Below are 253,119 nucleotides of genomic sequence, written 5' to 3' on the forward strand. Positions count from 1 at the left end.
ATAAAGTAAGAATAGTATGTTTCGATCTGCATTCAGACTCCATCAATTTTTTCTCTGGATATGAATAACATTTTTCCTTATGAGTCCTTTGGAACTGTCTTGGATCATTATGTTGCTGAGAATAGCTAAGTCATTCATAGTTTATCATTGGTACAATATTGCTGCTACTGTGTACAATGTTCTCCTGGTTCCACTCACTTCACTTACAAAGTACTTCATGTATTTCATCCCATTTGATCCTCACTATAACCCTGGGACATAGGGGCTAGTATTATCTCTATTTTGTATTGGAAACTGAGACTTTTGAGAGAGGTTGTGAGGAGGGACCAGAAAAGGCCTCCAGCAGGAGGTGGTGCTTGATATAAATCTTCAAGGAAGCTGGAAATTCTACAAGTTGAATATTAGGAGAGTGAAAGTTCGTACTTATTTTAAATGACAGTTGGTATTTTATCATGGAACATCAAACACTACAAGATAAGAAGAGACCTTATTCAGAAAGAACAAGGCTGTTTGTAAGCAACATGAGGCCGATATATCAGCATGGAGAGAAATCAGACTTCATCTTTGCAAAAACATTGACTTTGCAATCTGCTGGTTGCTTGTCTCTCAAACTTTCCTAGCACAGTTGCCTAGCCCATAGCACTTAATAAGTGTTCTCTTTAGCTAGCTAGCTATCTTGGAGCTAGATGTCTGTCACCATACTTGTGGATAAGATAGAAACACTTGATTATTAGTATCCAAGGTCCCATGAATAATAATAATACTGTGATATCTATATAATCTTTAAAGGTTATGAATCACTTTCCTCACCAAAACCCTTTAAAGATGAGGGAATTGAGGTTCAGAGAGATTATTGGACTTGTCTATGGTCCCACAATTAGATGGCTGAGCTAGTATTCAGGGATGAGAGTTTTCCGATTCTAAAACCAATGGCTGTTTTCATGTATCCTGGTTGATGAATGCAAATGTAAAGATGGAAAGATTTCTTCAAGAATATGTTTAGGGGGCAGCTAGGTGGCGCAGTGGATAGAGCACTGGCCCTGGAGTCAGGAGGACCTGAGTTCAAATCCAGCCTCAGACACTTAACACTTACTAGCTGTATGACCCTGGGCAAGTCACTTAACCCCAATTGCCTCACTAAAAAAAAAAAAAAAAAAAAAAAAAAGAATATGTTTAGATTCACTATAGTAGTTATGCCAAAATTTAACAAGCCAAGTCAATGAAGCATTCCAGGATACTGGTTGGTTGTAACATCCAATAATGGTGAAAAATCACTTGGTCATATAGGGTCCATCAGAGTAATAGCCTGCTTCTGCTTGACAGGTTTGCCGAGGTCATAAGAATTTTGTCTGAGATATAACTAGGGTAGGGCAATGGAGCTTTGCTCTAGGGTAGTAAATTTGCCCCAGGTTGATTTAAAGGCTAGTTAGCTATACTTATACTCCTCTCAGGAAAAGGTAGGGGCAGAAGGGTGTTGGTGGGAGTGGAGCTGTGGCTGTATAGAATCAGTGATGATGTCAAGAACTGGAATGGGAGCAAGGCTTTGACTGGGCATCGAGCTCCAGTGCCTATATAGGTTCCTTGGACAAGGGGAAAGATAGGGTGGAAGCTGAGGCTCACAGGATCTGAGTTCCGACCCTTTCTAGGATTGGTGAAGAAGGCCCAGTCCTGATCCAGTTAGTCTCCTCAGTGCCAGCTACAGTGGCCCCACAGGGGCCTTCTTAAAACATGTGTTGCTTAGAGAGAACAGGTGGCACTGCATCTGAGCAACCCAGGGACTAGAGGTTTTCTAGAAAGCCAGGCTCCCCATCTCTATCTGCTGAGAGAAAGACAGACAGAGATAGAGAGAAAGACAGATAGACAGACAGAGACAGAGAGATTGAGAGTCAGAGAGACAGAGACAGACAGACAGAGAGAGCATGAAAGAAGGGAAAAGTAAGAAAAGGGAGATAGTACCTCATACCTTCCTGGAGAAACCTCTATTACTCATTCAAGGGATCTTTTCTTTTTCTTGAAATTTGACTTCTGTAGATTCTCAAACTTTCCTGTGGCCTCAGTCTGACCAAGCAGAAGTATGGTAGGTTTTTTTTTTTAGTTCAGAGAGAGGCACTTCAGGACCATGAGACCCTGTAAGGTACAGGGCAAAGCTGCTCTGGGGAGAGGGAAATGCTTCCCTAGGCCAAGAGGTCTTAGCTGGGGCTGCCAGTGAGAAGGATCGGCCTCGTGTTTGGGTGTGGGTGGAACACCAGCAGATCAAGGCATCGGAGGCAACCAGCTCCTTACCCTCTGCTGGAGAACCTTGCCTTGCTGGGAATGCCTTTGCTTCCCATTCAGGAAATCTTTCCTCTGGAAGCTTATCCTTCTCGATCTGCTCAAAATTTCCCCTGAGGTGGAGCCCAGGTTGGTTGGTAGTGGGAAGTGGGCATGAGACAGGACAGAGCAGGAAGGATGGGAGCCCTGCTCAGCTGCTTTTCTTGGGTTTTGAGACAAAAGGCTAGAACTCATGAAGGCTGTGCCTCCTCCACCCCTCAGGGAAGCCTAATTTCAATAACCTGATTGAAAAGGCTCTGCAGGGGCAGCTAGGTGGCGCAGTGGATAAAGCACCAGCCCTGACTTCGGGAGGACCTGAGTTCAAATCCAACCTCAGACACTTGACACCAGCTGTGTGACCCTGGGCAAGTCACTTAACCCTTAATTGCCCCCCCCTCCAAAAAAAAAAGAAAAGAAAAGAAAAGAAAAGGCTCTGCAGGGGCAGCTAGGTGGCACAGTGGATAAAGCACCAGCCCTGACTTCAGGAGGACCTGAGTTCAAATGCCACCTCAGACACTTACTAGCTGTGTGACCCCAGGCAAGTCACTTAACCCCTGTTTGCTTAAAAAGCCCCTCCTGGATCTCTGCCTCCTGCCTGAGGCCCTTGTGTAGCTCAATGAAACTATGAGTTATTGCTGTGCAGGCTTACCTAAAATGGACAGGTCATCGTAGTGAGCTCTGACCAAAAGAAACCCCATGATCCACTGGAGAAGAAAATAGCAAACTCTAGTATCTTCCCCTCCCCCCCCCCCCCCCCGGGGCAAAGAGGGTTAAGTGACTTGCCCAAGGCCACACAGCTATCAAGTGTCAAGTATCTGAGGCTGGATTTGAACTCAGGCCTCTTGAATCCAGGACCGGTGCTTTATCCACTGTGACACCTAGCTGCCCCCAAAGTCTAGTATCTCTGCCAAGAAAACCCAATGGAGAAAATAGCCATGGCGTCACAAAGAGTCAAACACTGCTGAACAACAACAAAGCTGAACCTAAGTTTCCATGAGTTGAATAAGTCTTTGTAACCTTCCTACCTGGCTACTTTCCTGGACTTCATCATTGTCTCTAGAAACTCATCTTCTTGCAAGATAAATCAACCCTGAAACTCACACCTCCTCTTTATACCTGCCCCTTGGGTCCCTTTCTCCCTCTGATTGGAGAAGGTTCCTCTTTTTAAGGAGGGGGCCCAGGGCAGACACCTCATCATTTCCCACCTGTCTGCAAGATCTTCATCATTTCCACATACAGGGTACCCTCCCTCTCTCTGTTTTCAGTTTTTTGTTTTGTTGGCTCCTAATAAGTGTTTATTGACTGACTGACTGACCTTGGGCAAGCCATTCTCTAGAACTTTAGTTTCTTCCTCTGTAAAATAAAGGAGTTGAACTAAATGATCCCTAAGGCCCTTTTCAGCCCTAATATTGTACTTTGAAGGTTTGGGAGGTATTGTTTTCAAGCCTTCTTTCAGCTCTGTTCCCCAAAGCATCTCATCTGCTGTAGGGGTTACTCTATCCTACCACTTTAGTAATCAGGCTTCTTAGATGGCAAGAGTGAGGAGATAACTTCCCTTAGCAACTAGTTAACAAGAACAATTTGTTAAACTAGAAAACTGCCAAATGGCTCACTTCTGGATGATGGGGATTGCAGCCTCCCTAGAAGAAATATCTTAGTATCCCAAGTCTCTGTCCCTTTTGACAGGGTGGTCTCTATCTGATCCTTCTGACTGGTGGTGTCTATCCCTACCTCCTCTTATCATTTACCTTTGGCGATATTTTTGGTGCTTGTACCAGGTGCAAAGTTTTAATTTTAGTTCTGTGTTTGCTTTTTGTCACCCCAATTGGGGTTTTCTTGGCAAAGATACTGAAGTAGTTTTCCATTCCCTTCTCCAGCTCATTTTACAGATGAGGAAACTGAGGCCATTAGGGTTAAGTGACTTGCTCAGGGTCACACAGCTAGTAAGTGTCTGAGGCCAGATCTGTACTCAGGAAGATGAGTCTTCCTGACTGCAGGCCTAGCACTCTATCCATTGAATCCACCACTTAGTTGTATCTCATTAATTATGACATTGTTCAGGGGCAGCTAGGTGGTACAGTGGATAGAGCACTAGCCCTGGACTCAGGAGGACCTGAGTTCAAATTCGGCCTCAGACACTTAACACTTACTAGCTGTGTGACCCTGGGTAAATCACTTAACCCCAATTGCCAAGCCCCCCCCCCAAAAAAAACCCCATGAAACAATTATGACATTGTTCAACAGTGAAAACTGAGGATTGTTCTCATTATGATGACATTATAAGTGATTTTAAATGCTGCATGGAACAGTGTCTGAAGCATTTCTGATTTGCAGTATCAAAATCAAATGCCCTACAAGTTGTACTCAGGTCAGGCAAATGCTTTAATATCAAAATCCTAAAGAATGAAAACACCTGCCAAGAATATTTTGACAAGTCTTATCATCTGTGTAACCTTGCACAAGTTACATTCCCTTTTCTGGGCCTCAGTTTCTTCTTCCATAAAATGAATGGATTGTACTACATAGTCATTAAGGTTCCTTCCAGTTCCAGCATTCTCTGATTTTTTATCAATTACCTTCTTGCTCTGACCATTCATCTGGTATATATGTGTCTTGGGTTACAAAAAAAAGGCATGTGTCAAGATTAGTTCAGATCCTTTTCTCTACACTTAGAAAAAGAACTCAAAGTTCATGCCTTGTGAAGGGAAGGTCAGTCTAGACTGTTTTACATATAAAGGAAAGCCCATCATCAAAATAATCCAGGAGTCCCATTTGTAAGTATCTACCTGAATGTTGAGTAGGTGACTCCTCCAAGCTGCTATCAACAGCATGGATACTATATTCACTGACACCACTGGGAACTGGTTGGATGAGAATGGCTCAGAGATCAAGAAGCTACTTGTACTAAAGCAAGAAGAGCATTGTCAACATCTCTATAGCATGGACCAGACGGACTCCCATAGAAGTGCTAGGACAGGCAGGTCAAGTTAAGATGCATGTGTGGGATGCCAAGAATGGAACATCAGATCCAGAGCTATGCAAATTGCCACTTAACTAAAAAGTCCTTCATAAAGATTGTGTATAACTCTCTTCATTGTTTACATAACATTGCAAAGGAGTGAAAATTGGTTGTACCCTTTTCAGACAGGGAAAGAACCATACAGAGGTGGTGGAAACCTGGGTTGGACTCCCTAGATGGACTCTTGGACTTCTATACAGTGCCCAAGATGGGAAACATGCATCTCTGGTAGTTTTCTGAAGCAGAGGGGACCTGTACCATTTGAAACTCTGGCTAGGGACCAGCTATCATGGAAACATAGAAGTCATCATAACCTAGTATTCAAACTATTCAAACTCTGGTACTTTCAGCCAAGGGAGACACAGTTGGACTAGGGAGTATACGTACACACACAATCATGTGTATGTATGCATACATATATACATATATACACATACTAGTATATATACAAAATATTTTATATATATATACAATAGTGTATGTATATATGCATTGCAAGATTTCCTTTTGCGTAGGTTCTACAAAGTCAATGTAGTTCATTAATTTATTTGTGTTAAAAATATGTATAGCTGATAGTGTATTGAACCAAATGGAAATTGTAGGGAGGAAACAGTCAACTGGTATAAAACAGGTAGTGTTTTGTCAACTGTTTTTAAGAAAACCAGGAAATTGAGAGATTAATCTAGAGAAATTCATTCATTCCTTACTTCAACTAGAATTTATTGAGCCTTATTGTGTGCTAAATAGAGGAAGTCAGTGCCTCAGTAGATGGAGCACTAACTAGGCCTGGAGTCAGGAAGACCTGAGTTCAAATCCAGACTCAGACACTTCTTAGCTGTATGATCCTAGGCAAGTTACTTAACCTCTGCCTGACAAAAGTATCCACTGGATCCACTGGAGAAGGAAATGGTGACCTACTCCATTATCTTTGCCAAGAAAACTCCATGGGCAGTTGCTCCACAGGGTCCAGAGGAGTCAGACACGACTGAACAACAACAATGTGCTAAGCAGTCAGTGGGGATGAGAGGAGGATACAAAAAGCCCAACATAGAACCTAAAAATTTCAGAACTAGAAGGGACCTAAGAGAACCCTTTACTTTTTAGATGAAATGAAGTAACTTGCTGAAGATCATGCATTGATCTTCAGTGACCTTTGAGGCAGAGTCAAAGCTAGATTCCCCTCATCTCCTGACTACCGCTACTGTATTCTTTCCACTATATCAGGCTGCCTCCTTAATCCTAATTCCCTGGTCTTCAAGACCTTAGAGTCTATTTGATGAGACAAGACATACACACATGAAATAGGTAGATAGGTAAATAAGTCTTCAAAGGAGAGGTCCGTACACTTACATGCTGTAGGAATTCAGAGAAGGATCAGATTGGAATGGGCTAGATTTGCAAAGTCTTACAAAGGAAGTGGGACTTAAGCTGGACCCTGAAGAAGGCAAGGGAAAGGCATTTTGAAGAGATTGGGGGTGAAGCATGAGTAAAGACCTGAAGGTGAGCATCAAGCTTGGTAACTTTTTGGTAAACTCTTGGCGATGAGAAAACACCCTGCTGGAGCTAGAACCCCAGCCTATATTAGGGAAAAGGAGAAGACTGGAGAGGTAGGGTGGGGCCATATGAAGGGTATTCCATAGGGCAGACACTGCTCTTCTGGGAAAAGGTTAGGGAAAGCCCCAAACTGAGAATCAGGAGACCTTTAGTTAAATTTAGTCCTGCCATTTACTATGTGACATGAGCAGGTCACTTTCTGAACCTACATTTTCTCATCTGTAGGAATGATGCTGTTGGATTAGATCATCTTCACGATTTCATTCATCTTTGACATCTCAGATTTAGGCGTTTCCAGTCTTGTAGAATGTGGTGGCTGGCTGTGGTTATAGGACTTTGGTTCTTTGGGGGTGGGAACACCAAACTTCCTTTTTAGAAAAAAATAAATATTTTGTTGATGTTTTAAAAAACAAACCATCCTTGGCATTTCTCAATTCCTCCTCCCCTTCTTTCCCCATCTCCCTTGTTACAAAGAAGTATAAACATTAAGCTTCTTAAGGACAGAACCTGGGAAAGACTTGCTCAGTTCTTGGAACACTGCCAAGAAATTCAGAGGACAACATGATACCTGGAAACGCTGTAAGCTCTTAATATACTTGGTGCCTTGACTGACTTGGTGTTGTTACATGGGTGTGCCCGTCTTTAAGCTAAACCTCTTGTGAAAACTTAAACACATGCAAAAGATAAATTTGGAAGTGGCCAAAGTCTTCACTCTATAAAAGGATTCGCTAGGAGTTTCTTTGAAATTGCAAGCTTCTCTAGTACACTTAAAAATCAGATCAGATTTATAGGGGACTTTGTCAGGGGCACATTGATTTTGACATTAGGCTCCGTGGTAGTTAAAAGATGGGATGAGATTTCAATTTCCCCTTGCTTCTGCAGAGTCACAGTTGGCTCAGCCCCAGGAGCAAAGGGACCCTGTGAACTGGGAGACCAAAGTCTGTCCTGCAGTCTCTTCCACAGGTCTATTGTTTTGGGGGTGCAAGGCTCAGTGGGATCTTTTCCTGGAGTATTACGTGTGTGGGGGGGGACCCACCATCCCAACGCATCCCCCTCCTGGACAGCCCGGAGGCTTGAGGTAAGCGAGCCCGCGCCCTCCCGCGGGCAGGGGATAGCGCGCGCCCGCGCAAGCGAGGACTCCAGCCTGCCGCGCTCCCTAATAACGACGCCCCGGCTTCTTCCTCTCCCTCTCCGCCTCCGACCTCAATCCTTCTGGGCACCTAGTCACGCGCCCGGCCCGCGAGCTCGCTTCGTGCTCGTAGGCGAGGATCCCAGGAGGCGTCCTCCGAGCGGGGCCGCGTGCGCGCCCGCTGGAGAGAGTGATTGAGAGCGGGAGAGCGCGCGCCGGCCGCGCCTGCGGGGGAGAGCGAGCGGCCAGACCCGCGGCCTGGGAAGTGGCGTGACCGTGCTGCGCGTGCGCGCTGCGGAGGGGCGAGGGGCGGCGCGCGGGCGCGAGTCTGTCAGTGACAGCGGGAGGGGGGGGAGAAGATGGTGGCGGCGGCCGCTCCTCCAACATGAAGCGGCAGCAGCGGCGGCAGCAGCGGCAACAGCAACCTCAGCAGCAGAAGCAGCAGAAGCAGCAGAGGCGGCCGCGACTGCAGCGGCATCTCCAGCTCCGGCTCCCGCTCCCAGCGGCAGCCCCCAGGGAGTGAAGGGCTCGGGGGCCAGACAGCTAGTTGCCGAAGGCTCCCTCCGTTGGGGCCGCGGGGAAGACGCCCTAAGGGAGCCCGGGGCTCTGCGGCAGCGGCTGCGCCCCCTGAGACCGCCCTCCCCGGGGCTGAGGGGGAGGCAGCGCCCCCCCTCACGGGCGGCCCCGAGAACCCCCGCCAGGCCGGGCTTTTCCCCGTCCCCCCCGCCGGGCGCGCTGGTCCTTCGCGTCGTCCGAGGCAGCGCCTGGAGGCGGGCGGCAAAGCCGGGGCTCTGCCGCGCCACCGCGGAAGCCGTGGGAGGAGAGACCGCTCCGAAGAGGCGAACCTCCCGTTCCCGCATCCTCGGACTCGGTCGCAGTCGGGCGTGGGTTTCCCCCTGCCACTTTCGTACCTCTCCCCCCCCCCCCCGCCCCCAGATCCTTAGCGCCCGGAGCCGGGACGCGGAGGTCAGGAAAGCGCGGGGCGCCGCAGCCACCGGGAACCAGGCCCCGCTAGACGGGAAAAAGACTGGGGGGCAGCAGCCTGCCCCGACGTGGGAGGGGGAGCCCCGGCGAGGGCAGGAGCCAGCAACCGGCATCGGTCCGGGAGGGGGAGGACGTGCTTCTCCCTGCGGGGCCCCAGCCACCCCCGCCCAGGGTTGGGGAGCCAGGTCCCTGCTGCAAACTCTTGGGTCTGCCTGATTGCGGGAGAGGGACAACCACTCTCCCTTTGCCAACCCCTCTAGCACTTCGCCCAACGCGACTCTGCAGGGACCGAGCAAAGAGTAGGCGGTGAAACGAAGCTCCTCAGCTGCAAGAAATAAGGAGGGAGCCGAGCAACCTTTTGGGATTGGACTCGTTCTTCTTCAAGTCATCGTTAGGAGCGGAGGATGGTCCTACCGCGATGGGAAGCAGCGTTGTCATTGTCACAACGGTGCCTTTAATGTAGAGGGAAGAAAGATCAGGGCTTCTGTGTTTTGTTTTGTTTTGTTTTAAATTTAATTTAATTTTTGCTGCATTACTCTCCCCCTCTCCCCCCGAGAATGAAGTACTCCAAGGAGAGAGTGTTGTTTTCGGAAAGGAGATTGTTATGCTGAGAGTGATCAAGATTTGGACTTCCCCAAAGATTTGCAGTTTGTTGGAGGAGGACAGTGTGGGAGGAGGGAAAGCAACACAGTGCAACCTACTACCAGAAGGGTCAAAGTCAGTAGAGAGGAATCTGGAAAATAACAAGTCGGTAATACGCATTCCCTCATGAATACGTGGGTCTTTTTAGGTCTTTAAATTTTCACTTTCTTGCCTGAACCTGAACAATTGAAGCACTGATTAGACATTAGCCAGCAAATGCTGTGAGCATATGGTGAGAACTCACCGAGACATTGAAAGCCCCCAGGGGTGAAGAACTTGAAAAGTTAACAGATCTTTTGGCTTTCACCCTCCTATATGTATATATAGATACATTGCTATAATCAAGATTATTTTAATAACTACCAGTGACCTTTAAGAGATTTGTCAACATGGCTTCCCCTCCACACCAGCAGCTGCTGCATCACCACAGCACGGAGGTAAGCTGTGACTCCAGTGGAGACAGCAACAGTGTCCGGGTAAAAATCAACCCCAAGCAGCATTTGGGCTGCTCCTCCAACCCTCACCCCAAACACTGCAAGTATAGCATCTCCTCCAGTTGTAGCAGCTCAGGTGAATCAGGAGGGCTTCCTAGGAGAACTGGAGGTGGAAGCAGAGGCCTCCGCAGGAAAAAGAAATTGCCACAGCTTTTTGAGAGAGCTTCTAGTAGATGGTGGAACCCCAAATTTGACTCAACCAACCTAGAGGAGGCTTGTATGGAAAGGTGCTTTCCACAGACCCAGCGCAGGTTCCGCTATGCTCTCTTCTACATTGGCGTGGCCTGCCTTCTTTGGGGCATCTATTTTGGCATCCACATGCGATCTAAATTGATTGTCTTTGTGGTACCAACTCTGTGCTTCCTTTTGGTGTGTGTGTGTTTTTTTCTATTTACCTTCACAAAGCATTATGCTCGGCATTATGTGTGGACCTCACTGATTCTCATTCTCCTGGTTTTTACTCTGACTCTAGCTTCACAGTTTCAGGTTTTGACACCTCTCTCAGGAAGTGATGACAGCTCCAATCATACTCTCCTTGCTATATCCACAGATACTTGCTTATCTCAAGTAGGCAGTTTTTCAATGTGCATTGAAGTGCTCTTGTTACTCTATGCTGTTATGCACTTACCTCTGTATTTAAGCTTGTTTTTGGGAGTAGCCTATTCTATTCTTTTTGAGCTCTTTGGGTATCATTTCCGAGATGAATGCTGCTTCCCATCATCTGGAATGAGACCGATGCACTGGGAGCTGCTAAGCAAGGCTTTGCTCCACATATGTATTCATGCTATTGGGATTCATTTATTTATCATGTCTGAAGTTAGATCAAGGAGCACATTCCTTAAAGTGGGACAATCAATTATGCATGGGAAAGACTTGGAGGTAGAAAAAGCCCTGAAAGAGCGAATGATTCACTCTGTGATGCCAAGAATCATAGCTGATGACTTAATGAAGCAGGGGGATGATGAAAGTGAAAACTCAGTCAAACGACACTCCACCTCAAGCCCCAAGAATAGGAAGAAAAAGTCTTCCATACAGAAAACTCCCATAATATTTCGTCCTTTTAAGATGCAACAAATTGAACAAGTGAGCATTTTGTTTGCAGATATTGTTGGTTTCACTAAAATGAGTGCCAATAAGTCTGCACATGCCCTGGTGGGTCTCCTGAATGATTTGTTTGGTCGTTTTGACCGTTTATGTGAAGATACAAAGTGTGAGAAAATAAGTACTCTGGGTGACTGCTATTATTGTGTAGCAGGGTGTCCAGAACCCAGAGCAGATCATGCTTATTGCTGCATCGAAATGGGTTTGGGCATGATTAAAGCCATCGAACAGTTCTGCCAGGAGAAGAAAGAAATGGTGAACATGAGAGTTGGGGTTCACACTGGGACAGTTTTATGTGGCATTCTGGGCATGAGGAGGTTTAAATTTGATGTGTGGTCAAATGATGTGAACTTAGCCAATCTTATGGAGCAGCTGGGTGTGGCTGGCAAGGTTCATATTTCTGAGGCTACAGCAAAATATTTAGATGATCGTTATGAAATGGAGGATGGGAAAGTTATTGAACGAGTTGGCCAGAGCGTTGTTGCTGACCAGTTGAAAGGTATGTGTATTTCTGTCTTTCCATTCTTTGTGGCTAATCAATTGTTCATGCATGACTTTAATTATCAGGACCTCAAAATCCATTTCATTTTTGCTCTTGTGATTTTAGGTATCAGTAACTGTGTAGGTGAGGTTTTCAGAAAGAATGATTTAAAGTATACAGTAGTTTTTATTTTTCCATGATTTTTAAAACTCATGTGGTACCAGGTAGGTTGGAAGATATTATTCAACAGAATTAAGAACTTTTAAAAGTTAACATTTCACTGCAAGTTTTAAAACATTTTGTTCCCCAAAGGCAGGATTGCTTGCCAGTCATGCCAGAAAGATTGTCTTTTAGTTTCTTAAAAAATTTTGGAAGTCATAAGGCTTTAGGCCTCAGTTTCCTCACCTGCAAAATGGGAGTAATATCACATGGTTTATCTCCTATAGGGTTGTAGTAAGGATCAAATGATATGTGAAAACACTTTGAAAAGTATAATAAAATTCAGGCTATTATTATTGTACTTATTTGTATTAACTGTACAGATGTGTAGATTCTAGCTTTTTTAGAAAAGCATTTTGAGACTTATAGTCCACCAAAATCACCAATCTTCTTAGTTGTAGTCAGTCTTAAGTAAGTCTATTTTTCTTGATTTGCTTTTATTTAACATCATTTTTCAGTATAGGGCATAGATTTGAACAAGTTAGGGAATGAATATCATAAAAGTGGTACGAAGAATAAACAATTTACCTGTCACATTGCTAAACTTGTTCTTTTTATATAACCCTTCTGCTTTTTACTAAAGTGTTAATTGGGAGGAGAATTCTATTTAGGAAATAGAAAAGTAAATTGTTTTAAAAATTAGTTATAAAGCCTTAAATGCATAAACTAATTGTGTTTTGTTGTGTTGACATTGTATAATGTGAATGTATTAAGGAAAGGAATGAATATATACCTTATTCATTCAGTAAAAGTTTATTAAATGTCTATTGTGAGAAAATGTACTAGGTCACGGGAATATGAAGCCAAAAAAGACACAGTCCCTGCCTTATGGGAGCTTACATTATATTGATTTCAAGTCAGAGATTGTAGGTAAGCAGGTATTAATGAGATTTGTCACTTTCAGAATACAGACTTGTCATTTGGTATTTTCTATTATTCTTTATGTAAGCTGTTGGGCTTTAACTTTACTCATTTTTAAGATGAGGCAGTTGCTCTTCAGTGATCTCTAAGGTCTCTTTCAGCTCTGACTTCCATGATTGTCATGGGACACATGCAAATCCATTGACACTTCAATAATTCTACTATCTGCCAAAAGTATATTTGCTTGATCCTTGATATTTCCCTGTCTCCAAGTTTACTGTGGTAATTTTAAAAGTTAAGGTATTGTAGATAAATAATTTTAAGAAACTTGAACTCAGTGAAAATGTGCTCAACTAAGGCAATATTGAGGATTTAATTGGTAAGATTTGAAACTGCACTTTCTAGCTTACTGAAATTTTTTTTTTTGGCTACACTTAGAACCTTTTTGCTTGATGGTTTGATGTCCTGCTCTTCACTATGCAGGGCACAGGCAGAGTGGGGTTGTGGAGCATTACCCCTGCTTCTCATTTTTCTGTGTGGCATTTTATGATTTTTACTCACTTATTGTCTGACAGGTTCCAGGGAATGGAAAAAGGGTGCAGCATATTAAGTAAAGTATGTCAGGTCAGGGTAAATTGTCCTTAATACAGTTTACAGTTGTACCATTTACAAAAATAAAAGTGATCATAGTGTATTTAGAAACTGGAGCTGTTGAAATAGTTGTATGTTGAAATGTTAATTTCACTTTTTACAATGGGGTACTTAGAGCAGACAAAAACATTGCAGATCATGTATGTTTAGGTTGTTTTTTTTTACTCTATATATTGTAAATTTGGAAGGTTAAGTATTTCTTTTGTTTTAAAATTTATTGATAGATTTTATCCTGATATAAGAAGCTATCCAGCAAATACTCCAAGAAATCTGCTAGAAAGTACATTACCTGAAAACAATTAAGCAAGTCTGAATAGTAAAGTAATTGTGATAGTGCATGCCACTTTCCACTTTTGTAGTTTATAGGTTATTAATGGGGACAAAGGAAAAGTTTTTTTAAAAAAATAATTTACCACTAATATTGTCCATTATCTTTCACCTTAGTTTTGTTGCAGTTAAGTATATTTTTAAACTGATATTTTTTTCATTTATCTATTTTCCAGCAAACTGAAATAAATATACTTTTCTTTATCTTCAACTTATGCTTTTGTGGGCCTCTCACAAATTCCTTTGAACCCCAGCACGATTTATTCTATGAATTTTTTTTGATAGGATACAACAAATTTCCTTTTTCCTTTTAACATGAGAATTGAAGTATGAAGTTGTAGTAAATTCTTTGACAGCACATTTTGAACATTTTAAAACAGAGATTCATAAACTTAAAATTTTAAAGTAGGTGGCTCAGTGGCCAGAGTGCTGAGCTTGGAGTCAGGAAGACCTGAGTTCAAAGCTGCTCTCAGACATTTACTGGCTGGGTGATCCTCGGCAAGTTACTTAACTTCTGTTTATCTTAATCCACTGGAAAAGGAAATGGCAAACCACTCCAGTATGTTTGCCAAGAAAACCCTATGGACAGAATGGTCTACAGGGTCAAGACAAGTCAGACACAACCAAATAACTGAACAGCGATACATAAAAATGCCCAGAGCCACTTTAGCATTCTGTATTTTATGGGGTGGTTAATTCATATCAACAGAATTGTATTGTGTCTGATGCAAAGAAATTAGTTGTTAGGACTAGATATTCAGTATAGGCAATTAATATAATTAATTACTTCCCTGAAAACACAACAGGTGAAACAGTATTAAGAAAGGGTATTATTTTATTCCATAGAAACAATGTTGTAAATGTATCAAGTTTTGGTTAGTCCAATGATATATGTTCCAGTGGAGTTTTGTGACAGTGTGGTTTGGTTATCATGTGTTAATGGTATCATTGTGAAATGATGTGATTGGGACAGTGTTATGTGGGATATATAGACACTTCTCTCTCTCTCTCTCTCTCTCTCTCTCTCTCTCTCTCTCTCTCTCTCCCCCCCCCTCTCCTTTGTCTATCTCCTATGTTCTACTTTGGTCATGGAGTGACACAACCTAGTCACCAGCAGATACTATAAAGCCTTTATTTATTATGAACTCTATTTAGAGTTCATAGAAAGTTTTCCTTATAGGAACATTATAAAGTAATCAATACAGGTAATGTTTTCCTCATTTGACAGATGAGGAAACTGAGGTATAGAAAAATGAAACAACTTGTCCACAGTCTTGGCTAATAAGTGGCAGGCCTAGGGCTCAGTCAAAACCAGGTTTCCTAGTTCAATGTTCTTCCTACCTTATAGCACTGCCTCAAATTAAAATACAACTTATCTTGTAACATTCTTATGAGTAGATAGTACAGGTATTGTTTGTTATGCCCATTTACTAGAAGAGGGAATTGAAATATAGAAAGATAGACATAGAGAGGATTCTGGTGGGGACTGCAGCTCAGGTCTTCTGGTTTCAGTGCTTTTTCCACTATCAAGTGCCAGTGAAGTGATTTAAAGTGCAGTGCTGCAAGGATTTTGAATTTGATCCAAAGGGCAATGAGAAAACACTTTAGAACTTTAATGTGGGGGGATGGGATGGTTGAATTGACCGGAAGAAGAGAATATTTGAGCAGCCTAGCTAAAGCTATATTGTAGGGGAACTGGGAATCAGAGTAGGAAGCAATTGTAGTGGTTTAGCATTTGCTTGGGCTAAAGGACAAAGACAAACGACCATGATTCTACACTTGTTGATTTTTTCCTGCTAAGTATAGAAGGACTGAAATGTAGTTGATGTAACTGACAGAAAACACCTCATTTTCTGCTCTCAGATAATATGGAAACAAAACTAAGGCCCTCACTTGCTTTAAATACACAGAGAAGACAGTCTTTTTAGAAAATAAGTTCTAGTTCTGAAGTTCTTAACTTCTTCTGCATCATGGACTCCTTTGATAGTCTGGTGAAGCCTGTGGACCCCTTCTCAGAATAATGTTTTTAAATGCATTGCAAAATACATAGAATCACAAAGGAAATCTATTATATTAAAATAACGATGTATTTTTTAAAAATTCAAGTTCATATACACCTCCTGTCCTGAAATCTATACACAGATCCTAGGGACCTCCTGTTAAGAACCTTTGCTCTATTTGGGAAATTATCATATTGAAAATTCAAGAAAACGTAATTGGTTTCTGCTAAATTTCCAAAGGCTTCTTGTTATCATTGCCCTCTTAAAATCACTGAAAAATAGTTTAAAAATTCCTTTTAAAGTAAGAAACTCTTTTCAAAGCTCTGTCATTTTTGTAGCTTTGAAAACAATTAGGTGAACCCAAGAAAGAAATAGAGGTTTAAATAGAAATAAACAACTAGTTCTGTATCTAGGATATTATGATTTGCAATATTATATCTCAGCTTCCATTTCAGAATCAGAAGTAATTATTTCTTTGGGAGTATCATAAACTGTAAATAAATGTTATAGTTTGTAAAGTGCTACCACTCATAGCAAATCCTCACTAAATTGTAATAATTGAGGTGGGAGAAGGCCAGATTGACTTAGTGAAACTGAAACAGCAAAATATTTGTAAAGAGATACAGACAAGACATTCAAACCAGATTTTGACAGCTAAGTTTTAGGTTTGCAGAGGAATGAGGGTAGAGGGCTGTCTGCATATGTTTGGGAAGAAATCTCTATTAGCTGCTATAACGACAGATGCACATGAGAAGAATTCCCACACAAAATAGGTCTAAGATTGTACTTCTCACTGGTCCAGGGGTCTCCTTTTGCTTCAGTAGTCAATGGCTCTTGCCTGAGATTAGCAATACAGGCTTTCTAGTTTCAGACATGTGTTGATGTGTTAGCCGATGGCTTTGATTCTCAGCCAAGTGCTGGTTGTTGGAACAATTTGCTTTGAGGGTGAATATGTCACTCAGGATCTGCCCATTGAATGTTATTGGACGGTTAGAGTACACCTGGACCTGGAAGTGCATAGTTCCCTGCCCATATGGTGGGCAGCCATAATTCCTGGCACTTCTACCTATTGGGCATGTAAACATGGACAAGTCACTTGTCCTTTTTGAACCTGTTTCCTCATCTCTAAAATGGGACAAATAATAGTTGTACTATCTACACCACAGGTTTTTAAAGTTTTGTGAGGAAATTGCTCTATAAACTGTTAAGTACTATTATAAATGTGAACTACTTATGAATAGCCATAACCTGGAGTTTTCTGTGTGTGCTCAGCTGAAATTTTCCTCATTTTTAATAATATTTTTAGGGATCTATGCCTTGTGTTATTTGTACACTTATCTTTATTATTAGACTATAAGCTTTTTAAAAGAAGGGACTGTGTCTTTTTTTCATTTTTGTATCTCTAGTGCCCTTCCATTAAGTAAACATTTAGGGGGCAGGTAGGTGGCACAGTGGATAAAGCACCGGCCCTGGATTCAGGAGGACCTGAGTTCAAATATAACCTCAGACACTTGACACATACTAGCTGTGTGACCTTGGGTAAGTCACTTAACCCTCATCGCCCCGCCAAAAACGACGACAACAACAAAAAAGTAAACATTTAACAAATGTTACTGAATTGAAATGTTTTTTTTTCATCCATTATACATACTGCCTAATATACAATATGCAGAGAGACATTTCTGCCTTCTTCCACATCCAAGCCCTCAATTAGCACCTAGTACAGTCTCTACACCTGTGCTTTTTGCCAGCTAATGAGAGGTTAGGGGCCCACCTGAAAGCTTAGCACTTAAACACATTGAAACATATCTTCTCCAACCCATAGATGTGGCTGAGTCAGAACACATCATACAATCTGAGCTGACAGCTGGAATGGAATAAGACAAAGAACTTCTGGGTCAGTACCTGGCAGCTATTTATCTTGCTGATTATCCATGTTGTCAAGACACATTTTCTGATTGCCACCAGAGCCAAGGCAACTGTTTAAATTTGAACCCAGGACATTTTTTTTTTAAGTGAGGCAATTGGGGTTAAGTGACTTGCCCAGGGTCACACAGCTAGTAAGTGTTAAGTGTCTGAGGTCAAAATTGAACTCAGGTACTCCTGACTCCAGGGCCAGTGCTCTATCCACTGTGCCACCTAGCTGCCCCTGACATTTTTTTTTTAATTAGAATTTAGTTTTGAAAACTAATGTCAAGGGGAAGGTTTGCTGGATTTGGTGTTTATATGAAGGAGAAGAAAGGGAATTACATCAGGTGGAAGAAACACGAAACTTGAGATAAAAATGAAAAAGGAAAGAATTTAGGACAAATTTCTATGAAGCCATTTGATTTATTTATAATTCTGTACCTTTTAGTTTCATTTGTCCAGGATGCCTTTTCATCTGGCTCAGGAAGTAGTAGTACTCTTAATGGTGTCATAGAAAGACCATTAGACTTAGGCAACCTGGGCTTTAGTTCTAGTTTTTCTACTTCTTACTAATCATAGGCAAGTCACTTTGATTTTCTGGGCTTCAATTTCTTCATCTGTAAAATGAAATCTGTAAAAATATATGTAATACCTACCTACTTCAAAGCGTTGTGAAAGAACTGTTTTGTACACTGTAAAGTACTATGTATAAACATGAGTTATTCATTTTTTTGAGTTATTCAATTTAATAAACATTTCTTAAGTTTCTACTATGTACAAGCACTGTGGATAGGTATGGGCAATAAATAAAAAAAAACAAAAAACCAAACCCAAATCAAAAGAATGTGCCCATACGGAGCTTACTTTCTACCTGGGGGAGAAATACAACATGAACATAATTAGTAAATACAAGGTAATTTGAGGAGGGACAGAGTACTGGTAACTTGGAAGGCTTCCCTGAGGAGATGGTAAATGAGTGGAGCCTTAAGGGGAAAAAAAAAAGCTTTTGATAGACATGAGATGAGGAGGGAATGTATTGTAAGCATGGGGTATGGTTTATGCAAATCCATTAAGGTGAAAATGAAATGTTGGGTTTATAGAACCGCTGGCATTCCAGTCTGGTTGGAAGTTACTTAAGGGAAGTAATAGGAAATAAGGTGGGAAAGGTAGATAGGTAGGAGTTAAATCATAGAGGGCTTTGAATGACAGGACTTTGTATCTTATTTCAGAAGGTAGTACCAAGCTATTGGGTAGGGAAGTGACATGGTCAGATCTGTGCCTGAGTAGATTATTTCGGTAGCTGTGTATTGGAGAAGGATATGGAATAGAAGTAGTAAGACAAATTAGGAGGTTATTATAGTAATCCAGGAAAGAGATGATTAGGGACTAATCAAGGGTAGTGACAATATGAGTATAGTGGAAACAGGTATGAGGGATCTTGAAATGTATTATAGACTCATTAATTTTGCATAATGCAGGAAGATTGTGATAGTTTTGATAAATGTGTCCTCCCCATTCCCTCCAAAAGCTTCTATTACTTTTCATGTAAATAAAACCATTTAAATAAAGAAGCTACGATAGAAGCAATTACATATTCTTCAAATATTGGAGAAACAATTGTACCCAAGTACAGATGCTTTAGTGCCCAAGTTCTTTTTTTCATAAATTAAAAAAAAATTGGATATACTACAAGGTTATCATCTCAATTTTGTCACTGATTGTCCGAGATACTCAATAAAGGCCTTTTTACTCCTAGTCTTCTTGGGAAGATTTTATTCTTTCTGTTACTCTTTGACGTATTTATAAAGTATAATCAGGATTTAATAGAAATTTGGGACAGTTATTAATGATTGTGCTGGGCTTCTCCTTTTGTAGTTGTACAAGAGACCTTGTATTACAAAAGGGAATTCCTTTTATTCCAGTTCTTCAGTTTGTGTAATGTGGTGTTGATAGATGTTGTGATAAAGCTGTGCTTGAACAGGATGGAAATTATATTGAATTTGTTCCAAATCTTGTTGTGATAAAAGAAAAAAAAGTGAATTCTTATTATTTAGGTATTAAAATACCACATACCATTAAAGCAAAAATTGAAGAAAAAGCCTGTATAGTAAAAGTAATTTGTAATTTTTCTCCTTCAAATGCTTTAGAAGATCCAGAATTTTATTAGTGCAGGTACTCCCTCCCCTAAAGCAGATAACAAATCCATTTAAATCTTAATATAATGAGTTGCTCCTCCCAATTGGGTATGAAAGCTATTCCCTCCATGAGCCCACTCCAATGAGATCAGGGTCCCTGAGCTAATTCTGTGTTCTAAATTTTTCTTCCTCCCTCCCTCCTCAACCCTCCCTATGAGATCAAGCAATTCAATATGTCATACTAGTGCAGTAATGCAGAACATCTTCATCTTCCTTGAAAGTGTTTTGCTTTTTACTGTTCTCTCCCCCAATCTGCCCTTTCCTCCTTCCCTTCTTCCCACTCCCCTTTCCTCCCTCCCCCCTACCCAGGGCAAAAATATATTACTATACCTACTTGAGTATGTATGTTAGTCCTTCATTGAGCCAATTCTGATGATATTAAGGCTCACTCACTCCCCAACCCCTTCCCCCTCTTCTACTCTCCTTCATGAGCTTTTTTCTTGTTTCCTTCATGTGAACTACTTCTCCCCAGACCATCTCTCCCCTTCTCCCTCCCCCAGTTTATTCCTCCTACACCTCAACCGTATTTTAATGATGTCATCATGGATTAGTTAGGTGGCACAGTGGACAAAGCACCAGCCTTGGGCCCAGGAGGCCCCAAGCCCAAATCCAACCCCCGACATAAGACACCCCACCCTGTCTGCTCTACAAAGAACAAAACATAAATGCTTTACAGATATCATCCCTTCATATTCAGTTCAGCCCTGTCTTCTGTGAATTTCTTACTGAGATCTTATGATTTAAAAGTATTATCTTCCTATGTAGGAATGTAAACGATTTGATCTTTTAATATCCATCATGAAATATTTTTCCTATTTACCTTTTTATGCTTCTCCAGGGTCTTGTATTTGAAAATCAAATTTTCTATTCAGTTCAGGTCTTTTCATCACAAATGCTTAAAAGACCTCTTTCTCATTGAAATCCCATTTTTGCCTCTGAAAAATTATACTCAGTTTTGCTGGGTACGTGATTTTTGGCTGAAGTCCCAGTTCCTTTACTCTCTGGAATATCATATTCCATGCCCTTCAGTCCTTTAATGTAGAAGCTGCTAGATCTTGCTTTATCCTTATTGGAGCTCCACAGTATTTGAATTCCTTTTTTCTAGCTGCTTGCAGTATTTTCTCCTTGACTTGGGAGTTCTGGAATTTGGCTATAATATTCCTGGAGGTTTTCCTTTTGGGATCTCTTTCAGGAGGTGATCAGTGGATTCTTTCAATTTCTATTTTAGCTTCTGCTTCTAGAATATCAGGGCAATTTTCCCTCACAGTCTCTTGGAGGATGGTGTCTAAGCTTTTGTTTTGGTCATGGTTTTCAGGTAGTCCAATGATTTTCAAATGATCTCTTAGATTTATTTTCTAGGTCAGCTGTTTTTCCAAGGAGATATTTCACATTGCCCTCTATTTTTTCATTCAATTGAATTTGCTTTACTGTTTCTTGGTTTCTCATAAGGTCATTAGTTTCCATTTGTTCAGTCCTAATTCTTAGGCAGTTATTTTGATCAAACAGTTTTTTTTTAAATTAATAAAGTATTTTATTTTTTTCCATTACGTGTAAAGATAGTTCTCAACCTTTGTTTATACAAGCTTTACAATTTCAGATTTTTCTCCCTCCCTCCCCTCCCTCCCTCCCCCCTCCCCTAGACAGCAGGTAATCTGATATAGGTTATATATATATATATATATATATATATATATATATACACACACACACACACACACACACACACACACACACACACACACACACATAATAACATTAATCCTATTTCTGCATTAGTCATGTTATAAGAGAAAAAAAATCAGAGCAATGATGGAAAACCTCAAAATAGAAAAAAAAACAACAGCATCAAAAACAAAAGAAATAGTATGGTTCATTTAGCATCTATATTCCACAGTTCTTTTTTTTTTCTCTCCTGGATTTGGAGATCCTCTTCCATCACGAGTTCCCTGGAACTCTTCTGTGCCATTGCATTGGTGAGAAGAATATAGTCCATCACAGTAGATCCACACTCAATGTTGATGTTATTGTGTACAATGTTCTTCTAGTTCTGCTCATCTCACTCATCATCAGCCCACGCAGGACCCTCCAGGTTTCTCTGAACTCCTCCTGCTCATTGATCAAACAGTTTTTTAATCTCCTTTTCCATTTGGCTTTTCAAACTGTTGACTTTTTTCTCATGACTCTCCTGCATCACTCTCATTTCCCTTTCCATTCTTTCTATTCCTACTACTTTCTCTTCAAAGTCCCTTTTGAGAGCTTCCATGGCTTGAGATCAGTTCATATTTTTCTTGGAAGCTTTGGATGATGGAGGTTTGACCCTGATATTATCTTCTTCTTCTTCTGAGGTTATATTGTGGTCTACCTTACCCCCAAAGAAATTTTCGATGGTCTTCTGCTTTCTCTGCCTACTCATCCTGGCTTACTATTTCTTGGCTTTTAACTCCTTCTTAAAGTGTGGCGCTGCTTCTAGGACATACTATTCAAGCTACAGTGTGGCCTGGGGGATGGTTGGGCTTCTTCTCAGCCTGCCTGGCCTCACTTTCATTTGATTTTAAACTCTCCACTGGGGGGGGGTGCTGCTTCTCAGCTTCAGAGGGTCCCAGGTGTTTTGGGTTGAGGGGGGGGCAGGTTTTAATCTCACCTGGCCTGTTCTCAGGTCCGAAGATAACCTCAGGCCTACTTACTAAGGAACCAGCCAGCAAAGCTTTCTGTGTTGTGGTTCTCAGCTTCCGCTGAGACTGCTCCCCTGCTCCCCTGCTCCCCTCCCCCCTCCCCCACCTGGGTCTCCCGCCACTCAGGATTTCTTCCTGGTTCCCCACTGGGGTGGGACAGTCGAATCCTTCCCCCCAGTACACTGGTACCCCTGCACTTACACCCCACCCCACCCAGCCATTCAGTCCGACCGAGTGCTCAGTTCCAGAAGACGCTGGTGCTGCAGCGGATTTAGAGGCACTGGGGCAAATTCCTCTGGTGGGTGTCTGGTGTGTTGGCCTGATTGCGGGGTTAGGCTTTATTTGTGGCCCAGCACAGCCCCCTGAAATCTATCTATAGCTGGAGAAAACTCTCAGCCCATATTTTTGTGTGTTTTTCTGCCCCAAGGGTTCTTTTATTGCTATTTTTGGGGTGATTGTATCAGGAGCCCTGTGGGTTTAATGTCTTTCCTCCGCCATCTTAGCCTTACTGATTTTCAATGAACAGACTTAGTGTGTGTGCTGCTGAACCCAGAGATTCAAAGGCTTTTCAGCTTGGATCAGTGTAGCTTTTGGGTCACTTCAATGACATGATGCAACATGGGACTCGAATTTTAGTGGAGTAACTTTTCCCATTCATTCATTCAGTGTTTATTAAGTATCTACTATGTATTATCCTAAGCACTCAGGAGAAAATGACAAAAGCAAATCAGTACTTTGTTGAGTATTAACCCCAGATTCACCTCTTATTTCCTGTTGACCCCCAGAAAAGTTGCACTAGACTTGAGGAACTCTTCAGGGAAAGACCCACTCAAAACCATAGCTCATGGTTCCCACTAATGTGTTTACTTTTGCCAGCCAACTGAAGAACATGTTGGTTCAGAACAAAAGCAAATAGCATAGCAAATAAAGTAATAATTAAAAGCCCTTCCTTTCCCTCAATATATACTGCCCCACAGGTTACCACATTTCATCAGTGCACCTTGCATGGTGATTACCCAAGTAGAGAATACCTGTGACTAGGGAATATGTGTCAAGTTGCACATACTAGGAACTCATACATGTAGGAGTTATCCATGGCCAGGACAGTTTACATTTCCAATATAACAGGGCTGTTAACATTTGGAAAAATCACAGTATTTTCTGCTATTGTTTGGTCATGTTTCTGCTTTCTTTAGGATATATCTTCTGCTTGGTGTATCTTCTCCCCTGGGTATATTCAATGGTTGTGGTTGTCAAGCTTTCCTACTTTCTTCTGTATTTCAGCTTTTCAAGGTCATTTGCTAGACTTTCAGCTACTTTTCAGCTATCTGCCAAGTTGCAGTTACTAGAAAGCCTCTTCCTAGCAAGGCAATGCTGACAGCTCTTTGGTCTCTAACTGAGATCATGAGCCAACAAACCTAGCTGAGGGCAGCCACAAAGCAAGGCAGAGCTCCCAAGGATAAAATTAAGTCTATTCTTTTGACTGTCTGTGTCTGGTGCTGATTTGAAGTCTGTGGTTTCAGAGGAGTATCTGATTTAGAGTTAGGCATTCCTTGTAATTCTTGCTTAACTCCTTATGGGGATTTTGTGCCCATCAAATCCAAATTGGGTACACTGCCTCCCAAAACAAACTCAGAGGAACTTTGAGTAGGATGGAGAGGGAAATCCATGTTTGCCCTAACATCCTCTTGAAATTGGAAGATAAAGGAAGTTAAGCAAAAACAAAAGCTGAGGGAAGAAGGTGGAGTGCTTGCCTTCTATCCTCCTTGCTCACATTCTTGTCTTTATTGTATATATCTGCCAGTAACAAAGCCTCTGACATTTGTATTCTATATTGCCATCATCTTAAGGCTTCATTCTCTCACTATATTTGTAATATGGTTTGTAGCTTTTAGTAGCTGTGTAAAATGCATTGCATTTCCATGTGTTTTAGTTTCTAGTGCTCACTGAAAGTTTGTTCTTTGTGTTGTAAATGATCTATTAAATTTGGACTTTACAAAAATATAAATATGTATTATAGAACTTTCCTAATTTATTTATAATAATTAATTTTATTTGGTAGTCTAGCTCTCTTAACGTGCTTTTTTTCTGTTACTAGTTCAAAGTGTAAGTTATTTTACATGATTTGAGAAGTAGGGGACTGACTAAATTAAAACTAAATTCTTAGAAGAAGGTTAGATTATTGAAGATCAGTGTTTTGTATATAGTTCTATTTATGAGCAATATTCAACTTACTATTTATTGACCAGACTTTTAAGTAGGTTAATGAGTGGAGGAGATCAGTCCTTCTCTCCTTTCCCTCCTCTCCTCCTTTGTTCCCATTATGGAAAACCATGATTCTGCGACTTGAGCCAGCCCAGAACCACACAGTAGCTTCCTATATTAACTAATTATTCCTGATAACTAGGTACTAGTTATCATCAAAAATCATGTTTATTCATTTGCTTTCCCCTTTCTCTCTGAAAAAGGAGAAAAGGTAAAGTAAGTAATTCATTGTGAGGATTAGTAGAACTAAACTTTTCAGATAAGCTCCTATTTTTCTTTCTGCCCTTTCACCATACAAAACTGTAGGAAACTGTCACATAATAGAATGAATTTAGCTCTTTCATTTTTACTTATACAAAATAGTGTATCAGAAGAGGCCTTTTTCTTGGATGGTGTAAGTGGATTGGCAACCTCTAGGAAAGAGATAGATGCTTTTGATGAGTCTTTGAAAGATGGTAGCTATTCAATTTATCATGACAGAATGTTTAGAGTTGCAGAGGAGATTAGGGATTATCTAGTTCACCTTGTCCCTAGAGTGGGAAAAGTGATTTGTTCATTCAACTCCTACTGAAATTAAGGTTCAATTAAGGTGCAGTCAAATGATCCCCCAAACCCATAGACTTAGAGACAGACCTGGAAGGGACTTTGGAGAAGACCTCGTTCAACTTTCTCATTTTTCAGAAGAGGAAACAAAGATTCCAGAATCAATGTCAGAGCAGAGACTAGACCACAGGTCTTCTTACTCTCAGTCCAGCATTATTTTAGTCAAGTTGCTGAAATTTTTGATATGTGACCAAGACTCCCTGTGGGCAGTGACCCCTAGTCCCCGATTTCATGACAATAGCTGCCCAAGAATAGGTGCCCCCTCAATCTTGCCTCGACCTAATGTAGATGCTCTAAAGAATACATAACTGCCTCCAGTGAAGCAGGAGATTGGACAAGTGCCCACAGTAGGGTGGGGTGTAGGTGGTATATCCAGCCTAGGAGAAGCTGCTCCCTTCACAGATCTCACCAAACTCTCTCCCCCCCCCCATTCTTCCTTTGACAACAACATATTGTCATTTTTAGGGTATAATATGATTTCATTGTATTTCATACAAGTGCTGTTGAGTTTTCCAAATTTCCCACCCTAGGGCAATTTTTCTACTTGAGGCTAATCCCTAATTATGTTCTACACTTAGAGAATGGTTACTCATTCAACTTAACTAGAATGTGGAATATTTGAGGGAGAGTAATGTGGGATGTAGGCCAGAAAGGTAGGTTAGAAGTAGATTGTGGAGAGCCTTGCATATCAAACTAAGAAGTTTATACTTCATTTGATAGGCAGTATAAGGGAGTTGCTGAAAGTGACTTTTCTTTCTTTTTCTTTCTTTTCTTCCTTCCTTCCTTTCTTCTTTTTTAGTAGTGGAGTAACTTGATGAGAAATGTATTTTAGGAAGTTTAACTTGGTAGTGATGTTTAGACCAGATTGGAATGGAATTTCTGTTGATAGTAATTGAAGTCAGGGAAAGTCATTAGGAAGCTATTTTGATAGTCTAGTCCAGTGTTCTCCAAACCATTTTTGGTTGCATAACCTATTAACAAAAATTTTTGTTGAGCCTATATCTCCAATATGTGCTTATTTACATACTTTAAAATTATATATATATATATACATGTATATATATATAAATGATTATAACACTTATAACATGGAACATTTTAAAAGATTTAGATAAAGATGAAATAATATTTGATCCTAGCATGAATAAGAAGGCACTGGAGTTTATAGAGTAACAAAGTGACATGGTTAGACTTATGTTTTAAGACAGTCACTTGACCACTGGGTGGAGGGATAGAATGGAGAGATTTAGGCAGAGAAACCTATTAGGAGGCCATTGTAATAGAGGCAAAAGGCCATGAAGGCTCAGATTAGAGTGGGCTCTAGTGAGTAGAGCAAAGGCCACATAGCTGAGAGATGTTGTGCAGTTAGAAATAATGAGATTTGGCAACTAATTGGATATGTGGGATAAGGGAAAATGAGGGATGCATGATCACACTGAAGTTGTGAACCTGGGTGACTAGAAGAATGTTGGTATCTTCCATAGTAGTAGGGAAATTGGAAAGGGTTTGATTTGCAAAAACCAAAAAAGATAATGTAAGGCAATTTAGGATGAATATCATACAACTTATCATGCTTGCTCATTCTGTGAAACTCAATTTATCACACCTATAATGAAAAGTGGGTAGAGTTCTTAACCAGTTGAATGTCACAGTCTGTGCAATAGGTATTTTTTAACCATTTAGGGGTTTTTTTGTATTGATTGTTAGGGCTATATCTTTTGAATAATCATGGGAAGGCATATATTTGGGTCTGGCACTGCAGGTGAATGATGAGTTGACCCCAAAATTGAATAAGAGAAAGAAATTGGGCTGTATTACTTTTGGGAAAATGTATAGTTCTTTTAATCATCTCAAAGTTGAACCCTGGCACAAAGACCAACATTTTCATTATGAGTGTTCTATCAGAGATGCTATATTATTACAAATCTCAGAATGTTTGTGTTGATGGCACCATCATCCTTTCCATCACCCAGGTTTTCAACCTTTGAGTTGTCCTTAACTCTTTCCTTTATCTTAAACCCATTTGTCCAAATAAGTTGCCAAGTCTTAATGATTCTAGCTCCATCATATTTCTTACTTTCATCCTTTTCCCTACTCACTTGGCCTCTCCCATAGGTCAGGGCTTCATTACTTTTTGTTTGGGACTATTGCAGTAGCATTCCAGTTAGTCTTCCTGCTTTCAGTTTCTAACCTCTCCAAAATGACCTCCATTGACTAATATGGAAATATTTTACATGATTGCACATGTATAATCTATATCTGATTCCTTACCATCTCAGTGAAGGGGGAAGGGGAGGAAGGGAGGGATAGAATTTGGCACTAAAAACATTAAATAAAAATGTTAAACTCAAAATGACCTCCACATAGTTGCCAAATAGATATTCCTGAAATATAGATCTGATGATGTCACATACTTCCTACTCAAAACTTGTATCTCCTAAATGCCTCTAGCATAACATATAAATTATTCATTCATTAATTCATTTACCTAGTATATATTGAGCATCTCATATATGTGAAATGTTATGTTGGGCCTGAAAGCAATTCAGAAGAAATCTAATACATGGGTTTGTTTCCTCCTAAAGTTTTTAGTATAGTTGGGGAGATAAAATTTGTACATGTGAAACAAGTTTCAATGTGCTGTATATAATTAAATACTAAACTGATATAGGTAGTATAAATGGTATAAGAATTTAGAGAAGAAATCAACGTGACCTGAAATGGTCAGCAAAAATCTTGCTAGTGAGACTTGAATTGTCCCTACAAAAATAAGTGGAAAAAAATATTTTTCAGGGGGTGTGAGGATTGTTAGGGAGGGAATTATGAGCAAATATTTTCAGGATTAGGAGATACGTGTAGTTGCTGAGGTGGATTTGTATTGAAGGATGCTGTTTAATAAGATTGGATAAATAGAGGGGGCCAAAGTGTGAACAATCTTGAATGCTAGACAGAAGTTATGGGTTTTTGATCAGGAGTTATGCTGAAATCAATATTTTAGGAAGAAATGTAATGCAATGTATAGAATAGATTAAAATTGAGGAGAGACTAGAAGTAAGGAGACAATTTAAGAGGCCATTGCTGATTATCTCTTATGTGGCTTAAAACTGTTTTCCTCATCATTCAATGATCCAACTGCCAGGGGGTTATTGACACAAAGAAAGGCCTATGTCAGTCAACAAGCATTTATTGTTAACTGTGTTCTAGAAACTGTGCAAAGACTGGGGAATAAAAAAAGGGCAAAACCAGCTCTTTCCTTCAAGGATTTTACACTCTAAAGGGGGAGACAACATAAAAACAAATGCCTACAAACAAGATACAGGATAAATGGGAGGTGATCTCAGGGGGAAAGCATTGAGAGGGATGGAGAAAGACATTTTGCAGAAGGCAAGATTTTAGCCTTGACTTTAGGAAAGCTAGGACATGGAGATGAAGAAGGAGAGAATTCCAGGCACAATAGACAAACCAGTAAATCATAAATAAACTAAGGGTGAATGGCTAAAAAAATTTAATTTAAATATCATTTGAATGGAATATTATTACATTATAAGAAATGACAAATTGACGAATTGAAAGAAATGTGGGAAGACATATGAAACGATGCAGAGTGAAGAACCAAAAGAATATTATGCCTATTGACTGCAGCTGTGTAGTTAAAGACAACAATGACAGTGGCAAATCCATGTTATCTACACAATAAAGAAGGTAAAATAATCTACTGCCTCTTTGCAATCATAGAAACTGCTCTTGATATCTGCAATATATTCTTTTCTCTAACTCCCAGAATTCACTCTAAGTTTAGTTACCATCTTTTTTTGTAAAGCCTTTCCTGATTCCCTCACCCCTTCTAGTTAAGTGTTATCCTCTTCAAATTACCTTTTATTGGTTTATTTGTATACATATTGTATTTTTCTAACCCTAACCTCTCAACCTAGATTCTTGAGGGCAGGGATAGCACAGTGCCTCGAAGGCCACTGACTCTTCATAAATGCCTATTCACTTAGTTTCATTTTTTAATTTGTATCCTCAAATTGGTTTGAATATAGTAGGCACTTAATAAATATGTGGGGTGTTTTGGTTGAAAAATAATAATAAAATCAAGGATATGTGGGTACTACTATAACTTTAATGTACATCCTTTGGGTAAGGTTAATGGGTAAAATAGTAGTTTACAGAAATGTAAATTTTTCATTGACTCCAAAAAAGAGTTTTGAAATGACACTTTCCTCCAATCCTTAGCAGAAGTGTGGAATACATGGATGTGAAACATGACATATATTGTCAGATTAAAAAAAAAAACCTGTTGGTCAGTTTTGCCAATTTTTTTTCTTCCTTTTTTTTTTCTTAAAAAAAATCTTTGGAAGAGGCATACATAGGGAAATTTAGCTGATATAAAAAAAACTTATCCATAAAATTTATTTTAAAAAGAAAATTGACAGTTTTCATCTTTTGACCATTTATTCATTGTGAACCTTTATTGATTTTTTAATAGTTTCTCATATAGTTGAGATGTCATTTGCTATAAATATTTTTACCATTCTATTTTTCTTTTTCTTTTAATTCTGTTCCTTTGTTGTATGGAAATTATTTATTGTAATATAGCTGAGTAAATCTATCTAGACCCCAATTATATTTTCTGTTTGTTTAATAGAGAAAAATCACAATTCCTACATATGTTTTTTCCATTTCTTCCATTTTTAATGTGTAAGTCTATCATTTATTTGGAATTTACTGAGGTATTTGGTATAAGATAGTGGACTAAATCCATTTCCCACCTATTTCTTTTTTTCTTTCTTTCTTTCTTTCTTTCTTTCTTTCTTTCTTTCTTTCTTTCTTTCTTTCTTCCTTCCTTCCTTCCTTCCTTCCTTCCTTCCTTCCTTCCTTCCTTCCTTCCTTCCTTCCTTCCTTCCTTCCTTCCTTCCTTCCTTCCTTCCTTCCTTCCTTCCTTCCTTCCTTCCTTCCTTTCTTTCTTTCTTTCTTTCTTTCTTTCTTTCTTTCTTTCTTTCTTTCTTTCTTTCTTTTTTGTGAGGCAATTGGGATTAGGTGACTTGCCCAGGGTCACGAAGCTAGTAAGTGTCAAGTGTCTGAGGTTGGATTTGAACTCAGGTCCTCCTGAATCCAGGGCCAGTGCTCTATCCACTGCACCACCCAGCTGCCCCTCCCACCTATTTCTTTCTTTCTTTTTCTTTTTTTTTTTTTTTTTTGCGGGGCAGTGGGGCTTAAGTGACTTGCCCAAGGTCACACAGCTAGTAAGTGTCAAGTATCTGAGGCCGGATTTGAACTCAGGAACTCCTGAATCCAGGGCTGGTGCTTTATCCACTGTGCCACCTAGCCACCCCCCTCCCACCTATTTCTAACCACTTTTCCCAATACATTTGGTAAATAACAAATCTTTTTCCTGTTTTTATTTTGTATAGGCTTATCAAACCCTAATATTTTTTTGGATGTTTGGTTAGATATTTGGTGTCTCTAGTCTAGTTCACTGATCTGGTTCTTTGTTGTTGTTGTTGTTGAATCCCAGATAGTTCTGGTAATAATTTTTTGGTAACATGTTTTAAATTCTGGGGATGCAGGAAAACTTTCTTCAGTTTTTTTTTTTTACTTTAGCATGTTCCTGAATGGTTTTACTTATTTTATTTTTCATGTAGATTTCATTATAATTCTGTCCAATTATATAAAGAAATCCTTTGGTATTTTGATTGGTGTTAATACTAAAAACATAAATTTCTTTTGGGAAGTATTGTCATTTTCACTACCTTAGTCCCACTTGTCCATGAATATTGAATATATTCCACTTATTTTGACTTTTTCTTTATTTGTGATAATAATCTTTTATTGTTGTCTTTATATAAGTAATTTTTGCAGGTTAATTCTTAAATATTTGACAGTTTTTGTTGTTATTTTAAATTATGTTTCTTTTTTTTTTATTTTTTTATTTTTTGGTGAGGCAATTGGGTTCAAGTGATTTGCCCAGGGTCACACAGCCAGTAAGTGTCAAGTGTCTGAGGCCAGATCTGAACTGAGGTCCTTCTGACTCCAGGGCCTGTGCTCCATCCACTACGCCACCTAGCTGCCCCCATGTTTTCTTTCTTTTTTCTTTTCTTTTTTTTTTTTGTGGGGCAATGGGGGTTAAGTGACTTGCCCAGGGTCACACAACTAGTAAGTGTCAAGTATCTGAGGCTGGATTTGAACTCAGGTACTCCTGAATCCAGGGCTGGTGCTTTATCCACTGATCCACCTAGCTGCCCCCCTCTATGTTTCTTTTTAATAAAATTTTCTTGGTCTTTTTTTTTGCCAGTAAACAAGAATGCAGATCATTTTTTTTTTGCAGGTTAATCCTGTGTCCTTGACATTTTATTTAACTTATATATTGTTTCCATTAATAGGATGCTTGTAGATTCATTCCTTGGCTCACTACCCTCTATAGGTCCATAAGGAACTAATCTATCCATGTCCAATGTCATTTTCAGTGTCCTGGTAACCCTCTCTAGATCTTTCTTGTCAGAAAGCCTGTGCCTGTCCCAATGTTCCTTTAATATGACTCAGCTTTTAGTGAGACCCTTATTTGGTATAAATCGTTGGTTTGTGGAATCCAGGCCCAGGTTCCAAACCTACTAGCAAGCAACAACATGACACCATGTGTCAAGTAACTAAAAATTACAAGCTATAATATTAAAAGGAAACACTTAAAGACTAATTTTACAAAAGATTTTCTTATCCCTTCCAGCTCTAAACCTGTGAGCCTATGACTCACACAAATGCACAGCTCTTTTGCATACAGAAATTGCATAGCATTAGAAATCGATTTTAAGTACAAGAGGAAAAACTTTACTTTGTACTAACCTTGAAGGTTAGTTAGATACAGATATCATTCAATATGAGAATTGTATTCCTAGAAGATTAAAATAATGAAAATGAAATTTCTCTAAGAAGTATCATTAAGAAACCTTACTGATATTCTGTATTTGAATTTGGACTAAATTCAGTTCACCAGTAAACAGCATCTATTATGTTCAGAGCATAGTCCTAGGACTTGTTGGGAATATAAAAATTAGACACTGTACCTTCTTTCATGGTCTAATTACCATACTAGTAATTATAATATAACATAGAACATGATAAATGTTTAGGAAAGGTGATACAAAACTGCCAGGGTAGGGTGTTAGGTAGTAAAGCTCATTTTCTTTTTTTTTCTTTCTTTCTTTTTTTTTTTACATATAAGGTATTTTATTTTTTCCATTACATGTAAAGATAGTTCTCAACTTTTGTTTATACAAGCTTTACAATTTCAGATTAATCTGATATAGGTTATATCTATATATCTATATACATATACATATATATCTATACACACACATATATATATCCATAATAACATTAATCCTATTTCTGCATTAATCCTGTTATAAGAGAAAAAAATCAGGGCAGTAATGCAAAACCTCAAAATAGAAAAAAAAACAACAGCACCCAAAACAAAAGAAATAGTATGGTTCAATCAGCATCTATACTCCACAGTTCTTTTTTTCTTTTCCTTAGATTTGGAGATCCTCTTCTGTCATGAGTTCCCTGGAACTCTTCTGTACCATTGCATTGGTGAGAAGAATATAGTCCATCACAGTAGGTCAACACTCAATGTTGATGATACTGTGTACAATGTTCTTCTGGTTCTGCTCATCTCACTCATCATCAGCTCACGCAAGACCCTCCAGGTTTCTCTGAACTCCTCCTGCTCATCATTTCTTACAGCACAATAGTATTCCATTGTATTCATATACCACAACTTGTCCAGCCATTCCCCAATTGATGGGCACCCCCTCAACTTCCAATTCCTTGCCACCACAAAAAGAGCAGCTATAAATATTTTTGTACATGTGGGTCCCTTTCCCCTTTCCATGATTTCTTTGGGGAAAAGACCTAAAAGTGGAATTGCTGGGTCAAAGGGTATGCACAGCTTTATCGCCCTTTGGGCATAATTCCAAATTGCTCTCCAGAATGGTTGGATCAGTTCACAGCTCCACCAACAATGAATTAGTATTCCAATTTTCCCACAGCTTCTCCAACATTTATTATCTTCTTTTTTTGTCATTTTAGCCAATCTGATAGGTGTCAGGTGGTACCTCAGAGTTGTTTTAATTTGCATCTCTCTAATCATTAGAGATTTAGGTAAAGCTCATTTTCAGCTGAGTTGGAGGGTGGGGAGAGAGCAGGGAAAGTTTTACAGAGGAGGAATTCAAACCCAGGACTTGAGAAATACATAGGATTTTAGTAGTCTGTGCTGGGAATGGGGAGGTATGAGGAGGGAGTTCCAAAGAATGGTGTGGAACCATTTTCTATTCATGGAGGTAGAAAAACTTGAAAGATACACAGGAGATGTACAGTTTGGCACGTAAGGAGATAAATAGTATAAGATAAGACTCCATCATCTTGTGGTTGGCCTTGGGTGTTAGATTGAGAAGTTTGGACTCTATGCCAAATAGACAAGTGGGGAGCCATTGAAAGATTTTGAAAAGAGGAATGACAGTATAAATAGTAGCTTATAGCTAAAACTTCAAAATCTATTAGGCAAAGAATGTATTGTTTGGACTTTCTATCTTTTAAACATCTCAGTGAATTCAGCTGGAATAATTTAAATAGCTCTGTTTTCCTTTTAGTTCCCAGAAGAACTTAGAAGTTATAAGCAGTTTTGTATTTCTGGATTCTAGGAAATTAACTTCTCTCTGGGAGATTTCATGATGTTATTTAATTTAGTATCGAGGCAGTATAGTGTATACAGTGCTGGGTTTACAGTTAGGAAGAATTGGGTTTAAATCCTATCTTTGACACCAACTGTGTGACCCGGGATAAGACCCTTAAAGCATTTCAGGCAACTCCCTGGAACTTATCTAAATCATTTAATGGAGATGGTTCCTTTATTGGGACTTTAATACAATTACCATATTAAAGTCCTCAATTTGGTAGATGTCCATTTTATAATTGCACACACTTAATATTTCAGTGTTCTAGTTTGTACTGGACTTCATATTCTTTTTTTTTCCTTTTTTTCCTATTCTTCTTAATATCATTCCTTATGGTGTGTGGATTTTTTTTTGTGGCTTTCCAAATCTTAAAAATCTGACAGCTGAAGATTTAATACAACAAAAAAGTGCTATTTTCTTTTTGCTAAATAATTAAAATTTTTGATAAGCTAAACTTGATAAACACCAACAAATATGAGCATTTCCACCTACAAGAACAGAAAAACAGAACAGAAAAAGAACTGTACATGAAACAGCAAATTTCTATTATGTACTGCTTGTTGGGTTTTTTTGTTGTTGTTGGGTTTTATTTTTAAAGTATATGATACATTCATCACATTGTATTTCCTTCTGAATCTCCTTTTGTCCTGGCTTGTGATTCTGCTAGATTGGCTTTACAAAAAGATGGAAAAGAACACTGTCACTGCCTTGAACAAACATATTCTAGAGTTTAGTAGAGGAAATATGATATCCATAGGTTACTATGATACATATTCGTATAAGAGATAAATTCAAAGGAACCAAAGTGTAATGAGAAATCTGAAGAAGAAAAGATTGCTTCTCACTTTGGGGATTCAGAGAAGGCTTCCTGGAGACTTAGTTTGAACTTTGAAGGAAAGGAAAAATTTCAACTGGCAGAGATGGAAGAGGTCAGGAAGGCCATCTCACATAAAGGGGGCGAACAAAGTCACAGAGACATGGGAGAAGACAGGATGAATAATGGTGACTGGTACATTGAGTTTGGCTGGAAATTTGCAGTGTGTAATTTAAAAGGATATGTTGGAGTCAGATTGTGGAGGACCTTAAAAGCTAGGGTATGGATTTTTCATGTTATTCTCTAGAGCAGGGGTAGACAAACTTCTTGTGTAAAAAGCTAGATAGTAAATATTTTAGGCTTTCTGGGCCAAAACAAAATTGAGGCTATTATGTAGGTGATTATATATGATGAGAAAAGAAACAAATTTCCACAAATATTGTGGACAAAATTCAAATATAGTAATAATAATTGAGTACTTTTTTTGTGGTAATACAGGTCTACTAATGAGAAGTATGGAATTCGTTGGGGGGTTGTAATATTTTGTGTAATTGATGTTCAAAGTTAATTTTCCTTATGATTAAAGTGATTACAATTTTTCATCTGCTAATGCTAATCTGTAATGAGATTTTATATATTTTTTCTTTGAAAATGTATTTTCACACAGATAAGTACTGCCAAATACTGATATCAGTTCGTGATCATATGATTTTAATTGAACTGAAAGGCTAACAGTCCTAAACAAGTTTATTTTCTTTGGCTACATTTCTTTGACTGCTACAATCAAACATAATTCAATTAATTCACCATCGGTAAATAGATTTTCTTGCTTGGCTAGCAAATGAGCCACTTGGAAACCTAAGTTTCATGGCAGTCTCGTTCCATTTTAAAATTTTTGCCAAGACATTCTGCTCTGATGAAATGTTCCATTTTAAATTTTGTTATGTTTCTGACAGTTGCTTTTCTGTGAGTTGGGAATAATGTGATGAATACTTCGTCTGGTAGTGTCAGTGTATGTTTTGTATACTTTTAGCAAGGTTAGATTGTCATCATATAATAAATATGGTCCTTTACTATCTAATTTGATAACAAAGTAACCCACACTCAATTGTGCCTTAAAAGTATAACATTTAAAGTCCACTTTTCTTGTTTTGACATGATGGGAATGTACTGGTAATTTAAGAAAAAAATGTTGTGGTTAAGACAATATGTACAGGTCAGAAACACTGCTGTGTTGTACCTGCCTCACTGTGATCATTTATAGTGCCCTGACCAGGGGTGGGAAGCCTGTATGTAACTATGCAGCTCTGCTATTGTGGTGTGAAGGCAGTCATAAATAATACATCAAGGAATGAGCAAGGCTAGGTTCCAATAAAGCTTTATTTATGGTCATTAAAATCTGAATTTCATATAATTTTTATGTGTCATGAAATAATAATCTTGTTTTGATTTTTTTTCAACCATTTAAAAATGTAAAAGGCAATCTTAGCCTGCAAGCCATACAACAGGTGGTAGGCCTGAAGGCTGCAGTTTGCTGACCTCTGTTCCAGGTGATGGGGAACTACTGCAGATTTTTGAATAGGAGAGGGTTTTGATAAGAACTATTACTTAGGAAGATTACCCAGGCTGCGAGAGGGTGGACTAGAGAGGAGAGACACTAGAAACAGACTAGTTAGGAGGCAGTTATTTTGGTGTTTGCTTTTTATTTTTAGGAAAATGGAAATTAATCCTCTTAAATAAAATCCTGTTTAGCAGATCCACTAAGCATAGCAACTGAAACAACTGGGCAGATTTAAAATGAGCAGGAAGAAAACCAGCCCTTAAGTTTCATTATTAGAACAGTGGAGTTCGTTCCAATAATTATGTTGTAGGAAAACAATATTGGTCAAAGTGGAAGTTCTAAGAACTGATTCTATAGGGAAGTATTAGAAATAACCCATTTCATCCCATCACCTTGAGCCTTGGGTATGAGAACATTTGTTAAAAGAATATTTGTTAGAAAATTTTTTTGTCATTAGAAGGGATAAGGATAGAGATAGGATAACCTTGGCATAGGGAATTCTTGGGTGATTGAATACCCCTTACCAATGCAGGTTAGAACTTTCACTGCAACTTAGGTGGGTTTTTTTTGTTTTTTGTTTTTGGTTTTTTGGTTTGTTTGTTTGTTTGTTTTAGGCAGGGCAACAAGGGTTAAGTGACTTGCCCAGGATCACATAGCTAGTAAGTGAGTGTCTAAGGTCAGATTTGAACTCAGGTCCTCCTGAATCCAGGGCTGGTACTTTATCTACTGCGCCCCCTAGCTGCCCCCAACTTAGTTTTTTTGTTTTGTTTTTGTTTTTTTTTAGTGAGGCAATTGGGGTTAAGTGACTTGCCCAAGGTCACACAGCTAGTAAGTGTTAAGTGTCTGAGGCCGGATTTGAACTTAGGTACTCCTGATTCCAGGGTCGGTGCTCTATCCACTGCGCCACCTAGCTGCCCCTCCCAACTTAGTTTTAAGAGTTACCAGAGCACTGAAAGGGCAAATGACTTGCCTAGGCACACATAGCCAGTATATGTGTCAGAAGCAGGACTTGAATCTGGGCTTTACTCAGGCTTTTACCCAGTTTTCTGGCTAGTTCTTTATCCACTATACCACACTGCCTCTCATTAGAAGCAGGAACAAATAAATTTACTGAATGTTTTAAAATTATAGCTGAGAAAAATTAATGTTTTATCTGAAATCACAAAATGATTTCCCTTAAAGCTTCTAAACCAATAGTTTTAGTTTGACTGTTCCTTTAAATGTTTTCATGTTGACATTATTGTGATTCATACAGGGACATATGAAACAATTGGTTGTCTCTTGGATCAGTTATCTTCCAGTCTCTAGCCTACCTTTTCAGACTTATTTCACACACACTACATTCCAACCAGACTGGAAGCTTACTTTTTCTGTAACTCAGCATTCCATCTTTGTTCTTTTCTCAGCCTGTGCTCCATTTCTGGAATGCATTCCCTCTTCTTTTCTCCTCTTGGAATCCTTAGCTTAGCTTAGTTAAGTTCAGAGACACCTTTTTATTGGAAACCTTCTTGGATCCCTGTAGTTATTAGAACATACTGCCTCCTCAAATGATCTTGTACTTACCTATCTGCATATGGTATCATCCCTTAATAGAATGTAAGTTACGTTGGACAGGAATTATTTTTAATTTTTTGTTTTTGTATCTTCATTCCTAGAAAGAGAAAGCATTTATTAAATGCTTACTATGTTCCAGGCATCATGCTAAATTCTGGGTTTGCAAAACCAAGAATGCAAGATACTTCTACTCATAGAGGAAGACAGAACATAAGGGGGATATGGAGGGTTGGGGAGTCCCTCAGCTGGATCTTCTCATGATAGGGAGACACTAAGCTTCAATTCCCTAGTCATTGAGTCAGTATCAGGGTGGAGTTGTCCCCAGGAGGTCAAGGGCATTTGGAAAGTTCGAGAATAATGCTTTGCACTTAGTTCACACTAAATAAATGTTTATTGTTGAATTTTCTAGTCTGATCCTTTAATGGACTTGATCTTACCAGACTGCTTTCCTTCATCAATCCCTCGTTCTTTTTCTTGCTTCAGCCAAGTTAACTTCTCTGCACTCTACACAATTCACCCTATCCTGATTCTGAGCCGATATCCATACTATTTATTCAGGGGTATGCTGGAGTCAGCTTATACAGGCTAGAGACCACCAATTTTTAAATTTTCAGTGTAAGGATTTACATTTTGGAAATAGGTAAACTCTACAAATTAGGGTTTGATATATTGTTTTGTTGATTTTGGAGCTTAAAAGTGATGGAGAAAATGTTAATAATGCAGATCAGGCTTAAAAGTGTGTCGTACCTACATTTTTATTTTAGGAGGACTGCTTCTTAAACATTTACTAGCACACAACTGTATTCATTCCTCCTAGAATGCTGTCTTAGCTTGACCCATCATTGTGCATGTCCATAGGCAGAAAGTTGATTATATTAACTAATAGTTTGTGTAATTATGTTAATAATGACCTGCCACTAAACCATTCTAATCATTGTTATCTTCCCTGACACCTTCTTTGAGAGTTGCCAGACTACAATAATGGACATAATAAAATATGTAAAATATATTTGTTGTCAATAATAACCTTGGATATGAATTATTTTGCATGTGAATGGAATTGATTCCATTTTTTTAATCATTAAATTTTCTTGGATAAGGAGAAAGATATTAGCCATTAGAGAGCCAGGGGAAAGAATAATTAGTTGTTTGAAACTAAGATGACATGGAAATACTTAATAATATTTGATAGTAGCACTTGACCTAAAACTAACCATTCCATTTTCCACTAGGTATTTGTAGTACATATATATATAAACACATGTACACACATGTACATGTACATGTACACACACATACACACATATCTTGCCACTGGACCCAGATGGCTCTGGAGGAGAGAGTGAGACTGGTGACCTTGCACAGCCCTCCCTCACTTAAATGCAATTCAGTGCAAGTCATGACATCACCCGGATGTCATGGTCCTCCTCAGGAAGGAAGGACAAACAACAAGAAGATGATATTTAATTAGAGTATTGGGACTTGATATCCATCATTAGCTGGTTACATATATTTTTAAAGTAAAGGTGTAGATTATCTCTGTTTTTTGTTTTTGTTTTTTCTTAATTTGCTATATTTTAGCAGGCTTATTCTGGTTCTTTGTTTTACTTGAATTTGCTTCTTATAGGACTCCACACTAAATTCTACTCTTGTTTTCCTTTTATTTCCTAATAGGGGCTGCTTCAAGTAGCATATTGTTGTGGATAAGTTAAATTAGGTAGCTAGTATTGTTTTTATAGTCCTTGGGCATGCATAGTACCTTACACATGGCAGACTCTTAATACATTCTTATTGATTAACATTTTAGATGTTAATCTAGAATAGATTAACATGATTAGATGACTCAGTTTCATTAAAGCTTCAGCTTTTTGGAACCCTAAGAAACCAAGCTTTCCAGGTAGGCTTAAGCACCAAAACTTTATTTTAGCCAGATTGAATGGAAACGTTTCTTTCTTTTTAAAAAATAATTTCCTTAATTACATGTAAAAACAATTTTTAACATTCATTAAAAAATTTTTTTTGAATTCTAAAGTCTCTCCCTCCCTTTCTCCTCTTCCTCTTCCTTGGGACAGTAAACAATTTGATCTAGGTTATACATGTGCAATCATGTAAAACATATTTCCATATTAGTTATCTTGTAAAGGAAAACACAGATTTTAAAAAAAAGCCACCTTATCAAAAATAAATAAATAAATAAGATGAAGAATAGCGTGCTTCGATCTGCATTCAGACTCCACCAGTTTTTTCTCTGGAAGTGGATAGCATTTTTCATTATTAATCCTTTAGAACTATCTTAGATCACTATATTGCTGAGAATAGCTAAGTCATTCACAGTTGATCATCATATAACATTGTTGTTACTGTGTACAATGTTTTCCTGGTTCTGTTCACTTCAGTTTGCATCCATACATGTAATTCTTTCCAGGTTTTTCTGAAATCATCCTCTTCGTCATTTCTTATAGCACAATAATATTCTATAACAATTATACACCACAACTTGTTCAGCCTTTAATGGAAATATTTGTAAAACTTATCATATACTTAAGCAGATAACACTGAGTGCAATTTTAGCTTTTCTTGGTGGCTCAAGTTCCTCATCATGAAAATCAGAGGTAATTTTTTAATGTCTTAATAGTATTTTATTTTTTTTTCCAGTTACATGTACATAGTTTTCGACATTTTTTATTTGTTTGTTTGTTTGTGTTGGGGGCTATGGGGGTTAAGTGACTTGCTTAGGGTCACACAGCTAGTAAGTGTTAAGTGTCTGAGGTCAGATTTGAACTTAGGTACTCCTGAATCCAGGACCGGTGCTTTATCCACTGTGCCACCTAACTGCCCCCCAACATTTATTTTTAAAATATTTTGAGTTCCAAATTTTTCTCCCTCCCTCCATTTCCTCCCCCCTTTCCAAGACAGGAAGAAATTTTATATAGGTTATATATGTACAATCACATTAAACATTTCCACATTAGTCTTGTAGTGAAAGAAGGATTAGAACAAAAGGGAAAAACTTTTTTAAAAAAAGTAGAAATAGTATGGTTCAATTTGTATTCAGATTCCACAGTTCTTTTTTCTGAATGTGGAGAGCATTTTCCATCATGAGTCCTTTGTAATTGTCTTGTACCATTGTATTGCTGAGAGGAGCTAAGTCTATCACAGTTGATCATTGTACAATGGTGCTGTAACTGTCTGCAATGTTCTCCTGCTTCTGCTCACTTCACTCAGTATCAGTCCATTTAAGTATTTCCAGGTTTTTCTGAAATATGCCATCATTTCTTATAGCACAATAATATTCCATTACAATCATATACCACAACTTGTTCAGCCATTCCCCAATTAATGGATATCCCTTCGATTTACAGTTCTTTGCCACCACAAAGAGAACTGCTAGAAATATTTCTGTACATGTGGTTACTTTTCCCTTTTTATGATCTCTTTGAGATACAGACCAAGTAGTGGTATTACTGGGTCAAAGGGTATGCACAACCCTATAGCCCTTTGGGCATAGTTCCAAATTACTCTCCAGAATGGCTGGATCAGTTCACAACTCTAATGCATTAGTGTTCCATTTTTTCACAGCTTCTCCAACATTTATTATTTTCCTTTTTTTGTCATATTAGCCAATCCGATAGGTATGAAGTGGTACCTCAGAGGTGATTTAATTTGCATTTCTGTAATCAATAGTGATTTAGAGCATTTTTTCATGTGGCAATAGATAGCTTTGATTTCTTCCTCTGAAAACTGCCTGTTCATTTCCTTTGACCATTTCTCAGTTGGGCAATGACTTGTATTATAAATTTGATTCAGTTCTCTATGCATTTTAGAAATGAGGCCTTTATCAGAAACACTGGCTGTAAAAATTGCTTCTCAGCTTTCCCTTTTTCTTCTAATCTTGGCTGCATTGCTTCTGTTTGTACAAAACCTTTTCATTTTAATGTAATGAAAATTATCCATTTTGCATTTATAATATTCTTTATCTCTTGTTTGGTCATAAATTCTTCTCTTCTCCATAAATCTGAGAGGTAAACTATTCCTTTCTCTCTTATTTTGCCTATGGTATCACCCTTTATGTCTAAATCATGTACCTATTTTGATCTTATTTTGGTATACAGTGTAAGATGTTGGTCTGTGCCTAGTTTCTGCAATACTATCTTCCAGTTTTCTCAGCAGTTTTTGTCAAATAGTGGGTTCTTATCCCAGAAGCTGGAGTCTTTGGGTTTATCAAACAGTAGTTACTATAGTCATTTATTACTGTCTCTTGTGCCTAGCCTATTCCACTGATCCACCACTCTATTTCTTAACTGGTATCAAATAGTTTTGATGACTGCTGCTTTAAAATATAGCTTTAGATTTGGTACAGAGGTAATCTTTTGAAGGAAAGTCCTCAACATAAAGAAAGTGAGAAGGCCTAACTTCAAATGCCATGCCTACCATTTGCCAATTATTTAATGGGGGGCAAGTCACTTTACCTCTCTAGGGCTTAATTTTCTCTTCTATTATATGGGACTATTACTTAACATTACTTACCTCTTCAGTTTGTTGTAAGAAAAGTATTATTTGAACTACAAAATATTACATAAATGTGAGCTATTGCTGTACTGTAATGTTAGTGAGACCCTTGGGGCTATTGAGTGGATTCATTTTACTGCATCTAAACAATAAAAGCCCCAGGCTATTACTTACCTACCAAGTCCTTGGTCTAATTTTTATGTCCAGGCAATCACCAGTCTTGCTAATATGCCTTTCCTTCTTATCCACATCCTTTTAAGATTTTCAACTTCCAGTCTGATATTGATTAGGAAATCGAGTAGGTAGATGTATATAAAAATGAGTAAATAACTTTGCACATGAGTGTCAGGGAGAATGACTATCATTGTAAAGCATGGTGATAGCACTAAGATAAAAAAGAAATGAAAGGAATAAGCATAGGCAACAAGAAAGAAAAGCTATCACTCTGCAGATGATATGCTTTACTTAGAGAACCCTAGAAAGTCGATAAAAATTAATTGAAACAATGCCTTTAGCAAAGTTGTAAGATCTAAAATAAATCCACAGAAATCATCAACATTTCTATATTATACTGACAAAATTCAGTAGGAACAGATAAAAAGAGAAATTCCATTTAAATAACTGAAGACAACGTTGTTGTTGTTTGTCCTTTGTTCTTGAAGAAGATTAATGACATCAGGAGGGTGATATCTTGACCTGAAAATTAATTGGATTTAAGTGAGGCAAAGATGTGAAAAGTCATCAACCACACTTTCTCCTCCAGTGTCATCTGAGTCCAGTAGTAAGATATAGGTCAAGATGACTGGCGATGGCCCCACATGCAGTTGGAAACTTGGGCCTTTTTGAGCTAAGGTCTTTCCCAGGTCTTAGTTTGTCTGAGGAAGTGCCCATTCAGTAATTAAAGGCTAGGTGTTGTTGTTGTTTGTCCTTTGTTCTAGAAGAGAACCATAACATCCCGATGTTATAGTGATGTCATGACTTGCACTGAATTAGATTTAAGTGAGGGAGGGCTGTGCAAGGTCATCAACCTCACTCTCTCATCCAGAGCCATCTGAGTCCAGTGGTAAGATATACATCAGGATGACTGGAGATGGCCGTGGATGTTTAATGCAACTGGCATTAAGTGACTTGCCCAGGGTCACACAGCTAATAACTGTCTGAGGTGAGATTTGAACTCAGGTCCTCCCAACTTCAGGGCCAGTGCTCTATCTACTGTACCATCTAGCTGCCCAAAGGCTAGGTAAGAATTGAGGCAAAATATGGCCTAGTTTGCCTTCATTAAAGAATTGATTAATAGAATCAATCTTCATAAAAGATTGATTAATCCAGGAGGGGAAGACCCTCAGAGTTTCTGAACAGAACAGAAACAATTACTATTTTACCATAATACTTGGGAATCTACTTGCCAAGATACACACAGGAACTATATAAACACAATTAGAAAACTCTTCACACAAATAAAGACAGATCTAAATAATTGTTTATGGGTAGGCTGAACCAACATAATAAAAATGAAAATTCTACCTAAATTAATTTAGTTATTCAGTACCATATCAAACTACTAAAGAATTCATAGATCTAGAAAAAAAATAATAAAATTAATCTGGAAGAACAAAAGATCAAGAACATCAAGGGAATCAATGGGAAAAAATGTAAAGTAAGAGGGCCTGTTAGTACCAGATCTCAAACTATATTACAAAGTAGTAGTCATCAAAACAATTTGCTACTGGAGAAAAATAAGGTAATTAATCAATATACGTTATTAACACAATACACAGAAGCAAATAAATATAGTGTCTAGTGTTTGATAAACCCAATGATCCCAGCTTTTGGGGCAAGAAATCACTATTTAGCGAAAACTGCTTGAAAAACTACAAAGCAGTCTGGCAGAAACTAGACATAGACCAACATTTCACACTGTCTATCATGATAAGCTCAAAATAGTTACATAATTTAGACATATAAGGTAATAAAAGCAAATTAAGGGAGCATGGAATAAATTACTTTCCAGATCTATGGATAGGGGAAGAGTTCATGACCAAACAAGAGATAGAAAATATCACAGGAGATAAAATGTATAATATTAAAAAGTTTTTGCACAAACAAAACTAGTGCAGTTAAAATGAGAAGAAAAGCAGGAAACAGAAAAAATGTTTTTTTTCCCCAGAAAAACATTTTTACAGCAAGTTTCTTTGATAAGGGTCTCACTTCTCAAATATATAGAAAACTGAACCAAATTTATAAAAATAGGAGCCATTTCCCAATTGATAAATGGTCAAAGGATATGAATAGGCTGTTTTCAGAAGAAGAAGTCAAAGCTATCAATAGTCATGAAAAAATACTTTAAATCACTAATAATTAGAGAACTCTGAGGTACTACCTCACACCCATCTAATTGAGTAAGATGACAGAAAAGGTAAATGACAAATCCTGGAGGCTATGTGGGAAAATAAGGTACACTAATGTATTGTTGGGAGAGCTATGAACTAGTCCAGCTATTCTAGAGAACAATTTGGAGCTATGCCCAAAGGGCTATAAAACTGTGCATACCCTTTGACCCAGCAAAATCACTACTAGGTCAATATCTTAAAGAGATCAAAGAAAAAGGAAAAGCACCCACATGTACTAAAACATTTATTTATAGCAGCTCTTTTTGTGCTGACAAATAATTATAAACTGAGAAAATGCTCATTAATTGGTAGATGGCTATAGAGTCATGATATATGAATATGATGGAATACTATTTTGCTGTAAGAAATGATGAACAGGATGGTTTCAGAAAAACCAGGGAAGATATATAAACTGATGCAAAGTGCAGGGAGAAAAATTAGGAGAGCATTGTACACAGTAACAGCAATATCATAAAATTAATCAACTGTTAAAGACAATAACTCTCATCAAAACAATAATCCTTCACCACAATTCCAAAAGACTCATGACGTAAGTTGCTATCCACTTCTAGATAGATAACTGATAGACTCAAGAGTACAGACTGAAGCATATTTTTCCTTTATTTTTCTTGCTTTTTTAATGCAGAAATGTTTTGTATGATTTCATATGTATAATGGGTATCACATTTCTTGCCTTTTCAATAGGTGGGGGGAAGGCCTAGAAGGTGGGAGAAAATTTAAAACTGAAAAGTGAGATAATGTATATAAAGTGCTTAGTAAATCTTAAAGGGCTAAATAGCTGTCAACTATATTGTTATATGAGTAAAGTACCAAAATTTTGCTCATGGATTTTATGATAACAGTTTTGATTGCTCAGAAGCTTCTGAGATAGCATGGGGCAACCCAGGGTCCCTCTATGCTTTGAATAGGTATTGGGGTAGCGTTTTAGTTGTATATTCATCATGAAGTAAAAAATCGTGGATATTGAATTAGGGATTGGTTATTGAAATTGAAGGATTTAACATAAGATACTATTACTATACACACTTTTGTAAAATCTTAGTAGCAGTGAAAGTCCTCTTTTTTTTTTTTAGTTTCCACATTTTTGGAATGAAGACTTTACATAGAATCAATAGAATATAGTAGATAGATAGAATATAATAGATAGATATACGCATAGATAGAGATGTAAAGATCATTAGAAGGCCTGAGTTTGAAGACCCAATTTGGGCATTTTACTTTAATTGGGCAAGTTACTTTACCTCTGAGCATCAGTTTTATTGTTTGAAATGGGAACAAAAATACTTGTTATATTTACCTTACAGAGTTGTAAGGATCAAATGAGATCATATTATGTGAAGTACTTTGTAAACAGTAAGATGTAGATATTAGCTATTGTTATGAAAATTTCTAAGTCACAGTGTTAGACGAAGAAAAAGCCAAAGTCTCCAAGTCAAAAGAAAATAGATTTATTGAAAGAGGGGATCCTGTCTCACAATAAAGCCAGTCTCTCTTCTAGGACCCAAAGACCCTGAGCCTCAGGATCTATGGATATTTATACACCATGACCCCTCCCACAAATTAACATAATCCAAGGATATAAATACAGTAAGTATGGAATAGGAAGAACCCATCAGTCAGATACTAGTACAATCATTTGCCATTCTATATATACTCCTTAAAATAGCCCTGTTACTAAGTAACTGGCTCATAACAGGAAGCCATCTACTGGATTGCGTCTTTGTCATCCCAGATGAAGCCTCTCATCTCTGTTACTCTGAGTTGCTTCTCAGCTATCAAGACTTTGCACCATATTGGTTAAGCTTGGCTTTCCCAACTTCTGCTCTGACTGGTCCCTTATAGGTCAGAAGTTACTATTTTAGGTATCTGACCTTTAAATTATTTGGTGGTTATACCTAACCACAATTGGAAGTCAGATAGTTGAATCTTTGGTGAAGCGTGTAGAGTATACAAGTTGGCATTTGCCTTAGTTCCTTTCAATATCTAGCTTACTCTTAAGCTAGCAAAGAATATCTAAATATAATAACTCTTAAGCTATAAAAGAATATCTAAATTTTTTAACTTTTAATTTGTAGTCTATATACTTATTAGTACTATAGTTAACTCACTTGTATATAAGGGGTGGGGAAAATCTCACTCATACTATCTTTATTAGTATTATTCCTTTATAAATTAATATGTAATAATCTCAATTTAATAATGAATTTTAAAATAAAATAAACACTAAATACATAGGCATCAATTTAATAAAATTATGGAGATAGAATGATATTTATATAATACACAGTATATTGTTTAATATAAACATAAAAATGGTGATATATGCTGCTATAATTATGTAATATAACATATATTACTCAGATAGAAAAGAAACATCTCTCTAGTTTAAAACAAACACTTGTATATTTTTTAAAAATTCTTTTTGGAATGATCAGGAATATGCTGAGACAGCTCCAGATTTTTCTAGGTCTATTTTTCCTGAAATGCTTCTTTCTTTTTTCAGGTCATACTCTCAAACAAGCTTTATAGCACAAATGGAGGTATTTTATGAGCTACATAGTTTGCTAACTTTATTTGTCATTTAATATACCACATTTATGTTTGCCAAGTTTATATACAGATCTCCCCGTTTACTAAGATTGTAACGTTACCTTGAACAATTTTATAATCTGTTTTCCTTAACATTTTAGAGGATGCTTAAAGTTTGTACATTTTGTTACATTCAAAAATAGTATTCAATAGCAGTTTGTATATAGGAAAATTAAAAAAATTCTATAACAAATGACAAGACTTAACAAATTAAGGTAGTATTTCTTTCTTTCTTTCTTTTGATTTAGCATTTTATTTCCTCCAAATTACATGTAAAAACAGTTTTTAACATCCTTTTTTAAAACTTTGTGTTCCAAATTCTCTCTCTTCCTCCCTCCACCCCCCTTTAAGAAGGAAAGGAATTCAATATAAGATATACATGTGTAGTCATACAAAACATTTTCACTTTAGTCATGTTTATAAAAGAAAACAGATGAAAAAACCTCAAGAAAAATAAAGTTAAAAAAATATGCTTTCATCTGTCTTAGATACCATCAGTTTTTTCTCTGGGGATGGATAGTATTTTTCATCATAAGTCCTTCAGAGTTGTCTTGGATCATTGTATTGCTCAGAATAGCCAAGTCATTCACAGCTGATCATCCCACAACATTGCTGTTACTTTGTACACAGTACATTTCACTTTGTATCAGCTCATGTAAATACAGGTTTTTCTGAGAGCATCTTACTCATCATGTCTTATAGCACAATAGTATTCTATCATAATCACACACCACAATTTGTTCAGCCACTTAAGGTAGTTTTCTTTCTTTTTTTTTTTTTAATTTTTTTTTGCGGGGCAATGGGGGTTAAGTGACTTGCCCAGGGTCACACAGCTAGTAAGTGTCAAGTGTCTGAGGCCGGATTTGAACTCAGGTACTCCTGAATCCAGGGCCAGTGCTTTATCCACTGCGCCACCTAGCCGCCCCCCTTAAGGTAGTTTTCTTAAAGGAAATTTGGAGAACCCTGAATGTCCATCATGATTGAAATAGTGGACTTGTGGTCCAGAGAAAAATGTAGATGATTCATTGCCTACTCAATAAAATTGAAACTTCTTAGCCTGGCCTTAAAGGCCTTTCATAATATAGGTATAGTTTACTTTTCCAGACTCACCAGACACAACTCTCTATCTGCTCAATAGTGTAGAAGGAGCCATTGCTCTAGAGTCAAAAGAACTGGGTTTAAATCTAGCCTCTAACATTTCCTTTGTGACGTTGGTCTGTTTCTTCATCTGACCTCTGAGGTCCATTTCAGCTTTAGGTCTTTGCTCTTATGATCTTCTGCTCTAGCCAATTTGGATTTCTCACAAACTCCTAAACCTATTTATTACATGCTTTCCTATTTCTGTGCCTTTGCTCACACTGGAATACTCATCTATCTGTTGGCATTCTACCCATAGTCCAAAGCCCAGCTGGAAGTGATCTTTCCTTCATTTAATCTCATAATATTTCATATTCTTTTATATGTTGTATTATATTTATCTATGTATGTGGCTTAGTACCTCTTTTAAGCTAAAACTACTTGGGGGCTGGGATCAGTGTCTTATTTATCTTTATCTTGATATCTTCCCCAGCTCTTAGTATAGTTCCTTGTACACTAAAAAAAGAGGTACTTAAATAATGAACTGAATGAATCAAATATATAAGTAAAGAAGACAGGATAGATTATTCTGAAGAGAGTAAAATGGGGTCAGAATCACTTATTTTGTAAACTGAGGGGGAAAAGGTGAATTTAAAAGACAAAGTTGAGTGAACCATTCTGGTACTAAAAGGGGACCTTGAAGTTAGACCACATCCCAAAAGGGTCTTGGTTTATCAAGAGGTTAGGTACAATTGAATTAAGATAACATACAAATCACCCAGTGAAAATAACTGTGACCAAAATAAACTGAGAGTAGTTCATCATATATTGAGGATATACTGTTTTCATATTTCCAACTATATGTTTTTATTCGGTACATCTAATTTCACTTTTTTCTTTAGAAATTTCTATTTCTTAGCACTATAATCCAATATATTTTAAAATTATTTACTAATGAATACTTAGTTTTTAAATTAAATATTTTTCCACTATTATAAAAATTTTAACATTCATTTAAAAAATTGTTGAGTTCCAAATTCTCTCCCTCTATTTTCATTTTGGGATAGTGAGCAATTTGATATAGGTTGTACTTGTGCAGTCATGCAAAACATATTTCCATGTTAGTCATGTTGTGAAAGAAAACAGACAAAAAGCAAGAAAAATAAAGTAAAGAAAAAGTATTCTTTGATCTGCATTTAGAATCCACCAATTCTTTGTCTGGAGATACATAGTGTTTTTCGCCGTAAGTCCTTCAGAATTGTCTCGGATCATTGTATTGTTGAGAATAGCAAAGCCATTCATAGTTGATCATCATATAGTACTGCTGTATACAGTGTTCTCATTTCACTTTGCATCACTTCATGTAAGTCTTTCTAGGTTTTTCTGAGAGCATCCTACTCATCATTTCTTATAGCACTATAGTATTCCATCACATTCATACACAACAACTTGTTAAGCCATTCCCTAAGTGATGTCTATCTATTAGGAATGTCTATTCCCTCAATTTTTAAGTCTTTGCCACCACTAAAAATTACTATAAATATTTTTTTATATATAAGTGCTTTTCATTTTTTCTAAAAATCTCTTTGGGATAAAGACCTAGTAGTGCTATTGCTTAGTCAAAGGGTATGCATGGTTTTATAGCCCTTTGGACATAGTTCCAAATTGCTCTACAATTTGAATTATATATTGGTCGAATCAGTATACTATTTCACCAATAGTGCATTAGTGTCTCAATTTTCCCACATCCCCTCTAATATTTGTCATTTTCATTTTCTTTATTAGGCAATCTGATAGATGTGGGGTGATGAGCTTTAATGTTACTCAAAAAGACTTTTGAGCAGAACTTTGTTTCTAAAGGTACACAGTATGGTATAGTTGTTCAGTTGTGTCCAACTCTTTGTGACTCCATACTAGATACTTGGCAAAGATACTAGAGTAGTTTGCCATTTCCTTCTCCAGTGGATTAACACAAACAGGTTAAGTGACTGGCTCAGGGTCACTCAGCTAGTGAGTGTCTGAGGCTGAATTTCAACTCAGGTCTTCCTGACTCTAGGCTCAGCACTCTATCCACTGGGCCACCTTAGCTGCCTCCCAAAGTAGAAAGAGATCATTCAGAGTTTGAAGATCTAGGTTTAATGTCACCTTTGCCACTTACTGTGTGATGTTAGGCAAGCTACCTAACCTCTATGAGTTTAAATATCCTCATCTGTAAAATGACGGGGTTGGACCACATGACCTCCAAAGAGGTTTGACCCATAAACCTTATGTAGAACCAGACCTTATTTAGAGCAAAAGCCAAACTGGAAGAGTATGTATATAGTTTCTTGGCTATTCCCCAAAGAGTTCCTTTGCTCACGATCACTGTCACTAAATTCTTTAAGGCACATGTGACAAGAGATGATTATGATCACTAATTAATATGATGTTAATTACTAACTGGAAAGATGGTTGACACTGTCATGCTTGGGATGTTAGAGGGGATGTGGGATTATAGGAAGTCATGGGAAGTTAAAATGTTAGCCACTTAATCTTTTGGAAAATTGTAGATTAGTGTAGAAATGCCAGTGGAATTTCTAACAGTGTTGTAGTGGCATGGTGTTATACTTTGTTAGTGAGCAAAGTTGTCAGAGATACCACTTGTTACTTGCTCCCCTCTTTTATCTTAGCCAGGCTTCTTCTCCAAGTACTAACTTGGCTCCTTCCTTCTGGGAAAGGATTTCCTTCAAACTTGGCTTTAAGAACCAATGGAGGGGGCAGCTAGGCGGCACAGTGGATAAAGCACCAGCCTTGGATTCAGGAGGACCTGAGTTCAAATCTGGCCTCAGACACTTGACACTTACTAGCTGTATGACCCTGGGCAAGGCACTTAACCTTCATTGCCCTGCCCCGCCCCCCCAAAGAAACAATGGAAAGGAAATGTTGAAAGTCCTGCTTCCCAATACTAGCCAGCTAGTTACAGTGCTCTAGCAACTGCTTACTCATTTGATTAGAGAGATATCCCAGTATAAGTCTTCTGCTCCAGGAAGTTGTAAAAATGAACCACTAATTCCCTTTTCTTTAGCTCAGAGCCCCCAGACAGTTTATCACTCTGGCAAAATACTACAGTTTTAAATTTCCTTCTTTCTACTCTTTGCAACTCCTTTATTGCCCCATTCTACTGCAAATGAACAAAGACTCAAATAGTTTTGAGATATATTGGTTAACCACAGTTATCAGAAGATAGCTTGAAGAACAAAGTTATTAGAAAAGTAAACAAACTAAAAAAAAATAGGGATAAGTTTTGGGAAATAGGCAAATGCCCTCTAGAGAGACAGAAGGAAAAGTCAGGTGAAAAGGGGTCGTGGGTGAAAAAGGTTTAAGAAGCCCTGTTCTAGATGAGCTTCAGCAAAGCAGGATCCACTCACACACTCCTCCCTACTTCAGTTGGTGACCTCAGTGCTGCGGCCCCTGTCACACTTCCAAGGCAACCTATTTTCTGTTCTTTTCTCAGAGCTCTTCTTGGCTTATTTTTTTTCTAATTCCACTGTCTTTTTAGATGGCTGCCAGACCCTTGCCTTTTCCATGCACTAGTTTTTGGTGCTTAAAGTTGCCTCTTGCATGACTTTTATTCTTAGTCCCTTAGGATTTGGAGAGGCTAGCATGTTATTGACAAGGTCAGGGCAGCTTTCAGGAATTCAAGTAGTGGGATCCTGGAGTAATTTCTGCTCTAAACAAAGTAATGCTACACTTATTTGAAATTTTCATTTTATTGTTTTCAGTGTTAGTTTTTAGGTATAAATTGTCATTTCTCCCCAGTATTCTTTTGGTTGCATCAAGTATTTAAGCTTGCTGCCAGAAAATGGGATAATAAATTTATTTATAAGCAGTCAGTTTTGTTTTCACTTTTGTTGGTTTTAAAGTTAGGATCAGAAAATGATTGCTAGTGAAAGTAAAGGTGATTACATTTAAACCACTATATGTGAGGGATATTTTCCTTTTTTTAAACAAATATTGCAAATAGTAAGTATTTTAAAAGCATGTTTGAATCTGTATACATTATGAAACTAGTATTCCAGTCAGAAATTATTTTCTATAGAAGAACACATTTTTACAGTCATGCAGTTGACTTGAGGCATGCAACACAAGAACCTGCTATTGACTCCCCCTACCTCCAAAGGACACTTATTGATAAAGTTTAAATTCAAGGTTCTCTTCCCACAAGGAGCCTCTCATACCATATTATGTCACCTGGTAAACCCTTCTTGAATTCTTTCTGTATTTCCTTAATGAAATGATAATCCCTTAACTACTGAGTTAAGCCTAGAGTCAGGAAGTCCTGAGTTTAAATCTGAACTCAGACATTTACTAGCTGTGTCACCCTGGGAAAGTCACTGTTTATCTCAGTTTCCTCATCTGTAAAATGAGCTGGAGAAGGAAATGACAAACCACTTAAGAAAACACAAAATGAGATCACAAAGAGTCTGACATTACTGAAAAATGAGACATCATCATAGCTAACTGTTCAGTTGCTATCTGATTATTATAATATCAAGTGAGGCATAAAACAGAAGGATATTTGCTTACCAAAGGTGCATTTCCCAGCCCTGGAGGATGCCCTGTATAGAGTCCAAATGGAAGGAGAGGATTGCCTAGAGATGGTGAAGTGCTTCAGATGCATCTGTTTTCTTGTGATGCTATGGTGATTGTATGACATCTCAGAATGCTATAGGGGCTCCTCACTGAGGTCCATAATTTCAGAAAAAAAATCTACCAGATAATACAAATAGGAAAAACTAAATGTATAAAAATATAGCCATTGTTGGGACATGCAGTTGGAAAACCAATATATTGAGGGTTTATATATATATATATAATATGTATATATATATATGTGTGTGTGTGTGTGTGTGTATGTGTGGGAATTACATATATGTTAATTGAGTTTTAGATATATGTTAATTGCATATATTGGGATAAGCACTGCAGATAGAGAATAAATGGGCCTTCAGTTAATGGGAAGAAGAGAGAAGCTAGATTGTTTTTGGAAAATTCTGCAATGCTTTTAAATTTTTTTATGTTTGCTATGCTCTTTTTTATGGTCTATCTTTGTTTTTTAAATTAAAAAAATTATTTATTTATTTAGAATTTCCCCCAAGTAAAAATAATTTTTCACATCGATTTTTTAAAACTTTGTGTTCCTATTCTCTTCTTTTCTCCCTCCCCATCCCTCCCTAAGAACTCAAACAATTCAATATAAGTTATATGTGTGCAGTCATGCTAAACATTTCCATATTAGTCAGGTTGCAAAAGAAAACAGACAAAACAACTTTAGAAAGAGGAACTAACAAAAAAATTATACTTCAATCTGTATTCAGATACCATCAATTCTTTCTCTGTAGATGGATTGCATTTTTCATAAGTCCTTTTGATAACATCCTGCTCATCATTTCTTTCACAGTTACTATTGCTAACTGAATTACCCTCCATTCTATTCCCTCCCCTTGATATTTACTCTATTTTCTATCTTCTTCTATCTATCCCTCCTCAAAAGGTTTTTTGCTTCTTACTGCCCCCTCCCCCAATCTGCTCTCCCTTCCTTCACCTCTCCCCCCTTATCCCCTTCCACTTTCCCACAGGGCAAGATATATTACTATACCCACTTGAGTGTGTATGTCATTCTCTCTTTGAGCCAATTCCAATGAGAGTAAGGCTCATTCACTCCCTTCTCCTTCCCCATCTTCCCCTCTATTCCAAAAGCTTTTTCTTATATGAGCTACTTTACCCATTCCACCTCTCCCTTTCCCTTTCTCCCAGTGTATTCCTCTTACTCCTTAATTTTATTTTAAAGATATCATCATAGGATAGCTAGGTGACACAGTGGACAAAGCACCAGCCCTGAACCCAGGAGGCCTCAAGCCCAAATCCAACCCCAGACACAAGCCACCCCACCTTGACTGCCCCACAAAAAAGGATAAACAGAAATAAATGCTTTATAGATATCATGCCTTCATATTCAATTCACATCTGTGCCCTCTGTCTAAGTATATTCCTTTCAGCTGCACTAATAATGAGAAAGTTCTTATGAGTTAGAAGTATCATCCCACGTGGGAATGTAAACAGTTTAACCTTTTAATGTCCTTAATGATTTATTTTTCCTGTTTACATTTTTATGCTTTTCTAGGGTCTTGTATTTGAAAGTAAAATTTTCTATTCAGTTCAGATCTTTTCATCACAAATGCCTGAAAGTTCTCTTTTTCACTGAAGTTCCATTTTTCCCCTGAAAGATTATACACAGTTTTGCTGGGTATATGATTTTTGGTTGTAATCCCAGTTCCTTTGCCTTCTGGAATATCATATTCCATGCTCTCTGATCCTTTAATGTAGAAGCTGCTAGATCTTGTATTATCCTGACTGTTGCTCCACAGTACTTGAATTGTTTCTTTCTGGCTGGTTGTAATATTTTCTTCTTGATGTGGGAGCTCTGGAATTTGGCTATAATATTCCTGGAAGTTTTCATTTTGGGATTTCTTTCAGGAGGTGGTTGGTGGATTATTTCAATTTCTATTTTACCTTCTGCTTCTAAAATATCAGAGCAATTTTCCCTGACAGTCTCTTGGAAGGTGATGTCTAAGCTTTTTTTTTTTTGATCATGGTTTTCAGGTAGTCCAATAATTTTCAGATTATCTCCCCTGGATCTATTTCCAGGTCATCTGTTTTTCCAAGGAGATATTTTATATTGTCCTCTATTTTTTATTCATTTGGATTTTCTTTATTGTGTCTTGATTTCTCATAAAGTCGTTAGCTTCCATTTGCTCAATCCTAATTCTTAAGCAATTATTTTCTTCAGAGAGCTTCTGTATTTCCTTTTCCATTTGGCCAGTTTGGCTTTTTAAGCTGTTGACTTTTTTCTCATGACCCTCCTACATCACTCTCATTTCTTTTTCCATTTTTTCCTCTACCTCTCTTACTTTTCCCTCTACCTTACTTTATCTTCAAAGTCCTTTTTGAGCACATCTACAGTCTGAGACCAATTCATATTTTTCTTGGAAGCTTTGGATATAGGAACTTTGACTTTGTTATCTTCTTTTGAGGATATATTTTGATCTTCCTTGTCACTAAAGGAACTTTCAATTGTCTACATCTTTTTCTGTCTGCTCATTAGCCTAGCCTATTTCTTGGCTTTTAATTCTTTCTTAAAATGTAGCACTGCTTCCAGGATGTACTGTCCCAAGCTTCAGGGCATCCCAGGTGGTATGATTTAAGGAGGGGGCATGTTCTCAGCTTGTCTGGCCTGTGTTCTGGTCTGTAAGTAACCATGGGCCTGCTTGCTCTTTAACCTGGAAGCAGAAATCTGATTGACTATGATTGCAAGCTTCCCATGCCTGTGCCCCTCCCCCACTGGGCTGCTGCCACTCAAGTCTGTTTACTGGTTCTAAATACCGGCAACACAATAGTGCTCCACTTCAGCTCCAGTAGAAACCCCTGCCATCTCCCCCTGGCCAACTGCTGGACCCCTTCACCTGTATGTGAGCTGAGTTCCAGAAGAAGCTGCTGACGCTGATGATTCTGAGGCTCTGTAGGTGCAGCCTGCCTGGGGCTGGACCTGCACAGTGTGACTGTGCTCCCCTTTCACCCTGGTAAAACAGACCTTTCCTGCCACCCTTTTAAGCCATCTTTGGCTGGAAAATGATCTCACTCTGTTCTCTTGTGGGTTCTGCTGCTCCAGGAATTGTCTAATGGCATTATTTGGAGGTATGTGGATGGATTGAGTGGGGATTTGCAAAAAAGTTACTGCCTTTCCTCCGCCATCTTGGCTCTGCCCCTCTGCAATGCTTTTAATAGTCTGGCTTCACATGCACACACAACCCCTATGTTTTTATGTTAAATGTTCATTTGGTGAAGATGTATAGTTGCAAGTTTTGTAATGCTGTAGTCTCAAATGAGTCAAAGTTACAGAGTTTGTGGGGAAAGATAATGAGTTCAGTTCTGGATACTTTGAGTTTAAGATGTCTACAGGACATCCAGTTCAAGATATCCAGTGGTCAGTTGGAGATTTGAGTCTGAAAATTAAGAAAGGTTAGCAATGGATAAGTTGATCTGAGAATTATCAACATAAAGATGATAATTAAATTCCTGGAAGTTGATAAGATCAAGGGAAATAGCATAGGGAGAGAAGAAAAGAGGGCCCAGAGTGTATTTCATGTAAGAGAGACTTATCTGGTACCCACTCTTCCCACCTCTTCCTCTGTGTTTGTATATTCCTCTTTTCATGCATTCCTGTTATTTTTAAAATTAATTTCTTTAGTTAATAAGAAATTTTCTCTCCCACCTCTTCCCCTGGGGGGAAAAATTTTAAAACAAAACCTTTGTAACAAGTATTCATAGTTAAAGAAAAAAACATCCCTTTGGGGAAATAAATCCCCTCTGGTTGTGGGACTGTCTTTCAACCAGTAGGTAGAGAAGAGTCTCTAGAAAGTAAAAGAAGACAGTCCCAGGATGTTTGAATCATTCATAGCTACTTCATTAAAATTGAGACAGGTGTCTTTAATAGAGAAGTATTCAAAAGATTTGAAAAAAATTGTTCTAAGAAGAATTGTAAACTAGTAGCTGTTTGAAAGCATGTTTCAAATCACTAATGATAAGAGAAATCAAATCATAACAATCCTGAGGTTTCACCACACACCTAGCAAATTGGCAAACATGAGAAGAGAAGGGAAAAGTTAGTATTGAAGGGGTTGTGGAAAGATAGGCATACTAATGCATTATTGCTGGAGCTGTGAATTGGTTGCTGTTGTTTGTCCTTCCTTCTTGAAGAGGACCATGACGCCAGGGTGGTGTCATGACTTGCACTGAATTGGATTTAAGTGAGGGAGGTCTGAGCAAAGTCACCAGCCTCAATCTCTCCTCCAGAGCCATATGGCTCCAGTGGCAAGATATATATCAGGACAACTGGAGATGGCCCCAGATGTTTAAGGCAATTGATGTTAAGTGACTTGCCCAGGGTCACACAACTAGTAAATTTCTGAGGTGAGATTTAAACTCAGATCCTTCCAACTCCAGAGCCAGGGCCAGTGCTCTATGTATTTCGTGGCTCAGTGTCCTGTACTGTGTGTGTAGTTGTGTGACCCAGGCAAGTCACTTAATCCTTATTGCCTTGAACATCTGGGGCCATCTCCAGTCATCCTGATGTGAATTGGTCTAAACATTCTGGAAAGCAGTTTGGAATTATGCAGAATATAAAGGACTCAATTCTTCATGCCCTTTAATCTGTTGATTTCACTATTCAGCATAAACTCCAAATGTATTGATAAAAAGAAAATATTTATAGTAGCACTTTTTTTGGTAGCAAAACAGTGAAAACAAAGTAGATGCCCATTGATAGGGGAATGGCTAAACAAATCCTGGCACATTAATATAATGCAATATTATTACTGTGCTTCTAGAAATGAGGAGCATGATAAATACAGAGAAACCTGAAAAGACTTAGCTGAATTGATAAAAAATGAAATAAGTAAAACCAGGAAAACAATCCACACGATGACTTCAATAATATAAGTGGAAAGAACAAAAACAATACAATCCAAATTAATGTTGAGAAATTACAAAGAATAAGATTTATTATAAAGAACAGATATGAGGCAGCTAGGTGGCACAGTGGATAGAGCACCAGCCCTGGATTTAGGAGGACCTGAGTTCAAATTTGACCTAAGACACTTAACACTTAACTAGCTGTGTGACCCTGGGCAAATCACTTAACCTTCATTGCCCTGCCTCCTCCCCCCAAATAATAATAATTTATAAGTTGAAGCAATTTTGAAGTTCTACTTTACCCCTATCAGATGGGAAAATATGACAAAAAGGGAAAATGACAAATGTTTGGAGGGGCTGGTGAGCTCTTGGTGGATCTGAAAATTGATTTAGCCAGTTGGGAAAACAGTTTGAAACTATGCTCCAAAGTTAACAAACTGCACATCCTTTCACAGCCAGTATGTCACTAGCAGGCTTATACTACAAAGAAATTAAAGAGAAAAAGGATCTGTACATATGAAAGTATAGCAGCTATTTTTGTGGTAGCCAAAAATTGGAAACCAAGGGGATATTCTATTGGGGGATGGCTAAACAAATTGTGGCATATGATTGTAATGGAATATTATTGTGCCATAAGAAATAGACAATTTCAGAGGAAACTGGGAAGACCTTTATGAACTCAAATGAACAGAACTAAGTTATACAATAATAACTACATTATAGTATAACTAAATTATACAATAATAGTAACATCATAGAGAAAAATGGCTTTGAAAATCATTAGAATTCTGATTAGCATAATGATAAAATATGAGTCCAAAAGAATGAAAGTAAAACAAGTCACTTACCTCCTGACAGGTAACAAACTTAAAATGCTAAAAGAGACATACATTTTGGGGTATGGCTAATGTTCGAATTTATTTTGTTGGTCTACAAAGATATGAGGGATTTGTTTTTCGGGGTTTTTTTGGTTTTAATTTGCTTATGGGGGGCTTAGTGGGAGGAGCAGGTAAAAATACTTGTTACTTGAAAAAAATATATACTATGTTGATGGTATACAAGACTCCTAGCAGTCTCTGCATTTATGCCTTCTATTTTGAAATCTTTTAAGAATCCATTAAATTGTACACATATTTTAATTTTTTTCAAAAGTCACTTACTAGCTGTGTGACCTTTGGCAAGTAAATTAACCTTTCATGGCCTTTATTTCTTATCTCTACGATTATGTGATTGGATGAGATGGCCTCCAAAGTTCTTTAACAGCCCAGATCTGTGATCCCATGAATACCCCATTTTTGCTATATACCATTATTTATTTACCGTATTAACCAGACATATTTCACAGCCTTAGTTCTACCCTCATGAAAATAATGTAGACTAGGAAACTTTCATAATTGACAAATTTTAATTCTTTTATCATGTAATCTGTAGTTGTTATAAAGCTTCTGATTTTTTAGAAGTTAGACTTCTTGTGCTATTCTCCTTGACTCTGGTTTCTCCTATTTTCCTATATGCCATTCTAAGTGACGTCCAAATAAGACTTCTAATGTATTTCTCTGATCACATTGCTCTCTTGTTTAAAAACCTTCTGTAGTTCTCCATTTCCTGCTGAATGATGTTCCCATTTCTTAGCCAAGCATTTAGCTAAGCCACAGTTTGGCTCTAGTCTATCTTTCCAGCCTTTTCACTCAATTTCCTTTCATGTACTGTACATTTTAACCAAACTGAACTATTCAGTATGCTTTAATGTTGCTCTGTTTGCTCCTTTCATGCCTTTGCTCACACCTATGCCTGAAATGGATTTCCTTCTCTACCTCTTGAAAAATTTAACTGCTTTGATAGTGTGATATAGTGGAATGCATGTTAAATCTGAAGTTGAGAGACCTAGGTTTGAATCCTGCCATTTAACTTCATTCCTCAGTTTCCTCACCAGTAAAGTAGGGATAATACCTGAAATATCTATCTCACAGAATTACTGTGAGGATCAACTAAAATATATAAAGTGATTTGTAAATCTCAAAATATTTTATAAATATCAGCTTGTTGTTATAGTGAAAGAAGGCACAGCTAAGTTGCCAACTCCTCCCTCACTCCCCAGGTGATGATGGTGTCTCTCTTCTTGAATCTTTAATAAGACTTTTACCTTCTCATTAACACTGATATTCCAAGTTAATTATGTTTATGGCTTATTTTTTATTATAATGGCAGGATGTTAAATGCAAGGATAGGTCATTTTTAATTTTTGTGTTCCTAGTGCCAATCACTCTACATTGTTTTTGGTTTTGTTTTTTTCAGGGCAATGAGGGTTAAGTGACTTGCCCAGGGTCACACAGCTAGTAAGTGTCAAGTGTCTGAGGCCGGATTTGAACTCAGGTCCTCCTGAATCCAGAGCTGGTACTTTATCTTACTGTGCCACATAGCTGTCCCCTACATAATAGATCTTTAATGAATTTTGGGGAATTGATTTTTTCCAGTTCAGTAAGTATTTAGTGTCACCTTTGTGTCAAACACTATGTTAGGTAGTGGGGATACAGTCACACAAAATGAAATATTGTTGTTTAGTCATGTCCAAGTCTTTGTGATCCCATTTGGGGTTTTCTTGGCAAAGAAACTGGAGTGGTTTGCCATGTCCTTCTCCAGATTATTTTATAGATGATTTATAGATGATATTATTTATAGATGATAATAACAATACAGATCATAAAACGAGCTCTAGCTCATTTTTATAGATGAGGAAACTGAAGCAAACAGGGTTAAGTGACTTGTCCAGGGTCACACAGCTTAGTGAGTGTCTGAGGCCGCATTTAAACTAAGGTCTTCCTGACTGAGGCCTGGTGCTCTATCCATTGTGTCCAAATGAAATATTACCTGCCTTCAAAGAATTTACATCCTATTCTTATTTTCTAATCCAGCAAAATATTATGGGTTTATGAGAAAATTTGCAGGAAAGAATGTGCAAACCCAGATTCCTTTGAAGATAATAGTTCTAACAAAAAAAGAACAGTGTAATGAAGGAGTTATGCTGTCATTCTCAAATGAGAAATAACAAGAAAATAGGTTGTGAACAAAATGTATGGGCTCAAATGACCAACATACAGGTAACAAATAGCTGATTTAATGTGTGTGTGTGTATGTCATATTGGTCATTCTTGGAAACTATATGACTTATTCTGCACCTAGAGGCCATCCCCTGTCTTCCAAGAGGTGGGAAGAATGCTTTATCATCAATCTTCTGGAGTCATGATGGATTATTTCATTGATCAGTGTTAACCAAGTTTTTAGAATTGTTCTCTATTTACAATGTTGTGGCTATCATATAGTTTTCCTTTTTCTGCTCACTTTACTCAGCATCAGTTCCTACAAATGTTCTCAGGTTTCTCTGAATCAATTCATTTCATTATTTCTTATGAAGCAATAATATTTCATTACATTCTTATAGCCATTCCCCAGTTGACAGACATCCACTTTATTTTCAGTTCTTTGTTATAACAAAAATGCTTTTTGTACATGTAGGTACTTTCTCTTTGTTTTTTGTATCTTTAAGGTATATGTCTCAGCCAAAGAGGGTGCACAATTTGCTGAGTTTGAGGGTATAGCTCCAAATTGCTTTCCAGAGTTAATAAATTGAATTATACTACAGAAGTGTTCAGTTTTCTGGCACCACTAGTTTGACATATTCATAAAAAGGGATATATATATATATAAGTTGTAACATCTGGAAGTCAGATGTTTGATATATAATTCACCACATAGGGAAACAACTGACAACTATGTTCACTCTTAGGCTGATAATAGATCAAAAGATAACTACAAAGTATACGTTCTATTTGAAATAACTGTTTTGTTATGCTGAATTGGAGTAATGCTATGATTAGAATGATGTGAAATTGTTGATGAAGTATATTTATATTTTTTTCTTTTTGATAAATAGGAGTTTTGACTCTCCCCTTTAAGCTAGCATTGTTTGATAACTTTGGAATTGTGTGTTAGATAAACAGTTGGTATCTAGGGCAAGTTTTAAAAAGTACTATTTAAATATTGACAAAAAACTCTAGGAACTTTCTTGTTCAAATGAATTCAAACTGTCTAAATACAGTGTGGTAAAATTAGACTATTCCTTTGGTTTCTGTGGGATAGAAAGAATCTAAGAGTATGATGTGCCCATCAAGGACATTATGCTTTTTAGCTATCAGTAGGACTCAGGGATGTGGGCTATTTTCCATAGCCAGGCTTGTTCCCACAAAGCTTCCTTAATATAGAATTTTTTTTTCCTTAAGTGAACACCAAAAGAACTCAAACCCCAAACATGGCCAGTGGTTTATTTTTATTTTGCTTTGTTTTATTTTTTATGTAGTTAAAGCAAACAAAAAAATTATACAAACTTGTATAATTTATAAAGTGTAAATTCAATTTGCCATGGAAAAGAACTAAAATTAAATGTTTCTGCTGGAGTTTTTAATTACAACTATAGCTCATTGTGCATCCTCTAAAGCAGAGATTGGCAACCTTTAACCCTAGTGGGCAGGCCCTTTCGATGGCTAATTAGGCTAGTCATAGTTTGAGCAAGCAATCCTCCAGCTAGTTCTACCATCAGTAGAACAGTCTCTTAGTTTCTCAGTAGAAGCAGTTTGCTCAGAAATCAGGTCTGGGGCATTCTGTTAAGAGAGTTTGGACATACTGGTATTGGGTGACATGGAAGGTGCTTACTCTGAGGTTCCTCTTTCCCACTATGCTAGTTTGGTTTTGATCTACTAGGTCTACTAGGTTGTTGTTGTTGGGATTTTTTTTTTTTTTGGTAAGGTTTAATAAGTTTTGGAGTCACCCCAGGGCCTGGTGTTTAAGGTAGCTCTGAACTAAAGCCTGTCCATCAAACCTTGCAATTTTTACTATTGTGGATGCTATAATCAATAAGCAAATTGTGGGTCTGTGGTTTCCCAGAATATGCCAGAACCAGGACAAGGCATTTGTGTGCTCTATGCAAATTTAAAAGATTGTGTCCTTTGGGTATTACTACCCATTGCAGATTATGTTCTATGTGGATATGCCGGAGAAAGGAGGGTTATTTAGGGCAAGAGAAGAAAAGACTTTAGGGGACATGATAGTGGTCTTAAATTATTTGAAATACTCTCATGGAGAAGAAGTATCAGACTTATTCGACTTGGCTCCAGAAGGCATACTCGGGAGCACACAGGGTAGACATTTCAGAGGAACTGATTTAGGTTTGATGTAAGTAAATACTAACTAAAACTTAGAGCTGTACAAAGCGGAATGGATTGCTTTGGGGAGTAGTAGGTTCTCCCTCACATAGGGTCTTCAAGAAAAGGTTACATGACAACTTGTCAGGGATATTGTAGAGATACAAATTGGACTAGGTGAACTTTAAAGTTCCTTCAAATTCTGAGATTCTGATTCCATAAAATATTTGTTGAATGGTTCAAAGTTGTTTGTTACCCTCAAAGGAGTACTCTCTCTACTCACACAGATAGCAACCAGAGCCTTAGCATAAGCTCTTTGAAAGTAGCTTTGGTGGAAAAATTCATCTTGTGTTAGACAGCCTTCTGCTGACGAGCTTGCAAGCTTAGCTGGGCTGGCTCTTGCATGACAGATACATATTACATTACTTAGCATGTCTTACTAGGCTTAAGTACAGCTAATACTTGGGTTTTAATGGCCTAGCCCTTGAGACCCTGTGATTCTCTTGCATAATGAGGCAGCGGAATAAAGCTTTAGTGGAGTTTTGCTGGTATTAACTCTCTTATTCATTGGCATGGTCGAGCTTGCACAGGTAGTAAGGGGAATCAAAGGGGAAGGGAATAAGCATTTATATAGCACCTACTATGTGCTAGGCGCTGTGCCAAGCACTTTACACATGTTATCTCATTTGATTTTTATAACAATTCTGAAAGGTAGGTGCTGTTATTATGCCCATTTTATAACTGAGGAAACTGAGACAAAGAGAGGTTATGTAAATTGCCAGGGTCACATTTCTTTTTCTTTTTCTTTTTCTTTTTCTTTTTTTTTTTAGTGAGGCAATTGGGGTTAAGTGACTTGCCCAGGGTCACACAGCTAGTAAGTGTCAAGTGTCTGAGGCCAGATTTGAACTCAGGTACTCCTGACTTCAGGGCCGGTGCTCTATCCACTGCGACACCTAGCTGCCCCCAGGGTCACATTTCTAGTAAGTGTCTGAGGCTGGATTTTAAGTCAGGCTTTCCAGACTCCAGACCTAGGGCTCTGTGTGGAATGGTGCCATCAGCTGCCTAGTCTTGAGTCAGAGACTCACAAACCAGCTTCTCAGTGACCATGTCAGTCCTGTGAAAGCAGAGAACTATTTCAGGTTCTTAAGTAGAAGAATGTATGTTTATGGGACTTTGGGAAAGTATAGTCACCTTCCCTCTCTAAACATCACTTTTCTCATTTGTAAAATGAAGGGTTTAGACTAGGTGATAACTAAGGCCCTTTCGGTCCTAACTTCTAAAAGAAGCTAGAATTTTAAGGGAAAGAGAGATATGGATTAGTTGGAGAAGGGAGAGTGACATTTGGGTGGGAGGACTTCCATGAGTATGGGTAGAGAGAGGGTAGTAAGCAACTTGTACAAAACGAGAAAGCCTCATATTTATTTAATTTTGTTTTTAGGCAAATTCTTTCACTTATCTAAGTTTTTTTTAAATGCTGGATTTATTACAAAAATAGAGCATCAGATAGAGCACCAGCCCTGGATTCAGGAGGACCTGAGTTCAAATCCGGCCTCAGATCCTTGACACTTATTAGCTGTGTGACCCTGGGCAAGTCACTTAACTCCAAGTGCCTCACCAAAAAAAAAAAAAGAAAGAAAGAAAGAAAGAAAAAGAGCATCTCCATGCACACAACAGATACAACAGGATTTTGTATGATACCACATGTCTCCATTTGATATTGCTTGCTATTAAAAAATAAAATATATAATAAATTTTACACATCACCTTCAAAACTGTCCTACTTGTCTGGGTGTCTGAATTTTCTTCTCTTCAGTGCATTAAAAAAAAAGTAACCTTGGCCTTATTTTTGGAGGGGTGGGACATCATTATTGTTAATGCTCTAGTCCCTTACCTTTCTCACCCATTAGAACCTGAAAGATAGATTTTTGTTTTGTTTTGTTTTGTTTTTGCTGGGCAATGGACAGCTAGTAAGTGTCAAGTGTCTGAGGCCGGATTTGAATTCAGCTACTCCTGAATCCAGGGCCGGTGCTTTACCACTGCGCCATCCAGCTGCCCCAAAGATAGATTAAAAAAAAAAAACTCTTGTAGGGGCAGCTAGGTGGCACAGTGGATAGAGCACTAGCCCTGGAGTCAGGAGTACCTGGGTTCAAATCCGTCCTCAGACACTTAACACTTACTAGCTGTGTGACCCTGGGCAAGTCACTTAACCCCCATTGCCCCGCTAAATAAATAAATAAATAAAGATATATTAAACAATTACTTTCAGTGCAAAAAAAGAGGCATCTAAGTACTCAGTTAGATTCTAATTCTTTTCCTTTGAAAATTTTCTCCTTTAAATCCTCTCTTGAGGATGAGGAAGTTTGGGTTTTGTTTTTTTTTTTGAGCCTCTTCCTTCGCTGGTATTAGCTTCTCACTTAAACCTTCCCACCCACTTTTTTCTTTATTAAGTTTGATTTCTATCTTAAACTCTGTGTGTCAAGTCAAGTCAACAGCATTTATTACATGCTTATGATGTGGTTTGGGGTTTACTCAGGGATGTCCTCTGCCCTTGGGGCATCAGGACACACAGCCTTGCCAGTGTCCCTCCCAGTGCTGGTACTAGCTTTGCTGGAGAGGTTCCCTCCTATTGTCCATTGTTTTCTGCCTGACATTTTTCACCATTCTGGGGTGGAACAAGTCAATTACTATAATTTCTCATGGTATTTCATGATCATTATTCATTATTGATTCATTATTCATTCTGATAAGAATTTCAGGGTTTTGCTAGAGTAGGTTTATGGGAACTGGGTGTGCTACATTTTGTTTAGGCAGCAATTTTGGCAAGAAGCATGTCTCATATTTTTCATACATAGTTAAAGTGTAAAGGTGATAGAGGAAGCTAACATAGACAGAAAGTCAGGTTCAGAGGGAGAGGTAGGATAAATAAAAAATCAATGAATAACAAGTATTTATTTTGTTAGCTACAATGTGCTAGATGCTAGATGGTGGGGATGTAAGCACAAAGAATAAAACAGTATCTATTCACAAGGAATTTACATTCTATTGGTTCATGTTATCAGACTCTGACAGGTACAAAAGAAAGAAAACCAGGAGTAGACTAGGAGTGGCCAGGAGTAGGCCATTGATAAACTTAGGGGGAATAATTTCAGTGGAGTAGGGAGGACGGAAGCCAAGTTTTAGGGGTAAAGAGAGAAAAAATGAAGAATGGAGATGGCATCTATTGATTACCTTTGAGAAAGGAGGATCAAATACAGGGTTTTTGTAAGAATAGAATTAACATGGGCATTCTTCATATATAGCCTTGTCAGTAGGAAATCTGGTTGGATTTTGTGCAGGCAAAGTGATTTTTGTAATAACATTTGTGAGATGATTGGTTATGGTTGAGATACAATTAATGACCATAAACCAGTTTTTCTTTTTATGAAGCTAATTGACCTGTATGTAATGAGAAACATTATACAAGGTGCCCCATAAGTCTTAGTGTAATTTTAAGCTATTAAAGCTAAGGAAGCTTTAATAATAGCTAAAAATAGCCATTTAAGCTATTAAATTTTAGAATTGCACTATGGCTTTTGGGATACCTTGTATATAGTGGAAAAGTACACTGGACTTTGAATTGCAAGATTTAAGTTTGAGCCCTTGTTCTGCTACTTACTAACTTGATCCTGAACAAATCAGATCACCTCTCTGTACTTGAGATTCCTTATTTGTAAAATTGGTTATGAGAAAAGCACTTTGTAAACTTTACTGTGCTATGTAAGTATGTATTGGTATTATTTTTGTTGCTAGGGATTAAATCCATCTGGCAGAATTTGACATGTGCCAATTCAAGCACTACCTTCTACATGAAGGCATTTTTTATTTCCCCTCGATAACTTAACTTGTATTTGCTCTCTTTATATTTATTCTGTATGTATTTGAGTATGTGCATATCATCCTTTCCTTGGAGCCTGTGGCAGTGCTTACACACCTGACAGCATTCTGAAGGTTGGAGTTAGGGGAGGGCATATAAGCCCAGGAGTTTTTTGAGGCTAGATGCTATTTTCCTTAGTTTCTGAGAATGGCTACAAGACTATATATTTTTAGTCAAGAGTTCCGAGCCTAGTTCAGAACAAACATTCCTTCCCGAGTTGCTAGTCTTTAATTTACACTTAACCAGTCTAATTCCTAACCACACTGGTTACACAAAAGATATCACAAATAACAAAGTGAATAAACCTATTTAAGCAAACAGCAACCAGAGAAGTTTTGCAGATTAGAATATACTAGCAAATACACAAAAATGAACCAGCTCTTTAAATGGGAAGGAGATGAGCTCTCAGCATGGGGAAAAGAGAGGGCCTGATCTCACCCAGGGGAAAGCCTCCAAAGTCGAGGGAGGCAAGCCAGAAATGAAGGACATGTTGAGGAGCCAGCCAGCTTCCCGAACATATCTGCAGCCCCCAGAGTCAGTCAGTGTCTGTCTGTCTGTCTGTCTCTCTGGAGCTTGTGTTAAGCCATATATGCATCTTTCTCAGGAAGCCCTGGCCCTAGTTCCACCTCTTAACACAGGTACTCCGTGTCACGTGCTCAGTATGCGGCTTGGGTGTTACATTATACCTAGTCTTTTTCAGTGGTTCTCCTTTGTCAGTTTCGTACTAGGGCCATCCTGTGGATAGAGACTACTCATAATTTGGTTGGGAAATGATTGTTTTTTGCACTAGATCCTGCCAATCTTGTATGGATCTGAGGGAAAGGCAAGTTTAAATGTAGCTTTTATTTTTGTAGTACTTGATAGTCACTGTGCCATTATATGAGCTTTTCATATAGCAAGCACTTAAAAAATTTCTTCATTCATTCATTGTGTCTTCAGATGGAGATTCTGAGTTGTTGGTCCTGTTAATTACTAAGTAAAGTTTTCATACTATTTTAACTTTTCAAAAACTAGCAAAAACAATTACAAAAGGAAATATTTTATCTGTCTCTTCAAGATCAAGTCAAATGTTTTCTTTTTTTGTTTGTTTTGGTTTTTTTGGCGGGGCAATGGGGGTTAAGTGACTTGCCCAGGGTCACACAGCTAGTAAGTGTCAAGTGTCTGAGGCCAGATTTAAACTCAGATACTCCTGAATCCAGGACCAGTGCTTTAACCACTGTGCCATCTAGCTGCTTCCATCAAATGTTTTCTTAACAGTAGTTCAGAAATATTGAAACTATTAATGGCATTGGTGCTAGTTATTTTATTTCTTAAACTTCCCTTTATACTATGTGCTTGAAAAAAATCAATAAATATGGACAAAGAAAACAGAAATATACAAAGAAAAACAGAAAAGGGGGATTGGGTAGGGAACCATAAACCTCTATTATGTACAGATTAGTTTTTAAAAAGTATATATTAAGTTTAATGTGAAACTGTCAATACTGCTCTGGTTTTTTTTGGGGGGGGGTTGGCAGGGCAGTGAGGGTTAAGTGACTTGCCCAGGGTCACACAGCTATTAAGTGTCAAGTGTCTGAGGCCAGATTTGAATTTAGCTCCTCCTGAATCCAGGTCTGGTGCTTTATCCATGGCACCACCTAGCTGTCCCCTCTGCTTTGTTTTTTGAACTTCTTTCTACTCTTCTGTTTAAAATTTTTTTTGATACTTTGAAAAAATTTTGCATCACTACTACTAATCCCCACTTTCTTCGCTACAATTTACTCCTCAAAACCTTCCCAAGTAATCAATAAATGTAGTTAAGCAAAACAAATTAACATGTTCACATTTCAAAATGTGTTTTGTTCAGTACTTCTTGTCTATCAGCACTCGGGCTGCCAGGAGGTGGGAAGTATACTTAAACAACATTCTTCTGGAGTCATGATTATTTATCTTAACATTAATTGGGATTTGAGTCTTTTGAAGTTATTTTCCTTTACAATGTTGTGGTCATTGTATAAATAATTCTCCTGGTTCTGTTCACTTGACTCTGCATCAGTTCACATAAGATTTCTCTTACTCTGTTCTTCTCATAATTCCTTTGTTTCTCTTCGAGAACAAAGAACAAACAATATTCCTTGGAGTACATATTTCCTTACAGAAATAATTCATTACACTTATATGTCATAATTTGTTCATCCACATCTCAATCATGAGCACCCACTTTGTTCCCGTTTCTTTGCTACAACTCAAAGTGCTGCTAAAATACTTTTGTACCTATCTACCCTTTGTTAGGGCATGTAGTAATGGTGTCAATAGGTCAATGAGTACAAACAGTTAATAACTTTTTTATTATAGTTTCTGTGCCAATCATTTTTAGGGTCAGTTGCTGAGGAGGAAGTTTAAGTATATCTTGTTTTTGATAATTCTGTTTATTCAAAAGAATGATACAACAGATTTGGAATCAGAGGATCAGCGCTCAAGTCTTGTCTCTGACCGTGACTCCCTGGGTGACTGGGTGGGTTTGTTAATCCCTCTGGATCTCAATTTCCTCATCTGAAAAGTGAGAAGGTTGGACTAGATAACCTTTAAGATCCCTTTCGAATCTAAATCTGTGATACCATGTTCTTTTCTGTTTACATAGTTTGATTCAAGAACTTGGGAAAAAAAATCAATTTCCTGCTAAGCATTTATTTTTCAAAATCTTGAGCAATGTCTAAGCTACTCCTACTATGACTGTTATCATTATCTTTTCCAACCTTTGACTAGGGCTAGTTGAGTCTTGAAGTTAAGCAATATTGGATATAATAACAGAAAAGGAAAGGCAAACTCTGTACTTTAATAGGACTTACATCATCAGTCTGGCAACACTGATTTGAATATATACATTTAATACAAGCCACTGTTGATTAGCAACAAATAAGCCCAACAGGGATTTTTGGAAAATCTTTTTAGTTGCTTTCTTTATTATTTTCTGTTGACATAACTCCTAAAGAGTGATGGGTAAGTTTCCAAGTAAATAGGAAAAAGTGAAGAACATTGAAAGATGAAGAATGAGGAGCACAGGATGTCTGGAAAAGGCAACCATTCAATTAGCAACTATTTGGTGAGCACCTACACATGCAAAACACTGTGCGAGGCCATGTGTGGGATACAAATATGAGTTAGAAATGGTTTCTGCTTTTGTGGAGCATTTAATGTTGTTGGAGAAACAACACACACACACACACACACACACAATAACTACAGAACAGGGCAGTATCTGGTAGGTACCCTAGCAGTAATACTGAGGATTGCTGTAGGTTATAGAGGAGAGAGGAAGCCATTTAAACTGGGTGCTTGAGGAGAGATAAGATTCAGATAGTTGGAGACAAGGGCAGGGCATTCCATGCATGAGCAAAAGTAGAAAGGGACAGTCACTATGTGGCAAAGGACTAAAACATCCAGTTCCTAACAGCAGAGCCTCGCCTCAGTGTTTTCTAGAGCATAGAGTTATAGAGCAACTAACAACATCCAACAGTGATCAGCAATTACTACCAGTTGTCACCCTAATGGCCATTTTATCTGATAGCTAGTGCCAGCCTTTGGGACATATAAGAGTGCAGCTCACTGTGGCTATAGCCTCAGACAGTAATAGGAATGAGATAGTGGTGCAAGACACCCACATTCTACAGATTCCAAAGGTGGTTCTTTCATTTGAATGAATTTGTGAGCTATGATGTAATGGAAGAAGTCTGGAGACCTGGGTTCTAGTCCATACTCAGCCACTAGCTAATTTTATGATCTTAGGCAGAGTCTCTTATTTTTTCTGGGCCTCAGTTCACCATCTGTAAAATTAAGAAGTCAGATGAGGCAATCCCTAATATCTCTGAGGATGTGTTGAGAGCACCTAATTGTTGTTAGTAATTTCAAGTTACCAAATCTGGCTGATCCCTATTCCAGGGGACTGAAAGAGCTAGTAAATATGATTGCAGAACCACTGTTAGTCCTATGTTTAAAAATCATGGAGAATAGGAGAGGGGTAGGTACCATAGATTGGGAGATGGGCAAATGTTCCAGCTCTCCAAAAAGGGAAAGAGACTGGAATGTGCAAACTGTAGCCTGGTATCATTGACTCTAATTCCTGGAATTTCTTGTTAATTGGATAGTTTAGAGTATTTAGATAGGGCAGTGGTTATCACTAAGAGGCAGTATAGGATTCATCAAGAACAGGTTATGACAGGCTAACCTCATTTCCTTTATGAACAGTTTACTTGATCAGAGGTATGCTGTAAACATAGCATACCTGAATTTCAATAAGTCATTTTAGAAGGTCTTTCATGATATTATTGCAGGCAGGATGGAGAGATGCAGGCTAGGTGGGATAACAGGTAGGTTTGGATCTGGTTGAATGACTGTACCCAGAAAGTGGTTGTTTGTGGATCCGTGCCAACATCTTAAGTATTGTGATCAGTTCTGGTTGTTGGAAATACACTAACAAACTGGAGTGTACTCAGAAGAAGGTGAGTAGGATGATGGGAGGACTGAAAAGAGAGAACTTGATGATTGCGTGGTAACAACAAATTAGAGGACCAGGGTTTGAATCACTGGCTCTGCTCCTTCCATTACCAGTAGGATTGGCAAGTCACTCAACTAGTTTGTACTTCAGTTTTCTGAACTATAAAATGAATGGATGAATGAATGAATAAAGCACTTATTTTGTGCAGAGCACTGGGGATACAAACAGAAAGGTAAGCCTCCTTGCTCAGAAGGAGTTCACATTCTAATCAGTGGCAACACAGAGAAGGTTCTGCTGCGAATCAGATGGAATAGGGTCTTTTGGCAGAGCAGATAGTGATGTTTCTTCTTTAAATGTTTCTAACGTTTGACAGCGCCATGGACTTTGGTGGCAGAACTTTGTTTTCTGCATCTTCAGTAGATGTAGCTATAGCACCTGCAGGAGCAATTGCAAGGCTCAATTTCTCAACAGTTACTTCCCAGGATGATTGTTGCTAGAAGCATTGCTTTTCCAAAGGAATATGGGTTCAGGGCTTTGGGTTGTCTCCATCAGTGTCTGTGGGAAGATTGATGGTCAAGATGGTAGTGGTGGTTTGACTGGCTTGACACGTACTGCCCTCTGTGCTTCCTGAGGATGCCTTGATGCCTCTGGTAGTCTGACTGGCTTGCTCTGTAATTAGTGAAGATGGCTGGTCCCTTCTCAGGATGATGGCAGGACCAGTGTGCAGAAAGGTGCTGCCATTCTCATGGCTTGTGTGCTTATTTGCCTGTTGGCAGCAGTTGGTCAGCAGTTGTTGCTAGTGGTAATGAGGAAGGTGAGCCTCTTTTCCACCATAATTTCTCTCTTTAATGAGAGCTATAGGGGCTGGGCTAGAAGCAGATCTGGTGGTTTGGAGAATGTTGCCATTCCCAAGGCTCTTGGGTTCAGGAACCTAGTCTGAGAGTAGATGGCAGTCAAGCTACTGGTGGTAGTGATGGTGGTTGTTTGGCTTGCCTGGCACATGCTGCTTTTTGTCTGGCCCTCAGGATACTTTGTTGCTTTGGCTGGGCTGCCAAGTGAGTGACTGTTGGTCGACTAAGTTGGACTAAATAATAACAATAATAACATTAGCTAACATTTGCATAGTGTTTAATATGTGCTTCTATGTGCTAAATGCTTTATACTTATTATCTCATTAGTATATTAATTTAGAACTATATTTATATTATTTTATATTATTATACTTATTATCTCATTTGATCCTCACAACAACCTTATTATCTCTGTTTTACTGATAAGGAAATTGAGGCAAATAGAGGTTAAGTGACTTGCTCAGGGTCATACAGCTAGTAAATCTAACTAAGGTCAAATTTGAACTCAGGTCTTCTCAACTCTACCCCTAGTGCTCTGTTGCACCAACAGGTCCTTTCTGTCAGAAAATCCTAAGACACAAACTCTTTGAAGGATCATCATTTAGAAGAGGGATAAGACTTGCTTTTTTAGCCTAAAAGGGAGAACCAGGAGCAAAAGACTTGATGTAGAGAAGCAGATTTCCCCATGATAGTAAGGAAAATTTCTTAACCAAGCTGCCCAGGAGTAGAATGGACTGACTTCATAAACTAATAAAGTTCTTATCATTAGTGGTCTAAAAAGCAAAAGTTGGAGTGCCAGTTGTTAGGAATAAAAATAGCGGTTATTTTCTGTTCAAGTACAGGTTGGACTGGATGATCCATTTTATTTTTTTTCCAAGTCTGAGAATCAATGATTCCCTTCTAGCTTCACAATTCTATGCTTTCAAGGACTCTGTTACTTAATTCAACGTGCCAAATTATGTTGAGTTAATTTCTGGTAAGCAAAGAGTATATATAGAAATTAATTAAGGGAATTAATGGAAATTTTGTGATTAATGTGTTAAATGAGTCTAAGTTGTTTATCTAACATAAAAGGACTTTGCATACTCCATAATTAAAAAGCTGCATTTTAAAAATCTCTGTGTTTTTGTGCTGAAGTTCTCATAAAAATTTTCATAACCCATTAAAGATGGTAAAGAGTCAGTCCTTGGTTATTTGCCAAAGTGTATTTTGATTTATGGAACCTGGAAAACTGTATAAAATATTTGATATTAGATCACTAGCAGGGGGCAGCTAGGTGTCGCAGTGGATAAAGCACCAGCCCTGGATTCAGGAGGACCTGAGTTCAAATCCGGCCTCAGACACTTGACACTTATTAGCTCTGTGACCCTGGGCAAGTCATTTAACCCTCATTGCCCTGCCCCCCCCCAAAAAAAAGATCACTAGCAGATCCTTTGTTACTACAACTGACTGTATTAGTAAGGAAAAAATATCATTAGAATAAATTTATTAAAAAATAGAAAAACTGTATTCTTCAGTTTGTGTTTTTAAAAAGCACCTGCTTTTTTTTTTCAAAAGCAAAAAAAAATTTCCCATGGATAACCACTTTCACTTTTTATCCCTAAAGTGAAAAGGAAAGAAAATATTGCTAGGTGAATTTTTTTTTTCTTAAATAACTTTTTTTTTGCATGGATGGCTCAATCTCAACTCACAAAGATAGAATCAGTTCTTCACCACAACTGCACCTGTAGAGTCTCTATAATTAATGGAAAAACAGCTCAGTGAGTAATTCTGCTGATTTAGTGAAGATAAACTGATTAATAGAGTAAATATTTGTATCCATCAACTTTTATTAAAAGACAACTTACTTGGTGACTTGTTTTTGTGCAATGGTGTACTGTTTGCTAGATTATATGCTTCTTGAGGGCAAGGACTGTGTTTTCTTACCATCCCACTTCCAGGACTAGAATTGGACCTTGCACATAATTGGGTCTTAATACATGTTTGTTGAATACTTGGGTTTTTTTTAACTTAAAGAGTTAGATAAATGACAGGAAAATGACAACTTCTTTACTCCCTTTCTCTCAACTCTCTGCCCTAACTCCAAAAATTTTCCATTAGCAGGCATATTCTTATTGGTAAAGAAAGACTCCAAAATCCCCCTTTGGTTCTAATTCTGATCTCCAAATCATCTCACAAAGAGTCGATGGGAGGCTGCATCATTTGGTTGGACTTGAATGAGAATCTAGCTATGTTAAATGTAGACTTGAGATCCAGTTGCTTTGGCACATCCAGTTTGCCCCCGGTGAAGTCTTTGGACTTTGTATGTTTCTGGAATCGAATTTACCTTCTCTGGGTTCTCTAGACTGGAGATTGGGATGACTCAGGGTTCAGAATCAGAACTATCAGATCCATCTTGATCTGGAAATGTTAGAATCAAACTGTCTATAGGAAGGATAAAGCATCATACATCTAGATAGAGCTGGAAAGCTATCCAGATCAGAGGTATCAGACATGAGACTGGCATTGCTGCAATACTCCCTAGTGCAGCTGAACCAAATTAAACTATAATGGGGAAATACTTAACAAAATAAACAAAAATACAACAGGACATAGATAATGTTAATATATCATTTTCTAAGTCAGTATGTGACCATACAGTTTAGCTCACCTCTCCCTTCCCTGTTTCTATTTTAATTTGACATCATTGGTCTAGTCCAACCCTCTCATTTTATGGATTAGAAAACTGAGGCTCAAGGTGATTAAGCGACTTGATCAAGGGTTTTAGACAAAGAGCTGAAGCGGCCTGAAGACTGTCTCATCACTAATGGGGGCAAGACAGAGAAATGGTTGAGACCACTGAAATCAGTATATTTTCTGAATTGCTTAATAAGGAACGAGGAATGAGAGGCACCAGCCAAGGCAACAGCTCTAAATGTACCATAGGAAGCAGGTGGCTTGGGAAGGGGTAGTGCCTGGTATTTGGACCACTTGAGGCCTGGCACACATGCATACTATGTGTTAACTGGCACTTTCACACACATATTTATAGATGTATAACATATAATAGCTAACTTTATATAGTACTTTAACACTTTAAGGTTTGCAAAACATTTTACATATATTATCTCATTTGATTCTCTTAGCAACTCTGCATAGAAGCTATTATTAGCATCTCTATTTTATATATGAGGACACTGAAGCACCAAGTTAAATGATTTGTCTGAGGTCACACAGCTAAGGAAGGATTTGAATTCAGATTGTCTTGACTGCACGTCAGGCACTCTGTCCATTATACTACAAAATGTCATTTCTTGAACTCATTTCCCCATCTATAAAATGAAAGTGATAATAATACTTGCACTACCTAGCCCACATAGTTGTGAAGAAAGTGCTTCATAAAATTGTAAGTAAGGGGCAGCTAAGGTGGTACAATGGATAAAGCACCAGCCCTGGATTCAGGAGGACCTGAGTTCAAATGCAGCCTCAGACACTTGACACTTGCTGCTGTGTGACCTTGGGCAAGTCACTTAACCCTCATTGCCCCGCCCCTCCCCCTCCCCCCAAAACAAAGTAAGACAAGCAAAGTGGTGAAATGCAGAGGTACAGTCAAACATTGGAAGCAACCCTCCTAAATGCAGCTGTACCAGATTAAAATGGAATTGGTAGCCTCAGACACTTAACACTTACTAGCTGTGTGACCCTGGGCAAGTCACTTAACCCCAATTGCCTCACTAAAAAAAAATGGAATTGGTAAATCTTTAACTAACTAAATGAAAATATCTGTAAAACATAGATAATGTGGTGTCTAAGTTAATATGTGGACCTCGGGGATCCATATTTTTAGATTTGTTACCCTTGTTTCTTTTTGAGTTTGACACTACTGATAGAGTGGCTCACAAGTAGAGCACGTGGAATCCAGAAGACCTGTGTTCAAATCCTACCTCAAACTCTTATTAACTGTATGACCTTGGGCAAATTAATCTACCACTGCCTTGATTCCTTCAGCCATAAATAGAGGGGTTTGTACTCAATACCCTCTAAGGTCTGTCCCTTCTATCTCTAAACCTATGATCCTGGATTCTAATATAAAAATATTACTGTCTGACATATATGAAATGACCTAAGGTTTACCAAGTATTTTGCATACAACATCTCATTATGTTGTATTATTACAAATAAGAGTTACATAAATGAGAGCTAGTATTAGATGCCTCGGGGAAAATTTTGTTGTCCTAAAACATAAATGGGTCCTTGTGTAATAAAATTAAGAGGAAGGATATTTAATAATACAGAAATGATTATATTTTATATAATTAAGCATTTACATATATTGAAAACAACAGTTTTATAAATATAGTCATTTTGACTTATTTATGATTCTTCTAAAAAACTACAAAGAAATGAATTTTTCTTCTTTGGAGTTTTTTTTTTTCTCCTTTCATTCATGTTTTTAAAAAACTTATGTCAGTTTAATCATCTTGGGTGGAGGGATCCTCCATTCCCAAGTGAGTTTGGCTTATCTCTTCTCTGTACTCTTAAGACAGTACAGGTGATGCTTCCTATCTGAAGCAGATGTGTTCTGGGAGGAAAGTGTGGGTAGTAGTCGTTTTCCTTGATGTTGAAATGTGGTGAGGATGTTTCCTTTCTAAGATAGTATCTGAGCTGTTGGTGGTTGTAATAGAGAGGAGGAACATTTTTCTGTAGAACACTGGGGTCAGTGGTTCAAAGGTAGTGAGAACCTGGTGGCAGCTGAGAGGATGGGTACTTAGTTTTGTGGAATATTTTTGATGACTAGGGCTTATTTGGGGGCTAATCTGATTGGGGTACTTAATCTGGGACTTTTGACTATTTGGCTATCTGACTGCTGTTAATTTAATGTGGGCCGTTATAAAGTTCCACCACACTGCTCCACTCCCAAATTGATAAGCAAAATATTAAGAAGCCTCTCAACTAAATAATCAAAGCAGAGTTTATTTATGAGATACTATTTAAAATTAAGAATACAGGGGGGAAAAAAGGAAAACCTGCTTTCCTGCAGTCTTTTTCCACTGCGTCTCTTTGGAACTTCTTGAATACAGTAGGGGCCTTAGCTGCCGCTTGCCCTAGGGCACTCAGTCCTTTATTCTAACTCAGAGCCCCTTTCACTTTGTAAATCCCCCTGCTTCTCACTTTCCTCCCCTTACTGCCACAGCTGAACCCCTGTGTTTCTCTCTCACCGACCTTCTATCTGTCTGCTCCGTCAGTCTGCCCTTCGGCCTCTCTTTTCCTTGCTCCTAGTCCTTCTCATCTTCTCCTGCATCTCTAGTCTGCCACCAACCTTTCTAATCTCATCAGCCACCACTTGACCTCTTCTCCACCTCCTCTCCTCCATCAGAACCTCTCTAATCTCGTCTGCCTTGTCCACCCCCCTTACCTTGTCAGAACCTCTTGAGTCTAACCCCCAGGTCTATATATACCTTTTCTTCTCTCCACTCAAATCTCGGGGCTTCCTGTACCCCCACAGACCAAGCTAATCCGCCAGCCAGCGCTGCAGCTGGTGGGGCTGGGGGCAGGGGTGGGGTGCGCTCCAGCCTCACGTGCCTCAGCACAGGCTATCGGGGATCTTTGAAATAGCTCCGCTCAGGTCAGAGGGAACTGGGGGCTTTTTTCCCCCAGCTGTCTGACCTGGCTTCTTATACAGCCTGAGGGGCTTTATGGCTCAACTGAAGCAGAGGGGGAGGGGAAGAGACTCTGAGGGCCTAAGGCTTTCTTTCTTTTTTTTTTTTAGTGAGGCAATTGGGGTTAAGTGACTTGCCCAGGGTCACACAGCTAGTAAGTGTTAAGTGTCTGAAGCCGGATTTGAACTCAGGTACTCCTGACTCCAGGGCCGGTGCTCTTTCTACTGCGCCACCTAGCTGCCTCTAAGGTTTTCTAATCTCAGTCTAAAGGTAGGGTCCCCAAATCAAAATAAATTTCCACAGTTTGTCTCCCAAGTCCACAACCCCTCAGCTCACTTTTCCTGTAATCTGGCTCCTGTTCCCAATTGCTATAATAATCCTCTGCCAGATGTCTTGAGCAGCAAATTGATGATATTGAAACTTTTGAAGTACCAATTATGTTATGGGGGAAATAGGTGGGAGTTTGGGATAGGAGTAGGGGTACAGGTTGGAGTTCTTAGGAATTCCTCTTTAAAGAATTACATCCTCTTGCACACAAATCCAATTAGAATAAAATAATAGTTTATTTAGGGGCTAGGGAAGGGAAACCAAGAGAAAAATACTTGGACTTCTCATGGGGAGAAGGCATGGCAAAGAGGCGTGGCTCTGTGATACCTATCTCCTCGAGCAGGAGACAGGCAGATACTTTTATAGAGGACTGATGGGGGTGATTGTCTGACTGTGGAAAGTTCCCCTATTAGGGGAGGACCATCCCCCCTCTGGTGGTGGCTGGGGGAAGTTGGGTGAGAGGTGGCTTCGGATCTCTCTGCTCCTCACACCCCAAAGGCATCAGCCACACCCAATCCCTTCTCCCTGAGGAGTGGGGGAGATGGGTTAGGTGTGTCTGTCCTTTGGTTTAGTTTCTCAAGGAGAAGGTTCTTTGATGTACTCCACAGAATTTCTAGGCTATGCTAGCCCTATAACATTTCCCTTCATTCCCTTTGATGTTAGGAGTTAGGTGACTGAAAGAAATTATTTTTGTAGTAGAATCCCGTCCCTAGTTAAGAGCTAAGGCAAAGAGTACTTTGGTTTTCACATCTTAAATGGCTCTCTGTTAGTAAGCATTTATTAAGCACCTACTGTGTGCCAGGCACTAGATTAAGTACCAGGAATATGAAGAAAAGCAAAAACAAAAACTCTAAACTGGTCCTTGCTTTCAAAGAGCTCACAGTTTACTGGGGGAGAAAACATAAAAATAATCATGTGCAAGCACTATATATACAGATCAAATTCAAGATAATCATAAAGAGAAGTAACTAGAATTAAAGGAAAGGAGGAAAGGCTCTTCATAGAAGATGGGATTTCAGCTGGGGCTTGAAGGAACAAGATACCATATATTATGAATTAATGTCAGTATTGAACATATTGAACCAAATTGCACAGCATCCAAATTCTAAAAAGAAATGTTAAATGAGTCAGTAGGAAATAGACAATAACACTATACTTGTAGGGGATTTCAATTTGCCCCATCAGACCTAGATAAATATAACCATAAAAACAAGAAAAAAGGTAAGGAGATGAATAAAATTTCAGGAAGTTTAGACTTAATAGATCTTTAGAAAACATTAAATGGGAGTAGAAAGGAGTAGACTCATTTCTAAGGTGTGCATACCTTCACAAAAATTAACATAAAAGCCTCACAAATGCAGAAAAGTAGAAAAATTAAATACACATTTTCTAATAATAATACAATAAACTTACATTCAATAAAAGGCCTTTAAAACATAGATTAAAATTAGAAACTAAATAATAAAATAACAAAGAATGGGTGGGTAAAAGAATAAGTCATAGGAACAATCAGTAATTTCATTAAAGATAGTGATAACAATGAGACAACATGCCAAAATTTGTGGGATGCAGCCAAGGTACTACTTAGGGGGAAAAACACCACATTAGTAAATTGGTCATATAAGTTTTTTTTAAAAAACCTAGAGGGGTGGCTAGGTGGCACAGTGGATAGAGCACCAGCCCTGGAGTCAGGAGTACCTGAGTTCAAATGCGGCCTCAGACACTTAACACTTACTAGCTGTGTGACCCTGGGCAAGTCACTTAACCCCAATTGCCTCACTAAAAAACAAAACAAAACAAAACCAAAACCAAAAACAAAAACAAAAACCCTAGAAAAACAACAAATTAAAAATCCTGAATTAAATGCCAAAATGAAAATCCTAAAAATCAAAGAAGTTAACAAAATTGAAAGTAAAAAAAAATTGAACTAATAAATAAAAATAGGTTTTCTATAACAATAAACTATTGGCTAATTTGATTTTTTTTTTTTTAGAAAATCCCAAATGGGGTCATGACGAGTTTCTTCAGATCATTTATTTATTCATTCATTCATTCATTCATTCATTCATTCGTTCATCTATTTATTTATTTGTTTGTTTGTTTGTTTGTTTGTTTAGCGGGGCAATGAGGGTTAAGTGACTTGCCCAGGGTCACACAGCTAGTAAGTGTCAAGTGTCTGAGGCCGCATTTGAACTCAGATCCTCCTGAATCCAGGGCTGGTACTTTATCCACTGTGCCACCTAGCTGTCCCCACTAATTTGACTTTTTAAAAACAGAAAGAAAACCAAATTACCAGTATCAAAAATGAAAAAAATAAATCCGCAAGCAGTTTTGCCCAATAACTATATGCCAATAAACCAACAATTTACATGAAATGAATGAATGTTTAAAAAAATATAAATGGCCCAGATTCACAACATAGGAAATAGAATAATTAAATAACCCTATCTTGGAAAAATAAAATGAATAATCCATAAGTGAACTCCTTGAGGAAAAAAAATCTCAGGACCAGAACAACTAATCCCAATAAATTGTTTGAAAAAATAGGTAAAGATGGAACCCTACCAAAATTTCTTCCATGACATAAATGTGGTCTTGATACCTAAACCAGGGAGAGTCAAAACTGAGGTAGAACATTATAGATTTCCGTAACGAATATTGATGCATAAATTTAAATAAAATACTAGGAAGAAGAATATGGCAATATATAAATTATAGCAATATATCACTATGATCAAGCTTTGCTTTTTACCAGGAATGCAAGGCTAGTTCAATATTAGGAAAACTATAAATATAATTGACTATTAATAACAAACCAAACAAAAATCAGGTGATCATTTTAATAGATGCAGAAAAAGCTTTTAACAAAATACAAGAGCTTTTCTTGTTAAAAGTACTAGAAAGCACAGGAATAAATGGAGCTTTCCTTAAAATGATAAGTAATCTTTCTTTAAAATCAAGAGAAATTATTTGTAATGAGAGTAAACTAGAAATCTTTCCAGTAAGATCTGAGGTGAAACAAGGATATCCAATATCACATTACTATTCAATATTGTATTAGAAATGCTAGCTATAGGAACAAGGAAGGAAAATAAATTCAAGAAATAAGTATAGATAAAGAGGAAATGAAACAATTACTTTTTTCAATGATGTGAAGGTTTACCTAGAGAAACCTAGAGTCAAATAAAATTAATTCAAAACAATTAAGAATGTCATCAAACTCATTCAAATCAACAGCCTTCTCATATATTTCCAACAAAATCCAGCAGAAAAAGATAGAAATTCAATTTAAAATAACCACAGACAGAATAAAATACTTGGAAGTCTACCTTCCAAAATACACAGAAACTATATGAACACAATGATAAAACACTCTTTACACAAATAAAGATAGATCTGAATAATTGGAAAATTATTAATTGCTCATGGGTAGGCTGAGCCAATATAACATAATTGACAATATGACCTAAATTAATTTACTTGTTCAGTTCCATAACAATTAAACTATAAATAATTATGTTGTAGAGCTAGAAAAATAATAACAAAATTCATCTGGAGGAACAAAAAGTCAAGAGAATTAGTTTTAGAAAAAAGTGAAGGAAAAGGGCTTAGCAGTACAAAAGCTCAAACTATACTACAGAGTTGTCAAAAAAATTGATACCAGGGCTTGGAAGGTTAGAAGGAGGGATCTGCTGTGCTGATACAGGAGTCCAGCCCAACCCCACAGTCACCCTGGCACAGATCCAGTCTCAGGAAGTCCTCACCAGAGAAGGAGACCCCCAGAGCCTCTGAATCAGCTGAAGCACCAGTGTCATCTGGAACTAAGCTCACAGTCTGGTGAGTGGGCTGAGCCCTGGGCAGGGGAGAGACTACAGGGGTCTATGCTGGTGCTAAGGCAGAACTTGGATTTTACATCCCTACTGAGAACCAGGTGGTAGGCTCGAGGAGAAGTGGCTGAGGTGGGGGAGGGGCACAGGCTCCTCGGAGCTAACAACCACAACACACAAAGCTGGTTGATCGGCAAGTTGGTCTGGGGTCATCTAGGACCAGGAAACAGGCCGGGCAAGGGAAGAACCTGATTTTCCTTAAATCATAGCACCTGGGACTTCTTAAGCTTGGGATACAGCAGCCTGGAAACAGTGCTCCACTTTAAGGAGCTAAAAGTCTAGTAAAAGAAAGGCAAGATGAGCAGACAGAGAAAGGTGTGGACCATAGAAAATTTCTTCAGTAACAAGGAAGACCAAGGGGCACCCTCAGAGGAAGATGTCAACATCAGGGCCCCTATATCTAAAGCTTCCAAGAAAAATTTGAATTGGTCTCAGGCCATAGAGGTGCTCAAAAAGGACTTTGAAGATAAAATTAGAGACTTAGAGGAAAAAATGGAAAGAGAAATGAGGGTGATGCAGGAAAGACATGAGAAAAAAGTCAACAGCTTGAAAAGTCAAATTGGCCAAATGGAAAAGGAGGTACAAAAGTTCTCTGATGAAAATAATTGCCTAAGAATGAGAATTGAACAAATGGAAGCCAGTGACTTTGTGAGAAACCAAGACACAATAAAGAAAATCCAAATGAATAAAAAAATAGAGGGCAATGTGAAATATCTTCTGGGAAAAACTGCTTACCTGGAAAATAGGTCCAGGAGAGATCATTTGAAAATTATTGGTCTACCTGAAAACCATGATCAAGGAAAGATCTTAGACACCATCTTCCAAGATATTCTCAGGGAAAATTGCCCTGAAATTCTAGAAGAAGCAGCCAAAATAGAAATGGAAAGAATCCACCGATCACCGCCAGAAAGAGATCCCAAAAGAAAAACTCCTAGGAATATTATAGCCAAATTCCAGAGCTCTCAGGTCAAGGAGACAATATTGCAAGCTGCCAAAAAGAAAGAATTCAAGTACTGTGGAGCTCCAGTCAGGATAGCACAAGATCTAGCAGCTTCTACAGTAAAGGACCGGAGGGCATGGAATATGATATTCCAGAGGGCAAAGGAAATGGGATTACAACCAAGAATCACCTACCCAGCAAAACTCAGCATCATCTTTCAGTGGAAAAAATGGCACTTTAATGAAAAAGATTTTCAGATATTTGTGATGAAAAGACCTGAACTGAATGGCAAATTTGACTTTCAAATACAAGACCCTAGAGAACCATAAAAAAAAAAAAATTGGAGCTGGGGGACATACCTGGGGTTGTACAGTGAATGATTGTCTTGTGTCTGAGGCCAGGTTTTGGCTGGGATCCCCCTGGGTCCAGGGGTGATGATTTGTCCACTGTGTCACTTAGCTAGATGATAACATCTTTAGAGTTAAATTGAGGGGTGAAGGGAATTCAGTGGGGGAGGGGGAAGGGCAGAGGTGAAATCCTACATGAAAGTAACAGGAAAAGGCTTATGGAGTTGGGGAAGAGATGGGAGAGGAGCAGGGCAGTAAATTAATTTTACACTCATCAGAAAAGGCTCAAAGACCTTAAACTCATCAGAGCTGCCTCAAGGAGGGACTAACACACACACACACACACACACACACACACACACACACACACCCAACTGGGTGGAGTAATCGATTTAATCTGGGCAGTAAATGAACCTTACACTCATTAAAATTGGCTCAAAGACTTCAATCTCATTAGAATTGGCTCAAGGAGGGAATAATGTACACACTCAATTGGGTAGAGTAATCTCTATAACCCTGCAGGAAAATAGGAGGGGAAGGGGATAAAGAGAGAGGGGCAAAAGAAGGAAGGGCAGAGTGGGGGAGGGGACAGACAGAAGCAAATTCCTTTTGAAGAGTGATAGGATGAAAGAAGATGGACAATAGAATAAATATCATGGGGAAGGGAATAGGATGGAAGGGAAACAGTTAACAATAGTAATCATGAAAAAGAGAAAAGGGGGAAAAATTGTACAAAAATTATTTATAGCAACTCTTGGTGAAGGCTAAGAATTGAGAATCAAGGAAATGTCCATCAATTGAAGAATGATGGGAAAAGCTGTGCTATATGATTGTAGTGGAATGGACTTGTGCTACAGGAAATGACAAACAGGATGATCTCCAAAAAACCTTGAAAGACTAATGAACATCAATGTATGGTGAAGTGAGCAGAGCTGAGAGGACATTGTGCATAGTGACAGCAGTATTGTTCAGTGAGTAATTGTGAATGGCTTAGCTACTCTCATCAGTACAATGATCCAGGACAATCCCAAAGAACTAATGAGGAAGCATACTATGCACTGCTATAGAAAGTACTGATAAAAAGAACACTTGTGGATTGTACATATATAAACTGATTTCGATCTTGTGGAGGGGAGAGGAAAGGGAGGGAGGGAGAAAAATTTGGAACTCTAAATCTTATGAAAATGAATGTTGAAAACTACCCTTACATGTAAATGTAAAATAAAATAAATGTTTGTTAAACAGACAAAAAATTGATATCAGTTAAGAAATAGGTTGATCGGTGAAACAGATCAGGTATACAATATATAGAAGCAATTGAATACAGTAACCTAGTATTTGATAAATCCAAAGATCCCAGCTGTTGGGGCAAGAACTCACTATTTGATAAAAACTCTTGGGAAAACTGGAAAGTATTCTAGCAGAAACTAGGCATAGACCAACATCTCACACCATATACTAAGATGATTTATTAATAGGTACATGATTTAGACATAAAGGGTGCCATCAAAAGTAAATTAGTGGAGCATAGAAGAAATTACTTGTCAGATTTATGGATAGGGGAAAGTTCATGTCCAAACAAGAAATAAAGAAGTTCACAGGAGGTAAATTGTTTAATTTGAATTTTATAAAATTAAAAAGTTTTTTGCACCAACAAAAACAATGTAGCTAAAATTAAAATCAAAGCAGGAAACTGGGGGAAAATCTTTGTAGCAAGTTTCTCTGATAAATGTCTCATTTCTAAAATATATAGGGAAATGAATCAAATTTAGAAGAATAAGAGCCACTCCCAATTGATAAATGGTCAAAGAATGTGAACACATAAGAAATCCAAGCTATTAATAGTTATATGAGAAAATGCTTTAAGTCACTAATAATTAAAGAAATGCAAATTAGAACAACTCTGAGGTATTGTTTCATATTTATCACATTGGCTAACATAACAAAAAAGGAAAAATGACAGATGCTGGAGGGTATGTGAAAAAATAGGTACATCAGTGCACTGTTGGTGGAGCTGTGAAATAGTTCAGCCATTCTGGAAAGCAATTTGGAACTATACCCAAAAAAAGCTATTAATCTGTACATACGCTTTAAATCAGCAATACTGTTAGGAGAGCTAAATCCTAAGAGATAAAAGGAAAAGGACTCATGTACAAAAATATTTATTTATACCAACTCTTTTGTGCTGGCAAAGAATTGGAAATTGAAGGGATGCCCACCCATTGGGGAATGGCTGAACAAGTTGTGGTATATGTTGGAATACTATTGTGCTGTAAGAAATGATGAAGGAAATGCTTTCAGAAAAACCTGGGAAGACTTATATGAACTGATATAAAATGAAGTGAGCCAAACCAGGAGAACAGTCTACATAGTAACCACAAATTTGTAAAGATAATCAGCTTTGAAAGATTTAGTAACTCTGTTGCCCCATAAAAAAAATTTAAAAAAACCAAAAACCAAAAAACAACAACAACAAAAAAAAGATTAAAAAAAAATACAAGTAATCAGGAAAGTAAAAAAAATAAACAAGAACTGTCTAAAACAGGTGTTTTGGTAGGAAGTTTTAGGGGAATTCAAGGTATCTAAGTTTGCAATATTTTATTTAGTTATATTTAGTATAACTAATGTATCTTTAGTTTTTATCTAACAAAATAATGGTTTTATCTTTCTATAGTCCTATAGTTCTCATTTATGTAATATTTTCTAGTTCATAATAATCTTGTGAGAGAACTAAATCTCAGAGAGGTCATGACTTTCCCAAGGTCATAAAGATAGTAAAAGGTAGAGCTATGTATCTAAGTCCTGTGCTTTCTACTACATCAATGTTTCCTTCCCAAGCTCATTAGATCATGGACACTTAGCCCTTAAAATTTATTGATAGAACCTGATCCAGGGGACCTGGGTGTATGAGATATCCGTGGGAGGGGAAGATGATCAACCCAATCACCCACCACAATTCCAAAAGACCCAGGATATAAAATGCTGTCCACCTCCAGAGAAAAATGATGGACTCAGAGTACAGATTGAAACATTTTTTTCTCTTTTTAAATAATATTAAATAATGGTCACAGGTGAGATATATTTTTGATACAAAATTTTATATAGTGTGGTATTGTAGTGTGGTGGATAGAAGGCTAATCAGAAAGCTCTGGTTTCAAGTTCTACATCTTTAAGATGATAGGCAAGTCACCTGACCTCTTATTGTGCCAAGCAATTATACTGGTCAAGTGGTGTTTCCTCATTGGTACTTCCCTATACCAACACAAAAACAGGTCTAAACTGAAAAAAATCATATCCAATATTTTAAAATGAAAAATATCACTAGTAGTTCTACTTTTCCTTAAGGATATCTAATTCACATTACAAGAAGCACAGTTTTGAAAATGCTTCACCAAATGACACCGTTGGTCAGTAAACAGTTATTAAGTACCTACTATGTGCCAGGCACTCTGCTAAGCCATGGAGGTACAAATACAAAAAAAAAAAAAAGATCGTCCCTACTCTCAAGGAGTTTATGATCTAGTTATACTATCTTTTCTTTAGTGAATAGTGTGTAACCACTTTCAACTGAAAAGAAAAATTGGAACTCTTGAAAATATCAGATCCTCTAACTAAAAAAAAATCTCTTTAGCAGTACGTATTCTAGCTATGATTTTTCATAATCACTTCACTTGGTTCTTCATTTTTTTTAAAAAAAACAAGATGCTTCTAATCAGAGCAACATGTGTAGATTCAGAATGTTTGCCAGATGGACATAGTCTAACTTTGGAGCTTTGAAAATATGGTTTGAAAGAATTCGTTTCATATTCAAACCTACAAAATCCTATTGTACATAGCTCTCTATGCCGACCTGTGAGACCAGTTGGATATTCTGCTCATTTCTGTCATGTGAGTTGTGCATCCATGTAGTAAAAATTGTAACTATACTTTTTAAAAAATTGCTGCTGCTTTTTATTATTTTTGTAGAATGACTAGAATTAGAATGGAGTGTTTGCTTTTGTTTAATGATAAATTTTCCTGTGTTTTGAATTCCTTTAAATTGGTTTTGAAGTATATGCTTTGATTCATGTAAGAAGAAGAATTAAAAAAAAATTATTGAAGGATGTTTTATCATAGGCAAAATAGGTTGGTTTTGCTCCAAAGTAAATAACTTATCAAACTGACATCTGTAACTCATTGTGCTTTTGACTTTGTTGGCTCAGCTCCAAGCCTACATATTTGTTACAGACTGTAACTTTGATATCATTACCCATACCATCCAAAAATATTTTGTTATTGCATGGTGGCATTTTTTTAAATCTCCAAAAAGGGAAGGATCAAAGTGTAGTCTGTTCATTTCTGCCCTCCTAGAGATATAAAACAGCTGTTAGGTACAAACAGCTATTGTAGTGACATTTGCCCAACTTTTATAAATAGATTGAAGGCTAGAAACTTTAAACTCTTTTGTTGAAGCACAGGAGATTTTTTTTTCCTGCAGATTGTTATATGCTGATGAATATAAAGTGTTATTTTACTTTAAAGTCTCTATAAAAGATTTTTAAATTGTGCTACACTTCACTGAATCAAAGAACTAACATTTTCTTTGAACTATAAAAATAGATAAAGAAAAGCAGATTGGTTAAAATCTCTCATAAATATAGCTGATAAAAGTGTGAAATCCAGTATCATAAGGAATTAATATAGTTTTATTAGAATAATACCCATTCCCTAAAGGATAAATGATCAAAACTTATGAATAGATTTTGAAAGAGCAAGCATAGATAAGAAATACCACTTGACAAATTCATTTGAATGCTCTAGTAATTAGAGAAATGCAAATTAAAGTACCTTTGAAGTATCATCTTATGAGTATCAAATTGAAAAATAGTCAAAAACAACAAAATTTAATTTTGGTAATGCTATGGGAAATAAGCATATTTATTATATTATTGATAGAATTGTAAATTGGTGCAATCATTTCAGAGAATGGTTCCATATAGATAGATGCCTTTTGACCTAGTGATTTTAGGACTAGGACTAGATTTTAAAGATATAAAAAACTGGAAACAACCTATACCATTCATTTTGGGAAAATGGCTGAATAAATTGTTATTTCACTGTAACTGTGCTATTGAAATGACAAATATGAGAATTATAGAGACAATAGGAAAGTTCATATGAACTAATACAAAATGACAAGGCATAACATTCCTGTATTAAAAAAAAACAACAGGGGTAGCTAGGTGGCGCAGTGGATAAAGCAACGGCCCTGGAGTCAGGAGTACCTAAGTTCAAATCCGGCCTCAGACACTTGACACTTAATAGCTGTGTGACCCTGGGCAAGTCACTTAACCCCCATTGCCCCACAAAAAACAAAAAACAAAAAACAAACAAAAAAAACCCAACAAAACTTTGAGTACTCAAAGATATAGTAAAAGATTCTTTTTTTTTTTCCAGGTTGGACTACTATCACGTATCACAGGATTTAGAGATTGTCTTATCGAAATCCCTCATTTTAAAGATGAGAAAACTGAGCTTCCTTTATGTCTGAGCTAAAATCCTGCTTTCTGAAAGAAAACTTTCCTGGTACTTAATGTTAGTGCCTTCCTTCTGAGACTATCTCCAATTTATCTTGTCTATTCCTTTTTCTAAAATAGTTGTTTACGTGTTGTCTCTCCCATTAAATAGCAAACTCCTTGAGACAGGGACTGTTTTTGCCTTTCTTTGTATCCTGAGCACTTAGGATAGTGTCTGGCACAAAGTAAGTACTTAATAAATGCTTGTTGACTTTTTGACTTGACTTTTAAGAAAATAAAATGGAAATCTTCTAGATTTCCTGGCATAAGTTCAGTTTTTAATGTGAACCATTACCTCTTTCCTCTCTGCTGCTTCACCTAACACTCAACTAGAGAGCCATGGAAATAAGAGAGTAACTGCAAGCACAATTTATAACTTTGCTAGTATGGAAAAATACTAATCTACTCTCTTTAAGGATTATCATAACATCAACCAGCTGTTAAACAAGCCATTATTTTTAGAATAATAGTCTTAACACAAAAAGTTTACTAATTCATTTATTACTGGTTTATTTGGATTCTTTGTTTGATTTAACAATGACTCACATATTCCCAATATGGATAGATAGATAGATAGATAGATAGATAGATAGATAGATAGATAGATAGATAGATAGATAGATAGATAGATAGTTGATAAACAGACAATGAACCAGTATTAGATATGCCTATGGGTGTTGGGTTGAAACTGGAATTCCTTGATTCTCTTGGCCTTTGAAGACTCTGAGAAGTTATTGATTCTAGAATAAGAGATTGGGGATGTTGGAACAAGAAATCCATTCTCTGGTCCTTAGTTGCTCAACTATAATAAAACCTCACAAAAACAAGAGAAAAACATTGTAAAATCAAAAGTCTGAGTTCAATAAAACATTTAAAAAGAAATAAAGTTTTATTATTTTAAAGAATACTGTAATGTTGCTTAATAGAGAAAAAACCCAAACTATACTCTTTTTTTTTCTTAGCAACAAACATTTATTTTATTTTCCAGTTACATGTAAGGGTAGTTTTCAACATTCATTTTCATAAAATTTAGAGTTCCAAATTTTTCTCCCTCCCTCCCTCCCTTTCCTCCTCCCTCCAAACTATACTCTTAAGGAATCTTAAGTGTCATGAGTCAGTAGAGAAGTACATATCAATCCTTTTCTTCTTTGTTTGATTTCTTTTTTGGCAGGGGGCGGGGGAGAGGATAAACCTAGTACCAGTATTTCTGGGTAAAGGGGTATATACAGTTTAATAGATTTGGGGGCATAATTCCAAATTCCTTTACAGACAGCTTCACCAACAGTGCATTAATATATCTATTTTCCAGCCATTCCATTTTTCTTTTTGTAAACTTTGCTAGTCTGATGGGTGTGAAAGGGTACTTTGGAGTTGTTTTAATTTGCATTTCTCTAATGGTTGATTTAGAGCATTTTTTTTTCATATAGTTATTGATAATTTGAATTTCTTCCTCTGAAAACTGACTTCTTATCCTTTGATCATTTTCCAGTTGTGGAATTGCTCTTTTTTCTGTAAATTTGACTTGGTTCCCTATATATCTTAGAAATAAGATATTACTATCAGAGAAACTTGCTATAAAGACTTCCCCCCTTTTCCCCAGGTTTCCTGCTTTTCTTCTAATTTTAGGTGCATTGGTTCAGTTTCTGTAAAAACTTTTTAATTTCATGTGATCAAAATGATCGATTTTACCTCCAATGAACTTCTCTCTCTACTTTGGATATGAATTGTTCCCTAGGGCTGACAGATAATTTCTTCTATGTGCCACTAATTTGCTTATAATATCACCCTTTATATCTAAGTCATGCACTCATTTTGAGCTTATCCTGGTTTATGGTGTCAGATGATCTATACCTAGTTTCTGCCAGAGTACTGTTCACATTTTCCAACAGTTTTTGTTGAATAGTAAAATTTTAAAAGATAATAAACATTTTTATTTATAATTTTGAGTTCCAAATTTTATCCCTCCTTCCCTCCCTCTCCTCCACCCTCCCTGAGGTGGTAAGTAGATATGGGTTATACATGTACAATTATGTAAAACATTACCATATTAGTCATTTTGTACAAGAAAACTTGAATAAAAGAAAAAATGAAAGAGAAAAATAGCATGCTTTAGTCTCTGTTCAAACAATATTGCTGACTCTGTGCACAGTGTTCTCCTGGTTCTGCTCACTTTACTATACATCAGTTCATAGAAGTCTTTCCAGGCCTTTCTGAAATCGTCCTGCTTGTCATTTCTTATAGCACAATAATATTCCATTACCATCATATACCACAGCTTGTTTTGCCATTCCCCAATTGATGGACATTCCTTTGATTTCCAATTCTTAGCCACCACAAAAAGATCTGATATAAATATTTTTGTACACATGGTATTTTTCTCTTTTTGAGTATATCTTTGGGATATAAACCCAGCAGTGGTATTGTTGGATCAAAGGGTATGCACAGTTCTATAGCCCTTTGGGCATAGTTCCAAATTGCTCTCCAGAATAGTTGGATCTTTTCACAACTCCACCTAAAGTGGATTAGTATCCCAGTTTTCCCACATCCCATCCAACATCCAATATTTTCCTTTTTTGTTATATTTGCCACTCTGATAGGTATGAGGTGATACCTCAGAGTTCTTTTAATTTGCCTTTCTCTGACCAATAATGGTCTAGAGCATTTTTTCATATGACTATATCAATTGAGGAATAACTTGTATTTTTATAAATTTGACTCAGTTCTCTATATATTTGAGAAATGAGACCTTTACCAGAGATACTTCAAAAATATTCAAAAATTCGTTCCCAGTTTTCTGCTTCCCTTCTTATATTGTTTGCATTTGTTTTGTTTGTGCAAAAACATTAATTTTATGTAATCAAATTGATCTATTTTACATTTTGTTTTGTTATTTATATCTTCTTTGGTCCTAAAGTCTTCCTCTGCCCCTAAATCTGACAGATAAATGATTCTATGCTCTCTTAATTTGCTTATGGTATCATCCTTTATGTGTAAATCTTGTACCCATTTTAACCTTATTTTAGTAAATGGTATGAGAGGTTGGTCTATACCTAGTTTCTGCCATACTGTTTTCCAGTTTCCCCAGCAGTTTTTGTCAAATAATAGGTTTTTGTTCCAAAAGCTTGGATCTTTGGGTTTACCATATGACTAGATTACTATAGTCATTTACTATAGCGTAATTTGTACCTATTCTTGAATAGTAAATTCTTACTCCAAAGGCTTGGATCTTTGGGTTTATCAAACCCTAGATTACTGTACTCATTTGCTTCTGTATATTGTGTACCTAATCTATTCCATTGATCAGTCTTTCTATTTCTTATTCATTACCAAATTGCTTTGATGCTTACAACTTTGTAGCATAGTTTGAGATCTGATACTATGAGGCCTCCTTCCTTCTCATTTCCACCCCTTTAATTTCCTTGATATTCTTGACCATTTTGTTCTTCCCAGATGAATTTTATTATTATTTTTCTAGCTCTATAAAGTAATTATTTGCAGTTTAATTGTTATGGAAATGAATAAGTGAATTTAGGTCATATTGTCATTTTTGTTATATTGGCTCGGCCTACCCATGAATAATTGGTTTCTTCAATGATATAAATCTATCTTTATTTGTGTAAAGTGCATTTTGTAATTGTGTTCATATAGTTCCTATGTGTCTTAGCAGGTAGACTGCCAAGTATTTTATTCTGTCTGTAATTATTTTAGCATGCGATAATTTTTTTTCCAGGACAGTGAGGGTTAAGTGACTTGCCCAGGGTCACACAGCTAGTAAATGTCAAGTGTCTGAGGCCAGATTTGAACTCAGGTCCTCCTGAATCCAGGGCCGGTGCTTTATCCACTGTGCCACCTAGCTGCCCCCTGTAATTATTTTAAATGGAATTTATCTTATTGTCTGTTGTATTTTGTAGGTAAAATATGGAAATACTGATGATTGTGTGGGTTTATTTTATATCCTGCAATTCTGCCGAAGTTGTTAATTGTTTTGATAGTTTTTTAGTTGACTCCCTAGGGTTCTCTAAATAAACCATTATATCATCTGCAAAAGTGATAATTTTTGGGGCAGCTAGGTGGCGCAGTGGATAGAACACTGGCCCTGGAGTCAGGAGTACCTGAGTTCAAATCCGGCCTCAGACACTTAACACTTACTAGCTGTGTGACCCTGGGCAAGTCACTAAACCCCAATTGCCTCACTAAAAAAAAAAAAGTGATAGTTTTTGTTTCTTCTTTGACAATGCAGATTCTTTCAATTTCTTTTTCTTGTCTTATTGCTGTATTAGCATTCTAGTACACTATTGAATTACTTTACAATCCCTGTTCTCAAGAAGCTCATATTCTAACAGGGAAAGGCAACACATACAGGAAATCTGAGCTGCAAGTGAGATGGGAAGGTGTACGAGCCTTAGGGTGCAGCAGCAATACAGAGGAGAGGGTAATGCCTCTCCTTCAGTGACGTTTCCACTAATAAAATTCTGTCATTTTTTATCTTGAATTATTTGATGATGCCAAGGACTTTGGTGATGAGAACTTTCTTTTCTGGGTCTTTATTCTCTATGGCTACAAAAGAAGCATAACACCTGCTGAAGCAGTTGCCAGGCCATATCTCCATGTCTGCATAATTCCTGTGAGTCCTGGGCTGAAAGTAAGACCAGTGGTCTGGGGTTGCTGACATGGAGTTCTTTGCCTTACCTGCCCATGGGAAGCAATTAGTTAGCAGTTGATAATGGTAGTGGCAAGGAAGGTAGATCCCTTCACCATAGTGATTTCTGCACAGTAGTGACTGAGAGCTAGGGCTGAAAGAAGCACAAGTGACCTGTAGGCAGTTCTGAAGGCCACTGGGCTGTCTCCATTGGAGTCAAGGAAAGATGATCAGTGGTTTGACTTGCTTGACACCTGCTATTTCAGCTAAGCAGGTACACCTGCCTTTTAAGTAGCAGTTAATGGATGGTGGGCTCCTTTTTCAACAGGAGTTGCTTCTGAGGAAGCAGGGCCAGTGGTTTAGAGGTCACTGACATCTCTAAGGCTTGTAGGTTCACGGTCTTGGGCTATCTCTATTCACTGTCATATATTTATATTAATTGATTTTCATATACCAACCTTGCCCTGCCCTGCCAGGCTCTTCTAAGAATGTAAGTTACTCAAGGACGGGAACAGTTTTTCACTTTCTTTTTATCTCTAGTATCTATCACAGTGGCTTACACATAGTTAGTGGTTAATAAATCCGTATTGGATTGGATTGTCAAACTAGCTGAGAGGCAACATGGCATAATGGATAATTCTGTGTGAATCTTTTTGTTTCAAGTCTGTTTCTTCCAAATGGAATATTGTTGGATTTTGCTTTCTAATCCATTCTCCTAACCCCTTTATTTAATGGGAAAGTTCATCCCATTCACTTTTATAATTATGATTGTTGATTATTTATCTTTGTCCATCTTATTGTGTTATACTTTTCCCTCTTTTTGCTTCCTGCCCCACCTTTACAAAGAAGAGAATAGTGAGAGAGGTGTTTACTTAGCACTAGTGTTCTATGCTTGACATAGAACTCGACATAGATTGCTTCTGTTCTCCTGCCCCTTTTTTCTTTCCCTCATCTGGACCCCAACTACAGGTTCTTCTTGTCTTCCTTCTTTCCTTCCTTCCTTCCTTTCTTCCTTCCTTTCTCCCTTCCTTTTTCTTCCTCTTTAAACTCCTCTTTGTGATCCATTCCCCAAAGTTAGTGTTTGTTTTTCTTATGGCTAATCACTTCCAGAATTTGTTTTTTCTCTTATTCTTTCCTCTCCCCTCTCTTCATTTCCTCCTTTTCCCCAACTCTTATATGTGTATGTGCATTCTGCCCTCTTTTTACCAGTTCAGATGAAAATGAAGTTTGGGTATTGTTTGCTGTTCCCATGCCATTCTCGTTATTTATATAGTTTTCTACATGGGCATCTATATTACGTGAAATAATACATTCTCCATCCTTCCTCCTCCTTTCTTTCCTAGTGCATTCCTTTTTTCTTCTCTTTCCTTTCTTATTTTAAGATTGTCAAGACATAACAAAATCACTCCTAGATACTCTCTCTTATTTAACTCCTTCTATAACCCCTGATGACATTTGAGTTCTGAGAGTACACTTGTATTATCTCCCCATTTGTAAACATTTCATCCTTGTTTGGAACCTTCCAATTGCTTTCTAATATGTATATATTTATGTTTTTCTTCACTCCTGTATTTGTAAATCAGTTTCTCCTCATCTCTAGTCTTTTCATCCAAAATACTTAGAAGTCCTCTGTTTCATTAAAAGTCCATTAAAGGGAAGCTAGGTGGCACAGTGGATAAAGCACTGGCCCTGCATCCAGAAGAACCTGAGTTCAAATCCAGCTTCAGATACTTAACACTAGGTGTGTGACCCTGGGCAAGTCACTTAACCCTGCCCCCCAAAAAAGTCCATTAAAAAATCCTTATAGTATTACATTCAGTTTTGCTCAGTAAATTATTCTCAGTTATTAGACTGTGTCTTTTTTGTCTTTTAGAATACCATATTCCAAGATTTCTGCTTCTGGGGGCGGCTAGGTGGCGCAGTGGATAGAGCACCGGCCCTGGATTGAGGAGTACCTGAGTTCAGATCCGTCCTCAGACACTTGACTTACTAGCTGTGTGACCCTGGGCAAGTCACTTAACCCCCATTGTCCAGCAAAAAAAAAAAAAAAAGATTTATGCTTCTTTATAGTAGCAACTACTAAATTTTGTGTAATCCTGACTGTAACTCCTTGATACTTCAGCTCTTTTTCTTTTATGTGGAAGCTTTGGATTTTGGCAGTGATGTCCTTGGGAGTTTTCCTTTTGAGGTTTCGTTAAAGAGATGACCAGTGAATCCTATTTTCACTTGGTCCTCTGTTAATAATAGAGCAGGCAGTTTTCTTTCATGATTTCTTGAAATATAATATCTAGGCTCTTCTTTTGGTCATGACTTCCACGTAGTTTAATGATTCTTAAGTGATCTTTCCTTGATCTTTTTTCCCCAAGTCAAGGGTTTTTTTGTTTTTGTTTTTTTTTGTTTGATGAAAAACATTTCATTTTCTTCAATTTTTCAGTCTTTTGACTTTATTTTAATTTTTTGTTGTCTCATGGAGTAATTAGCTTTGATTTAGTCCATTCTAATTTTCAAGTGAGGTTTTTAAAACTCTTGTTCTAAGCTTTTAATAATACTTCCAAGTCTTTCCTCCAAATCTTTCATTTCGTGGTTTGTTTTTTTTTTTAGTGAGGCAATTGGGGTTAAGTGACTTGCCCAGGGTCACACAGCTAGTAAGTGTTAAGTATCTGAGGCCGGATTTGAACTCAGGTACTCCTGACTCCAGGGCCGGTGCTCTATCCACTGCGCCACCTAGCTGCCCCTCATTTCGTTTAAAAAATAATTTTGAAAAATATTTTTTCTGTGCTCTCTGTGCTATGTCTTTCTGGCTTGACCCTGTACCTAGTGCCCAAGGACCTGTCTGTTTCCCTAAACAGATCTGGATTGGAAAAATGACTTGCTGTGATTTTTCCCTCTTGAATTTCCTGATCATAACTCAGATGTTGCCTTTTCTAGGTCTTTGTTGGAATAGTTGTAGGGGGGAGAGTTGGGTTGGTTGCACTGCCTCTTCATACCCTACCATATTTGCTCAGTGTCTTTTAATAGAATTTTCATTTTAATGCTATTAGTGTGATCTCATTTAAAATGACCAGGCAAACATAACCTTCAATGTAATTTTATAGGTACTTAGATTTTTGTGTGTTTTGAAGCAAATTTCTGACTATTGGGTTATTCTACCCCCTCAAAAAGGAACAAACAAACAAATAAACAAAAAAACCACTAGGGAGCAAAGCTGAAGCCAATTGAAAAGAGATCTCTTTGGCATCCTTCCTAGTTTCAAACCTGTTTCTGTCTAGAATTACTGAACACAGAGAATTGAGCACTCTTCCCTGACTGAGGAAAGGATTGCATTACTTATACACAAATAGGTCAGGTTGGGGCCTCAGGGAAGGAAAGAACACTCTGACAGACCATTATTTTTTCAATATGACTTTTTATGAATTACTTTTGTTTTTATATTACTTGTATTTTCCATTGTATTCTTCCTTGTACCACCTAGGGAACATCCCTTATTATAAAGAAGGCAAACAATAATTAGTAAGAATATCTATCAATAATTCTACCAAAAAATAAAAGGGCTGTAATGTCATTTATTTCTTTTGAATAGTTTCCATTTGTGGGGTAATCATTAATCTTGAAATTGGAATCTTTTATTCCTCAAGGAAACATACATGATCCTAAAACTGACATGACTACCATCAATAACCTTGGAAACTATTCTTGCCCTTCAGTGCTGGCAGCAGTATGGGTAGATAGTAGGGACAGGGGCAGGCACCAAACCTGGCTTTCTTTTGTATCTGTAATTGACCCTAATAAATTCCCAAAGTGCCCATTACTCTTCCACCTCTGGCTCATTCATAAATGCCTATCCATGGACCTAACAGGCTCAGTCTATGCTTCTGAGGAAAAAAAAATGTAGTGTGTGTCTTCCAAAGGTGAACTGGAAAAAACCACTCCTCACCTCACCCTACCCTACCCCAGATCATCCCCCTCCCCTGCCTTCCCCTACCTCTTTTAAAATGAATAATTTAGGCTGTGCCATAGTTCCTGTTGGGAGAAAAATGCCTTTGAATCAGCAGCACTGTCTTAAGTGTTATAAGCAAGGAATGAAATCTATCTAGTTTTGCTTTTTTGAAAAAAGAGTAGGAGTTTTGGAGGTGGAGCCAAGCTGGTAGAGTGAAACCAGGAAGCTGCCTGAGCTCTCCCAAATTTCTCTCCGAAACAACCTTAAATTAAGCCTCTCAACAGATTCTGGAGCTACAAAACCTGCAAAAAAAAATGGAATGAAACAATCTTCTGACTTAAAATAACCTAGATCTTCAAAAAAGGTCCTTTTTTTCTGGGTAAAAGAGGAACATAGTTCAACACAGTGGTGTCTGGGCAAGTCAGCAAAGGGCTCTTAGCCACAGCATAGATCAGCAGCTGAGGACCCGAGGTCCTAGCTCAACAAGCTAGTGGCACAGAAGGCCAGTTGTGAGGCCTCCAGCCCCAAGGCATAAGGCAATCTGCCAGCTGGAGCATCTGCCACCCAAGAGGCCCAACTAGACTGGGCCACTTCAGTGCAGTGAGCAAGCTGCAATTAGCTGAGGCCTCAGAGCATAAAGCCAGTGACTGGGCTCCTGAACCCCAGTAAAAGAAGCTTATGACAGTATATGCTGTACACCAGGAATAGAACTCAACCTTAAAAGGCACAAAAGAGGCTAAAATATGAATAAGAAAGAGAAAAGAACCCTCACCATTGAAAATTACTATGGTGACGGGGGGATCAAAAGATAAACTCAGAGGAGGACAGCAATGATAAAACATCTACATGTGAAGCCTTAAAGGAGAAGAAGAATTGGTTTCAATACCAAAAAGTCCTCTTGGAAGAGCTCAAAAAGGATTTTACAAACCAAATAAGAGAGGTAGAAGAAAAATTGGGAAAAGAAAAAATGGGAGTTATGCAAGAGAAAGTCAAAAGCTTGGAAAAAAGAAAATATGCCTTAAAAATATATTTGGGGTGGGGGGGAGGCTAGATAGCACAGTGGATAAAGCACCGGCCCTGGATTCAGGAGTACCTGAGTTCAAATCCGGCCTCAGACACTTGACACTTACTAGCTGTGTGACCCTTAACCCCCATTGCCCCACAAAAAAAAATTTTAATTAAAAAATATATTTGGACAAATGCAAAAGGATGTACAAAATCTGATTGAGGTCAATAATTCCTTAAGAATCAGAATTGGGTAGATGGAAGCTAATGACTCAATGAGACAACAGGAAGAAGTAAAACAATCAAAAGAATATAACAGTAGAAGAAAACATAAAATACCTCTTCAGAAAAACAAAAGACTTGGAAAATAGATCCAGGAGGGACAACCTAAGAATAATTAGACTGGGGCGCAATGGATAAAGCACTGGCCCTGGGTTCAGGAGGACCTGAGTTCAAATCCATCCTTAGACATTTGACACTTACTAGCTGTGTGACCCTGGGCAAGTCATTTAACCCCAATTGCCTCACCAAAAAAAATAAAAGAGAAAGAAAAGAAAGAATTTAAATATCAAGGAACAATAATCAGAATTACACAGGACCTGACAGCTTCAACATTAAAGGATCAGAGGGCTTAGAATATGATATTCTGGAGGGAAAAGGAACTGGGATTACAACCAAGAATGTACTACCCAGCAAAATTAATCATAATCTTTCAGGAGAAAAGATGGCATTCAATGAAACAGGGGACTTAAAAACTTTCCTAATGAAAAGCCCAGAACTGAACAGAAAATTCAGTCTACAAATACAAGACTCAAGAGATGCATGAAAAAGTAAAAAAGGAGGAAAAGCAAAACATGTTACTCAGTAAGGGTAAAGTGTTTACATCCCTACATGGGAAGAAGATACTTGTAACTTTTGAGAACTGTATCTTTATTAAGGCAGATAGGAGGAGTACACACAGACAGAAGGTGTGGGCATAAGTTAATTCTGATGTGATGACATTAAAAAAAAACCAAACCTTTAAGGGGTAACAAAAAGGATTATACTGGGAGAAAAGGAAAGGAAAGGCAGAATGTGGTAAATCACATTACATGAAGAGGCACAAAAGACCTATAGAGGGAAAGATGGAGAGTGAACATTGTTTTGACCTCACTCTCATCTGATTTGGCTCAAAGAGGGAATAATATACACACTTAGTAGGATATAGAATTTTATCTTACCCTATGGGGAAGAAAAAGAGGAAAGGGGAGAGAAAAGGGTGGGGTACTGATAGAAGGAAGGGTAAAACTAAGAGGGGAAAGGGGAAAGAACAAAAGCGAGGTGGAACTGATAGAAAGGAGGATAGACTGAGGGAGGTGGTGGCCAAAAACAAAACACTAGTGAGAAGGGACAGGGGGAAAGGAAAGAGAAAAGTACAAACAAGGGGAAACATGTGATACAGCGAAATATACAGTAATCATAACTGCGAATATAAATGGCATGAACTCTGCTATAAAACAGAAGCAGATAGAAGAGTGGATTAAAAAACAGAATCCTATAATATGTTGTTTACAAGAAACACATTTGAAGCAGAGAGATACACACAGAGTAAAGGTAAAAGGCTGGAGCAGAATATATTATGCTTCATCTGAAGTGAAAAAAAAAGCAGGGGTAGCAATCCTTATCTTAGACAAAGCAAAAGCAAAAATTGACCTAATTAAAAGAGATAAGGAAGGAAACTACATCTTGCTAAAAGGTACCATAGACAATGAAGTAATATCAATACTAAATATGTATGCACCAAGTGGTACAGCATCCAAATTCTTAGAAAAAAGTTGAGTTACAGGAAGAAATAGACAGCATTCAATCTCCCCCTCTCGGAGCTAGATAAACCTAAGCACAAAATTAATAAGAAAGAAGCTAAGGAGATGGGTAGAATTTTAGAAAAAATAAATATGCTAGACCTCTGGAGAAAACTGAATGGGGATAGAAAAGAACATACCTTTTTCTCAGTGGTACATGGCATGTACACAAAAATTGACCATGTATTAGGGCATAAAAGCCTCAAAGTCAAATGCAGAGAGGCAGAAATAGTAAATGCATCCTTTTCAGATCATGATGCAATAAAAATTATGTATAATAAGGGTCAATGGAAAGATAGACCAAAAATTAATTGGAAACTAAAAAATCTCATCCTAAAGAATGAGTGGGGGGCAGGCAACTAGGTGGCGCAGTGGATAGAGTATTAGCCCTGAAGTCAGGAGGACCTGAGTTCAAATATGGCCTCAGACACTTGACACTTACTAGCTGTGTGACCCTGTGCAAGTCAACCCCAATTGCCTCACACAAAAAAAAGAATGAATGGGTCAAACAACAAATCATAAAAACAATCAATATCTTTATTCAAGAGAATGATAATAATGAGACAACATACGAAAACTTACGGGATGCAGCCAAAGCAGTTCTTAGGGGAAATTTTATATCATTAAATGCCTACATGCATAAAATAAAGAAGAGATTAATGAATTGAACATGCAACTAAAAAAACTAGAAAAAGAACAAATTAAAAATCCCCAATTAAATACCAAATTAGAAATTCTGAAAAGTAAAGGATAGATTAATAAAATTGAAAGTAATAAAACTATAGAATTAATAAATAAAACTAAGAGCTGGTTCTATGAAAAAATCAATAAAGTAGATAAACCTTTGGTTAATTTGATTTTAAAAAACGAAAAAAGAACACCAAATTACCAGCATCAAAAATGAAAGGGGTGAACTCGCCACCAACGAAGAGGAAATTAAAGCAGTAATTGGTAGCTATTTTGCCCAACTATTTGCCAATGAATTTGACAATCTAAATGAAATGGATGAAGATCTACAAAAATAGAAACTGCCCAAATTAATAGAAGAGGAAATAAAATCCTTAAATGCACCCATTTTAGAAAAAAAAAAAGAATAAGCCATCAATGAACTCCCTAAGAAAAAATCTCCAGGGCCAGATGGGTTTACAAGTATATTCTACCAAACATTTAAAGAACAATTAATTCCAATACTATACAAACTATTTGTAAGAATATGTGAAGGAATCCCACCAAAATTTCTTTTATGAGACAAATATGGTGCTAATACCCAAACCAGGAAGAGCAAAAACAGCAAAAGAAAATTACAGGCCAATCTCCCTAGTGAATATTGATGTAAAAATTCTAAATATAATATTAGCAAAGAGATTACAGCAATTTATCACCAGGATAATATTCTACAACCAGGTGGGATTTATAACAGGAATGCAGGGCTGGTTCAATATTAGGAAAACTATCAACATTATTGACCATATCAATAACAAAACTAACTAAAATCATATGATTATCTCAATAGATGCAGAGAAAGTTTGTGACAAGTTTGTGAATTGTCATTTTTATTATATTAGCTCAGTCTATTCATGAGCAATTTATATTTTTCCATTTGTTTAGATCTGATTTTATTTGTGTGAAAAGTGTTTTGAAATTGTGTTCATAGAGTTCCTGGGTTTGCCTTGGCAGGTAGACTCCCAAGTATTTTATATTGTCTACAGTTATTTTAAATAGAATTTCTCTTTCTATCTCTTGCGACTGAACTTTGTTGGTCATATATAGAAATGCTGATGATTTATGTGGGTTTATTTTATATCCTGCAACTTTGCTAAAGTTAATTGTTTCAAATAGTTTTTTAGTTGATTCTTTAGGATTCTCTAAGTATACCATCATATCATTTGCAAAGAGTGATAGTTTTGTTTCTTCCTTGCCTATTCTAATTCCTTCAATTTTTTTTTCTTCTGTTATTGCTAAGGGTAACATTTCTAGTACAATATTCAATAATAGTGGTGATAATAGACATCCTTGTTTCACCCCTGATCTTACTGGGAATGCCTCTAACTTATCCCCATTGCATATACTGCTTGCTGATGGTTTAAGATAGTTACTGTTTATCATCTTAAGGAAAGTTCGATTTATTCCTATGCTCTCTAGTGTTTTAAATAGGAATAGGAGAGAGGGGGAGAGATACTTGGGATAACTATAATGATATAAGAAACAGAAAATTTCAATAAAAATTTATTAAAAAGGAAAAAAATCACTGTTCAGTTTAAGAAGTGTAATCTAGTCTTACTTCCTTCTTTTATTAAATTCTAAACACATATTATTTTACACCTGCAACATTTGTCCAAAGTATACATGTTAATGGACTAGCTTAACACACTGCCCAACCAGCTTCATGTCAAATATTGGGCTACAGGAAGGAATTCTTATCCATTTTGTCTTTACAGAGTACTGCCATGTATTTTATTTACTAAGGCAACTTTGTAGTGCTTTGTAGCTTGATGCAGTTAGCATAAGTTGTCTCTGAATAGGAGCATCTATGAACCTCTCCATCAATTTGATTTTATATGGTATAGCTTTCATGTTACTAGTAAACACAACACACCTTAGGTAAGTTTACATCTCCTATTTTTTTATCTTATTTAGTACCACTACTTAGGTCATTGAGCAAACATTTCTAAGGTTGTGTCTTTCATTAAGAATCCAGTAAGGGATTGGGGAACAGTACTTAGTCCACTTTGACTGTAGTGGAGTGTACATCAAAGAAGGTAGTGTAGCATGAGATATTTGAAAAGAGTAAGTTGGAGCTTGATTGTAGATGGACTTAAAATTAACCTAAAGAGTTTGTATTTTATTCAATAAACAATGGGAAGAATGAAGATTTTTGGAAGTGCTATGAAAAGAATAAGGATACATTATATAAAACATAGGTTTAAGGTAACCTTAGAATTAGTTGCTTGCTGCTAATAATAATAATAAATAATAATTTATGATGGATAATTAGACAGTATCCTCAGTTTCTTTCATTTTACTGCCTTTGGGAGAAGAGAAAGTACATAAGAATAAAACAGAAGTCTAAAAACAACAAATGACATAAGCTGGTAGGTTATTAGCTAGTGTGAGAACAATAATGAAGCTGACACATGTGACACCTGAGCACCCAGTGAAAGGCAACACCTTCCAACTTGAGCACTGAAATAGCATCGCTGTAAGAATATGAAGATGTAAAACTGAAAAGCTGACTTAGCATCCTTTTGCGCCACACAGGAGAAAGGTACATTTAAAAGGAACATAAAAGAATGAACAAAGGTTTTGATGAGCTTTGTTGCCTGAAATAGCAAATTGACTAGAAATCTTGCTTCTTTTTAAAGCCAACTCATAACTGGCCACCCCTGCCCCCACCCCCAAGTGTTATTCATTTTTTCTCTTCTCCCTCCTAAATTATTAGCCTAAGAAGAGGAAGTTAGTATATTCAACTAGACCCTTCCTCTTGCTTCCTTAGTCAACAGTTCTTCCTTATAGGCTTAGCTGTGTGACTCTGGGCAAGTCACTTAACTTCTATTTGCATCAGTTTCCTCATCTGTAGAATGGGGATCAAATGATATAATATTTGTAAAGTGCTTAGCATAGTGTTTGGGACATAGTAAGTGCTATAAAAATGTTAGCTGCTATTCTATTAATATTATTTCTCCATCTATATCACCTTAATCATGTGTTTGTTATATTGCTCTATCAGTCACCAGCAAACTTTCTTTTCTTTCTCTAGGAGTTTAATACTAATCCATCCCAACAACAGTCCTCACGAATAGTAACTTCAGTTTTTCACATTGGTATATCTTGAAATATCTTCCCTTTCAAGTTCATCAACTTCAGCTCCTATGACCTATATTTCTACTCTACCTCAATCATCCACAAGAAATGGTTTAGCCTTGGACCTCACCATCACCCCATATCATTCTATCTTCATGATCATGAATAATTACATTTCCCAATCTAAACACCACTCTTTTCTATAGGAAAGCTTTCCTGATCTCTCTATCCCACAAAAAAAAAAAATTAGCTGGTATTTATTTTGTATACACTTAGATTGTTGTTGTTTGTCCTTCACTCTCAAAGAGGACCATGACATCAGGGTAATGTCATGACCTGTAGTGAATTGGATTTAAGTAAGGGAGGGCTATGCAAAGTCACCAACCTCACTGTCTCCTCCAGAGCCATTTGTGTCCAGTGGCAAGATGTACATCAGGACAAGTGGAAATCGCTCTGGATATTTAAGGCAATTGAGGTTAAGTGACTTGCCCAGGGTCACACAGCTAGTAAGTATCTGATGTGAGATTTGAACTCAGGTCCTCCCAACTTCAGGGCCAGTGCTCTATCCACTGTGCCAGCTAACTTCGCTGACGTATATGTATGTGCATATGTATATATATGTATGTATGTATGTGTGTGTTTGATATGTCTCCCTAATAGAGAGAACTCATTTAATTTCTGTCTCTGTATCCCTAGAGTCGGATCAATAGTTGGTGCTTAATCCATGCTTGTTGGCTAATTAATTAGTTCTTGCATACATTGTTCTCTTGAAGGATTATACTCAGTTTTGCTGGGTAGGTTATTCTTGGTTGTACTCCTAGCTCTTTTGCCTTTAGAATATCACATTCTAAGCCCTTCCCTCATTTAATGTGGTAGCTACTAAATCTTGTGTGATCCTGACTGTGGCTCTACAATATTTGAAGGGTTTCTTTCTGGCTTCTCTTTGACCTGGGAGCTCTGGAATTTGGCTATAATATTCCTGGGAATTTCCATCTTGGGATCCCTTTCAGATGATGATTAATAGATTCTTTTAAGTTCTATTTTACTCTCTGGTTGTAGTATATGAGAGAAATTTTCTTTTATAATTTCTTGAAATGTGATGTTTAGGTTCTATTTTGGGGGGGGGGCAGGGCAATGAGGGTTAAGTGACTTGCCCAGGGTCACACAGCTAGTATGTGTCAAGTGTCTGAGATCAGATTTGAACTCAGGTCCTCCTGAATCCAGGGCCGGTGCTCTATCCACTGTGCCACCTAGCTGCCCCTAGGTTCTTTTTTAATCATGGATTTCAGGTAATCCATTAATTCTTAAATTGTGTCTCTTCTATCTGTTTTCTAGATCACTTGTTTTTCCAGTAAGATATGTCATATTAGCTTGTATTTTATCATTCTTTTGACTTTGTTTTGTTGTTTCTTGATGTCTTATAAAGTTGTTAGCTTCCACTTGCCCAATACTAATTTTATTTTACTATTTAAAAAAATTTTTTTTCAGGGAAATGAGGATTAAGTGACTTGCTCAGGGTCACACAGCTAGTATGTGTCAAGTGTCTGAGGTCGGATTTGAACTCAGGTCCTCCTGAATCCAGGGCCAGTACTTATCCACTGCGTGACCCCCCAATCCTAATTTTAAAAGAATTATTTTCTTCAATAAGCTTTTGTACCTCCTTTTCCATTTATTCAATTCTGTTTTTAAGGTATCAACCCCTTGAGTATTATTTTAAGGTATTATTATTTTTGTGACTCTTTTGCCAATCTCTTCATGATTTCCTTCCCTTGCTCTCTTTTCTTTGCCCAGTTTTTCCTTTACCACTCTTACTTGATTTTGAAGCTCTTCCAGGAATTCTTGTTGGGCTTGTGTCCTGTTCACATTTTTCCTTTGAGGCTTTGCTTGTAACCATTTTGACATCATTATTTTCTTGTGAGTTTGTGCCTTGACATGATAGTAACTTTTTATGGTAACATTCCTTTATTGTTGTTTGCTCACTTTCCCAGCCTATTTCTTGACTTGGAACTTTATATTAAATTTGGGCTCTGTTCTGGGCAGAGTGAGGGGGAAGGTACATTGTCCCAAGCTTCAAGCTTTTTTGCATTGTTATTTTCAGAGCTAGTTCTGTGGGTTTGAAAGTTTTTGGGGCTTCAAAGTTGGTGTGATATGGGAAGGGGTGTGGATAGTGCTCTTCTGTTCTGCTCTCTGGTCATTATCCAAGAAGGGCCCCTGATTCCTTGGGATAGCAAGTAATCTTGTTTTTCAGGGCCACTGTGCCTTTGTGACCAAAAGTACTTTTCTCTGCCCCTGAAGCGTTTCTCAGAAGTGGGTTGCCAAACAGTATCTGGTATAGTGCTAGCACAGGAATCCCCTATAATTGTTTTCTTACCAGTTGCCTAATCCCCTTACTGTCTCTGGCTCAAGAGCTCCTGAAGCCTCTGCTGCTATTGTTACCAATACCACTGGCACTGGATTCACTTGGGCTCTGAGCCAGCCCCCCCTTCCTTTCACAGATCTCTCTTTCTGACCTTATAAGTTGTCTTGTGCTGGAAAAATGTCTCACCTTGACCTTTTGTTGGCTCTGCCCATCCAGAATTCAATTTGAGGTGTTATTTTAAAGTTGTTTAGAGGGTAATGTTGGGAGAGCTTAGATGTAGTGCTTCCTTTACTCTGCTATCTTGGCTCTACCCCCAGTTTCTGTGTTTTTTAGAGCAGCTTTGAAGAAGGAAAATAAGTATCTTCCAGAAGAATTGAAAAGCCAAATATTTGTCAAACACAGCTAATTCATTAGGAAAGGAAATTATTATTACCCATATCAAAAAGTAAATACAAAATTGAACTTTGGATAAGAGCTAGAAATAGTTTAAGCTTTGCCAAAATACTGACCTTTGTAAATATTTCTTTTATCACAGTATAGGTTCTTATGGCACAGAAAGTCTACAGATTAATATTTCAGGAACAGAGTATGTAAATAATTATCCAACACTAAGATAAACTTTATTAAGATCTGAGATTAGGTTTAGACTGAATTCATGATTTGGATAAGGATCCTAATAATAACATGTACTTATGTTCTACTTTAAGCTTTTCAAATTATTAATTTTTTTTCTAATAATGAACATTTTTATTTAAAGTTTTGAGTTCCAAATTCTATTCCTCCTTCCCTACCTCCTCTTCCCCTCCCTGAAGTAGTAAGCAATCAGATGTGGGTTACACATATGTAAAACACATATGTAAAACATTAACATATTAGTAATTTTGTATAAGAAAACTTGAATAAAAGAAAGAAAGTGAAAAATATCATGCTTCAGTCTGTGTTCAATCAATATCACTTCTTTCTTTGGAAGTGAATAGTATGCTTCATCATTAGTCCTTTGGGATTGTTTTGGATCATTGTATTGCTGAGAAAAGTTAAGTCATTCACAGTTCTTCATCAAACAATATTGCTGTCTCTGTGTACAATGTTCTCTTGGTTCTGCTCACTTCACTGTACATCATTCTATACAAGTCTTTCCAGGCCTTTCTAAAATCATTCTGCTTGTCATTTCTTATAGCACAATAATATTCCATCACCATCATATATCATAACCATTCCCCAATTGATGGGCATTCCTTTGATTTCTAATTCTTAGCCACCACAAAAAGAGCTGCTATAAATATTTTTGTACAAATATTTCTTTTTTTCCTTTTTGGGGATATCTTTAGGTTTATATCCCAAGGACATCCCAAAAATGAGAAAAAGATGTATTTGTAGATTTACAAATTATTAACCCTAAATTTCTATGATTCTAACTATATTTGGAAATTACTATTCCAGATCCCATTCTGTATACTAGTTTATTCCATGAGTTATGCTGCTACCATATTTACTTTACACTTATTGAGAAATGTCAGTCACTTTCTCCTTTAGTTCCTGTTTTTATCTGTTTAAATTTCTTTTGATGGTACATAGACAAATACCCTCAGAATAAGATGTGTAACATATTGTATTACTTGCTGGATTCTTTTCTTTTATACTTCCTAACCTAAAGGATAGGTATGTAAAGATGTGGTAAAGAGGTATGTAATCATCTTTTTGCCAAGGCTAACAAGTATTCTTTATCCCATCTTCTCCCTTATCCTTTTGGAGCTTGCCCAATAAATCATTCCCTTGTTCTCTCATATTCATTCTCTCTTTATCCAGTGGTTTCTTTTCTGACGTTTGCTCAGATTTTCACCGTCCTTAATCTTTACATGATCTTGCCATCCCATCAAGCTGCCATCCTACATTTCTTCTTCCTTTGACATCTGAGCTCCTACAAGGATAATATAGGAATTAGATTATCAAATTGCCTACACTCCTTGCTTCCATTTTATCACTTCCTACTCACTTGTCAACCCCGTGCAATCTGGCTTTTTAACCCACCAGATGACTGAAACTACACTTTTCAAAGTTTCTAATAATTTCTTTTTTTTCCTAATAATTTCTTAATCAATCATTAAACCTAATGAACTTTTTCTCAATTCTACATCTGCTGGAAATTCCTGCAGCTTTTTTGGGGGGGTGGAGGGGGGGGGGCAATGAGGGTTAAGTAACTTGCCCGGGGTCACACAGCTCAAAATTCCTGCAACTTTTGACACTGTTGATCATACTCTTCTCTTGGATTTTATGTTTTACCTTTACTTCCATGACATTGTTTTCTCTTTATTCTCCTTTTTACTTATCTAACTGTTCCTTTTTGATCTCCTTTGCTGGATCAACATCATCCCAGATCCTACTAAGTGTGAATGTCCCTCACAATTCTTGCTGGGATAGTCTTCACTTCTTGCTATGTACTTTCTCCATTTGGGATATTATCAGCTTCCATGAGTTCAATTATCACCTATCTGTAAATGATTCACAAAGCTTTATATCTAGTTCTAATATCATTCCTAAACTTTAACCCTGTTTTACTATATGCCTATTAGACATCTCCAACTGGATGCATCTCAAACTCAGCTTATCCAACACAACCTACTGCACATATTACCTTAGCTAAATCATTTAACATCCTTGGGCTTCATTTTTTTCATCTAGAAGATGAAGCTATTGAACTAGACAACATCTGAAGGTCTTTCTGGTTCTAGATCTATGATCTCATGTAAAGATCTGCACTGCTTATTCAATGAACTTGTCCTCTAAACCTACTCCTCCAAACTTCCTTGATTATCTTGAAGACACCACCAGCCTTCCAGTTACCCAGCTTCACAGCTTCACAATATCATCATCCTTAACTCTTTCCTTTTCCTGAGCCCTTATCTTATTGAGTCTACCTACACAGTATCTCTTTTCTCCATATTTTTCTCTTTACTCACCTTGCCTTTGTTCTAGCTCAAGTCTTCATTACTTCTTACATGGGCTATCCTGATTGGTCCGTCCCTGCTTCTAATCTCTCCCCTTTCCAATATGTCTTCTGTACAGCTACCAAATTATTATATCACTATAATACAAATCTGACCATGCCACTCCCCTACTCAAGAATCTTTCATGGTTTCCTGTTGTCTCTAAAATAAGGTACAAACCCCTTAACTTGACTCCACAATGCTCTACAACCTGTCACCTAGCTTTCTATTCATATTTCATATTACTCCCTGTCATGAACTCTCTATTCAGTCAAACTGATTTACTCTCTGTTCCTTGAAATCAGGATTTTTCCTTCTGCCTCTATGTTTTTTTGTGGGGGATGTCTTCCATACCTGGGATGAATTCCCTCTTCATTTCTGCTATATAGAAACTATAGGGACCAATTTTTCATTGGGGAGTGTTAGCTAAGTGGCTCACCACAATATTGGGGCAAGGAAGGAGACAGACAGCCTCCCTCAAAACAGAGCAGGATTTATTTAACAAGAACAAACTTAAGAAAAACAACACAAACAGGATCAATAGGAAGGGAAAGGAAATAAAATGGAGAAAGTGAAATTATACAACCTGAACACCACCACCACCCAGGAATAAGCTGAGAACACACAGCCATATCCTGTCACCTTCCAGCTTCAAGCTAGAATGATGAAAAACCTCCCTTCTTCTCAGCAGACCCCAGGCTGACCACACACAGCCCCCAGCCAATTGGCTGGCCTCTCTGACAGTCACGTGACTGCCCTCACTGGGCTTCCCATCATTATAATTTTGCCAGGCCCATGTAGGCATTGGCAAGTGGTGATGATGGGAGGTGCCAGCGCCATGGCAACGGCTACAGCCAGTGGGTGGAACACCATGCAGATTGCAGAGCCCCAGGCGGTTGTTTTTTAAAATTCTAGCCTGGGGCCTGGGGTCATAAAAGCCTCAAATAACAATTAATTCTTTACAAAACCATAGCTTCCTTCAAATCATAGCTCAGGTACCACCTCCTCCATGGAACCTTTTGTAGAACCCCAAGTTATTAGCACTCTCTCCATTTGGAATATTTTAATTATTTTGTATATACTTTACAATAACTTGGCAGCTGATCTCTCTGTTGAATGTCCCCTATAGAATGTAAGCTTCTTAAAGACAAGGACTGATTCATTTTTGTCTTTGTACCTCCAGTGGTTAGTATAGACTTTCATAGAGCAGGTGCCTAATGAATACTTGATGATTTGAATTAAGTTGTTGAATTCCACACCATTGAGGCCAATCATTATAACACTTTTCAACCATCTTAGTACTTCTTGTTATGTCAAACCCATTTGGAACTCCGTCTCTTCCCATTGTAATCTATGTAACTTTAGCCTGTGTATTAGTGAAACCATCTGAAAGAAGTCTTATGCTAACTTTCTCTGTTACAGGTTAATATTGTCTTGCTTCAGTTTCCTGGTCACCAAACCTCAAAAGAGTAATTTTCTACCTTTGACTCTCTCTGTCACATTACCCTTGCAAGTTTTTGGCTTGCTTTGGCATTTTCCTAATGAAACAGGTTTTAACTATATAACACAGGTTTGAATTTAGGCACTTAATAAAAACAGGACTGTCGTATACTTTATATCAATGTGGTCTTAAAATATGCTTTTAGAGATTCCTTTTGGTCAGTATCTATCTCTAGTATCACAGAAGCAACTGACTAGAACAGTGGTTAAAATAACCTCAAAGACCCATGCTGACCTTAGCAGTACCATAGGCTTCCTTCTGGTAAAGTACTAGGGCCTCTTTTGTTATAGTTAATTATAAAATCAACATAGGACTAGATTTACAAATAAGCAGAATAGGGAGCTTTGATCCAGGTGCTGCTATGTCAGGGGAGGCGGAACTCTCCTTCCCTGTGCTCTGCCTCCTAGTTCTCCACCATATAGATAAGACCCCAGGGTCTTTTCCATATTACCTGTCTCATGGGCCTGCCTTCCTCCCCAGATCCTATAAGGTAAGCTATAGACTTTCCTCTGACGTAATTGTCAGTTTTCTACACTGCCACTCCACCACATTAAACCATCTTTTGCGTCTCCCCACTTCAAGTTTTTATAACTCAGGTGAAATAATTCCTAATTTCTTCTCTAGTAGTAGGTTATGGGAAGGCCCTTATCATCTCTGACTCTCTTCCCCCAACTAAACCACCTCTCATTTACAGATAACTGAAATTGTACAGAATAATTTCTTTGCCACCAGTTAAGATGTAGCTTTTCCAAGGAGAAGATTTTATTAGTCATTTATGCCTTAATTTAAATTAGTTTATAAAATTTTTTCCTTACAGCACATTTTGATATGAAAAAGAATCTATAAGAAGAAGGCATATTGGATACTACTAAAAACTGATTTTTATCTACTGCAGAGTTTTCTTAGAGTAGTCTTGGATTAATAGACATTTATTGATAGAGTTATTGCTTCACTTCAATATATGTATTCTGTTTAAATCAGAATAAAGAACTGTTTACAATGTTGGTGCCCTCAATTAATAAGCTCCTGGTGCTTCTTTCATCTAAATATGATCATTTCTGTTGCCATGTTATCTAGTTGGAAGGAATACTGAATTTTTTTTTTTAGTGAGGCAATTGGGGTTAAGTGACTTGCCCAGGGTCACACAGCTAGTAAGTGTTAAGTATCTGAGGCCGGATTTGAACTCAGATACTCCTGACTCTAGGGCCGGTGCTCTATCCACTGAGCCATCTAGCTGCCCCAGGAATACTGAATTTTATCAGAACTTCTAACTTGTTTCAAGTTCCAACTTCAACATTTGTTATCCCTGGGACCAAGGACAAATTATTTGGTCTCTCTGCACCCCGGTTTTCTCCTCTGTAATATGAGTATAACAGTACTTGGACAATCCACCTCACAAGGTTCTTGTGAAGAAAGCACTTTTTAAACTCTAAAGTACCATCTGATCTCAGAGTTAGAAGGGATCCCAGAGGCCATGTGGTCTGATTGTTAAGCAAAAATCCTCTCTAAAGGGTCTATGGCAATAGCCATCCGTCCTTGGGATGGATGGAGACTTCCATTGAGGAGGATTCTGTGCCTCCTCATCAGGTGTCCTACTTTTATATAACTTATTCCTTCCCTTCCTTTTTTTTTTTTTTTTTTTTGGTGAGGCAATTGGAGTTAAGTGACTTGCCCAGCCTTCCTTTTTAATATAGGGAGGGGTTTTTTTTGGTTGTTGTTATGGCATTTTTTTCTTTTCTAACTGATCTGAATTTCATAATGTCTTCCATTATGCATGATACAAAAACCAGTGAGATCCACATAGAGTGGTATTTTCATATTCATTGGAATTATATTTGATTGTTTTCTTTTTTCTTGTATGTTCTACTTTTCCAAATGTTCACTACCACATTTGTAATTTATAAAGATGGGAATATTTTCTGTTCTCTACTTGACTTCTTTTTCCATTAAAATGGGCCTAGACTTTCACCCATAAAACAATCCCTATATACATTTATATAAACTTTTGGGGGGACAGGGCAATGGGGCTAAGTGACTTGTGCAGGGTCACACAGCCAGTAAGTGTCAAATGTCTGAGGCCTGATTTGAACTCAGATTCTCCTGAATCCAGGGCAGGTGCTTTATCCATAGCACCACCTAGTTTCCCCCATTTATGTAGACTTTCAATGGTTTTGTTGAAACCTTGGAGTAATCTTCAAATTTTCCTTTCTTTCATCTAATCAGTAGCCAAGTCCTATTGATTCTATGTCTATATCAGTGATATACATCTTTCACCTTAATCTCCCCTTTACCCTTTTTACCATTGCCATTGCCTCCACCCTAGTCTTGGCATTGCCTTATCTTTACCTTTCTGTTAAAGGTTCCTTACTATCTGCCTGAAATACTGTTTTTAAATTTTAATCTTTAAACTTATACTTTATTTTTTAAAAATTTGATTTCCAAATCCTCTCTAGTCCCTCCCCTACCCAATTAGAGAAGGCAAGCAATATGGTGTCATTTATACATGTGAAATTATGCAAAACACATTTATTTGTCTGAAATACTATAATGGTCTCCTGAAAAATCTTTCCTACCAGTTTTTCCTTCATTCAATTCCATTTAACAAGCATTTATTAAATATTTAATATGTATCGGGTACGTGTGCATCCTTCATATAGCTTTCAGATTAGTCTTTCATTTCTCTTAAAGCTTATATGGCTTGCTTAGTCTGTCATTTAGGCTTGGGCTATGCCTCTCTACAACCTCTTTATATAGTCTTTTAGCTTATAGAAGAATCCTTTCCCTTCTTAATTCAATGCTGATGCCAAACTCTTATTTTTTTGTTTTCTCCGAGCTTTTGCTCATATGCTGTTTCCTATTACGAGAATGCATTGTAAGAATGCTCCCCCCACATCTAGAAACTCCATCAATTTCTGACTGATGACTTCCTAGCCATATTTCAGATTCCCTTATAAAATTTTCCCTGATCTAATCTAGAAATTATTTCTTCAGCATCATATTTCTCTTATGCACTTAACCATATTATCATTTGTATTATACTAATATACATTCTTCTTATTTCCACTACCAGATTGTAAACTCCTTAGGGGTTATTCTTTGTCTTATTTATCTTTTTATTTCTCCCATGCCTAGCACAGTGCTTTTTTGAATTTTTTTTTTTTGCGGGGCAATAGGGGTTAAGTGACTTGCCCAGGGTCACACAGCTAGTAGGTGTCAAGTGTCTGAGGCCCAGATTTGAACTCAGGTACTCCTGAATCCAGGGCCTGTGCTTTTTCCACTGCGCCACCTAGCTGCCCCCAGCACAGTGCTTTTTAAGTGGCATTTAATTTCCTGGCAGCCACTTTATTTTAGGAAATGATATCAGAAACAGCCTTTTGATTTAAAAATTACTAGATGCATATATTTTCTTTGTTAATTTCTTGTTTATTTCACTTATTAGGATATTTAAATCATATGTCTCTCTAGTTGACCAAAAGCTGTAAATTTCTCCTCTAGCTTAACTTATTCTTCTTACCTAGGTCTAGATATGAAATATCCAGGATACAGCTGTAGGTTAATTCAGTTGCCATCTCCTATCCCTGAATAATTGTTGGAACTGAGTGTTCAGAAAAGTACTGTTAATGTATACAGTCACAATTTATATAGGGGCCATTTGTAGCTTTGTCCTTAGTTTATTTTCTGTTATCTTTCTTAATATTTGAAGTATATGTGCTTATAGGCATATTGGGCCAAACAATTAATTGAGACTAATTTTTTTTTTTTTTTAGTGAGGCATTTGGGGTTAAGTGACTTGCCCAAGGTCACACAGCTAGTAAGTGTTAAGTGTCTGAGGCCGGATTTGAACTCAGGTACTCCTGAATACAGGGCCAGTGCTCTATCCACTGAGCCACCTAGCTGCCCCCGAGACTAATTTTCTTAAATATTAGCATTAGCATTTTATTTCCTTTGCAGCCTATAAAATTTACATAATCTGAAGACCTCTTGATAGTCTTTCAGTTCATCTATTTATATTTGCTCTTCATATATAAATAGCTTCATATTGTTTCATTAATCCTGCTGTTTTCTTGATGTTTATTTCTTTTCCCCAGGTACCCTTCTTTTGCTTCTTTTCCTTCATAATTATTCTCTTCATCCTTAGTTCTTTTTCTTTGGTCATTTTTGTCATCTTCCCTGTCTTAAATTTCTTCTTGCATTGTATTTTTCTTCAAGTTTATTGTAGATCTTTTGTGTAAACATTCTGATTTGGTCATTTTTTAAAGCACTTAGTTAACTCTGTGGTGTGTGTGTGTGTGTGTACTTTTCCTCTCCTTGCCTTCTGGATTCTTCTGTTGGAGTTATTTCTTTTGGGGTTGTATACCTTCCTTTGATTTTTAGCCATATTTACACTTCCCCAACTCTACTACTCATTTTGCCTTCTAGGCCTCTCTTTATTTTTCTTTACATGCCCCACTTTTATACCTTTAGTCTTTTCCTTGCTTATCCAAGGATACTTTGCTTCTTGTATACTTCCTTTCCTCCCCTCTCTCATAAACCTTACTCCTCTTATCTCTTATATTTCTTCAATTCAACAAACATTAAGAAACCACAAGGATACAGAGGCAAAAATAAAAACAACCTTACTCTCAAGAAATTTCTGTTTTACTGGGGAAGAATTGCAATTTACATTTATATGGTACTTTACAGAGCATTTTACATACATTAAATCATTTGATCCTCACAATAAGTCTTTGAGGTAGGGACTACCATTTTTATCCCCAGTTTGCAAATGAGGAAACAGGCTTGGAAAGAGTGAGTGACTTTGTCACATAACATCAGAGGCAAAATTTCCCCTGATTCCAAGTCCATTGAGCTTTCTAGTATACCACCTTGCCTCTGTTCCTCCTAATCTTTGATCTGTATTTACACATCTTATCATATTCACTTAATGTTTTTCTTAGTTCTATACTTCAAATACAATTGGACATTCTCTAGTCAAAAATAAAATTGTTAGCATCTGGTTATTAACACAAAGTTGAGACTCTTTTCATTTCTTGATCTTTTCATAGTCCCTTCTCACTATTTAAAAATCTATATGTTATAATCTCCTTTGATAATCAATCATGTTTCTTCCATATAATCTTTTTACTTGTGCTGTTTTCTGAAGTTTACTATGAAAGTATTCTTTGTCACTTCTGTATCTTTTTTAAAAATCAAAACATAGTCCTGGGGGCAGCTAGATGGCACAGTGGATAGAGCACCGGCCCTGGAGTCAGGAGTACCTGAGTTCAAATCCGGCCTCAGACACTTAACACTCACTAGCTGTGTGACCCTGGGCGAATCACTTAACCCCAATTGCCTCACTAAAATAAAACAAAAACAAAACCAAAAAAACATAGTCCTGAATACGTGAAATTCTCTTCTCTTATAGGTTTGTTTCAATAATTATTGCCTTTGAGTTCACTGCCATCCTTCAACTCTTTTACCTAACTTTTCTGTAAGTATTATTTGAATCCCTTCCTTAGTGCTTATTCTTTGTATAAGTCTTAAATATACATAGGCTTTCCATAAACCTTCTTTTTTCTCTTTCATTTTTCCTCAAAAACACATGTAAGAGGGGTGTCATACCTCTCAGCACTGATTAATGTAACTTAAAAGATGCCCTACTCAATGAAATTCTTTTTAGGTGAAAATGCCACTTGGATTTAATTACAGAATCAGCCAATTAATCAAATATGTAAAATAAGTGGAAACAATTCCTAGACATCTCTACTGAATCATTCAATCCAAGAAATTTTGGTTTTAAACAAGTTTCAAGCCATTGGATGAAATAAGATGATGAAATATATTGTGATTGATTGAAAGAACTAAACATATCTTTGTCCCTAAGGATATCAAGTTTTTTTTTCATTCATTCATTCAAGAATAACTATTTATTAAACACCTAGTATTCATAAAGCACAGTGCTAAGTATTCAAGGTAATAAAAAGAAAACTAAGAAATGGTCCTTCAATATAGCAAGGAATGACATATTAAAATGGAATAATTAATGCCAAAAGGACTATAAAACTTTTCATACCCTTTTATCCAGCAATACCACTGCTAGTTTTATATCCCAAAGACATCCCCAAAAAGAGAAAAAGATGTATTTGTGCAAAAAAATATTTATAGCAGCTCTTTTTGTGGTGGCTAAGAACTAGAAATTAAAGGTATGCCTATCAATTGGGGAATGGCTAAACAAGCTGTGATATATGATGGTGATGGAATATTATTGTGCTATAAGAAATGACAAGCAGGATGATTTCAGAAAGGCCTGGAAAGACTTGTATGAACTGATGTATAGTGAAGTGAGCAGAACCAGAAGAACGTTGTGCACAGTGACAGCAATATTGTTTACTTTGTGTGTGTGTGTGTGGGGGGGGAATGGGGGTTAAGTGACTTGCCCAAGGTCACACAGCTTAGTAAGTGTCTAGTGTCTGAGGCCGGATTTGAACTAAGGTACTCCTGAATCCAGGGCTGGTGCTTTATCCACTGCACCACCTAGCTGCCCTGGCAATATTGTTTGATGAAGAACTGTGAATGACTTAACTATTCTCGGCAATATGATGATCTAAGACAATCCCAAAGGACTAATGATGAAACATACTATCCACCTCCAAAGAAAGAACTGATACTGATTGAACACAGACTGAAGCATGCTATTTTTTACTTTTTTTTCATTTTTTCTTTTATTCAAATTTTCTTATACAAAATGACTAATATAGTAATATTTTGCATAATTGCACATGTAGCTGTCTTTTCTTTCCTTATTCAAGAGATACCTTTCCACTTTTCTGGTTCTCTCCCTGTGTTCACTTACAGTATTGCCTTCTACATCACCTGCCCTTAAGGAGCTTACAATCTGATTGGTTTTTTCTGTTTAGAATTTTATTTTCCAAATTACATGTAAAAACAAATTTTGACATCAATTTTTTAAAACTTTGTGTTCCTTGGGGCAACTAGGTGGCACAGTGGATAGAGCACTGGCCCTGGATTCAAGAAGACCCAAGTTTCAATCAGACCTCAGACACTTGACACTTGCTAGCTGTGTGACTGTGGGCAAGTCACTTAACCCCAATTGCCTCACAAAAAAACCCAACAACTTTGTGTTCCAACTTCTCTTCCTCCCTCCCTTCCCACCCCCACCCCCAAGAACTCAAGCAATTCAATAAGTTATATATGAGTAGTCATGAAAAACATCTCCACATTAGCCAAGTTGTGAGAGAAAACAGATAAAAACAAAACTTCAGATTAAGGAAATATCAAAAAAATTATGCTTCAATCTGTTTTCAGATACCATCAGTTCTTTCTCTGTAGATGGATTGCAGTTTTCATAAGTCCTTCAGAGTTATATTGGATCACTGCCTTGCTGAAAATAACCACATCCTTCCCAGCAGATCATCTTACACTATTGCTGTTATTTTGTATACAGTACATTTCACTCTGCCTTAGTTCATGTGGGTCTTTCCAGGTTTTTCTGATAGCATCCTGTTCATCATAACTTTTATATAGTGCCTTAAACCTGACAAAGAATTTCCTTCACAATAGCCCAGCATGGTAAGTACCATACATTTTGCCATTATAACTAATCATCATAACTGTTTTCCTCCATCCTATTCCCTTCCCATGATATTTACTCTATTTTCTATCTTCTTTTACCCTATTCCTCCTCAAAAGTGTTTTGCTTCTGACTGCCCCCTCCCCTGCTCTGCCCTCCCTTCTTTCACCCTTCCCTCCTTATCTTCTTCTCTTACTTTCCTGCAGGGTTAGATAGATTACTCCTCCCAATTGGGTATGAATGTTATTCCCTCCTGAGCCAACTCTGATGAGATGAAGGTCTTTGAGTTAATTCTGTGTTCTAAATTTTCTTCCTCCCTCCCTCCTCAACCCTCCCTACGAAATCAAACAATTCAATATAAGTCATACATGGGCAGTTATGCAGAACATCTTCACCTTCCTCGAGAGTGCTTTTTACTGCTCCCTCCCCCCCCCCCTTATCTCCTTCCCCTCCCACTTTCCCTCAGGGCAAAATATATTACTATACCCACTTGAGTATGTATGTTATTCCCTCTTTGAGCCAATTCTGATCATAGTAAGGCTCACTCACTCCCCCACTCCTTCCCCCTCTTCCCCTCCCCTCCATAAGCTTTTTCTTGTTTCTTTTATGTGATCTACTTTTACCCAGTCTAACTCTCCATTTCCCTTTCTTCCAGTGCATTCTTCTTACCCCTTAACTTTATTTTAAAGATGTCATCATGGGTTAGCTAGGTGGCATAGTGGACAAAGCACCAGCCTTGGACCCAGGAGGCCCCAAGCCCAAATCCAGCCCCAAACATAAGCCACCCCACCCTGCCTGCCACACAAAAAACAAGGATAAGCAAAAAATAAATGCTTTACAGATATCATCCCTTTATATTCAGTTCATGCCTGTGTCCTCTAAATGTATTCCTTTCAGCTGCCCTAATACTAAGAAAGTTCTTATGAATTAGGCATATTATCTTCCCATATAGGAATGTAAACAGTTTAATCTTTTAATATCCCTCATGATTTCTTTTTCCTGTATACCTTTTTATGCTTCTCTAGGGTCTTGTATTTGAAAGTCAAAGTTTCTATTTAATTCAGGTCTTTTCATCACAAATGCCTGAAAGTCTTCTTTTTCATTGAAGTCCAATATTTTCCTCTGAAAGATTATAATCAGTTTTGCTGGGTAGGTGATTCTTGGCTGTAGTCACAGTTCCTTTGCCCTCTGGAATATCACATTCCATGCCTTCCAGTCCTTTGCTGTAGATGCTGCTAGATCTTGTTTTATCCTTACTGTAGCTCCACAATATCTGAATTCCCTTTTTCTAACTGCTTGCAATATTTTCTCCTTGACCTGGGAGCTCTGGAATTTGGCTATAATATTCCTGGAGGTTTTCCTTTTGTGATCTCTTTCAGTAGGTGATCAGTGGATTCTTTCAATTTCTATTTTACCTTCTGCTTATAGAATATCAGGGAAATTTTTCCTGACAATTTCTTGGAAGATGATTTCTAAGCTCTTATTTTGAGCATGCTTTTCAGGTAATATAGTGATTTTCAAATTATCTCTCTTGGATCTATTTTCCAGGTCAACTGTTTTTCCAAAGATATATTTCATATTGCCCTCTATTTTTTTTATTCACTTGGATTTGCTTTACTGTGTCTTGGTTTCTCATAAAGTCACTAGCTTCCATTTATTCAATTCTAATTCTTAGGCAATTATTTTCTTTTGAGAGCTTTTGTATCTCCTTTTCCATTTGGCTTTTCATGCTGTTGACTTTCATTGTTGTTGGGTTTTTTGTTTGTTTGTTTGTTTTGTGGGGCAATGAGGGTTAAGTGATTTGCCCAGGGTCACACAGCTAGTAAGTGTCAAGTGTCTGAGGCTGGATTTGAACTCAGGTCCTGCTGAATTCAGGGCCAGTGCTTTATCCACTATGCCACCTAGCTGCCCCCATGCTGTTGACTTTTTTTCTCATGACTCTCCTCCATAGCTCTCATTTTTCTTTCCATTCTTTCCTCCCTCTCTATAAATCTTCCTTCTATCTCTCCTATTTTTTCTTCAAAGTCCCTTTTGAGCGCTTCCATGGCCTGAGACCAATTCATATTTTTCTTGGAAGCTTTGGATTTAGGGGTCCTGAGGTTGCACTTTGATCTTCCTTGTCGCTAAAGAAACTCTATAGTTCTCAGATTTCTTTCCTTGTTCATCTTGCCATATTTTACTTGATTTTTAACTCCCTCTTACAGTGGGGCCCTACTTCCAAGCTACACTGTCCCAAGCTTCAGAGGGTCCCAGGTATTTCGGTTTGAAGAAGGGCAGATTTTTTTCTTGTCTGGCCTGTTCTCTGGTTTGAAGATAACCTCAAGCCAACTTGCTAAATTAACCAGCCAGCAGAACTTTGTATGCTGTGGTGGTTCTTAGCTCTGATGAACCTGTGCCCCTCCCCCACCTGGGCCTCCCGCTGCTCAGGATTTCTTCCTGGTTCCCCACTGGGATGGGATAGCCCAATTCTTCCTTAGTTCCCACAGACACCCCTGTATTTTTCATACCCCCCACCCCTGCCAGCCATTCAGCCCTCTCACCCGAACATAAACTTAGTTCCAGAATATGTTGGTGCTGCTCTCAGCTGAGCATGGCCCTCTCTAAGCTGTCTTTGGCTGGAGAATAGTCTCATCCATCTTTTTGTGGGTTTTGCTATTCCAGGGGTTGTTTTATTGCTGTTTTGGGGGTAATTGAGTTTACTTTAAAAAAAAAAGTGCCAGGATTGGTGCTAGATGCTGGCAAGGAGGAGGAAGAGGAAGAGCTAAATAAATCTTATGATTCAATGATCCATTACTCTTGCACCCACTTCCCTTCAATCTACTATATTAAGTATGAGATATTTTAGTAAATTTTTTTTTTAAATTACTTAAAATGTGGGGCAGCTAGGTGGCGCAGTGGATAAAGCACTGGCCTTGGATTCAGGAAGACCTGGGTTCAAATTCAGCCTCAGACACTTGACATTTAACTAGCTGTGTGACCCTGGGCAAGTCACTTAACCCTCCTTGCCCTGCAAAAAAGAAAAAACAAAAAAACAAAAAACAAAAAGTTACTTAAAATAAAATTAATTCCCCATCACTATCTATCTTCAAGTAAAGACTAGAGTATCACTTGTGTGAGTGTATGTGTGTAGTGGTGGTGGGGATATTGTAAAAAGGAGTCATGCTTTAGATATTGTCTACAAATCCCTGTGGGAGTCTAGTCCAGGTCCACTGTGTGTTTTTCCAGGTGAAGGCAAATAAATATTGAAAATCCTCATGCACTGGTATGGAGAAAAAGGCAGAGCAGAGGTCTACCACGGTGAAGCATGTAGCATCACATGGGATTGATGAAACTATAGTGGCAGGATTTGGAACTATCAGATGTCTTGGGATGACATATGAGTTTATCGCTCTAAGATCCTGTACAAAACAATAAACAGGTTTTCCATCTGGCCTAGGCTTGGGTTTTTCAATTGGTAAAATAGGAGTATTGCATGGAGAATGATAGCATGGAACAATAATACCCGGCTTTTCAGAGCCTCAATTATAGGAGTGATCCCTTCTATGGCTTCTTTAGATAATGGATACTGTGGAATGGATGGAGGTGGTCCTCCTTTAACTTTAACAGTAACAGGCATAGCAGATTTAAGGAGCCCCACCTCAGTAGAGGAGGAGGCCCATAAAGACTCAGGAATGTCAGAGGGGATTTTGGATGTATCCCCTACTGCTCCTTGAGTGTCTGCAATCAAAATTGGTAATAAATGAACAGTATCCTCTGGCAACCGCAGAGAGACAGCCCCATCTGGAGCACAAGATATGGTTGCTCTAAGTTTGCAAAGGAGATCACGACCTCATAAATTTACAGGGGCATCAGGCATAAGTAAAAATGAATGTTCCACTGTTAAAGGCCCCATAGATACCATGCAAGGTGTTAATTCTGCCACTCTTTGGGCTTTACCTGAGACTCCTACCACCTTTAAAGATCCAATAGTATTACATCCAGGGCCTGGTTTAGTCATTAAGACTGATTTAGAGGCTCCTGTATCCAATAAGCAATCATAATATGTGTCCCCAACTTTGAGGGTCACATGAGGTTCCTTACTCTGGGGAGGAGAATGGATTGGGATAAGAAGATTAATGTATTCAGGATCTGGGAAAATAAAATTTTCAGTATTTACTTTCCTCTCCTCCCCTGTACACCATCATTTATCTGTATTTCCCTGATCTTTACCCTTTTGAGGGGGTCTGTGACTGTTCTCATGTTGCTCCTTCATATTTCTTTGAAAAGGCCTATACCTGTTTTGACTCTGCTTGTCTGTATCTCCCTGATAAGATCTATATCTAATTTGATTTTGTTTATAATAAGGCCTATAATTACCTGGATTCTGTCCTTCTATACCTTCCTGATAGGGTCTTCTAAAGTTATTCTGATTCTGTTGGTAATAAGGCCTGTAGTTGACTTGGTTGTTCCCTCTTTGGTAAAAATTTCTCTGATTATTCCTATTGCCCCTAAAAAAAATCTTTAAGGCTTTCACACTTTACCTGTCTCAATTCATACCTTCTGGTTCTACACTCTCTCAACAAGTGTCCTTGCTTTCCACAATACTGACATACTTTAGGGGTTTTATATTGATTTTTAAATGTTTGACCTGAAAGTGCAGGTGCTAGGATGCTTCTGTGAGCATTCTTTGCACCATCCTGCATAGGAGGCTTCTGCTGACCTACTTTTAAAGACTGGTCAACATCTTCTTTTAACTTTGGGTCATTTTTAGTAGAGGGAGCTCTGGCATCCCTCTTAATACATGGCTCACTATGGGTACAATTCTTTTTCTCTCTCCAGAGTTGTATAAGAAAATACCATGCTATAATATTAGTAATGGAGAGAAAAAATATTACAATTGCTAGAGCTATTACTATGTTAGCATAATAAGGGTCAAAATGAGTGAAAATGTCTCCAGTAATATTAACCATGGAATCAGTGGGGAAAATAGACTCACTCATCCCATCATTCCAAAAATTTTTTATAGTATGGATGAGGAAAAGTCCTGTAAGGCCATAAGAAAATACTGAGCTAGTCATTCTTTTAAAAACAGACAATATGTTGTCCCAGAAAACCCCAACGAAAAAAGGCAACAGGTAAAACAAATATTCATTCATGGTTCAGTATAAACGCTAAGGCTTTTCTCTGCTAGCAAAAAAAAATTAAATTAAGTGAGGCAGTGGGTGGAAAAAAAATTCCTTAAAAAAAAGTTTTTTTTCCTAGTGGCCCTTTAATTTATTATTATTATTATTATTTTAATTCACCAGGTTAGTAGATTAGAAACTCCTACCTGGCTCGCCAGTAAATATTGTAAAAAAATTTAATTATTAATAAGTATAACTAACCTGGAAAAATTATATATAACTGGACTTATGAAAAATTATGATTATATGAAAAATGATAAATTTAGAAAAATTAGAATTGGGCCATAAGTCCCATCTGGGTCGCCATTAAAATGTTAGAATATTTTTGAATTGACTAGCTTAATTTGGGGGGCTAATCTGACTGGGGTACTAATTCTGGGACTGTTTACTATTTGCTATCTGACTTCATTAATTTAATGTGGGCCGTTTGTAAAGTTCCACCACACTGCTCCATTCCCAAATTGATAAATTAAAGATTAAAAAGGCTCTTAACTAAATAATCAAAGCAGAGTTTATTTATGAGATACTATTTCAAATTAGGAATACAGGGAAATAAAGTACAACCTGACTGCTTTCCTGCGGTCTCTTTCCACTGTGTCTCTTTCCCACCTGCTGCACTTCGAACTTTTTGAATACAATAAGGGCCTTAGCTGCCTCCGGCCTCAGGGCACATTACACTTTCCCTGGTTTGTATTAAGGCCTGTAACCTTCTGTCTGTCTGCTCTGTCAGTTTGCCCTTCGGCCTCTCTTTTGCCTGCTCCTAGTCCTTCTCGTCTTCTCCTGCGTCCATGTAGCCCCGTCTCTATTCTCCAATCTTTGCCGTCTCCTCAGCCGCCTTTTGACCTCTTCTTGTCCGTCCGAACCCCTGAGTCTTGTCTATCTAGTCCGTCCTCAGCCGGTCCTCTAGTCTGTCTCCCCTTTAATCTTGTCCACAATATGAATTAAACTAGATGGTTTCTGAGGTCCTTCCTGACTGAGATTTCTCTATATGAAAAACCAATAATTCCATGACCTCTTCAGTTGGTAATGATATTTTGCTTGAGCCTCTCTAATGCACAAGTTATGTACTTGTATATATTATAGTAAACAAACTTCTACTCTAATGCCTAATTGTGATATGAAGATAATCCTGATTTCTTTTAGGGTATGCTAAAAGGTGTTTATGTACATGGTCTGACAATTACTACTACTATTTTTTTATCATAAAAGTATTTTATTATTTTCTAGTTACATGTAGAGATAGTTTTCAACATTTGTTTTTATAAGATTTCTAGTTTCAAATTTCTCTCCCTCCCTCCCCCCTTCCCAAGACAGTAAGTAATCTGATATAGGTTATATATGTACAATCAAATTAAACATATTTATGCATTAGTCACGCTATGAAAGAAGAATCAGAGCAAAAAGGAAAAACCTCAAAAAAGAAAAACAACAGCACCAAAAACAAAAGAAATAGTATGGTTCAATCTGCATCCATATTCTACAGTTCCAGTTTTTTTCTGGATTTGGAGAGCATTTTTGATCATGAGTCCTTTGGAACTATCTAGTATCATTGTATTGCTGAAAAGAATCAATTACTACCACTATTAGTAAAGTTTTATTTATAATTTAGTCTTTTTGAAATCTTAAGTTGCTCAGAGTTTCCTGTGCATCTGTACCAATCTCTTTCAAAGCTTCTTTTTTTTTCTTCCTCATTGAAATTGTTTCTATTTGTGTCTTCAAATTTTCATTCTTTAGAGCTTCCTATCCCCCTTGCTTCCAACTTCCCCTGAAAATTTTAGGCCTTGGGATACTACCTGTTCTTTCTTGTAAATCTTGAATATATTGACTGCTATGCTTTAAAAAAATTTTTTTCATTCACCAAAAATCTGTCATCTCTTCCTCCCCTTCCTTACCTCCAATTGAGAAAAAAAGGAAAACAAAGCATCTGTTACAAACAGCTATAATCAAGTAAAACAAATCATCTCATTGACCATGTTAAAAAAAAACAAACATGGGGCAGCTAGATGGCGCAGTGGATAGAGCACCGGCCCTGGAGTCAGGAGTACCTGAGTTCAAATCCGGCCGCAGACACTTAACAGTTACTAGCTGTGTGACCCTGGGCAAGTCACTTAACCCCAATTGCCTCACTAAAAAAATTAAAATAAAATAAATTTAATTTAATTTAAAAAAAACAAACAAAAAGTCTCACTCTGTTCTGAATCCTTTTATCTCTCTCAGAAGGTAAGTAGTGTTTTTCCTCATGAGTCTTCTGGAATTGTCTTTCCTAAGTCTTTCAAAGTTGTTTATTTTTCCAATATTGTCAGTGTACAAATTGTTGTTTTGGTTCTGCTCATTTCACTCTGCATCAGTTAAAAAAAAAAAAGCCAGGTTTCTCTCTCTTTTTTTTTTTTAAATGAGGCAACTGGGGTTAAGTGACTTGCCCAGGGTCACACAGCTAGTAAGTGTCAAGTGTCTGAGGCTGGATTTGAACTCAGGTACTCCTGACTCCAGGACTGGTGCTCTATCTACCGCGCCACCTAGCTGCCCCTCAGGTTTCTCTTAAATCATCCCTGTCATAGTTTTTTTTATCTCATTTGCAAACCATTAATTTGTTCAGCCATTCTCCCATTGATGAGTACCCTTTCAGTTTCTAGTTCTTTGAAATAGGAAAAAGAGCTGCTATAAATATTTTGTGCATCCTTAGAATTTGTTCTGCTTAAGACTAATATCTCCCTTAATTTATCTATCCTCTCCCTTCTCACATTTCCCTCCTCATTCCCTTTTTTTATTTTGTTTTGTTTTGGGGGCTTTTTTAGGGGGGGGCAATGAGGGTTAAGTGACTTGCTCAGGGTCACATAGCTAGTAAGTGTCAAGTATCTGAGGCCAGATTTGAACTCAGGTACTCCTGACTCCAGGGCCAGTGCTCTATCCACTGAGCCACCTAGCTGCCCCCCCTCATTCCCTTTTAAGTGAAAGATAGTTCTCTTCCCAATTGTGTGTGTGTGTGTGTGTGTGTGTGTGTGTGTGTGTTTTCCCTTGGATGAGAGTAATGGTCAAGTGTTACCCACTCTTTCTATTCTTTCCTTCTTATTTGTATAAATTTCTACTTGTACACCTCTATTACATAAGAATTTTCTCTAAGCTTCTTCTCCCATCCCTTCTTCCCTATCCTTTCCATTTTTTAAGATCAAGACATAATAGAACCACTCCCAGGCCCTCTGTCTAATTAAACTCTGTCTATGATCCTGGATGATGATGGGGTTCAGAAGAAACATATGTATCAGCTCCCCATATTAAAATGTAAAGTCCATTATGATCATTCACTCATGTTTACCTTTCTATGTTTCTCTTGACTCCTGTGCTTGCACTCCAAGGATTTTATGTAGCTCTTAACTTTTCATCAGGAATTCTTGGAAGTCCTTTATTAGGATTACTGATTAAATTATTTTTGGCTGTGAACCATCTTGAATATTGTATTCCAAGTTCTCTGTTGCTTTATTGTGATGGCTTCTAAATCTTTTGTGATCTATATAATTAGCTTCTATTTGGTCCATTACAGTTTTCAGATAATTTGTTGCTTGAGGAAGGTTTTATACCTGTTTTGCCAAGCTGTACCTTTCCTTTCTAATTCTTTCTTCCATAGCTCGTTTCTTTTCAATTTTTTCCTCAAACACTCTTGTTTCATTGATAAAAATATTTAACTTTCTTTAAAAACAAAACAAAACAAAAAAATCTCTCCATCTCTTTTATAAAGTAGAGCCAGAAAGATAGAGGGGGGTAACCTGCTTGGAAGCAAAGGACAAAAGTCAAGAGAGGAAGGTAGGCTAGATTGCTTTTGAGAACTTGAAAACCTCCTTTACCAATCCTAACTTTCTCATGAAAACTAATACTAAAACTAAAATTAATACTAGAATTCTACCAATATTGCTGTATGGCACCAGAACATGGAATATACCTGCTTCGAAAGAATTAAAAACTATTCTCACTTATAGGGTAATGGAGGCATATGGTGAGTCTCAGCAGACTGCAACATATAACCAATGAGGAGCTACAAAGAAGAATAGAAGTAGAATTCTTCATTAAGGAATTGTATGAAAGGAAGAGAAGATGAGCTGTTTAAGTAGCAAGAATTTGGAATGATATGTAGACAGAGTGTTCTAATTGTACCCCCATGATGTTGAGAGAAAGTGAGAAAGTTTCTTTACATTGGTGGTCGAAGGTGTGCAGGTGCAGAGAATGCCTGCCTGCCTGCCTGCCTTTCTGGGGCTGGGCTCATGGCTGCCCTTTCGGAGTAACTCACAGTAGACACAGGCAAGAAGAACAGGCAGGCAGGCTATGACTATAAGCACCCTGAACACCTATGCTTCTCTTCTCTATTTTCATGAATCCTAGTAGAATGACTTGTGTAGCTCATAGGGTATGAAAAAAACACAGATCTAGAGAAGTGACTTCTGAAGGCCCCTTCAGGGCCCATTCATCTCTTGTTTCTCATTTAATTCACCTGCAGTGGTTTCTTAGTGAAAGTCCTTTAAAATTTCACATTTTGCATTTCAAAACAGGAAGCTGAGCTTAGCCAATGGTGTTGAACTATGATCAAAGTGTAAGGCTTGAGGGCAGCTAGGTGGCGCATTGGATAGAGCACCATCCCTGGATTCAGGAGGACCTAAATTCAAATCCAGCCTCAGACACTTGACAGTTACTAGCTGTGTGACCCTGAGCAAGTCACTTAACCCTCATTGCCCCCCCCCAACAAAAAAACCCAACAACAAAAGAAATGTAAATAGTACAAATAATTAGCTTATCATTTTTCCCTTCTTTGAATAAATTGATGACTTGAGTTTGGCTATTTGCATTACAGTAAGCAAATCATAAATTAGTGCCTTAGTAAAGAGAAATTCAAACTAGAAATAATATTGGCACAGTTATTTATGAAGTGATTCAGTAGATGCTTTTCTGACTCACCATAAAAGCTCATGTTTATAATATTCTTTGCAATTTATACAGTGCTCTCCTCACAACATGCTATTAAGTAGGTAGTATGTATGTTATTACTCTATTTTATAAATGAAGATGCAGCATCTTTGGTATACTCCTCTCACATGAGGTCCTCAGAATAACTGCCCTAGGTTTAAGGTTTTCTGTGGGTCCATATTTACTCAAAATGATAGTTCATAAGCTCCCATTGATGAGTCTACTTTTTCTCTAATTAGCCAAAAGATATAATCCAAAGTAAAGTTCAAAATTTAATGAAATAATATAGTAAGGAAAATACTCTCTCCAGAAACACAGGGTACACTGTTCCACAAATCTGCACAGCATCGGTGCATAGAGTGAATATGTAGGGGACAGGAGGAGTATGAAGGGACAACTCACATATCAGAGGCTGAATGATGTTTTGCCTTCCTTAAGTTTGCACCTCTCCTGGCACAGTATCTCCCCTGGGCCTGTTCCTCACTGGGTGTGATGTGTCTCTCTGTCCTGCCTTTCCCACCCTGGACCTGAAATATATCGGCTAGAATTGCCCCAAGAACAGACAAACAGCTTTTTAGTCATAGTCAGCATGCCAGTCCAACAAAAACCCCCATAACACCCCCAAGCTAAGAATTAGGTCTGTCTGTTTAATAGCTAGCTTTGACTTACTGCTTTAAGACTGTGCAAGTTCTTTGCATTTGGTATTTCATTTTATCTTCACTATTGCTGCCCAAAATAGGTGCTATTATTATCTCCATTTTACAGATGATGAAAGTAATATTGAGAAGGGTTAAGTGGTTTGTCTAGGGTCACACAGCTAGTAAATGTTTGAGGCAGTATTTGAACTCCGGTCTCTGTAACTCCAAGTCCAGTTCTCTATCCACTGTGTAATCTAGCTGCTAGAGATCAAAGCCTTCTTTTACAGAAAAGGACCTTATTTTAACCTCTTATATACTCACAAATTGTCCCTGACTTAACTGCAAATCAGTCTGAATCAGGACCCACCTAATCTACTTTCCTGGCTTTATTATACATATTTATCCATTATTGTTCTTCAGTTGTTTCAGTCCTATCAGACCCTTTCTGACCCCATCTGAGATTTTCTTGGCAGAGATACTGGAGTGATTTGCCATTTCCTTCTCCAGTTCATTTTTCTTTTGAAAAATTTATTATTATTATTATTTTTTTTTAAGCAACAAACATTTATTTTATTTTTTCCAGTTACATGTAAGGGTAGTTTTCAACATTCATTTTCATAAGATTTAGAGTTCCAAATTTTTCTCCCTCCTTCCTTCCCTTTCCTCTCCCCTCCACAAGATCTCAACCAGGTTATATATGTACAATCCACAAGTGTTCTTTTTATCAGTTCTTTCTATGGGGCTGCATAGTAAGCTTCCTCATTAGAACCTTGGGATTGTCTTGGATCATTGCATTGCTGAGAGTAGTTAAGTCATTCACAATTGCTCATTGAACAACACTGCTGTCACTATGCACAATGTCCTCCCAGCTCTGCTCACTTCACTATACATCAGTTCGTGAGTCTCCAGGTTTTACTGGGATCATCCTGTTTGTCATTTCCTGTAGCACAAGACCATTCCACTACAATCATATAACACAGCTTTTTCCATCATTCCTCAATTGATGGACATTCCCTTGATTCTCAATTCTTAGCCTCCACCAAGAGTTGCTATAAATAATTTTTGTACAATTTTTCCCCCTTTTCTCTTTCATGATTACTATTGTTAAACTGTTTCCCTTCCATCCTATTCTGTTCCCCAGGATATTTATTCTATTATGCATCTTCTTTCATTCTATCACTCTTAAAAAGGGATTTGCTTCTGTCTGTCCCCTCCCCCACTCTGCCCTTCCTTCTTTTGCCCCTCTCTCTTTATCCCCTTCCCCTCCTCTTTTCCTGCAGGGTTAGAGAGATTACTCCACCCAATTGAGTGTGTACATTATTCCCTCCTTGAGCCACTTCTAATGAGATTGAGGTCTTTGAGCCAATTCTGATGAGTGTTAGGCTCATTTACTGCCCAGATTAAACAGATTACTCCACCCAGTTGGGTGTGTGTGTTAGTCCCTCTTTGAGGCAGCTCTGATGAGTTTAAGGTCTTTGAGCCTTTTCTGATGAGTATAAAATTCATTTACTGTCCTGCTCCTCTCCCATCTCTTCCCCCACTCCCTAAGCCTTTTCCTGTTTCTTTCATGTAGGATTTCACCTCTGCCCTTCCCCTCCCCCAGTGCATTCCCTTCACCCCTCAATTTAACCCTAAAGATGTCATCACCTAGCTAAGTGACACAGTGGACAAAGCATCACCCCTGGACCCAGGGGGATCCCAGCCAAAACCTGGCCTCAGACACAAGACAGTCACCTACCGTACGACCCTAGGTATGTCCCCCAGCTCCAATTTTTTATGATTCTCTAGGGTCTTGTATTTGAAAGTAAAATTTGCCATTCAGTTCAGGTCTTTTCATCACAAATATCTGAAAGTCTTCTTGTTCATTAGAGTCCCATTTTTTCTGCTCAAAGATTATGCTGAGTTTTGCTGGGTAGACGATTCTTGGCTGTAATCCCATTTCCTTTGCCCTCTGGAATATCATATTCCATGCCCTCCAGTACTTTAATGTAGAAGCTGCTAGATCTGGTGCTATCCTGACTGGGGCTCCACAGGACTTGAATTCTTTCTTTTTGGCAGCTTGCAATATTGTCTCCTTGACCTGAGAGCTCTGGAATTTGGCTATAATATTCCTAGGAGTTTTCCTTTTGGGATCTCTTTCTGGTGGTGATTGGTGGATTCTTTCCATTTCTATTTTAGCTTCTTCTTCTAGAATTTCAGGGCAATTTTTCCTGAGAATATCTTGGAAGATGATGTCTAAGCTCTTTCCTTGATCATGGTTTCAGGTAGACCAATAATTTTCAAATGATCTCTCCTGGACCTATTTTCCAGGTCAGCAGTTTTCCCCAGAAGATACTTCACATTGCCCTCTATTTTTTTATTCATTTGGATTTGCTTTATTGTGTCTTGGTTTCTCATAAAGTCACTGGCTTCCATTTGTTCAATCCTCATTCTTAGGCAATTATTTTCATCAGAGAGCTTTTGTACCTCCTTTTCCATTTGGCCAATTTGACTTTTCAAGCTGTTGACTTTTTTCTCATGTCTTTCCTGCATCACCCTCATTTCTCTTTCCATTTTTTCCTCTACCTCTCTAACTTTATCTTCAAAGTCCTTTTTGAGCACCTCTATGGCCTGAGACCAATTCAAATTTTTCTTGGAAGCTTTAGATATAGGGGCCCTGATGTTGACATCTTCCTCTGAAGGTGCACCTCAGTCTTCCTTGTTACTGAAGTAACTTTCTAGGGTCTTCACCTTTCTCTGTCTGCTCATCTTGCCTTTCTTTTACTAGACTTTTAGCTCCTTAAAGTGGGGCACTGTTTCCAGTCTGCTGTATCCCAAGCTTAAGAAGTCCCAGGTGCTATGATTTAAGGAGGATCAGGTTCTTCACTGGCCTGGCCTGTTCCCTGGTCCTTAGATGACCCCAGACCAACTTGCTAATCAACCAGCTTTGTGTGTTGTGGTTTTTAGCTCTGATGAGCCTGTGCCCCTCCCCCACCTGGACCACTGCTGCTCAGGCCTACATCCTGGTTCTCAGCAGGGGTGAAAAATCCAAGTTTTGCCTCAGCACCACCATAGACCCCTGTAGTCTCCCCACTGCCCAGGGCTCAGCCCACTCACCAGACTGTGAGCTTAGTTCCAGACAACATTGGTGCTTCAGCTGATTCAGAGGCTCTGGGGGTCTGCTTGTCTGGTGAGGCCTTCCGGGGACTGCATCTGTGTCAGGGTGACTGTGGGGTTGGACTTGACTCCTGTATCAGCAAAGCAGCTCCCTCCTTCTGACCTTCCAAGCCGTTCTTGGTTAGAAGATGATTTCAGCACATTCTTCTGTGAGTTTTGCCCAGTTCATTTTACAAAAGAGGTAACTGAGGCAAATAAGGTTAAGTGATTTGCCCAGGGTCACACAGCTAGTAAGTGTGTGAAGCTAGATTTGAACTCAGGAAGATGAGTCTTCCTGACTCTAGGCCCAGCACTCTTCCTTAGCTGCCTTTTTGTTTTTGTTAGTCCTTTGTTCTCAGGGGACCGGTGAAAGCTGGCCTTGTATTTATCTAGAGAAAGCTTAATTGTGTCTTTTGGCCAGATGGTCCAGTGGATAGAGCTCTGGGCCTAGAGTCAGGAAAACCTGAGCATAAATCCAGCTTTAGATACTTACTAAGCTGTGTGACCCTGGGCAAATCACTTCACCTCTACCTCATCTGTAAAATGGGGTTCATAATAGCACCTCCCTCTCAGGGTTGTTGTGAGAAATAAATGAAATAATTGTAAAGTGCTTAGGACAGTGACTGGTATATAGTAAGTGCTATCTAAATGTTAGCTATTCATTATTATTATTAGAATAGCTTCAGTCTCTTTATGAGGAAAAGGGGCAAAGGAAGACAGAATCCAAGCCCAGGTGTCTCAACTGAAAATCCTGTGTTTTTTCTGCTGTCACCATTCTTTTTCGTGTATATGGGGAACAAGAAAAAATTCCTTGTTTGCCAAGGAGACAAAACAGATGATATACACATCACCTTCCAGTTGATGTTTTGGGGAAGTGAGGTGAATATGACAGTGGGAAATCTATCAGAATCTTAAAGAGCAGCCAATACCTTTGGGGCATATTTGGAAACTATTGTTCCTTCTCAGCTTATTTGTTGCCCTTGTGAAAGTTATACTGCTCTTTTAAAGTAATTAAAACAGTCTATTGAAAATTACTGTTTGTATACCATTTGTAAGGAAGAAACTTGGAGTTGAGAATTCTTAGGCCCTGATTGATAAGCTTTTTTTTGGGTGTATTAATTATTGCAGTCCTCCAGCAACATCCTACTTTACTTTCTCTTCAGGTTAATGAGACTATATTTAAACCCCTTGGGGAAAAAGCTTGTTTTAAAACTGCTACTGTGGAGAGAACCTTTGTGGTACCCAAAAAGAGTGTAGGAAGTGGAGGTTGTCTCCTTTCTTTCCCTGGACAAGTGAAGCAGCTCTGGGTTTGATCACTTTGCTCAGATATTTCTGGGATTTTATAGACTTATCTGGGGCTGAGGCTCAGAACAGGGAAAAGCTGAGAAGCACATCTAATGGTTGTTTTTCCATAGCCAGCCCCAAGCACAGTGGAACTTTTCACATTCTACTCTAATCTGCTTAATAAATTAAAAAAACAACCAAATAACAAACTCTCTGGCTGCCAGTGAAACTGCCCATTTTCTTTTTTTTTTTTTTAGTGAGGCAATTGGGGTTAAGTGACTTGCCCAGGGTCACACAGCTAGTAAGTGTTAAGTGTCTGAGGCCGGATTTGAACTCAGGTGCTCCTGACTCCAGGGCCGGTGCTCTATCTACTGCGCCACCTAGCTGCCCTGAAACTGCCCATTTTCAAAGGGGTAAGATTTCTAGCCCCCAACAGGGGATTTTGTACCAGCTTGCAAATTCCTTGGTATCTATATGTAGCACTGGTCATCTCTCTTTCTGGCTCCCCTAAAGGCTACACATCCTAAATTCCTATAATCTGATATTCATAGTCCTTGACATATAGAGGTATAAGAGAGCTTTTGGGCGGTCTAGTCCCATCCCTTCATTTGTCAAATGAAGAAACAAAGAACTTTCAGAGAAGGAAGTGATTTGCCAAAGGTCACAGCTGGTTAGAGAGGAGTCTAAGCCTGACTCTTCTCTTCAGTGCCCTTTAATGCTTTGCCACAATGCCTTGTGGAACGAGTTCCTATGTTCACCTGAGAAGAACTTTTGTCTCAGTTTAAAACAGTTCTTTAGAGGTTAGCCTGGTGCAAACACTTAGTGAACCCTACACAGAACAGAAGTATGACTTTTCTCTTGTCCATTCTTGGGTGTCTTTGAGTTCTCCCAAGCTGAAATGAGGACATCAACTAATTGTTATAAATTATATAATCCGAGAAGAATAACTTACCCCTTGAATTTATATAGTAGTTTACTGTTAGAAAGTGTTTGAAAATATTTCCTTTAATTTCATTTATTGTAAAAAGCTAGAGCTGGAAGGAACCTTAGAGATCATACAATCTGATTTTTAAAAAATAAACAAACAAATGAGGAAATCATATGACCAGAGAAAGTTAAATGATTTTCCCAAATTTTACAGAAGTAGAAAATAGCAGAGCCAGGATTCAAACCAAAGTCTTCCCACTCTAAATCTAGTGCTCTTTCAACTACATATATTAGTGAACAAATGAGAAACATGATAATTTATTATATTAACAGGTAATTTTCCTTTTATGCATCCATTTTCACTCATTTTTTTGTTCATTCATTTTTAGTCATGTCCAACCCGATTTGAGGTTTCCTTGGCAAAGGTACTGTAGTGGTTTGCCATTTCCTTCTACAGCTAATTTTATAGATGAAGAAACTGAGGCAAACAGGATTAAGTGACTTGTCCAGGGTCACACAGCTAACAAATGTTTGAGACCAGATTTGAACTCAGGTCTTCCTGACTTCAGATCAGCACACTGTCCACTGTACCACCTACCTGCCCATTTTATCAGTTAGGACAGCGATTGATTTATGAATCAAAACATGATGCATATATGTATTTTATTAGGAAGAATATAAAATTTCAAAGAAGTTGTAGAAGTTCAAGGTCCATAGAGAATGAATATTAAAGGCTTTCATTCAGCAATGTCACCTAGTATTTTAAAATATTCATCTAAATGATTCTTAGTACTGGTATTATAATTCCCTAGGTTGTTTTTTAAAATGTTTTTCTCAAGGTTTTTTTTTCTTTACTGAATTCTGAAAACACAAATAATGGTAAATCACTTTAAAATATAATCATGTTGAGCACTGTCAGGAAAGAAAGAGTATGGAATATTATGGGATTAAGCACTGATATTTCTAAAAATATTGATTAGTGTTTTAAACTCTCCCTAGCCTATTTGACTGCCCAATAACTGTTAATAAGTATATATTAAATACCTGCTCAATATTGAGTATATAAAGGAATTAGAAGGACTTTGTTCTACCCTTAAGAAATTTTATTCAAATTTAATTAATATAATTTGTATTTAATTAATAAATTGTATTTAAATTCTACTCTGGGACTTATATACACATACACACATGTGTATACTGGTACTATATGTATATATGATATGTCTATATACTGCATATATAGTGTGTATACATACATACACATATGTATACTGGTCCTATATGTATATATGATGTGTATATATACTGCATATATACATAGCGTGTATACATGCATGCACACATACACATACATATGTGTGTATTGTGTGTGTGTGTATGTATGTATTTTAAAGAATTAATTGTTATTTGAGCGAATCTCCTCCTTCCTTCCCAGCAGACCCCAGGCTGACCACACACAGCCCCCAGCCAATTGGCTGGCCACTCTGACAGTCACATGACTGACTGCCCTCACTAGGCTTCCAATCATTATAATTTTGCCAGGCCCATGTAGGCATTGGCGAGCAGTGAGGACATGAGGTGCCAGCGCCATGGCGACAACTACAACCAGTAGGTGGAGCACCGCGCCTTTGCGGAGCCCCAGAGGCCAGTGAGCACGCCAAGGTTTTTTTTTTTTAAATTCTAGCCAAAAGATGGGGTTATAAAAACCTCAAAAAACAATTAGTTCTTTACAATATATACACATACTGGTACTAGAAAACTAATGTCTTATGGTATTATTTGAAGGTATTTGGAGGGGTCTTGGGGAGAACTCAGAGAAGTTACTGCCTTTCCTCCACCATTTTGGCTCTGCCCCCTAGTAAACTAATGTGGCTTGAGTTCTGTGTGGGAAAGCATCTTCTTGTTATTCATCTAGTTCAGGAATTCTGCTAAGTAATAACAACTCACAATTATGATTCAGTTTCTAGTTTGCAAAACATTCTTTTGGTAATAGCCCCATAAGGTAGCCATCATACATATTATTAACACTATTTTACAAAGTGAGAGAAGTTAATCCCACAGTCACAGGAGTAGCAAACTAAGGTCGTCTGATTTCAAATTCAGTGTTCTTCTGGCTCACTTATACTTACAGATTTTCTATTATAGTTGGCAAAATGCTTTCACATATTCTCGTTCAAAATTCAGTAACACTGTAAGATAGATAAGGAAATGGAGTATTCAAGAGGTTAAATAATTTACTTGTTAAGTATCCCATGGCTAGTTGGTGGTAGAGCTGGATGTCTGACATCAGTGTTCTTTCTTTTATACCATACTGTCTCTCCAGTGCTTAGAGCAATTTGAATACACACTGAAGCTGCTTAAGTATTCAATCCCATAGAATCTCTGAAAACTTTCAGTGACGTGGAAATTAAATATGTGGTATAGTTTAAAAAGTACCTCAGATTTCCATGAGAGCCCTAAATGTCATACAGTTTGTCCATTTAACCTACTTTTCTTATAGATTTTGTACGAAGGAATTAAACCTACTGTAGAATAGATTATAGAATGACAAAAGAGAAGCTTCCTGAAGTCAATGTTAAGATTCAGTAGGTACTAAATCAATATTGGATTAGAACTGTGATTTTTATTATCATATTACCATATTACTATATAAAAGTAGCCATACTTTGACAGCAAGTTCGTGGGCTTAACCACTACATATGTAATAATAATAATAATAGCTAGCACTTTAAGGTTTGCATAGCACTTTTAAAAATATTATCTTCATTTAATCCTTACAACACTTCTGAGAGCTAGGTGCTATTATTATGCCCATTTTTACAGTTGAGGAAATTGAGGCAAAGAGAGTAAATTAACTTGCCCAGGATCATATAGCTTGTAAGTCTTAGTCAGGATTTGAACTCAGGCACTGTCATTAGCTACCAGAATTTACAGATTGACACACATTACTTGAAGTAAGCACAATTTATTTATAACATCAATTTTTTTGTTGTTGCTGTGAAAGGTCATATGACTTTTTATATGTTTATTTATTTAAAGTTTTGAGTTCCAGATTCTATCCCTCTCTCATTCTCTCCCTCCTTACCCTCCCCAAGGTTGCAAGCAGTATGGGTTATACATGTGCAATTATGTAAAACATCACCATATTAGTCATTTTACATAAAAAGACTCAAGTAAAAAAAAGAGAAAGTGCAAAATAGCATGCTTCAGTCTGTGTTCAATCAATATCAGTTCATTCTCTGGAGGTGGACCTTTTATATATTTAAATATTTTTTTCTACCTGTTTCTCCTCTCTACCTGTTTCTCTCCTTTTTATAACCTGTTTGTCCTCTCTAAAATTATGTAAGGAAGACCATTATAGGAATGAATATTGTCTTTTTTGAAGCGAAAAGTTTTCCCCCTCATACTATGAGTTTAAAATTAACATGTGTAAGTGAAAAATTATGATTTGATGTACAAAATTTTACTTTAAATATATCCTAAAAAGTTGCATATGATGTATACATCAAGGTTAACTATATTTAGATGGTTATTTCCATCTGTGATGATTGTAATTTTTATCCATAGGTTTGAAGACATACCTGATATCGGGTCAGAGAGTCCTGAAAGAATCTCATTGCAGCTGTTCAGAGGCGTTACTTTCTGGCTTTGAGGCAGGGGATTGCTCAAGCTTGTCTTCAGGCCCTAAATTACAGGGAACATCATCACCAGAGAGTGTCAGCGACTTGGCAAAGACTTTAAAAACCTTTGATAAAAATAAGGTTAGTTTTTTTATGTATTGTTTTTAAAAACCTTATTTTAATTCTAGAATAGCATCTGCAAAATAATAAATGTTGCTTTGACTTATGTCAAACTTCTTAGTATCTAGAGGAAGTGATCATTTTTATTTTCAGCACCCTGGTTTTCTTCTGACACAGTTGTCTTCTTGATTTTGTTCTTCCTCTTTTTCATAAAGACATTAATCATCCTTGTAAGTTCTAGTTTTCTTTGTCTTCTACAATTGTAGTGTCTTTATAGATTCATGGTAGTGAATAATAGGTAATTCTTCTTGCAGATAATTTGGAGAAAAATTCCCATGTATTATTTCAAAGTGACCCTTTCCGACAATGCCCACCAATAATTCCCCAGAAACAAAATTATACCACTCTCTTACTATTTTCATCACTAAGGTGTATCTGGTATTAACTTGCTGTAACAATAATATGCTTCAATATAATTCATGGCTGAAGGATTTGCCCACCTTCTTTCACATCACCTCTCCCCCAAGCTCTGGATTTTGTGAATCTGGAGGCTGTGCCAACAGTGTTGTTTTCTCTTTGGCTCATTGGGTCTCCACTCAGAGTGAACTCTGTCTCCATAGATAGCATGTGTATAGCTTGTGTTTGAGTCAGTCAGCTAGCATTTATTAAGCACTTACTATATGTCCAGGCCTGTGCTAAGCTCTGAGGATACAAAGAAAGGCAAAAACCAGCCCTGCTCTCCAGTAGCTCACAGTCTAATGGGGGAGATAACATGCAAACAACTATGTACAAATAAACTACAGACAGGATAAATTAGAGATAATCAACTGAGGGAAGACATTAGCATTAAGAATTAGGAAAAGCGGGGACAGCTAGGTAGCGCAGTGGATAAAGCACCGGCCCTGCCTCAGACACTTGACACTTACTAGCTGTGTGACTCTGGGCAAGTCACTTAATCCCCATTGCCCCGCAAAAAAAAAAAAAAAAAAAGAATTAGGAAAAGCTGTGGGCAGCTAGGTGGCGCAGTGGATAAAGCACCAGCCTTGGATTCAGGAGGACCTGAGTTCAAATGTGATCTTAGACACTAGCTATGTTACCCTGGGCAAGTCACTTAACCCTCATTGCCTGCTCCCCCCCCCAAAAAAATAAAGAATTAGGAAAGGCTTCTAGCAGAAGGTAGGACTTTAGCTGAGACTTGAAGGAAACTGAGAGGCTGAGGTAAAGAAGGAGTTTCAAGCATGGGGGACAACCAGGGAAAATGCAGAGTCAGGAGATGCTATGTTGTGTATAAGGAACAGTAAAAAGGCCAGTATCACTGGATTACAGAGTTCATGGGAGAGAGGAGAAGAGAATTTGTGTGGTATAAGAAGGTTGGAAAGTTAGGAAGGGGCCATGTTATAGAGGACTTTATAAGCCAAACAGGATTTTATATTTGATCTTGGAGGTAATAAGGAGGTACTGGAGTTGACTGAATGGGGAAGGGGTGACATGGTCAAATTTGTACTTTAAGAATATCATTTTGAGGGGCAGCTAGGTGGTGCAGTCGATAGAGCACTGGCCCTGGAGTCAGGAGGACCTGAGTTTAAATCCGGCCTCAGACACTTAACACTTACTAGCTGTGTGACCCTGAGCAAGTCACTTAACCCCAACTGCCTCACTTGAAAAAAAAAAAAAGAATATCAATTTGACTGCTAAGTGAAGGAAGGACAGGAGTGGGAAGATACTTGAGGAAGGGAGGCCAAGGAGCAAGCCATTAGAGTCATTCAGGTGTGAGGTGTTGGCCTATACCAGACTGGTGGTAGTGTCAGAAGAAAGAAGAGGGTGTATAAGAAAGATGTTATGAAGATCAAAATGACAGCACTTGGCTATTGATTGCATTTGGGGGAGAGGGGGTTAAGAAAGAGCAAGTTGAACAGGACATCTAAGTTATAAGTGCATAACAGAGACTTAAATTCCTATATATGCTCTCAAAGTAATCAATGTATATTGGGTAGAGGACAGCCTTTATTTGACCCCACAGAAAATTCAGAAGATACCAAGGATTTACAGGAGTCCACAAACAGTTATAAAAAAACACATAAAGTATTCACAGTAACCTGTAAGCTTCCCTTGAAAGGGAACTGGACTCAGTTGCCAATGAGGTGATAGCCTGACATTCCATAGAAATCTCTCTTCCCCAAAGGGTCCTATATAGTTCTGTTCATACTTGTAGTGCCACCATAGGGTTAGGCTTCCCTGAAAGGAAAACATATTTTGAGACCACTGTACAGACAACCTCCTTCCCTCATTCCCACCAGGTCTGTGTTGTCTGAATAACTAACAGTGATAGTGGGGAGTCAAGTACTTATCTTCTGTTCTTCCATGTCATGACTTCTCCAAAATAGGAATTATGCACAACACATGTAGTAATTTCATGTATCTCTATGGTCTAGGATACCAAGAACCCAAACAAAGTAATGGTTCCGTGAACTAAGAGCAGAACAGACTACTCACTAGCCCCTAACCCTGCCACTCAACATCCTCTGATCACAGTCTGGCACCAGGGCTACACAAGCCATCAGACTTCCTTTTTTTTGCAGGGCAATGTAAGTTAAGTGACTTGCCCAGGGTCACACAGCTAGTAAGTGTCAAGTGTCTGAGGCCAGATTTGAACTCAGGTCCTCCTGAGTCCAGGGCCAGTGTTCTATCCACTGCTCCACCTAGCTGCCACCAACAGAACTTACCTCTACATGCCTCCCCCTCTCCCAGAACTGTGGAAATCCAATAGATAGAAGGTTACTCCAGCTGGGACGAGAGTGGGGCAGCACTTTGTGCCACAGAGAACTGAGGAACAGAGGGAACATGGGCAGGACCTCTGTATGGCACTCCACTGAGCCTGAGAAAGAGAGCCCAGAATCCAGCATCCCAGAAGTCATTTATGGCAGAGACCAAGGTTGCCCATAATGAGAGGAAACTTAGATGCCTTTAAAGTATAACCCAAAGAAACTACACTAAGAGGAAGGTGTTAGAAAATGAGCATTGGAAGAGTTTAAGGGGAAAAAGCCTGAAATTACCAAAGCTCCCAGGAGGAAGGAAACTCAGTTAATGACCTCAATTATAAACAGATAAACCAACAGGAAAGATATTAATAACAGAAGGGAAATGTAGCCTCCAGATCAGGTACATTTATGAATAAATATTGCATGACGTAAAATGAATCAACATCTGATGAGGCAGAAAACCCTCTTGATTCTCAAGAGAGTATAGAACCCCACAGCACGATATTCCTTGGTGGCTTTAAAGAAAAATAAGATTTGTGAAGGCAGAATTTATGGCCTGCACAGTAGAAATAATTGGCAAAATAAAAAAACTTGAATTTACAGTCTCATCAAATAAACAAAAGAGAGAATAACTGATTGGAAATATGTGGAAGCAAAGGACAGTCTAGAAAAAAATGTGAAAAGAAACCATGATCTCTTACAAGAAAAACATATTGATCTTAAAAACAGGTTGTTTAATGATTGGTTGGTTGTTATCCTTTGTTCTTGAAGAGGACCAAAATGACATCACTATGTTGGAGTCAAGGTACAGTGTGTCCAACTGTGGCTGATAAGACCAATACAAGCTCAGAAGGCTCTACCATAGGTTGGGCACAAATAATCCATGAGAAAAAAAGCAAAAAACAACAACAAAAAAAAACAAAACAAAAAAACCAAAAAAAACCCCAAATAATCCAAGAGAACATTTGGGATGTAGATGTCTCTGAATTTGCACATCTCACATTTCTTTTGAGCTGCTGTAATTCTGCTTCACTCATAGAGCACAGCTTCTTTGATGCAGGCACACCCTGCTGGCCAATCCTTTGCTAGAGTCTCCCATGTCATATAATTGATTCCAAAGTTTTGCAGAGAGATCTTGAATGTCCTTATATTGCTTCTGAAAGGGATTATAGATCTCCCAGAAGAACGTAAATAAAAAAAAACCCTAAGCATCATAATGCAAAAAAATATACAAGAAAACTACCTTATGAATTTATTAACATAGAAAACAAAGTTCCAGTTAAAAGAATCTACAGATTATCCCTAGAAAATACACTATGCTGTAAACTCCAGACATGTAGTTATTAAATTTAACAATTCCACTGACAAATAAAAGATTCTGCAAGCCAACAGTAGAACCATCACATATAAAAGAAAGGAAATTCAAATACACAAGCCTAGTCTATACCCTCCAGAAACCACAGAAGAGAATAAAATTATGTATTCCAAAGAGTGAAAGAGCTCAAGATGAAACCCATGACTTACCCTGCAAATGTAAGCCCAACCATTAATAAAAAAGATGACTTTTCACTGGAGTACCCAGTTTTTCAGAAATATCTCTACCTATATCTATGTTTCAGGAGGAAATTTTTATTATAAAATGAATTTGCTTCATCTTTATTATTATCACTAAGAAAAGTGACAATTTATTAATTTAGCACATATGCCCTTAGAAATACTTCAATATAAGAAAGTCATGTGTTTTGAATTAACATGGAAGTACCCTGTATTCTGTCCCCCATATCATCACACAATTAATTTTGCAAAGAAACTTACTTTTGAAGAACTTTTTTTTTTTTTAGTGAGGCAATTGGGGGTTAAGTGACTTGCTCAGGGTCACACAGCTAGTAAGTGTTAAATGTCTGAGGCCAGATTTGAACTCAGGTACTCCTGACTCTAGGACCAGTGCTCTATCCACTGTGCCACCTAGCCACCCCCTGAAGAACTTTTTAATAAAGTTGATTGCCCTTGTAACAATTTGAAAAACTTTATGTAGTTCATTGCATTTGTCTAGGAAGAAGGCAATTTGTCTAACTTGCATCAGGGGCTACATTTCAACTAATATTTTTAGATTTTAATTTCATCCTGACATCAATTAAGCTCTATCAATGAAAAACTCCAAGCAAATTTATATAATGCAACTCAGAGATGTCATAAATGAGCACTGTTTTGTAAATTTTGCTTTACTTATTAAAGGCATCTAATTTTGGCAATGTACTTTCATTTATTTATTTCAACATTCTTAAGGGATGACATGATAGCTAAAGTAAGTAGCCTTTGATTTCTCTCAGGTGAGAAATGTACTTGTGTCTGTAGTAGTATCTCCATCCTTTGAGACTCTAAAACACAAATCATTATGGAGGCATGGCTCACAGTCAGGTATCAGCAGGTACCTCTAGTCCATCTCCTTTCTGCCAAGAGGTGGGAAGCAGGCTTCATTATCAGTGTTCTGGAGTCATGATTGGTCATGGAGTTGATCAGAATTCTAAAAATATTTCAAAGTTGCTTTTCATTATTACCGTGGTCATCATAGTCCTTTCCCTCCTGGTTCTATTCGCCTCATTTTGCATCATTTCACACAAGACTTTCTAGGTTTCTCTGAATCCTTCCTTTTCATAATTTTTATAGCATAATAAATTCCCTTGGATTCACCCATTCCCCACCTGTACATATGGGTCTTTTACCTCTGTCCTTGGCCCCTTTGGGGTATATGCTTAATTGTGACATGACTGAGGGGGGGGGGTTTAAACCCAGGTCCTCTGATTCCAAATCTAGAGCTCTTTTCATTATACCATGCTGCCTCAGCCACATCTAACCTGACAAACTTCAACTCCAGTGCCTTGCATGAAGCTATGGTGCTGCTCAGCATAACTAACACAGGATGGAGTCAGGATTGAGAATGACCTTGACAGTCTGGGTCTGAATCTCAAGACTTAAGCTGATTGCTCTCCCAAGACCCTGTCCTACTGACTAGTTTCTTCCCATAACCTCCACTTTAACGAAAGGGAATGGGCCAGCCAGTCATGATTTCATTCCTCTCTATGGCTCCATTCTGAACTCTGGACTCTCTGTACCATTCTCCACTCCCATCCCAACCACCCTTTTAGCCTCTTTTTGTGTTGTTGGTAATGATTGTGTTCAAATATCTGAGGAGCTATTACACTTGTTCTATTTTAGTTAAGTGTTTGAGGGGCTTCTTTCTAGTTAGGGATCTCTCGCCAAAAGGGGAGAACCAGAAGCAAAGCTGAAAAAAAGACAAATCTAGTATTAATTTTAGGAGAAACTTGTCAAAATTTATATCTGTCTAAAAGTGTAATGAGGTGGAGGACTCCCCACATTAGCCAGAGACTGTATGTTACAGTTGAGATTCCCATTGTTCAGTATTTCTTCTCCTTCTTATGGCTAAACTCCATAAGAAAACTGTCTACAGTCAGTGCCTTCACTTCTTTTCCTCTCACTTTAATTCTCTGGATCCTGACTTCTTCCCTCACCATTCAACTGAAGCTGCTCCTCTAAAATTAACAGTGATCTCTTAACTGTGGAATCTAGTGACCTTTTCTCAGTCCTCATCTTTCTTGGCTTCTCTGTCACCTTGTCAGTCACCTTTTTTTTTTTTTTTACTCTCTTCTGACTAAGTTTTCATGGCATTGCTCTTTCCTGTTTTTCCTTCTACAAGTCTGACCACTCCTACTGAGTCTCCTCTTCATCCTCATCATACCTACTAAGTGGGTATCTCAAGACTTTCTCCTGAGACCTCTTCTCTCTCTATATATGATCTCATCTGTTTCCATGAATTCATTTATCATCTCTATGCATATGATTCTCACATTTTTTTTTGTCCAGCCCTCACCTCTCTTGACTTTTGTCTCACATCTCTAACTGCCTACTAGACATCTTAAAATGAGTATCTCATAGACAGCTTGAACTCAGTATGTCTAAACATGAACTCATTTTCTTTTCCCCCAAAACTCTCCCCTTTTCCTAACTTCTCTATTACTGTTGAAGGTAATCACCATCTTCTCAATCACCTAGACTTACAACCTAAGTGTCACCCTGAACTCTTCTCTCTCACCTCCCCCCACCCCAAATATCTAATCAGTTGCCAACTCCTTTAATTTCTATCTGCTTAATGTCTCTCATATATAGCCCCTCCCTTTCTCTTCATCCCTCTGGGCCTCAGGTTCCTTATCTATAAAATGAGGAGGTTGGACTCATTGATCTCTAAGATTCCTTATCATTCTAAATCTAAGATCCTGTGTATGTATGATCTGAGGATCTGGTCATGGAATCAAAATAGGGTAGGGAGGCAAATAAAGCCAGAGTAGGAGAGATATGAAGAGGTTCAGGGACCAGGGACAAATGCATAATGCAGACAAGCAGTTAAAATGTGAGTGTGATAGTTTCTTAACACTATGTAAGCAGGACTGTAGTTTTTCTCTTATTACCTCCGCTCCTATGTAATATAGGTCAAACCATACTCAACAACAACAAAAATCACTAAACTGTATACCCTTTGACCCAGAGATAGCATTACTAGGCCTATGACACAAAGAAATCAAAGAAAGAAGCAAATGACCCATCTGTACAAAAAAATATTCATAGCATCACTTTGTTGTAGCTGAAAACTGGAAACAGAGTTGGTATCCATTAATTAGGGAACAGCTGAACAAATCATATAAATGAAATGGAATATTATTGTGCTTTGGAGAAAATACAAAAGGAAAGGATTCAAAGAAACCTCAGGAGATTTGTGTACACTGATGCAGAATTAAATAAACAGAAGCAAGAGTTCAGTTTATACAATGACTACAACTCTGTAAAGATGAGTGACAAAAAAAAAAAAAAGATGAGTGACTATGGAAGGCTTAAGAACTCTGATCAACACAATGACCAACAATGATTCCAGAGGACCAATGAAGAAGTATACTACCTATCTTCTGGGAGGAAGGTGATAGATTCAAGAGGCAGAATTAGACATAACATTATTATACATGGCTAACACTGGAATTTGTTTTGTTTATTTATGCATATTTATTACAAGGATTGTGAAGAGTAAAAGAAATGAACAAATACAAAAAGAATAGAAATCTAAGTATTAAGCCTATACTAATTTAAATCTATTAGTATTTTAAACCATATTCTTTATTCCATATATTGTTTCAATATTTTTTGTTTTTAATCTATAAGAGAATTAAACTACTGATCCATAGTTAGGTAAGGATAAAGGAGGAACTAAAAAAAAGGTAAAGAAAGGCCAATTAGAAAGTAGAAAGCAAAAAACCCAAAACAAACAAAACAAAAAGTAGAAAGCTTGAAGAAGAGTGCCCCCAAATCCTAATTCAAAGGGTCCCTTATTTTTGGAGGTGGTGATACTGAAGAGGGGAAGACATTGAACATTACATAGAATTTGAAAAACAATAGGATGAAATAGAGTTGATAATTATAACTTAGATTTATACAGTGGTTTACAATTTATAAAGCATCTTCGTCATAACGAGAGGGTATTTTGCATATAATTTTACAAACGAGGATTTCTCCTTGTTGAGTTGTTTCAGTCATGTTTGACTCTTTGTGACCCTATTTGGGGTTTCTTGGCAAAGATACTGAAATGATTGACCATTTCCTTCTCCGGTTCATTTTACAGATGAGGAAATTGAGGCAAGCAGGGTTAAATGATTTGCCCAGGGTCACACAGCTAGTATCTGAGTTCAGGTTTGAACTTGGGTCCTTCTGACTCCAGGGCCAGTACTCTAACTACTGTCATACCCTTATCACCAGCAGCTGACAGAAACAGGTCTTATTACATGTTCTGTGTTCTTTCTACTACATCCTTTTACATTTTTTTTTTGTGTTAATATCAGAAGATTATTCTCAGAGATGCCATGGTTGGTCTTAATAATTTTCATTAGAATGATACAACTGAATATGATACAACTGAATTATATCAGTGTCTTAGGAACACTTCAAGAAAAACTAAATCATGTAAAGTCAACGTTTAACTCACATTTGCTGTCATATTTATAATTGAGCATTGGAGGCTACGGTTCTAAGGTGCAAGTCAGTATACATAAAAATAAGAAAAACTAATCTTTCACCTAACATTTTAAATTAGAATAAAGATAATTTGAAAAAAAGGATTACATCATTTTCATCATATTTTTCATAACCAATGACATTGAAGACATTTCCACTGAGAAGCAAAGGTCTCACATACATTGTGAAAGCAATTAGCTGGGATTCTTAACCGTGTGTGTGTGTGTGTGTGTGTGTGTGTGTGTGTGCGCGCGCGCGCACGCGCGCGTGCGCGCGCCCTGGACCTTATTGGCAATCTAGTGAAGCCTATGGACTCTTCAGAATGAATGTTTTTAAGTGCATAAAATAAAATATATATGATTACAAAGAAAATCAATTATGTTGAAATGCAGTTGTCAAAAAAAATTTTTTAAGTTCACAAACTTCAGGTTAAAAATCCATAATTTAGACTTTACTGTTCATCAGATGGATGAATGGATGGGTGGATGGAAGGGAGGGAGGGAGGAAAGAAGGAGAGAAAGGAAAGAAAGAAAGAAAGGAAGGAAAGAAAGAAAGAAAGGAAGGAAAGGAAGGAAGGAAGGAAGGAAGGAAGGAAGGAAGGAAGGAAGGAAGGAAGGAAGGAAGGAAGGAAGGAAGGAAGGAAGGAAGGAAGGAAGGAAGGAAGGAAAGAAGAAAGAAAGAAAGAAAGAAAGAAAGAAAGAAAGAAAGAAAGAAAGAAAGAAAGAAAGAAAGAAAGAAAGAAAGAAAAAGATAGAGTAATCTTTCAAAATGATCAACTAAGAGATCGTCCAGTTAGGAAGTTGTTATGTTTCAGCTGATGTTCATTAGCTCTACATTAATCTATTATTCAACACCTCTGGGCTGTTCTCTCACTGGGTATTTCTAGTGTTTACTCTCAGTAATGAAGTTAATGATGTAGATTTGCCCACATGGGGGCAATTCAGTTAGGATCCATTCTGTTTTCAAAAGGCTTATTTTTCCCCTTTGAGGTTTTATTTCAGCTTTAGCCTGGGGACTATTCCTTTGTGACTATCTCCATTGCTTATTTAATGACATTAAATAAGTGATCGTTTCTTTTCTCCTTTTGTCATCTGTGTATAAAATGATTATCATTAGGCTCAGTTTGAAGTTGTTGTTCAGAGTCCTTTTATTCCATCATAGTAATTGAAAAGGTAAAAGGCTTTTCAAAATCTATTTACAATATCTATGATAGAAATTAAATGACAAGTATATATTATGAATTGTTTTCTGACTGATGGAAATAACACTGTGTGTTTTAAAGGCCATTCCTAATTTTGTTCTTTGCTATTTGACAGCCCACCTGTATTTACTGAGGAGTACATTGTGGACAAAATACAATGCCTCACTTATACTACTGTATAAGAGAAGTATTTTGTAAATTTTAAAGCTTGGTGTAAATCGGAGTAGTTGTTATTGTTGTTGTCATCTGCTAGCCTTAGGGAATGGGGTATTAGAAGTAAAATTTCTAACAAACTAAAGCTCATCATTTAAGCATAAATGGTTTATTTGAATTATTTTAAGTAATCTTTCTAAGAAATCTCTAAGTCATCTTTCTTTTTGTACATTTCTCTAACTTAAAAAAGAATGTGGAAAACACAACTTAATCTTTTCTTGATGACATCAGTTATAGTGTGTAATACCATAATACCCTCAGAGACTATTTAGACTGGCAGGCAAGATTTATCAGACACCTACATTGAATGACCCATACTATGGATAATTGTCAATTCTTATCTTGGTTTGATGATTTTCTATTTCCTATGTTGCTATAAAATGTCACTTTTTAAATGTTACTTTCTACTATTGTCATTGGACCCACCTCTAGAAGCCTAATTTCCCCTACCTCCTATACTTTCCTTTCTCCTTTGCTACTGCATTAGGAAACCAGATAAACAAATTTATTCAAATTGTTCCTAAAATAAGGGTAAATAGGCTATGAGTAGAGGGCTGGGGACCCTCTGGTGAAGAAAGCACATAAGCTTGAAGAACATAGACTTTGGCATCTCTTTTGGCTGCCACAAGGATTTTTTTTTCTTTCACTTATATGTACCTAGCTATTTACCTGTTATCTCTCCCATTAGAATGTGAGCTCATAGGGCAGGGGACTAGTTTTACCTTTCCTTGTATCTTCAATGTTTAGCACAGTGCCTCTGTTTGTGTGTGTGTGTGTGTGTGTGTGTGTGTTTAATTATTTTTATTTATAACTTAAACACCAAATAAAATGGGCATTTCCACAAAAATAGCAGAACAGAAAAAGAGAATTGTATATGACTGCTGGTCTCTCTTATGTATAGCTTGTTTTTCTTTTTAACTAAATAATTTCAACCAGTAGCTTTCAAAACTATCCTGCTTTGGCACTTAAAAAAAAAAGATGCCCCAATGACCTTTTTTCTCCTTTTTCTATCCTATCCCTTCTGTCTTTTTTTGTACCTAACCAATTCCACTGCTCTACCTCTTTAGTTTTGATAATTATTGTTTTGTAGTTTAAGTTTTTGGAGACTAGGTGGTGCAGTGGATAGAGTGCCAGGCCTAGAGTCAGGAAGAAGAATTCAAATTTGTTCTCAGACTCTTACTAGCTGTGTGATCCTGGGCAAGTCACTTAACCCTGTTTGCCTCATCTGTAAAATGAACTGGAGAAGGAAATGGCAAACCACTCCAATATCTTTGCCAATAAAACCCCAAATGGGATCACGAAGAACATGACTGAAACGACTCCACAACAAGTTTAGTACTGTTAAACGCCCTTCTTTTCCACTTAAAAAATATTATTTTCCTTGAGATATTTTTTACCTTCTGTGCCTTCAAATGAATTTAGTTGTTTTTCTAGCCTTATAAAATAAATGTGAGGTTTATGCCTGATACATGGTAAGCACGATTGATTAATATATAATTATTTTCCAAAACAGATAAATTCAAAGGTGATTATTCCATTACAGAGTTACTATTGGCTTTACAAGATGACTTGCCAAAGGGTTCCTTTAAAGTCATAAGCGCTTCCTAGATGCATTTAAGTGTTAGTTCAAGCATTAGAAAAATGAAAGATACAAAGATGAGTACAAAGATGGAATCCTTGGCCTTAAAGAGTTTTAAACCTAGTAGAAAGGATAAGACAATGTGATGAGAGAGAAACAAAGTGCTTTGGAGGATTACAAGCCTTTAAGCAAGAGATGACTCTTCAGGAGGTTTTGGGGAGAGGGGTAAGATTGTGAAGGATGGAGATGCAGAGGGAGGGATATTTCTGCCAGAAAGAACATTAGTAAAGGCACAGAGTCAGCAAAATGTGGCTTGTATACAGAGAACAGCCCAGAAAATGTTGTGTGTATCAGGTGTAGAAGAGAGAAACAAAGGGGCCGCTAGGCGGCGCAGTGGATAGAGCACCGGCCCTGGATTCAGGAGTACCTGAGTTCAAATCCGGCCTCAGACACTTAACACTTACTAGCTGTGTAACCCTGGGCAAGTCACTTAACCCCAATTGCCTCACTAAAAAAAAAAAAAAGAGAGAAGAGAGAAACAAGAAAAATATGTTGGGATCATATTTTAGACGGCCTTGAATTCCAGGTAAGGAATTTGCACTTCATTCTTCTATATGAACTGGGGAGTTACTGAAGACATTAGAATAGGAAAGTGACGTTATCAGAGTTCTTTGAAAAAATTAATCTGTAGGGTGGATTGGAGGGGAAGAAGAGATTGAAGGATTAACTGGAAAACCATATTAATCTGGGCAATAGGATTAGGAAAGAATTTGTATGCTATAAGCAAAAGTACTAAGCTAATCTTTGGGCTCTGGCAAGGCTTTTTAAGAAGTCTGCAGAAAAGAAACAGCATTTCCTATTAGTCCTTTTTGTTCAGCTATGCCTTCCTAAAAACTTCTGTAGCTACAAGGCTTTTGAGATGGTGAGGATCGATCACTTACAGACTCTGAAGTGCCTACATGGTCACTCATTGGGAAGTCAAGGAGTCATAAAATTATAGATTTTTATATAGAAGAAAAGGATCTTAGAAAGCATCTAGGTGGCACAATGGATAGAGCACTGGTCCTAGAGTCAGAAAGACCAGAATTCAAATCCTGCCTCATAGTTAACTTGCTATGTGACTGTGGACAAATTACATATCCACTGTTTGCCTCACTTTCCTCATCTATAAAATAAGAATAATATCATTTACCTCCTAGGGTTGTTGTGAAGATATAATAACATTTGTAAAGTACATTGCTAATCTTGAAGTACTCTATAAATGATATCTGCAGCAAGATATTATTAATTCTTTTAACTTTTTTTTAATATCATGTATTCCTTTGGCTATTTGTTGAAGCCTGTTGATCCTTTCTCAAAATAATGTTTTCAAATGTGTGAGATAAAATATATAGAATTACAAATGAAACTAATTATGTTGAAATACAGTTATCAAAATATTTTTTAAAAATTTACAGACCCCATGTTAAGAACCCCTTACCTAATCCAACCTTTTCATTTTCCTGAGGAAGGAACTGAGGCCCAAACAAGTGAAATGGTGTGCTCAGTCAATTACAAAATGGAGACAACCATCTCTCCTTGCCAACCTAGCATACTTTCCATCACATCACTCTATAGAGGGTTTATAAGCACTTTTAGCCTTTTCCATAGGAAAGGAACCTGATTTTATTGGGGGTAACCTTTCTCTCCCCCATGGACTTTTCCCTGAAGGATAGCTTTGTGATGCTGTTTATGTGTTGAGAAAGGTGACTCCTAAGTGACTGATAGACTAATGGGAAAAATAAGCAGAAGCAAGAGAGGAAGCTAGAACAAGGAAAGGAAAGGCAATGACTTGGAATGGTAAATGGGAGAACTCAGGAGACACAGGAATTTTGGGAAAAGCAGGCATTCCCACAGGTCCTTTGATTTCTAATGCCTCTAATTTCAGAGACTCTGGAGAGTGGACTCATAAAATGAGATCATTCTCTCCCCAGTTAAGCTGAAATTTCATCTTACATCTTGATCACAAAGCCCAGACTCTTGTATATTCCAGCACTTAATCTGGATGACTTTCTCATTACTGTTTAACTACTAGCTTTGATAAATGTTTCTTTCCTATATGTGACTGACCTGTATGATAAGTGCTTCATGCTACTGCTTCAGGCCAACTGAGATTAAGCCATTACCCTCCAAATCAGGGGAAGAGCTACCTGCCCATAGCATGACCAGGAAAAGTGGTTTTTATCCTGATCCCCCAAAAGAATCATAACACTAGACTTCAAATATCTGGGTAACGTATAGATATAATTCCAATTCCAGTGCCCTTCTTGAAGATAAGTGAGTGAGTGATTACCAAGCTGGGGCCATTCTCCTACTCTCCACAAAGGTGGAAACCTAGTCTTTTAGAGAGATTAGGTGGTGTGAGTGAGATTTTCCCTATCCCTTAGTTATGAGATTTACTATAGTTATAAGTGATTTAATTAAGATAATAATATATTAACTAAAAATTGTGATTTATTATATTTAGATATCTAGTTTTTTTATTGTATTAATAGGTTAAGTCTCTTTTCTAACTTTCCAATGTCAAGCATTAAGTGATATCAGAAAATACAGTAGTTAGCAATATTATATTTTAGAAACCACGAGTATTATGCTTGACTCAAGGGGATCATGCATCTCATTGGTGGTATACTTGACTCAAGGGGGTCATGCAGCTCACCAGTGGCATGCTTGACTAATAGAAGGGGGTCATGCAGCATAACTATGACCCTGTTGCCACAATAAGACTGATAATGTATTGGAAAATGCTGACATTTGTCACATAAGCAGTTTCCCATATTTCCTAAGAATATGCTTTAATTTTAGAAATTACTAATTAAAATTAATATTAACTTCTGGAAGGGTATATGAACCCACTGATTTTGTAACTCAAGGTCTTTTAGGTCCAACCCCTGATTGACTGGCTTTATTGTGGGAAAAAAATTTCTCAATAAACCTATTTGCCAGCCTGGAGACTTTGTTGTTTCTGTCCCTCCGTTGGACTTAGAAATTTTCCCAACAGTGGGACATCGTCATATCCCTTAGTCATCTATACTTCTTACAAGTGGGCTATTTGCTGCTTTGTTACCCTGATATATTACCTTGGGTTTATCAGTTGGTCATTAAACAAATCCCTATTGTAGTCCCACAAAAATACTTGGTACTTTACAGAGTGTTTGACAGAAATGAGCACCTTACCAAAAATTTTGAACTCAGAGTAGACTTGAACATATAAAATAAGTAAAAGAAGGAGAAAGAAAAGAATGACATAGCCACTGAACTGAAATGGAAAAGTTGACTAAAATGGCAACCAATTTCTCTTTCCTATAGAGAAGAAAGTTGTAGTCTCTCCCCGCTCTAGTCCCATCTATATGCTCTTTCATATTTAATCTGTAAAGACCTTTGTATAGGTTCATAGAATTTCAGAATTTCATTGGTATACAGAATTCATAGTGTGAAACCCCCTCCACCAGTCTAGATTAACAACTGATCTATAATGCATAATCTTAGAGAGTTGCCTGGGGACCCCAAGAAACTGAGCTACTCAGCCATCCTTACCTAGCTCATATGATTCAGAGGCAGGATGGACCTGAACCCAGACCTTCACGATGCCAAGACCAATCCCCCCTTCACTATGTCTTGCCACCTCTTAGGGATCTTAGAGATCATCTAATCTGTTTTCTGTATCCTACCATCCTAGATTCTACAGGAGAGCCAACAAGCCATGTGCTTTTTAATATCACTGTCCTAGGCATAACAGCTACAATCCCCAGATCTACTTATTTTCCAAACCGCCACTACAACTCTGATTGCATCAGAGGGTTTTAGATATAAAGTACAAAATCCACATCCAAACTCATAACAAGAATGAGTAGATAGTATAGGACTTCTTTGTTGTCCAGTCTCAGAGTGGTAAATTTATAGTACTTACTCTTTGGGGTGAGAATCTATTGAAAAGAGCCAATTATCTGTCTATTCTATACCCTCTGGTGTTTGGCAGAAGCCATTGCTTCTCTCCTGTCCTTATGGAACCAAATTTATTTATGACCAAAGTAGTGCATATAACTCTGTTTTCTCTGGTATTCTAGTGAAAACAATTAGCCAACATTATGCAATGATCACTTATTGTGTGTAACAGCCTAGAGTAGGAGTGGGAGACATAAAAAATAGCATTTCCTGGAGGAACATACAGTCTGAAAAAAAAAAACTTACAAAAAATAAAGATCCAGAAGTCCTAGGTGAAAAATCTTGATAGAGGAAAAAACATAATTAATGAGCTATCTCTTATATTTCTCAGCGCTCTTCTAAGACTCAGTTCATATCTTTTCCCGAAGTTTTTTCTTTTCTTGGCAAAACATCTCTAGTTCTTTTCATACTATTGATGTACTTTTCCTTGCTGTTCTGGTCATCTTCACTGTTATGCTCCAGGTTATCAATAGCCTTCCTAAAATAAGATATACAGAACAGAGCACATCAAGTTAGATACTGTCTTATCAGGCCTATCACCTCCCTTGTTGTAGGTTCTATATTTCTCTTAGTGCAGCCTAAGGTGGCACTAGCTTTTTTGGCTTGTCATATCACATTATTGACTCATATTAAGCTTGGAGTCTTCTATAAACTTTATGTCTTCATTACATGAACAGTTGTCTAGATACAATTCCCAAACTAATGCTGCCTCTTTCCTTGCACATACAAACTTTGTGAAATCCATTTCCACTTAGTTTGTTGACCAGTTACGCTGACCTTCTGCTGTCACTATGGAATAGTACTTGAAATGTCCCTCTGGCCATAGGTGCCAAAACTAGAACCATTATTCCTGGTCTTCATTTCCCACCATGCTGCACTACTCTAGGAATTCTCAGACTTCTTCACTATGCCCACCTTTTCATCTCTCTTTTGTGTGTTGTCTTCCCCCATCAAATTGTAAGCTCCTTGACCACAGTGCCTTTCTTTTTCATAATTGTGTCCTTAAGTACTTAGTATAGTGCCTAACATATAGTAGATACTTAATAAATGTTTATTGGGGGGCAGCTAGATGGCGCAGTGGATGAAGCACCGGCCCTGGATTCAAGAGTACCTGACTTCAAATATGGCCTCAAACACTTGACACTTACTAGCTGTGTGACCCTGGGCAAGTCACTTAACCCCCATTGCCCTGCAAAAAAAAAATTATTGGGGGGCAGCTAGGTAGCGCAGTGGATAAAGCACCGGCCCCGTATTCAGGAGTACCTGAGTTCAAATATGGCCTCAAACACTTGACACTTACTAGCTGTGTGACCCTGGGCAAGTCACTTAACCCTCATTGCCCCACCAAAATAAATAAATAAATAAATAAATAAATGTTTACTGGCTGTTGGTAAAGATTCTTATAATTGTAAAGCTGACCACGGCAGTGCAAATATTAGTTATTTTAAGAGAAACAGCGCACTATCAAGAGGCTGGACAAGTAATAGCAATTTCTGGTAGGCATTTGAAGTATGTGTAGTAAGAATATATGGGGGGCAGCTAGGTGGCACAGTGGATAGAGCACCGGCCCTGGAGTCAGGAGGATCTGAGTTCAAATCTGGACTCAGACACTTGGCACTTATTAGCTGTATGACCCTGGGCAAGTCACTTAACCCCAATTGTCTCACCAAAAAAAGAAAAGAATATATGGGAGTAGGATAGGAATGAGAGAAGCCCTGGAGGAAAGGGAAATAAATGTATGTGGAGAGAGGGGTATAGCAATCAAGGAAGCAACCATGTAATTGCAGTTGGCATATTTATTTTACAACTCTTGGAGAATTCTTCAAAATTTTCATATGTTGGTACTGATTCATCTAGATAATTAATGTGAAAAAATGATAGTATTAGAATGTTTTCAAAAGCAATATTAGCAAAAAATTAAAAAATAAACATTTTTAAAAGAGTAATATTAGCCTTCTAGTCACAAAAGGTGTCTGAAGAGCCTACCTAAATGTTTTCCATTTTCACACAACCATTTTATATGACTATAGATAGCTGTGAAACTGAATTGTATACTGGCGGATTTTTCTTGGGTATATGCCTTGAACTTCTTTCTTCTTTTAGACATGTCCTTCATGTGGTGTTACATTTGCTCCAAATTGTGAAGCCAGTCCTGAAGAAGGAGCAATTCAAAATGGCTGTCAAGATGAGCACAAAAATAATGCCAAGGTAATTTTCTTGTTACAGCTACCCTTTTCCCATTCGTTTTACTGTTGAACCTTCTTAAGGTAAATCTTAATTTGGTTGGTTCTGAGCAAGTGAAAATTTCCTATTAGGTAATATCACAAAAATTTTTCCAGTTGCACTGGTTTTGAATGAATATATCAAGAGTAGGACAGAGGGCAGCTAGATGGCACAGTGGATAAAGCACTGACCCTGGATTCAGGAGGACTTGAGTTCAAATCCAGTCTCAGACACTTGATACTTATTAGCTGTGTGACCCTGGGCAAGTCATTTAACCCTCATCACCCTGCAAAAACCAAATGTGTGTGTTTGTGTGTGTGTGTATAAATGCAGTCAAAAGAGGTAGAATCAGGCTTTATCTAAGGAAAAACTTCTTAACAATGAAGGCTACCGATTTTTACTGCCCTGCTCCTCTCCCATCTCTTCCCCAACTCCATAAGCCTTTTCCTGTTACTTTCATGTAGGATTTCATTTCTGCCCTTTCCCCTCCCCCAGTGAATTCCCTTCACCCCTCAATTTAACCCTAAAGATGTTATCATCTAGCTAAGTGATACAGTGGACAAATCATCACCCCTGGGCCCAGGGGGATCCCAGCCAAAACCCGGCCTCAGACACAAGACAGTCGCCTACTGTACGACCCCAGAAATTACTAGAAATAATGATTTTGGGAAAAGATTGTCTTCCTTTCTATCTATACAGTGTCACAGCTGCAGAGACAAAGACCTCTTCAAGCCTTTGACAATATGGAAGTAGGAATTGAAGATAGAAATGAAGTACATTAATTTCTGAACTCTTACCTGAAACCAAATATTATTTCCACTGTGATCTGCAAATTGAACAAAAGTTGATTTTTTTTTCTCCTCTCTCCCTGCAAGCACCACCACAGAGAACCAATTCAAGTTGGAACCAAACAAAGATCCATATTTTTTTAACACAGTTAAACTGAAATAAAATCACCACATCAAAATTAAAAAAACAAAACAAAACAATGAAGGCTACCCAAAAATAGAATGGTTTCCCTTAGGAGATAATGTGTTCTGACTCACTAGAGGTCTATAAGTGGATGACCATCTTTTAGGTATATCGTGTAAAGAAGACTGTTGTTCTAATACAGTTTGAGTTTAAAGTTCATCCAATCTGAGAGTCTGTAATTCAACATGATTCATACAAAAGTGCATATACATGTAATGTATAACTAGGTGAACAGCTGGTGGTGCAGTGGTTGGTATGCAGGGCTTAGAATCGGGAATACCTGAGTTTAAATCTGGCTTCAGATATTTACTAGCTGTGTAACCCAACAAGTCACCTAATTTCTGTTTACCCTATTCCTATCTATAAAATGGAGATCATAACAGCAGCTAGCTCCCAGATTTGTTTGTGAGGATCAAATGAGATAATATTTGCTTAAGAATCACTTAGCACATGGGCAGCTAGGTGGCGCAGTGGATAGAGCACCAGCCCTGGAGTTAGGAGTACCCGGGTTCAAATCCGGCCTCAGACACTTTAACACTTACTAGCTGTGCGACCCTGGTCAAGTCACTTAACCCCAGTTGCCTCACTAAAAAAAAAAAAAAAAGAATCACTTAGCACAGTGCCTGGCACCTAGTAGGTGCTTTCTAAATGCTTATTCACATTTGCTCCAACTAGAGTTAGTTACTGAGCAGTTTTGAATAAGTTAGAAATATCAGACCACATTTTTTGAGAACTTTTGACTCTGTTCACTGTTTTTATTGGACTCCAGGTTTACATCACTGATGATGATTCTCAGTTTTAGCAATTTCATGGAAAGAAATATGCTTTCACAGTCATGTAGAACTAAATATTAACCAGTATTCATCCATATAGACAGAAATGTCAGATGGTCAGGTTATAGTAGCCTCCTAATTTAACTGTGCTATCTTTGTTAATTTTTTTTCTATTAATCTCAGGGCCACATATTAGATGCCTGGACCAGAAAGGAAAATTAGGTTTGAATCTCATTTCTCTTATTAGCTGTATCGCCACAGGCAACTCAGTTAACCTCTCTAATATTCAGTTTCTTCACAAATAAAATGGTAACATTGATATTTGCTCTCTATAATGCACAAGGTTGTTGTAAGGAAAACACCTTGAAAATCTTAAAATGTAAATGTGAGTTATAACTGGAAAGACAGTTTAGTATAGTAGAAAGCACTAGAGTTAGAATCAGAAGCCCTAACATTCAAGTAGCTGTTTGACCATGAGCAAGTCACTTACAACTTTTGAGCCTCATTATATTTACTCATCTATGGAATTATAATAATAATGTTGGGGCAGCTAGATGGTGCAGTGGTAAAGAACCGGCCGTGGATTCAGGAGGACCTGAGTTCAAATCTGGCTTCAGACACTTGACACTTACTAGCTGTGTGACCCTGGGCAAGTCACTTAACCCTCAAAACAAAACAAAAACACCAAAAACCCATCAACAATACAAAACTTAAACTGCACTAAGAACTATAATAATAATGATGATAACAATATTTGTACAACTCAGTGTTGTGTGAAAAATACTTTATAAACTATAAATGGTTGCAGAAAACTATGATTATTTCAATAAGAGATAATGGGGAAATCCAGTCAAAGTAGACAGTAGGAACAAAATTGTTGAATTGGAATAATTATGCCATGTGCAAAGGATACCGAGAAGACCAACCTGATTACAATAAGGGTAAGTTTTAACAAAAAGCAGCAAGTTTGGTAACTTAGAATTCATGGAAGCAAATTCTAGAGTCCCCCCAAAAATCAAGAAGAAGAGTCTAAACATGATTCAGAGAGCAATAGGGAGCCACAGTAAGTCTTAAGCAGGGAAGTAATATGAAATTAGAATAAGTTTTGTAACTATGTGCAAAATAGATTGGATTGGAGAGTAGACTAGAATAGAGAAACAATTTAGGAGTCTATTATTATCTAGTTTAAGGTAAAGAGGGACTTCATTAGAGTCATAGATTCTCAGATGGAAAGGACGTCTGGACGTAATAGTACAACTTCTACCTCAAGAAGCTCATCTACACTGCTTATGCCTAGTGTTAATCCATCTAGTACCTAAAGTGTTGGGAGAGCTCATTATCCTTTGAGACAGGCCATTCCACTTTCAGATAACTATTAGGAACATTTTCATTTTGTACATTTCAAATCTGCTTTTCTGCCTCTTCCATCCATTAATCCTATCTTAGTTATGCCTCAGGAAATAAGCAAAATGAAGTGAAGCCTTCTTCCATTGACAATACTTCAAAGGCATACCTTATTTATGTGAAGATGACTATCAAATCCCACCTAAACATTCTCTTCTTCAAACAAAAATTTACCATTTTCTTCAACTTTGGAAGAAAATTTTTTTTCCTATTGACTTTGGAAATAACTGTATATATTTGTGTTTACTCATCAATGTAAATGTTGTATATGCCCAGTAGGATATTGGGTCCTTGAGCACTGTTTCTACTTTTGTATTGGTAATCCTTGCTTTGTGCCTAACACATAAAAGATACTCTATAATTCTTGTTGAATTGAATTGAATTCCTCAGTCTTGATCTGGCATCATTTCCCATGATCTCACTGTGTGTGGTACCCAGAGCTAAACACAAAACTCCAGAGGTTGCCTGACTTGTATGAGGGTCATGGAGCTTTTCTCTTCCCTCCCCCTGGATACTGTGCTTCTACTAAAGCCAGAGCTCTTACTACATGTTTCAGGTACTTTGTCACATCTTGATTTATGTGGAGCTGGCCTCTCCACATGTATTTGTGCATTTGAGTAAAAACAAGTATAGGACTTTATATTCATTGATGAGATCTTTGAGGATACCCATTCTTTTCAATTCATCAAGCACTTTTTGTGTGCCTGCTATGTCTGTCCAAGGCAGTGTGCTCGATGCTGAGGATACAAAGACAAAGCGAACTCTATCATCCATTGTATTAGTTCTCATTCAGAAATGGGGAGGGGGCAGCTAGATGGTGCAGTGGTTAAAGCACTGGCCCTGGATTCAGGAGGACCTGAGTTCAAATCTGGCCTCAGACACTTGACACTTACTAGCTGTGTGACCCTGGGCAAGTCACTTAACCCCCATTGCCCCACAAAAAAAAAAAGGAAAAAGGAAAAACAAAAACAGAAATGGGGAACTTTGGAAGGGTCTCTCCAATGGGATAGAGTGTTTAGTTTGATGAGTGTTGGGTTTAAAGTGATTGCAAAATGTCTAAGAACACATAGACCAAAGCATTTGGGAGATGAGACTGAAGCCATTGTGAAGACTGGGCTGAGGAGGCTTATTTATTATTATCATCAGCCCAGATGCAGCCTGAAAGTGAGACCACGAGCTTACTGAGGAAATGATTGCAGTAACAGCAAAGGGCTGAGGCCAGAGCTTCAGGGGACATCTCCAGTTACATGGTGAGAGGAAGAGGGGTTAGCAGAAACAGAAGGAGCTTTTCCAGAGGAGAACCAGAAAAGTGCAATGTCTTTAAAATTAAGAGAGGAGGAACTTTCAAAAAAGATATGACTCTATATTAGAAAAGGTTCAGGGGCAGCTAGGTGGCACAGTGGATAAAGCGCCGGCCCTGGATTTGGGAGTACCTGAGTTCAAATCCAGCCTCAGACACTTGACACTTACTAGCTGTGTGACCTGCGCAAGTCACTTAACCCCCATTGCCCCACAAAAAAAAAAAGAAAGAAAGAAAAGGTTCACCAATACAGGGGCATATAACATTTTTAATGCCATAAATGATCAAACTGTTAATCTACTTATGTTTAATATTCTATCAGACAGTGGTATCATAGAACCTTTTTCTTTAGAAGCTGGATGTATTAGGTTAGGAATGTTCCATAAATGTTTCTTAACTTTGTCATGGATCAAACATCCATAAATCTATCCAGATCCTTAAGAATTTGTATATTTTCAACCAGTATGACATTTCTGAATAATAAATTCTGTATATTCATAAGCCTTTATGTAAATATGCATATAACACCTTCTAAAATATACATAATATGCCTATACTGAAATATTTAAATTTCTGTGTTTGTTATTCTTGTTATGAAGCAGGCTTCTGGAGGACATAGTCCAAAGGCCCAAAATGGACTTTTGAATCCTCCTCAGGAAGAGAAGCTTACCAATAGCCAGACATCACTATATGAGATGTTACAAGAAAAAGGAAGATGGGCAGGGGTGAGCTTGGATCAGTCTGCTCTACTTCCATTGAGATTCAAGAACATTCGAGAGAAGACAGATGCTCATTTTGTTGATGTTATTAAAGAAGATAGGTAAGGTGGAACTGATTTAAGAATGCCTCCTTTTTTGTTTAGCAACCTTAAAAAAAAAAGAACCTGACCTGTGATTTCATTGGTGTAGGGATGTACCAATGCAAATTGTCAGCTGCTCTGCAACCTAGAGGCTTAACACTAAGAGGGCAAGGGATCTTCCCAGAGTTACCCAACCAGTGTACATCAGAGATGGAACTTTCTTGTGTTCTTTATTATGTGCACCCTCTCTAGGCATATACATATGACTTGAACCCAATATGCAAACATCTGAATTTACAGTTAAAAAGGATTTATTTATATTACAAAATGATTCTTCACTTAAAGATTTTCTCTCAAGATTAAAAAAAATATCCCCAGGCTTCCCAAATTGTATATTATTCCCAAATTGTATTATTATTGTTGTTGTTAATAATAGCATTTATGTTGTATTTTAATGTTTGCAAGCACTTTACATATGTTCATTCATTTGATTAGTTAAAATTTGGCATATGCACAACTATTTTGGAGCAACTATCAAGGCAAAAATAATGTTCATGTACATAGAAAACTGACTATAGTAAGTACTCCCTAATAAAAAAGTAATCTGATAGCATAAAATTAAAATTTCAAAAACAAAGAAAAAAGCTTTCTTTTAAGTTCCTCATAATTTATCAAATGGGAACAAAGTGCTCTTGATTTTTTTTAAATGATCATAAATTTGACAAAAACAAACAAATGTTCAAAGTTACATAAAACCCCTAACATTTAGCAAGGGTTAACCAAATGAATTAACAACAAACAATGATTTTTTTCTGTCCCTTTCCAAATTTGTAATGAAATTTTACAACCTTTGACTAAAATCTTTTCTTTTTTTAAAAAAAATTATATCATTGTTAGCACAATGGTTGGCATACAATAAGCATTTAAGAAATGTTTTACATAACTATGTTTGCTTCATGTTATACCAATCCCACATTGCAACACTTTCACAGGTCTCTTTACGTATTTCTTTGTATGCTTCATAATTTATTATTCCTGTGACACCATGATATTTTAATATATTAATATGACATTTTTTACAACTATTCCTCAAATGTTAACACATGGATTGTTTCCAATTTTTGCTATTACAAATAGCTACTTTGCTATGACTACTTTTATACAAATAGGTCCTTTTTATGATATTATTAGGATAAAGTTGTAACAGCAGAATCTTAGAATAAAAAGATAAGATCACTTTTTTTACTTTAATTTTACATATATTGCCATATTGCTATACAAAATGGACTAGTCTCTCATCCTACTAATGATGTATTTGAATGACTCTCCATAGCCTCACCAATATCGAATTATACACACACACACACACACACACACACACACACACACACACACATATACTTTCTTGCTATCCTAGTGTGTATAAAATGATGCCTTAGGAGTAACATAAAAGGGAGGGAAAGGACAAAAACACCTATGAAGTTGAAATTATTGTATGAATTTTTATACTTTTGGAAGTGTAACTGCTGTTTTATTGCCACATTTCCCCCCAGAAGTCAAATTTATCTCCTTTTGTTGGCAAATACTTAATACATTTATTTTTGTATTCTGTATGTACATCGTTATTCTCCATACTTTTTCCCTAATTGGAAGGTATTTTGTAACTGAAACAAAAATAGAAAAATATGACACTGAACCTTTGGAGTGGAGAATTTTCCTTTCTGTAATTATTTTAAGGGCAGTATCTTAATGTAGTTGTCTGGGACCTGAATTTTATTGCCAACTTGTTATAAAACTTTAGGCAACCTCTTAACCTTAATCTCACATAATCTTTATGGGTCTCATTTTCCTCATTCTTAAAATGAAGGAGGTTGAAGTAGCCAGACATTCTTTTATAGGACAAGGGGTAATTCTCCTTGAAGCTGCTCTTTTCTGTATCTTCTGTGGCTTTGTTCTCTCTGTCTCTCTGTCTCTCTCTGCCCCCTGCCCTCCATGGCTGCATTGTCTCCTACTGGTCTCATTCTTCCTGTGACATGGTCAATTCAGGGGGCTGGAGGAGCAGAGGAAAAAGAAGGGGAGAAACTCCTCCCTCCAAGAAGATTCCCTTTCAGAAACCTGAGTTCAGAAACCTGAGTTCTCCACTACTAGGCTGCTTCCCCAATGGACTGACTTTTGCTGAAAGTTCTTTAGCTATTTACAGCCCCCAGATGCTAGCCCTGATCAGCCAATAAGCTATTTCGTTCTTGACCTAAAGAGTTTCACACCTCATTTTAAAAAACTATAGTGAATGAACTATTATGTTTACAAATTTAAGACTTCATCAAGACCTTACAACTGATTATATTACATTGAGGTAGGGGTGTAGAACACTCCCTTTCCCTCTATCCCTAGCACTGGCATAAAAGATATTTAGCAGTAGCGTATTTGAAATCAGATGGTACAGAGGACATCTAGAATTCTGTAAGCTTCTTGCTAGTAAGTATTCATTTTATTTGTGTCCCAGTATAGTAATCTTTATACTCGATACATAGTAGGTACCTAATAAATATTAGTTAGGGGCAGCTAGGTGGTGCAGTGGATAGAGCACTGGCCCTGGAGTCAGGAGGACCTGAGTTCAAATCCAGCCTCAGACACTTAACACTTACTGGCTGTGTGACCCTGGGCAAGTCACTTAACCCCAATTGCCTCACCAAAAACAAACAAAACTAATAAATATTCGTTGATTGATCAGCCTTCCTGATTTGAATTAAAATTATAAAAATGGCTTCCTTTTCCAAGTTGATTGTGTCCAGTCCAATCTTCTTATACATTGGAAGCATAGAAAAAACTTTCCTATAAAAAGATCTTATTGACATTTAGCATTAAGGGCAAAGTGTTCCACCCCACCCACACGGCACATGGATATCCTAGTGACTGGTAATATAGCCCATGTAGGCCAACTCCCTAGCTTCAGAAAGGGGTGTAGCTCAGGGTTTGGCAGGGCTGCAGCACTGGGCAGAAGTGGTGATGCTACGGTTTTCTGCTCTCTGACTAACCGGCCAGTGTTGAAAAACCATCCAATCTACTAAAAACATGCAGTGTTGCAGACTTCCTTACACGCCTTGCCATTCTAGGACTCCTTTCATTCTGGTATCTTCAGAGTGGAGAATTGTTGCTGCTGCTGTTGGTGGTGGTGGTCCTTCATTCTCAAAGAGGACATCAGGGTGATGTCATGATTTGCACTGAATTGGACTTAAGTGAGGGAGGGCTGTGCAAGGCCATCAGCCTCACTCTCTCCTTCATCTAGGTCCAGTGGCAAGATATGTATCAGGAGGACTAGAGATGGTCCTGGATGTTTGAGGCAATTAGGGTTAAGTGACTTGCCCAGGGTCACACAGCTAATGCGTATCTGATGTGAGATTTGAACTCAGGTCCTCTTGACTCCAGGGACAGCGCTCTATACACTGTATCACCAAGCTATTAATTGGATCATGGACTTTAGAGTTATATGGGACCTTTGAAGCCATTTGACCTAATGTCTTCATCCTGTAAGAAAGGAAAACTAAAGTTCCCAGAGGTGGAGGAGCTTTCCTGAAGCCAAACATTGAGTAAGAGTCAGAACCAGAGCTAGAACCAACCCAGGAAGAAAAAGTCCTTTTCCTTTCCTCACCCCACACCCATAGGTGTGCCCAGCTTAAGGGCCTTCCTCTACCAAATGAGAGGCTCTAACCAGACACTGTTATGTTCATTTCCACCTGAATTTTTATAATTATTCTGCCACACTTACTAGCTGTGTGACCCTGGGCAAGTCACTTAACCCACATTGCCCTGCCAAAAAAAATTAATAATAATAATTACTCTGCCACATAAAAGCGAAAGTTTCTGTTGCCAGTAATTCATTTAATAATGTAAGGGTTTTTGTAGTTTAGGAGTTTGTACAAAAAAATTTGATTTGTATATAGTTATATCAGGCAATTGAGTTTTATCATGATTTATCAGTCTTAATGGCACATAGGACAGTTGCATCAAAAATTATGCCCTGGGCAGCTAGGTGGCCCTGGATTCAGGAGGACCTGAGTTCACATTCGGCCTCAGACACTTGACACTTACTAGCTGTGTGACCCTGGGCAAGTCACTTAACCCTCATTGCCCCGCCCCCCCCCCAAGTCATGATCTGTAGTGACTCAACTTAGCTGTAACATCTTCTATTTTGTAGCCTGGCATTCACTGTTAGTTAATCTTGTTATTGTTTAATTAGTTAGATAACATTGTCAGACAGATGGACTTGGAGCAAAGACCTACCTAGTTTCAAGTCATCTACTGGCTGTGTCTTCTAGGCAGATCACTTAAACTCCCAAGACTTTAGGCAACTCTCTTAAGACTCCAAGTTGCAAAGAATGGACTGGCCTGCATTGGTAGAGGGAATTTCCTTACTAGGATAGCAGGCCCCATCCCTATTGCCACTTCAAAATTATTTTTTAATTTGAATTTGAAACATCCATATAAGCACTTTCAGAATAATAACAAAAAGAGCACACAAGTATTTTGCATTGTCTTGCAGGATGTTTGTGGAAAAAATAAACTAACTGTATATACTTTCTTGTAATACCAAATATTGCTAATATGTTTTCCAGAGTAAGATTCAGTTGTTCTATGTTATAACTACAGCTAATGGTCTTTCTTTAGCACTTGAGGAATATAAAACACAATTATGTTTAGGCATATAAAGGACTTGTCCATAGAAAAAAAGAACAATCTTAAGAAAGAACAATTATACAGGAAGTTTAGACATATGTGATGACAACCTTTATAAATGACAACTTTGTAACCATTTACAATATTATTTGTAGTCAGTATAGCTACTATTTTTATTTTCTTGATTCTCATTTCTAGCCTGATGAAGGACTACTTCTTTAAACCACCTATTAATAAATTGAGTTTGAATTTCTTGGATCGGGATCTAGAGATGGCCTACAGGACCAGCTATCAGGAAGAGGTAACTTTCCCTTTATTTTTAATAGCAATTTTTTGTTGCTATTGTGCAGCATATTAATAATTTTGTACCTGAGAACCTTTCTTTATTGGTTAAAATGTAAATGATGATGATGTTTTATCAGTCCCTGCTATCTAGTCATCCCCTGAGAGAAAATCCCCTAAAGAAAAAACAATTTTTCATCCTTCTAATCACCCAGAATTATATTAAAGAAAGAAACATCTATCTATTTAGAGCTTATTATGGTATGTAGTATGGCATCTTGATCTGTTCCTGATTTCTCTAAGACTACTTTCCAAATGTTCGTTCCAGCAGTTAAAAAAATTCTTTACCTCAGTAATTTGTGTTCTTGGGTTTATTGAATACTATGCTACTGTATCTGATTTATTTTGGATATTGCTCCCTAATCTGATGACCTTTTTCTGTTTTTACCAATACCTAATAATTTTTATGATTACTGTTTCTAGTATAATTTAAAAGCTGATATTGTTAGATCCTCTTCCTTGCCATTTGTTTTCACTATTTCCCTTGAGATTCTTGATCTTTTAGTCTCTTAAATAAATTTTCACCTTTTTTTTTCTTTTTTTCTTTTTTTTGTCCTTACTAGGACTGAGGCAATTGGGGTTAAGTGACTTGCCCAGGGTCACACAGCTAGTGTCAAGTGTCTGAGGCTGGATTTGAACTCAGGTACTCCTGAGTCCAAGGCCAGTGCTTTATCCACTATGCTACCTAGCTGCCCCTTCTTAAATAAATTTTATTATAGTTTAGTCTAGTTCTATAAAATAGTTCTTTGGTAATATTCTATGGCACTGAATCTATAAATTGATGTAAGTAGTGCTGCAGTGTTTATTATATTAGCACAGCTCAAACATTAAATCTTCAATTATTTGCCACCTATTTCTGTAAAAAGCATTTTTAAATTGTATCTATATAATTCCTGTTATGTGTCTTGATAAAGAGACTCCCAGACATATAATACATTCTATAGTAATTTTAAATTGAATTCCTTTTTCTTTGCTTCTCTTTTTTGGTGGGGAGGGGTTGTTTGTAATGTGTAGAAAAGCTGATGATTTTTTTTAATGTCCTTCTACTTTGTGAAAGATATTAATTATTTATGTCAATTTTAGTCAAATTCCTAAAGGACTCTAAGTAAATCATCATATCATCTTAAAAAAGTGATAATTTGGTTTCCTTTTTGCCTATGCTTATTCCTGAATTTCTTTTTTTTTTGTCTTACCACTATACCTACTATATATAGAACTATATCAAATAATAGTGATGACAGTGGACATCCTTACTTTACCCTTTATCGTACTGGAAAAACCTATAGTATTTCTCCATTACAAATGATGCCTGCTCTTGGATTTAGATAGATACTATCTAACATATTAAGGAAAGATCCATTTTTTCCTTTGCTTTCTAGTGCATTTAAAATAAAAGAGTATTGTATTTTATCAAAAGCTTTTTCTATATCTATTGATACTATCTTGTGATTTTTATTTTGTTTTTATGATTCATATTTATAATTTTCCAAATGCTAAACCAAACTTTCTATATTCCTTGTGTAAACTGAACTATGTCACAGTGTATAATATTTTTGTTATATTCTACAGCCTCTTTGGCAATGTTTTGTTCAATTTTTTGCAACAATATTTACTATCAATATTGGTTGTTGACAGGGGTTGATAAACTACAGCCTAATCATGGGCCAAATCCAGCCCACTATGTATTTTTGTATGGCCTGTAAGCTAAGAATGGTTTTTATATATTAAAGTGCAATAAAACTTTAATTTAAAATGTAAAAACCAATCTCAGATTATAGATATGCAAAAACAGGTAGTGGAGCAGATTTGACCCTTGGGCCATAATTTGCCAACTTCTTGCCTATAGTTTTCTTTCTCTGATTTCTTTCTCCCTAATTTAAGTAGGGTAATATTAATTTCATAGAAAGAACTTGTATGATGCTATCATTCCATATTTTTTGCAAATAACATGTAAAATTGGAGTTATTCTTTGAATGGTAGAATTCTTTTTTTTTTCTTTTAATAAGACTGGTTCTCCATATCTTTCCCAGACTGAAAATGTAGATACCATTCATAAACCCAATCCCAATACTGATTGGCACAGAACCTTTAACCTGCTGTTTCCTACATGGGCCCCTTCTTAGGCAGCTTGATGGAACTCCACTCCCAGGGACTCATCATATTGTTGCCAGACTTAGTATGGACACCCGATCAGATTAGCCCATTATAGCTCAGAATTCCTAAATTTAAGTGATTTGCCAGCCTCAGCCTTCCAGCAAGGATTATAGATTCACCATCACACTTGATCTAACATTCATTTGTAAATCTATCTCCTCCTGAGATTATTTTCTTTGGGTGTCCATATGTGGCTTCTTCAATTTCTTTTTCTGAGATTAAGTTATTTAAATTCTCTTATTTTTTGTTCTACTAGTGTGAATTGTTTATATTTTTGTAAATGTCCACTTCATTTTAGTTATCATTTTTGCGGGCATATAATTGATCAAAATAGTTTATAACAATTTTATTTCTTCTTTATTTGTTGTAAATTATCCTTATTCATTTTTCATATTGACAATTTGGTTTACCTTTTTTCTTATTCAGATTAGCTAGTGGTTTGTCTTTTTTTTTTAACAAGCCCCTACTTTTATTCATCATTTCAGAAGGTTTTGTTTTGTGTTTTTTTTTCAATTTTGTTGACCTCCAATTTCCAGAATTTTTATTTCTATATTTAGCTGTGGTTTTTTGTTTGTTTGGTTTTTTGGTGGGGCATTGAGGGTTAAGTAACTTGCCCAGGGTCACACAGCCAGTAAGTGTCAGGTGTCTGAGGCTGGATTTGAACTCAGGTCCTCCTGAATCCAGGGGCAGTGTTTTATCCACTGTGCCACCTAGCTGCCCCACTTTCTTAGTTTTTTTAAGTTGCATTCTCAATTCATTAATCTGTTCTTTCTTCTGTTGATGAAAGTGTTTAGAGATAAATTGTCCCCTAAAAATTGCTTTTTATACCAAAAAATGGGTATATCTCATCATTGTCATTTTCTTTAATTAAATTATTATTTTTATGATTTGTTTTTTGAAACAAAAAATTCTCTAGGATTGATAATTAAACCTCCATTTAAGTTTGAATCCTTTCTTCAAAGGCTCTTTAATGATTTTTTTATTGCATTGTGGTCAGCAAAGTCTGCCTTTCTGCATTTAGTTGTGAAAGGTTGGGTTGGTTTTTTTGCTCTAACACTGATCAATTTTAAAATATGTCATGCACAGCTAAAAATTAATACTGTCCTTCTTGTTCCAATTTAATAATAATAGAGATATGTTATAATTAAATTTTTGCCTAAAGTTTTATTAAGGATTTTAATTCTTTTTTATTTATCTTTTTGTTATATGTATCCAGGTCTGTATGGGGCATATTGAAGCCTTCAGCTATGATATTTTTGCTATTGATTTCTCCCTATAATTCAGTGAACTTTTCTATTAAGTATTTAGATACTATGCCATTAGATGCATATGTTTATTATTGATATTATTTATTTCTATTTTAAGCATAATATATTTTTTCTGCCAATTTTAAGTCAGTTTTTTCTGTTGCCTTGTCTGAAATCATTATTGCTAACTCTTGCTTTTTAAAAATTCCTCTGAAACTTAATAAATTTTGATCTGGTCCTTAATTTTAACTCTGAAAATTTGTATGTTTTAAGTATGTTTCTTAAAAACAATATATTGTTGGATTCTGCTTTCACATCCATTCTACTACCCTATTCCATTTTCTGGGTGAATCATGCCATTCACCTCTCTACTTTTAAGACTAGTTAGATAGATTTTGGAGGGGTTTTTTTAGGGAATTTGGGATAAGAGCAATAGTTGGTGAAGAGAGTTAATTCAACAAACATTTAAAAAACATCTACAATGATTCAGGCATTGGGCTAACCCCCTGGAATCATAATTTCAAAAATTAAACAATTCATACCCCCAAGGAGCTGACATTTTATTTTGTGGAAACATGTCCACAGAAAAAGAAATACCAAACCAAAAGGAGATAAAATGTAATTTCAGAGTGCTCCTAGGGCACTAACAACTAGAAAGATCAAGGAAGGACTTGTACAGGAGTTGGCATTTAATTTGAATCATAGAAAAAGCAATGGATTCTAAGAGGTGAAAGTAAGGACGGGAATGCATTTGAGGTAGGGGAGTAACTTGTGCAAAGGCACTGAGATAGAAGATCAGATATTATAAGAAATAACAACAAGCACAGTTTTATTAGAACTTAGAGTACATGAAGGAGAGTAATACAGAATAAGCATGGATGGGTGGACTAGATTGATTATTGTGATGTATTTTAAATGACAAACAGAAAGGTTTTAATTTTGTCCTGAAGGCAATAGGAAGCCAGTGGAATTTCTTGAACAGATGTTTTAGGAATATCAGTTTGGCCAACTGTGTGGAGGCTTTATTGGAGGAGGAGGAGGGGCAGAAGACTGGAGGCCAAGAGAGCAATTAGTAAGCTATTGCAGTAGTCCAGGCTATATAAAACCAACAAAACAAACAGTTCTGAAAAGAATTGAAAACTATTAATAATATTTTTAAATTGCTCCAAATCATTAGTAATAATAGAAATGTAAATCAAAACAACTCTAAGGTTTCAAAAGATGACAAAAGATGGAAATAGGACTAAGGTGCATTCATATACTACTGGTGGAACTGTGAATTGGTCTAACCATTCTGGAAAATAATTTGGTAATTATGCTAAAAAGTTACTAAAATGTCCCTACTCTTTGACCCAGAAATCCTATTGCTAGGCATATACATCAAGAAAATCAAAGACAGAAAATTACTATACATCATATAAACCAAAATGTTCATAGAATCTTTTTTTTGTGGTTGCAAAGAACCAAAAATAAAAAAGATAGCCATTAATTAGAGAACAAATAAACTGTGGTACATGAATGTAATGAAATGTTACTTTGCTGTGAGAAATGACAAATATGAAGAATTCAGAAAAGTATGGAAAGACATGAACTAGGGTAAACAGAAGTAGTAAAATAGTAGATGCAATGACACTATAAACAGAAAAAACAAAATTTATATTACTTCTTTTCTTTCTCAATCTACTTTTAAAATAATGCCACATAAAGCCTTTTTGCCATCTACAAAGTTCTTATTCCCACTGCTTTAAGTGAAATTTTAAAGAATGTAATTTTAAGATATTCTTTAAGGCCAAATAGAACTTGTTTTTTTTTTCTTTGAAAATTCCTATCTGTGATTTAGTTTCCCTTTTATCCTTTCTACTTTCTAGCAGCTTCATAATAACTTAGGTTCATGTCCTGCCTATAACACAGACTGATTTTGTGAATATTGGCAATTCTTATCTTCTAAGTGCCCCCAAACAATTCCCTAAAACTATAAATTACAGTTATTTTGCTAGTGTTAATCTCTGGAGGAAATTTCCACACTTGAACTACCCAACTGATGAAATCACAGGTTTGTAACAAAAACAAAACAAAACAAAACAAAACAAAACAAAACAAAAAACCAACAACACAGGAAGGTAGTTGGGGCAAGTATTGGTGAGGGTTCTAGGTAAGTTCCCAAAAGGAGTGGTCCATTGCTCTGGGAGACTAGTTATACTAGGAAAACTTTAGGAACTTGAGGGATTTTGTACCCATTCAGGCCCTGACAGAACTATCTCTTCATTTTGTCCACTGTAAAATACTGACACCACCACCCAAGGCAAACTTGGAGAGCTACTGAACCAAAGGTCATAAAACCCAGGAGATCTGTATTATCCTAGTGGAGCAGAACAAGTTCTCCCACCACTACCACCAAGAGCCAAGGAAGCCTGGGAAGCCTTGAGCTAGACACTTAAAAGACGCTTGGCAGCAACCCTCCACTGGCACAACTAGCCCTTCTTAGAGCATCCCAGCTGTTGACACTGACCTCATCCCAGCTGCTAACTCATCTGGCCACTTCTGATTTCTTATTCCTGATACTTGTCCCTTCCTTCCCCTCCCTTTTCACATGCCAGTTCAGCTAGCCATGTCAACTCAGTTCCCTTTCTTTGACTTTTTCCCTGACCTGCTTACTCCCAGAAAGCATCGCTGCCCGTATTCCAGAACCTGCTTCTCTTATTTTGTCTCATTCAACCAAGTGTTCTGATTATTCAGTTTCACACCTACTCCCCTGAACACACTCCAGCCAAGTCTTTAATTTCTCAATATTCAAGTCTCTAGCCTACCTGCCTAATTTAAGAGGGATACAGGCCTGTGGACTCAAAGCTTCTCTTGATTCTGACCTACTCCTTCCCTAAAGATCCACAGCCAACTCCAGTCCTCACTTTGGGCCCCAGTTCCATTCTGGGCCACATCTCTGGCCTTTGTCTGTAACACAGGCCAGCTTTGGCAGTATCCTATCCCCATTTTACATATGAGGAAAATGATGCTTTCCTAAGGCCATTCAGCTATTAAGTTGCAGAGCCAGAACTAGAATTAAAGTTTTTTTACTCTAATTCAGTTCCCTATGTACCACACCATGGAAGATTCTAAAATCCTAACCAGTAGTATGTTTATTTGAAATAATATACAAGCAAAATTCTAGCATGACCCTATTATTAGTTTTAGCTTGAAATTGAGTTCATTTTAGCATTATACTATGAGCTTAAATATCCTACAGTGAAATTTAGTTATCACAATTTAATGAGGATTTTTGTTTCATATCATTTAGAGGTATTCTTCAAGAGGAAAGTAAGAGCCAATTATATAACTGAATGTGAAGAAATTTTGTTTTTCAGTATAAATATTACATTAAAATAACATTTACATTATTTTACTCATTCATTTGAAAATGTGGAAGTAAAATAAGTAAAGTAAAACCTATTGAAAATTCATGATGCATAAGGAAGTCAGTTTAAAACATGGAAGGGAATTCAGCAGAGTAATATCCTAGTTATGGGGCCTTGCAGAATAACATTTGAGGAGGGTGGTTCATTCCAGAGAAGAGGGTTATCTCTGGGTTGGAGGGACAGTCTAGCAGGATAACGATAGAATTCAAGATAAAAGACATTCTTTTGTCTAATGTTGAGGGAATTGGATTAGTGTTATAGAATGCACCTTATCTCATGAATTAAACTGACAGGTGCAGGATGGGCAACTGTCTTTTTGAGAAGTCTTTTTTATAACCTGGAGCCTGAATAAATTATTTATATAAATAAGTAGATGGAAAATTAAATAAAAGCATTTTAACTTGCATAATTTATTTGCATGTTATCCCTGTATTCCTTTCTCCATTAAAGTGCCTTAAAGATGTTAAGATCTTAATAACAGTTTGTTACATTAAACTGAATTTATAAGAATTCAACCTGATTTTGACAAAGCAAACCAACAAACTTGAATAAGAAACAAAATTCCTTGTTTAACAATCTACCTACTTTCCTGTTGATTATTAATTGTATCTTATTTTTTGTGATACTAAGTGAGCTCACTTTCATTCTTCCCCCAGTGGTATGAACCTGGAGGACTTGGTAAAGTCTTATGTCAAGAAATCACAAAGCCAAGAAGCTGTATCATTTGATCTGATTAGAAGGATTTTTTAAAATCACATTTTAGTATCCTTGGGATGACATTGTGGCAGATAGCCAATGAATATACATCAAAGAAGTAGTAGACCTTTTAGGCATCTATTTCCCTGTGTCTATTCCAACAGAATACCTCGGCCATGAGATCCCCTGGGCTGCTTATGGAATCCTAGGATTCCATAAATCCATAAAATCCATAAATCGTGGCCTGATTTATATTTAGGCAGTCTTTGGAGGTTCAGGGAAGTCCAAGAGGGTATTTCGGTTCCTGGAGTCCTGAGCCCTGAAAATTACACATAACTTCACTCTTTTATATGTGTATGTAAAAGTTTGTATATATGTGGGTGTATTTGTTCATATATTCATGTATACACAGGCATGTTTATATTTTACTTTATACATATATGCTAGAATTAGCATGAAATGTAGCAGAAACAGCACTGGATTTGTAAACAAAAAACTTAGGTTCAAATTCCAACTGCCTCTTACTATCATTCTAAGTTCAGACAAGTCATTGAATGTCTCTGCTTCCAAAGTGGTACTCACTCAAAGAGAAAGACCTTTAAAATTTTGATTTCCACATATGTTCCAAATATATCTCTTAGTTCATCTTTTACCTCTTTCAGAATCTTATAAGCATTAGTGGTTAGCCTGTGCTACCTAAAGTATGTAGATATAGATATAGATATATACATATAGATATAGATATAGTTATAAAAGTCTGAATGATACTTCAGTCACTATGGATTCAACTTCCACAAATCCAAATCTGCGATTTGGAAACCAGTAACATATTGTACATTTATTGTGCAATACCTCAGTGTAACTGCCTTTTCAAATACAGCTTATTAACTTTTTTTTTCACTTAAGGAGATGGTATATCTTAGGAAAAAGGGAACAATGCTAGGAATTAGGAGACATGGGTTCTGGTCTGAATCTTGCTATTTACTCTCTGAGCTTCATTTTCCAGCTCTATAAAATGAAGACTGGATTCTGTGGTCTGTCTCTTCTAGCTCTAGTAATCAAGTGCTCTTCTTTGACTTTAGAATATTTGTGAAAATGTATTGATTATAAAAGTTGGGGCAGTTAGGTGGCACAGTGGATAAAGCACCAGCCCTGGATTCAGGAGTACCTGAGTTCAAGTCCGGCCTCAGACACTTGACACTAGCTTTGTGACCCTGGGCAAGTCACTTAATCCTCATTGCCCCACAAAAAAATAAAATAAAATAAATTTTTTAAAATTATAAAAGTTGAAACTTGTTTATTAAATGAACAAACAGGAATATGTAATATAATCAGTGTAATGTGCCTATTGATCTAAATAAGCTTGCTCTTTTTGTCCACAAATGTGCTGTTCATAAAACCTAGGCAATAATAAAAATCAATATTATTTTTAATATGTGGTTTTTTACCTCCAAGAGATCTCATTTTAGAGGTGTGGCTTTACTATTGGTGGCATATTCTTCTAACAGTTCTCTAGGTCTGGTCTTCTCTCTTTACACTCTCTTGATAATCACATCAGCTTCCATAAGTTTAATAAGCATCTATATGCATATGATTGCTAAATGTATATTTATAAAGGCCTTATTTTTCTCCTGAACTATAGTCCTATGCCATCAATTTGCTTGTTGAACAGTCCACCTAATGTTCCATCGGCATCTCAAACTAGGATAACCCCTAATACTTAACATCTCTAACTAAACTCATTATCTTCTCCCCATCTAACTCCTCTTCCCAATTTTCTGGTTTATATGTAGGCTATCACCATCCTTCCAATAGTCTATGTTCTGCTAGTTGAAGCCTTATAGTTATCCTTGACTCTTTATCTCCTTCACTTCCCCTCCCCTATAGCCAATAGTTGCCATGTCTGGTTAATTGTCATCTGTCCCTTTCTTTCTATTCACATGGCCAGCACTGTAGTTCGAGCCCACATAAACTGTGATCTGTACTACTGCAATAGTTTCCTGATTGGTCTCTTTCCCTCTAGGCTCTCCTCTTTCCAATTCATCCTCCACACTGCTGCCATATTAATGTTCCTAAAGCACGGGCATTACTGTGCTGTTCCCTTGCTCAGTAGCTCCTTAGTGCCTGTAGGATAAAATAGAAATACCTCTAGGTTTGGCATTTAAAGCCTTTCACACTCTAACTCCAGCCTGTCTTTCTAGACTGCTTTCATATTATTCCCCATCATTTATTTCAGCCTAACTGACCTACTCGTTGTTTCTCAAACCTGGTATTTTACTTCCTGGCACCATGCCTTTACATAAACTATCCCCTTTTCCTGGAATCTTCTCCTTTCTCACCTTTGCCTTTGGACTCTCTAGCTCCTCAAGGTTAGCATAAGTACTGCCCCCTACATAAGGCCTTTTCTAATCCATCTCTGGTTGTTATTACTCCATACCCCTCCGAATTAGTTTAGATTTACTGTGTATATATTTTGTACTTCTTTACCTGTTGTGTTTCTCTAAAAGAATGTAAGCTTCTAAGCATAAGGACCATTTCGTTTTTATTGTTTCATGCCTTGTACATAATGTAACACTTGGTATATAGTAGATACTTAACATATACTTGTTGAATTGAAATTAATTGGAATGCAAGATCTATTCATGCTTCTCTTTCTTTTTCCTTCCTATATTCAAAACAGGTTATAAAAAATTCTCCTGTGAAGACATTTGCTAGTGCTACCTTCAGTTCTCTCCTGGATGTGTTTTTGTCAACAACAGTTTTCCTCATTCTGTCCATCACCTGCTTCCTAAAACATGGGACGGCTTCTGCCCCTCCCCCACCAACTGCAGTTGTGATTTTTATCATTGCCATTCTTTTGGAAGTGTTCTCTCTCATCGTCTCTATTAGGTAAAGAATGGGAACCTTAGAATGATGAATCTCTGTTGGGATTACATAGTACTACCTTTAAGAGGTGGGGACAGCTGGCATAGGGGATGGATTCTCTAATGACATTTTATCTAGGGAAAAGGGACCCTAAATGACTCTAGTCTTTTATGGTCAAGAGGGTATGCTACTTTGGAAAGGTATGTGCCTATCCGGATCAGGTACTTCCGAGAAAGAGAGGCTCCCCCTTCCTAACAGGTGGAGAATATCTCAATTGTGATAAGATTCTTGAAGATTTATGTTAGCAACTTGTTTTTGTTTTTGTTTTCAAGTACACACATTTATTTAGATTCCCATTAACTACAGCCATGGCTGCCAAGATATTTACAGTTAGGGATGGGGCAGTGAGTCTATACACAGGGGGACTCATCCAGTCTTGGGGCCCAGATGTGCCATTAGATAAGGGGAACCCTGACAGGGCATGGATCACCTGAGTAGAACAGGAGGGTGAGGGGGAACCCTTGCAGCATCTGGGAAAGGCCCTTGCCTTGAGTGAGAAGAACCAGGCTTGGTAGAGCCTGGCTGACCAACAGCACGAGGAGGGATCCTTCCTTCAGAAGGGGACACAGTTCCCAGGAGGAAGCCTGAGGCCACCGAGTTGTTCATGGGGTGCATAGCACAAAGGATAGGCCAAGGCTACAAGTAGAATTTGAGGGGGTGGAGAAAGAGCCCCCACCTTTGCTGAAAAGCTGCCCCTTATGAGAATCCAGGCTCTTTCCCCCCTACCCCCCTACTCCCTCTCATTGCTCAGGATGATTTGTAGTTGCCTAAAAGCATCCTGGAAGATAGTCAGGATGAGTGATGAAGGTTTCTGTCAGCCCCACTCCTACTCCAGCTTCCCCATGGAATAAGAGAGTGAGCACTGAGTCTTTGACTAAACATTCTGTTTCTTCAAGTTTGGTTTAGGCTGAAAAGAGGCCTCACACCATTTTTCTCAAGTAAGGAGTGAAGAAGAATGGCTTCTATAGCAGGGAGGGGGGTAGGGCTACTTCCCCCTGCTTGCCCACGGCTCTGGGAGGGACCAGGAGCCCTCGGGTGTCCCTGGCCTGGGCAGCAGCTCAGCAGCCCCTAAGCTTCTGGGAGAGCTCCCAGAGCCTCCTGAGCTTTCCAAGGCAGCAGGAGCAGAGGCAGAGCTCGCTTGTTTTCCTGGAACTCAGATGATTTACTTTCGAAGATGGGAAATGTCACAGGCATCATCACGTTCCACCCCCTACCCACCTTAGCAGACCGTATTTACTAGGAGCTAGCAACTTGTTTAAAGAGGAGGGAAAAAAATAAAGAGAAGGAAAAAGATCAGTGACAGTTTTCCTTAGTAACTATAATTGACTAGAGAGAGTGCCCCCTGAACAAGTTCTAAGGTCCTTGGCCAGTGAAAGATGGAGTCTTTTTAAGGGTCATACTTTCTGTCTGCAGTAGGATAGGACTTCTGCTATGATGGAGAGTGTGAACTAAGAAACTAGACTAAGGGTCTCCATGCCTGGAGAAAATTGCATCGTGAATCAGGGAGCTTGATCGGGGTGTCCATTCAGCATGATTTAAAGAGAAGAAAACCTGAAATTGAGCTAAGTAGTCACATACAGAATAGTCACTAGATGTTGCTCATGGTGGGCAGTTAGAATATAAATTATGACAATACTATATGGCTAATTTGCATACTCAGTGGGCATATAAGCAATCCCCCACGTGGAGAGAGAACAATGGAGCTTGAACATTAACAATAGCTAAGAATCCTATTTTTCACATAAAAAAATGAATATTTCCTCATTGTAAGGGTGGCCACTTTAATCAGCTGTGGTAATCATAGCTTATGCTAAATCATAGCTTTGTCTTTGAGAGTAACCAGACATTGCTATCTGTGCCCAGGATTCAACCTCCAGAATCATCTTTTGTCCAATAAATTGAAAAAAATGTATAAGATATTTGGCAATGTATTATATTAATTTCATTGTTTATATAAAGGATAATTATATCATTGAATAAGGAAATAATGTTTCCAATCAAAATTTGAACTGGTGGTGTAGGGGGTTTTTTTGCTCTATTTCCCCTATGCCATCAACAGGAATAGTACAGGTTGTTTTAAGAAAATACATTGAGATATTGTTGTGATTTTAATTATGTTTTTAAAAGTTAACTATGATAATGTCATTTTTATGGTATTGTTGATATTTAAGTGGTCAGGGATATAAAATTCATTGATAACTCAAATTCATAATTCTAAGGAACTTTTAGAAATCATCTAATCAGTTCCTTACTCCTAAGTACTTATTCTTTTATGAAAAAATATTAGGATTATGGGTTATAGATTGGATATTTGATGTTCAGTTGTATCCAACTTTCCTGTGACCCCATTTTGGGGTTTTCTTGGCAAAGATACTGGAGCAATTTGTCATTTCCTTCTCCAGCTTATCTTACAGAGTGAACTGTCTTACCCAGGATCACACAGCTAGTAAGTGTGTGAAGCCTGATTTGAACTCATGAAAATGAGTCTTCCTAATTTCCAGGCTCAGTGCTCTATCCACAGCACTACCTAGCCGCCCAGATTTGGAGATGGAAGGGACCTTTTAGGTCCTCTAATCCAATTCCTTCATTTTATAGGTCACTCAGGTATTTAAGTACCATTGACAGGATTTGAATTTATCTTTTATTATGAAGGAAATAGGGAGCCCCTGGAGTTTATCAAGTAGGGGAGAACACGGTTAGATTTGGACATCAGGAACATCAAAATGGCAGCAATGTAAAAGAAGGGAGGGCTTACCTTGAGGAAGGATGACCAGATATGGTTTCTTAGATTAGTAATAAAAAATTTTGCATGAGGTAAAGAAGAAGCCTTTCTGCTGTCTAAATGAATTCCTGATTCTCCCCTTCAGACCAATAAATATGGGATTCCCTAGAAATAGAGAATGCGAGGCATGAACTCTTCTTTTCTCTCCTTTACCTAGATGCAAAGTGGTGGGGATAATTTAGCTTTCCTGTTGGAAGTATACTCTAGATGCATGACTCCCAGTTAGATATCCCCCTCTCTCTAAAGAGCATACCCTTATCCTATATGAAAATTACCAGAGTTGTGTTCTGACTGGCTTTATTTTATACTTTTGTACTCACTCTTTTTACTATACATTAGAGCAGAGTAGGGCAAACACTCAACAGGTAAGAAGGAAGGAAGATGGGAAGAACTTTTTTTAATATGTTATTTATTTCATTAAATATTTCTTGGGGTAGCTAAGTGGTGCAGTGGATGAAGCACTGGCCCTAGATTCAGGAGTACCTGAGTTCAAATCCAACCTCAGACACTTGACACTTACTAGCTGTGAGACCCTAGGCAAGTCACTTAACCCCCATTGCCCTGGCCAAAAAAAATATTTCTTGATTACATGTAAAAATTTTAATATTTATTTTTTTAAAATTTGAGTTCTAAATTCTTTCCCTCCTTCTCACCCCTCCCCTACTTCAAGAAGGCAAGCATTCTATATTTTATACATGTGAAATTATGCAAAACATTTCCATATTAGCCATGTTGCAAAAGAAAACATACATACATAAACAAGAAAAATAAAGAAAGTTTTTAAAAAGTATGCTTTAATCCACACTCAGAATTCGTCAGTTCTCTCTGGAAGCAGATAGCATTTTTCATTATGGTTCCTTTGGAATTGTTTTGGATCATTGTATTGATCAGAGAAGATAAGTCTTTCATAATTGATCATTATTACAATATTGTTATTACTGTGTACAATGTTCTGGTTCTGCTCCCTTCACTCCGCATCAACTCATAAGTCTTCCCAGGTGTGTTTTTTCTTTTTTTTTTCTGGGGCAGTGGGAGTTAAGTGACTTGCCCAGGGTCACACAGCTAGTGTCAAGTATCTGAGGCCGAATTTGAACTCAGGTCCTCCTGAGTCCAGGGCTGGTGCTTTATCCACTGCGCCACCTAGCTGCCCCGCCCCCAGGTTTTTTTAAAAAACCATCTGTGCTTGTTATTTCTTTTTTTTCTTTTTTTTTTTTTTGCAGGGCAATGGGGGTTAAGTGACTTGCCCAGAGTCACACAGCTAGTAAGTGTCAAGTGTCTGAGGCCGGATTTGAACTCAGGTACTCCTGAATCCAGGGCCGGTGCTTTATCCACTGTGCCACCTAGCTGCTCCCGCTTATTATTTCTTATAGCACAAGAGTAATCCATTACAATCATATACCATAACTTGTTCAGCCACTCCCTAACTTATTGCTGTTCCCTCAATTTCTAATTGTTTGCCACCACAAAAAGAACTACTATCAATATTTTTTTTTTAAACAAATAGGTCTTTTTCCTTTTTTAAAAAAATCTCTTTGGGATACAGACCGAGTAGTGGTATTGCTGAGTCAGAGAGTATGTACAGTTTTATAGCCCTTTGGGCATACTTCCAAATTGTTCTCTAGAATGGTTGGACCAGTTCAGAACTCTACCAATAGTGAATCAGTGTCCCAATTTCCCCACATTTTCTCTCCAACATTTGTCATTTTCTTTTTCTAACATGTTAGCCAATCTGATGGGTGTGAGGTAGTATCTCGGAATTGTTTTCACTGAAGCAAGGACTTCTTAAGAACCTACTATGTAAAAGTCACTTTACAAATATCTTATTTGAATTAAGAGTTGGCACAGTGGATGAAATGCTGGGCCTGGAGTCAGAGACACCTGATTTCAAATATCTTATTCGAGCCTCACAAGGACTCTGTGAGGTAGATGTTATTGTTATCCCCATTTTACATTTGAAGAAACTGAGATAAACAGTGGTTAAGTGGCTTGCCCAGAGTCACACAGCTCTTAGTGTCAGAGGTCAGATTTTATTTTTTTTTCCCAGAGTCAGATTTTAACTCATGTCTTTCTGACTCCAGGCCCAACACTCTATCCACTGCACTACTAGCCTTTTACTAGAGCAAAACCATGAAGGGTTTGTTCAAGGTCAGAAAGTTAAGAGGGGACATCCCACCATCTAGCTGCTATCCTGTCCTATAAGTCCAGGTGGTAGCCAGAGCCTTCTCCCCCTTCAGCATTGTAGAAACTTTGAGTTGACTTAGGCTACCACTTGCCTCCCTAAGCCACACCCCAAATGAGACTCTCCACTTTCCCTCCAATCCTGGCAATTGTTCCGGGCATAAAAATGGCTAGTTACATGAGGCTAATAGAGGAACAATTATTTATAAAAACTCATATTTAGTAGACTAAATTGTTCCCTTTTACTAAATGATTCTAGAGGAATGATTTACATGGCCTATATATCTTTTTTTTAATCTACTTTTTCCTTGATATAAATTGCCCTCCAACAAGCTAGGGTTGAGGTTTTCAGAATAGTGCCACTGACCTTAGAGCTACCTTATGAAAGTATTGTATTCAATCCAGGAGATACTTTATTATCAGCTATTATATTTCTTTTCTTTATTTCTTTTTTTCTTTTTGGTGGGGCAGTGAGGGTCAAGTGACTTGCCCAGAGTCGCACAGCTAGTAAGTGTCAACTGTATGAGGCTGGATTTGAACTCAGGTCCTCCTGAATCTAGGGCCGGTGCTTTATCTACTGCGCCACCTAGCTGCCCCTAGCTATTATACTTCTTACTTCCATTTTATTGGGAAGCCTTAAAAACAATTTTCGGGTCATCATCAAGGCTACCTTCCCCCCCCCCCCGCCGCCCCAACCCCCAGTGCTAAGACAAACATAAATCTTACTAGACAGATTGATGTGTCATAGGACTTTGGCCAAAATACTAAATACAAGGAGCATTGTAGTACAGGTGTTAATTAGTCAGATCCAGTGAGAAAAGCTAGTCATATTAGAAGCAGGTAAAGGCAGGAACTACCAGTATGTATGTATAGATACCTACATAATATTTACATTTCCCTCTATTATGAGACAAGGACATTGTGAAAATTTCTGTACCTATTTTCCCTTAATTATGTCACCTATCAAACAGACTAATATGAAGCATGATAGTTTTTATAGTTTTATTAGAAGGTATATTTTACACTGTGAAGAATTTTTGTCAGCTTAAAGTAACAGACAAGATATGTTACTTGATTTCATACCTGTAATAATAGACTCATAGATATAAAGCGGGGGAGGACTTTAGAGGGTATTTATTCTAACCCCATAATTTTACAGATGAGGAAACTGAGGTGCAGAAAGATTAAATTATTTGCCCGTCCACACTGCCTTTATCAAGTGGCCTTGTTCCTGATTTTGTAAAATTTAATTTTTCATTCAAAATCCAACTTAACTGGAAAATTTTCTAAAATTGAGCTGTTAGCGCCATCTTTTGGTCCAATGATTGTGTTACTGATCCCTTTGCTAATACAATAGTCAAAAGTAAACTCAGTACAAATAGGTGCCTCGATATTTGGATCCTATACCATGACTTTCTGTCTCAACTAAATCCATCTCACATGAAGCTTGGGCTGAACTTAAAATACAAAATTCTCAGTCTGGCATTTAAACCTTCAGTAACATTGCTTCAACTTCCCTTTCCCAATGTATCTCCTATTACTTCCCAAACTGACTTGCTGGCAGTTGCCTGAACTTGATATTCCATATCCTGTCTCTGTGCCTTCTGTCCTGTATGCCTAGGATTTGTTTCCTGATTCACTTCTACCTCTTAGAATCAATCCCTAGCTTCCTTCAAGGCTCAGTTCAGATGCTATTTCCTATGTACAGCTTTCCCTTCTCTCCTCAATAGTTAGTTCTTTCTTGTTCTTTAAATCACCTTGAATTTATCTGTGTATATGTTGTATTACTTTCCACTCACTTCTCAGGCTCTGTTTGTTTTCCCATCCTGATCTCTGACTGAAGCTGCTCTCTCGAAGGTTGCCAACAATCTCTTTAACTGCTAAATCCAGTAGCTTTTTCCCAGTCTTCATCCTACTTGACCCCTCTGCAGCTTTTGACACTGAAAATCATCCAGGATATTTTCTCTTCTCTTGGCTTCTAGTTAGGTGGTTGTTCCCCTGCAGTTATTCGAGATCATGGATATTCTAAACAAACAAGATTGTAGTCTATGGAACATTTAAGACCTTTAGAGGAGGAAATTTTATAATTTTCCTCAACCTCTTCCAAGTCAATAAATCTTATGGAATTATTAGAAAGATTACAGAATCTCGGAGTTGGATGGTACCTCAGAGGCCAAATAATCCAGTCTGAAGGTGTGGGTATGGTCCAATCAGGGCACAGTCCGGTGAGACTGGACTTGACTCTTTCATCCTTTGCATCGCACATTTCACATAGCCTAGCTTTGAGGATTCACTTTCTATTCAGTCACTGCTCATAGGTTTCCATTCTTCCTCTGAAACTCACTTTGATCAGTCAGAATTAATCATGTGATATTGGAGCAACATTTACTCAAAATAACTACGAGAGATAATAGATAAGACTCAAGCAGCAAACACTCTTGCCACCCACTTTCCAAATTGTAACCTTCCAAACTTCCAGAGAACAAATACTTCTTTCAGACCCACACTGTAACTAATAGAACAGGAAAAACAGGCTTGAGTCTTCTCTTGGCACTCCCCAGGCTGATATATAAGACCAGCAAACAGGATTTTAAAGTAACATCCACAGTAGCAGCCTTGGGTTTGCTGAGTTTCTTGGCTTTGGGACTAAATGAACACAGAAACCCCAGGCCACATTCTTACCATCATCAGTGAGTTCCAAATGGAACCACAGAAACCCTATCTCTAGAAAGTGCTGCTTCTTAGAAACCAAAGACTCAGGAGTCTCAGACTGGGTCCCTCTTCATCTTCTGGCATCCCTCTTTACCATTTATCTTTTCCAATCTCCCTAGCTCTCTTTTCATCTCTGCCTCATCTCTCACAAGATCTCTGCCTAACCTCTTGGGGTATATGAGGTATTCAGGGAGGACTAGCACCTCTGGTGTGAGGGTGAGCCCTTTTTAGGGTTGCTCATGCACCTTTGGTGTCCACTTGTCACTCAACCCTCACCTGTGGCTCCAAGAAGCTATAGCAAGTGCAGCAGCCAGGAAAATTGTCTTAGTAGACAAAGCCGGATTAAGGGTAACCCGCAAGTCTTCCAACCTGTCAGTGAGGTAGGGGAATGTCTGCCCAAAGTGTGTGAAGACTTCCTGTCAGAATGGGAAGATGAGAACAATTTGTTCCAATGGCCATTAAGGCAGCTGAAATAGGCACTATGGAGCGCTTAGAGCTTGGTCAGACACTGAAGGTGCCACAGTCATCCACTGCATCCCGGGCCGTTGCCAGTCAACTTGACTTTTGTCTTGTCCTTGGACTTTGATGACTCTGAAAGAGAGAGTGAGGCTGATGACTTTGTGCAACTCTGCCTCACTTAAATACAATTCATGCCTGAGTCAAGACATTACACCATGATGTCATTGGTCCTCTTTGAAAACTAAGGAAAAACAACAGCAGCCTAGCCTCTTACTTGGCTTGCTGCAATTGCCCATTGCCAAACACCTATGGGAACTCTGAAGAGGGCCTTTATATCATCATGATGTATGCCATTTATAAGTGTTCTTTGGCTTTCAAAGCACTTTACAGAGCCTTTTGCTCTGCTACAATATCAACCTATTTTCTTCTGTTGTATCATCAAAGGAGCATTGGAATAGGTACCTATTATTTTCTGAACTCTTTCTGTTCTTAAAAGTGATCATTAAAGCATGATTCAGCCTTGTCTTCATATTGAATAATCCCATTTCCATTGGTCTTCCTTGTTCTCAGATAGCTTACCTTTAAACTTATTGGTAGTTTTGCTTTGGGCCTTTTTATAAGGTCTCCACATCCATTTTGTACTGTGGAAACTAAAAGTTGATACTGTTCTTTAGCAAGGATCAGACCAATGCTGAATATATAGAAAAATTATCACATAGTTTTTATATTTTATATTTCTATCTTCATAGAATTTCAATAATTCAAGGATTTATAATTTCATTGTGGATATTTACATCACTGATTGTCAGGCTATAGAGGGCTTTGAGTGTCAAGCAAAGAAGTGTGAACCTTATTCAGCAGGCAATACTGAAGGAGTCACTGATTTTTATTTTTAGTGAAGAAATAACCAGATCTATGCATGTGGCATAACCAGATCTATACATAAGGAGGATTAGTCTGGCAGTGGTATGAGGGGTAGATTGACAAGGAGAAAAAATGGAGGTACAAAAATCTATCAAGAGGCTTTAGGAATAGTTGAGGCTTTTCCTATAGCAGCGGCAGTAGAAATAGAGAAAAAGGGACAGAGGAAAGGGATATTACAGAATAAGAAAACAATTTCAAACAACTCTCATTCAACATAAATTAATATCTGCTGCATGTGTCATGAATGCAGATTGACTATTCAAATCGGTAATTTTATGTTCACCATTTCCATTGTTGACTCAGTAAATAAACTTTGTTCATTCTATCAAGTTTTCAGCATTTTAGTTGGACAATTTCTCTGTTGTCCAATTTATTTGCTACATAACCTATCTAACATATATACATGAATATATTTTTAAGACTGACCTACACGTAGGAAAATAGTGTTTGGTATGCATGTTAAAATTTTGAATTACTTAATGACTTTATTTGTTACAGAATGGCATTTTTCCTTGAGGAGGTAATGACTTGTACTAAGCACCTGCTGGAGGTGATAGCTGGTTGGCTACCTCGGCATTTCATTGGCGCGATTCTGGTCTCACTCCCGGCCCTTGCAGTTTATTCACATTTTACCTCTGAATTTGAAACAAACATACATGTAAGTCAATTACTATGCTTGTGTATCTCAGTAGCTGTCTTCTGTTGGGACTTCTATTATCTTTTCATCTATAAGCTTGAGGCTACTTTGGGCATTCTTTTAGATATTAAGAGCCAAGGAAGGAAGGACAGAAGGAAGGGGAGAGAGAGAGAGAGAGAGAGGAAGGGAGGGAGGGGGGAAGAGGGAAGAGGAAAGAGGGAGGAAGGAAAAAGGGAAGGAAGGAAAGAAAGAAGCAAGTAAGGAAGGACTCATTAAATAAATGGTCACTTTTAAAAAGCAAACTTATAACCAAGATAGAGATCTAGGGATAAAAATTCAGCTTCTATCCTTGTGATATAGTGCTCATTAAATTCTGTTAACTAATTGACTTACAAATTCTACTTCAGCACTATGTATATCTCTAGTGCAAGCTAATGTAAAATGAGTATCTAAGGAGCTGATTGCATTTTCATGCTTTCAGACCCAAATTTTATTTTGGTTTATTCACAGCAGGGTGCTTTAAGGAAAAGCATTATGATTATATAGTGGCAACCTTCAAATGATGGTGTTTACAACTTTTTTTTTCCTTTGCATCAGCATAAGCTTTGGAGTATCTTGGGAAATGATTTAAACTTTTCATTTTAAACTTGTTTAAAATTCTAGGTAATGAATTTCATGATAAAAGATCTGTCTGTGAGTCTGTTTGACTCACTAAGTATAAAAATAACAGCTTCTTTTAGCAACTTTAATCTAAAACTTAATATATCAGTATTGAACAAAAAACTTTAAAAATATTTAATAACAGAATATAATCTTGTCAAAATGTGTTAGAGAAGTATACTGAGAGAGTAAAATGAAGATAAATTAATGTGGACCAGCTTCATCAGGGACTGGTACTTGAAGTTTGAATAGTTAGTTGAATAACTAGCAGCAAGCTGGGAAAGATGATGTGGTAAGAGCATGAATAAAGATTTAGCAACAGAGAGTGTCTGGTATAGTAAAAAGAGCACTAAAGTGGAAGCCAAAGACCTGGGTTCTAATCGCATCTGTGCCATTAATTGGCTATATGATCTTGGGCAAATCATTTCCTCTCTTGGCCTGTTTTCTTTATTGTAAAATAACTTCTGAGGCCCATTCTTACTCTAAGGCTCTGTGTTGTCATTTGGCTTTCTACTATGTAACTTTTCAGGAGAACTGCGTTTATTTCACATAATAATATTAACTAAATAATATTACTCAATTAAACTCTATTGAAATTTTGAGTTAAATTTGAAATTGTTTTTTTCTTCTCATTGCAGTATACCATGTTTATGTGCTCTGCAATTCTGATCACCATTGTGCAATACTGTAATTTTTGCCAGCTAAGTTTCTGGATGAGATCATCATTAGCAACAATTGTTGGAGTTGTGCTTGTCATTTTACTCTATGTCTCTTTGTGTCCTGACAGGTAAGTTATGGCTGTGTCAGATCAAAGCAATCAGTAAAACAAAATTGCCTGCAGTGCCAACTGTTGCTTCTGAAGTAACTCTTAATTCAGCAGAACCCTAAGTACGGGACACTACATATAATGTCAAACTTGTTCAGTATGTAGGTTGGTTTTACCGAACTGTTTTTTTCCCCTCTTTTTTATTCTTTGTTTTAAGCACTCTCTGAAAGTGAAGAAGAAAGAATATTTTGGAAAATGCACATGATATAAAAATAAAATATATCAATAAAAATTGCAGACCAAATCTGTTTAATAATATTTGCATCAGTTGTCCATGTTCTCTTATATCACCTGATGATTCCATTGTTAGAACTTACCCTGAGAGTGTTGTAAATATATATGTGTATACACACACACACACACACACACACACACATACACATATATATTTTAAGATTTTCATTACAGCATTATTGCCATTGGGGGAAAAAAGGAAGCTACTTAAGTCCAACAGTGAAGAAAAGATTAAATAAACTGTGGTACAGGTCTTTTTAGCAGATACCATTCATTCTTTTATATATCCATGGCTGAACTGCATTTTAAACATAGGGCCCTTGAAGAATCTCTGTTTATTGTCCTCCAACATTAACTGATGCTGTTAGTTCATAGACTCATAGATTTAGAACTCAAAGGAATCTTTGAGATCATTGAATCCAGTTCTTTCATTTTGTAGATGAGGAAACTGAGTCCCAGAGATGTTAAGTGATTTGCCCAAAGTCACACAGCAAATGAAAGATCTGAAATTCAAATCCGGCCTCTAACTCTAAATCCTAAGCTCTTTCCACTGTTCCATGCTGCCACTCTGTTCAAATGGGAAATCGTGCAATAGAGCTGACAGTTGAGACTTCCAAATGTCCTTCCAAATGGAGCAAAGCCTGGTTTAGCCCATCCACTCTAATTCTGTCCCTACTGCCTATCTCAATATAGTCTCTCTTTTTAAAAATATTTTCTTTTCCCCCATTTATTTAGAATTTTATTTTTTCACCCAATTACATAGAAAAATGATTTTAATGTCAATTTTTTAAACTTTGTGTTCCAAATTCTCCTCCTCCCTCCTGTAACGACTGGAATGACGCCGCCTGCTGGAGACTTACTGTAGAAGAGTTCTGCCCATGAAGCGAAGGTCTTTGAGGGCAAGACCAGGAGTCTTTTCTTTGGCGTCAGGAAGTGACGCGGGCTAGTGGAAGGAGGAAGAAAGAGACTGGCGCTCAGTTTCACGCTCTTTCCTTTGGACTCTGGTGGAGAGCGGAGCTAGAAATGTGCTCTCCCTTTAATAGATAGGAATCTAGGCCTTTCTCTCTCTCTTTACCAAATTCTTATTCTCCTTAATAAATGCTTAAAAGCCTAACTCTTGCTAAAGCTTATAATTTATTGGCGACCACTCATTAGATATTTTAGACAGACTAGCTAGAATTTTAGCCCTTAACACTACCCCCCCCCACTCTAAGAACACAAGCAACTCAACATGCAAAACACTAGTCAGGTTGTAAACAAAAACAGACGAAAAAGAAACTAAAAAAAAATGCTTCAGTCTAAATTCAGATACCATCAGTTCTTTCTCTGGAGAGGGATCACATTTTTTATAAGTCCTTCAGAGTTGTCTTGAATCATTTCATTATTGCATTGCTGAGAATAGCCAAGACATTCACAGCGGATCATCTCACAATATTGCTGTTCAATATAGTCTCTTACTGGTCAGTGGACAAAAGAAGTGGGACTTCTGGTAAAAAGGAGTGGAGTCACAGCTTTATTCCTGCTCTAAGCCAACTTGCAACTTTTTCTGTGCTATCTTCTGCCTTATCTGATCCCTACCTGGTCTGTCTTCTCTAAGGAGAGGATAGAAATCCCCAAAGAGGGGCAGCTAGGTGGCGCAGTGGATAAAGCACCGGCCCTGGAGTCAGGAGTACCTGAGTTCAAATCCGGCCTTGGACACTTAACACATACTAGCTGTGTGACCCTGGGCAAGTCACTTAACCCCAATTGCCTCACTAAAAAAAAAAAAAAAAAAGAAATCCCCAAAGAGAATCAGAGAATCTCAAAACTGGCAGGAATCTAAAAGATAATATAATCTAACTCTTACTTAGAGCATGTCTCCTCTGTGACATTGCTAACAAACCTCTACTTGTAGACCCCCCAGTGACTGGGGATTCTTTATACATCAGCCCATTACTGGACAGCTGTAATTTAGCTGGGATCAGTCAAGAAGTTTTTTCTTGTATTGAGTCAAAAATTTCTCTCTCCATAATTCCTGCCAATTCTGACCTCTAGGGGTAAGCAAGCAAAATAAGTTTACTCCCTCCTCCATTATCTTTCACATGTGACTTCTTTTCAATGAGAAGCAGCATGAGGTAATGGAAAAAGAACTGGCATTAGGATATTAAACATCTAGGTTCTGGTACATTCTCTGCTACTGGCTACCTATGACACCTTGAGCAAGTCACTTTTTCTTTCTAAGCCAACGAACGTTAAACAAGATCAGAGGCATCAAACTCCTGAGTTCTGTCAGAACCAAATTAAAACATAATTGGAAAATGTTTAGCAAAATAAATAAAAATACAAGGAAACATAGGTAATGTTAATTTGTGGTTTTCTAAGTCAGTATACGACCTGCAGGGATTTGTTTCTATTTGAATTTGATACCACCGAACTAGATGATCTCTAAGTTTCCTTCCTATGATCCTGTGATCTATGTGCATATTTGAAGCACTAGCATACTTTCTTAGCAGGCAGTTAATAAATATTTGTTGACTTGAAGTCAGGCATTTTTTTTTTTTGCATTTCAACCTGCACTGCCTCAAAAATACTTCTTCTGCAACTCAGAGTTCCCCACCAGGCCCTCCCCCCATCCCAATATTTCTAGTAGCTTAGGTGAAAAAGCCAAAAAGCTAATTGGGTAAAAGGGTAAATGGATTTTCAAAGGTATTTTCAAACCTGCTCAGGTATAGGATCATTCCTAAAATAAACTAAAAAGTAAGATCCTCTTCCAAAAGGTTTGCTAAATATACCCTATTGCTACCCTTCATTACTGAGCCTGACATTCAAAGCCTTCTGTGACCTGGCTCCAACATACCTTTCTAGCCTTATTTTACACTATTTCCTTTTATACACTTTCTATTCTGAATACTTTGATCAACCAGCCATTGTTCAGTCTTTTTCCACCTTTTCCCACTTCTCTCCTTCCACACATGCTGCCCCCTGAAATAGGCTCCTTCCACATCTCTGCCTGCTGATAATTGTTCTTTTCCTTCCAGGCCCAGTCAAGTTACCACCTCCTTGTCCCTTCAGCCAGAAATTATCTTTCTCTCCTTGAATCCTTCCTGTTTCTCTGTGACCTCCCTTGTATAATAATTTTTGTGTCTGTGCGCATACCCCTGTTGTATGTTAAGGAACGAGTCCCTTGAGAGAAGGGACTATGTCTTGTTTTATATCCATATCCTCTATATCTAGCACAGGGTTTTACACATAAAAGTTACTTACTAAATGCTTATTGAACAGACTATATCAAAAACCAACCAAAAAACAGTAGTACTATCACTAATGTGGTCAGACCATTGATTGAGCTAGCAAGATGCTCCCTAAGAATGATAGAAACTTTTTTTTATGTCACTTTGCTTAGACGGTTAAAGAGGGCCTTCTTTGATAGAATTGGGATATGCTTGTCTCAATGCCTTTTAAATGGCCCTTCATGCTTTGATGTGTGAAAGGAGACTCCTTCTCCAATCAGTGGATTAGACCTCAATTGCTTCACCTCTTTACTTGAGGACCCTATCTTTAGTTTTTCCCTGGAGATGTGTGTATGAAGACATTTGGGGTTTATAGCTGCTAGCAGGTTTTGTATGCTTCATCAAAGTGAAGGAAGTCAAGTTATGGGTTTTCAAGTGTTTCTTTTCTATGTGGGTTTACTGCACACAATCATTCAACCACATATTTTCAGTACTCAATATGAAGTCTTTTTAGTAACCCCATTGTTTATGCCTTTTTTAAAAAAAAACTCTCGGGGGGCGGCTAGGTGGCGCAGTGGATAGAGCACCGACCCTGGATTCAGGAGTACCTGAGTTCAAATCCGGCCTCAGATACTTGACACTTACTAGCTGTGTGGCCCTGGGCAAGTCACTTAACCCCCCTTGCCCCAAAAAAAAAAAAAAAAAAAAGATAAGGTAAAAAAAAAAAAACTCTCAACCAGGAGTTTTGGTTACACCGTACTAACATAATATTGCCTTTAACTGCCAACCATCTCAATATTTCAAAAAGTAGTGAAATGTATTGACTAATCAAGTTGTTTTCATCACTGCCTTCTTTATTTTTAAAATCCTGTTTCCTTGCATTTGTATTTCAGTTCCATAGAAACATCCCACTTAGATGCAGTACAGAATTTCAGGTAAGCTTTTTATATTGTATATATCTCTGAAGAAAGACAGTGGGGTGTGGTGGAAATAATCACTACTTTAATAGGCAATGTGTGAAATTGTTTTGTCTGACTACATTTATTTGTTAATAGGGAGGATTTTTTACTTGGCGGGGAGCATTCTGGAAGGGAAGTATATGGTTACTGATGGTGATACAAAAAAAAGAAAAGAGCATCAGTAAAACATTTTTAAAATACAAAGAAGAGAATAGTTTAGAGGGAGACACAGGCAAATGAGGACAGTGTTAGAACTATCATGCTAAATTTAACATGTTCTTTAAAAAAACAAACTTAAGCAGTAGAGATGCATGGTTTAATTTATAATCTTCTTTTTTCTCTTCTTACTTGTAAATAAAAATTTTTTAAATCATCTAAGAGTCAGAAGATCAGGGGCAACTAGGTGGCTCAGTGAATAAAGCACTAGCCCTGGATTCAGGAGGACCTGAGTTCAAATGCGGCCTCAGATACTTGATACTTACTAGCTGTGTGACCCTGGGCAAGTCACTTAACCCTCATTGCCCTGCCAAAAAAAAAAAAAGTCAAAAGATCTCAGGTCAAGTGCCATCCCTGTCACTTCCTAGCTATGTGAACCTGGACAAATAACTCTTCTGTGCCTTAGCTTCCCTGTCTGTAAATGGTACTTTCATTGCCTACCTCAGAGTTATTGGGAGCAAATTATTTTGTGAACTTTAAAGCACTAAATATGAATTGTGTATTATGAAGAGATGAAAGAAATTATTTCCTTTTATTCTTTTTTTCCTTCATATTGCTAGATTATATCACAGCTTATCTATGGGTTTCCTGAAAATATATTCATTGGGGAACCTTTAGTCAGAATACTTCTGATCAAGTGACCTCCTCCCCAGCCAAACTGATGTAATCACAGAAAGGGCAAGTAACAAAGAGATAAGGTGGTAGTATCATGATGACTACAAAGAAGGGTTTGCATTTTGTTATACTTTTACAAGGTATAAAGGAGTTCTTCCTTAATGGAACTAGAAGAGCAATTTGCCAAAGATTGACAGATTTCTACAAGTTCTGCTGCAGTCTTGGTTCTCTTTGCTATGCATAAAACACTCTTCTACCTCCTGTCAGAGCCATAGCTTTCCTCCTGATCTTACCCTAATTGTGTTACAATTTCCCCTTTAACTCAAGGAATTACTCAGAACTCACCATCAACTCCAATCATACCATTTTCCCTCACACCTTCCCTCTTATCTCTTCAACTACCTAGAATAGATCCCAGGGACAACTCTATGTTAGTCAGTTTTGAAGATTGGACTGAGCTAATTTACTTAAGTAATGAAAACCTTATCAGGAGCTACCCCAAAAGCAAGTGGACAGATAATGCAGGAGTCTTGGTATGCTTTCTTATTCCAAGTATGTATGTATGTATGTATGCTATATGTTTTCAAAGAAACTTGAAAAAACTAATATGAACTGATGCAGAGTGAAATTAGTAGAACCTGGAAAACAATTTATTCAATAACAGTTTGGGGAAGAAAAACAACTTTGAAAGACTTAAAAAAAAACCCTCTGATTAATGCATTGGCCAATCACAATTCCATAGGACTGATAATGAAGTATGCTACCCACTTTCTGATAAAGAGGTGATTAACTGGGGCAGCTAGGTGGCACAGTGGATAAAGCACTGGCCTCGGATTCAGGAGGACCTGAGTTCAAATTCGGCCTCGCACACTTGACACTTAACTAGCTGTGTGACCCTGGGCAAGTCACTTAGCCCTAATTGCCCTGCAAAAAACAAAAAAAGAGGTGATTAATTAAAGGTGCAGAAAAACACATTTTCAGATATGGACAATGTGAGGGTTTGCTTGGCTTGACTATAAATATTTGTTATAGGGTTTTGTTTTTTGTTTGGGTTTTTTTTTTTTTCATTTGGGTCAGAGGGATTTAAGGAGAAGGCAAGGTTGTAGTAAAGTTGCCAAAAGAAAAAAAAAGGGTCATTGAAGAAGATTTAAATACACAGAAAAAACAACAACAGAAAAGCCAAAAGAAAACAGACAAGCAAGACATATTTGAAAGTTACATGTTGAATCAATACTTTCAAGAAAAAGCAAGCTGTATTTAATAGAGATTAACAACTTAAAGTTCAATCTGCTTTTTCTGGTCTCCTTTGTATATGGAAATGCTTGTTTTATTTGATGTTCAATTCAGATTTTTTTTTTAAAGAAAATTTTTAAAAATAAGTGGGTTGGAGGCAGTAGAGAAAAGCAAAGGTCCCTCGGGCTGCTGCTACTCAATCTCAGCAGCACATTCCATCATTTTTCAGCCAGAGGGGGGAAGATTTGATTCTCATTGGTCTGCACCAGGAGCCTATCGGTTGGGTCACAGGTGAAAGGATCAATGGACTTCTTGCCTATGTACCTCCTTCTGTGTGGGGTGGACAAGACAGACAACCTTAGTGCTCTCTTCTGATTTCCCCCAAAAGCCTGTAAAACAATAGCAGTAAGTCAGGGTTCAAAGATGTCACCAACCTGTGGACTTACAAATAGTGTGTGCTTGAGGTTTCTGTCTCCATAGCAGAACTCATGACACAGGTGCTGTGTTCTTAACCACATCAAATATTTTGCAGATTTAAAAAAAAAAAAAATCAGCTGGAGTGCACTTGAATTCTGTAGTTATATAGCACAAGTACCAAAAGACCATCAACACTTTAACATAACAAGGATAATTATCCCAGCATTCCAGGTAATCATCCCACAGGATCAATGATAGCAAATGTTCCTTAATGATATGCATAGGAGGCAATGTGTAACACAAACCATCACTTGGTAGGACACTTCAGTGACTAAATGGATAAATTATATGCCCCACATTTTACATTTATATATATATATATGTATAGTGTTCAAGCAAATAACCACAAATTAGAAAAAAATTAGCTAGCTTTAATATCAATAGGTCTATAAAGAACAAATATAAATATGAACACCAGCATAGACACAAATATACAATGAACAAAATAGTACGTAGCTAATAGATTTTTACTATGCTAAAAGCATTACATGAACATATAACACAAATCAATACACATATTAAGTTACATGCAAGGTATACTTTACATGGGGAGTCTCTAATGTTCCTGGACTCTATATGTAACTACTTCCAATTCACTAGTAGCATCATGTTAATCTGGTTACAGTTTGAATGGGTCTAGATCTCTTGTGACTTCCTGACCTCTCTGTCACTATAACTGAGCTGGCTGATAATCTTCATCATTATGTTGGCTCTCATGATTTCCTTGCTCTATAGCTTGTCTTTGTGCCCTAGGAATCTCTGTAGGTAAAGTTCTAGGTAAGAGTTGCCTTTTGGTTTAGAACTCTCCCCTTGTCTGAACTGAGATTCCCCTCAATTTGAGTTGAATAACATAGTACAGTCACCTTCCCTAGAAGCATCACTTTCAGAGCCAGCATCTGGTTCATATATTTTTTGGACAACTGATGAGTGTTCTCTTTTGCTCAGAGACCACTAAAGTAAGTGCCCATCAATTCTTTTTACCTGCTCCTCAGAAAATCCCATTAATTCATCTTTGGGCAATAAATGGTTGCAGTGAATTGTCTCTAAAGGTCCCCTCCACTACCTAGGTTTACTCTGTAAACAGGCAAATTGCCTAGTCTCTCAGTATCTTTGTATAGATTAGCTTTCCACAGATCTGCTAACTTATGTGTCCCTTGAACATCAGAGTCTCTATTGAGCTCTCTCTCTCCTTGCTGGAAGGTTTGACAATAGACTCGGGCATCAGACTACCTTTCATTTCTGTCAGAGTTCTGGGCTCATTGTGGCTAGTTGATAGCCATTTTTCAACTTCTCTCAGTTGAGAGGAGATATACTAGTTGTAGGTATCTGCATCATTTTGATCCTCTGAAACTCCAAACATAAGTAAATATGGAGTAAAGCAAGAACTCTTATGATATGCACAGCTTCTCTTGTCTCTTTTCTTCTTTAGACTGCTGTACAGCTGTATGGATGGTCAATGTGTGCAGGTAGTAGGTCCTAGCTTGTTGCTTACAATCTCTTTGAAGTATTTCTAAGAGACTGAAATTGGTTTCAGTAAGTGCTGATACCTCAGTGAGAATTTGTAGACTTGGACATGGAAGACCCTCAGTGTTTACCTTCCTATTGATACCAACAACTTCTTTAGGGAAGTTCAAGATCACCTTGGTCTGTCCCAGATATAAGTAGTCTCTGTTACTCCATCTTCCATTTTTAAACCCATTCAAAGTCTATAAAGGTACTTTCCTCAGATGTCTCTGATAGAATAATTAGGATGGGGGACAGCTAGGTGGCACAGTGGATAAAGCACTGGCCCTGGATTCAGGAGGACCTGAGTTCAAATATGGCCTCAGACACGACACTTACTAGCTGTGTCATCCTGGGCAAGTCACTTAACCCTCATTGCCCCGCAAAAAAAAAAAAAAAAGAATGATTAGAATGGTAACTTGAGACCTACTATATATATAGGGAGTCCTATGAGTCCAGATGGAATAGACTTGTATGGCATTGATAACAATGATCCATGGTTACTACTTTCAGAATCTGGTGTGATCTTCTCTTCTGGTGCCATCTCTTTTTCCCAGTGCTAGGTAGTTCTCTTATTAATTTTGAATCTTGGAGACTCCATTATGTCTTTCTGCCTTTCCACCATCTAAATAACTCTTTGCTTAGATCGAGAGTTGAAAGTCCCTCTTTCTTGAGATAGTGTATACCAGATATATTGGGTGAGAGCTGGTTTATCTGTACCTCAAACTGCAATGACTGCAGCAGACACAGATTTCTGAGGCACAGATTTCTCTAGGGATACCCATTTCTTTTCTGTTATCTTTTTAGTGGCTTCCTTATCTGGGTGTGAAAGGTCTGAGTCATATGCATTGATAATTTATTTGAGAATCAGGTCAGTAGTACTTGCTATAATGACCTTGTCACTGTCAAGTAATTGCACATATTTAGTTTCTACTAGCCCCCTGAGTATCATATCATAATAGACTTCAAGGTCTCTGTTTCCTTTTTCATTTACCTTTACAATGAGAATAGTTTGGAGTTTCCCCCCACATACACACCATTCCATCTTTCTATAAGCTTCTGCAGTTGAATCTTCATATTCAATATCACTCCTTTGCTTTGCTTCCATGGCCCACACTGGGGAGGATGTTCCTTAGCCAGTTAAGACTGAGACCTTCTTCCCAAAGGCACTGTGGTCCTATATCTCTGTTAGTATTTGCCTCACTTCAGTTAACTATGGCAGTTGGAGCCATGACTTAACACCCATGATGGGAAGGCTCTGGGTAATATATCACCCCTCTGTGTGTTTGCTTTAGTCTGACCTCATCTGTTTTCTCAGGTCCTTCTGCACTTCTATTAGTGTCTTTAACCAAAAATCCAGTCTGGCTGTAAATTCAGAAAGTTTTTCTTTTATATACTGAAGAGTGGAATAGATAAATACAATATTAGCTTCCTGTGGGTTTTCACCACAACCGTATGATATCTTTAGGTTTTTGCAGACACACTTACCACATGATTGATTCTAGGATATACAGCCCTTAGGCCTTGCGCAAAGCCAGGAGCTTTTCATTTAAGAGTTCCCTCAGTACGACTCTCTCTTCTGACTCTTGTGCTCGCTGGTGCTGTGGCATATCTGATGCCTGGGAAATCTAATTCTTCAGCTGTTGGTCTCCTGAAGCCTCTTGTTCCTGTCCCAAAAAGATTCCTAATTTGGATCTGACACATCTCTTCTATGAGGTCTGCCATTAACCTGACCTGCAGAAGAAGTGTTTTGTTCATCATTAAGCATACCTCTTAATTTCTTTTTTCCATAAAAGCTTCTACTTTTTAGAGCAATTCTACATCCTCAGAGAGTGGCCTTCAGCTTAGTTCCCAGGTCCTATTTCCTGCTGTCAGGAATTTTCTACAGCAGGAATTTTTGAATGATCAGATGGATCTGGTAACTTACCAGTGGTAATGACTCACTTCCTGAGTTATTTCCCCTGTGAGCTTTTGCCTTATCTTGCTCAGGCCTGAGCCTCTATGCCACTTCCCTGCTGTCTACCTCATGTCCCTACAAAGTTCCATTGCACCCCCAACCCTAGAACAAAGATATTTAAAATTAAACAACTTAGATATAAACATAGAAAAAAAGTGAATAACACAAAATTCTTAACCAGCATCAACAAAAATTTTTTTTTCTGATAAAAGTATTTTATTTTTTTCCAGTTACATGTAAAGATAGTTCTCAACATTTGTTTATACAAGCTTTCCAATTTCAGATTTTTCTCCCTCCCTCCCTCCCCTTCCTCACCCCTCCCCTAGACAGCAGGTAATCTGATATAGGTTTTATATATGCATGTGTGTGTGTGTATGTATATATGTATATATGTGTATGTGTATATGTATATATATAAAATAACATTAAACTTATTTCTTCATTAGTCACGTTATAAGAGAAGAATCAGAGCAATGAGGAATAACCTCAAAATAGAAAAACAACAGCACCAAAAACAAAAGAAATAGTATGGTTCAATCAGCATCTATACTCCACAGTTCTTTTTTTTTTTTTCTGGATTTGGAGATCCCCTTCCATCATGAGTCCCCTGGAATTCTCCTGTACCATTGCATTAGTGAGAAGAATCTAGTCCATCACTGTAGATCAATACACAATGTTGATGATACTGTGTACAATGTTCCTCTGGTTCTGCTCATCTCACTCATCATCAGTTCATGCAAGTCCTTCCAGGTTTCTCTGAACTCCTCCTGCTCATTGTTTCTTACAGCACAATAGTATTTAATTACATTCATATACCACAACTTGTTCAGCCATTCCCCAATTGATGGGCACCCCCTCAATTTCCAATTCCTTGCCACCACAAAAAGAGTAGCTATAAATATTTTTGTACATGTGGGTGTTTTTCCCTTTTTTATGATCTCTTTGGGAAAAAAACCCAAAAGTGGTATTGCTGAGTCAAAGGGCATGCACAGCTTTATAGCCCTTTGGGCATAATTCCAGATCACTCTCCAGAATGGTTGGATCAGTTCACAGCTCCACCAACAATGCATTAGTGTTACAATTTTCCCACAGCTTCTCCAACATTTATTATTTTCCTTTTTTGTCATATTAGCCAATCTGATAGGTGTCAGGTGGTACCTCAGAGTTGTTTTAATTTGCATCTCTCTAATCAATAGTGATTTAGAACATTTTTTCATATGGGAATAGATAGCTTTGATTTCTTCATCAGAAAACTGCCTGTTCATATCCTTTGACCATTTCTCAATTGGGGAATGACTTGGATTATTATAAATTTGATTTAGTTCCCTATATATATATATATTTTTTTTTTAGTGAGGCAATTGGGGTTAAGTGACTTGCCCAGGGTCACACAGCTAGTAAGTGTTAAGTGTCTGAGGCCGGATTTGAACTCAGGTACTCCTGACTCCAGGGCCGGTGCTCTATCCACTGCGCCACCTAGCTGCCCCTAGTTCCCTATATATTTTTAAAATGAGGCCTTTATCAAAAGTACCGGCCATAAAAATTGTTTCCCAGCTTTCTGCCTCCCTTCTGATTTTGGATGCATTGCTTCTGTTTGTACAAAACCTTTTTAATTTAATGTGATCAAAATCATCCATTTTGCATTTCATAATATTTTCTATCTCTTGTTTGGTCATAAACTGTTCTCCTTTCCAGAGATCTGAAAGGTAGACTATTCCTTCCTCTCCTAATTTACCTATGGAATCACTTCATATGTCTAAATCATGTACCCATTTTGACCTTATTTTAGTATAAGGTGTCAGATGTTGGTCTACAGCATCAACAAAATTGAACTAGGAGCCAGCTCAATTCAAACTTTTCCCTAAAATCCTGGTGTCACAAGAGAGGATTAGAATAGCCTTTCAATGATAATAATAATAGTAATAACATTAATTCCAATAATAGGAGAAAAAGAAAAGGGGGAAAAGAAAAGAAAAAGAACCTTTCAAAAATTACTTCTCCAAACCATAATTCCAACAAATAAGAAAATATGTGTTGTTTTGTTTCTCTTGTAGTACATTTACAGATGGATACCATAGGTGTAGCACAATCACCCCTTTATGAAATTTGCCCTACCTGGCATAATTCCCTTTTTCCTCAAGGGGTTATCTCACTTAAGTCTTGGGAAACATTGGAATATACAGGGTGGGCCAAGAGTCATGATATTTTAATAATTTTAAAAATTAATTTTAATTAACTTAATTAATATTGAAACCCCTTCATGACTTTTGGCCGACCCTGTGTATATTATGGATATGTGTCTGTATGTGTATATATACATACACACATACAGAGAATCTATATCATTCTCACTCCTGTTTATGGAAACTTGTGCTTGCCTAGGGGTATGATATAAGTATACCTCCCTTGCTTTGGGGACTTCCAAATAGGATCTTCCCTTTCCCCTGATACCTAAGTTGTGCTAAATAAGGGTTCTGATATGGGGGGAAAGCATGTGGGTCCTCTCTAATATTGACTCCTGCTATCTTTTATCATCTTTGCCAGTTTGCACAGTGTAATATGAAATTTCATGTTTGTCATTGTTTGTATTTCTCTTACTAGTAGTGATTTAGAGTATTCTTTTATATGGTTCTTAATAGTTTGCAGTTCTCCTTTGAGACTTACTTATTCATATATTTTGGCTACTTATGTATCAAAAGCCATTGATATAGCATTAAAACTATAAGTTAATTTTGGTGGTTTTATCATTTTTATATTGACACAGCTTAGCCATGTTCTGAATATTCTTCTAGCTAGTAAGATTGTTCTTTAATACTTAAAAGAGCAATTTGTAATTAAATCTATACAATTTTTTGTATGCTTAGTTAGACTGATCCCCAAACATGTATATTACAGTTATTTGAAATGGGATTTCCCTTTTTCTTATTCCCTCTTGGTCTCTGTAGGGGATAGTTTTATTTCCTTACACATCTTTATGCTTTTAATTTCTTTCTCTCATCTTATTGCTATTTCTAACATTGGCAGCACTGTATCAAATAATAGTGGGAAGAGTAGGCATCTTGCTTTACTCCTGTATTAATTGGGAAGGCTTCTGCTATACCCCCATTGCATATGATGCCTGCTTTTGGTTTAGATAGCTATGATTTATGATATTAAAAAACATCCCTTCATGCATATACTTTTTTTTTTTTAGTGAGGCAATTGGGGTTAAGTGACTTGCCCAGGGTCACACAGCTACTAAGTGTTAAGTGTCTGAGGCCGGATTTGAACTCAGGTACTCCTGACTCCAGGACCAGTGTTCTATCCACTGCACCACCTACTGCCCCTCATGCATATACTTTTTTTTTTTTTTTTTTAGTGAGGCAATTGGGGTTAAGTGACTTGCCTAGGGTCACACAGCTAGTAAGTGTTAAGTGTCTGAGGCCGGATTTGAACTCAGGTACTCCTGACTCCAGGGCCGGTGCTCTATCCACTGTGCCATCTAGCTGCCCCCATGCATATACTTTTAAAGTTTTTTTAAAGCGGAAATGAGTGTTGTACTTTGTCAAAGACTTTTTTCTGCATCTATGGGAGATAATTATGTGCTTTGGGATGTTTTGCTTTTAAGATATATTCAACCATTCTTATATCTCTGGTATAAATACAACTTTATCATTATGGGTAATTTTTTAATATATTGCTACAGTCTTTTCCTAAAAATCTTTGCATCTGTATTCATTAGTTTTTTTGTTTTTTGTTTTGTTTTTTTGTTTAGTAATAAACATTTATTTTATTTTTTCCAGTTACATGTAAGGGTAGTTTTCAGCATTTATTTTCATAAGATTTAGAGTTCCAAATTTTTCTCCCTCCCTTTCCTCCCCCCTCCACAAGATCTCAACCAGGTTATATATGTACAATCCACAAGTGTTCTTTTTATCAGTTCTTTCTATGGGGGTGCATAGTAAGCTTCCTCATTAGTTCCCTGGGATTGTCTTGGATCATTGCATTGCTGAGAATAGTTAAGTCATTCACAATTGCTTATTGAACAGTACTGCTGTCACTATGCACAATGTCCTCCCAGCTCTGCTCACTTCACTATACATCAGTTCGTGAGTCTTTCCAGGTTTTTCTGGGATCTTCCTGTAGCTACTTCCTGTAGCACAAGACCATTCCACTACAATCATATACCACAGCTTTTCCCATCATTCCTCAATTGATGGACATTCCCTTGATTCTCAATTCTTAGCCTCCACCAAAAGTTGCTATAAATATTTTTTGTACAATTTTTCCCCCTTTTCTCTTTTCCATGATTACTATTGTTAACTGTTTCCCTTCCATCCTATTCCCTTCCCCAGGATATTTATTCTATTATCCATCTTCTTTCATCTTATCACTCTTCAAAAGGGATTTACTTCTGTCTATCCCCTTCCCTACTCTGCCCTTCCTTCTTTTGCCCCTCTCTCTTTATCCCCTTCCCCTCCTCTTTTCCTGCAGGGTTAGAGAGATTACTCCACCCAATTGAGTGTGTACATTATTCCCTCCTTGAGCCAATTCTAATGAGATTGAGGTCTTTGAGCCAATTCTGATGAGTGTTAGGCTCATTTACTGCCCAGATTAAATAGATTACTCCACCCAGTTGGGTGTGTGTGTTAGTCCCTCCTTGAGGCAGCTCTGATGAGTTTAAGGTCTTTGAGCCTTTTCTGATGAGTATAAAATTCATTTACTGTCCTGCTCCTCTCCCATCTCTTCCCCCACTCCCTAAGCCTTTTCCTGTTTCTTTCATGTAGGATTTCACCTCTGCCCTTCCCCTCCCCCAGTGCATTCCCTTCACCCCTCAATTTAACCCTAAAGATGTCATCACCTAGCTAAGTGACACAGTGGACAAAGCATCACCCCTGGACCCAGGGGGATCCCAGCCAAAACCTGGCCTCAGACACAAGACAGTCACCTACTGTACAACCCTAGGTATGTCCCCCAGCTCCAATTTTTTATGGTTCTCTAGGGTCTTGTATTTGGAAGTCAAATTTGCCATTCAGTTCAGGTCTTTTCCTCACAAATATCTGAAAGTCTTCTTTTTCACTATAATCCCATTTTTTCTGCTCAAAGATTATGCTGAGTTTTGCTGGGTAGGTGATTCTTGGCTGTAATCCCTTTTCCTTTGCCCTCTGGAATATCATATTCCATGCCCTCCAGTCCTTTAATATAGAAGCTGCTAGATCTTGTGCTATCCTGACTGGGGCTCCACAGTACTTGAATTCTTTCTTTATGGCAGCTTGCAATATTTTTTCCTTGACCTGAGAGCTCTGGAATTTGGCTATAATATTCCTAGGAGTTTTCCTTTTGGGATCTCTTTCTGGTAGTGATTGGTGGATTCTTTCCATTTCTATTTTAGCTGCTGCTTCTAGAATTTCAGGGCAATTTTTCCTGTGAATATCTTAGAAGATGATGTCTAAGCTCTTTCCTTGATCATGGTTTTCAGGTAGACCAATAATTTTCAAATGATCTCTCCTGGACCTATTTTCCAGGTCAGCAGTTTTCCCCAGAAGATACTTCACATTGCCCTCTATTTTTTTATTCATTTGGATTTGCTTTATTGTGTCTTGGTTTCTCATAAAGTCACTGGCTTCCATTTGTTCAATCCTCATTCTTAGGCAACTATTTTCATCAGAGAGCTTTTGTACCTCTTTTTCCATTTGGCCAATTTGACTTTTCAAGCTGTTGACTTTTTTCTCATGTCTTTCCTGCATCACCCTCATTTCTCTTTCCATTTTTTCCTCTACCTCTCTAACTTTGTCTTCAAAGTCTTTTTTGAGCACCTCTATGGCCTGAGACCAATTCAAATTTTTCTTGGAAGCTTTAGATATAGGGACCCTGATATTGACATCTTCCTCTGAGGGTGCCCCTTGGTCTTCCTTGTTCCTAAAGAAACTCTCTATGGTCCTCACCTTTCTCTGCTCATCTTGCCTTTCTTTTACTAGACTTTTAGCTCCTTAAAGTGGGGCACTGTTTCCAGTCTGCTGTATCCCAAGCTTAAGAAGTCCCAGGTGCTATGATTTAAGGAGGATCAGGTTCTTCACTGGCCTGGCCTGTTCCCTGGTCCTTAGATGACCCCAGACCAACTTGCTAATCAACCAGCTTTGTATGTTGTGGTTGTTAGCTCTGATGAGCCTGTGCCCCTCCCCCACCTGGGCCTACCTCCTGGTTCTCATCAGGGGTGAAAAATCCAAGTTCTGCCTCAGCACCAGCATAGACCCCTGTAGTCTCCCCCCAACTGTGAGATTTAAAATTGGATATTAGATCATAAATCTCCCCTACTTCCTAACTGACTATTAAAAAACGTTCATATTCTTTTACCACACTACCCAGGGCTCAGCCCACTCACCGGACTGTGAGCTTAGTTCTAGATGACACTGGCACTTCAGCTGATTCAGAGGCTTTGGGGGTCTCCTTCTCTGGTGAAGCCTTCCTGGGACTGGATCTGTGTCAGGGTGACTGTGGGGTTGGGCTCGACTCCTGTATCAGCAAAGCAGCTCCCTCCTTCTGACCTTCCAAACTGTCCTTGGTCAGAAGATGATTTCAGCATATTCTTCTGTGAGTTTTGCTGCTTTGGGCATTTTCCTATGGCGTTATTTGGATGTTTTTTGGAGAGATCGTGTCATGAGTTTGAGAGCTCACTGCCTTTCCTCCACCATCTTGGCTCCGCCCCGGAAGTCATCTGTATTCATTAATGATTCTGCTGGAGACTACATCTTATAAATATATCTTTTTATAAAGATATTTGATTCTATAGAGTAAAACAATACTTAAAGGGATCTCCTCCAATAAAATGTCTCCCTTGCACTTATAAAAATCAAGTGATTCCATAATTGATAAAATAATCAAAGTATCTTTTTTTATTAACCCCCCCCCATCCCTGCCAGGTTACTTATGTTGGACAATGCATAAATAAAGAGATGTATGTTCTCCATGTTTTCTACCATGATGGAAGATATCCAATTAGGAATCCAAATTGAAAGGAGATTGCACCCTCCAGTTACTCTTTTTATGGATAACATCATGCTTTTTTTTTTTTTAAGTGAGGCAATTGGGGTTAAGTGACTTGCCCAGGGTCACACAGCTAGTAAGTGTTAAGTGTCTGAGGCCGGATTTGAACTCAGGTACTCCTGACTCCAGGGCCGGTGCTCTATCCACTGTGCCACCTAGCTGCCCCAACATCATGCTTTTTATGGATAACAATGAGGCCTAGGACTTTGTAGAACATCCTACGTGAAATTCATAATTATTCAAAAAGAGTTTGGCTTAACACAGCAACCAAAGAAACCGAGTAGATGAAAAATGCCTTTGTTCACTTTGATAGACAATCCATCAAACTGATCTATCAGTGCTTGTATCTTGTACAGACACTAGGTGAGCTACACCTAGATTTGAACAGGAGAGGGAGAACATTCTACCCCTCTCCTCTCCTCACATCTTGGTTTAAATGACTTTTATCTGTTCTGTCCCTTTCTAAGAAGCATTAATTCAGTTTGTCCTTTTCTCTACTAAGAATCTTTTTCTAGGATGATATAGAATCTGAATACCTGGGTGGTTCCCCACTGTCCCCCATTAGGCTTGGCCTGTAAATGAATTATTTTTGTTCTTACAATGAGATTTATTGCCCAACCCAGGGAAACAAATGACCATTTTTTCCTCCTACCTGCCTCTTTTTTGGGGAGAACATTGTCTTCAAAGCTTCATTCAAATATCCATTTATGAAGGAGGAATCCTAGTTGAGTAGAAAAGAGCAGTTGATCTGGCATGGTAGAAGGAACCCTGAATCTAGAATCTAAAGATTGAGGCTTAATCCAGTCTCTGCCAGCCTGGAAGCCCTGGAGCAAGCCACTCCACCCATATAGACCTTATTTCCCTCCAACAATAAAAAAACCCACACATTAGGGGGTTGGATAATCTCTTACAAATCTATGATCCTGTTAATTTTCCCAAATTTCCAACTCCTTTCCTGCTCTAAGATATTTCCTATTCCTCCTTCATAAGCTTCACCTCACAAATATTCTCTTTCTCTCTTTTTTTCAGTTTAATTTAGTAAACACTTATTAAGCCAGGCAACGTACTAAGTGCTAGGATACAAATAAGAAAAAGAAACACGGTGCCTGCCATCCAGGAGTTTACTATTTAACGAACAAAGATAACACAGAAAAGGAAATTGGAAAGGAAGGGAGAAGCCACCAGAAGGTAGCCAGTGAGGGCACATGTTGTTTCATGCAATCAAAACCAAACAGAGCTGCTGATAGAAAATAGTTACCTGGAAAGTCCTAAAGTTCAGAGCCCTTTGTAAAGGAAGGTTTGGGGAAGAGTGTCTTGTTCTATATCTTCCAGCTGTCCAAGCAAAGGGAAAGGCAACTGAGGAAGCTGAGAAACTGTTGAGTATCAAAAACTGAGTCATTCAGCATGGTGATGAGATTTCAAGTGATGGGCTTATTCTGAGTAAGGCATGATGCTCCCTGGAGTCGAAACCAAGTAGAGTTGCTGATGGAAAATGGAGAGTTACCAATGACCTTCAGAGAAGGTGTAAAACTACACCTTTAGAAACCTACTTTTACACTTTTAGAAACCTAAAAGGCAAATAACTTTGTCTTCTTTGCTAATCCTAGATAAATGTGGTTCAGGAGTCATCTCTTCTCCTTCCTCTGTCTCCTAATTTTTACTGTATGAACAATTTCACTTGTAATGTCCCATTTCAAAAAATATTCATTCAATTATTCTTCTTCCTTCCTCTATCCCTCCACTACAGCACTTTAAAAAATCTCCCTTTAATGGGCTTCATTCATAATGGTTCTCTTTTTTTCTCACAGTAACCCTCAGAAAAGGTGAGATTTCTGATATGTAACAAATTTTCTCCTCATAGCATTTAGACATTGCTATATCTGCTGGGTATTTTCATGGTCTAGAGACCTATTATTTTTCTTAAGTTTCTTTTCTTGAATTTCAAATGTATATGTCAAATGGTCCACTGACCTCTGGTTTTTTTAGTTGGAATGATTCAAATTCCTTCTCCCTAGTGAAAAATCTATATTTTTCGATTGATTTTTTCCTACTTAGCTTTGTACAATATGTTGTTTTAGGGGCTGCAAATTAATTTCCTTTACTTTTTAGAAAATCATTTCAGCTTTTTCTTTCATTTCTCATGGTTGTTGGCTTTATGCAGTTTCACCCTTTTCTCTGTGAAGGGCCTTGTCCTAGCTGCTTGCAAGATTTTTTTTGTATAAAGTTGAAATCTTACAACTTAGCACCTACATACATGGTAGCTAGATGGCTCAGTAGATAGTGTGTTAGACTTCAAGTCAAGAAGACCTAAATTCAGATCTGGCCTCAGATGCTCCCTAGCTTTGTGACCAAAGTCACAAATCACTTAACCTCTCTTGGCCTTGTTTTCCTCATTGATAAAATGGGGATGATAGCACCTACCTCACAAGGTTGTTGTGAGGATCAAAGGAGTTGACATAATAAAGCAATTTGCAAACCTTAAAACATTATATAAATGCTATTATTATCATTGTTCTTCTTCATGCTGTGGAGCTCTCTGTAGGCCCCTAGTCCACATGCATCTATGGTAAGGTATTTGTCAACTTCATGTGCCTCTAATTTTTCTTAGTTTATATATTATGTCAGAATTTTCCAAGCCAATTTGGTCATGGAACAATTTGTGACTGAAAATATATTGATGGAACACAAATACTAGGTGGGAGGATAAAATCCATAAAATGTTAATATTTCTAGAATAAATGGGGTATAATAGACCAGTCTAGACTCAGGCTAGTCTTGTACCTTAGTTCTAAGACTGGAATGAAATTAAGCATCCATAGAATATCTGACAATAAAGAGATTTATTTAGCAGGGGAAGCATATTCAGAGCAAAGAAAGATTATTTGGTTAGGATACAGCATTGGTATAGGTAAATACATCTTGTCCATCTTGGTGTTGGTATTGATGCTGGTGTGTAAGACAGTAGCCTAAGGCAGGAGCCAGGTGATGATTGCACTGTCTTCTCTACTAAGGACGCAAGGAAGTTCCATTACTAGCTGGGATGTTTAGTCCCCTGAGCCAATTACATCTCAAGGACCATTTCAGTGCTTTTTAAGGAAAAAGGAAAAATGGGAGGGGGGGGAGATCCTTTGTCTTGATTGCCAGGCTAGGGGTGGTCTGGCAGTAAAAGTAACATAATCAAAATCACTTTCCCTCAGCCCCTCATTAGAATAGGCCCTCCTCTCATAATATTCATTCTTCTCATTAATTATTAACCAATCAAAGTTGATTGCCACCTATTGGGAACACCAACTCTTCCTGGGTCATATAAGCATAAAGAAGCCATCATGATCTACCTTTGGCATTTGATAGTGCCACTAGCCTCTTTTATTCTCCACTAGCATTAATTAATTAACTAATTAATTGATTGATTAATTAGTAGTTAAGCAAATGAGTTGCACTGTAAGAAAGACAAAACAGCAACATGTAGACATTGCTCATTCCCGAAGTAAGATGAGGAAAACTTAGTGCTTCTCATATATTCCATCTGATCACCAATGTGAATTTGTTTTAGTTCCCAAGTAGTCCCACCTCTCTCCCATCTCCAGCCCCTGCACACTTTCAAAATTTCTCATGAAACTTCTTTTCACATCCACTGAACCCCCATTTGGAAAACGCTAAATTAATTTCTTTGTCAACAGATATAATTGAGGAATGAATAACCAGATTTTGTAGTTAACTGCAAATTAACCTGTGAAGTCTTTATAAATGTTAGGACCTGCCTTTGGAACACTCCTTATGTTGTATTAGTTGACCTCATCACTTAATTTTACAATCCCAGAAATTTTTTGTTTTGTGTTACATGCTTATTTTTCTTATTTTCTTGTGATTTTATTTGTTATTTACATACATGTACATATCAGTGAAAATTAACAAAAAATTTATATTTCATAAAGATTTAGAATTTGACCAACTACAAATCTTCATTCAAATAACCATGATAGTCAGTCAAGCAGCTGTATCAACATACTTTGAAAAAGAGTCCATAAAAATACAAAATGAAAACTGTTTCTGATAATTTCAGTTAGATAGAATTAGCTTGGGGTAAAAAAATATTTTGCATGAATTTTGCATAGGCCTATTAGAATATATACTCAAGGTTACCTCCATACCACAGTGAGACTCAGAGTTGGACTTTTGGCATGATATTTGTGGGAGGCTCATAATAGATATCATTGATCTAGTTTTTCCCTCTCCATGACATTTTCAAAATAGCAACATCCCAAGGCACAAATCCAGTCATGTCTTTTCACATTCAAAAAACTTTCAGTGTTGGGGGCAGCTAGGTGGCACAGTGGATAAAGCTCTGGCCCTGGATTCAGGAGTACCTGAGTTCAAATCCGGCCTCAGACACTTGACACTTACTAGCTGTGTGACCCTGGGCAAGTCACTTAACCCCCATTGCCCCATTAAAAAAAAAAAAAAACTTTCAGTAGCTCCCTACTGCTGCTGGATTAAAATACAAACCTCTCAGCCTTGCTTTTTAAGATTGTTCACAACTGGGGCAGCTAGGTGGCGCAGTAGATAGAGCACCAGCCCTGGAGTCAGGAGTACCTGAGTTCAAATCCAGCCTCAGACACTTAACACTTACCAGTTGTGTGACCCTGGGCAAGTCACTTAACCCCAATTGCCTCACTAAAAAAAAGAAAAAAAAGATTGTTCACAACTTTGATTCAGCCTGTCTTTTCAGACCTACTTTACATTTCACATGCCCTTTCATATACTAAATATTCTAACCAAACTCTAAAACTACCTCTTTCCCATACTTGACATTCAATCTCCTATCTCCACAAATTGTCCCCCAAGTCTTGAATAAACTCCCTGTTCATCTATGCTCCCCAAATCCCTATCAAACAAGATAATGTGTAAATTACTTTGCAAACCTTACAGTGCTATATAAAAGCAATTGGTGGTAGTGGTGATGATGATGATAATCTGCATTCATCAGATCAAGGACTGTCACTTCCAGGTCATTCAGAGGATCTGATTTCTAATCTTACCTCTGCTACTTAATGCTTGTATGACTTTGGGAAACTCATTTAGCTTTTCTGAACCTCTGCTTTCTCATATATAAAATGAGGTGATTGGACTAGATGACCTCTGAAGTCCCTTCCAGATTTAAATCTGTGATCATATGATCCTAAGCTTATGGTCATTCTTCTCATTGTTAGTAGTCTCTACAGCTGATATTAGTCAGTCAACAAGCATTTATTAAGTGGTTACTATATGCCAGGCATCATACTAAGCCCTGGAGATTCAAAGAAAGGGGAAAACATGCTCTCAGGGACTTTACATTCTAATGGAAAAGACAATATATAAATAATTATGTACATGCAAGATATAGATAGTATAAATGGGAAGACTGTTTATCTCTGCACATATCATATCCCACAAGTAGAATATATGCTCCAGCAGGAAAGGGAACTGTTGTGTTTTTCCTTATTCATCCCCAGATTTAGCACATAGGAAGCACTTCGTATGTTAATTGTCAAATTGAAGTAATCATTGGGGAGGGAAGGGAGGGAGAAAAATTTGGAACTCAAAATCTTATAAAGACAAATGTTAAAAACTCTCTTTACTATAACTAGAAAAAACAAAATGCTATTAAGATTGAGGGGAAAAGGAAAAGAAAAATAAATTAATGCAAATAAAAATATGGAGTAATCAGTTATAAAAATTTAATTTCTAATTGTTCTTAGATCTTTTGGCTAGCAGAATAAACCTAAATTGAATCTTTAGCTAAAGGCTCTGCTATGGGCAGTTACGACTGGAAATTATAGAACAAGTGCTAATCTGCATTGGTAGAGGAAATTTCCTCACTGGGACTTCCCCATACCAGAGAAATAAAAGATCTGGCCAAAAGAAAAATTGGAATTTGGTAGATATTTGACGTGCTAGTCCTCTCTATGTGCCTACTAACTATTGTGTTTCTATACTTTGAAAATTTGATTAGCAGCTTTAATACTAAACATATTTATAATTGTATATTTTTCTTTCTTCTCCTTGCTTTTTAGTTCCAGGAAGAATCCATGTAACACTTCAATGCCAAATTTTAGCAAAAAACCAGCAGACCTAATTGGCCAGGAGGTGACACTTGTTTGCTTTCTCCTGCTCTTATTGGTCTGGTTCCTAAATAGAGAGTTTGAAGTCAGTTACAGGCTTCACTATCATGGAAACGTGGAGGCTGATCTTCACCGCACCAAAATCCAGAGTATGAGAGATCAAGCTGACTGGCTGCTAAGAAACATTATTCCTTATCATGTGGCAGAGCAACTGAAGGTTTCCCAGAGCTACTCTAAAAACCATGATAGTGGAGGGGTAATCTTTGCCAGCATTGTCAACTTCAGTGAATTTTATGAAGAGAACTATGAAGGAGGCAAGGAGTGCTACCGAGTCCTAAATGAACTGATTGGGGACTTTGATGAATTGCTGAGCAAACCAGATTATAACAACATTGAGAAGATTAAAACCATTGGGGCCACATATATGGCAGCCTCAGGTCTGAACACCTCCCAATGTCAAGACAGCAACCATCCACATGAACATTTACGAACCCTTTTTGAATTTGCCAAAGAAATGATGCAAGTTGTGGATGACTTCAACAATAACATGCTCTGGTTTAACTTTAAACTTAGAATTGGCTTTAACCATGGCCCCCTCACTGCAGGGGTTATTGGCACCACAAAGTTACTGTATGATATTTGGGGAGATACAGTGAATATTGCCAGCAGGATGGATACTACTGGAGTTGAGTGCCGCATACAGGTGAGTGAAGAGAGCTACCATGTCTTGAACAAGATGGGATATGAATTTGACTACAGGGGGACAGTAAATGTGAAGGGAAAAGGTCAAATGAAAACCTACCTTTATCCAAAATGCATGGACAGTGGGATTGTGCCACATCACCAGTTATCTATATCACCCGACATTCGAGTTCAAGTAGATGGCAGCATTGGGCGGTCTCCAACAGATGAGATTGCCAACTTGGTGCCTTCTGTTCACAGTTCTGACAAGACATCTTACAGTTCTGATGGTAATACACAGGCAAAGGATGTTCACCTATCTTCCAAGAAGCCTCGGAAAGATCAAGTAAAAACAGAAGAAAAGTGTAGATTTGGCAAAGCCATAGAAAAGAGTGACTGTGGGGAAATGGGAATTGAAGAAGCCAGTGAGCTCACCAAGCTAAATATTTCAAAGAGTGTATGATGCAGCCACAAAAAGCTAGCTGCATGAGGTGCTCTATCCATAGAAACACAATAATATTTACAATTTGGCTGTTTTTCTTTTAAGAGACACATTTCCAGTGCCTAGATGTTATGTTGTCATTTAAACCCTGACTTCTGTGTGGATCACAGATGTTCAGGGTTCATTTTCATCCATCTCTCTTCCATCACGTCCTTTCCTTGAAAAGCTTCCCACCTCTTTCTGTAATTATCTTTCAGCAGTGTGGAGGATAATAAGTGCCTTCAGGTATATTCCATGGCCTTGAAGTCTAGGTACAGAGGCCATTGGTGAAATCATGGCTTTGGGTATCAATTGCATTTTAAAACAAAAGCTGTGGTTAAGATATCATTTTTATTGTTGTTTCTCACAAGACACTTTTTTTGGCTAATACAACTCTTTGAGATTTGTTTATTTCTTTGTGTATATATAATAGTGTTTTACAATCATCATCTGACCTTTCTATGTAAACACACTTGCATTTATGAAATTGATATAAAAGTGCCAATAATGTACTGAGAAGAGACGTTAAAGGAAAGAGAATAATGTGTAGTGAGCTGGGAAAGGCATTGATTCCACAGTGGCTTGTCCTTTAGATAAAGCCTGTAATGTAGCTGTGGTGATTCCATCCTCTTTTGCAAATGCTTTGAAAACACACACACATGCCATTGTGTGTATTGGATGTGCCATTTTCCTTATACTCAATGGTTTTCAGACTTCATCTGCTTTCAAGGCAACCTTCAAAGTGCTAATAGGTAACAAAGCATCTTTAGTCTGGGCCATCAAATATAAGAAAAGCCATTTTCACTTTAGTGAGTCCCTACTCTTAAGGGATTTTCAAGTTCAAAGTTAGTGTCTTTGAAGTATGTGTGTCTAAGAGAAAAACTTAAAATAAATGTCTTAGGGTTGCATTTATTTATTTATTTATTTTCATTAAATGTGATTAGATTGGAAATGGGTTTGGGGAGGTAGGGGTCTTGATAGAGGGAAATAGGTTCTGTTTGCAAAGAATATAATATAACAATAATCAGATGTCCGTTAGTATTTCAGCCACTTAGCTACCAACCACTGTGAGGACGTTGAGCAGTATTTACATCAAAGCAGGTGTGGATACCAAGTCATCAAATGCATGTTGAATCTGAAAATCCCAGCTTCCCATTTTGTATGGAACGCTACTCCTGCCCAGTGCCCTCAGGCTTTGTGTTGTGGTACATTGTTGCACTCTTGCATTCTGCGGGCTTTGTGCTTGCCCTCTTTATTCACTGCAGGTATTGAGATCAAAATGCTTTCTCTGTTCCATTTAAGGATGTATATAGAAAGAGCTTTCATCATGAGCTAAGAAGCACAGGAACTGGTTACCAATATTAGTACTCCCTTTGTTTAGAAAAATTTGTATCATTTTTTATTTTCTTTATTATTTCAGATTGGACGACTAGTCTATCAGGGGGCAAAATGTGTTCCTTTAAGCTAGTTCTCACCTATTTTAGATTGAGAGTTCTTCCACTATATCATAAGTTGAAATAATTTGTATACAAAATTGAGTTGATCAGCCTAAGAAAATATGGAAAATCTCCTTATGCAGTCATATTTAGTTGTTGTACTCCACCTTGAGTTCAAAGTTCCTTAAGAACTGAACCCAGATTATGTCTCTAATAGCTATTAATAAATACTTCTGAGTCAATACTAAAATAATTTGAGAAAGCTACTTCTATATTTAAGATTCCATATATGATTTACCATCAACATGTCACTACATCCAAATCCTATTATAACTGCCCTTACCAAATCTGTGGTTCTCATAATGTTGTTCTCCACTGAGTGAAATGTTGATTACGATCATCTAACTCACAGCTCAGGTTTAATCATAAAGAACACAAAGTTGGGTACCCACTAGTAGAGTTTTATATCCATAATGTTTCTTTTGTAGGGCAATAACAGTAATATTTTCCTTCAGGTTTTACCTGTCAATTTGTTGGTCTTCCACTATTGAAAGGAAGTGTAGCTGTTCAAATACCTCTTGCCTGTAAAGAATGTATGCTTCCAAAAAATGCAGAATTTATTTTTATTTCTCAAGAAATAATAATAATAAAAGACTATAATTTATTGATGAATTTCTGATCTGCTTTGGTAGGGGGAACTTCCACAATCCCTACATGGATGGAATCACAGGTCCAGACCAATAATAATAATAACTCAGATTTATATAAGATTTTCTTCACAACCACTCTGTGTAGTAGGTAGGATTAGTTTTATTACCTCTGTTTTACAGGTGAGGAAACTAAGGATCAGGGAAAATAAATTACCTGCCCATGGTTGTCACATAGGATTTAAGGTAGGATTCAAACCCAGGTCAGTCCAACACTCTGTCCATCACATCATACCGTCTCTCATGCTAAGTGATGCTTTCCTTCTCTGTAAAATATTCTCCTCTTGAGGGTATTTTCTCTCAGTATTAAAGAGTGTGAATATTTTAATCTCTTCTCCATTCACTAGAATCTAAAGTCTCCACAGTAACTAGTGGATAAAATGGTTGGTTAGCTTAAGTTCTACCCATCATAACTGCTGGAATCATTATCATATACTCTAGTAAGTTATCTATTTTTGTGTTTGCTGCTCTATTTTCAAACAGGTTTCCTTTTTCATGAAGAAACCAGGTATAATGTTAAGAATGTTAGACTGAGAATAAGAAGAGAACTAGATATGCATCCCCGCTCTGACATTAACTGTGTGATTATCAGGGAGTCACGAGTTCTCTGAGCTTCTTTCTGTTTACTCATCTACAATATGAGGATAAATGATACCAATAGTACCTATTTAATGGGACTGTGATGAGAATCAAATGAGACAATGTGTGTAAAGCACTTTTTAAAACTAAAACACTATATAAATGTCAGCTAGTATTTTTACAGTTTTTTAAAAAATATTATTCATGACTACATGAAACTAGTGATCTGCAAACAGAAAAGGAAGGAGGGTTCATTGGCACCTGATGGTCTGAAAGGAAGGTTTACCCTAAAGTTTATAACAATGTCTTCCAGAAAAGTTATCCTGAGCTTATTTAAATAGCTAGTCTGGGGGCAGCTAGGTGGCGCAGTGGTAGAGCACCGGCCCTGGAATCAGGAGTACCTGAGTTCAAATCCGGCCTCAGACACTTAACACTTACTAGCTGTGTGACCTTGGGCAAGTCACTTAACCCCAATTGCCTCACTAAAATAAATAAATAAATAGCTAGTCTGGGCAGTTTTTCCACAGCCCAAAGTCACCATTCTCTTACACAGAACATGAAATCATCGCTTATTTACCTCATTGTGTCACCACAGAATCTGTATGATAAAAACCTTGAGTCTGATCCTATTGGCATTGAGCAAATGGTTCCTATAAGCAAACATGCTTCCAAACCTTAAACAGAAGTGCTCATAGCTATTTTTTCATTAGATTGTTCTTTGGTGTGGTTATAATTATGCCTTATGAGTCTAGTGTCAGAAGTTATAGCTTCTGAATGTGTGCCAACAGTTGCTTGTGATTGTATTTGACAACCATTTTCTTCTTTGCCCCAAGTCAGATAAGGTATAGAATCAAAGCCAGAATTGATATAGGAGACCCCCTAATCCAACTTTCTCCTTTTATAAAGAAGGCACGACAAAGGCTGAAGGCAGATGGAGTGACTTGCCAAAGGTCACGTGATTAAGTGGCAGAGTGGGATCTTGATTCCCAATCCAAGTATTCTTTCCACTATGCTAAGCTGCCACTTCTAAGTATTTTAATTAGTTTTCCATAGAATTAAATATAGCGTTTCTTTCTATTTAAAAACTTGATTTTTCCCCTTTACAATTGAAAGACAGTTATAAAAATCCCTGAATAAATCAAATATTTTCAGATCATAGATTTTTGAGGTAAGACTGTCAAAGAAACATCAAATGTTTCCCAAATTACTCTATGCCTTGAACCTTCACTGCAGTCAACAGGTGCAAATTTTGTTTTGTCTTTTTCATGCATATTTCAGAAATTTCAATCTTATCATCTCCAGATTCATCCACTGAAGAAAAATACATTAAAAATACATTTAAATCTAAATATTCAGCATCAAGCATGTCTTTCTTGAGGTGACTGGTGCTGTGGTAGGCATTAAGACAATATTCTCATGCTTTCTGCTCTCTGTGGCTGAAATATCGGGCTAATTTTTCCCCCTTAATACTTAAAAAGTATTATGTAAAAAAGATAAAAAAGGTTTATATGTCAGACAGTTTTTTGTTTTGTTTTGCTTTGTTTTTAATAGGCATACTTACTTTAGTTGGCATTGGCCAGGGGGTGTTTTTATTTCTAAATCCATCTTTAAAAATAATAATACTTTTATAATCATGTTACACAAGTAAATAATACCTGTGGCATTTCACTCTTATTCTGAACCCCTTCTTCCACCCAAACAGTAACAGTGGTTCACATTTAACTAATGCTGTAAAGTTTACAGGGAGTTCATGGCAATCCTGTGAAATAGGTCATACAAATATTATTGTCTTCATTTTACAGTTTAGGAAAATGAGACTCAAGTAAGTTCAGTAAGTCATCAACAGTCACACAGCTAATAAGAAGCAGAGTCGAAATTTGAACCCATGTAGTCTATGGATAATTTTATTCACATCTAGCCACACTATAGAGAAACAATGAAAACTTACAGCCAAATATAGTCAGGCCTAGTCTAGCGCTCCCTTTAGAATTCCTCTGTGATACTTACACACGCCTTTCTCTGGTGAGTCAGCAAACACTTACTGAAACCCCAACATGTGCAAAGGGCTTTTAGGTACTTGTTGAGAGAACTGATAAGTAGAAATGGGGTCATAGGTCCTCAGGGACTCGGCAGCTTGATTGCAGAGAGAAGGCATCCTTTTGATCGCCCTTTGAACACTTGCTATCTATGATTTACTGATAATGACAGAAATAACATCTTCCACTAGGTCTCCCTAAGAATCTTTTCAGTTGGTCTTTTTAAATATCTATTGCCTAGGATGGCAGTAAGCTTTCACTCTTGCTCACATTCTGGTTTACAGGTCTGTTGACCAAAAAAAGAGACTCCAAGATTTGTTAGAAAATCTCATAGAAGATCTAGAGAGGCAGCCTCTGATTTGGGGTAGCTCTCATTTATTATTCTTTCCTTGTTCACCTGAAGTTGTTTGGTTTTTTCCTTCCATGTTGATGTTTTTTCTCCTACTGATAATAAAATTCTTGTATCCCAGGACCTAGCACAGTGCCTTATACATAGTAGGCGCTTAATAAATCTTTGTTTAATTGACTTGACCCCACTTACAATATAGAGCCAAAAGACTAGGAAAAGCAAGTTGACAAGAAGAAAAATATAGTAATTAATAAAAAGCATACACACACACATGTGTATATATATACATATATTTGTGTATATATATATTTGTTAAAGTTCAAGTCTCCCAAAAAGTCTACATCTATAAAAATTTCCTTGTGTAAAATTATTCATTTCCAACATATTTCAAAAACTTTACTGCTGACTTTAAATTCCTTTGAAGGAATAGTAAATATGGTCTATCCCAAATCATAATTTTGGGAAAATTCTAATTATTGCTGCTCTTCTAATATAAACTAGTCATGAATCATGACACAAAGTAGAACTCATTTCTTTTTCTTCTGATTAAAATTAAACTTTTGTACTTTTTATCTCAATCATCTAAATGCTTAAAGAGTTACCCAACAAACTTTGAGTTTGGCAGTACTTGCATCTAAACAAAAAGTTTAGTAGGTAAAAGATGGAGTCAAGTGACATAGATATTTTTTGTATTCAGGATACTAGATTTAGTAAGGAGGCCTCTGTTTATTTAACAAATTGTGAAACAGACCAGAAACCATACTTTAAATGTATTTACTATTCAAGGGTCTTGTGGTCTACTGAAGAAAATGAAGAGTTCTCTGCATTTACTAAGTGAAAAATTTGTACTTTTAAAACTTTTTTCACAGTAGCCTAATATCTACTATATCATCTAATGGTGGCTTTGAGATAATTTTTCTTTTCAAAGATCTGTGGTTTATCTTGTAGGATTTATTGTAATGCAAAATAGCAATAGATAAAAACTTATTTAATGGAACCAGTGCCACCAAAACTGAGTTGATGTCCAGGGTGATAAAAGAGCACATTTCACATTTTTACCCATAAGCCATGACTTTATTTAAAACTGAATCTATCTTGCAAAGGTGAAGTGCATGATCTGTGAACCAAATGGATTTTTTTCACTAGTGAGAATCTTTCAAGAAAAATGTTCTTTCTGATGAAGGGCTTCTCTCCTCTCTCTGAGGTATTGTGATTAAATTATAGAGGTTTCTGCTTTGCCTACAGAAGGCATATTTCATGTCCAGCTTTCCAGCAATGTTTGAGTGCCAGCAATATGATTTTAACATAGCCCCTTCAGCAATTTGAGTTCACAAATTCCTGATATGTTATACCATTAGTTTGTTTGGGGATTCTGTGATTATTGCTTTTTTTTTTTTTAAGTGAGACAATTGGGGTTAAGTGACTTGCCCAGGGTCACACAGCTAGTAAGTGTTAAGTGTCTGAGGTCGGATTTGAACTCAGGTACTCCTGACTCCAGGGCCAGTGCTCTATCCACTGCGCCACCTAGCTGCCCTGATTATTGCTTTTTTAAAGTACTCTCTCTACTCAATAATTGATCTATAATCAATAATGTAGAAAACTTCAAAGATAATCAGAACTATGTGTAATAAATGAGGTTCCCACAGAAATTATTCAGCAGCATTCTCTGTTTCATCCCATGTCCATAATGTCCCAATCACTTGATTGCCAAAGAAAAATTTGTCATATAGGCTGAGAGAAAGTAGTAGTTTCTAAAAGGATAGATATGACATGTTTATACAACCCTTTTTTTTTTTTGCAAGACAATGAGGGTTAAGTGACTTGCCCAGGGTCACACAGCTAGTAAGTGTCAAGTGTCTGAGGCTGGATTTGAATTCAGATCCTCCTGAATCCAGGGCCGGTGCTTTATCCACTGCACCACCTAGCTGCCCCCTACACAACTCTTAAAAAGAAAAGTAATGTAGAAAAACATTAACAGAGAGAATAGTATTTAAGGAAAAGGAAGTAAGGTAGTAGAATACCATCTCAAATCTCAGAGGAGTTGTACTGGGAGCAAAACCAATGCCATGCCTTCTTCAACACAAGTAATTTGTCACTACTTCATATACATACCCTTCACAGTCTTGCAGTCAAATCTCTCAAATTTGACTCTTTATTTCTTTTCTTTTTTTCAAATTTGACTCTTCTAGTACATACCCAATAGTAGAGCATAGACCCTGTTTGCTTAATAAAGTTCTGACTATTCCTATTGTGCCCTTCCACTTGTCCTCTTGAAATCCTACCCTAAATACTCTATTGTGATCAACAAAACACAGTTTCACACACACACCCATACCTAAGGAAATATTCATACCCACAGTGACATACATTGCTGCCTTGAGTTTCAGTAAAACATTTGGCGAAGTCCCTCAAGATATTCTTATAGACAACATGGAAAGATGTGATCTGGATAATGGTGCAATTAGCTAGATTCAGAACTGGTTGAATGACTGGAACCAAAAAGTGCTAATTAAAGGATTGTCAACCAACTTTCATATTCTCTCATAGGGTATTCCAGGACTCTATCCTGAGCCTTGTTTTATTCAACCTTTTAAACAATGATTTATATGAAATCACGAATGGAATTCTTATCAAGTTTGTGGATTATGCAGAACTGGAATGAATAGTTAATATGTAACCTGATTGATTCAGGATCTGAAGAAATCTCAGTAGTCTAGAATAACGGCCCTAAACTAATAAGATGACATTTAATAAATTTAAGACTTCAACTGCCTGTCCAAGATGGGAAAGATGTAGTTGAAGGAAAGGCTTTGTGTAAATGATCCTAATATAATTTAGTAGAATAGCGGAATAGGAAGGAGGAAGATACATAATGTGACATCAGGCTATGCTAAGTATCATTGAGAACTAAGTAGTGTCAATTCCATTCTCCATTCCGATCCCATGGAACATTGTGTTTGGTTCTGCATACCAGATGGACACTTGGTAATTTGTCCAGAGGGGAGCTACTGAGAGAGATTAAAAAACCATATCCTACAGTGATCTAAGGACATTTAACCTGGAGAATACTTGGGGGCAGGGGAACATACAGTGAAAACGAGTCTATCTGCAAATATTTGAAGAGTTTTCATATGGAAACAGGAGTGAGCTTGTTCTGCTTGGCACTCGATGAGCCGAGCTAGGAGCAATAGGTAGAAACTGCAGACAGACACATTTTGGCTTGCTTCCTAACAAACAGAGCCATCCAGAAATGGAAAGAGCTACCTCAGGGGAAGGTATTACGTATCACTCGAGGTCTTTAAGCAAAAGCTAGATGACCACTTACTAGAGAATTTAGAGAGTGATTTACTATTAGGTATGAGTTGGACTAGAAAGTCTGTGGGATCTTTTCCAGCTCTGAGATTCTACACCCCTATATGAGAAACAGAATGTTCTTTTGACATCAAGAAACTTTTTATGTCCTATAAACAGATAACTCATAAAAATATGCCTGTGCATAGGATAGTCATATTTGTAGAGTACTTTTTCCCAAGGAACTAAAAATACTTTTATTTCCTCTGATATGTCTGTGAAGTAGTTAAGGAACAGGTATTTATTCAATTAACAAATTAGAAAACAGGTTCAGAAATGAAATGACTTGGTCAGTATTGCCCATTGAGTCACCACCTCAAACTCTTCCCACTATACCAGGCTGCTTATATTTATAGCATGAAAACAACTATTTGCCAAATAAACTATCCATCTAATTTCTAGGCTTCTATTCTTTCCAGGGCAATAACTGAGAATCCAATTCTGGTAGTGGATTGAGACATTTAAAGTTGTAGAAATAAAAAATGAGTTCAACAAATGAGGTAAAATACAACTTCCCACTCAAAGGTTATGCCTCTGATTTTACTTTTTTTTTTTTTTTTTTGGAAAGACGGATCATCTGAACAAGAAATGGACAATTAAAGTGACTTTTTCTCTCAGCATTTTTTTTTTGGGGGGGGGGGCTCTTTGTTTCCTAATGGAAACTTTCTAGAATCATTGAAGTTTATCTGACCATTAAAATCTAATGAAATGGTGGCCATATGTTTACAACAGAAAAAAAAAGGCAAGGAAAGTTCTCAAAAAAGCCTGTGAACATGTTTGTGCCTTAAGTGGCAGGAGTATTAAATACAATTAATTTTTCAGAACCTTAAATTCTTTTTTCCTGTACAGACAACAATGAATGCTTCATAATATGTTGTTTTTTTTTGTAAAATACCTTTTTAAAATGTTTTTGTTTATAAAATCATAGCAGGCTTAAACCATGGAAGGGAACCTAACAAATTATAGGAAATTAACTGTTCAGGTTCCAATTATTAACTTGGAAATTTATGAGAACTCATGTCAGTTTTCTTTAGTTCTAAATTAGCAGCTGCTTCTTTCCATATACACTTTGCCAATACTACTACTTCACCAATATCCACAGCAATACACCCTGTAGCATCAATGCAATGTGTTATAAGGGCCCTAATAGTGCCAACTAGTATATTCAGAGACCTGCACTATTTCATTTGTTGAAAGTGACCTCTTCCTTATTATGCTTCTAAGTGAAGTATAGAAAAGCAATCATATAACGCTAATCAAGGGCTGCCAACCTCCTGCAGTCCTATGTGTTTGCTCAATGAGCACCATGATTTGTTGCACTTTGCTCAACCTAGACTCCAAATCCCCATGTCATTTACAAACTTCTGGTCCCCGTGGGGATTGAAGTTGAGACAAAGACAAAGCTGGAAAGCCAACAACAAAGTTCTCCTTAAACCCCATATGGTTCTTAGTAAAGAGAAATTCCCAACTCTGATTAGCTGAAACTAACTCCAGGGAGTGAATCAGGCACAGTAACAAATCTCTCTACCTATGTCTACCCTGCCTCAATTAGCTGCAGACCAGAATGGATTCCCTGATCTTGTTTACGACCCAACAATACCACTCAAGAATGCATTTTCTCTCAGGAGGTTGTTATGGGTTCCTGAAACTGCCCTAGGGCTTAGGAGGTGTGAGTTTAGGAAGTACAACCCCTTAAAATTGTCTACTAGTCAAGAACCACCCAGACTTTACAATTAAGCCTCAGGTGACAAGGGGCTGTCTCACAGCTGCTCTTCTGACAAACCTAGATTCCCCCAAACTACAATTCCAATCATATAAAGCCATCTTACTGTGTAAGAAGAGCAGGGCCTCTTGTAATATCCTCTTAAAGTTACAGTATTCAACTTAAACAGTAATAACGGATACATGAATAAGTAATAAATGAAAAACCAGAGCCTTAACTACTTTACACATCTTTCTTAAGATAAATCCAATGTCACTTTAGGATTTAACATTCCTTAAATGTATTAAGAATTTGTTACTATTCAAACCCTGGTTTCTTTATGGTTATGTGCTTCTGGGTTATGAGGTTGAGTGGCAATTGAAACTATATCTTATCAATTCAGACACAATTATACTTGTACCAAAGGTGATTTTGTGATTCTTGTGTGTTCTGTATGCTGTGCAGAGTCATGACATGTACAAGATGAGACACATCATGAAAGCTTCATTTCACTGAGATCTGGCGTGATAGACTGGAATGTCTTGAGATTTTATGTTACTCTAAAGTTGCGCACTCAGTCTTAAGTGGGAATAAGTGTTGCTCTTGTTCAAGCATTTGTTTGATTTGTGATTGGATATATGTTGTGTGCTGAAACTGACATCATATATGCCAGAGACTCTAGCCATGAAGACAACTATTGCTGGTCATGAAATGCAGAAAGAAATAGCAAAAAAAAAAAAAAAAAGTCATCTGGATTATGAAGAACCTTTCAATTCCAAAAGCAATGATAGTTTTCTTTCTTTCTTTTTAAAGAAAATCCCATTTTCTAGAAATTGTAGTTAATGGTCTTTTCTCATTCCCAGCAAATCCTTTTATCACTCTTTTCCACCCTCTCATCCCTTTAGCTGAAGGTCAGAAAACACTGCTGATGGGAAATGTTGAAGCTTTACTTCACCTGGGGGAGGAGGAAGCTATTTAGGAGCCTAATTGTAAAAAGGCAAACAGAAAATATTTATGCTTTGTCAACAACCAAAGCCAAGAAGAAGTTGTATCTGTGAAATATTAAGCTATATCTGTATATAGAATAAACACACCATGATCTTTGATTCATTACTACAGACCTTGTAACCAATTGTATACTATAATGTTTTATTGTATTGGAGACAATTTCACACTATAGCTATAGAAAAGCTGGGAAAATAATTTAAAATACAGTGTAATTAACATGAAATTGGTTGTTGTTTTTTTCATTTGGCATAACTTCAAATGAAAAGTGTGCTAAATGCAGATGATGTATGGGGAAAAAAAGAACTACAGAACTCAGACCCTTTATTAATAGAACATTGGTGCATAGGTGCATAGCCCTTGTTATCAGTAATAATACCTAACTTCACAGATGGAAATGGAAGAATCTTTAAGTGTATCAAATATGACCTTGCTTAAAATTACAATCTGATAGAGGTTGGGGCAGTTTAGGAGGAGAGGCCACTCTATTGCACAGCTCTTATGCATATGATCTAAAGAAGATCCAGATTCGGTTGGTTACAGAAGGGAAAGAGAAGTGCTGAAGGGCACAAGAAATACCAACCTGGAATTAATTCTCTGGAGCACAGTGTCATCTCACCTTTGCTGGTTTGGGAAACTCACCCTGTGCATACAAAATGTGTGCACAGCTAGGAATGTGGCACCTAGAAACATGCAGTTCAGTTTTCCCTTTCCCCAGGCAGGAGCCCAGGCAAAGAAGCCGATGTAGAAAGGGAACAGAGAGGCCCTTCTCTCCTAAATAGCTTTGTTCCCTGGCACAAAGGGGAAGATGGAGCTAATCTGTCATTAAGAACATTTTTAAAGCTGGGTTGCTGCACATATCCGTGGTGAATTGAGTCTGCTGGAGCAACAAAGTTCTCTGGTTTGGTTGGATTTTGTTCAGCACTGATCTTCAGACAGAGAGAAGTATTCTAACGTGTATTTTCATTTGGGCTTTTTTAAATCAAGAAGAATGAAGTTAATTTTGCCAATGGATCTATTGAAACAATGCAAGTCCAGGAGAGGTAAGTAACTATAACATTCCTGGCCAAATTCAGCAGACATTGGACTTGAATGCGCAATGACCTGGATTCTAACCTAAGTTACTTCAGATTTTCTAGATTCAAAGACTGCTAAAAATTGAGTAAACAAGCTTTAGAAATGTCATAACCAGACAACTATATTCCAAGTTTGGAAAATCATGGTCTCCTACACTGGCTGTTTGTGTGTTTCTTTACCTCTTAAATATAAGTTCAAGTGTTTTGTTCCTTGTAAAATGCAATTACAGTATTAAGTAATAGGTGTGTAGATTTGTTCCAGCAAGTATGATATAAACATACTCTGCTTATGAATGAACTAGACTTTTCCCTTTCATTTCAACCACTCAGAACAAAAAAAAATTTTTTTGATGATAGGAAGGATCATAAAATAATCATTTGGGGGTAGACATCATATGAATTAAGATTGAAAAATAAGAAAACTTACGTGCTTAAAATTGCCAGAGGTTTGTATGTAAACACCTTGCAGATACTGTTATTTTTTTATGATGTTGATTGTTGATTTTAGTTTATGATTTGTTAACCATCAAGATTTGGGGGAGATTAAATTTGGCACTTTTGTTGCACTGTTGTGTCAGGCAGTAATTTTAATTTCACAGCTTCCAAGTTTATGGAAATATAAAAATTAGATGCAAATGAAATCCACTAGAATTCTTAATTATCTTGTGAATGTAATATCCATCTGTCCTACATATGTTTCTGAGTAGTAGGTTTCAGTGGTCCTGAATATAAATATATATATGCACATATACTATATCCAAATAAACACATATGTACATTGAAACACAGGGACCAATGTAAAAGTAAAAAGCCATGTCAAATTTTAGTTTAAAAGTAACCATAAAAGAGGCTTTCCCCTTTAAAAACTATATATGTGTGTGTATGTATATGTCGCATGTAGTTCACATATATATGTATATATATTTTTCTGTTTTCTAGTCAAGATTTAGAAGCTGCACTTCCAGCCCAGCAAATGTCATTTTTGTTTCTGCTACCCTTTTATTTTAATAGCCTGACAAAAACTTCCAGAATGAAAATAAGAATGTTTCACTTGAAGAAAATGTTGGCAGACAGCCACAGACTAAGGACTCAAACTAATTTTGCTCTTGTTTTTCTGCCAACAAACCCTTGGCCTCCACACAGCCAAAGGCTCAAGAGTCATTCTGAAAATGGAAACTGGAGCTATATCACCACCCATCCCCCACCGGCTCCCCCACAAAATCCTCTCTAGTATAACCAGCTTCCTCTGTTCTTGAGCATACTTTTTCACTGCAATTCCCAACTTCTTAGCTGTTGATGATGATGAAGAACAGGAGCATGGTTCTCTGAATGGTAAACAGTTTGTGGATTTGCTTTAAATGCAAACCTGAGGGTCAGCTAGGTGGCAGAGTGGATAAAGCACTGGCTCTGGATTCAGGAGTACCTGAGTTCAAATCCAGCCTCAGACACTTGACACTTACTAGCTGTGTGACCCTGGGCAAGTCACTTAACCCCCATTGCCCCGCAAAAAAAACCAAACAAACAAAAAAAGAAAACCTGATACATGAAAATCTGGGCCTATACCAAAGATGGATTATATGATTCTTCATTGTACGAGGTAATTATAGGATTCTTTTGAATAACAAGCTACCTTTGTATGTTTTAAATCTTTTAATTTTTATAAAAATTCCACTTATATACAACTTTTCAGAAACACATCTATTTCACCAAATATGGCTGCCTCTTCCCCCTCCTCCCCCCCATAAAGAAAATTAACTTGTCATTGATGAGGAAGTTTTCTCAAAAGCAAGATACTCCAGAAGGATGTTGAAGTTTGTATTTCTTGCCTATGTAAACTTACAAAGTGTCAAACCCTCCTCCCTCTAATTAGAGATGAGATTGGGGTTTATTAAGTTGTGTGGCAAAGGATGAATGCTTAATAAGATAGTCTTGGGAGTTCTCAAAAACCACACTCTCAAGACCACTATAGAAAAGAACTCGGAGCTAAGGGAGAGGGGACAGAAAGCCCAAACTAAGCTGTTGGAGGGAGCAGGCTGATTTGCTGATGTCTAAGCCAGTGAATCTTAAAAAGGTAACAGGTAGAGATGTTAACTTTGGGTCTAGGTCTGGGCATGAGGGCTCTCACCAGACCTATACTGTCAGACTGAGGCTGACCTCTTCTCGGAGATAAACAAGTCGTGAGGGTATGCCTTTAGAACACAGAGATACTGAAAAAAGGAGGACCCACTATCATTCTACCCTACTATTTCCTACAAAGGGGTTGTATAGCCCAGCCAATCACAAGGTGGTGCGTTATTTAATCAGAAGAGAGATGATAAAAACTGAGAATGATGAGATATGGTGTCTGCAAAGAAGAGACTGGGTTAATTCAAGAAGCAAAATTAAAAAGAAAAGTACCTTCTCATTGTTCTCATCTAATTTAAAACTGCCAGGGAGGGGGAAGGGGGGAGGAGGAGGGAGCTGGCCCCACTTCATGATTTTCTAAGGCTATAGGTGCCCCTATTTTATCCTTGGAGGAACCTCTAAGAGCTCAGCAATAGAAGCAGTGCCAACAGTGGTCCCCGAGAGGTTTGCCAATTTCTGCCATTTACCACATCAACAAGTGTCTAAGCATTAAAAAAAAAAAATTGGAATGCTATGATGCCCTTAAGGCTAAGAAAAGTATATGGAACTCTTGTGCTTGCATCCATGATGTTTGCCACAAGATTTCCTTTCTTCTCGTGCTGACTAGTGAGGGATAGAGATTAGATTTAAGCATGAAAGAGAAGGCATATTGTTAAAGGAGAAGGACTTGGCTGAGAGGTATTAGGAATGGATGGAGCTCCTTTCCACTAGTTTCCCCCAAAGCTCTAAGGCTATAAATAACCTGGCTGCTACTCCAGCAGCTGGCCCAATAAAGAGCCGCAAGGAGAATAAAGTGAGAAGGTTATATCATTTGAAGTTGGGAGGAATAGGGAGGAGGAAAAATGAAAATGATGAGGAATGGGAACAGGGAGTAACCAGCTGAGAAAGCTAAGAAGAAAGTACCATCCTTCCCTACCTTCTCCCCTCACATCTACCTATCTTCTCCTCCCATTTCTGCTGTGGTTTGTATTACTGCCCAAGGGATTTGGCATTGAGTGAGGCCAGCTATGGAAGGGGTAGGGAAGTGGAACTAAACTTTGAAAGGCCAGAATAGATTTGATTCATAGGGCCTTTGAAGACAGATGGCCTTTGGTTAGGAAGCACTGCACCTTCAGTTCCTCTAGATTGTTTTAGTTCTCTGCAAGACTATACTGAACCAGGCTGCCCTCAGACTGGATTTGCTTAGGCCAACCCTCCAAAGGCTGCCATCAAAGCTTCTCCTCAAGCTAGAGCTAGAGAACACCTTAAAAAGATCATTTAATCCAACACTTAAATTTTGTAAACAAGTCAACAGAGGCCCAGAAAAATGAAATTATTTGCCCAACGTCACAGGGCCAGTAAGTGATAGAACCAAGCTTGGCCTCCTTTCCCAAATTTCTTGACTCCTAGTCCAGTATTTTTTCTATTCTACTGCTCTGCTTCCTACACTACTCCCTGTCAGGGAACCCACACAAGTGTTTAGGAATGGGCTATGCTAGGCCTAAAAAAAGGAAGTAATTGTGTGGACCACTCTTCTTCCCACTTAATATTGTTCTCAAATTATTTCATGTCTTTCACCTTTCCTTCCTGGCTAGACTATAATCTCCTTGACACTGGTACTAAATACCTTTGTGAGCTTAGGCAGATCATATAAGCTTTTTTTTTTTTTTGTCAGGGCAATGAGGGTTAAGTGACTTGCCCAGGGTCACCCAGCTAGTAAGTGTCAAGTGTCTGAGGCTGGATTTGAACTCAGGTCCTCCTGACTCCAGGGCCGGTGCTCTATCTACTGTGCCACCTAGCTGCCCCCTTAAGCTAATTCTTTTTTTTTAGTGAGGCAATTGGGGTTAAGTGACTTGCCCAGGGTCACACAGCTGGTAAGTGTTAAGAGTCTGAGGCTGGATTTGAACTCAGGTCCTCCTGAATCCAGGGCCAGAGCTTAGGCAGATCATATAAGCTTTTTTTTGGGGGGGGGGCAGGGCAATGAGGGTTAAGTGACTTGCCCAGGGTCACACAGCTAGTAAGTGTCAAGTATCTGAGGCTGGATTTGAACTCAGGTCCTCCTGAATCCAGGGCCAGTGCTCTATCCACTGCGCCACCTAGCTGCCCCCCTTAAGCTAATTCTTAAAGGAAACCAGGGATTCTAAAAGGCAGAAGTACATAAAGAAAGCATCCTGGACATCCCATTACAAAGGGAAATAGATGTCGCATCTTGTGTAAGGAACAGAAAATAGGTAGGTATGGATGGACCAGAGTGAATGGAGGGAAATATTGTATAAGAAGATTAGAAAAACAGAAAGAGGTCAAGTTAAGAAAAGATTTAAATGAGACAGGTTTAACCCTAGAGGTGATAAGTAGCCATTAGAATTTATTGACTGGGGTGTGGGTCAGGGGAGAGATGACATGGTCAGACTTGTGTTTTAGGAAAACACAAACTTTGGTATCTGTGTAGAGGATGAATTTGAGTGGGGTGAGACTTGAGTCAGGGAGACCAATTCAGAAGCTTTTTTAATTAGCCAGGAAAGATGAGGAGGGTAGAATTGGGGTAGTGGCTCTCTGAGAGAAGATGTGAAAGACATTGTAGAGATAGAAATGACAAGATATAGTAAATGATTGGGTATGTGGAATGAATGAAAGTATAGAAATTGAGGATGACGTGGGAAGATTGTGAACCAGGGTGACTAGAAGGATGATTATGCTCTCAAGAGTAATAGGAGAGGGCAGCTAGGTGGCACAGTGGATAGAGCACCAGCCTTGGATTCAGGAAAACCTGAGTTCAAATCTGGCCTCAGACACTTGACACTTACTAGCTGTGTGACCCTGGGCAAGTCACTTAATCCCCATTGCCCTGCAAAAAAAAAAAAAAGAAAAAAAAAGAAAAAAAAGAGTAATAGGAAAGTTTGGAAGAGGGTGAATTTTGTGGGAAAGAAAATGAATTATTTTAATTTGAGATGCCTACAGAGCATCTAATTCAAAATGTCCAACAGGCAGTTGGTTATGTGAGACAGGAGTTTCAAAGAGGGATTGGATACATAGATATGGAAGTCATCTGCAGAGGGGAGATAGGTTCGACCATTGGAGCTAATGAGGTCACCAAGTAAGAAGAGAGGGTCTGGGACAGAGCACTGAGGTACATCCATAGTCAGTGGGCATGACAAGGACGATGATTCAGCAAAGGGTACTGAGGAGCCATCAGGTAGGTAGGAGGAGAGCTGAGAGAGCAGGGGCATGAGAGCCCACAGAGTGTCCAGGAGGAGAGATTAGAAAACAGTGTTAAATGCTACGGAAGGACCAAGAAGGATTAAGAGCAGGTCATTCGATTTGATAATGAAGCAATCCCTGGTGATTTTGGAAAGAGCAGTTTCAATTGAGTGATGAAATTCTAAGCAGACTTGCAAAGCATTTGGAAGAGAGTGAGAAGAGAGAGAGAGTAAGTGGAGGCAAAGAAAGGATATTTGAAGGGAGGGCAGATACGAGACAGGTAGCTAATGAGGATGAGAGTGTACCAAGCAGGGGTTGGTTTAGGGACAGATGGACAGTTGTAGGAAGCAGGGAAGGAACCAGTAATCATACAGGGAGATGTTAAAGATTAACCACGAGGTAAAAGATGGAAAAATTATAAAAAAGACACAAGAACTCAAAAAGCACACCTGCATTAGTGACAAAGAGCCCTCTACATGTCAGTAAGCCCTGCCCCTGCCCACATCTGTGTATTACACTGCAATACCAGTGTAGCAACTGAGATTCATAATGCTGGCCTTGGATCATCAAGAAAAAATTGAACTGATAGTAGTAGTAGTAGTAGTAGTAGTAGTAGTAGTAGTAGTAGTAGTAGTAGTAGTAGTAGTATTTATGTATTGCTTTTAAGGTTTGCAAAGCATTTTGTAAATATATTTTATATAACATTATATATTATTAACATAGTGTTAATACATACCATTAATATATTAATTACATATTAATATAAGTAATATATAACATTATATGTTATATAACAACCCTGGAAGGTAGATGCTATCATCCCCATTTTACAGATGAGAAAACAGAAGTAGATTAAAAAGTTAGGTGACTAGTCCAGGATCACTAGTAAATGTCAGAGACTGAATTTTAATTTAGATCTTCCTGATTCTACGTCCAGCACTCTATCCACTGTACCCCTTCCCTGCCTCTATGATCAGTATACTCTGTTTAAGGAAGAAGAGGAATGTATTTTTTTTTTGGCGGGGCAATGAGGGTTAAGTGACTTGCCCAGGGTCACACAGTTAGTAAGTATCAAGTGTCTGAGGCCAAATTTGAACTCAGGTCCTCCTGAATCCAGGGCCAGTGCTTTTTCCATGGCCTCCTAGCTGTCCCAGGAAATGCATTTTTAAAGGATTTCCCTTCAAAGTGTTAACAAAAACATTTTTAAGGTGCTTAAAGGGGATAAACCCTAACCTGTTCAAAGAGCTCAGCTCTCTAGAATAACTCCTTCTCCAAGGGATTCAGGCAGCTAAGGTGTTAATAGCCCCCCCTTTTTTTATCCCACACAGCTAGACATTGCAAACAGTTATTAAGCACCTGTTATAGGAACTCATTTACTTGAATTTAAATGTGCTTCACCTGGGTCAAATAAATCTCTTATTATGATGGTTTCATGGTGTTTCAACTACCTCCAGGCAATAAATATACTAGATCCAATAAAATGTTATTAAATTGAACAAAAATGGATTAAATCCCATTTTACAGAAAGGTAAACTGAGGCCCAGAGGTGCAATTACTGGCCTAAAGATATGATGACCCAAGGACAGATCTAAACCGAGGTTTCTTCTACTCTCATTCAGAGCACCCATCATGGAATACAAAGCTCTGCACCCAAACTAAGTCTTCTGTCTCTCCAAAAACTGCATTCTGCACCCAGCTTTGCATGAAGCTAAACAAACATTGCTGAAGCTTCAGGAAACGAATAAACCCTCTTGTTCTGGTTCCTTGGAAGGAGGCCAAAAACAAGGCAGTGGCTTAAATCCTTTCGTGTTTGAGCACATTTTTAGACTGGCTAAGTATATGGTAGTTGGCTCAAGTACTAATGCTCTTGAGTTAAGGAACATATTTTGTGGCTTTTCCAGAGAGCAGGAAGAATGTACTTTGTCTTCCTGGATGCTGCTTACAGCTATTCTCTGTCTTCCATTTTATTTTTTCTCCATTCTTCCCTACCCCCAAGCACATTTCTTCTCTGACCAGACACGAATAATTGCCCACCAGTGGAGGAACATGCAGGTGGACAGAGGGCATCCTAGAGTGCAGACCAGCTTGCAGTATCCTAAAGCATTCTTCCCTACTGTGAAACAAAAAATTCAAAAGGACATCCAAGGGGCAGCTTGGTTTTTGACAGAGGTGTCAAACGGAGACTTGCATTTGGTCCATAACACTCCTCAGTGCCACTGAACCACATTAAAATGTAGCTGGGGATTATTTAACAAAATAATTAGAACCCGGGTCTTCTGCATCATAGTCTAGTCCTCTTTATAGTAGTATATCCCACACAAAGAAAACTACCAACTCTTTTATCAGCCTGAATTCCATTTATTTATTCATTCATTCATTCATTTATTTTTGTTCAGGGCAATGAGGGTTAAGTGACTTGCCCAGGGTCACACAACTAGTAAGTGTTAAGTGTTTGAAGCCGGATTTGAACTTAGGTCCTCCTGAATCCAGGGCCGGTGCTTTATCCACTGTGCCACCTAGTTGTCCCCTGAATTCCATTTAACACAAGTAGACTCGAAGATAGAGGATACCCATACATACACAGAGACACATGTGTGTATGTATGTTATATGGACATACATGTGTGTACACGTGTGTTTGTACACATGTGTGCATATATAATATATGTACGTGTGTATTTTCCTTCTCAAGATGACATAGACGTACCAAAGGCCAGGGAGTTGCCTGCACAAGCTCATTACTGAAGGTCATGTTTATATCCTTTTGTAACACAACCAGTGTTTAAATAAGTAACTAATGTTGACGGGTAAGGTACAAGGTTTACACCTCATACTCAGACTGGCTATGTAAACCTGGTCAATCAACTGATCAACAAGCAACAACTATATGCCACGCTGAGTGTCATTAGGCAAATCTAATATTAGAAGTCACTAGGTGGGCACTGAACTGTACTGGTAGAAGAAGTTCCTCATCTGTTTTCTACAAGATGAAATCCTAGGGCAGCGCCCCCCAGCCCCCCCAAAAAGTCCAACACAACCAAAATCATTCTTTATTTGAACTAAAATCTCCTTAGGTTCTCACCAAAACTTCTGTCTGCCACTGCCGCATGGTGTTGGCAATATCCTGGTAATGGTTTTCAGGAAAGCTAAATCTGACCAGAACTAATATATGTTTACTATTGTTGAATTATTAAATATAGTTTATTTGCCTGTCTCCTACAAACAGATCTGAGAAATTAATCTTTAATCTCTCCTACAAAATTAATAAATAGATCAAAGAAATTATAATATCTTATAACATCTCTTACAATTTGTTTCCATACCTGTCCTCCTACAAAAAACCCAGATCAGAGAAACAGATCAGAGACAGATAGAAACAACATAATAACAATCTATTTTTGTTCCAAGAAGAAATATATGCTGGAGACCCCCCCTCCTCAGAAGGGAGTTCAGAGACTCCCTCTTTCTGAGGGTATATAAGGTTTTTTATCCACTGGTTGATTACAGGGTGTTGTCAGTTTCAATAGTATGATACAAAAATCAACTCAGAAGCAAAAAGCAGTTTAACAATTTCAGTTATAACAAGTATGGAGGAAATACAGAAGCATCATGATAAGATTACAGGATTCCAAAAAAGGATTTGGCAAGGATGAGGACACTCAGATATCACCATAAGATAGGGATTTACTATCCTGAGGGAAAAGAAGTCACTAGGTAGGGTCTTACATCTGCTAGCTATCTGGGTTCAGTTTGGAGTTCAGTTGAAGGACATTTTGTTCCTATTAATCCAGGATTTCATAAAAAATATTTTTGGATAAGAAAGCACCTCCATCAAATCCGGGTGATCCCTATTAACACTATCAAACTACAAATGAACTGGGTGTGGTGACACATAACTTTAATCCAAACTCCTTGGGAAGGTTGGATGATTTGAGTTCAAGAATTCTACAGTGGGCTAAATTCTGCATTGGGTGTCTACACTGTTGGGTACCAATACTGAAAAGGGGGTGAGGGGAGACCTGGCTGTCTAAGAAGGGGCAAACCCATGCCATTTTGTAGTGGGATAGGCCCCACTACTGGATGCTGCATTTCTTGACTGAGACAGAACAGTTTCCAAAAAAACAAACAAACAAAAGCTACAAATGAGACTACAACAAAGAACTGGTTTTAAGATAAGATATGGATTAGATTAAAAGGACAATAACATATTTATTCCTTGTTTCCTGTATTTATTCCTAGTTTCCTGAAGTTAACCCAAATTGGAACACTATCTCTCTCCCTCTCCGTCCCTCCCTCCCTCCCTCTCTCTCTCTCTCTCTTTCTCTCTCTCTCTCTCTCTCTCTCTCTCACACACACACACACACACACACACACACACACACACACACACACACACACACGTCTCAATCAGTAAAATGAAGTTTGTTCAAGTTTACTTGTTTGGCATGGGACCTGAGAGAGGAGAGCATACTCAGCTGTCTATTGCCACCTAGTGTTCATCATTCAGTCTGACTATCCTGGAAGACCATAGTACAAGTAGCAGACTACCCTGATTCTCTCCTGACAGCATGGGGGATGAAGGAGACTCTACAACTCATGAAACAATAAGTTGGCATTCAGATTACCTTAAAATCCCAAGCATTAGCACTGCCTCTGCAGCTTCAATAAAACCCACCTTGTTGGGGAATGCACAGTGGAAAAAACTTGAATTTGAAAGTAAGACCAAGGTAGAAATGATAGCTTTTTCTTGTGGAAGAAAGATTAGATTTAGCTTCCATGCAAAATGAAGGTCAAAAGGCAGAAGTTACAGGGAGGGAGATTTAGATTTATTATAAGGCACATCCACAGAATTAGAACTATCTAGCAATAGAACCTATCCCTCCCCCTTTTTTAATCAAGAATGTTATAAAAGGGGGGCAGCTAGGTGGTACAGTGGATAGAGCACCAGCCCTGGATTCAGGAGGACCCAAGTTCAAATCCAGCCTTAGACACCTGACACTTACTAGCTGTGTGACCCTGGGCAAATCACTTAACCCTCATTGCCCTGCAAAAAAAAAAAAAAAAGGAAAAAAGAAAAAGAAAATACAGACAGAACAAAGGAAGCACATTGGAAAACTTCTGGGTGAGGATCAATAGAGTATAACAAATAGCCCAGAACTAGTTTATCTCTCAAAAAAAAAAAGTTTATGTCCCTGGGCTTTCTCCTAGAAAAATGAACATTGGCTTTATGTCTAAAAGGGTCCTCAATCAAGCAATATATTGAATATGACCTTTTTTTGAGAGAAAGGGAATAAGCATTTATATGACATCCATTATGTGCCAGGCAATGTGCCAAACACTTTACAAATGTTATCCTATTTCATCCTCACAACAGTCTGGGAGGTAGGTGATATTATTACCCCCATTTTATAGTTCAGAAAACTGAGGCAAACAGAGGTTAAATGACTTGCCCAGGGTCACATAGCTAATAAATATCTGAGGTGAATTTTGAATTCAGGTCCTCCTGACTCCATACCCAGGACTCCATCCACTGTGCTACCCAACTGCCTTTTCTACAACCCAACAAACAATTTATTATTCATAACAATTCCATTTCCCTCTCAGGTGGGCCTGAACCTTTCCTAGGTACCTAGGTAGTCCTCCATACTTATACTATAGTATGCTGGATAATGGCTCCAGCCCCCACAAAGGAGAAAGAACTCAGAAACCAAAGAGCCCTACAATGCATATGCCATACTGTGCCATAGGTTTGGGCTGTCCCTTCACATCCGTTAATTTCCCTGCTGTGCAAATCCTTTTCTCTTTGCTATGTCTGGTAACAACTCCTCTCCTGGAGAAGAGAATATAATCGTGTTTTTTTTCCCATCAGTCCTGATATATGTCTCTGATGCTAATTCCCCATTAGTACCTGTCTCCCTCTGACAGTTTCTCATCTCTCAGGAATAGTGTAGTTCCTTGAAGAGACCATGATGTGAATTCTGTGTGCAGTCCTATCTGAGTTTCTCTGTCCTGCTTCCTCCTCATAGGTCTCCTATTAAAGACCCAGCCCAAGATTTGAACTCAGTTCTTCCTGATTCCACTCTGCGCCACCTAGAAGTCTTTATGGGCAGTCTTGCCAGTGTCCATCAATGTCTATTCCTCTACTATATACTAACCTTGGTAAAATTGTGAGGGCTATTTTCTTTTTCTTTTTTTTTTTGTTTTTTTTAATAAAGTATTTTTTTCCTGTTACATGTAAAGATAGTTCTCAATTTTTGTTTATACAAGCTTTCCAATTTCAGATTTTTCTCCCTCCCTCCCCTCCCTCCCCCTCCCCTAGACAGCAGGTAATCTGATATAGGTTATATATATACATAATAACATTAAACATATTTCTGCATTAGTCATGTTATAAGAGAAAAATCAGAGCAATGATGAAAAATCTCAAAATAGAAAAACAGCAGCACCAAAACCAAAAGAAATAGTATGGTTCATTCAGCATCTATACTCCACAGTTTTTTGTTTTTTTTTCCTGGATTTGGAGATCCTCTTCTATCATGAGTTCCCTGGAACTCTTCTGTACCATTGCATTGGTGAGAAGAATCTAGTCCATCACAGTAGATCAACACTCAATGTTGATGATACTGTGTACAATGTTCTGATTCTGCTCATCTCACTCATCATCAGCTCACGAAAGACCCTCCAGGCTTCTCTGAACTCCTCCTGCTCATCGTTTCTTAAAGTATTCCATTGTATTCATATACCACAACTTGTCCAGTCATTCCCCAATTGATGGGCATCCCCATAACTTCCAATTCCTTGCCACCACGTACAGAGCAGCTATAAATATTTTTGTACATGTGGGTCCCTCTCACCTTTCCATGATCTCTTTGGGAAAAAGACCCAAAAGTGGTATTGCTGGATCAAAGGGTATGCACAGCTTTATCGCCCTTTGGGCATAATTCCAAATTGGAGAGCTATTTTCAACAAAGGATTTAGTTCTAGGTAGGTGAAACATATGAAAATAATGTCCTGCAGTAGAGCAGAATTCTCATCATTTGGTTCATCTAATACTGATACCATTAAAGTTAATAGGATGTTGGAGGCTTGATCTAACTGGTATGAGACCTGCAAAAACATAAAATAAAAAATAAAAAATTAGAAGAGAACAGCCACCACCGCCCCCATATAGCAATAGCTAGAAGGTGAATTCTTAACCAAACAAGAAATAGAAGAAATTATAAAACAGAAAACAGGTCATTTATTTCATTTGGAAAGCTTTTGCATGAACAAAATTAATCCAGTTAGGATAAGAATGGAAGTCAAAACCTGGGGCAGGGGAGGAATCTTTTAGCAAATATCTCTATATGGGTCTAATAAAGAAAATTATATAAGCAACTAAAAGATGTAAGACCAAAGTCATTCTCCAATGGATAAGTAGGCAAAGGATGTGAACAAATAATTCTTTTTTTTAAAAAACATTTATTGATTGATTGAAGTTGTCTGAAGTTAATGAAGGGTAGTCTGTATGTATTTGACCCTCAGGTTTGTTTTTTGTTTGGGGTTTTTGTTTGTTTGTTTTGCAGGGCAATGAGGGTTAAGTGACTTGCCCAGGGTCACACAGCTAGTAAGTGTCAAGTGTCTGAGGTCAGATTTGAACTCAGGTCCTCCTGAATCCAAGGCCAGTGCTTTATCCATTGTGCCACTTAGCTGCCCCCAAATAATTCTTAAAAGAATTATAACTATTAACAACCACATGGAAGAATTCCACTTTACTAGTAAGATAAATGCCCATTGAAACAACTCTGAGGTTTCACCTCATACTCAGTAAATTGGCAAGATGACAAAAGCTTGAAATAATCTATATTGAAGACATTATGAAAAGACAAGCATGCTAATGTACTATGGGTAGAACTGTGAATTGTTCCAACCATTCTGGAAAGCAATTTGGAATTATGTGAATAAAACAGATAAAGCATCCATTATTCTTTGACCCAGAGATTCTACCATTAGACATATGCCCCTCTAGGTCCCTGACCAAAAAAAAAAAAAAAAAAAGGTCACTGCAAAATGATTGCAGTTTAAATGTATGATGATGATCAGTAAAGTTCCTTCTAGCTCAGGTGATCTATGTCAATTTGCACAGAAATCTTCCAGCCTGCTCACTCCCTTCTAAATTTCCAGACCCCTTCTCTGTGCCTCATGGCAATTCTTAGCTACTATGCCACCTTTTCCCTCATCATCAGCATGTCATTGTGGGCTCTATTCCAAAGCTTCTTAAACTGTGGGTCATCACCCCATTTGGGATCACTTAACTGAATGTGGGAGTCAAAGTTTTGGCAACAGTAAAAGGTTATGTATACCTTTTTTATATATCCATATACCCAGGGTCGTGTAAAAATTTCTCAGGCGGAAAGAGGTTGGGAGTGGAAAAAGTTTTGTTTTGTTTTGGTTTTTTTGCGGGGCAATGAGGGTTAAGTGACTTGCCCAGGGTCACACAGCTAGTAAGTGTTAAGTGTCTGAGGCCGGATTTGAACTCAAGTACTCCTGAATCCAGGGCCGGTGCTTTAACTACTGCGCCATCTAGCTGCTCCTGGAAAAAGTTTAAGAAGCCCTGTTCTAGTCTGGATGGATTATTCCAGTCCGGAAAACCACTAATTTGGCTGGGCTTTAAGGACACAACTGTAAGTCCCTGCTGCTCAAGGCTGGTGGATGACTTGAGTTCAGGAATTCTGAGCAGCAGTGGCCTAAGCAAATAGGGGGTCCAAGTCTGGCACAGAAATGGTGAGCCCCAAGGGAACAGAAAGCTACCAAGCTGCCCAAGGAGCAGCAAAGTGACTTGTACAGAAAAACAGAGCAGATTAAAGCCGGTCAGTCGTGGGATCAAGTCTGTGATCCAGTCTCCAAAAAAAAAAAAAAAATCACTAATTTGTTTTTTCCATATGCATAACAATGTCTTCTCTATGTATAATACTTTAATTTTTTTCATTTCTCACATTTCATCTTTAATTTTAGCCTTCTGTTAAATAGTAGGGGTAGATTATCTCTACATCTGAGGAAACTGAGAAGATCAGATTACTACCATAGCTTTAGAGCTGGAAGAGACTTAAGAGGACACAGAATCCCCACTCCCTCATTTTATAGATTAGGTAACTGAGGAAATTTAAGTGACTTGTCCAGGGTTTCATAGCCAATAAGTATTTGAGGCAGAATTTGAAGTCCTGTCTTCCTGACTTCAAATCCAGCACTTATCCACTATCAATAAGTGGAGAGAATGCCAGGCCTAGGGGGCAGCTAGGTGGCACAGTGGGTAAAGCACCGGCCCTGGATTCAGAAAGACCTAAGTTCAAATCTGGCCTCAGACACTTGACACTCACTAGCTGTGTGACCCTGGGCAAGTCACTTAACCCTCATTGCCCTGCAAAATTAATTAATTAATTGATTGATTTTTTAAAAAAGAATGCCAGGCCTAGAGTCAGGAAGACTAATCTTTCTTTTCTTTTTTTTTTTTGTTTGGTTTTATTTTTTGGCAAGGCAATGGGGGTTAAGTGACTTGCCCAGGGTCACACAACTAGTGAGTGTCTGAGGACAGATTTGAATTCGGGTCCTCCTGAATCCAGGGCCTGTGCTTTATCCACTGTGCCACCTAGCTGCCCCCAGACTAATCTTTCTGAGTTCAAATCTGACCTCAGATACTTACTAGCTGTGTGACCCTGGGCAAGTCACCTAACCCTCATTGCCTTGCCTCCCCCCCCCCAAAAAAAAGCACTTGAAGTAACACAAAGGGTGCAGCAAGGCAATTTGGTTACTAATACTGTATTAAATTTAATAAACATTTTTTTAAATCTACCAATAAAAAATAGAAACTCATAGCTTCACATACAATCCCCCTTTTTTTTGTTCTTATAACAAAATGTACATGTTTGTTTATGATTGTTAAGTTCATAAATAGAAAAGAAAATCTAACTTTAAAAAATCACTCAACATGGAATCAGAAGCACCTTGGGGTCAAATCCTGCTTTTAAAACTTACTAGTTCTATGACGACCAGGTAGCCTCAACTTCTCTAACCCTCAGTTTTCTCATCTGTAAGATTGGGACAATTATAACGAGTACTTTCTTCATGGTGTTGGAGTGAAGATCAAAGAAGATAATGTGCACAAAGTACTTTGCACTATATAAATTATCTGTTATTAATAGAATCATCACTTCGACCATCTGCTTGTTAATTTAGAAATCTTTTGAAGTGTTTTCCTTCAGTCTTTCTATTCTCTGCTTTAATCAGAGTTAGCCTCCAATGATAATGATAAGGGGCTGCTATGGAAATAATGTTTTCTCTTCTTAGCTATTTGGTGGACTGTGAATATAAAGAATGAGGAAATCCCAGCACTTTTCCTCACTTCTACTGGGAATTATCAGTGGTGGCTAAGGAGCATAAAAGAACTTTAGTGAAAACCAGTTTAAAAAAATACTACCGGGACAACTAGGTGGTGCAATGGACAAAGCACCAGCCCTGGATTCAGGAGGACCTGAGTTCAAATCTGTCCTCGGACACTTGACACTAGCTGTGTGACCCTGGGCAAGTCACTTAATCCTCGTTGACCAGCAAAAAAATTAAAAAATTAAAAAGATACTTAAAAAAATACTCAGCAAGAGGGAACTGAGATGAGATAACAGAGAACTCATATGTTAAGTCCTGTCTGGTCACATTCCTCCAAGGAATGGAATTTCCCAGAACTCAAAATTTTTCTATGAGTGAATGTTAAAAGAAAGAAATAATAATTTTTTTAAAAAATAGGAACTATCATACCCTGTCTCCTAGATATTGTGTCTCAGACATGGCTTATTGTCATACCCTGCTTACCCTCTACCCAACCGGTTGTTGCATAGAAAGAGCTGCACTTCAAGAAGTGGCAAAGAGAAAGAAAGCATTATTCCTGCTCCGCTGGCAAATATGTACACCGATACATAAAAGCAAAATACAATTCAAACTCAATTCAAAATATGATTCATGCTCAAATACACAATCATATCTATGGCATCAATCTGGATGTTCCCTCATGCAGATCACAACTCATTTTCCTGCCCATCCTCTGAGACACCTGTAAGTTTCAAAGAGCGGGTCCACCTAACATAGTGAAGGCCTTTGATTTCTTCTGGCATTTCAAGTCTGCCAGTTGTCCCTTAACCTCAATAAGTGAGCAGTTTATTTTATTTTCCTATCATACATTTCCATGGTGATAGGCCCACCTTACCCTGGAACATCCCACTGACTCTTCAGCCCTCTTCTTCCATTAGTGAGTTCCTTTTGGGGGCCTCCATTTTTGGAATGGGCCCAGGCTGGCCGTGTTGCACTCTCCTGGTTGCGTTTCAGACTCTGTAGACTTAATCACCATCTCTTGACTCCTCTCCCTACTCCTGCTTTTTAGCTCCATTTTGTGGGTTGTCTTCCCTATCTTCCTGCTTTGTTATTGTTCAGTCTTTTCAGTTGTTTCCTACTCTTCGTGACCCCATTTAGGATTTTCTTGGCAAAGATACTGAAGTGGTTTGCCATTTTCTTCTCTAGCTCATTTTACAGATGAGGAAACTGAGGAAAACAGGGTTGAGTGACATGCCCTGGATCACACAGCTAGTAATGGTCTGTGGCCATATTTGAACTCAGGAAGATGAATCTTTCTGACTCCAGACAAGGCACTGTATCCACTGCTACCTAGCTGCCCAATGTTAATGGTTACTACTACTACTGCTGCTGCTGCTGCTGCTGCTGCTGCTACTGTGTTGTTGTTTTTTTCTTTTGCAACAAACTTTATTTTATTTTTTCCAGTTACATATAAGGGTAGTTTTCAACATTCATTTTCATAAGATTTAGAGTTCCAAATGTTTCTCCCCCCCTCCCTCCCTTTCCTCCCCCCTCCACAAGATCGCAACCAGGTTATATATGTACAATCCACAAGTGTTCTTTTTATCAGTTCTTTCTATGGGGGTGCATAGTAAGCTTCCTCATTAGTTCCCTGGGATTGTGTTGGATCATTGCATTGCTGAGAGTAGTTAAGTCATTCACAATTGCTCATTGAACAATACTGCTGTCACTATGTACAATGTCCTCCCAGTTCTGCTCACTTCACTATACATCAGTTCGTGAGTCTTTCCAGGGTTTTTCTGGGATCTTCCTGTAGCTACTTCCTGTAGCACAAAACCATTCCACTACAATCATATACCACAGCTTTTTCCATCATTCCTCAATTGATGGACATGCCCTTGATTCTCAATTCTTAGCCTCCACCAAGAGTTGCTATAAATATTTTTTGTACAATTTTTCCCCCTTTTCTCTTTGTCATGATTACTATTGTTAACTGCTTCCCTTCCATCCTATTCCCTTCCCCAGGATATTTATTCTATTATCCATCTTCTTTCATCCTATCACTCTTCAAAAGGGATTTGCTTCTGTCTGTCCCCTTCCCCACTCTGCCCTTCCTTCTTTTGCCCCTTTCTCTTTAACCCCTTCCCCTCCTCTTTTCCTGCAGGGTTAGAGAGATTACTCCACCCAATTGAGTGTGTACATTATTCCCTCCTTGAGCCAATTCTAATGAGATTGAGGTCTTTGAGCCAATTCTGATGAGTGTTAGGCTCATTTACAGCCCAGATTAAATAGATTACTCTACCCAGTTGGGTGTGTGTGTGTTAGTCCCTCCTTGAGGCAGCTCTGATGAGTTTAAGGTCTTTGAGCCTTTTCTGATGAGTATAAAATTCATTTACTGTCCTGCTCCTCTCCCATCTCTTCCCCCACTCCCTAAGCCTTTTCCTGTTTCTTTTGTTTGTTTGTTCGTTTGTTTTTGGGTTTTTTTGCGGGGAAATGGGGTTTAAGTGACTTGCCCAGGGTCACACAGCTAGTAAGTGTCAAGTGTCTGAGGTCGGATTTGAACTCAGGTACTCCTGAATCCAGGGCCAGTGCTTTATCCACTGTGCCACCTAGCCGCCCCCCTTTCCTGTTTCTTTCATGTAGTATTTCACCTCTGCCCTTCCCCCTCTCCCAGTGCATTCCCTTCACCCCTCAATTTAGCCCTAAAGATGTCATCACCTAGCTAGGAGACACAGTGGACAAAGCATTACCCCTAGACCCAGGGCGATCCCAGCCAAAACCTGGCCTCAGACACAAGACAGTCACCTACTTACTGTATGACCCCAGGTATGTCCCCCAACTCCAATTTTTTATGGGTCTTGTATTTGGAAGACAAATTTGCCATTCAGTTCAGGTCTTTTCATCACAAATATCTGAAAGTCTTCTTTTTCATTAAAGTCCCATTTTTTCTGCTCAAAGATTATGCTGAGTTTTGCTGGGTAGGTGATTCTTGGCTGTAATCCCATTTCCTTTGCCCTCTGGAATATTATATTCCATGCCCTCCAGTCCTTTAATGTAGAAGCTGCTAGATCTTGTGCTATCCTGACTGGGGCTCCACAGGACTTGAATTCTTTCTTTTTGGCAGCTTGCAATATTGTCTCCTTGACCTGAGAGCTCTGGAATTTGGTTATGATATTCCTAGGAGTTTTCCTTTTGGGATCTCTTTCTGGTGGTGATCGGTGGATTCTTTCAATTTCTATTTTAGCTGCTGCTTCTAGAATTTCAGGGCAATTTTTCCTGTGAATATCTTAGAAGATGATGTCTAAGCTCTTTCCTTGATCATGGTTTTCAGGTAGACCAATAATTTTCAAATGATCTCTCCTGGACCTATTTTCCAGGTCAGCAGTTTTCCCCAGAAGATACTTCACATTGCCCTCTATTTTTTTATTCATTTGGATTTGCTTTATTGTGTCTTGGTTTCTCATAAAGTCACTGGCTTCCATTTGTTCAATCCTCATTCTTAGGCAACTATTTTCATCAGAGAGCTTTTGTACCTCTTTTTCCATTTGGCCAATTTGACTTTTCAAGCTGTTGACTTTTTTCTCATGTCTTTCCTGCATCACCCTCATTTCTCTTTCCATTTTTTCCTCTACCTCTCTAACTTTATCTTCAAAGTCCTTTTTGAGCACCTTTATGGCCTGAGACCAATTCAAATTTTTCTTGGAAGCTTTAGATATAGGGACCCTGATATTGACATCTTCCTCTGAGGGTGCCCCTTGGTCTTCCTTGTTCCTAAAGAAACTCTCTATGGTCCTCACCTTTCTCTGCTCATCTTGCCTTTCTTTTACTAGACTTTTAGCTCCTTAAAGTGGGGCACTGTTTCCAGTCTGCTGTATCCCAAGCTTAAGACGTCCCAAGTGGTATGATTTAAGGAGGATCGGGTTCTTCACTGGCCTGGCCTGTTCCCTGGTCCTTAGATGACCCCACACCAACTTGCTAATCAACCAGCTTTGTGTGTTGCGGTTGTTAGCTCTGATGAGCCTGTGCCCCTCCCCCACCTGGGCCACTGCTACTTGAGCCTACCTCCTGGTTCTCAGCAGGGGTGTAAAATCCAAGTTCTGCCTCAGCACCAGCATAGACCCCTGTAGTCTCCCCCCTACCCAGGGCTCAGCCCTCTCACCAGACTGTGAGCTTAGTTCCAGATGACACTGGCACTTCAGCTGATTTAGAGGCTCTGGGGGGTCTCCTTCTCTGGTGAGGCCTTGCTGGGACTGGATCTGTGTCAGGGTGACTGTGGGGTTGGGCTTGACTCCTGTATCAGCACAGCAGCTCCCTCCTTCTGACCTTCCAAGCCATTCTTGGTCAGAAGATGATTTCAGCACATTCTTCTGTGAGTTTTGCTGCTCTAGGCATTTTCCTATGGTGTTATTTGAATGTTTTTTGGAGCGATCGTGTCATGAGTTTGGGAGCTCACTGCCTTTCCTCCCAGAAATTTATTTCCAAAAAAAGAGGATATGTTAGTTACAAGGCTAGAGTAGGGAATAACCAGTGGAACACCCAAGTACTCCATTGCTATTCTCTCTAAGTCAAGAAAATATAAGGAATGTCCATGTGATAGGTGATGTAGTAAATGCATGGTAAGACATGGGTAAGTTATTCTGGATGAATAGACATGGATTGTTACAATTTTCATTGCCGAAGGAATAGCAATAAGAATGAGATCAGAGGTCCACTATAGTATTAGAATAACCCAATTATCAAGCATCCTTGGGAGAGTTACCCCTGAGGGGAAAACTAAGTAGTGAAAAAGAGAAATTGGTGTAAAGAGGGGACTCTTGTTATGCTTCATAGTGGCTTATGGTTCTGAATCAAAAAGGGTCAAAATAAAGTTTTTCCAAAGAGCTATAAACACAACTTGTGGAGATAAAAGAACCTAGAAGTTGCAATTCAGAGGAGAAAGAGCAGGGATAGTAGAAGGGTAGTAATGTGGTTAAAACTGGTTCCTAGGAAAATCATTTTGGCTGATATGTAAGGAATGGATAGGAGAGAGAAAAGACTTGAAGCAGAGGGGGCAATTAGAAAACTATTGGTCAAGGCAAAAGGTATTACATGCCTAAAATAGGCTAGGGGCTCTGTTAATGGAGAGAAGGGAATGGACATAAGAAATGTGGTTGAGATACAGTCCACCAGACTTGACAATTAATTGGATTAGGATAAGGGAATAACAACAACAACAATAACAATAATAATAACTAACATGTATCTAGTGTTTACAATGTGCCAGGAGGGAATGGAGAGAGAGAGAGAGAGAGAGAGAGAGAGAGAGAGAGAGAGAGAGAGAAACACAGAGATAGAGAGGAGAGAGAAACAGATGGAGAGACACAGAGAGACAGAAAGAGACAAAGAGAGAAGATGGACTCTATTTAACTTGACAGAAGATGAAGTCCATAAATGATCAAGACAATTTCTAATGGGCCCCATGTCCTGCAGAGACCCAGATAGTCGCTTTGACTTATATCTGTATCCTAGGGCTGAAACCTCTTAGTTGGGGTTTAGCTACAATATCAACTCTTTACTCTGATGAATCTCACATTTCCCAGTGCTTTTCAAATACAAGTGACTGATGTATCATCCTGGGAGTGAAATGCTCCCCATGGAGGGAAAGAATTTAAGGTTCCTTTAGGAATTCAAACGAATTTTAAAACCTGTACAATCCACATAACTCACAGAACCAATAAAGAAAGAGAGCTTGGTTGCTCCTCCATATTGTAGTTCCTTGCTGTTCTGATACTTCTTGAACCTTAGTGTTTGTGGATAATCCTATTCTCCTTGATATTTATATGTCAAACATCCCTATTAAAGGCCAATCTCAAGTGGGTAGTTCAGTTGTGTGAAGAAAGGTCCAATCAGTGAGGCAATGAGAAGCCAGGATACGGAGAATTCTACTTGTCTAGGGAATTCACACTTCATCAGGGAGACAGAAAAAGAGAGATTTATCTCCTATAGCATACTTGGTCATGCCCACTGCATATATGTGTTTGTGCACATACACACACTCAAACATATATATATATATATAATCTCTCTGGTATCAACTGGAAATATACATATACATGTAAATATTTTACATATACATATATATTTCCAGTTAATTTTACACCAAATTCTTCTTTACTATTTTATACATTTTTTTCATACAAGTTAATGAAATACAGTTCTACACTAAAGTCCTACCCTGATGCCTCATTTTGGCATAAAAAGGATTCTTTGTTTTAGAAGGTTATGGGAGAGATCTGGACATATTTGTAGGTATCAAGGAAAGATAAGAAGAGGTTGAAAATTAGGAAGAAAAAAGGGATAGTCAAGGGGCAGCTAGATGGCACAGTGGATAAAGTACCGGCCCTGGATTCAGGAGGACCTGAGTTCAAATCCGGCCTTAGACACTTGACACTTACTAGCTGTGTGACCCTGGGCAAGTCAATTAACCCTCATTGCCCCACCAAAAAAAAAAAAAAAGAGGGATAGTCAAAGGGTCAATCTAAAGAATGAGGTGGAATGATTGGATCAAGGACACAAGCAAATGAGTTGGCATTGGCAAGTAAAAGGCCTACCTCTTCCTCTGGGACTAGAGCAAATGAAGAGTGAATAGGGGATGATAATGAAGAGATCTGAAGTATGGAACTGGAGAGAAGAGGGCAATGATGATGGATGACCTTGGTTTTTTTTTTAGTGAAGTAAAAAGTAAGATCTTCTGATGAGAAGAAGGTAGAGGGTGAAGGTGTGTAAGTGGTTTGAGGAGAGAAGAGGTTTGGAATAACCACTATGGGAAGTACAAAAGAAGTCAGGCAAGTGTAAAGAAATTTTTGTACAGCATTAAGGGCCCAGTTGAAATCTGGTGCCCTTAATTTCTAGAAGACAGGTAAACCCAGTTGTAGGGCTCCCTCTAGTGACATTCAGAAGCATGTGGACAGGATCACAGAATCAGTGGTTGGAATAATCCAGAAATGGTGATAGAAAGAGATAAGCAGTGCAAGGACAAGGTGGATAGAGGTTAAAAAAATAGAGAACTAAAGGGACCAGATTTAGAAGAAAGAAAAGTGAAGTCAGAGCAGTGGTAATGGCCCAGGAGAGCCAGGAGTGGGGGAAATGATTGGAGATTACAATGGAAATGGGTTTTGTGGGGGTGAGGCATAGGGGGAACTGAAAGTCCAGGAGGTTATGATCATATACAAGAATCCTAAAGTTAATAGATTGTGCAAGTGGAACATGGGGATAATAACAAGATCAAGGGAAAGCGTCATGAAATTGGAGAGAATTAATAATAACAATAACTCACATTTACACAGAACTTTAAAGCTTACAAAGCACTATACAAATATTATCTCATTTGATCCTTACAACAGCCCTGGAAGTAGATGGTATTATTATCCCCATTTTATAGTTGAGGAAACTGAGGGACAGAAAGGTTAATTGACTTGCCCAGCTCTGCACACAGATACTAAATGTTTGAGTTCAAATTTGAACTCAGCACTTCTTGACTCTAAGTCCAATGCTTTATACTACTGTGCCTTCTAGATGCTTCACTAATTAATAAAGTAGGATTTGGATAAATGTTGGGGGAAAGTGGAGGAGAGAACATAGCAGAAAAAGAGTAGTGAAGCAATACTTGAGTCCAAAGAATGATCAGGGGAAAATAAGTAGATGAATTTGATTAGAGCAGACAACTCATGAAGATGAGTTCTGAGAGAGAAAAAAACAACAGAGAATGAAATGGAAGGACCTTTCTGAATTTGAGAGTCCAGAGAGATCCATTCCTTTCTCCTTGCACCAGTTCCTCATCCTGATGCCCTGTTGTCAACTCTTTTAAAATTGCTGGGAAGATGTAGAGAATATTGTGAAATGCAAAATGGATCATTTTGATTACATTAAATTAAAAAGGGTTTGTACAAACAGAAGCAATGCAGCCAAGATTAGAAGAAAAGGAGAAAGCTGGGAAACAATTTTTACAGCCAATGTTTCTGATAAAGGCCTCATTTCTAAAATATACAGGGAACTAAATCAAATTTATAAGAATACCAGTCATTCCCCAATTGAGAACTGGTCAAAGAATATGAACAGGAAGTTTTCAGATGAAGAAATAAAAGTTATCTTATTGCTCTAAATCACTATTGATTAGAGAAATGGAAATTACAACTACTCTGAGGTACCACCTCACAGCTATCAATCAGATTTGGCTAATATGACAAAAAAGGAAAATAATAAATGTTGGAGAAGCTGTGGAAAAATTGGAACGCTAATTCATTGTTGGGTGGAATTGTGAACTGATTCAAGCATTCTGGAGAGCAATTTGGAATTATGCCTAAAGGACTATAAAACTGTGCATACCCTTTGACCCAGTAATACCACTACTAGGTCTGTATCCTGAAGAGATCAGATAAAAGGGAAAAGGACCCACATGTACAAAAATAGTTCTAGTAGTTCTCTTTGTGGTGGCAAAGAATTGGAAATGGAGAGGATGCCCATTAATTGGGGAATGGCTGAACAAGTTGGAATACTATTGTGCTATAAGAAACGATGAGCAGGATGCTATCAAAAGGACTTATGGAAAATGCAGTCCATCTACAGAGAAAGAACTGATGGTAGCTGAATACAGATTGAAGTATAATTTTTTTTGTTAGTTCCTTTTTCTAAAGTTTTTTTGTCTGTTTGCTTTTACAACTTGACTAATGTGGAAATGTTTTACATGACTGCATATGTATAACTTTTATTGAATTACTTGAGTTCTTAATGGGGGGAGAGAGAGAGGAAGAGAATTTGGAACACAAAGTTTTAAAAATTGATGTTAAAATTTCTTTATACATGTAACTTGGGGAAAATTCTAAATAAATAATTTTTTGAAAAAAAAGAAATTATGAGCAGGCAGATTTCAGAAAAACCTGGAAAGACTTAAGTGGACTGATGCTGAGTGAAGTGAGCAGAACCAGGAGAACATTGTACACAGTGACAGCAACATTGTGCAATGATCAACTGTGATAGACTTAGCTCTTCTAAGCAATACAATGATCCAAGACAATGCCAAAGGACTCGTGATGGAAAATGCTTTCCACATCCAGAAAAAAGAAGTGTAGAATCTGAATGCAGATTGAACCATACTGTTTCTACTTTTGTTGTTGTTTTTTTCCTTTTTTGAGGTTTTTCCCTTTTGTTCTGATTCTTCTCTTACAACATGACTAATGCAGAAATATGTTTGATGTGATTGTACATTAAACCTATATCAGATTACATTCTGTCTTGGGGAGGGGGGAGGGAAGGGAGAAAAATTTGGAACTCAAAATCTTATAAAAACAAATGTTGAAGGGGCAGCTAGATGGCGAAGTGGTAAAGCACTGGCCTGGATTCAAGAGTACCTGAGTTCAAATCCGGCTTCAGACACTTACTAGCTGTGTGACCCTGGGCAAGTCATTTAACCCTCATTGCCCTACAAAACAAACAAATAAAAACAAATGTTGAAAACTATCGTTACATGTAACTGGAAAAAAATTTTTTTTAGAGGTGGTTAAGTGACTTGGCCAGGGTCACACAGCTAATGTTAAGTGTCTGAGGCCGGCTTTGAACTCGGGTCCTCCTGAATCCAGGGCCAGTGCTCTATCTATTGTGCCACCTAGCTGCCCCAGAAAAATGTTTAAATTAAGTTGTTTTTTTTTTTTTTGGGGGGGGGGGGTGAGGTAAATATCAGGCTACACTGAAACTATACCCCCCCCTCCCCAAATAAATTAGTTATCAACTCTTTTCCTCCTCCTTCACCATTTCCTTTGGAGTTTTAGTTTCTAAAGGTTAGTCTAATGAAGTTTTAACCTACCCAAGAAAAAGCTACTTTTCCCCATACAATTCTTTTTTCCCTATGAGTGTATAGCTTAGACTAAAAGCCAGTTTTAGAGTTCGTAGTCTTAGAACATTAGAGTCAGAAGTGAGCTTAGAATATAAAAATGCCAGTGCTGAAAGGGACTCTAGCAATCATCTGAGTGTAACCGAAAACTTAGGCCCAAAGAGGTTACTTTAAAAAATATGGGAGGGCAGCTAGGTGGCGCAGTGGATAAAGCACTGGCCCTGGATTCAGGAGTACCTGAATTCAAATCCAGCCTCAGACACTTGACACTTACTAGCTGTGTGACCCTGGGCAAGTCACTTAACCCCAATTGCCTCACTAAAAAAAAAAAGAAAAGAAAAGAAAAGAAAAAAAAAGCAAGGACAAACCAAGCAGGAAAAAAGCAGAATGATAGCTGAAGGACAGTTTTGAAAAGCTCGGAGTGGGGCAGCTGAGTGGGGCAGCTAAGTGGCGCAGTGAATAGAGCACCAGCCCTGGATTCAGGAGTACCTGAGTTCAAATCCAGCCTCAGACACTTAACACTTACTAGCTGTGTGACCCTGGGCAAGTCACTTAACCCCAGTTGCCTCACACACATACACACAAAAGCTCAGAGCAAGTCCCTGGCCCGGTATCCCAATATACCACTGCCCTTTGCGAGGCCAGAGTCAGTGCTATTGGCTGCAGGCTAGGGTGGGATGTCCAGAGTCAGGTCAAAGACAGGTCAGGTTTAGGCAGTTGAGGAACAAGTTTGGGCAATTTAAGATTAAAGGTGATGCCTTGGAGGACTTTCCTTTTGTATCCTTGAAAGAAGTCAACAACTCCACTGATTGCATCTCCTCTTGGGCTGGGGTAGGTCATTAGGATTTTTAACAATGTCTCTTTGACAGCTGTGAATTTGATTCAATTCAATTCAACTAGCACTTATTAGTAAGTGGTAAGTACTTGGCCTAGTAGGTGCCAAGAATGGTGCTAGGCTAGGGATTTCAAAACCAAACCAAGAATGAAAACAGTCCCTACCCTCTAGGACCTTATTAGCCTGGAGAAGGGGGTCTGGACCTGAAGTAGAAAGGAAACTCCTGCTTTTTTTTTTCTAATCTTAATAGTATTTTTTTCCACTTACATGTAAAGATAGTTTTCAACATTTGTTTTTATAAGATTTTGAGTTCTAAATTTTTCTCGCTCCTTCCCCTCTCCTGTTCATGTTAGGGCATGGCAGAGAAAATCAGGAGAGTTAGAAATGGAGCCTCAAGATAATGAAGACAATGGCTGGCCCCAGGTTCTTTCCTTAAAATGGAGATTGTAGGAGAAATCAGCCAATTAGAGGAAAGGGATGGAGGAGAAAAATATTCTTCCAGCATGGGAAGTTAAGGGACAAAGTAAACATTCAGGGAAAGAAGGTTGTTGTGGTATGGTAGAGAAAGTTATGAGGGTTTAGAGAGTTATGAGGAGAACTCAGAAAGGAATGAAGTATGTGTTGGAATTGGAGTTAGGTGAGACCTGGGGTTTGGATCCCTATGTACTACCTGAGTGACCTTAGTCAAGTCATTTGATTTCTCTGAGCTCCGTTTTCCTTATTTGTAAAACTGGCAAATGAGATGGTGTATGCTATATGTTTTGTAAGACTTAAACCACTATATTAGTGTCTACTATTATTAGCTTGTAATGTTAAAATATACACACACACATACACACACACACAAATATGGTGCCATATTTGTAAATAGCTAGAAAGGAGATTGGAGAGAGACTGTTAATAGGCTTTGAAGTATTAGGCTAAGGAGTTTGGTATTTATTCATTTAACAGAAGGGAGACTCTGAATGTTAATAGAAGTCATATATCAAATATACAGTATAAAGTCCTCAGCCCTTAAGACTCTATATTAACTTGCATCCCCTTGTAGTGCTGTGAAAGCATTACTAAGTCTTTCATATATGTTTCTTTCTGCCTTTCACTAATGTCTTCTCTGACATATTATTGCCATCTATCTCTTGGCCTTGTGGATGAAATTAGATGTCTACAAAA

General features: G+C 37.8%; 1 protein-coding gene across 2 annotated transcripts; it reads left to right on the plus strand.

Annotated features, from left to right (window-relative positions):
• The first annotated feature begins 9,228 nt into the window (after positions 1-9,228).
• On the plus strand, positions 9,229-215,305 carry ADCY9 (adenylate cyclase 9). Of its 2 annotated transcripts, none has more exons than XM_043979127.1 (10): positions 9,229-11,732; positions 138,604-138,797; positions 156,688-156,792; positions 161,856-162,076; positions 166,928-167,030; positions 177,259-177,467; positions 187,057-187,216; positions 188,494-188,642; positions 193,018-193,059; positions 212,161-215,305. In XM_043979127.1, the coding sequence occupies exons 1-10, from the start codon at positions 10,028-10,030 to the stop codon at positions 213,350-213,352; spliced, it is 4,080 nt and encodes a 1,359-aa protein (XP_043835062.1). In that variant the 5' UTR covers positions 9,229-10,027; the 3' UTR covers positions 213,353-215,305. The 2 variants fall into 2 exon arrangements, with proteins under 2 accessions (XP_043835062.1, XP_043835063.1); XM_043979128.1 differs by having other exon boundaries at positions 161,859-162,076.
• Positions 215,306-253,119: the final 37,814 nt, after the last annotated feature.

The sequence above is a fragment of the Dromiciops gliroides genome, chromosome 1 (genome assembly GCF_019393635.1).
Source record: "Dromiciops gliroides isolate mDroGli1 chromosome 1, mDroGli1.pri, whole genome shotgun sequence".
NCBI lineage: Eukaryota > Metazoa > Chordata > Mammalia > Microbiotheria > Microbiotheriidae > Dromiciops > Dromiciops gliroides.

Coding starts and splice junctions, on each gene's coding strand:
- ADCY9 (XM_043979127.1), top strand. CDS start 10,028: ATGGCTTCCCCTCCACACCAGCAGCTGCTGCATCACCACAGCACGGAG. Junction 138,798..156,687: donor AAACCTTTGATAAAAATAAG/GTTAGTTTTTTT, acceptor TTCTTCTTTTAG/ACATGTCCTTCATGTGGTGT. Junction 162,077..166,927: donor GATGTTATTAAAGAAGATAG/GTAAGGTGGAAC, acceptor TCTCATTTCTAG/CCTGATGAAGGACTACTTCT.